A 261,942-nucleotide genomic window follows, 5' to 3' on the forward strand; every position below is an offset into this window, starting at 1 on the left:
TGTTACCAATTATTTTTCTTCAATTCTGTCTTTTAGTAAATATACTAAGCAACATCTTTTACAAGCCACTGCTTCTCTGTGTGTTTGACCCCAACATTTAAAATGACAATGGGCCTAATTCAGACCTGATCGCTAGGTTGTGTTTTCGTACAGCCTGCGCATGCGTATGCACCGCAATGCGTAGGCCCGTCAGTCTCCAGTGACGGGGATCAGCGGGCAGTGACGGTATGGTGCGAGAAAAGCGATCGCATGGGCGATCCCAAGGTGACTGACAGGAAGAGGCCATTTGTGGGTGGCAACTGACCGTTTTTAAGGAGTGTCCAGAGAAACGCAGAAGGGACCAGGCGTTTGGAGGGAGGGTTTCTGACGTCAGCTCCGGCCCCGATCTTCGCACTGGAAGAGTAAGTCCTGGTCTGTGCAGAGACTGCACAAACAGCTCTCCTGCACATGCGATCGCACCCCTGCACAGGGATTTCCCCCTCCCCCTGTAGGCGGTGACAACCTGATCGCAGGGATGCAAAAAACGCACCCTAGTGATCAGGTCTGAATTAGGCCCAATGATATTAAAAGCAAAACAAGCAGTAGTTTGCCACTTACTTATTTACCCCTTTGTGTTAATGTTATCCTGAGATGATAATAATAATAATAATACAAACAATAAGAATAACAGTTTATTTATATAGAGCTCTTTTTACAATAGGACTCAAGGCGCTTAACAGTATGAACATAATACAGTACAGAAACTATGAATATAATAAAGAGGTGTAGTTTTGTATGAAACACAGAGACCATGGAGAGAATACAAAGGGTGTGACAGATCATTTTGGGTCATAAACTGCAAGGATCCTGCATCTGACCCACGAAGGATCTAGGGGGGTCATTCCGACCCGATCGCTCGCTGCAGTGTGTCGCAGCGCAGCGATTGGGTCGGAACTGCGCATGCGCCGGCCCGATCGCCTCTGAGACAGAGGCGGTCGCTGGGTGGGAGGGGGCTGAACGGCGGAGTTAAGCCGTCGTTTAGGGGGAGCAGTCCGGCCAATGCAGGCGTGGCCGGACCATTGGGGGAGCGACGAGTAACTCCCAGCAAGCCGCAGGAGCTGCGCTGGCCGGGAGTTACTCCTCAAATACTAAGGCATCGCCGCTGTGCGATGCTTTTGTATTTGTGCGGGGGGGGCGGCACTGACATGCGGGGCGGACTAGCCCAGTGCTGGGCGTCCCCCCGCATGTCTGAGTTTACGATCGTAGCAGTGCTAAACTTAGCACAGTTACGATCAACTCGGAATGACCCCCTAGGTGAGGCTGCCATTTTAAGTGCACTACATATGAATTACATTGGTCAGAATAGGCAATGCCTGGAAATTGGAAATGATTACACATAATGTAAAAGACAGGGGCATTTTAAGAGAGAAGAGGGAATGGCTTTTTTCTATGTGTCCGCCCCTCTCGCCCCACCCCGCCCCTGCCGCTCTCGTACACATAACTCGCCATACTACGAGGGCGGGAGGGTGGCGGCGGGTCATCCTGCGGGCTCGCGGGCGGCTGCAATCGGCGGCGGGTCATCCTGCGGGCTCATGGGCGGCTGCAGTTGGCGACGGGTCATCCTGCAGGCTCAGCGGCGGCTGCAGTTGGCCAGTCATCCTATGGGCTTGGCGGCGGGTCTTCCTGTGGGCTTGGCTGCGGTCGTCGGCGGGTCACCCTAGTTACAATGTGCAAATATGAAATACATGGAAATGAGAAATCAAGGATAAAATGAACAGTGAACATGACACTGACAAAATTATGCTTTTTTTAAATGGAAACGGAGTTCATCATTAATTTTATTTAGCAACAAAGGTACTGCAGAGAAAGCACTGATTTCTCTTCCAGGCGCTGTAATTACATAGCTTCCAAACAATGCAGTGTCTGTGCAATTTAACAAACGGTGGAAAGGTTCTACTGACGTTACTTACTCTTGGCAATGGTTGACCTGTGAATTCCGTAAAGAAGCCCTGGACATACTTGCCTACTCTCCCAGAAGCTGCGGGAGGCTCCTGTTTTTTGGGGTAGCCCCCCGCACCCCCGGAAGAGTAAGCAAGTCTCCTGCATCCTGCTCACATTCTAGTGATGCGGGCAGGATGGATACTTTCCTGAGTTCGCGGGTCCGTGGAGTGGGGTAGGGGTTAACATTACACGAATCGCGTCATTTTAGACCCGCCCCCTTCCCGCGGACCCGCGAATCGCAGCGTTTTTACGACAGTGGGCGGGGCTTGATGATGTCACAGCCTAGCCCCGCTTCCTGAAGTCTGCTGCAGCATCCCCTCTCCGGGCTTCTCCCGGAGAGGAGACATTCAAAGTAGGTAAGTATGGCCCTGGATTACTAAATAGTGGCACTCATTGTGAATTCACAACATTGTGAAAAAGGTTAGTGTCACTGTCACCCAGTGGTGCAAGTATGTGAATACCAGGGGTTACAGTGAGCTGGAACGGGGCGGAACTGTGTTCCGTCAGTTCCACTTGGAGACGAAATGCAGTTCCGCCTGCTCCGGCTCACCTCATGCGATGTGTGCCGGTGCGCGCAGGGAGATGCCGGGCGCCCGCTGAGATTGTGTTACCAGCGACACCCGGCTCTCCCTGCACAGCGGAAGCCGGCGGCAGGAGCTCACTACTGAGCTCCGGCTTCCGGCTCTGTCAGTGCGCGCTATGAGAGAGACGTCATGACGTCTCTCTCATATTGCTGGGGAGCTGGACGCCAGGAGGATCACAGCGGTTGGACATGGGTGCGGGGCTTGGTAAGTAGCTTTTTTATTTTTTTTATTTTAAACATGTGTGACTACTACAGGGGGGCTAAACTACAGGGGGGCATTACTACTGGGGGCTAAACTGTCAAAGTCAGAAAAATATCATGCTACACGTTGCCATATATTCACCTCATGCGCGTGCCTGCTGCACGTGCACATTCTCTCCCGTGCGTGCGGATACTCGCAGCCGCGTGATGGCGCCTCGGCCATGCGCTCGAGCGCGTGGTATGTGCATTTACGGTAGAGTTTGTGTGCGTCTAGCGGGCGACTCAATCGTTAAATAATAACACCAAATAGTATGTTTTATAGATAATGTTCCCCTTAATAATGACTGTAAGTTGGTTTAATGTAAATGGTCGCTGGACAGAGGAATTCCTCTTTGTATGGTACGAAGGGTCAGACAGGGTTTGAACAGCTGTGTCTGGTACCTAACTAAAGAACATTTTATTAGAAACAATCCGGTGCTGGTTAGGTAAAGATTAATCGCTCCTGCGTATAGATATGGCCATTAGTATTTTCTGGACATTTACTATATTTGCGATTCATTACCCATGCGGCGGGAATCTTCAGATTCCCTCCCACCTGAGCAGTTTGATATAGTCACAGCCCACCTGTTCAAACTAACCTATGACTTTTTGTTATGATGCGAGGAGACATTCCTGTGTCCAATGAACAATGAGATTATAGGTCCCTTTGTAGTATACTGTACTCAGTGTATATAAGATCAGCCAGCCTGAGCAGCTCTCTCACTCTCCACAAACGGTTTTCATCTTGACTAACTCGGAGCTGGTACCAGAAGGCTGCGCAGCGATCATTCCCAGTGTGTGTAAGTAATTCTCTGCAAACCAACTTATTCTCTGTTTGTATTGGCCATTCCCTCTCTCTGTTATAGTATAGGATTGTGACGCTATTGTATATTTCTGTCTAGATGTTCTGTTAGAATTATATGTTAGCTTGTAGTGTATGACTTGTAACTGTTTCCCCTTTTCAATATAACTAAAAGCTTGTTAGTAAAGGTGTTGGAACCTTAGCACGGTATCGTGTGTTCATTACATTGCAGTGGGTAATAGGAGCGTCTCGATCGCTCAAACAGCTTTAGTATTAACAAGGTTAAGCAGCGTTATATCGCTACAGTGTTTCAGTACAAGGTTTACAGTATAAGAGTATCCTTTCTGTGTGTTACATTCAAGGTTTACTGATTGTCATCTTGTGAGCGTCTGCGCCGCTCGTGATCTCCTCGTGGTCTCGAGCGTCCGCTACGCTGGTAGCGTAGCATTACGGTAGTCGCCCGCCTATAGGTTGCTCGACACCACGCATTAAGCTGTGAGCGAGCGTGCCGCATGTGCATCTCGATCACGGCCGAGCGTATGCTACGCTAAGCGCGTACCCTTACGGTACCCCATACGCCAATTGCGTACTGAGTCTCTTACCCATATAGTGAAGACTATAAGGTAATCAAATCGACATTATCAATTGAGGGCTCGTCCGTCCTCCACATATCCGCACTAACGAAAACAAACGTTTTCTGTCAGCAAGGGCGGGAAGGCAGTATCCCTTCGTATTGGGATACAGTAGTGCTGGCTAGATAAGCGTCTGTTTCGCTACGCTGAAGGAGTGCTGGTGGAATCCGGAACCGGAGGTAAGAACAATACGCTAGTGTCTTTTAAAACTGTTTATTTCTGTTTCTTTTCATTTGTGTATTTTCACATATCACTTTCCTGGTTGCCATTTCACAATTGATAACGTGCTGAGAAAGATTTGTTGCTATTGGTAGTTAAAGAGTAAAAATAATACGTTAAGGAGTAATTTGTAATACACGTGCACGGCTTGCCTAAGATACAAGGAAGTTTGGTATGGTGTTCAGTAGATGATTACAGTTAAAGATCATCTACATTGATATAAACGTGTTAAATTGTATTTCTGTGGATATACCTGGCTGGCGTACACGTGTCTCTAACAAAGGGCGGGACTAGTGTACGCGACGCAAGGGCCGACGCACGGAGCGTATATTACGCAACGGAGCGTCTGGGTACGCCCACATAATACAAATCACACGATAGTATTGTTTTAATTAGGCGATAAGGAGGCAACGCGATAATAGCGCAAATCGATCTCAGTGTCCAAAATTTTAAACTAATAGATCCTTCTCTAGTTGTAACTCCTCGGGATTAGCCTGCGATACTGAATGAAAGGGATTTCTGCGCAGAAACGAAAGTAAAGAGTGCATGAGGTGAAAGAGTGTGTATACATATATATAAGTTTCTAATTTTTGGGGTTGAACCAAAGGAAATCATCGAGTTCTCGTGAAGGTACATACGTGTAAGTGACTGCATGGTGGCTTGGGAGGCATCCCTTGTTAAACATTTAAAAAAAGAGCATTAGAGTATAGCGGACCAGGAGGTCTACTGTAGAGGTCCAGACAGACCAGGAGGTCCAGGTACAGCAGACTAAGAAGTCCGCTATAGATAAAGAGTAAAAGAGCACAACACCAGAAAGGGTTGGTGCGGTACCCATATAGGCCATTAAGCTCAGGCTGAAGGAATTCGCAGCCACAATTTTCGATTCCACTGGTCGCTCCGCACATAAGATTAGTTGCTTATGTAGAGAACGATTGTACCGCACGTAATTGTGTGCATTAGTTAGTAACTTGACCCAGTACCATTTGCGTACGCTAGAGGGGTCATAAACGCTATTTGTACATTCTAACGTGATTTGTGTAATTTTTTTTATTTTAAGGGAAGTTCGCTGGTCACTTGGGAACTATCCAACAACCAATAGTTACTGGAAAGGGTTAAGTGCTCTTCGGATCACACCCACATGTTCCAGTAAATAGAGGTTCAGGTCGCAGGGGCCCTAGGTCGAGTACGCCAGCGCTAGAGCAGTGTGTGGGCGTATTGGTCGACGTGGGCGAGTGAGTGGAGTACTCGGTAAACTTCCGCCGCCGGCCTACCCCGGACATCTTGGTTTTTGTAAGGGTTCGCTGAAGACCCTGATTTGAAGGTCAGAGGTAGTGAAAGGAACACCTGCAAAGATGGGGGCCAGTTGTTCAGGTAGGGGGCGATCAACCTCGGTTCGGGTTGATTTAGTAAACCGACCAATCGGGTCGGCAAGGTATGTAATGTGTGAGAAATACGGTTCACACACAGAAGTTTTGTGCGATGAATGGGAAAGAATGACTGTGCACGATGGGGAAAAGTTCCCACGGGTAGGCAGTTTTAGTCCCGAGGTGTTACAGAATCTAAGGAGAAGGATATGTTTCATTAAATCTGCAAAGAGACGGATCAAACATTATGATTATTTACAGTTATGGCAACAGGAAGGTGAAATACAAAGAGGATTGGCTCAAGCGGGTGGATCTAACCCTATCAGAAAACTGATAGCCACCGCGCCACCACCACCATACATAACGGGAGAGAAGGTGGTTGCAGAGAATGGCACACTGGTGAATGATAAACATGCACTTAGTAACTGTATAAATGTTAAGCCTAATGTAACCAAGATTGTTGATGCTAATGTTAACCCGTGCAAGCTGTACCCTGTTTTAAACTTTCCCCAGGATTGTGACCAAGAGGATGAACCAACAACAATATCGGCACTCTCTCTAGCAGCCACCATAGCAGAAACAACAGTGGACACGGCCCAACCCGTAAGATTAGTATCAAAGGCCCCTAGTGGAGGGACAGGTGAGATCGTATCAACTGTTAAGTACGGCACCATACAATATACTGAAACCATTTCACCACATGCTGTAGAATCTACTCAGAATGATGTTATTGGACTTAATCCCGTTAGGGTAATTGCAGTGCCAAATGGGAAAACTGACACTTCAGGAGTCACTCCTCTCAGACACATTGCCATGCACTGCCCCTTTTCCCGAATGGAATTAAGATCAATGGTGTCTGAATTCCCTGATCCTAGGAAAGATCTAGTTGCAAGCCAGGAATACATTAGAGAGCTAGGAAATACTGTGGAGCCCAATAACAAAGACTGGCAGATATTGCTGAGGGCATGTTTACCCTCCAATGTCGACTCAGCGAAATTTTTTGCTGACTGTAAATTAAGTGAGGATGTACCCCTTACGGATGTGTACAACCAAGATAATGTAAAGAGAATAAATTTACAGTTAAAAGAGTATTTTCCAGCTGTTGTCAAATGGAACAAAATTTTCTCCATCAAACAGAAAGAGGGAGAAACAGCAGCTGATTATTTTCATCGGGCACTACAGGATATGGCTAAGTATACAGGCATAGAAGACATTAAGACAAATGTGAATCATAGAGAAGTAGCAGTATCTGTGTTAATGGATGGTTTCAAGGAAGTATTGAAGACGAGGGTACAGACCACCCAACCATGTTGGCGAGGTCTGTCGGTGGCTACTTTGAGAGAGGCCGCTATTGATCATGATCGGAATATCACCAAACACAGGGAGTCGCAGAGTGATAAGTTAATGGCCGTAAGTATACAGGCCCTGACCACAAGGCCACGTCAGTATAAATCTCAGACCCCTGTGGGTAAGTCAAATGTGGTAACTTGTTATTACTGTCATAGAGAGGGACACTATGCACGAGACTGTAGATCAAAGAATGCACAAAAATCATATCAACCCCCTAGACAACGACATGACACACGAAATTGGGATCAAGGATCGCAGAGACGGAGTTATGAGCCACACGCAGGGGAAACAAAAAGGTATCCCCCAAAAAGAGACTGGCAAGTCACTGATAGATCCCATTTACCCCCTTCACAGGTAATAGCTGCCAGCGCAATGCAGGGAGGCCACCACGCACCATAGGGGCGAGGCCACACCTGTAATCTGCAGCCAGTAAAATTAATTGCGAACCTTGGAAGTGAACCCGAGGTCACAATTGATGTAGCTGGTAAATCTCTAAATTTCCTTGTAGATACGGGGGTGGCCAAGTCAGTGATAAATTCGACCGTGGGCATGAGAACCACTGGTAAAACAATTCCAGCCATGGGAGTAACAGGAGTAGTACAGCACTACCCTTTAAGCAAACCTGCAGAGATTACGATAGGGCCTTTGCATACCAAGCATTCTTTCCTGCTGGCTGCATCGGCTCCGACTAATCTCCTAGGGAGAGATTTACTGTGCAAAATGGGATGCGTCATATACTGTACTCCTGAAGGTGTGTTCTTGGATATACCCGAAAACCACGCTCAGGAAGCGCAGGATATGCTAGACTCCCCAACAAGATTAATGTCACACACTGTTGTTGTAAATAGGTGTCCGTCCAAGGTAGAGGAAATGATTTCCCAGATACCGGAATCACTTTGGACCAAGGATGGACAAGACACTGGATTGATGGCAAACGTAGCCCCAGTAGTTGTGCAAGTAAAAGATGGTAGGATAGCTCAAAAAATCCCACAATATCCTCTGAAGCCAGAGGTGGAGTTAGGAGTTTTCCCTGTAATAGAGCGCTTGCTACAACAGGGCATTCTGGTAAAGACGTCCAGCACTGCAAATAGTCCCATCTTCCCTGTTAAAAAGAGTGGGGGGAGGGGTTACCGATTAGTGCAGGATCTAAGAGGGATCAACAAAATAGTTGAGAGTCAATTCCCCGTAGTGCCAAATCCAGCTGTTATCCTAATGCAAATCCCTCCCACTGCCAAATTTTTCACTGTGATTGACCTCTGCTCCGCTTTCTTCTCGGTACCTCTGCACCCTGACAGTCAATACTTATTTGCATTTACATACAGAGGAGTTCAATATACATGGACTCGCTTACCACAAGGTTTCATAGACAGTCCAAGTATTTTCTCACAAGCTCTGCATGATTGTTTACAGTCTTTCCAACCAGAGAGTGGATCAATATTGATACAGTACGTGGACGATTTACTACTGTGTTCAGATTCACTGGAAGCATCCCTGAGAGATACGAAACAGCTCCTGTTTCATCTTTCAGACACAGGACACAAGGTTTCCAAAGACAAGTTACAAGTATGCCAGACCCGTGTGAAGTATTTGGGACACTGTCTAACACAAGGACTGAGACACCTTACCGCTGATAGAATTCAAGCAATTCGTGAAATGGCCCTGCCACAAACCCAGCAACAGATTAGAACGTTTTTAGGAATGTGTGGGTATTGCCGTAACTGGATCCCAGGTTTTTCCATACTGGCCTTACCTTTGCAGGAGATGGTCTCATCAAGCAAACCTGATCGGATTTCGCACACAGACGAATCTGAGATGGCATTTGAGAGACTTAAACAGTGCCTAACGCAGGCACCAGCATTAGGTATGCCAGACTATGGGAAACCCTTTGAGCTGTACGGAACAGAGAGTGCTGGGTGCGCAGCAGGTGTCTTAACCCAGAAGCATGGTGATGCCAGCAGGCCGGTAGCCTACTATAGCGCTCAGCTAGATACGGTAGCGCGATCCCTCCCCACATGCTTGCGAAGTGTTGCAGCAATAGCATTGCCAGTCACAAAAAGCGAAGATGTAGTGCTAGGACACAACCTCACAATTCATACACCACATGCAGTGTCAGCCTTACTGAATTCTGCCCAAACCAGACACGTCTCATCAGCGCGGTTTACAAGATGGGAATTGGCATTGATGGCCCCCGTAAACATCACCATAAGGAGATGCAGCGCATTAAATCCTGCAACGTATCTCCCAGGTGTGCCTGGACAGGCACAAAGGGTGGAGGATGAGAGTGATGGCGAAGGAGGATTTAATACAGGGGATGACACGCATGATTGTATGGAATATTTGACCCAAAATTTCACGGCAAGGCCTGACATCAGTGACAACCCACTGGAAGATGTAGATTTTACCTTCTACACTGACGGTAGTGTCACAGACAGACGGACTCGGGAGACTTGTGTACTGGATACGCAGTCGTAGATGACCAAGGTACCATAGAAGCAGAACCGCTAGGCCCACCTCACTCAGCACAAGTTGCTGAACTGGTTGCCCTAACCAGAGCATGTGAATTGGCTAAGGGCAAGTCAGCCAATATTTACACAGATTCTAGGTACGCCTTCGGAGTAGTCCATGATTTCGGAGCCCTATGGCGCCTCAGAAACTTCATGACGGCAGCTGGCACACCAGTAGCGCATGCAGCCCACATCAAAAGACTTCTAACAGCGATACAGGAACCCGACAGAGTGGCTGTTATCAAGTGTAAAGCTCACACGTATAGCCAAGACCCGGTATCACTTGGTAACAGCCGAGCAGACGAAGCTGCTAAATCAGTAGCTGGTAACCCCATACAAACAGATAGTACACGACTGATGGTATTTAATACTGTAAACACACAGAAATTGTGTGAAATGCAAAACTTGTGTTCCCCGCAGGAAAAGGCAGTTTGGAGGTCAAAAGGATATGGCCAGGAGTCCACAGGACTCTGGACAGATGGACAGGGTAAACCAGTAGCACCCAGAGCATACCTTCCAAGTCTAGCGGAAACAGCACATGGGCTGACTCATCTAGACAAAGAAGGGATGTGTAAGCTAGTAAGAGCTTATTGGTGCGCCCCAGGATTTTCTTCCCATGCGGGTAAAAGAGCGATGACATGTCTCACCTGCTTGAGGAAGAATATCGGAAAGGCAATACCGACAGAGCCATCCCATATCCCTCCGACAGATGGTCCTTTCCAGGTAATACAGATTGATTTCATACAATTGCCACCTTGTAGAAATTTAAAGTATGTTTTGGTCTGTATTGATGTGTTCTCAAATTGGGTTGAAGCATTTCCTGCGGCCACAAATACCGCTGTATTTACTGCAAAGAAAATTGTGCAGGAATTTGTGTGTAGGTACGGTATCCCTAGAATAATTGAAAGTGATAGGGGTACCCATTTCACAGGTGAAGTCTTTCAAACAATGTGTAAGTTGATGGGAATTAATAGTAAGCTGCATACTCCGTACCGCCCCCAGGCGAGCGCGAAGGTGGAAAGAGTAAACAGCACTATTCAAAATAAATTGAGCAAGGTAATGACTGAAACAGGACTGTTATGGCCTGAAGCTTTGCCAATCGTACTATACAGCATCAGAACCACCCCCAGGTCCCCTCTTAATCTGTCTCCTTTTGAAATTCTGTTTGGTCGACAACCCCATGTTATGATTAACCCCCAGGATGATTTGAAATGTAACAATGAAGTAACCGTAAAGTACTTGGTTAAGATGAGTAAGCAATTGAGGAATCAGAATGATAATCTAAAGTTGGTGATTCCTGATTTGCCAGACAGTAATTGTCATGACATTGAACCAGGGGATTATGTAATGATACGGAATTTTCTACGCTCAGGTTGCCTTATTGACAGATGGGAAGGACCATATCAAGTCTTATTGACCAGCACAACTGCTTTGAAGGTTGCCGAGAGAGAGACTTGGGTCCATTCGTCTCATTGTAAAAAGGTCACTGACCCAGAGAGGTCCCGTGATAAAGAACAGACGGTAGAGGTTGTATCACTAGAGTGTCTGTTCAGGGAGGATTGAGACGACACCTGAGCGCTGAGAATAACAAGACCGGAAGCTTGTCGAGCCAGATTTCTTTTTCCCATTTGTTATTTTCTCTAGTTCCCACCTCCCTCCTATTTCCTTTCCCCCTTCTTATTTTTCTCCTTTTACTCCTCTAAGATGGACTTGCCCCAAGAGACTGTGATCCGGATTTTCCTGTTGACCATGATGTTGACCAGAGCAGTCTGTTTCGGTGAGAGTACCATGGAGGTCGAGAAAGGATCGGGAATGGGTTCTGATGACCAGGATGCAGGCGTAGATTTCCAAGAACAACATAATCTCCGAGTAAAGGCGAGTATCAGAAAACGATCTGGTAGCATTGACAATAGAAGGAATTGTGAAGGATTGTTAGCTGAAGAGAACTGCATCTGTAGGCATTGTGACAATATAGTTGAGGATGGGTGCATAAAGAAATGTCAGTCCAGTTTTAATGTCCACATGGACCGGCATCCATTGAGTGACTATCACTCCTTAGTGGGTAAAGTGTTAAATCAGACAGACTGTTGGGTATGCTCTCAAGTACCTCAAGGCCATAGCAAATCAGGACTAGTACCATTCCCTTTAACTGTAGGAGAGGTACTTGAGCTAAGTGGTGGGAGGCCGGTGGACAAGAGGTTTAATATCTCTAGTCCTCCTAGTTTGAAGCTCCACCAATATCATGTGGATAGGTCTTTAGTATGCTTTAACATTTCCAATCCCCGAAAGCCGGGAAATTGGGAAGTGTCATGGAGTAATCAAACCATGACCTTTTCATACAGACCCGACAGAATGCCCATAGAAACAGAACTTATACGCCAGATAGCCGACCATAGGAAATTTTTCCGGTATAGGTACACCTTAGGAAGTAGGGCCATGCGAGTTGGAGAGGTATCACCAGGATACTGTGCACAGATCGTACAAACTGATACGTGTACTAAACAGATGGGAGAATTAGGGTTAGGAGATTTCACATGGAAAATTTGTAACATGATAATGTCATACTCCGTCCCATATGTTCTCCCCGATGATGCATATTTCATATGCAGGAGGAAGGCGTATAAGTGGCTTGCCCCAAACTCAGAGGGATTGTGCTATATTGGAAAAGTACTGCCTGAGGTAATGACTGTATCCCACACTAAAATGAAAGATATTCACCGTGGTGCCCAAGCTCCTTATACTCACACTCATTACGAGCACATCGTCAAAACGGCACCTGATAGAGAGAACAGAGCATCCGGCCTCTGACCTGATCCATGAATCCACCGGGATTCAATTCCTAATCGCGTTAAATATCACTTTTACCGCCAGAGGAGTGATAAATTACAAATATATATCTGCGCTTGCAAATTTATTAGACAATATCACCGAAATGTATGACGACACATTCAGGTACACTGGGAAAGAGTTACAAGCCTACAAAACAGAACTGGTTCAGCATAGGATGATTCTCAATTACCTCACAGCTGTGACAGGCGGGTATTGTGTTACCCTAGCTACTCAATATGGAATAAAGTGCTGCACGTACATTACAAACAGCACGGAGGACCCAGCCGAGGTCATAGACCAAAAGATGGATGACATTTTACAATTAAAGTGGGAGTTTCGAAGGAAACACAATCTCACACTCGCTGCTGTGGGTAATGAGCTGACCAGTTGGGTGTCATGGTTGAACCCACAAAATTGGTTCTCTGGTTTAGGAGAATGGGCCCAAGGTATTATCATGGATGTAGGGAAATTTCTTTTGTGTATTCTGGGTGTCATCATATTGGTCGGTCTGATATTTAGATGCGTTCGTGTTTTAACGAAGTGTAAACGTAGTGCCCGAGTGATGAGTTTAAGAAGTGAAGACACTGTACTAACAACTACTAATTTGATTTATGACCCAACGATAGAGACAATGTTGTGATGAAAATGTGATTCCACGGTCTGTTTCTTTCACCCGTTTCTCCTTTGTTTTCCTCCAAGGTACAAAGACATCCGCCTGGATGAAGAATTTGACAACCTTTTACACAGACCACTGATGGACAATGCCATAGACCCCCAATATCCCTAGTGACTTTAAATTTTACGATAGCCCAACACTTTAAAGATTGTAAGTCTATGGACATTGAGAAAGCTTTTTGCTCAAGCAATTATAGCAAAAGCATCGGGAGACTACAGTCAACATGTACATCGAGACAAGACGCAAGACAAGACCTCAATCAACAAATGTATATTAAACTCACATAGTTTATGACTGCATTTACCATAATTGCTTCTTATCTTCATTTCTACAACCTTCAGGTAATGACACACATAGTCGATAGGGAATATAGGCACAGATATCAGCACTCGCATATTCCCCCCAATCATGTATCATCAACTAAAATGTGCTCCCCTATTTTGTTACAACAAAAAGCCGAAAAGAGCTCGGTAAAGTTTGACAGCCCATCCACAGACCCGTAATACGGGATAAGAAGGAATTCAAATGTATACTTCGCAATACCTCGAAGCTTAATTTAAAACACGTACGGCACGATGATACATGACCCCTCAAACATGGATTCATACACACATGCTTCTACTATCTCACTAGGTCATACCTTTTTCCCACCTTCCTCTCTTCTCCCTTACCCAATCATAGAAATGTATTTATACATGACATATATTTTTCTCTTTTTGGACTGTTTTAGGAAGTGGCAGTTATTGATGACTGCCAAAGGGTGGACTGTCAAAGTCAGAAAAATATCATGCTACACGTTGCCATATATTCACCTCATGCGCGTGCCTGCTGCACGTGCACATACTCTCCCGTGCGTGCGGATACTCGCAGCCGCGTGATGGCGCCTCGGCCATGCGCTCGAGCGCGTGGTATGTGCATTTACGGTAGAGTTTGTGTGCGTCTAGCGGGCGACTCAATCGTTAAATAATAACACCAAATAGTATGTTTTATAGATAATGTTCCCCTTAATAATGACTGTAAGTTGGTTTAATGTAAATGGTCGCTGGACAGAGGAATTCCTCTTTGTATGGTACGAAGGGTCAGACAGGGTTTGAACAGCTGTGTCTGGTACCTAACTAAAGAACATTTTATTAGAAACAATCCGGTGCTGGTTAGGTAAAGATTAATCGCTCCTGCGTATAGATATGGCCATTAGTATTTTCTGGACATTTACTATATTTGCGATTCATTACCCATGCGGCGGGAATCTTCAGATTCCCTCCCACCTGAGCAGTTTGATATAGTCACAGCCCACCTGTTCAAACTAACCTATGACCTTTTGTTATGATGCGAGGAGACATTCCTGTGTCCAATGAACAATGAGATTATAGGTCCCTTTGTAGTATACTGTACTCAGTGTATATAAGATCAGCCAGCCTGGGCAGCTCTCTCACTCTCCACAAACGGTTTTCATCTTGACTAACTCGGAGCTGGTACCAGAAGGCTGCGCAGCGATCATTCCCAGTGTGTGTAAGTAATTCTCTGCAAACCAACTTATTCTCTGTTTGTATTGGCCATTCCCTCTCTCTGTTATAGTATAGGATTGTGACGCTATTGTATATTTCTGTCTAGATGTTCTGTTAGAATTATATGTTAGCTTGTAGTGAATGACTTGTAACTGTTTCCCCTTTTCAATATAACTAAAAGCTTGTTAGTAAAGGTGTTGGAACTTTAGCACGGTATCGTGTGTTCATTACATTGCAGTGGGTAATAGGAGCGTCTCGATCGCTCAAACAGCTTTAGTATTAACAAGGTTAAGCAGCGTTATATCGCTACAGTGTTTCAGTACAAGGTTTACAGTATAAGAGTATCCTTTCTGTGTGTTACATTCAAGGTTTACTGATTGTCATCTTGTGAGCGTCTGCGCCGCTCGTGATCTCCTCGTGGTCTCGAGCGTCCGCTACGCTGGTAGCGTAGCATTACGGTAGTCGCCCGCCTATAGGTTGCTCGACACCACGCATTAAGCTGTGAGCGAGCGTGCCGCATGTGCGTCTCGATCACGGCCGAGCGTATGCTACGCTAAGCGCGTACCCTTACGGTACCCCATACGCCAATTGCGTACTGAGTCTCTTACCCATATAGTGAAGATTATAAGGTAATCAAATCGACATTATCAAAACCACAAAGGGGCAAACTACAAGGGGGCTTAAGTACTGGGGATATTACTAGTTGGGGCAAACTACTGGGGGCAAACTACATGGGGCTAAACTACAGGGGCTAACTACTGGGGGCTAACTACAAGGGGGCAAGCTACTGGGGCATTACTACTTGGGGCAAACTACTGGGGGCAAACTACATGGGGCTAAACTACAGGGGCGCATTGCTACTGGGGGCATAACTACAGGGGCGCATTACTACTGGGGGGATAACTACAGGGGCATTATCACTGGGGGGCATAACTACAGGGGCTAAACTACTGGGGGCATTACTACTTGCGGCAAACTACATGAGTTAAACGACTGGGGGCATTACTATAGGTGACATTACTACTGGGGGCAATACTACACAGGGGCATTACCATTAAGAGCATTACTAATGGGGGGGCTACTAATGAGGGCATTGTAAAGGGGGCACTTCATAAGGGGCATCACTCCTGGGGACATAAGGGGCACCACTACTGTGGGCTCTATATAAGGGGCACTACCACTGTGGGCACTACCAGTACAGTGGACATTGCGTAAGGAGCACTACTACTGTGGGCATTGTAAAAGAGGCGCTACTGCTGTGGGCATTGTGTATTACGGGGTGCTACTGTCGGCATTATATGTATTAGGGGTGCTACTACTGTGGGCATTATTACTATTGTGTGACCACGCCCCTTTCTTTTTGAGACCACGCCCCTTTTTGCATGGGTGGCGGGGGGAGTTCCACCACCTATCTAGGACCACTTTAAGCACTGGCGGGTACGCTTGGGTACAGCGTACCCTTAAGAATTTGGCAGTGGGTACGCCGTACAGCCCACTGCGCACTTTGCATCCAAGATCCGCCATTATCGCAACTAGTTTTCTGTAATACTCTGCCGAGTAAGGCTGGTGTTTCAGCACCTCCCACTTTGCCAGGGCTGCTGTGAGCTCCCATGAAGAAGAGTCTGGGGGCTGGGCACAATTCCCGCGGCCTTCCTTGCTGGCTGCAGCTGCTTCCCTCCTCAGCTCCTGTGACAGTGGGGGTCATTCTGAGTTGATCGTTAGCTGCTGTTGTTCGCTACGTAGCGATCAGTGAAAAAAACAGCTAATCTGCGCATGCGTATGCACCGCAATGCACACGAGCAACGTACGGGTACAAAGAGCATTGTGGTTGTGCACAGGTTCTAGCGAAGCTTTCAGTCGCACGGCCAAACGTAGGAAGATTGACATGAAGTTGGCGGTTCTGGGTGTCAACCGACCGGTTTCAGGGAATGCTTAGAAAAATGCAGGCGTGTCGGGAACAACGCAGGCGTGGCTGGGCGAACGCTGGGCGGGTGTGTGACATCAAAAGCCGTCCCTCTGTTGTTAGAATCAACGCACACGAAGAGTAACTACAGGGCTGGTCTTGTTTTGCACAAAATTATTTTGCAGGCGCTCTGCTGCACAAGCGTTTGCACGGCTGCTAAAAGTATCCAGCGTGCGATCAACTCGGAATGAGGGCCAGTGTGTGACGCAGCGGTAATTGTTCTTCACAAGCTGGGCTGGCTGGACATGTATGATCTGGCTTCACCGTGGGGTAATTAATTATAGACTTAAAACAGGGGTGGTGAACCTCCGGCCCGCGGGCCGTATAAGGCCCACAAAGCCGTTTGCTCCGGCCCACCCGCTTCTCTCAGTGAGACACGCCGCCGCTCAGTCCGGCGGCAGCTTGTCTCAACTGTCAGAACAGGGAGGAGAGCGCGGCTGTCGGGTGGGAGCGACAGTGTGTAGGACTTGAAACCAGCCGCCGGTTCGTGAGCCAATCAGAGCTCGCGGACCGGCAGCCAATCAGGAGCCACGGCTGCCGGTCCGCGAGCTCTGATTGGCTCTCGAACCGGCAGCGTGTAGGACTTGAAACCAGCAACATAGCCGCGCTCTCCTCCGTGTCCCGCGAAATGATCGGTAAGCAGCAAGGGGGGGACATCTGTATACCTGGCAATGTGGGGGGTATCTGCATACCTGGCACTGTGGGGGGCATCTGTATACCTGGCACTGTGGGGGCATCTGTATACCTGGCACTGTGGGGGGCATCTGTATACCTGGCACTGTGGGGACATCTGTATACCTGGCACTGTGGGGGGGCATCTGTATACCTGGCACTTTGGGGGGCAACTGTATACCTGGCACTGTGGGGACATCTGTATACCTGGCACTGTGAGGGGCATCTGTATACCTGGCACTGTGAGGGGCATTTGTATACCTGGCACTGTGGGGACATCTGTATACCTGGCACTGTGAGGGGCATTTGTATAACTGGCACTGTGGGGGCATCTGTATACCTGGCACTGTGGGGACATCTGTATACCTAGCACTGTGAGGGGCATTTGTATACCTGGCACTGTGGGGACATCTGTATACCTGGCACTGTGAGGGGCATTTGTATACCTGGCACTGTGGGGGCATCTGTATACCTGGCACTGTGGGGACATCTGTATACCTGGCACTGTGAGGGGCATTTGTATACCTGGCACTGTGGGGACATCTGTATACCTGGCACTGTGGGGGCAATTGTGGATCACTATTGGGGGCATATGTGTATCACATCCCATTTTAACTGGCCACACCCATTTTTTTGGCGCGCGCGTCTCCGGCGCGCACACACAGTACCTCTAAGGGGCAGACCTACTGGGGGGCAGGGTAATTTTTTAAGTTGAGAATTTTTGTATGGCCCCCGAAGGATTTTATAAATATCCAAATGGCCCTCGGTAGAAAAAAGGTTCCCCACCCCTGACTTAAAAGCTTAAAGAGAGAGAGAGAGAGTCACAGACTGATAATAATTCAATACTTTAATTTTTCTTTTTTACATATGGAATAATGTAATGTTTGGTCCTGGCTAAAGAATACAAAGCTGCATTTTCAGATGTGAATTTTATCATGGCAAGCTTTGCACAACTGACAGTTGAAACCATTTTATACATTATTGCATTGCTCTTCTCTAATTATTTGCTTATTGAAAATAATAATAAGATAATAATTTAAAGAGCAAAGCAATAATGCATAAAGTGTTTGGAATAATCTCGCAAATCAGCAAAGTTTACCATGAAAAAATTCCCATCTGAAAACTCTTTTCCCCAGAGTGCAAAAAACAGGGGCTGTGTCGTGTGGCCACACCACTAGTGACATATGACCACGCCCCTAGTGATATGTGTCCATGCCCATTTTTTGGCACTTGCGCCAAACAGAGTACCTATAAGAACAAAATAATACTTGCACCACTGCTGTCACACCAATAGTAGTATCAGCTAGTGCTGATACTATGCAAAATATATAAGCTTATACAGTAGGCTACATATTTTAAACTATACATACACAGATATACAAAGATAATTTGATAAAGTGCAGTCTTGAGGGAGATTCAGAGGTAGAAGCATAAAAACCATTGGGTCCTGCATTCATTCCAATCATTACCGCCGGAGGACGCAGATCCGAATTGGATAGAGATCCATGCAACTTTAATGGATGTATCTGGGCAGTAAATTATGGAGGTGGCGGGCGAGTTGGGCTTAGCAACAGTGACCCGCTGACATCAGCGGCCTTGGACCCGCAGAAATTCAGCACCTGCTATAAGCAGGTGCAATTTGCGATGGTGTGGGTGATGGTTTGCTGACAGTGCGTCTTTGTACACAAATCAGCGGAATTGCGCCACAGCAGGTGAATAGCAAGCTGCCACAAAAGTCATATCTGCTTATTATTATTATTATTATTATTATTATTATTATTATATATAATAATAATTATAATAATAATAATAATAATAATAATAATAATAATAATATATGTCACTCTACCAATGAAGTAACTGGACATTTTGGTGGCCTGTGCCAGTAAGAGAATTGGTGCCCCTTCCCCCCCATATTCGAGACAGGGATAGTGCGCGCTGCAGACATGCATTAGAAATAAAGGGTGTGACCTTGTGGGGAAGAGGCGTGGCCACAGAATAGTACCAACTTTACAGGTATGAAGGTAGGCGTAAACTGCGCCACACCAACTGCTGCTAAGTACCAACTCACGAGAGTACCAAATCTCAATATAGCTTATACAAGAAAAGGAGAGTGGTCCACAAGCGCTGTTAGTATAAAACTCCATAGACAATTTCTTTAGCTCCTTCTGTCTGAGATTTCCTGTATTCTCAATCAAATAAAGAAAACAGGAGACTCGATCAGACATAAAGGAGTGACATTCATCTCTTCAAGGTTCTGCTCTTAGACGCATCTAACTCACCTAAATGTAGTGAGATGCGTTCATCAAAAGTTATCTTTGATTTTCACCTTATAGTCACATCAGAAACCATGGTGTCCATATGAAATCACACTCACCAATTTATCTGGCCCTATTTTCATCAAAAGGTATCTTTCTGCTGCGGGGTACACTGGGCTCCACAAGGATTAACATCGGGGTGTAGAGTAGGATCTTGAGCCGAGGCACCAACAGGCTCAAAGCTTTGACTGTTCCCAAGATGCACAGCGCCGCCTCCTCTATAACCCCGCCTCCGTGCACAGGAGCTCAGTTTGTAAGTTGGTGCCATGCAGTAAGCAGGCACATAACAGGAGGGCTGCCTTTTGCAGCCTATTGATAGTTTTTTTTGAAGAAATTTAAAGAAGAATACTTCTACAACACTTCAGGGCTGCAGCATGTAAAGTCACATAGACTTTTCTGACTGAAGCTCCATCACCCCCAGTGGCACTGTATACTCCCGCGCCCTAGTTGCCGGGTCACTGCAGCGGAGGCTCCGGTTCTTTCCAGCGTGTCACACACACACCGCTGTCCTCCTGGATCGCGTGGCCGCAGGTACGGGGGAGGAAAGGGGTCTCTTTGGCCACACTTAACCGCGATCCAGCGCGGCCGTGGGAGGAGGGCCTCGCGCACGCTGGCGTGGACACTGTTATTGGGCAGCCGCTCCACTAGCCACCAGGGACATTAGGAACAGGTCTGGGGGTTTCTACTCTCATTTAACCCCGTTTTCAAAGCCTGCAGCGCCCAGTGGGGATGCTAGCAGGGGGAGCAGGCCTAACCTGCAGCCCTAACCTGCAGCCCCTCCCCCAGCCCCAGAGCGCCATTTCTGCAAATGTTCCCGCCCTGGAGCTGCATTTCTCTCCCTCACTCCCTGTCAGCAACCATCACAGACGGAGCTGAGCTGTTCCTGGGACTGCTGGGGCAAATCCTCCTCTGTAAAGCCACCTGATCGCCAGCGCTGTGCATTTTACAGGACACTTAAGTATTCTACCTGTCACTGGGACAGTGTTAGTTGAAAAAGAGTGCATACATTCAGGGTTGTGTGGTACAAACACCCTGTGATATACATCCAGTATCTACTGTGCTTTGTTATATCTATTGTTGACACATATAGACATACTGAGTATTACTTTGTATTGCTAGTCCAGTGCAGTTTTATGGTGCATAATTTCTGCATGGTACGCTTGTGACTATATATGTGTGTGTGCATGTAGCTGCTGCGTGGCTGCCTTATAGGGTATTTCACTCAGCGTGCTACTCCTATATTCCTATACCTGAGGGGGCTAAGTGTATCAGGTTTTTTCCGTATAATATAGGATTTGTTTCACAAGGTATATTTGCTGTGTATTATTACTTGTGATTTATAGTCACCCTATATATATCTCTTGAACTCCCGGTTTGTGCTGACACAGTCACACCTCACTGGGAGTCCTTGCTAGGTATATCGCTGCTTTGTACCAAGTTGCCCGATATTGTGCACATCAGTATGTCTGCTACACATGGCAACGGAGCTGGGGCTTCTCCCACATTGCGTGGTGGTGATGCCGCAGACGTGTTGGGAGGAAAATATGGCAGCTGAGAGTTCAGGTTCAGGGGGTTCCTTACCCAAGAGTGGGTCTGTAGCACCGGGGGCATCACAGGACCCACCTTGGGCTATCTTTTCCATGCTGTTAAATATGCTTGTAACTAAATTGGCGCCCCCTGTAGGACCACCTGTGCCATTGTAGCAGTTTATGGTCCCTGCTATTAATCCGCCATGGGCATATCAAATCTCTACTCAGTGACAGCATTTGAACCGGTCACTGACTAAATTTAAGTGTCACTCTCGCCCGCCTAAGACTAAGTCGTCTTCTAAACGGGCCATTACCTCCTCCCAATCCACTGTTATCCCGGACATGTCCTCTGAGGAGGATGGTGCGTATACTGATCCCACAGACACTGACTCAGATGTTTCTGATGGGGAAGGGAAGTCATTGGTGGATGTCCCTGATCTGATTGAGGCAATTAGGCTCATTCTTCAGGTGTCTGATGATCCTGAGCCTGAGGCTGTCTCTAAAAAGCTGGATAAGTTTAAACGTAAGAAGGTAGTTAAACAAGTTTTACCTCATTCTGAACACCTGATTGACATACGTCAGGAATCCTGGGAAAATCCGGGGACAAAATTCACACCTAATAAGAGATTGTTGGCTCGCTTTCCTCTCTCTGCGGAGATATGTAATAATTGGGAAACTCCTCCGCCTGTAGATTCTCATGTGGCGCGCATGGCAGTTTCCTCTGCTCTGCCAATAACTACCGTCACCTCTCTGAAGGAACCGACGGATAGACGTGTGGAGGGTTGTCAGAAAGCGATTTACACCCTAACGTGGGCTGTGCATAGGCCAACCATTGCAGCAACATGGGCTGCTGAAGCTTTTGAGGCGTGGGCTCAAGAGCTTGAGGCGGAGCTGCCTTCCAACGCATCTGAGCATGCTTGACAATGTCTATCTTATATTACCACGGCTTCTCTGTACCTTAAGGAGGCGGCCTCCGATGCCGGAGTGCTGGCGGCCAAGGCTGCTACTACGTCCGTCTTGGCCAGATGTATCCTTTGGTTGAGATCGTGGTCGGTGGATATGGATTCCAAGAAAACCCTGGAGGTGCTTCCTTTCAAGGGAGACATTCTCTTTGGAGAAGACCTCAATAAGATTGTGGCTGATCTGGCTACTGCTAAAACTGCTTGCCTACCTAGTACGGCTCCTTCCGCACAGAAGGCTAAAAGTACTTTCCCTCTGCCCTTTGGTCCTCCAGGTAAAGCAAATGGTCAAGCGTACCCAAAGCAAGCTCGTGCTTCCAGACCTGCCAAGCCCAGACCGAAACGAGCCTGGGCTGCCTGTCAGCCTGCTTCCAAAACTGACAAGCCTGCCGCATGACAGGGCGGGCCTGCCTCTGGGGGATACCAGGGTGGGGGGCCGACTTCTAGGTTTTGCTCAGGAATGGTTGAAGACCATTTCCGATGCCTGGGTAAGGGAAGTCGTCACTCAAGGTTACGCCGTGCCCTTCAAGAATTGTCCCCCCCATCGATTTTGCCTGACAGATGTTCCTCTGGACCTGACAAAGGCAAACACTCTGCATTCGGTGGTACATTCCCTCCTGACCACAGGAGTGGTAGTACAGGTGCCTCTGGCTCAGAGAGGCAAGGGGTACTATTCACCGCTGTTTCTAGTCCCGAAACCGAACGGGTCCTCGCGGCCCATTCTCAATCTGAAGTCCTTGAACAAGCATGTGCGGGTATCCAAGTTTTGTATGGAAATTCTGAGCTCTATTGTTCTGGCCTTGGAGCCTGGGGACTATATGGTCTCCCTGGACATACAGGATGCCTACCTGCATATTAATACTGCAGTGTCTCATCAGCAGTACCTGAGGTTTGCGGTGGGCAACCTTCATTACCAATTTCGGGCGTTACCCTTTGGTTTGACAACGGCTCCCCGAGTTTTCACCAAAGTTATGGCGGTCATGACGGCTACACTCCACCGTCAAGGGGTCAGGATCCTACCGTACTTGGATGATTTGTTGATCCTGGCAAATTCCCCAGAACTACTCCTGTGTCATCTAGATTTGATGGTCCAGTTCATGAAAGCCCATGGGTGGCTCATCAACTGGAAAAAATCCTCCCTGGTCCCTGCTCAGAGCATGGTGCACCTGGGAGCGTTGTTGGACACTCACAACCAACGGTTGTTCTTATCTCAGGAGAAAGTCCTGAAGCTTCAGGACAGGATTCGATGCTTCCTATCTCGTCCGCAAGTGTCGATACATTCGGCAATGCAAGTGCTAGGTCTCATGGTGTCGGCTTTCGAAATGGTGGAGTATGCTCAATTCCATTCTCGCCCTCTGCAGAAGTTTAATTCTGACCAAGTGGGACGGCCTGCCTCACCGGATCAGTTCTCACATGATCTCCTTGTCTCCGGAGGTCCGCCTGTCACTGAACTGGTGGCTTCAGGACCAGCGATTGAGCAGGAGCCGCCCCTTCTGGATATCCCAATGGGCCCTTCTGACAACGGATGCCAGTCTGAGGGGTTGGGGTGCGGTGTTGGAACAACATTCTCTTCAGGGTCGGTGGACCAAGGAGGAGTCTCTACTCCCAATAAATATTCTGGAACTGCGGGCAGTGTTCAATGCGTTGACAATGGCCCAGCATCTAATACAGAACAGACCTGTTCAAGTACAATCGGACAACGCCACCACGGTGGCGTACATCAATCAAGGCGGCACTCGAAGCCGCATGGCAATGAGGGAAGTATCAAGGATTCTTCAGTGGGCAGAACGCCATCTGCCGGCCATATCCGCAGTGTTCATTCTGGGGGTCCTAAACTGGAAAGCGGACTTTCTCAGTCGTCAGGACGTACACGCTGGAGAATGTAGCCTCCATCCAGAAGTGTTTCAACTTCTCGTAGACAGGTGGGGCCTTCCAGATGTGGACCTGATGGCGTCTCGACACAATCACAAAATTCCGGTCTTCGGAGCAGGGACAAGGGATCCTCTAGCAGCGTTCGTGGATGCTCTGTCAATTTCATGGAACTTTTGGCTGCCGTATGTGTTCCCTCCGGTGTCATTACTGCCCAGACTAATACGGAATTTCAAGCAAGAAGGAGGAAACCTACTTCTGATTGCTCCTGCGTGGCCCAGACGGCACTGGTTCTCCGATCTACAGAGCCTCTCACTAGATAATCCCCTTCTACTTCCACAATGACCAGACCTCCTCGTTCAGGGCCCTTGTGTTTACCAGGACTTGGCCCGACTGGCTTTGACAGCATGGCTCTTGAAGCTTCCATCCTAGGGGCCAAGGGTTTTTCTGAGGCGGTCGTTCAAACTATATTGAAGGTCCGTAAGCCGGCTTCTGGTCGGATTTACCATAGGGTCTGGAATGCTTACTTTACTTGGTGTGCGTCTCACAATCATGATGTTTTCAAGTTTAGCACGGCCAAGCTGTTGGCCTTCCTGCAACAGGGCCTGGACTTAGGTCTGCGTCTGGCCTCCCTCAAGGTTCACATTTCTGCCTTGTCTGCTTGGTTTCAGAGAAAGATTGCTACCCTTTCCGGATGTTCATACATTCACTCAGGGCTTGTTGCAGATTTAGCCTCCTTATGTTCCTCCTGTGGCCCCTTGGGATCTTTCGGTGGTACTGGAGGCCTTGCAAGAGTATCCATTTGAACCTCTTGCCTCTGCTGACCTTAAGTGGCTGTCACTTAAGGTGCTATTCTTGCTGGCTATTGCTTCAGCTAGAAGGGTCTCGGACTTGGGTGCCTTATCCTGTAAGTCCCCCTATCTGATTTTTCACCGTGACAGGGCGGTTCTTAGAACGCGACCGGGCTATTTACCTAAGGTGGTATCTTCCTTCCACCTTAACCAGGAGATTGTGGTTCCGGCCTTTAATTCTCCTGAGTTGTCTCCCAAAGAACGACCTTTGGATGTGGTACAGGCTCTCCGTATCTATGTGAAGAGAACATCCTCACTTAGGAAACCTGATTCTCTTTTTGTACTGTTTGGTTTTCACAAACGTGGCTGGCCTGCTTCTAAGCAGACCCTGGCTAGATGGATTAGAATGGTGATTGCACATGCTTATGTACAGGCTGGTCGTCCAGCTCCTGCTACCATTAAAGCCCATTCTACTCGGTCGGTAGGACCTTCTTGGGCGACCCACCGTGGTGCGACCCTTGAACAATTGTGCAAGGCGGTTACGTGGTCCTCATGGAACACGTTTATAAGGTTCTATGCCTTTGATACTTCCGCCTCCCAAGACGCTTCCTTTGTATGGCGGGTTCTTGTGCCCGCTACAGTGCATCCCCCTCCCATAAGGAACTGCTTTAGGACATCCCCGATGTTAATCCTTGTGGAGCCCAGTGTACTCCGCAGCAGAAAACGAGATTTATGGTAAGAATTTACCGTTGTTAAATCTCTTTCTGCGAGGTACACTGGGCTCCACAAGGCACCCACCCTGACACACTTAGCTTATTTGGGTTGGTGTGGCATAGCCGCTGACACCCTCTCCTGTGGTGAGTGTGTGGTGTCATTGGCTACGAGCGATTGTCGTCTCTAGTACCTGCTACTGCATTGGGCTGGTTAACGAAACTGAGCTCCTGTGCACGGAGGCGGGGTTATAGAGGAGGCGGCGCTGTGCATCTTGGGAACAGTCAAAGCTTTGAGCCTGTTGGTGCCTCGGATCAAGATCCTACTCTACACCCCGATGTTAATCCTTGTAAAGCCCAGTGTACCTCGCAGAGATTTAACAATGGTAAATTCTTACCATAAATCTCGTTTTAGCTGTGTTGCTCATCTGCAGGTGTATCCAATGGGGTACCGACTCCAGGCAAAAAGACAGGCAAATTTTCCTCCATACACCAATTTATTCACGGAGAAACAACACAGTAAAAACAAAGTTCACAATAAAACCAGTATCGACACCCTGAGGAAGGAAACATTTCCAAAATGCGTCGGTGATTGAGGTTTTCAACAGCAGGAATGTTCACTCCCACGCAGAGGCATTTCTAGAGAGGAGGGGACCCGTGTGCAGACTCCGTGTGTGGGCCCCCTCCTCTCCTGTAGCCGTCACCGCTGCTGTTAGCGCTCTCAGCACTGAGACTCTGGCACAGTGCCAGAGTCTACAGCGCATGCGCAGGACTCTGAAAAAATGGCCGCCGCACCATGCACCACCGCACTCTGCCAGAGTCTCTACTGCTCAGTGCACTAGCAGCGGTGGTTATGGCTACGGGAGAGGAGGGGGCCTACACACAGTCACCAATGGACGCCGGAAAGGTGAGTACAGAAATGGGTGCAGTGTGTGCGGTGTGGGCCCCCTCCAGACCCAGGGGCCCGTGTGCACTGCACACACTGCACCCATTATAAATACGCCAGTGCTACCACGGTCCATTTGGTTATAGATCTTTTTTTACTATTTTTTCCTGAACTTTTCTATCTCCAATTTTTTATTTTATTCTTTCCCGGGAACTAATTGGTGGGAGGATTATGTTTGAGGTCCTTATGTGGTAAAGTGAAACAACCCTGTGTTTTTATGGAACTGGTTTTATTATTGTGAACTTTGTTTTTACGGTGTTATTTCTTCATGAATAAATTGGTGTGTGGAGGAAAAATTTGCCTGTCTTTTTGCCTGGAGTCGGTACCCCATTGGATACACCTGCAGATGAGCAACACAGCTAAAGATACCGTTTGATGAAATAAGGGCAGGATATATTGGCGAGTGTGATTTCATATGGACACCATGGTTTCTGATGTGAATATAAGGTGAAAATCAAAGATACCTTTTCATGAACACATCTCACTGCATTTAGGTGAGTTAGATGCAGTTTGAATTACTTTGTGGAATGCGCACAAGCACCCCGGGAGCGCAGTGAGATGCTATCAGCATCTCACTGATGCGATCACCTCTGCTTGACTGACAGGCAGAGAAGGTCGCGGGGCGGGAGGGGGCGTGCCAACGACATTAGAACGCCATTGGCGGGGTGCGGTCTGGACAACGGAGGCATGTCCGAACCGTTGGGCAGGGCGGGTCGTGGCACCTAGCGGCGAGTAGCGGCCTACCAGCACCCAGGAGCTACGCTGGCAGGGAGCTACTTGTCAGGTACAAAAGCATCAACACCATGCGATGCTTTTGTACATGTGCGAGGAAGGGGGGGGGGGGGGGCAAAGCCAGACATGCAGGGCGGACTAGCCCTGTGCTGGGCGTCCCCCCACGTCTGTGAAACTGATCGTAGATGTGCTAAATTTAGCACATCTACGATCAGGTCTGAATTACCCCCTAAGAGCAGAACCTTGAAGAGATGAATGTCACTCCTTTATATCTGATCGAGTCTCCCGTTTTCTTTATTTGACTGAAAATACAAGAAATCTCGGACAGAAGGAGCTAAAGAAATTGTCTACGGAGTTTTACACTAACAGCGCTTGTGGACCATTCTCCTTTTTTTGTACAGAATAGTACCGATTACATTACACCGCACAGAAGAGTCCGTTATTCACATTACACCGCACAGTAGTGTCACAGCTGCTGCCAGTGTATTGAGGGCCTGCTTTGCTGGGAGTCGGGAGAAGCCGCTGCCTGTCTTACAGAGAGTACTTCTCTGCTGGAAGACGGGAGGGGGTGAAGCACATGAGCCTGCAGCTCTGTAATGGGGTGTAGTATGGTATGCCGGCGGTCGGGCTCCTGGCCAACAGCATACCGGCGCCGGGAGCCCGACCGCTGGCATACCGACAGTGTGGCGAGCGCAAATGAGCCCCTTGCGGGCTCACTGCGCTCACCACGCTGCGGGCTATGCGCGCCACGCTATTTTATTCTCCCTCCAGGGGGGTCGTGGACCCCCACGAGGGAGAATAAGTGTCGGTATGCCGGCTGTCAGGATTCCGGGGCCGGTATACTGTGCACCGGGATCCCGACAGCCGGCATACTGAAGACCACCCCTGTAATGCACTCCGTGTATGTGGTGCTACAGGTGGGCATTGCTGGTGGGTGGATATGATCACAGGGGGTGCCATTGTTTCTCCGCCCACAGTGCATATGAGCTGTATATGTGCTTAGCACACTTGGTACGACCCTGTGCTCTACTGCATCAACCTCTGAATCATCCTCTTTTGTGTATAGTGCTCCCTAGTATGATTTTACATGACTTATACAGTATGGGGCTATGGGCTCATGTTCAGAACATGGGACCCATGGGCTATCAGTCTCACTATCCACGTGGACATCTCATGGGAACAGTAACCCGTGGCGAGCGAAGCATACACTTTTTAATGTTCTGGACAAGTTCAATTATGTTCTGCTTATCTAGGGAGTCCCATGTTGTCAACTTGAACATACAGTACGTAGTGCGTAGGCACATCCGCTTTGATAGCAGTTCTAATGATCTACATGGGGGCCCAGGCCCAACTACTTCCCCTGCATCAATAACAAAGTCGACTCGTCACCTCCCCCGAGTCCTCCCCCTCGAGCGACGCCGTAAATGAAACATAAAAGACAATCTCCTAACACGAGATTCTCGCTACATAAAATGGCGCGGGCCCTTTAATGAATTCCGCGCTCCAACTTTCCCGGAGTTTGGTGGTTGCCCTGGTAGCTGCCCTTCCCCCACACCCAGCCAATCACCTCCTCCCGCCACTGCCGGCGCCAAAGCTCTGACCCCACCCTCTTCCTTGTCAAGGAAACTGATACGAAAGGCGGGGGCAGAGGCCCGAGATACGCCCAATGGGTTAGGCCATTTGACGAAGGTTTTGACGTCACGTGGCCGCAGCCACTGAGAATGCAACAGGAGGGAGAGCGGGGCGTGGAACTGCCGTTGGTGACGTCAGAGGGAGAGGATAGCAACAGTTGCCTTGAGACCCCCGGCGCCATAGTGACTGTAGCCGTGGAGACTGTTACTTGCCAACCGGAGACACACGATCAGCAGTGGCCGGAGGAACAGCCCGGGACCGCGGGGCCACAACCCTCACATCATCACGCAGCTAACCGCACAGGGAGACGGACCCAGGTGAACAGCTCGCCCGCACCGTCGGGCCTACACTGGGGATGGGACACCGGGGAGCATTGGCTGAAAGAAGTAGATAGGGCTAATAGTGGTGAAAGAATTAGTTTTACACCGACGATTTCAGATGAGATCTGTTTATGCTTCTGGGCAGGGGGGGGAAGTAACATGCACACCGTGCATAAATAAATAAATTTATATATATATATATATATATATATATATATATATATATATATATATATATATATATATATACACTTATTTACTGTATCTTCATCCCAAAATAGGTCCAAGTTCATCTATATACATGCATCCACTACCTAGTGGCATGTCATTTAGGTTTTATATTTTGATTTCCTGCAGTTGAACTGTGAACTTTTGAAAATATATATATATATATATATATATATATATATATATATATATATATATATATATATATATATATATATTTTTTTTTGTACATAAAGTTTAGTTGTTTCTATAGTAACAGGTAGGTATGCTGCTGCTGATGAGCAATCAGCATTTTTAGTCTCCTATGTTTTAGCAAATAGACTTGCAGTTTGCAAAAAAATGCAATTCTATAACTTAAATGTAATATCATAAAAACACACATGCACACAAACCTAGATTATGGTATCCATCTCTCCCCAGTATTTCCCAATATTTAAGCAGTATTTCAGTATTCATACTTTTAATATCTATATTCAGAGAAAAAAAGTATATTACATTCAGTCTAAGCACTGCTCTATGCCACTTGCAGATATATGTAGGTAATGTGCAGTATTCTAAGAACTGAGTGTTGTACATTATAGAATATTGCACAATTTGCATTGTTTAGTGAGGTTTCAGATTGGTCTAAAACACAGGTTCTCAAACTCTGTCCTCAGTACCCCACACATTGCTTGTTTTGCAGGTCTCACAGAATCACAAGTGAAACAATTGGCTCCACCTGTGGACCTTTTAAAATGTGTCAGTGAGTAATTAATACACCTGTGCACCTGCTGGGTTACCTGCAAAACATGCACTGTGTGGGGTCCTGAGGACCGAGTTTGAGAACCTATGGTCTAAAAGACAGATTTCCCCCAGTTATGTAAATGAGCAGATGCACTCTTTCCCCGCACACCTGTCCCAGTCACCTGGGAGCAAACACTGACAAAGCTCTTCAGCAGTGACTAATTTCCCTGGCAAAGTCTTGTTAAAAATATGGTTTTGGTGCCATTAAAGATCTGACTAGTTATACACTTTGTATTGTTGCCGTATTGATTTCAAACGTTTTCATGTCACTTTTGTTAAATACACTTTTTTTTTTTTTTTTTTTTAACACTCTGCAGTGGCCTATATATCTGCCAGGCAGGATTGTTTATTTCCATCACCCTTGGATACCATGCATCTTAGCTTATTTTGTGCCATATCTGAGGGCAGTGCATATAAACAACTCTGCCTATATGATATGATGTAAAATATGTGGTGAACATGCAGAAGGGAGCAAGTACAACAGAAACCTGTATTTGGTACACCAATAAACGTAAAGTCCTTTTTAAAGAAAATGGTTTTAATGTCTCTTGCTTTTAGCATTGGCTCTTGTGTAGTTCAGGAGCCATATGCTGCAAGTATATTCTAGTTAGCATTGTTGCTTTATGTCTAGTAGAAGCTTATTTTATTAATGGAAGATGAGGGTTGGCATATCAAGCAATCTGATTATTACTTGAGGGTCCGTCTATAAATAAAATGCTATAAAAGTCTATGGAAGTGGCCTTTTGAAATTTTACTTAATTCTGGATCTCATTTCTACGGTGACTAGTTCATGGTGTCATCTCCTCACTCATATGTCACTGAAGAATATGTTAGTGCAGTTTGTTGCACTAAAATCACTCTGATCATCTACAATAATTATTCCTATTTTACTGAAACTTATTAAGAGTGGTCATTTTATACTCTTTGGCACTGAATGATACAAAATGAACTCAGCTGGCATTGTTCCTAGACTGTTGCTATGGTAACTGCAGCCAGGACTTATTTTATTGCGTGAGATTTGTGGGCTTAGTCTAGTAGTCACATACTCCATTACCAACTCACCCTTTGTCCCAATTGAGGAATTCAGTTACAGCAGAAAATTGTTAGATGGCATGTAATTGGGTAAAGACACAAAAAAGCATATTTTACTGTAGATCTCATGTAAAAATTACAAAATTATCACTAATAGACTTATTTCTCTTCGGGGCTATGCATTGCTGCGATTATTAACAGTCCGTAATGCAACAGACTTTCATTTTAAACAAAGTTTCCCCTTCTACGTACTAAAGAAGGCTCACAGAGACAGCGGTAGCAATAAGCGTTCTGCGAGATAGATTCCGGCCTCTTTGGGGGAGTCTTTCACATTTGTGCAACGCTTCTCCCAGGAATCTGACACACTGCATGCTCACAGCGTCCATTTCCAGAGGTGGCGGGAGATGATTGTAAGGTCCTTTCCTACCAATATTACTCCATTGGCATAAAGTATTTCATGCCATCTGCGGATGGCATAAACCAACAGGTCCTGACCCCAAGAAGCTATGCTTTTCTTGAGTTTGCTAAATAGGGGTCAGACCCTATCCCCATTGATGATGATAATGGGGGCTACGGTCTGCAGCGCTAATTAGCCTTCTGCAGAAGATTTCTATGAAATCGTCTGCATTAGGCTGTTGGCACGTAGAATTAATAAAATTATGCAGAAACGGCTGTTTCTACATAATAATATTAAAAAAGAAAGCTTGATAAATAGGCCCCTTGACCTGTCATTTTATGCTGATATATGGAAAGCATTCACTATTCATAAGGCATCGGTATGATTTCCTGACTGACTGGAAATCGGCGGCCGGTATCCCAACCTCGAGCGCAGCATGTCCTTCGGTCGCCACAAGGTTCCATTCCCCCTAGTGTCAGCCAAGTGCTGGCGTTGGGATTCCCGACAGTAGGGAATATAACTGCATACCTTCATAAGAACAGGTTTGAGCAACGCTGGGTTAGTAAGGGGGTTGTTTAACAAAAAGCTAAAGGGCCTATGTATTAATAATTGCGACACTACTGCAATTATTAACAGTCATTATTATTAACGGTCAGTATATTGACTAGAAATATTACTTCTATGTACTAAGTGTAACTCGCATGGACAGTGGTAGGGATAACTGCTGTACTGCAAGTTACGTCCCTGGCACAATGGAGTAGGGTGTCGCATCTGTGAAAGACTTATCCAGGAAATCTGATATTGCGCATGCACGCAGTGTCAGATTCCAGAGCCTGCTGGTTTACATTAGCTAAGTATGGCGAATACGCAAGTTGAGTTTGATGCATAGGGGGTATTATAGTCCCCATTGATAATGGGGACTGCTGTCTGTTTGTGGTAGTTGGCCTTCTGCAGAAGATTTCTGTGAAGTCTCAGGCCAATAGTACATAAAATTTGAAGGCATACAAGAACCACTTGGCCCACCTAGTCTGCCTGTGTACATGTACTGTACACCTACACACTAGAGTTCATTTTTGTGGTGAGCCAAATAACCTACCTGTATATCTTTAGATTTTGAGCGCAAGCATCGGGAGAATATACAAACTCCACACAGTTGGCCGTGGTGGGAATCAAACCCATGACCTCAGTGCTGTGTGGCAGTACGTCTAACTGTTACATCCATATGGCCCCATACATACAATAGCTCTGATACAGAAAATTATGCAGAAACTAAGCTTGATAAAAAGGCCTCTAAGATACGTGTTGGATTTTTCTTTTTTCTCTATCGTCCTAATGGATGCTAGGGTTCCTGAAAGGACCATGGGGGGGATAGCGGCTCCGCAGGAGACAGGGCACAAAAGTAAAGCTTTCCGATCAGGTGGTGTGCACTGGCTCCTCCCCCTATGACCCTCCTCCAAGCCAGTTAGATTTTTGTGCCCGGCCGAGAAGGGTGCAATCTAGGTGGCTCTCCTAAAGAGCTGCTTAGAAAAGTTTAGCTTAGGTTTTTTATTTTACAGTGAGTCCTGCTGGCAACAGGATCACTGCAACGAGGGACTTAGGGGAGAAGAAGTGAACTCACCTGCGTGCAGGATGGATTGGCTTCTTGGCTACTGGACATCAGCTCCAGAGGGACGATCACAGGTACAGCCTGGATGGTCACCGGAGCCTTGCCGCCGGCCCCCTTGCAGATGCTGAAGTAAGAAGAGGTCCAGAATCGGCGGCAGAAGACTCCTCAGTCTTCTAAAGGTAGCGCACAGCACTGCAGCTGTGCGCCATTTTCCTCTCAGCACACTTCACACGGCAGTCACTGAGGGTGCAGGGCGCTGGGAGGGGGGCGCCCTGGGAGGCAAATGAATACCTATTTTGGCTAAAAAATACCTCACATATAGCCTCCGGAGGCTATATGGAGATATTTAACCCCTGCCAGAATCCGTTAAGAGCGGGAGACGAGGCCGCCGAAAAAGGGGCGGGGCCTATCTCCTCAGCACACAGCGCCATTTTCCCTCACAGAAAGGCTGGAGGGAAGGCTCCCAGGCTCTCCCCTGCACTGCACTACAGAAACAGGGTTAAAACAGAGAGGGGGGGCACTAAATTGGCGTTAGAAATATATAAAAAAGATGCTATAAGGGAAAACACTTATATAAGGTTGTCCCTATATAATTATAGCGTTTTTGGTGTGTGCTGGTAAACTCTCCCTCTGTCTCTCCAAAGGGCTAGTGGGTCCTGTCCTCTATCAGAGCATTCCCTGTGTGTGTGCTGTGTGTCGGTACGTGTGTGTCGACATGTATGAGGACGATGTTGGTGAGGAGGCGGAGCAATTGCCTGTAATGGTGATGTCACTCTCTAGGGAGTCGACACCGGAATGGATGGCTTATTTAGGGAATTACGTGATAATGTCAACACGCTGCAAGGTCGGTTGACGACATGAGACGGCCGACAAACAATTAGTACCGGTCCAGACGTCTCAAAAACACCGTCAGGGGTTTTAAAACGCCCGTTTACTTTAGTCGGTCGACACAGACACAGACAGGGACACTGAATCCAGTGTCGACGGTGAATAAACAAACGTATTCCTTATTAGGGCCACACGTTAAAGGCAATGAAGGAGGTGTTTCATATTTCTGATACTACAAGTACCACAAAAGAGGGTATTATGTGGGATGTGAAAAAACTACCGTAGTTTTTCCTGAATCAGATAAATTAAATAAAGTGTGTGATGATGCGTGGGTTCCCCCCGATAGAAAATTATGGGCGGTATACCCTTTCCCGCCAGAAGTTAGGGCGCGTTGGGAAACACCCCTTAGGGTGGATAAGGCGCTCACACGCTTATCAAAACAAGTGGCGGTACCGTCTATAGATAGGGCCGTCCTCAAGGACCAGCTGACAGGAGGCTGGAAAATATCATAAAAAGTATATACACACATACTGGTGTTATACTGCGACCAGCGATCGCCTCAGCCTGGATGTGCAGAGCTGGGGTGGCTTGGTCGGATTCCCTGACTAAAAATATTGATACCCTTGACAGGGACAGTATTTTATTGACTATAGAGCATTTAAAGGATGCATTTCTATATATGCGAGATGCACAGAGGGATATTTGCACTCTGGCATCAAGAGTAAATGCGATGTCCATATCTGCCAGAAGATGTTATGGACACGACAGTGGTCAGGTGATGCAGATTCCAAACGGCACAAAGGTGTATTGCCGTATAAAGGAAGAGGAGTTATTTGGGGTCGGTCCATCGGACCTGGTGGCCACGGCAACTGCTGGAAAATCCGCCGTTTTTACCCTAAGTCACATCTCTGCAGAAAAAGACACCGTCTTTTCAGCCTCAGTCCTTTCGTCCCTATAAGATCATATCTGCCCAGGGATAGAGGAAAGGGAAGAAGACTGCAGCAGGCAGCCCATTCCCAGGAACAGAAGCGTTCCACCGCTTCTGACAAGTTCTCAGCATGGCGCTGAGACCGTACAGGACCCCTGGATCCTACAAGTAGTATCCCAGGGGTACAGATTGGAATGTCGAGACGTTTCCCCTTCGCAGGCTCCTGAAGTCTGCTTTACCAAGGTCTCCCTCCGACAAGGAGGCAGTATGGGAAAAAATTCACAAGCTGTATTCCCAGCAGGTGATAATTAAATTACCCCTCCTACTATAAGAAAAGGGGTATTATTCCACACTATATTGTGGTACTGAAGCCAGAAGGCTAGGTGAGACTTATTCTAAAATTTTTTTTGAACACTTACAAAGGTTCAAATCAAGATGGAGTCACTCAGAGCAGTGATAACGAACCAGGAAGAAGGGGACTATATAGTGTCCCGGGACATCAGGGATGCTTACCTCTATGTCCCAAATTTGCCCTTCTCACTAAGGGTACCTCAGGTTCGTGGTGCAGAACTGTCACTATCAGTTTCAGACGCTGCCGTTTGGATTGTCCACGGCACCCCGGGTCTTTACCAAGGTAATGGCCGAAATGATGATTCTTCTTCGAAGAAAAGGCGTCTTAATTATCCCTTACTTGGACGATCTCCTGATAAGGGCATAGTCCAGGGAACAGTTGGAGGTCGGAGTAGCACTATCTCGGATACTGCTACAACAGCACGGGTGGATTCTAAATATTCCAAAATCGCAGCTGATCCCGACGACACGTCTGCTGTGCCTAGGGATGATTCTGGACACAGTCCAGAAAAAGGTGTTTCTCCCGGAAGAGAAAGCCAGGGAGTTATCCGAGCTAGTCAGGAACCTCCTAAAAACAGTGCATCATTGCACAAGGGTCCTGGTAAAAATGGTGGCTTCCTACGAAGCAATTCCATTCGGCAGATTTCACGCAAGAACTTTTCAGTGGGATCTGCTGGACAAATGGTCCGGATCGCATCTTCAGATGCATCAGCGGATAACCCTATATCCAAGGACAAGGGTGTCTCTCCTGTGGTGGTTATAGAGTGCTCATCTTCTAGAGGGCCGCAGATTCGGCATTCAGGATTGGATGCTGGTGACCACGGAGCCCAGCCCGAGAGGCTGGGGAGCAGTCACACAAGGAAAAAAAATTTCCAGGGAGTGTGATCAAGTCTGGAGACTTTTCTCCACATAAATATACTGGAGCTAAGGGTAAATTTATAATGCTCTAAGCTTAGCAAGACCTCTGCTTCAAGGTCAGCCGGTATTGATCCAGTGGGAAAAACATCACGGCAGTCGCCCACGTAAACAGACAGGGCGACACAAGAAGCAGGAGGGCAATGGCAAAAACTGCAAGGACTTTTCGCTGGGCGGAAAATCATGTGATAGCACTGTCAGCAGTGTTTCATCCCGGGAATGGAAACTGGGAAGCAGACTTCCTCAGCAGGCACGACCTCCACCCGGGAGAGTGGAAACTTCATCGGGAAGTTTTTTCCACATGATTGTAAACCGTTGGGAAATACCAAAGGTGGACATGATGGCGTCCCGTCTGAACAAAAAACGGGACAGGTATTGCGCCAGGTCAAGAGACCCTCAGGCAATAGCTGTGGACGTTCTGGTAACACCGTGGGTGTACCAGTCGGTGTATGTGTTCCCTCCTCTGCTTCTCATACCTAAGGTGCTGAGAATTATAAGACGTAGAGGAGTAAGAACTATACTCATGGCTCCGGATTGGCCAAGAAGGACTTGGTACCCGGAACTTCAAGAGATGCTTACAGAGGTCTTATGGCCTCTGCCGCTAAGAAGGGACTTGCTTCAGCAAGTACCATGTCTGTTCCAAGACTTACCGCAGCTGCGTTTGTCGGCATGGCGGTGGAAAGCCGGATCCTAAGGGAAAAAGGCATTCCGGAAGAGGTCATTCCTACCCTGGTCAAAGCCAGAAAGGAGGTGACCGCACAACATTATCACCACATGTGGCGAAAATATGTTGCGTGGTGTGAGGCCAGGAAGGCCCCACAAAGAAATTTCAACTCGGTCGTTTCCTGCATTTCCTGCAAACAGGAGTGTCTATGGGCCTCAAATTGGGGTCCATTAAGGTTCAAATTTCGGCCCTGTCGATTTTCTTCCAGAAAGAATTGGCTTCAGTTCCTGAAGTCCAGAAGTTTGTCAAGGGAGTATTGCATATACAACCCCCTTTTGTGCCTCCAGTGGCACTGTGGGATCTCAACGTAGTTCTGGGATTCCTCAAATCACATTGGTTTAAAACCAGTCAAATCTGTGGATTTGAAGCATCTCACATGAAAAGTGACCATGCTCTTGGCCCTGGCCTGGACCAGGCGAGTGTCAAATGGGCTTTTTTTGAGAAAAAACCACCAATATCTGTTTGTCCATTCGGACAGGGCAGAGCTGCGGACTCGTCCCCAGTTCTCTCCCTAAGGTGGTGTCAGTGTTTCACCTGAACCAGCTTATTGTGGTGCCTTGCACCTACTAGGGACTTGGAGGACTCCAAGTTGCTAGATGTTGTCAGGGCCCTGAAAATATGTTCCAGGACGGCTGGAGTCAGGAAAACTGACTTGCTGTTATCCTGTATGCACCCAACAAACTGGGTGCTCTTGCTTCTAAGCAGACTATTGCTAGTTGGATGTGTAATACAATTCAGCTTGCACATTCTGTGGCAGGCCTGCCACAGCCAAAATATGTAAATGCCCATTCCACAAGGAAGGTGGGCTCATCTTGGGCGGCTGCCCGAGGGGTCTCGGCTTTACAACTTTGCCGAGCAGCTACTTGGTCAGGGGCAAACACGTTTGCTAAATTCTACAAATTTGATACCCTGGCTAAGGAGGACCTGGAGTTCTCTCATTCGGTGCTGCAGAGTCATCCGCACTCTCCCGCCCGTTTGGGAGCTTTGGTATAATCCCCATGGTCCTTTCAGGAACCCCAGCATCCACTAGGACGATAGAGAAAATAAGAATTTACTTACCGATAATTCTATTTCTCGGAGTCCGTAGTGGATGCTGGGCGCCCATCCCAAGTGCGGATTATCTGCAATACTTGTACATAGTTACAAAAATCGGGTTATTATTGTTGTGAGCCATCTTTTCAGAGGCTCCGCTGTTATCATACTGTTAACTGGGTTTAGATCTCAAGTTGTACGGTGTGATTGGTGTGGCTGGTATGAGTCTTACCCGGGATTCAAAATTCCTCCCTTATTGTGTACGCTCGTCCGGGCACAGTACCTAACTGGCTTGGAGGAGGGTCATAGGGGGAGGAGCCAGTGCACACCACCTGATCGGAAAGCTTTACTTTTGTGCCCTGTCTCCTGCGGAGCCGCTATCCCCCCCATGGTCCTTTCAGGAACCCCAGCATCCACTACGGACTCCGAGAAATAGAATTATCGGTAAGTAAATTCTTATTATTTTTTTGTATTCGTAAAATGCAAAGCTGAAGCATTCAGTACTATTCAGTGGGGTCGATTAAATTCGGCAACAGATGAATAGCGCCGGGAATTAGCTGCCGACGCTATTCAATTCAGCTAAAGTTAAGGCGGCAAATGCCCGTTCTCGCCGACTTAACAGATAGTTTTGTCGGGAGAACGGGCATTCTCCGACTTAACTACCCGCGGCGATGCTGATTCCCGACAGAATCAGCCTTGCGCCGGCTGCGCGGCAGCACTTTTGTCTGTTTTCTTCTCTCACCCCCCGGGGGTGAGAGAAGAATTCCTGACAATTGCGGGTAACTAGTAGCTGAATTGAATAGCGTCGGGAGCGAATTCCCGGCGCTATTCATCTGTTGCCGAATTGAATCGACCCCAATGATTAGTTAACTTTCCTGAAAAAAAGCAGTCCGTAAGTGGTTAGTGTGCATCATTATCACTTTGGTCAGTGATGTACACAGGTTCCCACTTAGATTGTTTTTTATTTTCCCTCGGTTTTAAATGTTCCGTGGGATGAGAGTGGCATTATAGTGTACGTTAGTGGTGCATCTATTGTGCATAAAGAAACATGCTTTCCTCCTTGATTTCATCAGCTCTGCAGCCAGCATGTCACTTCCTGCGCACTGCATACTTGATATTTATGCGTATGGTTACATTTCAGCATGTAAAAAACTAATTTATGTGGGCCCTTAAATGGGTGAGTATTCATAGCACGTATGTAAATGGTGCTTGCAGGATTTTTTAGATTTTTTTTTTTAATGTTTAATTGAACTTGTGTATGCATCAAGGTGATATGGTGGCATAAAGAAAGCATGATTCCTTTTTATATCTGCACAGTGCAATACACTAACATTGCCATTAAATGCATGTACATACAGGCGTGCTGGAGCTTCTGAATGCCTTGCACAGCATATATCTATTTGCAGCTCTGTAATAAGACCGTTGTGTCACTTCAGCAGGCAGCCCAGGTCTATCACTGGTTGGCCTGGCAAGGCTTATTGTCAGAAACAGCTGTGGACATATTTAACCATATGTCCCATCATTACCTTTCAGAGGGACTAATGAATATAAAATTGATTTGGTTTGTTCAACCCTGGAAGTAGCAGACAGCGCAAAAATAAAATAACCCGCTGGTACATTTTGCTATAATGTAAGGTGTCTGGATATGTCAAGTGAACGTCAAAGGTGTTGTGGTGCTAAACAAACGAGTGGTGATGTTAGGGAAACTGTCTAGGTTTAGTTTGAATGATCTACAGATGTAACTGGCTTACGGTTCTGCTGTAGGCTGAGATGTATTGCTTTGCCTAGAACGTATATGTGATAACTGATTAAACAGAGAGGATTTCTGACCTGCAATTATAGTTTTCAGTGAATGTGATTTATCCAGCTGTTTAAATGAAAGTACTGCCACACAAACATAACATCTGAATGCTTGCGTTCCTCAATAAATTGTAGTTATAATTTTTAACCCATTGAGATGTCCTATTGCAACTCTTTATTAAGCAAAAGGATAACGTACAAAGCGCTGATATTTGTGTTTTCCCCAAAGTTACAAGCTATAAACCACCTCTGCGCCACCTGTATCCTAATGCCTCCAGGCGCTATTTAAAATACAGCGGCATCAGTATGTTTTCATATTTAACTCTGGTCTCCTTGGTTCCCACACTAAACACAAGGGGACTTCCCGTGAACCTTGCTGTGCAGAGACACCTACTGGTTAGAGAAACACACTTGGATTAAGCATCACTTCACCCCCCCCCTTCAAATACGTTTAACTTCTAAATCCGACTGTGGAATTTTTTGCCTGGCATAGAGGTGAGCATATTTTTAAATCTGACTCCCCACTGTCTGTTTAAAGGGACAGTCCTGCAATATTTTAAAACAAATCTTTAAATCTTACATTTTACACTGAGACTATCTTGCGTTCTGATAACTAGATCATACTTACTGTACTTAGGATACATGTTAGTTACTAATGTGCTCGGTTACATCTGTTGGTTTGGAATAATTGCTAGGTGTTGATGTATTAGACTGAAGTTGACAGTATTTGCAGAATGGGTCTGAGTCTACATTAGCATGCATAGAATGTAAGCTTGCGAGCAGGGCCTTCCTACCTCTGTTATTACCCAGTTTGTCATATCACTTTTGTTTCCAATTGTAAAGTGCAACGGAATATACTGTACTATATAAGAAACTGTTAATAAGTGGCTGTATTTGCAGGCAGTCGTGGAAGCCAGAATGTAATGCGAGGGACCTGTGCCTGCAAGCAGAAAGGCGCACTGCTTTTTGTTTTTACGTCTGCCACAACTGGCATTCATATTGGCACTTGCACAGCCCTATTCTAGGTCCATGAGATCCATCGGAAACTGGCTTCCCTTCCCCTTAGGTACACCTCAGAATCGCATGGAATGTTAGATACACACTCCCACAAGTCAGCCGCTTCTGTGTGATCATTGCTGCTGCTTTCCCTCCCTGAAATGCCCAAGAAGAGACCTATCTGACCTAGTTCTGTCCCACTCAAATTAGGAGGGATATATTAATTTGCACATGCGCTCAGTAGCGGATCTTGCCACGGGCAAGCAGGATTTTTGCCCGGGGCGCCGCCTTCCGGAGGGCGCTGGCGCCATGGCAAGATCCGCCACTGCTGCCCGCTGTGTCCGCCTCCGCTGCCCGCTGTGTCCCTGTGAAGGGAACTAGACGCGTAGCGTCTAGTTTCCCTTCGTGCAGAGTACCTTTGCTGAGCGGAGCGCGATGACGTCATCGCGCACAGCAAGGTCCTCTCCACGAAGGGAACTAGACGCTACGCGTCTAGTTTCCCTTTGTGGAGAGGACCTTTTGCTGTGCGGTGCGCGATGACGTCATCGCGCACCGCTCAGCATACAAGCGGCGCTACTAATGTACAGGGGGCGTAGCTGACCACGCCCCCTGTAATAAGCCACGCCCCGTTTCCTACCCGGGGCGCAGAGCGGGCTTGAACCGGCCCTGCATGCGCTGTATGCTAAAACTCACAATTTGCACCCGTGCACTGATATTCATCCAACTAGGGATTATCCCCAATGTGTTTATGAAATGTTTTTTTACTTGGATGTATGAATGAATATCTCCTCTTGTTGCATTCAAATGCAGTAATGTGCTTATTCTGAAGATACTGTATTGTGTGTCTCTGAGGTCGTCGCGCAACAATTGTTGCTACCAATTACTTATGCAGAGGCTGTCTTTTCTATTGTTACCATGCAGTAGTTGCTGGTGAGGGAAATAAATGTGCTAGTTTTCTAGAAAAGAATGAGAAAGCAAGAAAAGAGTACATAGATATGTAGATACTAGTGTTACCACCTCATCCCTTTAATTCTGGACACTTGTTAATTACACAGGTTCTGTGGCTGATTAAAACCAGGTGAAATGAAGTCTTGAAGTCGGCCACCCACAGAACCTGTGTAATTGTGTCCAGAATTAAAGGGATGAGGTGGTAACCAGGGACGTGCGGTGAGCTAAATGGCTCAGGAGGCACTGGCTAGCCCCAGAGCCAGATTTACATGCAATATATGAGCCAATGGGTACATCTGGGCATTATACACAGGTGCAGCATTATAAACTCCTGGAAATTTGGTGAGTTTTGATCAGAGATGTGTGGAAAGGATACACAGGTGAGGCACTGCCTCACCTGCCATAGACTTTTTACTCCAGAGTTTGGGCTATAAAAATTATTAGAATAATGCAAAGAAGATATTTCAAAAAATTATCAGTATTTTTCATATATTTTATTCAGTCAAAACTCTGGTGTAAAAGCAAGTATGACAGGAAAGGCTCTGCCTCACCCCACCGCACGTCACTGGTGGTAACCCTAGTGCAGTGGTTCTCAAACTCGGTCCTCAGGACCCCACACGGTGCATGTTTTGCAGGTAACCCAGCAGGTGCACAGGTGTATTAATTACTCACTGAAACATTTTAAAAGTTCCACAGGTGGAGCTAATTATTTCACTTGTGATTCTGTGAGGAGACCTGCAAAACATGCACTGTGTGGGGTCCTGAGGACCGAGTTTGAGAACCTGTGCCCTAGTGTATACTTTGTCTCATGGTGCAGCAGTGATCCAATTACGTTAAATAGCCACCAAGCACTTAAAACAGGATTTTCCTATTCAATTAAAGGAGATAAAATGAGCCGCAGTGATTTTCTATAAATCACTGCATCCTTTTTCATACAGCTCCTGAGCAAGTTGTTGTTGATTATTTTTAAGAAAAGTCATCAGTTCTTGCTCTGGTCACACCACTCCCCCCATCTCCCTATAATGAGTGATTAAGCAATTGGAAGTTTCCAGTTAACTTTATTAGTCCAGTAATTACTAAACTTTCTGCATCACGGTCATCCAGAAGCAGAATCCCCTGACATGCAGAAATGGGTTGCCTTGTCTCCCAACTTTGTGCGTGTGACCCCTCTGTTGCTGTGCAATCACTTGCCGCAGCCTGTGTGGCTTCAGGAGTGCAGCAGCCGCGCACAGCAGAGAGGAGCATCTGTGGTTCTGAGCTTTTGATGGCGGTTGCTCAAACTTTGTCTGGGAGGTTATCAGTGGTGATGGATCTGCAGTTTCAACCCTGAGACTAAACAGTCAGCCCAGTGGACCCCAGTTGGAGGTATGCTGTCACAGAAATTCAGACATGAGGGCAGCGTGGCTGTTTTTGTAGCCAAGACTGGTCATGTAGCTACTGTACTACTCCTGCAGCAGCGCACCATTTCTCGGGACTGGAAACAGTTTCCATGTGCCATCCAAGAACTTGTGCTTTGTGGTGCCCTTCTCCATCACGACAGTGCACCTGCCCACAAGTCCAGGCAAGTGATGGATTTTATAACCCATGAACACATGGCTCATGAGCTAGGTCATCTGCCGTATGGTCCAGACCTAGCCTCCTACGACTTCTGCATGCTCCTACAAATCAAGTGCAAGGTGCGTGGGCTTCATTTTGAGTCACCGGAAGCTGCAGTGGAGACCTTCAAGCACGTAGAAGACATCCAGCTGATTCACAAAGTGGTTTGAACGCATACATCTTTGCATAGACTCATCTGGTAAATGATTTAATAAAATGTTATGTTTACTTTGTAAATATACTTTTTGTGTAGCTATAAACTTGGTGCACACCCCTCGTATTGCAGTTATAACTCCACATTAAAGTGAGAGAACTGTGAAACTGTCAGAGTAATCTTTTTCATAGGTAGAGAGAATAAAGGCCCGTATTCACGGGCCGATGTGGGAGAGATGTGTGCTGAGCGAATCGCTCAGCACAGCGCGATGTTGCGGGGAGAGACGGGGGGCCGCTCATTTCACCCAGCGGGTGAGATGAGCGACCTGCTAGATTGGCCTGCATAGCAGGCCAATCTAGCACTAGCGATGCGCGGGGCTGCGCATCGCGATCACTGTAGGGGGTACACACGGAGCGATCATGCTTAAAATCTAAGCAATCTAGTCAGATTGCTTAGATTATCGCTCCGTGAGTACCCCCCTCTTAAGATGCAGACTATGGGGTACATGCAATTGCGGTCAAATTCCCGAAAATGTCGAAAAACGGGACCTTTTCGCCAAAAAAAAAAATTGACAATGCAATTCAGTACTTTTCGTCAAAAAAACGGACTTCCCAAATTCGACTTTTTGAAATTCGACATTTGTCAAATTCGACATTTCTGCAATGGTACAAATGCGGTAATTTGACAAAAGTATATTCAGGGCTGTTTCTAGCCAATTTGGCTCCCAGTGCAAGATTTAAAAATGTCACAATCCAGTTTTTGACCCTGCTCCAACAGATCACAACCGCCACAGGAGAAAAAAAAATTCTACCATATTAAGCCCCACACCGTAATGCCCCCTGCACCATATTATGCCACACACCGCAATGCCCTTGATACATTAAATCCCCACACTACGGCAGGCAGGAGTCCCCATTTCACACATTTAGTGAGAGAGAATACTTACAGAGGCGATTACCGCTCTCCGGCCCGCCTCACCAGTCGCTCCTCGCGCCGGCCTTTCCCTCTTCCTAACTTGGATCCCCCTCTGTACTCGGGGATGGGGGGGGGGGGGGAGTTTCGCAGAGTCACGGGGTTGCGTCGTGATGTAACGACGCAACCGCGTCATTCCGTGAAACTCCGCCCCCCAAGCGGGTTACTCTGTGAGTATGTATGTGTCGGCATGTATGAAATAAACTTTTACTTTCACGGTGTGTCTCCTGTTTTTATTTGGGTATTTTTTTCCCAGTAGAACTACAGGTACCAGCGGGCCCGTTTTTCCACCCACATGCTGGTACTTGTGGTTCTCCAAGTGTCGGAGGGGAAACCGACAGGGGATCCCCCATATTTTTTGCACCAGGCGCAGAGCCCGGTGCTGGTTTTAAAAATACGGGGGATCCCCTGTCGGTTTCCCCTCCGAAATTTTAGAACCAGGACCGGCTCGAAGAGCCCGAGGCTGGTTATGCTTAGGAGGGGGGACCCCACGCAATTTTTTTTCGGGGTTTTGACCCGTTTCTTTTAAACCTTTTTAAAAATCTAATCAAAATCCGTCAAATCGGCCGTTTTTCGACAGCTGGACTGTCGAATCCGTTTTTATTGAATATGTTGAATTCCGGCACCCACCTGCCGGAATTCGACGGCCGAATTAAAAAACGGGCGAAAAATTGCTGCGATTCGCCGGCAATTGCATATACCCCTATGTAAATTGGATGTGGTTGATGTACTTTTTTTTTTTTTTTTTTTCCCCTTTTTCTTTCTGTGCCTTTTATTGTATGGTTACACACTTGTTTGTGATGGTTAGTGTCTTTCATCTGTCCTGTTTTCCAACTAGGAGTAAAAAATGTTTTATTTCTACTTCATATGCCATGTATAAGTTGGAGAAACAAGCCAAATATAGCATAATGCTGTTTAAGATTGTTAATAATTAAAGGGTGGGTCCCAAATGCTTGTTTGTGACCCCACTATGCTCTGGACAACAATAGATTTGGCTCATAGAGCTGAGTCACTGATCTGTTCCTCATTACAGAGGAAACTGGGTTACACAAAGGCAAAATAAAACCTACTTTGAAACTACATAGGATAAGTAAAATTTCAGCAAACGCAGTAAATGACTACATTTATATTTATACCGAAAGAAACTGAACAAGCTAACATGGGTATTATTTGAAACGCTACATCTCCTTAGAAGCTAAAATATTGTTCATGATGTATGAGGAACCCCCTGGAAAATGGCGCAGTTGGGAGGGAAAGTAGCTTCAAATAGCTTTCTAATGTGCAATGGAGGGTATACTGTTCCTGAGGACTCTCACCTTCCCAGCTGCCTTGTCAACAGGTGGCAAGAACGTTGCTTTAAAATACCAATCCTGGCATGCAATATGATAGAATAATGCTGCAGTTGGCTATTGCAGGCTACCATATTTATTTGCACTTTTGTCTCACATTTGAAAATCTGATGTATGAGCAGAAATAGGGGCATACAGAAGAGTAGGAGTGTGGGTGATGCTCTGTCCACTAACACATCAGCAGCCACTTGCGCAATTGTGATATTTCACTCTTTACTGAGAAATAGGGGCGAAGTATTTTTTAGAAAACATTTTTTCTTTTTATAAGAACAGTCTCTCGTTTCAGTTCGCCAAAGGTAGTGGAGCCAGAATGTTTTTATATATTTTTTTTTTCCCCAGCATAAATGTGATTTGATTACTTTTTAGTTTTCTTTGGTAGGTGTTTCATTCTGTATTGTTCATATTCAACCAGCATGCTGATACAATTAGCTTTATGGCCAGATCAGATGGCAAGCCTGTTACTAGATTGCCAGCTTATTCTGTAGAGGTGCAAACTCCATACACCAGTAAACTTTTATTCATTACAAGGTTCTTGTAACTGAGATGTGACTACATGGTATTCCCCCAGGCCACAAGCATAATGACATCTACCCATACATTAAATATTTATTGTAACAGTACCTAACATTGTGCATTATTTAAAACTCTTCTGCCCTTCCCTTCGCAGTTATGTGATGGTGCTGGCTTTTCTGTTTTTGTTTCTGCAATTTAGAGTGCACCAAATTACATTTTAATTTCAGTTTTGGGTAATAGCCACCATCTCAGACATTTAAAACTGGATGCCTATAAAATGTAAATTCTGCTTGGCTGCCAGAGCACCGCAACATCCTGGTATGTCCTGTACCGGAACCAGAGCTGTGGCCAGCTTTCCTCACTGCCAGTGGACCATCAGGGAAACTTATTTATTAATCTTACATTTTAAACCTTTTCATTTATTAATGCACAGGTGCACATATCTGATATTCTGAATTAAAACATCTCTACCATATGGGAGAGTAGGGGGCCTGCCTCATTGTTCTTTGGCTACAAAGGTATAATACACAAGATGCAACTTGCTCAATCAATTAATAAGCAGCAACAGGTGCGTGAAAGGGAAAGCGACAATCTAGAAAAGAAAGACCTAGATCCCCCAGCACACTGCTATCAACCTGAACAAAATAAACTGCCTTCTATTTCTGAATAAAATACAGACGTCTAACAACTGCACATCTATGCTAGATAAACTGTCCCCTACTCAACATTGCTTTGTCTCTGGTTAGCCCTGGCTCTAATGGTGAAGCTATGGGCAGGTGACTGTTTTGTGATACAAAGCTATGAGATAATTGATGTTCATGGGACCCAAACTATGGCACCAACTTGAGGCATGTATCAAAAAATTCTATAGGGGTGTTGCTTGGCGCACACATTTGGCTGTTCTGGATATGATGTCCTAAACATGCCCTGTTAAGTTGTGCGCAAACAGACTTTTGTAAGAAGCGCTTAAGGAATCCTGTAATTATTTACTCTACATTATATTTGTGGTGATTTTCACTTGTCTGTGGTTTTTAAGGAGTTAAGATTAATCCTTACCTCTTACCAGCATGTTTCAACTTGCCTTGCTTAGGAAGGGTTTTTTTGTTCCCCCATTTTCCTTTCTCCACTCCTATGAGAACACATTCTTTGAATTCTTTAATGCTGCACAGTGCCTGATTATGGGTCTTAACGACAACCCCTAGCGAGGACGACACATTAGAATTACAATAAATGTAGATAGACCACTACGACCTGGCTTGAATGTGAGTTTTATATATTACGATTATATTATTACTTTAAAGTGTTCTTCAAATACTAAAACTTTTTTTTTTTTTTAATAAAGAAACATTTATTTGCTTGGATTATTTTGCCTACGTACAGAACAGATCTTCTATATTATAATTTTTTTTTTTTTTTAGCAACCGTTCATTTTCATGCTTTTTAGCATGCCTCTAAATGAAGCTCATGCACTCCTGTGCTTTTAACAGGTGTCTGTCGTGTTTCCATGACCGATTTTCAGATACCCCTTTCAAAATGCTTGAATTTAATGTGCCCAGTTCCAAATTACTGTCCTTGTAACTCATTTTTGTGCCACCATAAACACTGTTCAGCAATAAAGTGTGACATACAGAGCCTGTGCACATGACCAAGACTCCTAGGAGTGGAGTTCAGGGTAGTGTCAATTATTTCATTAGTTTTAGAAATGTATCTGCAAATTGTAGCCTTTGCAGCTTAAAGTACCCGAGGAGGTGTAATGTTATGGAGGTATTGAAATATATATATATATATATATATATATATATATATATATATATATATATATATATATATATATATATATATATATATATATATATATATATATATATATATATATATATATATATATATATATATAATATATAATATATATATATATATTATATATATATATATATATGTGACACCCCCTGACGAAGTACCTTCAGTACGAAACGCGTTGGGCGTGGCTAATCTTGACGTGGACGTTGTGACGTCATCCTCCGGAAACAGAGCCGGTGCAGAGACGAGCCGCGGACTTGAATATCGGAGTGGCTAAGTCTAATGCAATATTATTGCCGATGAATTTTAACCTCAATGTATGTGAGCATATGTTATAAGTAAAGTTGTTACTTTTTATACACTCATGAGTGCGCTCTCCACTTTCTTAACAATATATATATATATATATATGAGAAACGGGGTGCGTAGAAAGTTTACTTATTTTTTTCTATGCGTCATTGAAAAGAAAAATTTTCAAGTCGCCATAATTGTTAAGGTGCTTGTTTAGAATAAATGCAATCTTTATAAATGTGTGGGTTTCTTTTTTTCTTCTCCATATCCATTGGTGTTTATAAAATCTATATATTCTAGATTTCTATATCTCACAATCATTTCTATTTAGATATGGTTATATGTTAATGTTGCAGATTCTGTAGCCCATTATATAGTTAATTAAAATAAATAAGGAACACTGTAATGGTTCATCCTAGCAGTGAGCTGGGATATAAAAAACCATCTCTTGTTCACCCCTCCTTTCCCCCCATTTCACTCAGTCTGGTATAATAGATGACACATTGCCTGGTTAATGGTAGACAGCAGAGCAGCATACAGTAGAGGAGGGGGGAGTAGAGCGGTGTATTGTTTAGTTTGGGATGTAATCTCTCGGTTGCCCAGCGACCAACTCGTGGATACGGGAGTGGACTGCAGTTGCTCCTAGCAACCGTTGTTTGCAGAGTAACAATCCGTAGGAGAGCAAACAGAGCCAAGCATGGCAGCCTGTGCTTTACGCATGGAACATCTGCATCTGTTTTTCTGCTGATTAAACATAGTCTGACCTACGCTCTCACTGAAATCTCTGCGTTGCTCTCTATTTACACACACAATTATTTATACGTTCTACTTTATTTCCTAGTTCTCTTAAGAGCACAGGCAATCTGGATGTTGCTGAAACCTAAAATCCGTTTAGTATTGAAAGCGTTGCAGTAAAGCTTGTGGTTTTCATAGTAGTAACAATAAATATAAAACGGAATTTCTATCATTCTTTTAATTTTAATGACTGTTTCAAGACTGTTACTCTGTATTATGGTTCTCATGCATGTGTTTAGAACGTTGATATATAAAATGTCGACATTGGGGTTAGGAACATCTTATGTTCACTGAACAAAAGTAATGCTGCTTAACGTAAAATATAAATATGCTACAGAAAGTGCTAATACTTTGTTTTTCGTTATTCAGTGCTTGTTTACATTAGTTTCTCACTTGTGCCCATGCTGGTAAAATAATGAGGGACTCTACTGTACTTTTATCACTCACTAAAGAATTTCCTGAGGAAGTGTAGCAATTGCTGTGTTCTATTTTCCTCACTATACCTGTGTTATCAGCCCAACTGCTGCTTCAAATGGTTGCAAAACATGTATGTGATCAAATGTCCTAAAATGTGCTCTTCCCTTGTAAATAGTGTTGGCATATTCCCCTCTGTTGCTGCAATTTTTCCTTTATCATCGCAACTCCAGCAATGCCCCCAGTTATGTCATGCCTCAATGATTTCAGGCACACTACACCTCCCCTCCCCATTCACCCCACCCCCACCCCTTGGTGTTATATTGAGACTCACACATAACTGAGGTGGTTGTTTTTAGTAGTTTAACAAATGTATTAATGAAAAAAACACAATCTTGTGAATGGTAAGCACGGTCATTAGGTTAAGTAATGTTCTAGAAATCAGGTGAAGTACATTAATATTTTTATTCATCCCGTAATTTGAATTTTATGGTCTCTCATACTCTTAAAGGACAACTACACTTGTTTCCCATTTGGGACATTAGAAAATATGTTCTTGAAATGTTCCTTTATATAATAATAATACCTCTTAATCAAAGTCTGCCCTTTTCCCACACTTGCTGGTCTCAGCCTCCACTCACCCACACATCCACTCTGCATCATATGTACCTGATTAGATTGTAAGCTCCTGGGATCAGGGGGGGGTTTCCTCCTGTCTGTCTCTTAACTCAAGGTGAGCACCACCCTTGTATTTTTTTTTTTTTTTTTTGTGTTCATTATTATGATCTGTTTCTGAAGTGTGTGTTGTGTTTATTTATTTTTTTATTTAGAAGGGTTTTTTTTTTTTTTTAATTATTTATAATGTGGTTCCTCACTGTTCGGTGCTGCAAAATATTGTGACACATTGGGTTAATTTCAGTCTTCAGTTCAGAATGATATTGAAAGTTTGGTAATTTGTCTCCTCTTTCCCTGTGCTGCCTAACAGAGTTCCTCCCAGTAATATATCCTAACATTCTTTTGCGCATGCTCTCTGACATTCTCCTCCAAAGCTTTAAGGAAATGGATGAGAGACGGCAAAGCCCACTAACCTTCTCCTGGCTGTGGTTTACTACACAGACTGTTAAATACGACTACTAAATCAGAAGTATATAAATAGATTTCTTTTTTGTCTGGTCCACTCGTTCAAAATATAGTTCAATCATATGTTTAAGCTGCTGTTATGTGTAAAAAGTCCTTTCTTCTCTTGTGGTTGTGGTTTTTATAGAGGGTTTCAGTAATAATGTCTGCATCATAGGGGCCTGTGCATTGATAATACACTGCCGTGATAATTAACTGTCCGTGTCACAGCGGATATTTTCGTTTGTAATTGGAATATCTCCGCTATGTACTAAGTGTAACTCCCAGGGACAGCACTAGTGATAACCGGCCATAAGAGAATGAGAATTCCGGAGGAATCGGACACTGCGCATGTGAACAATGTCACGGTCAGGAGGCTGCTGGAGGAGATTGGAAGATCCTTCTCCTAGGAATATGCTTCCATAGGCGTAAAACGGTTTATGTAGTCTGAGTTTAGCACATCGTAGTGACCATTGATATTAATGGGGCCTGCAGTATGCAGCAGTAATTGGCTTTCTGTTGGAGATTCATGTGATATCTCCAGCATTGGGCAGTTAGTACATAGCAACAATTCGTAAAGATGCAGAAACTATGGTTTCTACATAATTGCTTGATAAATGGGCCCCTTACCGAATACTTGTTGGATGTCAACATGTTCAGAATTTCTATGGCTGATTGGTCAAAATCGTGATTGACACGGACATGTCAGCATTTCAAAACGTTGGCATAGTGAGTGTCGGCAGTCACATTGCAGAATAATGCAGTGAGGCCTAGGCTTAGTTCAAAATATTAGTATCAACATTCTCAATGTGAACGTATGTATTGAAAATGCCAACACCTTGAATGTCACCATGTTATAGTGAACCCTTCTGCAGGTGGTTATGGTACAAATGTCTGCTTGAAAGGTGCTTAATGCTGCTATTTCATGGGAAGAGCCAACATCACTTGTGACTAGTGTTCACTCTAGGCTGTTTTAGCAGGGCGCCGCGCCCTGCCCGTTTTTTAACAGGCAAAACCCGCCCTGCCCCTTTTGCGGCGCCCTGCTAGAACAGCCGCCCGCTCCCTGCCCTCCCGGCGTGTATAGATGCCGTGCGCATGCGCGCGGCATCCATTCACGCATTGTGAGAGGGCTGGGGGAAGCCCAGCACCAACGGAGGTGCTGGGCACGCCCCCAACAGTGAAGTCGCCGGCCACAGACGCTCTATAGTAGCGTCTGTGGGCCGCACCGCCCCCTAAAATGACGGAGGCGTGGCCACGCCCCCTAATTTGCGTGGTCGCGCCCCCATTTCGGCGCCCTGACCCTTTTCACTCCTAGAGTGAACACTATGGGGTATATGTAATTAGCGGCGAATCGCGGCAATTTTTCGTCCGTTTTTCAATTCGACACAATTCGACAGTCTAATTTCGGCAAGTGGGTGCCGAAATTGACCATATGCAAAAAAAAACGGATTCGACAGTCCCGCTGACGAAAAACGGCCGATTTGACGGATTTTGTTCAGTTTTTTTTAAAAACGGGAAATAACACGGGAAAAAATGGCGTGGGGTCCCCCCTCCAAAGCATAACCAGCCTCTGGCTCTTCGAGCTGGTCCTGGTTCTAAAAATCCGGTGGAAAAATGGACAGGGGATCCCCCGTATTTTTAAAACCCGCACCGGGCTCTGGTGCTGGTGCAAAAAATACGGGGGACAAAAAGAGTAGGGGTCCCCCGTATTATTTACACCAGCATCGGGCTCCACTAGCTGTACAGATAATGCCACAGCCGGGGGTCACTTTTATACAGTGCCCTGCGGCCGTGGCATTAAATATCCAACTAGTCACCCCTGGCCGGGGTACCCTGGGGGAGTGGGGACCCCTTCAATCAAGGGATCCCCCCCCAGCCACCCAAGGGCCAGGGGTGAAGCCCGAGGCTGTCCCCCCCCCATCCAAGGGCTGCGGATGGGAGGCTGATAGCCTTGAGAAAATGTAAAGAATATTGTTTTTTCCAGTAGTACTAAAAGTCCCAGCAAGCCTCCCCCGCAAGCTGGTACTTGGAGAACCACAAGTACCAGCATGCGGGAGAAAAACGGGCCCGCTGGTACCTGTAGTACTACTTGAAAAAAAATACCCAAATAAAAACAGGAGACACGCACCTTGAGTAAAATTTTATTGCACACCTGCCGACACACATACTTACCTATGTTGACCCGCCGACTGCCACGTCTCCTGATCCGACGATCCGGGGTACCTGTGAATAAAATTATACTCCCCTCAATCCAGTGTCCAGATATAAATCCTCGTACTTGGCAAAACAAATAAACGAACACCCGAACCAGCGGACTGAAAGGGGTCCCATGTTTTCACATGGGACCCCTTTCCCCGAATGCCGGGACCCCACGTGACTGCTGTCACCGAGGTCCCTTCAGCCAATCAGGAAGCGCTGCTTCGTTGCACTCACCTGATTGGCTGTATGCGCGTGTGACCTCAGACAGCGCATCGCAAAGCCTCTCCATTACTTTCAATGGTGGGAACTTTGCCTGTTTGGGGAGAAAAAGCAGCCAGTGACTTTTCCCCCATCTGATGAATTAAATGATTTGTGTGAAGAAGCGTGAAGTTCCCCATATAAGAAACTAGTGATTTCTAAGAGGTTACTATTTTGCTAACCATGGGGACGTCGTATCCACAGCAACAGCTGGGAAGTCGACTTTTTTACCTCCGGTTCCCTCACAGCCTAAGAAAGCACCGTATTATCAAATGCAGTCCTTTCGGCCTCAGAAAGGCAAGCGGGTCAGAGGCGCATCCTTTCTGGCCAGAGGCAGGGGTCGAGGAAAGAAGCTGCACCAGGCAGCCAGTTCCCAGGAACAAAAATCCTCCCCTGCTTCCACTAAGTCCACCGCATGACGTTGGGGCTCCACTGGCGGAGCCAGGTGCGGTGGGGGCGCGTCTCCGAAACTTCAGCAACCAGTGGGTTCGCTCACAAGTGGATCTCTGGGCTGTACAAATTGTATCTCAGGGATACAAGCTGGAGTTCGAGGCGACTCCCCCTCTCCGTTACCTCAAATCAGCCTTGCCAGCTCCTCCCAGGGAAAGGGAGATAGTACTGGCGGCAATTCACAAGCTGTACCTCCAGCAGGTGATAATCAAGGTCCCCCTCCTTCAACAGGGAAGGGGTTACTATTCCACAATGTTTGTGGTACAGAAACCGGACGGTTCGGTGAGACCCATTCTAAATTTAAAATCCTTGAACACTTATATAAAGAAGTTCAAGTTCAAAATGGAATCGCTCAGGGTGGTTATTGCAAGCCTGGAAGAGGGGGATTTTATGGTGTCGCTGAACATCAAGGATGCTTACTTGCATGTCCCCATTTCTCTATCGTCCTAAGTGGATGCTGGGGTTCCTGAAAGGACCCTGGGGTTCCTGAAAGGACCATGGGGAATAGCGGCTCCGCAGGAGACAGGGCACAAAAAAGTAAAGCTTTACTAGGTCAGGTGGTGTGCACTGGCTCCTCCCCCTATGACCCTCCTCCAGACTCCAGTTAGATTTTGTGCCCGAACGAGAAGGGTGCAATCTAGGTGGCTCTCCTAAAGAGCTGCTTAGAGAAAGTTTAGTTTAGGTTTTTTTCTTTACAGTGAGTCCTGCTGGCAACAGGATCACTGCAACGTGGGACTTAGGGGGAAAGTAGTAAACTCACCTGCATGCAGAGTGGATTTGCTGCTTGGCTACTGGACACCATTAGCTCCAGAGGGATCGAACACAGGCCCAGCCGTGGAGTCCGGTCCCGGAGCCGCGCCGCCGACCCCCTTGCAGATGCTGAAGCGTGAAGAGGTCCGGAAACCGGCGGCTGAAGACTCCTCAGTCTTCATAAGGTAGCGCACAGCACTGCAGCTGTGCGCCATTTTCCTCTCAGCACACTTCACTGGGCAGTCACTGAGGGTGCAGAGCGCTGGGGGGGGGCGCTCTGAGAGGCAAATATAAACCTTATACAAGGCTAAAAATACCTCACATATAGCCCATAGGGGCTATATGGAGATATTTAACCCCTGCCTGACTGGAAAAATAGCGGGAGAAGAACCCGCCGAAAAAGGGGCGGGGCCTATCTCCTCAGCACACGGCGCCATTTTCTGTCACAGCTCCGCTGGTCAGAACGGCTCCCAGGTCTCTCCCCTGCACTGCACTACAGAAACAGGGTAAAACAGAGAGGGGGGGCACATTAATGGCTATATATATATATATTAAAGCAGCTATAAGGGAGCACTTAATATAAGGATATCCCTTGTATATATAGCGCTTTGTGGTGTGTGCTGGCAGACTCTCCCTCTGTCTCCCCAAAAGGGCTAGTGGGTCCTGTCTTCATTAGAGCATTCCCTGTGAGTTTGCGGTGTGTGTCGGTACGTGGTGTCGACATGTATGAGGACGATATTGGTGTGGAGGCGGAGCAATTGCCAAATATGCAGATGTCACCCCCCAGGGGGTCGACACCAGAATGGATGCCTTTATTTGTGGAATTACGTGATGGTTTATCTTCCCTTAAACAGTCAGTTGAGGACATGAGGCGGCCGGACAATCAATTAATGCCTGTCCAGGCGCCTCAAACACCGTCAGGGGCTGTAAAACGCCCTTTGCCTCAGTCGGTCGACACAGACCCAGACACGGGCACTGATTCCAGTGACGACGGTAGAAATTCAAACGTATTTTCCAGTAGGGCCACACGTTATATGATTTTGGCAATGAAGGAGACGTTACATTTAGCTGATACTACAGATACCGTAAAACAGGGTATTATGTATGGTGTGAAAAAACTACAAACAGTTTTTCCTGAATCAGAAGAATTAAATGACGTGTGTGATGAAGCGTGGGTTGCTCCTGATAAAAAGTTGATAATTTCAAAAAAGTTATTGGCATTATACCCTTTCCCGCCAGAGGTTAGGGCGCGCTGGGAAACACCCCCTAAGGTGGACAAGGCGCTCACACGCTTATCCAAACAAGTGGCGTTACCCTCTCCTGAGACGGCCGCACTTAAGGATCCATCAGATAGAAAGATGGAAGTTATTCAAAAGAATATATACACACATGCAGGTGTTATACTACGACCAGCTATAGCAACTGCCTGGATGTGCAGTGCTGGAGTAGTTTGGTCAGAATCCCTGATTGAAAATATTGATACCCTAGATAGGGACAATGTTTTACTGTCGTTAGAACAAATAAAGGATGCATTTATCTATATGCGTGATGCACAGAGGGATATTTGCACACTGGCATCTCGGGTGAGTGCTATGTCCATTTCAGCCAGAAGAGCCTTATGGACACGACAGTGGACAGGCGATGCGGATTCAAAACGTCACATGGAGGTTTTGCCGTATAAAGGGGAGGAGTTATTTGGAGTTGGTCTATCAGACTTGGTGGCCACGGCTACTGCCGGGAAATCCACTTTTTTACCTCAAGTCACTCCCCAACAGAGAAAGGCACCGACCTTTCAACCGCAGCCTTTTCGCTCCTACAAAAATAAGAGAGCAAAGGGCTTGTCGTACCTGCCACGAGGCAGAGGAAGAGGGAAGAGACACCAACAGGCAGCTCCTTCCCAGGAACAGAAGCCCTCCCCGGCTCCTGCAAAAACCTCAGCATGACGCTGGGGCCTCTCAAGCGGACTCGGGGACAGTGGGGGGCCGTCTCAAAAATTACAGCGCGCAGTGGGCTCACTCGCAGGTAGACCCCTGGATCCTGCAGATAATATCTCAGGGGTACAGGTTGGAATTAGAGACGGATCCTCCTCATCGTTTCCTGAAGTCTGCCTTACCAACCGTCTCTTCCAAAAGGGAGAGGGTGTTGGAAGCCATTCACAAGCTGTACGCTCAGCAGGTGATAGTCAAAGTACCCCTATTACAACAAGGAAAGGGGTATTATTCCACTCTATTTGTGGTACCGAAGCCGGATGGCTCGGTAAGGCCTATTCTAAATCTGAAGTCCTTGAACCTCTACATAAAAAAGTTCAAGTTCAAGATGGAGTCACTCAGAGCAGTGATAGCGAACCTGGAAGAAGGGGACTTTATGGTATCCTTGGACATCAAGGATGCGTATCTACACGTTCCGATTTACCCCGCACACCAGGGGTACCTCAGGTTCATTGTTCAAAACTGTCACTATCAGTTTCAGACGCTGCCGTTCGGATTGTCCACGGCGCCTCGGGTCTTTACCAAGGTAATGGCCGAGATGATGATTCTTCTTCGAAGAAAAGGCGTATTAGTTATCCCATACTTGGACGATCTCCTAATAAGGGCAAGGTCCAGAGAACAGCTGGAGACAGCTTTAGCACTATCTCAAGAGGTGCTAAGACAACACGGGTGGATTCTGAATATTCCAAAATCCCATTTAATCCCGACAACTCGTCTGCTGTTCCTAGGAATGATTCTGGACACGGTTCAGAAAAAGGTTTTCCTTCCAGAGGAAAAAGCCAAGGAGTTATCCGATCTGGTCAGGAACCTCCTAAAACCAGGAAAAGTGTCAGTACATCAATGCACAAGAGTCCTGGGAAAAATGGTGGCTTCTTACGAAGCAATTCCATTCGGCAGATTCCATGCAAGAATATTCCAAAGGGATCTGTTGGACAAATGGTCAGGGTCGCATCTGCAGATGCACCTGCGAATAACCCTGTCACCAAAGACAAGGGTGTCACTTCTGTGGTGGTTGCAGAAGGCTCACCTATTAGAAGGCCGCAGATTCGGCATTCAGGATTGGATCCTGGTGACCACGGACGCCAGCCTGAGAGGCTGGGGAGCAGTCACACAAGGAAGAAACTTCCAGGGAGTATGGACGAGTCTGGAAAAGTCTCTTCACATAAACATTCTGGAACTAAGAGCAATCTACAATGCTCTAAGCCAGGCGGAACTTCTCCTGCAAGGAAAGCCGGTGTTGATTCAGTCGGACAACATCACGGCGGTCGCCCATGTAAACAGGCAGGGCGGCACAAGAAGCAGGAGTGCAATGGCAGAAGCTGCCAAGATTCTTCGCTGGGCGGAGAATCACGTGATAGCACTGTCAGCAGTGTTCATCCCGGGCGTGGACAACTGGGAAGCAGACTTCCTCAGCAGACACGACCTTCATCCGGGAGAGTGGGGTCTACATCCAGAAGTCTTCAACATGTTAATAGACCGTTGGGAAAGACCAATTGTAGACATGATGGCGTCTCGCCTCAACAAGAAACTGGACAAATATTGCGCCAGGTCAAGAGATCCACAGGCAATAGCTGTGGACGCACTGGTAACTCCTTGGGTGTACCAGTCAGTGTATGTGTTTCCTCCTCTGCCGCTCATACCAAAGGTATTGAAGATCATACGGCAAAGAAGAGTAAGAACAATACTAGTGGTTCCGGATTGGCCGAGAAGGACTTGGTATCCGGAACTTCAAGAGATGCTCACGGACGAACCGTGGCCTCTACCTCTGAGAAGGGACCTGCTACAGCAGGGTCCCTGTCTTTTTCAAGACTTACCGCGGCTGCGTTTGACGGCATGGCGGTTGAACGCCAGATCCTAAAAGGGAAAGGCATTCCAGAAGAAGTCATTCCTACCTTGATTAAGGCACGGAAGGAAGTCACCGTGAAACATTATCACCGCATTTGGCGAAAATATGTAGCGTGGTGCGAGGATCGGAGGGTTCCGACGGAGGAATTCCAACTGGGTCGTTTCCTACATTTCCTGCAATCAGGATTATCTATGGGTCTCAAATTGGGATCCATTAAGGTTCAAATTTCGGCCCTGTCAATATTCTTCCAAAAAGAATTGGCCTCTGTCCCTGAGGTCCAGACTTTTGTCAAGGGAGTACTGCATATACAGCCTCCTGTGGTGCCTCCGGTGGCACCGTGGGATCTAAATGTAGTTTTAGATTTCCTCAAATCCCATTGGTTTGAACCATTGAAAAAGGTGGATTTGAAATATCTCACATTGAAAGTGACTATGTTACTAGCCCTGGCCTCTGCCAGGAGAGTATCTGAATTGGCGGCTTTATCTTATAAAAGTCCTTATCTAATCTTCCATTCGGATAGGGCAGAACTGCGGACTCGTCCGCATTTTCTCCCTAAAGTGGTATCAGCATTTCATCTGAACCAACCTATTGTGGTGCCTGCGGCCACTAGCGACTTGGAGGACTCCAAGTTGTTGGACGTTGTCAGAGCCTTAAAAATATACATTGCAAGGACGGCTGGAGTCAGAAAATCTGACTCGCTGTTTATATTGTATGCACCCAACAAGTTGGGCGCACCTGCTTCTAAGCAGTCGATTGCTCGTTGGATTTGTAACACAATTCAACTTGCACATTCTGTGGCAGGCCTGCCACAGCCTAAAACTGTAAAAGCCCACTCCACAAGGAAGGTGGGCTCATCTTGGGCGGCTGCCCGAGGGGTCTCGGCATTACAACTCTGCCGAGCAGCTACGTGGTCGGGGGAGAACACGTTTGTAAAATTTTACAAATTTGATACCCTGGCAAAGGAGGACCTGGAGTTCTCTCATTCGGTGCTGCAGAGTCATCCGCACTCTCCCGCCCGTTTGGGAGCTTTGGTATAATCCCCATGGTCCTTTCAGGAACCCCAGCATCCACTTAGGACGATAGAGAAAATAAGAATTTACTTACCGATAATTCTATTTCTCGGAGTCCGTAGTGGATGCTGGGCGCCCATCCCAAGTGCGGATTATCTGCAATACTTGTACATAGTTATTGTTAACTAATTCGGGTTATTGTTAAGGAGCCATCTTTAAGAGGCCCTTTCTGTTGTCATACTGTTAACTGGGTTTAGATCACAAGTTGTACGGTGTGATTGGTGTGGCTGGTATGAGTCTTACCCGGGATTCAAAATGCCTCCCTTATTGTGTATGCTCGTCCGGGCACAGTACCTAACTGGAGTCTGGAGGAGGGTCATAGGGGGAGGAGCCAGTGCACACCACCTGACCTAGTAAAGCTTTACTTTTTTGTGCCCTGTCTCCTGCGGAGCCGCTATTCCCCATGGTCCTTTCAGGAACCCCAGGGTCCTTTCAGGAACCCCAGCATCCACTACGGACTCCGAGAAATAGAATTATCGGTAAGTAAATTCTTATTTTACCCACCTCACCAGGAGTACCTCAGGTTTGTGGTACAGAACTGTCATTACCAATTCCAGATGTTGCCGTTTGGTCTCTCCACGGCTCCGAGAATATTTACCAAGGTAATGGCCGAAATGATGATACTCCTTCGAAGAAAGGGAGTTATAATTATCCAGTACTTGGACGATCTCCTCATAAAGGCGAGGTCCAAAGAGCAGTTGTTGGTCAGCGTAGCACTCTCTCAGGAAGTGTTGCAACAGCACGGCTGGATTCTGAATATCCCAAAGTCGCAGCTGATTCCTACGACGCGTCTGCTTTTCCTGGTAATTATTCTGGACACAGAACAGAAGAAGGTGTTTCTCCCGGAGGAGAAGGCCCAGGAATTGTCATTTCTGGTCAGGGACCTCCTGAAACCAAAACAGGTGTCGGTGCATCACTGCACGCGAGTCCTGGGAAAGATGGTGGCTTTTTACGAAGCAATTCCCTTCGGCAGGTTCCATGCAAGGATCTTTCAGTGGGATCTGTTGGACAAATGGTCCGGATCGCATCTTCAGATGCATCGGTTGATCACCCTGTCCCCAAGGGCCAGGGTGTCTCTGCTGTGGTGGCTGCAGAGTGCTCATCTTCTCGAGGGACGCAGGTTCGGCATACAGGACTGGGTCCTGGTGACCACGGATGCATGCCTCCAAGGATGGGGGGGGCAGTCACTCAGGGAAGAAACTTCCAAAGACGGTGGTCAAGTCTGGAGACTTCTCTACACATAAATATACTGGAACTAAGGGCCATCTACAACGCCCTGATTCAAGCAGAGCCCCTGCTTCAAAACCAATCAGTACTGATTCAGTCAGACAACATCACAGCGGTCACCCATGTAAACCGCCAGGGCGGCACAAGAAGCAGGATGGCAATGGCAGAAGCCACAAGGATTCTTCGATGGGCGGAGAATCACGTGCTAGCACTGTCAGCAGTGTTCATTCCGGGAGTGGACAACTGGGAAGCAGACTTCCTCAGCAGGCACGACCTCCACCCGGGAGAGTGGGGACTTCATCAAGAAGTCTTCACACAGATTGTAAATCGTTGGGAACTGCCACAGGTGGACATAATGGCGTCCCGCCTCAACAAAAAGCTAAAAAAATATTGCGCCAGGTCACGGGACCCTCAGGCGATAGCTGTGGACGCACTAGTGACACCGTGGGTGTACCAGTCGGTTTATGTGTTCCCTCCTCTTCCTCTCATATCCAAGGTACTGAGGATAGTAAGAAAGAGAGGAGTAAGAACTATACTCATCGTTCCGGATTGGCCAAGAAGAACTTGGTACCCAGATCTACAAGAAATGATCTGAGGACCCATGGCCTCTGCCTCTCAGACAGGACCTGTTACAGCAGGGGCCCTGTCTGTTCCAAGACTTACCGCGGCTGCGTTTGACGGCATGGCGGTTGAACGCCGGATCCAAACGGAAAAGGGCATTCCGGATGAAGTGATTCCTACGCTGATCAAAGCTAGGAAGGATGTGACAGCAAAGCATTATCACCGCATATGGCGGAAATATGTTGCTTGGTGTGAGGCCAGGAAGGCCCCAACAGAGGATTTCCAGCTGGGTCGATTTCTGCACTTCCTACAGTCAGGGGTGACTATGGGCCTAAAATTGGGGTCCATGAAGGTCCAGATTTCGTCCCTTTCTATTTTCTTTCAAAAAGAACTGGCTTCACTGCCTGAAGTTCAGACGTTTGTTAAGGGAGTGCTGCATATTCAGCCCCCTTTTGTGCCTCCAGTGGCACCTTTGGGATCTTAACGTTGTGTTGGATTTCCTGAAATCACACTGGTTTGAGCCACTTAAGACCGTGGAGCTAAAGTATCTCACATGGAAGGTGGTCATGCTGTTGGCCTTAGCTTCAGCTAGGCGTGTGTCAGAATTGGCGGCTTTGTCATGTAAAAGCCCATATCTGATCTTTCATATGGACAGGGCAGAGTTGAGGACTCGTCCCCAATTTCTCCCTAAGGTGGTATCAGCGTTTCATTTGAACCAGCCTATTGTGGTGCCTGCGGCTACTCGGGACTTGGAGGACTACAGGTTACTTGATGTAGTCAGGGCTTTGAAAATCTATGTAGCCAGGACGGCTGGAGTCAGGAAAACTGACTCGCTGTTTATCCTGCATGCACCCAACAAACTGGGTGCTCCGGCTTCAAAGCAAACTATTGCGCGCTGGATCTGTAACACGATTCAGCAAGCTCATTCTGCGGCAGGGTTACCGCATCCTAAATCAGTAAAAGCCCATTCCACAAAGAAAGGTGGGCTCTTCTTGGGAGGCTGCCCGAGGGGATCCGGTCAAGATGCCGCCGGACGGAATCCTGGCGGTCGAAATACAGACGCCGGAATCCCGACCGCCACAATCCCGACATATTCTCCCTCCGTGGGTGTCCACGACACCCATAGAGAGATAATATAATAGTGTGCCGAGCGTAGCGAGGCACCGTGCCCGCAGCGTGGCGAGCGAAGCGAGCCCGCAAGGGGCTGCGTTCCGCTCGCCACCCCTGTCGGCATTGTGTGGTCGGGATTCCGGCGTCGGTATTTCGACCGCCGGGATTCCGACCAGCGGCATTTAGTACTGATCCCTGCCCGAGGGGTGTCTGCTTTACAGCTTTGCCGAGCTGCTACTTGGTCGGGTTCAAACACATTTGCTAAGTTCTACAAGTTTGATACCCTGGCTGAGGAGGACCTTGCCTTTGCTCATTCGGTGCTGCAGAGTCATCCGCACTCTCCCGCTCGTTTGGGAGCTTTGGTATAATCCCCATGGTCCTTACGGAGTTCCCAGCATCCACTAGGACGTCAGAGAAAATAAGAATTTACTCACCGGTAATTCTATTTCTCGTAGTCCGTAGTGGATGCTGGGCGCCCGTCCCAAGTGCGGACTCTCTGCAATACATGTATATAGTTATTGCTTAACTAAAGGGTTTTTGTTATGAGCCATCTGTTACTGAGGCTCATTTGTTGCTTCATACTGTTAACTGGGTATAGTTATCAAAAGTTGTACGGTGTGATTGGTGTGGCTGGTATGAGTCTTACCCTGGATTCCAAATCCTTGTATTGTCAGCTCTTCCGGGCACAGTTTCCTTAACTGAGGTCTGGAGGAGGGGCATAGAGGGAGGAGCCAGTGCACACCAGATAGTACCTAATCTTTCTTTTGGAGTGCCCAGTCTCCTGCGGAGCCCGTCTATTCCCCATGGCCCTTACGGAGTTCCCAGCATCCACTACGGACTACGAGAAATAGAATTACCGGTGAGTAAATTCTTATTCTTGTCATTTTCTCAAGGCTATCAGCCCCCCATCCGCAGCCCTTGGATGGGGGGGGACAGCCTCGGGCTTCACCCTTGGGTGGCTGGTTGGGGGACCCCTTGATTGAAGGGGTCCCCACTCCCCCAGGGTACCTCGGCCAGGGGTGACTAGTTGGATATTTAATGCCACGGCCGCAGGGCGCTGTATAAAAGTGACCCCCGGCTGTGGCATTATATGTCCAGCTAGTGGAGCCCGATGCTGGTGTAAAAAATACGGGGGACCCCTACTCTTTTTGTCCCCCGTATTTTTTGCACCAGGCGCAGAGCCCGGTGCTGGTTTTAAAAATACGGGGGATCCCCTGTCCATTTTTCCCCTGGATTTTTAGAACCAGGACCGGCTCGAAGAGCCCGAGGCTGCTTATGCTTTGGAGGGGGGACCCCACGCCATTTTTTTTCGGGATTTTACCATTCCATTTAAAAAAAATAAAAAATATTTTTAAAAATATCTAAATAATACTTGTGCCTCCCAAAAAGACAAACCCAAGTACCTAATCCCTTCTAATATAAATAGATATGCTATTACCAATAAAAAAAAACACCAAAAAAAAAAAACATGTTTTAAATTTTTTTTATTAGATTCACCCACCAAAGTGTGGCGGATTGAAAATGACGAATTTACTGTCTAAAAGCACTGTTGTCGAATTTCCTAACTTCAATTGAATATACTTTTGTCGAATTGCTGCATTTGTACCATTGCAGAAAAGTCGAATTTGACAAATGTCGAATTTCAAAAAGTCCAATTTTGAAAGTCCGTTTCTTTGACGGAAAGTACTGAGTTGCATTGTCGATTTTTATTTTATTTTTTTGGCGAAAAAGTCCAGTTTTTCGCCAATTTCGGGAATTCGACCGCAATTGCATATACCCCTATAAATTGAATCCTATATCCCCCCCCCCCCCCCCCAGACCTTAAAATGAGTGTGCCATTGTTCGTGCTGTTTAAACTGGTTTGTTTTTGCTTTTTTAATGTTTATAAGCAATGCTATTCAATTTAATAGTTATGCTATCCATTCAATAAAGTCTGAACCTGTGTTAGAGCTTTAACGGTACACCATATCTGCTTTCCAAGTTGATGCATCTAATACAATCTGATTTAATAGGTTTTATTTGCAATAATTTTTAATTTTCACATTTCATCTTTGCTTTTAGATAGCAGCATGCAAAGTTCAGATAGCGGCTCAGATTCTGCGACCTCCGTTGCATTACGGACATCAGCATCGGCACAAGCTCCAGTAGTTCAGCCTGTACCAGCTTCCCAACAGGTAATGCCGTTATGATATCACAAGTTTAATGTTATTTTAATGCCTAGTTAGTCTACCAGGTCAGTTTTGTATTTGCTAGAAGTATATCTGCACTTGTACTTCCCTTGGTGGATACTATGTGAAAATCAATATAATGAATAGATAATATAATGTATATTAAAAATAAAACATTAGTGTAGTACCTTATTTACATTATAAAGACAGAATTGGAATAAATTACCTAGTGTTTAAGTTCCATTAGAACACCTGATTAGTGTCTGTGTAAATTTTGGTGTTTAGAAAATAAACAAGTATGTAAATATATGCTTGCTGGGGTATTCTGATGAATCACTTGGTTGTACATGGCAGTGCAGATGTGTCCTCATACACTATTGCTGCAGACACGACAAACGGCTGTTCACTGTATGCTGCCATCTGTGCTGCTCACTCACCAGGGATCGCGCACACATGGCATATTGAGGCTAGGTGTATGAGGACACATCTCTATCACTATGTTGTATGTTGAACCAATTTTCATGGAACTCCAGCTTAAGACAGCTTTTATATTACTGGTAATGATATCCGCTATAATGACAAATATGAGCTAAGTGCGCATACAAATAGGGTTAACCATTGACACACGGGTCAAGATTGATCAGCATTTAGAATTTTTAATTGAGGAAAATAAAATCTAATGAGTAGGTCTTCAGGATTATCTACATCTCTCTTAATCACCTTTTCCTTCCAGAGGAGTTTGTCTCAGTCGTCTAGCTCTGCTCCCAAAGGAGCACATGGTCAGAGTGTCTCTGTGCCCAGAGCTCACCAGATACAGCAGCAGGTAAAAGGGCCCAGAAGGGCCAAGCACGAAGTCTGGCTGCTACTAATAGCCCTACTGCCTACCTGTTTGTCTTCAAGTCCCTAAGATACCATTGGCACACTGCCCTCATTCTTCACATTCTAGAAATAAAGTTGCCTTTTTTTTTTTTTTTTTTTTTTTTTCTTCCTCCTTTGGCTTGCTGATCTCTAACTGTGAAGAATTAAAGCTATTGATGGTGGTGTAGGATTAGGCTGTTATTGCCTGCTTGATGTGGAATGCATGATACAGTCTGCATCAAAAATAAGTGTAAAGTAAAGATCAACACTCTAATCAATTAAGTGTCTTAAATACCTGTTTTAAATTAATAAAAATCCAAAGCAAATACTTCAATGAGGGCCTTCTGGTGTCTTCAAAGCAAGGTTTCTCTACAGCTGTGTTATACAGTTTGTGCACATTTTATTTAATTTGAATGACTACATAATAACCTGAAATACATATAACCAATCTGCTTGCGTGTCTTTAACCAGTTGCAGGCCAAATCAGGACTAAGTCTTGCTTCCTGTTTCTCCATTGCTGTGGTTTAACAGATTAATGTAGTACCGTAGCTCTGGGATCCTTAAACAGAAAAGTCTTAAAACAACTTACTTGAATATGAAGAACTTCCAGATATGATATGAAGTCCCAGTTCTCCAGTGTCTACGAAATGAAGAGTAAGGGGGGAATTCAGTTAGCCACGATAACCAGTTTTTGCGTGAAAAACTGGCTTTTATCGTGACTCTCGATAAATGGAACTTTGCCCATGATATTTTGCCATAGGTTTTAACGGAGGGTTTCTTTTCACCACCTCCTGAGTAGATGGAAAGTTGGGGAAGAAATCCATATTTTAAGGTAAAATCGTTGGGAGATGGTTTAGAACCACCGAATCACCCCCCAACCCCACCTAATGACTAATTGGGTACTTTAAAAGTTTTAAATTTTTATTTAGCCAATAATGATGCCATTGGGGTACAATGTATGGTGACCGGTATATGTGGGTGCTTTGAGTGGGATGTGTCTTTAGTCTTGCATTTGGGAGTTACTGTGTTGTTGGTGTGTGTGTTTTTTTTTTTTTTTTTCTTGTTTTTTTTTTAAAGTTGCTTTAAAATGTTCCAGATTGATACTATTATCAATTTTTATACCTGAATAATACAGGAGCATTAAACCCATGGAACAAGAGGTAGCAATAACTCCTAAACTATATATTAAAGTTCTCAGATTTTAATAGAAATTTTAATGCTAGATTTTGCTTACATTCTGTTATGTAGCATTTTTCTCAGCCATGTCAGGAAACGACCCTTCAAATCTGTAAACCAGTGGATGCCACTGTATGAAGTCAGTGGCGTCACAGGGGGAGTGCTGCCTGCTCCCGGGTCGGGTGTCACCCGCCGAGGAGTGACGCCAAAATGCCAGCTCCTGCTCAGTGACAGGAGCAGAGTGCTGCACTGTTACATTATGTGCAGCACTCGGCTCCTGTCACTGTGTAGGAGCCAGCACTGCAGGGACATCACTCCCGGAGAGTCAGCCCTCACCTCCCAAACCCCCCAAGTGACAAACAAAATGGGAGTCGGTACACGCAGCCTAGCCCCCTTTCAGTCCCTTCAATTGTTGAAAAACGGGTGCCGTCTGTGAAGCCCCACCCATTCTCGTGAAGCCCCACCCCCTTTTCCAGCGTGTCCTTGGGACAATATAACCCTATAATCACAAATCTAATTCAGTCCTAAATAGCTAATGGAATTCTATTATATACTAATGTTATTTTATAATACTTTTTTGTGTTGGCTAGGATTTTAAAATTGTTTAGTACCAATTGAGGGTCATTCCATGAAATTGGCTTAAAAATGTCCCATTCCTCTTTCTCATAAATTTTCATGAAAAAAAATACAGGCTCTTAGGCAAATGTCCTGCTGGGTGTCTATCTGAGCAATTCAATTGTTGCTCCATCAGACGCCCATTTAGTATTTAACGTGCCTGAAAGCGCCGAGTGTAGCCGTGCAAAGCGGCTGTACCCATCTCAAGTCCTGGTTTGAGTGGCCAAACTACAGGCTTCTCACACACATTTTCTTGCACCTCCAGAGCTGTGAGAAAAAAAACATCTACCGCTGCTAATGGGTGTCTGATAAGAGGAACTATTGAATTGCTCTGATAGACACCCATTCGTGTAGACAGCCTGCAGGGGTCGCCCAGAACATTTGTACAGCTCCCATAATTTGGAGGGGAGATGAATTATCAAGTAGAAACTTCCTTTACAAAATGGTGGTGGACTTGGCTTGTCCCGTACATAACTAAATTTTGTGATATTGTGTTCAGTAGTGGAGACTTATTTATTTATTTTCTAGCTAAAAAATAAATCTAGTTAGGAACTTTTGATGTTTCAGCCATCTTTAAAAAAAATAAATAAATAAAAAATAACTTCCTTGTAATGAGTTTTAGCAAATATTGATATTAAAACTTGCACAAATGTCCTGTATGTGACAGTGGAATGGCCCTAGACTATTCTTCCCAAGAACACTGCTTAAAACCGGGTGGTCTTCAGTATGCCGACTGACGGGATCCCGGGAGAATAAAATAGCGTGGCGCGCCACTGTGCCCGTAACGGGCGAGCGCAGTGAGCCCGCAAGGGGCTCATTTGCGCTCGCCACGCTGTCGGTATGCTGGCGGTCGGGCTCCCGGCGCCAGGTATGCTGGTCGCCGGGAGCCCGACCGCCGGCATATCGTAGTGAACCCCTTAAAACCATGTCTGTGGACTTAATAAGCCAAACCTTTGACTCAGACTCTTCTTTTAATAAAATAGTTGAAGGTTTGGTTTTCTGACTCCACAACCGGTTATAATCAAAACACCTAAAAGTCCAAAACATGAGAAACCAGCTTTGAAATTACTATTTCTCTAACGTCCTAAGTGGATGCTGGGGACTCCGTCAGGACCATGGGGAATAGCGGCTCCGCAGGAGACAGGGCACAAAAATAAAGCTTTAGGATTAGGTGGTGTACTGGCTCCTCCCCCTATGACCCTCCTCCAAGCCTCAGTTAGGTTTTTGTGCCCGTCCGAGCAGGGTGCAATCTAGGTGGCTCTCCTAAAGAGCTGCTTAGAAAAAGTTTTTTATTTTCAGTGAGTCCTGCTGGCAACAGGCTCACTGCATCGAGGGACTTAGGGGAGAGAATTTCAACTCACTTGCGTGCAGGATGGATTGGATTCTTAGGCTACTGGACACCATTAGCTCCAGAGGGAGTCGGAACACAGGTCTCACCCTGGGGTTCGTCCCGGAGCCGCGCCGCCGACCCCCCTTACAGATGCTGAAGATTGAAGGTCCGGAAACAGGCGGCAGAAGGCTCTTCAGTCTTCATGAAGGTAGCGCACAGCACTGCAGCTGTGCGCCATTGTTGTCACACACTTCACACCAAGCGGTCACGGAGGGTGCAGGGCGCTGCTGGGGGCGCCCTGGGCAGCAATATTTAATACCTTTATGGCAAAAGAATACATCACATATAGCCATTGAGGCTATATGTATGTATTTAACCCATGCCAGATATCTAAAACTCCGGGAGAAAAGCCCGCCGAAATAGGGGGCGGGGCTTATTCTCCTCAGCACACAGCGCCATTTTCCTGCTCAGCTCCGCTGTGAGGAAGGCTCCCAGGACTCTCCACTGCACTACAGAAACAGGGTAAAACAGAGAGGGGGGGCATTTTTTTTGCGATATTTTGATATATTTAAGCTGCTATAAGGAACAACACTTATATAAGGTTGTTCCCATATATATTATAGCGCTTGGGTGTGTGCTGGCAAACTCTCCCTCTGTCTCCCCAAAGGGCTAGTGGGGTCCTGTCTTCGATAAGAGCATTCCCTGTGTGTCTGCTGTGTGTCGGTACGTGTGTGTCGACATGTATGAGGACGATGTTGGTGTGGAGGCAGAGCAATTGCCGATAATGGTGATGTCACCCCCCAGGGAGTCGACACCGGAATGGATGGCTTTGTTTATGGAATTACGTGATAATGTCAGCACATTACAAAAATCAGTTGACGACATGAGACGGCCGGCAAACCAGTTAGTACCTGCCCAGGCGTCTCAGACACCATCAGGGGCTGTAAAGCGCCCTTTACCTCAGTCGGTCGACAGACCCAGACACAGACACTGAATCTAGTGTCGACGGTGATGAAACAAACGTATTTTCAAGTAGGGCCACACGTTATATGATCACGGCAATGAAGGAGGTTTTGCATATCTCTGATACTGCAAGTACCACAAAAAGGGGTATTATGTGGGGGGTGAAAAAACTACCTGTAGTTTTTCCTGAATCAGAGGAATTAAATGATGTATGTGATGAAGCGTGGGTTAACCCAGATAGAAAAGTGCTAATTTCAAAAAAGTTATTAGCATTATACCCCTTCCCGCCAGAGGTTAGGGCGCGCTCGGAAACACCCCCTAGGGTGGATAAGGCGCTCACACGCTTATCAAAACAAGTGGCGTTACCGTCTCCTGATACGGCCGCCCTCGGGGATCCAGCTGACAGGAGACTGGAAACTACCCTAAAAAAGTATATACACACATACTGGTGTTATACTGCGACCAGCCATCGCCTCAGCCTGGATGTGCAGTGCTGGGGTCGTCTGGTTGGATTCCCTGACTGAAAATATTGATACCCTGGATAGGGACAGTATTTTATTGACTATAGAGCAATTAAAGGATGCTTTCCTTTATATGCGAGATGCTCAGAGAGATATTTGCACTCTGGCATCGAGAGTAAATGCGATGTCCATATCTGCCAGAAGGAGTTTATGGACGCGACAGTGGTCAGGTGATGCGGATTCCAAACGACATATGGAAGTATTGCCGTATAAAGGGGAGGAATTATTTGGCGTCGGTCTATCGGATCTGGTGGCCACGGCAACTGCCGGAAAATCCACCTTTTTACCTCAGACCCCCTCCCAACAGAAAAAGACACCGTCTTTTCAGCCGCAGTCCTTTCGGTCCTATAAGAACAAGCGGACAAAAGGACAGTCATATCTGCCTCAGGGCAGAGGAAGGGGTAAGAGAGGGCAGCAAGCAGCCCCTGCCCAGGAACAGAAGCCCTCTCAGGGTTCTGCAAAGCCCTCAGCATGACGCTGGGGCCTTACAAGCGGACTCAGGAGCGGTGGGGGGTCGACTCAAGAATTTCAGCGCACAGTGGGCTTGCTCACAGGTGGACCCCTGGATCCTGCAGGTAGTATCTCAGGGTTACAGGTTGGAATTCGAGAAGTCTCCCCCTCGCAGGTTCCTAAAGTCTGCTTTGCCAACGTCTCCCTCAGACAGGGCGACGGTATTGGAAGCCATTCACAAGCTGTTTTCTCAGCAGGTGATAGTCAAGGTACCCCTCCTACAACAGGGAAAGGGGTATTACTCCACGCTATTTGTGGTACCGAAGCCGGACGGCTCGGTAAGACCTATTCTAAATCTGAAATCTTTGAACCTGTACATACAAAAATTCAAGTTCAAGATGGAGTCACTCAGAGCAGTGATAGCGAATCTGGAAGAAGGGGACTTTATGGTGTCCCTGGACATAAAGGATGCTTACCTGCATGTCCCAATTTGCCCTTCACATCAAGGGTACCTCAGGTTCGTGGTGCAAAACTGTCATTATCAGTTTCAGACGCTGCCGTTTGGATTGTCCACGGCACCTCGGGTCTTTACCAAGGTAATGGCCGAAATGATGATTCTTCTGCGAAGAAGAGGCGTATTAATTATCCCTTACTTGGACGATCTCCTGATAAGGGCAAGGTCCAGAGAACAGCTGGAGGACGGAGTAGCACTAACCCGACTAGTGCTGCAACAACACGGGTGGATTCTGAATTTTCCAAAATCTCAGTTGACCCCGACGACACGTCTGCTGTTCCTGGGAATGATTCTGGACACGGTTCAGAAAAAGGTGTTTCTTCTGGAGGAGAAAGCCAGGGAGTTATCCGAACTTGTCAGGAACCTCCTAAAACCAGGGAAAGTGTCTGTGCATCAATGCACAAGAGTCCTGGGAAAGATGGTGGCTTCTTACGAAGCGATTCCATTCTGCAGATTCCACGCACAAACTTTTCAGTGGGATCTGCTGGACAAATGGTCCGGATCACATCTGCAGATGCATCAGCGGATAACCTTATCGCCACGGACAAGGGTGTCTCTTCTGTGGTGGTTGCAGAGTGCTCATCTGTTAGAGGGCCGCAGATTCGGCATACAGGACTGGGTCCTGGTGACCACGGATGCCAGTCTGAGAGGCTGGGGAGCGGTCACACAGGGAAGAAACTTCCAGGGAGTATGGTCAAGCCTGGAGATGTCTCTTCACATAAATATACTGGAGCTAAGAGCGATTTACAATGCTCTAAGTCTGGCAAAACCCCTGCTTCAGGGTCAGCCGGTGTTGATCCAGTCGGACAACATCACGGCAGTCGCCCACGTAAACAGACAGGGCGGCTCAAGAAGCAGGACAGCAATGGCAGAAGCTGCAAGGATTCTTCGCTGGGCGGAAGATCATGTGATAGCACTGTCAGCAGTATTCATTCCGGGAGTGGACAACTGGGAAGCAGACTTCCTCAGCAGACACGATCTACACCCGGGAGAGTGGGGACTTCATCCAGAAGTCTTCCACATGATTGTGAACCGTTGGGAAAAACCAATGGTGGATATGATGGCGTCCCGCCTCAACAAAAAACTGGACAGGTATTGCGCCAGGTCAAGAGACCCTCAGGCAATAGCTGTGGACGCTCTGGTAACACCGTGGGTGTTCCAGTCAGTGTATGTGTTCCCTCCTCTGCCTCTCATACCAAAAGTACTGAGAATTATACGGCAAAAGGGAGTAAGAACGATACTAGTGGCTCCGGATTGGCCAAGAAGAACTTGGTACCCGGAACTTCAAGAGATGCTCACGGAGGATCCGTGGCCTCTACCTCTAAGACGGGACCTGCTTCAGCAGGGACCGTGTCTATTCCAAGACTTACCGCGGCTGCGTTTGACGGCATGGCGGTTGAACGCCGAATTCTAAGGGAAAAAGGCATTCCGGAAGAGGTCATTCCTACACTGGTAAAAGCCAGGAAGGAGGTGACTGCACAACATTATCACCGCATTTGGAGGAAATATGTTGCGTGGTGTGAGGCCAGGAAGGCCCCCACGGAGGAATTTCAACTGGGTCGATTCCTACATTTCCTGCAAACAGGATTGTCTATGGGCCTCAAATTGGGGTCCATTAAGGTTCAAATTTCGGCCCTGTCGATTTTCTTCCAGAAAGAATTGGCTTCAGTTCCTGAAGTCCAGACTTTTGTAAAAGGAGTACTACATATACAGCCCCCGGTTGTGCCCCCAGTGGCACCGTGGGATCTTAATGTAGTTTTGGATTTTCTCAAATCCCATTGGTTTGAGCCGCTCAAATCGGTGGAGTTGAAGTATCTTACATGGAAAGTAACCATGCTACTGGCCCTGGCTTCAGCCAGGAGAGTATCAGAATTGGCGGCTTTATCATATAAGAGCCCATATCTGATTTTCCATACGGACAGGGCAGAACTGCGGACGCGTCCTCATTTTCTGCCTAAGGTGGTGTCAGCGTTTAACCTGAACCAGCCTATTGTGGTGCCTGCGGCTACTAACGATTTGGAGGATTCCAAGTTGTTGGACGTGGTCCGGGCATTGAAAATATATATTTCAAGAACGGCGGGAGTCAGAAAGTCTGACTCACTGTTTAGATTGTATGCACCCAACAAGATGGGTGCTCCTGCTTCTAAGCAGACGATTGCTCGTTGGATTTGTAGCACAATTCAACTTGCACATTCTGTGGCAGGCTTGCCACAACCTAAATCTGTCAAGGCCCATTCCACAAGGAAAGTGGGCTCATCCTGGGCGGCTGCCCGGGGGGTCTCGGCATTACAACTCTGCCGAGCTGCTACTTAGTCAGGGGCAAGCACGTTTGCAAAATTCTACAAATTTGATACCCTGGCTGAGGAGGACCTTGAGTTCTCTCATTCGGTGCTGCAGAGTCATCCGCACTCTCCCGCCCGTTTGGGAGCTTTGGTATTATCCCCATGGTCCTGACGGAGTCCCCAGCATCCACTTAGGACGTTAGAGAAAATAAGAATTTACTTACCGATAATTCTATTTCTCGTAGTCCGTAGTGGATGCTGGGCGCCCATCCCAAGTGCGGATTGTCTGCAATACTTGTACATAGTTATTGTTACAAACAAATTCGGGTTGTTATTGTTGTGAGCCGTCTGTTCAGAGGCTCCTACGTTTGTCATACTGTTAACTGGGTTCAGATCACAGGTTGTACGGTGTGATTGGTGTGGCTGGTATGAGTCTTACCCGGGATTCAAGATCCTTCCTTATTGTGTACGCTCGTCCGGGCACAGTATCCTAACTGAGGCTTGGAGGAGGGTCATAGGGGGAGGAGCCAGTACACACCACCTAATCCTAAAGCTTTATTTTTGTGCCCTGTCTCCTGCGGAGCCGCTATTCCCCATGGTCCTGACGGAGTCCCCAGCATCCACTACGGACTACGAGAAATAGAATTATCGGTAAGTAAATTCTTATTTTCAGCTGGCTAGATTTACATGATTCCTGCATAGCCAGGTATGCCCCTAAAGGGGGGTACACACGGAGAGATCCGTGCTTAAAATCTAAGCAATCTTGCTAGATTGCTTAAGGGGGGTACTCACGGGAGAGATGTGTGCTGAGCGATCTTAACACAGACCGCTCAGCACACATCTCTCACCCCGCTCAGCACAGCGCGATGTGCTGAGCGAGGGGGAAAGCCGACGGGGGGCCGCTCACTTCACACAACGGTGAAGTGAGCGACCCGCTAGATTGAGCCTGCATGCAGCTCAATCTAGCATCGGCGATAGCGATGCGCGGGGCCGCGCATCGCTATCGCTGGAGGGCATACACACGGCAGATCCGTGCTTAAAATCTAAGCAATCTAGCAAGATTGCTTAGATTTTAAGCACGGATCTCTCCGTGTGTACCCCCCTTTAGATTTTAAGCACGGATCTGCCGTGTGTATGCCCTCCAGCGATAGCGATGCGCGGCCCCGCGCATCGCTATCGCCGATGCTAGATTGAGCTGCATGCAGGCTCAATCTAGCGGGTCGCTCACTTCACCGTTGTGTGAAGTGAGCGCCCCCCCGTCTGCTTTCCCCCTCGCTCAGCACATCGCGCTGTGCTGAGCTGGGAGAGAGATGTGTGCTGAGCGGTCTGTGTTAAGATCGTTCAGCACACATCTCTCCCGTGAGTACCCCCCTTTACACATCAGCTATCTAGTACAACTGATGACATTGGGGCCAAGTTGACTGTTTTGAAGGCCTATAATATCTTCGTGTTTCCTACTGAAGTATAGAGCATGTGGTTTTATTGAGGGTGTTGGCCACTAACAAGCTGCTGTATGCTCTGTGTGCACCAAGGGGATACTTGCTGCTTCTAACATTACAGCTGCTGTCCCACTGCATGACTTACAGACCTATTGCATGTTCGTTAGACATAAGTGTATCTGTGTGAATTGCCACAAGTGCTGCTACTACAGTCGGGCTTATCATTGGAGTACTACTGGGGGTCAGTTATTTATTTTTTTTTCTCCCCCCCCCCCCCCCCCCTTCTCAACCACAATAAACTATATAGACTGATCAAATAAAACTGAGAGGGAATAGGTCTTGCTAAACTCTGTCCAGTTCTATAGTTCTACTTTAACATAATCTGTATTTAGCAGCAGTAATAGTTGCTTGTCCTGCCGACAGAGAACACACAAATAGATGCTTCCTGAACCAATGGGCAAGTGAGAAGCTAGGTACGCGATATACTTCCACAGGTGGTTAAATCAAATGTCTTTACAGGTACAGGCTGTTCAGCATGTCTATCCAGCCCAAGTGCAGTATGTGGAAGGGGATACGGTGTATACCAACGGAGCCATGTGAGTTTTAATGTGGATTTGAAATAATGTTAGAGATGGCTGGATTATTTATATATGTTCAGCCCTAATGACTACTGTAAGTAAGTGACGCATTATCTTAAACTACAACTTTGAATTGCCTGCATATTCAATGTGGTCAACAATGCACAGGCACGCCACTGCTTATCTTCAGACTTTACATGCAGCGTAGCTACTCCGGTAATTTGGTCCAAGCAGGTTACCATGGCATTTGCCAGTCTCCCTTAAGGCTTGTTTTCTTGCGGGCAAATTTCTCCTATAATGTAAGCAACTGAGAGATGTGATGCAAACATCTACACTAATGACTCCTTTTTTTGTGCAGTGTGTTGGCTGTTGCAAGGATTATCTACATCATATATAGGTGGCACACGAACCAGAATGACATTATTATACTGTGCAGCCCTTCACATTTCATCTGCTCCTGGATTGCTTAAACTGATGGAGCAGGCTGTATTTTGTAGTCACAAGTATAACAGATTGCAAGTATCTGTTTGCTGTTCTATCTATATTAAAAGGTTACATGCCTTAGGAAAATGTTTGTGTGGCTAAACGTGATAAAATACAGTTCACAGTATAAATAGCTTATGAAAATGTAAATCTGAATGTCTCTATCATTCCATGGGCCTTACTCAAAGTTGGGAGTGCACCTATACAATAGTCTGTCCATTCTCTACTGTATATCGGGTGAACTGCCATCGACTGTGTGTATGCAGTGTCGATGCAAGAGCGTTAGCTGATAAATTAATTATAACGTTCCTCCCGATCCCCATAGAGGACCCCATCAGCCGGGATTATATAGGAGTGTACCCATCTTAAGCTGTTAAATATTGTATCTTGGTAAAACACAGTTGCACTGTAGGGGAGGCAGATCTAATTTGCCCCATTCGTTATAAAGCAAAAAATAACTGCACATTGGTAAGTTGCTGATTTTATTTTAAAAAAACTAACACAATGGGGTATATTCAATTGAAGTCTGATCCATTCAGACATTCATTTGTCGGAATGAATCCGACCTGGGCCATCTCAATTCGACTTTTAAAAAAGTCGAATTGAGATGCGGGAGGGGAGACGGGGGAGAGCAGCGCTACAGCAGTGGTACTATATAGCCGCTGCTGTAGCGCTGCTCTCCCCCGTCTGCCCGCGGCACCTCCCCCCGTCCCTCCTCTCTGAAGTCCCTGCATCACAGCCGCCACTCATGGCAGCGTCCACCCGGCTCCAGCAAGCGAGGTCTCGCTTGCTGGAGCTGGGCGGATGCTGCTGTGAGCGGCGGCTGTGACATCCTCCAGTGCTGCTCACCCCGTCTCGGCTCTCCCAGTCTCTGGCGCTGCTCTCCCCATCTCACTTCGACTTTTTTTAAACTCAAAGTGAGATGGTCGAAAAGGGGGCCAAAACGTTTTTCGACACAAGCATGTGGATCGGCAGCTATTCCGCCGATCGACTTGTCGAAAAGCACGTGGAAGTCCTCGACTTGTCGAAAAATTTGGGGTTATATTGAATAGGTCGGAACCCCTTCCAACCTAAAAAAGTCGAAAACTGCCGTCTTTTCGACAGACTGCAGCTTTCGACTTCAATTGAATATACCCCAATATATGGATAACACCTATGAGGCGAAAATCTCACCTGTATACAGATGTGAGGTCCATGAAAAGAACATCCCAACATCCAGACTGCAGTTAATAGTTCAGCGTAACTATAACTTCCTTAATTAGTTTTGAATTAGAATGCTTCCATGATGCAGGCCTTACAGAACACTTTGTACAGATCTTTAAGCACCTGATTTGTGCAGGCAGCCGAATGTCCAGAAGACAAAATGAAAGCAGGAGCTCTGCCTTGTGCAATTATCATAGCATTTAATTAAGGCAAAAAATGATGGAAGCTCACTGTGTTGCCAGTGAGTGCTAGTACAATGGCTTAAAGTACATTGAGGGGCAGGCAGCAAAGCAGGCTGCTGAAGGTTATATAGGAGTCAGACAATGGTTTCCTTGTGCAGAACTCTGTAGGTGCTGTAGCTCATGAGGGACAATCCAATGCAACATGTTTCAGAACACTGGATCTTTTCTCAGGCGTGGTATTGATGTTCTGAGGTAATTTTAAAAATATTGATCCAGCACATAGCAAAACATGTCAAATCAATAGAAGTACATTTAAAAATAGACAACAATGGATGTAAAGCTATCTCCTACTTCAGTTGGCATTGAGTTGTTCATGCTGATACATCTTTACATCATTGTAAGCCTCCATTATATTTGTAAAGCTCACAACTGTACTAGGCTGCTTGTAGTTTGTGGCAGTCCAGTTATGGCTTACACTTTTAGTTACATCATTTTATCAGTGCTCACAGCTGTGTTTTTTTAATTTTATTTTTGCATTTTTTTTTTTCTCCACAGCCGAGCCGCTTATTCCTACAATGCTGAAGCCCAGATATATGCTCCCAGTAGCGGTGCCTCATATTTTGACTCTCAGGGCGGAGGTGCACAGGTGACCACTGTAGTCTCCACTCCCACTGCCATTCCCTCCCACAGTATGGTGGGCATCACCATGGATGTGAGTGGGAGCCAAATAATCTCTAGTTCTGGAGCGTACCTGATCCATGGTGGGCTGGACAACTCCCGCCATACTTTATCTCACACTTCCCGTTCCTCTCCTGCCACGGTGCGTACCTTGTGCCTGTCTCCATTGTGTTGATAAAGTGTCTTTAGAAACAAAATGTTCTGCATGTATATTAAAGAATGTTGGTACCAAAATATTGCTTTATAGGGGTATATTCAATTCCTGACGGATCCTTTCCGACAGGTCAGTACTCAATGCCGCGGTCAAACCAGACAGGTGTGGCCCGTTCCTGACAATGCCAATCCAGCTGCTTTTTTTTAAAAGTCTGATTGACCTTGTCGGGAACGGCGCTAAAACCTGTCCGGTTTTGCCGCACTTAAGACAGAACACGTAGATTCCGACAATCAATGTGTTTTTTTTCCGACAAGTCGGGGATAAAACAGCCGACATTTGTTTTTTTTTTAAATAAAGTAATTTTTATTCAATAATATGGAGATTAAGTTACAGACATTGCATATCAACGGCATATCACCTATATCGAATTAATCACATCCTCGTTTAAGAGATAAGTTTACAGCAGTGGAGTATCAGGCTGTGTCCATGAGGAAATGAGCAAAAAAAAAAAAAAAAAGGGGGGGGAAGACATACAGTTTATCGGCACGTTTGAGCCTGCACCATCCGCAACCAATATATAAATCACCATGAAATTTTTTTTTTTTGAATTTTTCGCCCTTAAACTAACCCAAACAAGGGTACATAAAAAAAAAAAAAAGAAGTAAGAAACATAGAAAGAAACATAGTAAGGAGTAATCATCTAAACCAGGACCTTATCAGTCGTGTATGTAATTAGGCGAGCCCGCAGAGCTTAGCTGCCAACCAGCTAAACATACATCATTATACAGTAAATCAGTGGCACAATAGCTCTTCGGTATCCACTATGATTGAGGGACCAGGTGGGAGTGGGGAGATTCCAGCCAACGAGACCAGACTCTTTCAAATTTGGCTGATGCGTTTTGTTTCATATAAATATATCTTTCCTTGAATATAGTATCATTAACTAAGGTCTTGAGCGCAGAAACTAAAGGGCCACTGGGGGCCATCCAGAGCCTCGCAATGCAAACCTTAGCCAAGGCACATACATTGCGAGCATATAGATCCACCGGGCCAGTCTCAGAAGTAGAGCATCCTATCCCCAATATACAGAATTGTGGGGTAAGCAGTCCGCCAGTCACTCCCGTACTCTCCAGTATTGACCTAACCCCCGACCAGAACACCCGCAGTCTTGGGCAATCCCACACCAGATGCCAAAATGTTCCCATATCCGCCTCGCACTTAGGGCAGAGGCCAGATCTGCCAGTCCCAAAAGAGGCCAGTCTAGCTGGGGTCATATATGTTCTATGTAGAATGAAGAATTGGATTTGTTGATATCTGAGGGACTTGGTGACTGTAGCAGGGTATTCCAGAGCAAGGGCCCAGTCCTCCTCACCCATGAGACCTATATCCTCCTCCCATTTTCCACGGAGACGTGTCAAAGGGTCCGTATGGAGTTTGGTGAGAAGATATCCATACGCAAGGGAAACCATCTTAGTTCGACCCAATGTAGTTACAAAAGTCTTGATGGGAAATGGGAGGATTCGTGGGGGGGACTCTGCAAACTGGGACTGGAGGGCATGTCGAAGTTGAAGGTATCTGAAAAAATAGGAGTTGGGTAAATTAAACTCATCTTTTAGTTGCTGAAAGGATTTGAATACATTATTTAGGTAGAGTTGGGAAATAGAAACCACAGATCTAGGGGCCCACACCTCCCGTCCCTCAAGCGCATGCAATTCAGGAAGCCAGTCCCAAAGGGGGGTGTCTGGGTCCAGGTCGTCGTACCCTAAGAGGTCTCTCAGGGCCCGCCATATCTTTAAGGCCTGAAAAATAATAGGGGGAAGAAACCGGGCCACGCTCCCACTCAGCAGCACCTGCATAGGAGAGAGGTGAGGAAAATAGCAGCGAATAAACTCACACTGCAAAGAATCATCACCAGAATCCTGCACCCATACACTAATATGAGTCAGCTGAGCAGCGTAGTAATACATCTGGAAATTAGGCAAAGCTAGGCCGCCATCAGAGCGCTGCCTTGTGAGGGTATTTAATTGTATCCTAGGTCGTTTGTTAGCCCAAACAAGTGAGGACAGAACACTATTCAATTTTCTATAGAATGTTGGATAGATATATACAGGGGACTGGAGAATAATGTATAAAAGTTTGGGCAGTATGATCATTTTAATGAGATTAACCCTGCCAGACACCGTCAGTGGAAGCCTACACCAGGTTTTAGATTTGCACATGATCTGCTGCATGGTCGGGTCCAGGTTCAGAGGGATGAAATCAGAAGGGTCATTAGTTATTTGGATTCCGAGGTATTTAAATTGTATTGTCCAACATAATGGTAGGGAAATTTCTCTATCGTCCTAGTGGATGCTGGGGTTCCTGAAAGGACCATGGGGGATAGCGGCTCCGCAGGAGACAGGGCACAAAAGTAAAGCTTTCCGATCAGGTGGTGTGCACTGGCTCCTCCCCCTATGACCCTCCTCCAAGCCAGTTAGATTTTTGTGCCCGGCCGAGAAGGGTGCAATCTAGGTGGCTCTCCTAAAGAGCTGCTTAGAGAAAGTTTAGCTTAGGTTTTTTATTTTACAGTGAGTCCTGCTGGCAACAGGATCACTGCAACGAGGGACTTAGGGGAGAAGAAGTGAACTCACCTGCGTGCAGGATGGATTGGCTTCTTGGCTACTGGACATCAGCTCCAGAGGGACGATCACGGGTACAGCCTGGATGGTCACCGGAGCCTCGCCGCCGGCCCCCTTGCAGATGCTGAAACATGAAGAGGTCCAGAATCGGCGGCAGAAGACTCCTCAGTCTTCTAAAGGTAGCGCACAGCACTGCAGCTGTGCGCCATTTTCCTCTCAGCACACTTCACACGGCAGTCACTGAGGGTGCAGGGCGCTGGGAGGGGAGCGCCCTGGGAGGCAAATGAAAACCTATTTGGCTAAAAAATACCTCACATATAGCCTCCGGGGCTATATGGAGATATTTAACCCCTGCCAGAATACACTAAAGAGCGGGAGACGAGCCCGCCGGAAAAGGGGCGGGGCCTATCTCCTCAGCACACAGCGCCATTTTCCTTACACAGCTCCGCTGGTCAGGACGGCTCCCAGGTCTCTCCCCTGCACTGCACTACAGAAACAGGGTAAAACAAGAGAGGGGGGGCAAAATAGTGGCAAAAATTATATTATAAAAGCAGCTATACAGGGAGCACTTATTATAAGGCTATCCCTGTCATATATAGCGCTTTTGGTGTGTGCTGGCAAACTCTCCCTCTGTCTCCCCAAAGGGCTAGTGGGGTCCTGTCTTCGTTAAGAGCATTCCCTGTGTGTCTGCTGTGTGTCGGTACGTGTGTGTCGACATGTATGAGGACGATATTGGTGTGGAGGCGGAGCAATTGCCAAATATGGGGATGTCACCTCCTAGGGGGTCGACACCAGAATGGATGCCTTTATTTATGGAATTACGGGATAGTGTCAACACGCTAAAGCAGTCGTTTGTCGACATGAGACGGCCGGACAATCAGTTAGTGCCTGTCCAGGCGCCTCAAACACCGTCAGGGGCTGTAAAACGCCCTTTGCCTCAGTCGGTCGACACAGACCCAGACACAGGCACTGATTCCAGTGGCGACGGTGACGAATCAACCGTATTTTCCAGTAGGGCCACACGTTATATGATTTTGGCAATGAAGGAGGCGTTACATTTAGCTGATACTACTGGTACCACTAAACAGGGTATTATGTGGGGTGTGAAAAAACTACCTATAGTTTTTCCTGAATCAGAAGAACTAAATGATGTATGTGATGAAGCGTGGGTTGCCCCCGATAAAAAGATGCTAATTTCAAAGAAGTTATTAGCTTTATACCCTTTCCCGTCAGAGGTTAGGGTGCGCTGGGAAACACCTCCTAGGGTGGATAAGGCGCTCACACGCTTATCTAAACAAGTGGCGTTACCCTCTCCTGAGACGGCCGCACTTAAAGATCCAACAGATAGGAGGATGGAAAATATCCAAAAAAGTATATACACACATACAGGTGTTATACTACGACCAGCTATAGCGTCAGCCTGGATGTGCAGTGCTGGAGTAGTTTGGTCAGAGTCCCTGATTGAAAATATTGATACCCTGGATAGGGACAATGTTTTACTGTCTTTAGAGCAAATAAAGGATGCATTTCTTTATATGCGTGATGCACAGAGGGATATCTGCACACTGGCATCACGGGTAAGTGCTATGTCCATTTCGGCCAGAAGAAGTTTATGGACGCGACAGTGGTCAGGCGATGCGGACTCAAAACGGCATATGGAAGTTTTGCCGTATAAAGGGGAGGAGTTATTTGGAGTCGGTCTATCAGATTTGGTGGCCACAGCTACAGCCGGGAAATCCACCTTTTTACCTCAAGCTACTCCCCAACAGAAAAAGACACCGACTTTTCAACCGCAGTCCTTTCGTTCCTTTAAAAACAAGAGAGCAAAGGGATATTCATATCTGCCACGAGGCAGAGGAAGGGGGAAGAGACACCAACAGGCAGCTCCTTCCCAGGAACAGAAGCCCTCCCCCGCTTCTACAAAAGCCTCAGCATGACGCTGGGGCTTCTCAAGCGGACTCGGGGGCGGTGGGCGGTCGTCTCAAGCATTTCAGCGCGCAGTGGGCTCACTCGCAGGTAGATCCCTGGATCCTGCAGATAATATCTCAGGGGTACAGGTTGGAACTAGAGACAGATCCGCCTCGCCGTTTCCTGAAGTCTGCTTTACCAACGTCCCCCTCCGAAAGGGAGACGGTTTTGGAAGCCATTCACAAGCTGTACTCTCAGCAGGTGATAGTCAAGGTACCTCTTCTACAACAGGGAAAGGGGTATTATTCCACTCTATTTGTGGTACCGAAGCCGGACGGCTCGGTAAGACCTATTCTAAATCTGAAGTCCTTGAACCTGTACATAAAGAAGTTCAAGTTCAAAATGGAGTCACTCAGAGCAGTGATAGCGAACCTGGAAGAAGGGGACTTTATGGTGTCCTTGGACATCAAGGATGCGTACCTCCACGTTCCAATTTACCCCTCACACCAGGGGTACCTCAGGTTCGTTGTACAAAACTGTCACTATCAGTTTCAGACGCTGCCGTTCGGATTGTCCACGGCACCTCGGGTCTTTACAAAGGTAATGGCCGAGATGATGATTCTTCTTCTAAGAAAAGGCGTATTACTTATCCCATACTTGGACGATCTCCTAATAAGGGCAAGGTCCAGAGAACAGCTAGAGAGGGGATTAGCACTGTCTCAAGAAGTGCTAAAACAGCACGGCTGGATTCTGAATATTCCAAAATCCCAGTTAATGCCGACAACTCGTCTGCTGTTCCTAGGGATGATTCTGGACACGGTTCAGAAAAAGGTTTTTCTCCCGGAGGAAAAAGCCAAGGAGTTGTCCGAGCTTGTCAGGAACCTCCTAAAACCAGGAAAGGTGTCTGTACATCAATGCACAAGAGTCCTGGGAAAAATGGTGGCTTCTTACGAAGCAATTCCATTCGGCAGATTCCATGCACGAATTTTCCAGAGGGATCTGTTAGACAAATGGTCAGGGTCGCATCTTCAGATGCACCAGCGGATAACCCTGTCTCCAAGGACAAGGGTATCTCTTCTGTGGTGGTTGCAGAGTGCTCATCTATTGGAGGGCCGCAGATTCGGCATACAGGATTGGATCCTGGTGACCACGGACGCCAGCCTGAGAGGCTGGGGAGCAGTCACACAAGGAAGAAACTTCCAGGGAGTGTGGACGAGCCTGGAAACGTCTCTTCACATAAACATTCTGGAACTAAGAGCAATCTACAATGCTCTAAGCCAGGCAGAACCTCTGCTTCAAGGAAAACCGGTGTTGATCCAGTCGGACAACATCACGGCAGTCGCCCATGTGAACAGACAGGGCGGCACAAGAAGCAGGAGTGCAATGGCAGAAGCTGCAAGGATTCTTCGCTGGGCAGAGAATCATGTGATAGCACTGTCAGCAGTGTTCATCCCGGGAGTGGACAACTGGGAAGCAGACTTCCTCAGCAGACACGACCTTCACCCGGGAGAGTGGGGACTTCATCCGGAAGTCTTCCACATGCTGGTAACCCGTTGGGAAAGACCAATGGTGGACATGATGGCGTCTCGCCTCAACAAAAAACTGGACAGGTATTGCGCCAGGTCAAGAGATCCGCAGGCAATAGCTGTGGACGCGCTGGTAACGCCTTGGGTGTACCAGTCGGTGTATGTGTTTCCTCCTCTGCCTCTCATACCAAAAGTATTGAGAATTATACGGCAAAGAGGCGTAAGAACGATACTAGTGGTTCCGGATTGGCCAAGAAGGACTTGGTACCCGGAACTTCAAGAGATGATCACGGAAGATCCGTGGCCTCTACCTCTAAGGAGGGACTTGCTTCAGCAGGGTCCCTGTCTGTTTCAAGACTTACCGCGGCTGCGTTTGACGGCATGGCGGTTGAACGCCGGATCCTAAAGGAAAAAGGCATGCCGGAAGAAGTCATTCCTACTTTGATTAAAGCAAGGAAGGAAGTAACCGTGCAACACTATCACCGCATTTGGCGAAGATATGTTGCGTGGTGCGAGGATCGGAGTGCTCCGACGGAGGAATTTCAACTGGGTCGATTCCTACATTTCCTGCAATCAGGATTGTCTATGGGTCTCAAATTGGGATCTATTAAGGTTCAAATTTCGGCCCTGTCGATTTTCTTTCAAAAAGAATTGGCTTCAGTTCCTGAAGTCCAGACTTTTGTTAAGGGAGTGCTGCATATACAGCCTCCTGTGGTGCCTCCAGTGGCACCGTGGGATCTCAATGTGGTTTTGGAATTTCTAAAATCTCATTGGTTTGAACCACTAAAAAAGGTGGATTTAAAATATCTCACATGGAAAGTGACCATGTTACTAGCCCTGGCTTCGGCCAGGAGAGTGTCAGAACTGGCAGCTTTATCTTACAAAAGCCCATATCTGATTTTCCATTCGGACAGGGCAGAACTGCGGACTCGTCCGCATTTTCTCCCTAAGGTGGTGTCAGCATTTCATCTGAACCAGCCTATTGTAGTGCCTGCGGCTACAAGTGACTTGGAGGACTCCAAGTTACTGGACGTTGTCAGAGCATTAAAAATATATATTGCAAGGACAGCTGGAGTCAGAAAATCTGACTCGTTGTTTATATTGTATGCACCCAACAAGATGGGTGCTCCTGCGTCTAAGCAGACGATTGCTCGTTGGATCTGTAGCACAATCCAACTTGCACATTCTGTGGCAGGCCTGCCACAGCCTAAATCTGTAAAGGCCCACTCCACAAGGAAGGTGGGCTCATCTTGGGCGGCTGGCCGAGGGGTCTCGGCATTACAACTTTGCCGAGCAGCTACGTGGTCAGGGGAGAACACGTTTGTAAAATTTTACAAATTTGATACTCTGGCTAAGGAGGACCTGGAGTTCTCTCATTCGGTGCTGCAGAGTCATCCGCACTCTCCCGCCCGTTTGGGAGCTTTGGTATAATCCCCATGGTCCTTTCAGGAACCCCAGCATCCACTAGGACGATAGAGAAAATAAGAATTTACTTACCGATAATTCTATTTCTCGGAGTCCGTAGTGGATGCTGGGCGCCCATCCCAAGTGCGGATTATCTGCAATAATTGTACATAGTTATTGTTAACTAATTCGGGTTATTGTTAGGAAGCCATCTTTCAGAGGCTCCTCTGTTATCATACTGTTAACTGGTTTTGATCACAAGTTGTACGGTGTGATTGGTGTGGCTGGTATGAGTCTTACCCGGGATTCAAAATTCCTCCCTTATTGTGTACGCTCGTCCGGGCACAGTACCTAACTGGCTTGGAGGAGGGTCATAGGGGGAGGAGCCAGTGCACACCACCTGATCGGAAAGCTTTACTTTTGTGCCCTGTCTCCTGCGGAGCCGCTATCCCCCATGGTCCTTTCAGGAACCCCAGCATCCACTACGGACTCCGAGAAATAGAATTATCGGTAAGTAAATTCTTATTTTTTGGAACAGTAGGAGGGGGGCCTATGACTGGCATAATATATGATTTAGACCAGTTGATCTGAAGACCCGAGTGAGCACCAAAGTCCTCAATCACACGCAGCAGAACGGGCATTGACCTGGCGTAGTCTTGCAAAAATAATAACATGTCGTCGGCATAAAGTGCTATCCTATCCTCGCGTGAGCCCGTGCAAATTCCCACAATATCTGGGTGCGATCGTACCAAACAGGCCAAGGGCTCGATGGCCAAAGCAAACAGTGCGGGGGATAGGGGACAGCCCTGTCTAGTACCCCGGGACAATTGAAAGGAGGGGGATACATAGCCATTCACCAAGATTCTGGCACTCGGATGTTGGTACAGTAATTTAGTCCATCTGATAAAGTTGGGCCCAAAGCCCATACAAGACATCACCTCCCATAAATAAGCCCATTCAATACTGTCAAAGGCCTTGGCCGCGTCCAGCGAGACCACAGCCGAGTCAGAAGGGAAATCATGTGGGACGTAGGTTAATAGACGTGGACTTCCCTGGCATGAAGCCAGTCTGGTCCGGGTGAACGAGGGAGGTGATCACTGTGTTAAGTCGTACTGCCAATATCTTTGCCAGGATCTTAGCGTCGGTGGGAATAAGGGATATGGGCCTATAGGAGTCTGGGGACTTAGGGTCCTTACCCGGCTTTGCGATCACTATTATAATTGCCTCTGACATAGAAGGGGGAAGTTCATTATTGGCAAATATATCTAAGTATAAGGCATGGAGCCTGGGCCCGAAAAAATCAATATGAGTTTTGTATACCTCTGAGGGAATTTCGTCACACCCCGGGGCCTTGCCATTGGGGGACACACCAATAGCCGCAGTCACCTCCGCGAGCGTCAAGGGCGCTTCCAGTACCTCACGGGCCTCAGAGGGGAGCGCGGGTAGCGGAATACCCCCCAAATAGTAGGAGAGATCCATAGTGGAGGATGTCGACTGTGAGCTATAAACCTTGGTGTAATAGGATCGGAATAACTGCGCAATGTCCGGCGTGGTGTCAACAAAGGACCCATCCCCATCGGACATTTGAGTAATCACAGTCCCAGGACGATCCTGATGTATCAGCCGGGCCAGGAGGCCACCCGTCCTATCAGCCTGCATATAAATATTAGTGGCCCTAAAGAGGAGGGACCGTGAGTTTTTATCGGACAGGTGGGCAAGCCAAGCCGACTGGGCCACCAGCCAACGTGCTTTCGTCGTGGGGGTACCATCTAGCAAGTATTGGGACTCTAAATCTCTGGCGTCACTCTCCAGGGTCTTTTCCCTTTCTCTAGAGGACGCTTTATGAGCTGCTATGCGTCCTATATAAGAGCCCCTCAGAAAAGCCTTGAATGAGTCCCATACCATAGTTCCCGGGGCAGACCCTGTGTTGTCGCTAAAGTAACCCTCCCACTGAGTCTCCAGATCACTGCAGTCACCCAGCTGAGTCAGCCAAGAAGGGTGCAACTTCCAATAAGAGTGTCCCCTCTGACCCTTCACAGCAAGAGTCATCAGCAAAGGGGAATGGTCAGAGATCCCTCGGGCCTCATAGCGGACGTCAGTGATCGCAGGGACAAGGGCGGGGGACACCAGTACCAGGTCTATTCTAGAAAAGGAGCCATATGTGCTGGAGAAACAGGAGAACTGACGGACCACAGGGTGGCGAAGCCTCCACACATCTACCCACTGTAAATTATTCAAGAAATCAGCAAATTTGGTAGAACCACTACCCACCATCACATCATTCGGAGACCGCCATCGGTCCAAAGAGACATCTAATATATTGTTAAAGTCGCCCAGACATATCACCGGAGTGGTAGGGGAGGAAGCTATAAAAGATGCAGCTTGCTGCAATACAGCGTATGAAAAAGGAGGGGGGACATACACTGCTAAAATGTAATAGGGCTGGGAACTCAGTTTGCATTCCAGAAATACAAATCTGCCATACGTGTCAGTTTTGACCGATATTAACTCAAATTGCACTGTTTTTTTAATCAGAACAGACACACCCCTGGAGAAGGAGGAATGAGAGGCATGGTAAGCCCATCCCACCCAGGCCCGTCTTAGAGATAACAACCGATTTCCCTGCAAGTGGGTCTCGCTAAGGCATGCAATATCCGGGTCATATTTCCTAATCATATTTAGAACCAAAGAACGATTGATTTTGTTATTTAGACCCCGGACATTCCATGCCAGAAATTTCAAGTTACTCATGACCCCAGGTATACTCGATGTGCCACACGGATAGACATCTCACAATATATATCCAAAAATCAGCACCACTAGCCATAGCAACATATATCTCATAAGAGCTCTGCGTTGAAAGCCATAACATCCGGTATGTCAAACATCCTAGTTTCAGAAAAAACATAGATATGAAAAATAATAAACTAAAGAAAGAAAACCAAAAACAACAAGAAGAGCCGCAGCTAGCAGCTTCCCAACCATCCTTCCCCTCCCCGTACACCACCCCGAACTCTGGCATACTTATATCCCAAAACGCCAACCCCAACTACCAAATGCTAAGAAGGCCCAGATTCTCAACTTAACCTAAACCCTCTTAACCAGTAGCACTTGAACGTGAAAAGTCTTGAGCCACCAATGCAAAGGGGGAAGCTCCCCGAATTGTGGTCGTCTCCTCCGGTGGTCAAGCCCCCCAGCATCTTCAGCGCAGGGAATCAGTCCGGAGCTAGCGGACGAGCACCCGGCGCATATCCGTCCAGCCACTGGGCCGCCTCTCTAGGAGAATTAAAGAACTTGGTCTCCCCATCCGCCACCACTCGGAGCCGAGAGGGAAACAGCATGGAATATGAGAGGTTGAGGTCCCGCAGACGTCGTTTAATAGGCATAAACTGGGCCCTGTCCTTCTGGACATCTGCGGCAAAGTCCGGGAAGGCCGACACTCTGACTCCGTTGCGGACCAATGGGCCCTTCGTACGGCCAAGGCGGAGGACCGAGTCACGATCCTTATAGTGCAGGAATTTGGCGATGAAGGTGCGAGGAGGGGCACCAGGAGGTAGCGGCCGAGATGGTATCCTATGTGCGCGCTCCACCGTGAATTGGGCCGTAAAGGACTCCGCACCATATATCTCTTTGAGCCAGGATTCGAGGAAGTCCTCCGGCTGCGAGCCCTCCTCTCTCTCAGGCAGACCCACAAATCGGACATTGTTTCTGCGCAGTCGACCCTCCATGTCTAGAAGCTTGGTTTGGAGAGATGAGACCTGCTGGGTCACTGTGGACACGGATTGCTTGAGGGGGCAACACATCCTCCAAGTTGGAGACACGCGTCTCCGCCTCACCCACTCTCTCACGGATACGCTGAACATCTTGTCGGAGTAAGGAGAGGTCGCACTGCACCTTTTCCATCTTATCGGAGAGACGCTGCTCACTGCCGGCTATAGCCTCCAACACCTGCTGAATAGACTGCGCCTCCGCTGCCGTTGGGGAGTTGGCGGTAGACGCAGGAGGGGAGCTTGAGTGTGCTGGAGAGGCACCCCGAGGTGGAACCGATGACCCCCTGGGGTTGGATTGCCTAGCAAATCTCTCTAGTTTGGCCGCGGCCGCACTCTGGCCGCCCTTAACCATATTGACAAATGTCGGTCACACACTCCTCCGGGTAGAGTTGTAGTATAAAGTATAATTAGAAGACAGCAGGCTATATGCTTTTAAAGCCGGGAAGCAACCGTGGCGGATCTTTGGGTCAAAATTTCAATGGACAAGAGCACAGGCTTTGTGTAAAGATAAAAAAAAAAAAAAAAAAAAAAAAAAATAGTATATGATATTGATGTTGTTGAGGGGAGAATGTCCTGCAGCAAATTCCAGGTAGAAGCAGGGTATTGGTGTGTAATACACTGTGAACTATTAGTGTAACACAATAGTGCAATGAGTTCCAGTGTGCATGCAGTCCTTGCAGGGTAGACAGGGAGAGCTGTGTGCTGAGGCTGTATATGGAACTGCACCTAAAATGGCCCCCGGGCTTTTAGGCACTTCACCCCTTCACTGGAGTACCTGTGCCTTATTGTCCAGCCAGCAGTCTCAGGTCCCCTTCAGCCAGGTACAGGAGGGCCATCAGTGTCCCCTGCAGTGTGCCCAGCAACAGACAGCGCCGTCCGCCCGTTCGTCCGTCCGTCCGTCAATGAGGGCCCGGGAGCCGCGCGGCCGGGAGCGCCAAACTCGAGGCCGGGGATCCGGAGGAGTCACAGGCCGCAATGCCGGAAGTCGTCCGCCGCGGCCAGCCAGCACCCTGAGATCCCGGACAAAGGTGCCCGCCGCTGCTCGGAGGTGAGGGGGGACCAGCACCGGGGGGTAGACACTCCGGAGGGACACAGGATGGGTGCAGGAGTTATGAGATCGGGGAGCTCCCGGGATCCGCTGCCTACTCCTTCACCGCCGTGGCCACGCCCCACCGACATTTGTTTAGGTCGAAACCCCTTCCGACCTAAACCTGTCGGAAACTGACGTCTTTCCAAAAAGACGGTGATTTCCGACAAGAATTGAATACCCCTCTAATTCTGTACTCAAGCTGGTACTTGATTCATACTTACTGTACTGTGTATGAACTTCTAAAAGCTTAAATACTCCTATACATTGACCATATGGATATGAACCATATGCTAAGTCCATACACTTACCAAATTAACCTCTCACTGGTATCTTTCAGAGATGCGTTCCATGGTAAACTAGCCATGACAGTCACAAAGCATTCTGTTTATCATCACAATAATATAAATTTTAAAAACTTGCTCACGTCAGAGTGGGCTTCGCTCTTTATTTTCTGCTCTTCTTTGTTCAGAAAAACAAGTCATTACCTAAAAAGACCATGCCTCTTGGACAGCAGTGCTGTCTGTTTCTTCTTCTTTTTTTTTTTTTTTTTTTAAACCTGTTGCAGATTTATCTGGGCACGTCGTAGTGTTTAATTTTCATCCTGTTTTCTCTAACGTCCTAGTGGATGCTGGGGACTCCGTAAGGACCATGGGGAATAGACGGGCTCCGCAGGAGACGGGGCACTTTAAGAAAGAATTAGGAATACTGGTGTGCACTGGCTCCTCCCTCTATGTTCCTCCTCCAGACCTCAGTTAGAATCTGTGCCCGGATGAGCTGGGTGCACTTTAGTGAGCTCTCCTGAGCTTGCTAATAAAGTATTTAGTTAGGATTTTTTCTTTTCAGAGAGATCTGCTGGCAACAGACTCTCTGCTACGTGGGACTGAGGGGAGAGAAGCAGACCTACTAACTGCGGATAAGTCATGCTTCTTAGGGTACTGGACACCATTAGCTCCAGAGGGATCGAACACCGGAACGCACCCTTGGTCGTCCGATCGCGGAGCCGCGCCGCCGTCCCCCTCGCAGAGCCAGAAGCCGGCGTGAGAAGCAAGAAGACTTCGAAAGCGGCGGCAGAAGACTCCAGTCTTCATATGAGGTAGCGCACAGCACTGCAGCTGTGCGCCATTGCTCCCACATTACACCCGCACACTCCGGTCACTGTAGGGTGCAGGGCGCAGGGGGGGGCGCCCTGGGCAGCAATTAAGTACCTCTTGGCATAAAAGAGCATATATACAGCTGGGCACTGTATATATGCATGAGCCCCCGCCATTATTTTACACAGAATCGCGGGACAGAAGCCCACCGCTGAGGGGGCGGGGCTTCTTCCTCAGCACTCACCAGCGCCATTTTCTCTCCACAGCTCCGCTGAGAGGAAGCTCCCCAGGCTCTCCCCTGCAGAATCACGGTAGAAAGAGGGTAAAAAGAGAGGGGGGGGGGCACATAAATTTAGCGCAAAATCAGTGTATACAGCAGCTACTGGGTAAACACTAAGTTACTGTGTAATTCCTGGGTCATATAGCGCTGGGGTGTGTTCTGGCATACTCTCTCTCTGTCTCTCCAAAGGGCCTTGTGGGGGTTCTGTCCTCAAATAGAGCATCCCCTGTGTGTGTGGTGTGTCGGTACGCTTGTGTCGACATGTTTGACGAAGGCTATGTGGAAGCAGAGCAGGTGCAGATGAATGTGGTGTCTCCGCCAACACCTGGTTGGATGGATATGTGGAAGGTGTTAAATGATAATGTAAACTCCTTGCATAAAAGGTTGGATAAAGCTGAAGCCTTGGGACAGTCAGGGTCTCAACCCATGCCTGATCCTACAGCGCAAAGGCCGTCAGGGTCTCAGAAGCGGCCACTATCCCAAATTGTTGACACAGATATCGACACGGATTCTGACTCCAGTGTCGATGGCGATGATGCAAAGTTGCAGCCTAAAATGGCTAAAGCCATCCGCTACATGATTATAGCAATGAAGGATGTATTGCACATCTCAGAGGTAAACCCTGTCCCTGACGAGAGGGTTTATATGTTTGGGGAAAAAAGGCAAGAGGTGACTTTTCCCCCTTTAAATGAGTTATGTGAAAAAACTTGGGATTCTCTTGATAGGAGAATGCAGATTTCCAAACGGTTACTTATGGCGTATCCTTTCCCGCCAACGGACAGGTTACGGTGGGAATCATCCCCTAGGGTAGACAAAGCTTTGACACGCTTATCTAAGAAGGTAGCCCTGCCGTCACAGGATACGGCCACCCTAAAAGATCCTGCGGATAGAAAGCAGGAAGGTATCCTGAAGTCCGTTTATACACATTCAGGTACCCTACTAAGGCCGGCAATTGCGTCGGCCTGGATGTGTAGTGCTGTAGCAGCATGGACAGATACTGTCTGAGGAACTTGATACCTTGGACAAGGATACTATATTACTGACCCTGGGGCATATAAAAGACGCTGTCCTATATATGAGGGATGCCCAGAGAGACATTTGCCTACTGGGCTCTAGAATAAATGCAATGTTGATTTCTGCCAGAAGGGTCCTGTGGACTCGGCAATGGACAGGTGATGCCGACTCAAAAAAAGCACATGGAGGTGTTACCTTATAAGGGTGAGGAATTGTTTGGGGACGGTCTCTCAGACCTAGTTTCCACAGCTACGGCTGGGGAAGTCAAATTTTTTGCCATATATTCCCTCACAACCTAAGAAAGCACCGTATTACCAAATGCAGTCCTTTCGATCACAAAGAGGCAAGAAAGTCCGAGGTGCGTCTTTTCTTGCCAGAGGCAGGGGTAGAGGAAAGAAGCTGCACAATACAGCTAGTTCCCAGGAACAGAAGTCCTCCCCGGCTTCCACTAAATCCACCGCATGACGCTGGGGCTCCACAGGTGGAGCCAGGAGCGGTGGGGGCGCGTCTCCGAAGTTTCAGCCACCAGTGGGTTCGCTCACGGGTGGATCCCTGGGCTATACAGATTGTGTCTCGGGGATACAAGCTGGAATATGAAGTGATGCCCCCTCACCGTTACCTCAAATCGGCCCTGCCAGCTTCCCCCATAGAAAGGGAAGTAGTGTTAGCGGCAATTCACAAATTATATCTCCAGCAGGTGGTGGTAAAGGTTCCCCTCCCTCAACAGGGAAGGGGTTACCATTCCACAATGTTTGTGGTACCGAAACCGGACGGTTCGGTCAGACCCATATTGAATTTAAAATCCCTGAACATTTACCTGAAAAGGTTCAAGTTCAAGATGGAATCGCTCAGGGCGGTCATTGCAAGCCTGGAAGAGGGGGATTTTATGGTGTCTCTGGACATAAATGATGCTTACCTGCATGTCCCCATTTATCCACCTCATCAGGAGTACCTCAGATTTGTGGTACAGGACTGTCATTACCAGTTCAAGACGTTGCCGTTTGGTCTGTCCACGGCACCGAGAATATTTACCAAGGTGATGGCAGAAATGATGGTGCTTCTGCGAAAGCTAGGTGTTACACTTATCCCATACTTGGACGATCTCCTCATAAAGGCGAGGTCCAGAGAGCAGTTGCTGATCAATGTAGCGCACTCTCAGGAAGTGTTGCAACAGCACGGCTGGATTCTGAATATTCCAAAGTCGCAGCTGATTCCTACGACGCGTCTGCCCTTCCTGGGCATGATTCTGGTCACAGACCAGAAGAAGGTGTTTCTCCCGGCGGAGAAGGCCCAGGAGCTCGTGACTCTGGGCAGAGGCCTCTTAAAACCAAAACAGGTGTCGGTGCATCAATGCATGTGAGTCCTGGGAAAGATGGTGGCGTCATACGAAGCCATTCCCTTCGGCAGGTTCCATACGAGGACTTTTCAGTGGGATCTGTTGGACAAGTGGTCCGGATCGCATCTTCAGATGCATCGGCTGATCACCCTATCCCCCAGGGCCAGGGTGTCTCTTCTGTGGTGGCTGCAGAGTGCTCACCTTCTCGAGGGCCGCAGGTTCGGCATACAGGATTGGGTCCTGGTGACCACGGATGCAAGCCTCCGAGGGTGGGGGGCAGTCACTCAGGGAAGAAATTTCCAGGGGCTGTGGTCAAGTCAGGAGACTTGTCTGCACATCAATATCCTGGAACTAAGGGCCATATACAACGCCCTGAGTCAAGCGGAACCTCTGCTTCGCAACCAACCGGTGCTGATTCAGTCAGACAACATCACCGCAGTGGCTCATGTAAACCGCCAGGGCGGCACAAGAAGCAGGGTGGCGATGGCAGAAGCCACCAGAATTCTTCGGTGGGCGGAGAATCACGTACTAGCACTGTCAGCAGTGTTCATTCCGGGAGTGGACAACTGGGAAGCAGACTTCCTCAGCAGGCACGACCTCCACCCGGGAGAGTGGGGACTTCATCAAGAAGTCTTCACACAGATTACAAATCGATGGTAACTGCCACAGGTGGACATGATGGCATCCCGACTCAACAAAAAGCTACAAAGGTATTGCACCAGGTCAAGAGACCCTCAGGCGATAGCTGTGGACGCACTAGTGACACCGTGGGTGTTCCAGTCGGTTTATGTGTTTCCTCCTCTTTCTCTCATTCCCAAGGTGCTGAGAATCGTAAGAATAAGAGGAGTGAGAACAATACTCATTGTTCCGGATTGGCCAAGAAGGACTTGGTATCCGGAACTGCAAGAAATGCTCATAGAGTACCCATGGCCTCTGCCTCTCAGACAGGATCTGTTGCAAAAGGGGCCCTGTCTGTTCCAAGACTTACCACGGCTGCGTTTGACGGCATGGTGGTTGAACGCCGGATCCTAGCGGAGAAAGGCATTCCGGATGAGGTTATTCCTACGCTGATAAAGGCTAGGAAGGACGTGACAGCAAAACATTATCACCGTATATGGAGAAAATATATGTTGCTTGGTGTGAGGCCAGGAAGGCCCCTACAGAGGAATTCCAGCTGGGCCGTTTCCTTCACTTCCTGCAGTCGGGAGTGACTGGGCTTAAAATTAGGGTCCATTAAGGTCCAGATTTCGGCCCTATCCATTTTCTTTCAAAAGGAACTGGCTTCTCTTCCTGAAGTTCAGACGTTTGTAAAGGGAGTGCTGCATATTCAGCCCCCTTTTGTGCCACCAGTGGCACCTTGGGATCTTAACGTGGTGTTGAGTTTCCTGAAATCTCACTGGTTTGAGCCACTTAAGACCGTGGAGTTAAAATATCTCACGTGGAAGGTGGTCATGCTATTGGCCTTGGCTTCGGCTAGGCGTGTGTCAGAATTGGCGGCTTTGTCATGTAAAAGCCCCTATCTGGTTTTCCATATGGACAGGGCAGAATTGCGGACTCGTACGCAATTTCTACCGAAGGTGGTGTCATCTTTTCATGTGAACCAACCTATTGTGGTGCCTGCCGGCTACTCGTGACTTGGAGGATTCCAAGTTACTAGATGTAGTCAGGGCTTTGAAGATTTATGTAGCCAGAACGGCTGGAGTCGGGAAAACTGACTCGCTGTTTATCCTGTATGTATCCAACAAGCTGGGTGCTCCTGAGCAAACTATTGCTCGCTGGATCTGTAACACTATTCAGCAGGCTCATTCTGCAGCAGGATTGCCGCCTCCAAAATCAGTAAAAGCCCATTCCACAAGGAAGGTGGGCTCTTCTTGGGCGACTGCCCGAGGTGTCTCGGCATTACAGCTTTGCCGAGCAGCTACTTGGTCGGGTTCAAACACTTTTGCAAAATTCTACAAGTTTGATACCCTGGCTGAGGAGGACCTTGTGTTTGCTCATTCGGTGCTGCAGAGTCATCTGCACTCTCCTGCCCGTTTGGGAGCTTTGGTATAATCCCCATGGTCCTTACAGAGTCCCCAGCATCCACTAGGACGTTAGCGAAAATAAGATTTTACTTACCGGTAAATCTATTTCTCGTAGTCCGTAGTGGATGCTGGGCGCCCGTCCCAAGTGCGAACTTCTGCATTACTTGTATATAGTTATTGCTTACATAAGGGTTATGTTGTGGTTGCATCAGGTTGGTCTGATGCTCTGTTGTTCATACTGTTAACTGGGTAAGTTTATCACGAGTTATACGGTGTGATTGGTGTGGCTGGTATGAGTCTTGCCCTGGATTCCAAAATCCTTTCCTTGTATTGTCCGCTCTTCCGGGTACAGTTTCCTTAACTGAGGTCTGGAAGAGGGACATAGAGGGAGGAGCCAGTGCACACCAGTATTCCTAATTCTTTCTTAAAGTGCCCTGTCTCCTGCGAAGCCCGTCTATTCCCCATGGTCCTTACGGAGTCCCCAGCATCCACTACGGACTACGAGAAATAGATTTACCGGTAAGTAAAATCTTATTTATATCAAAGAAAATGGCCTGTCCTATTTGTGGGGTGGGGGGGGGGCTACTGTGTGGGTTGCCTTTTTTTAATTTTTGAAACTGAGGATTTATAGCATAGCAACAATCATGAGCAAGAGATGCAGGAGAAATTTGATTGGGTATGAAATTGGAGTAAGGTGGGAAAATCCTCATTAGTGTTCAGGTCTAAGAGGACGTTTTCTTGAGAGGGCATACAGGCTGTTTGCTAATGGATGTTTGTACAGTGCTACAAATTTAAAGAAATAACTGGATTAAATTAGACATCTGAACAAGTTAGAGAATTCCCTTTTATGGAACACTAGGAGTATGGCCAAGCATTGCTGCTTATATATTTTTGCGGTTCTAGTGACAGGACTTTGCTAACAAATACCTATTGGGTGGCTTACGTGTCCTAACAATGTCTGTGTATATCATACATTTCCCTACATCTTTCAGAGTAATAATCATTAAGGTCTTCTAATTCTCTACATTGCATGTTGCAGATACAACAAGGCTTTTTCAACACGTTCACTTTCCAGAAGCCAGATAATCGTGGCTTTAAGTCTGACATTTCCTCTGTTTTTTGCATGCTTTTCTCTGTAGCTTGAAATGGCGATTGAAAATCTCCAAAAAAATGAAGGCATCACCTCTCACAAAAGCAGCTTGCTCAACAGCCATGTAAGTTCACCTCTAACTTCAGTCTGCTCGCTAAAGAAGTCCTCTGCTTGTCTTAGAAGCTTACCAGCTGCATGTTTAACACTTTAGCACAGTATTTTCCAGCAATAAGCGATAATACTGAATACCCATGGTTTTACATTTGTAGACCGTGTTACTCTTTTGATTCTATATTATATTTTGCTGTAGTTAAGTGACTTTCAGAAATAATCATTAATAGCCTACATTGGAATAATATATGTAAAATATTCTCTTTCTACAAGAATGTTTTCTAGACTACATAAACACCAAATATACAGTACAGTGCTTGTATTCTTTATTGCAATTGCTGATATTACTAGGAGCCATTTTGATTGCTTTGAGTTAACATAACCTCGCCCATTGGACTTTAATGGAACAGTGCCCCAGGTGGTGAGATTGTCACATGAACTGGCAAAATGGAGCATACTGTGATCATGCATTGTATTTTGCAAAACCTGTTTCTTGTATGCAAGGAACCTTTTCTTCAGCAACATTTGCAATAAAAACATGTTACTGGTTTACATAATTGTGTCTCTGAAAAATAAAATGTAATTTTTTGCACATACAGGAAATGGCACATAAACAAGGTGTAATTTATGTCTGCTCCTTTTTGTTTTCTGTAAATGGTAGTATAATACAGGAGCAATAATATTTAGAAACTTCTGTATATTTATAGTACATATTTATGTCGACTACTTCAGTGGATGTCTGGATTATAAAAGGTCATAGATGTACTATTGAACATGCCTGACAGACAAGTATAATAAAATTACTGTATCTGAAAATAAAAATGACTTTCCTTCTTTTTTTTTTTTTACGTAGCAATTCAGAAATTCCATACAACATACTCCATTGTCAGTGCAGTTTCATCTTTGCTTTCTTAAACCTGGCTTTAACACCCTCCCACCACCACGCTCGCACGTATAGAAAAAAAAACTTCCAACCTACCAATATGGAATGGAAATGTGCACACGACCACTTTTCAAGTCACAGTACTAAACTGCTGAAGGATCTATTTTTAAAGGATTTTATTTTTAAAAGCACTTCCAATGTTAGCTAGTAATCATGTAATACTAATTTTCTATTCCCCCCCCCCCCCCCCCAAAAAAAAAAAAAAAAGAAAAAGAATGTACTCGTGACACCCGCATGTCACCACTCAAATATATAGAATGAAATATAGCAGTTAAGTTAAAATTCCCTAGCTGCTGTTCCAGTACTTACAACAGTGGTACCTCTCATATACCACTTTTACACTGCCATCAATATACCGGGTTATTGCATGTGGACGTGCAGTAATCCGGGATATTGTGCAATGTGAAAGCACCCGGGTAAAATAACCCGGGTCGAGGGAACCAACGTTTCAACCCAGGTATCGATTAGGATTGAACACTGATTTACCCCGACTCGCGGTGCAGTGTGAATGGTTTAGCCAGGGTCAATGTGACCCCCACCTGTTTACACCATAGAAAAAACCGGCGCTTGGAGAAGATCTTTCAAACTGCCAGCTCACGTAGCTTCGGTGGTGATGTCGCCAACTTTGCAGTAAGCCAGGTCGGGCCGCAGAGTGGACCCATGTACAAAATCTTGGGTGCGACCAGGCGTATCAGTGTGAAAAGGGTAATATACTGGTCAGTAGAAGATTAAATAAAAAGGCTATGAATATAAAATAGTATGTATACTAGAGGTTCTCAAGGCACCCCAAAAGTCCAGTTTAAGGATATCTATGGCTCAGCAGAGATGGTTAAATCAGATTGACTGAGGTACTAATTAAGTCACCTGTGGCCAAGCATGGATATACGTAAAACCTGGACTGTTGGGGTGTCTTGATTACTGCATTTGAGAACCTCTGATGTACACTATATTTTGCAGATTTGTAAGAAAGTAGTTTATTGAATGTTGCTTTCTTAACTGAGGTAAACAGCAGGAGAATAGAGGGATTTCTTGTTCAGTGTTCCATCATCTAACCTCTCTATTCTTTCCCCAGCTCCAGTGGCTGTTGGATAACTATGAGACTGCAGATGGCGTTAGCCTACCAAGAAGCTCCCTTTACAACCATTATTTACGTCATTGCCAGGAGCACAAACTGGATCCAGTTAATGCGGCTTCATTTGGCAAATTAATCCGCTCAGTGTTCATGGGGCTGCGGACACGACGCCTTGGCACCAGGTTAGCATACGTTCCTTTCTTATGTGGCACTTTTAGTGTGAGTATTTAGTTTCTTACAGTGGCTCAGTGACGTGGTAACTCAGAATTAAAGTATTATGCAGCGGAGTCACACTAGACTTGTCTTGGTGTTAGATTTTTATATTTTTATTATGTGTGTACAGTATGTTCAAGAGTACACTTGGAAAACTTACTATGTGAAGTAAAAATAATCTCCATGCAAGTTTCAGGTATCATGCAGACCCTTTGCCACTTCCCCAAATGGGAAACAGGTTACGCAAACTGTCCTCAAGGCACCCTAACAGGCAAGTTTTTAGCTGAGCACAGGTCATTAAATCAAACTGACTGATGTACTGAGCAGATCAATTCACCTGTGCTTAAGCATGGATAGCCTTAAAATCTGAACTGTTAGGGTGCTTTGAGGACCAAGTTTGTGAATCCTGCCCAAGGTGTCACTCCCCCTCCTCCCCCATAGTGTGGTTGTGCTTGTGAGATACACAAGACAACCAATATACCTTTTCAAAATGCTGCAAGCCATTGTAATAAAACAGATAGAAAACCAGAGACCATCCTTAAGTCTATGAATGTAGTTACAGGGACCTCTTTTTAGCATCCTCATAACTTAAAACTAAAATGGAAGAGGGTCAGAACAATTATAACCTCCATTTAAATAGATTTTGTTTAAGATGGTAGACTCGTTGGAGATACGGTTTTGGTTGGCTTGGCGCTCTACATTCCAAGTCAAAGCCTTTTCGATAATATATTGTTCAGTCCAAAATGGATGATCAGCCCTGAACACTAATGGTTGCTATGTTTTAGTTTACTGGAGAAGAAATGGTGTTTGGCATTAAATCCTCATCTCTTTGCAGGATGTCAAAAAGGGCGGCAGTTAGGCTGCGGTACATGTTTGTAGTGTAATGTTCCTGCCTTCGATTCAGTGATGGCTTTATGCTTGATCTTGTTAAGTCCACCACCTTGGCTTCAGACCTGCTCCTTACATCTCTTAATGATGCCCAATCTGTACTACTGGTCAAAAGTTGTCGAACACCCCTGTTTTTTCTATTTTTATTTTGAAGTGCACAGTAATCTACACCTTTTTAAGAGGCACTTGGGAACTAGAGTAATCTGACAGGAAGAGGTCTGGCAGACCCAAAGCCACTAAAGTCAGAGTCAACAGCTAGTTTAACAGGCAGCTTGCGAGACAACAGCTTCAAGCGCAGGCTAACATTGAAATAAGCATGTTTGAGCTTCAGTTGTGACCAGTCAAGTGGCATTAAAAGTAATTGTGAAGATGGGGTGGGGGGGGGGAAATCTGAAACACTGCCAGTGTACTAGTGAAACCTGGAAGGTCTTATGGTACGATAAATTTATTATCCTTTATATGGCGCCACAAGGGTTCTGCTGCGCCCAATTACAGAGTACATAAACAAATAATCAAACAGGAAAACAGCAAGTTAGTTGATGACAGTATAGGACAAGTACAGGGTAAATAAAATAGTTACATCAGCAGATGACACTGGAATAAGTATCAGGTGGCAGAGGACTGCTGGATTTGGTGCAGTTGATGATTATTAAAGTAAGAAAAAAAATAAGCACATGAGGGAAGAGGCCCTGCTCGTGAGAGCTTACATTCTAAATGGGAGGGGTAGACAGACAGGGGTGACCCAGATGGGGTGCTTAGAGAGCGTGGAACAGAGGGTTAGGATGAGATTTGGTTGGGTTTGGTGAAGAAGTTGGTCTTGAGAGCCCGTTTGAAGTTTTGTGGAGAGTCTGAAGGGGGGGGAGAGGTAGGGAATTCCAGAGAAGTGGTGCAGCACGTGAAAAATCTTGGAGGTAGGAGTGGGAGGAAGTAATCCAGAGGCAGGAGAGTCTGCGTGCATTAGCAGAGCGAATAGGACGGGTGGGCGTTTAAAGGGAGATAAGGTCAGAGATGTAGATGGGAGAGGAGTGGGTGAGGGCTTTGTAAATGGATTCTGAAAGGGAAGAGGAGCCAGTGAAGGTCTAGTAAGAGAGGAGAGGTAGATGTAGTGTGTTTGGTGAGGAAAATGAGCCGGGCAGCAGCATTGAGGATAGATTGGAGTGGAGAGGTATTTGTCAGGAATGCCAGTTAGGAGGAGATTACAGTAGTCCAGTATGGAGATGATCAGTGAGTGGATAAGAGTCTTAGTAGCATCCTGGGTCAGAAAGGGTCTGATCCTGGAAATATTTTTTAGATGAAAACTGCAGATTTGTGAGAGGTGCTAAATGTGTGGTTTGAAGGAGAGGGAGGAGTCGAGGATTACTCCAAGACAGCGCATTTGGGGGCTAGAGGAGATGGTAGTGCCATCCGTTTCAAAGCTTTGGTTCATGACACAGGGATTTTGTAAGATATTGAGAAGGCCAAAGATGGTTCCTCAGTGTGTGTGACACCAACATGGAGGACGCAGCATGATTGTCTGGGGCTCTTTTTGGATCCATAGTAGGAAACCTTCAGATGGTTACTTACACCCTGATCCAGAAGGGCTACGATAGTCTTGAAGGACCATGCAATACTCTCTGGCCAATGACTAGTTGGTTAAGTGTTTATCCTACAGCAAGATAATGACCAAAAACATTTCAGAACTACCTTTTAAGAAAAAACATAACTAGGCTTCTGGTTATGGAATGGCCAGCACAGTCCGCTGGCCTCTGACCCATTGAGCGGGTTTAGGATGAAGTGGACAGAATGGTAAAAGCAAAGCAACCTACAATGCAACACATGTGAAAACTTGCTAGACCCTTTCTCTCTTAAGCATCTTCTCCCACTTCTGCTTGAAATCTTAATCTCCTCTATTTGAGAAGTCTCCTTATGTTCAGTTTTACAGCAATTTAAAAGCATTTTTGTCCTGGGTCTCTGGTGCCACCTAGTGGCCAGCAACAATAGTACAACATCCTTCAATTTCCTTTAGACTTTCTACGCACACCTATACCCCTTTTCCACCTCTAAGCACGGGTCGCAACCGGGAGCCAGACGCGTGTGCTACCCGGCAGTAGCCCGTGCTCGGCCCCCTTTCCCACTGCGCTCACCAACCCGGCATATTGCCGGGTTGGTGGCGGCGCTAGGAGATCACATGATCTCCCAGCACCACCCCCTTCCATAGACTGTGAACGGGAGCCGTATCGCATCGACACGGCTTACGTTTACACTGCACAGCTTACTGGGTTGAACTTGTGTTCAACCCAGTAAGCTACCCGGGTAGAATTCCCGGATCACTTGATCCGGGTTGACCCTTTTCCACTAGCAAAAAACACGGGTAAATGTGCACCCCCGTGAACCAATTTCCTCTAGAGTTAATGGTTTGTATCCCCGCAGACAGGGCACTAAGCTCCTGGGGCACTGTTTCACACAGCCCCGGGGGGTGTGCACACGCCGGCAGCATGCCGCCACCCCTAACATGCTGTATTTTACAGCCAGTATAATATGTAAGGGGTCACTCACCATTGAGGGGGCGGGGTTTCCTGGAGAGCGGGACCAGAGGCTGAAAGGTGCCATTTCCTGCTGCTGCTGACTGCCAGGCTACATGCTGGAGCTGTTATTCCACAGAACACACTGAATCACCAATTGTACTGGTATCAGGGGGTTTTATAGAGAGGGGGAGCATTTATATTTATAGCACTATTCTGACTGCAGTATTGTGTGCTGGTCCCAATCCCCTCTGTCACTCCATTCGGATTCGGGCTGTCTGGGGTTTTTGTGCTGTTTCACTATCTGTGTTGTCACTGCACTGTGTATTCACCTAACTCTTTGTGTTTTCTGCAATAAGAATGTCTGGGGAAAAAGACTGTCCCTCATGTAACACTAAGTTTACACCTTCCCCAAGGGGTTCTCTCCCTTCACAGGGTAGTAGTAGTAGTATGCAGGAACCTGAGTGGTTGGATTCATTCAAAACCATGATTATTTACATTAATACAGAGTTGGCTACCGCCAGACAGGAAAGGAAGACCCTTAAACAATCGGTAGATGATTTCTTGCTTAAAGCTGTTGACCACAGACAGGCTCCTCAGCCCCCTCTGGTGGTCTCTCATAAACACACACTCCCCACAGGTGCTCCAGTCTGACTCTGATACTGACATGCCAGAGCTGGATGAGGGAGAGTTAGACGTGAACGATGACAATTCTCTGACCCTGGGGGTTCAGGCCCTGATTTATGCTATTAGAGAAGTCCTCAACATACTGGATAAAGAGTCAGAACCAGAACAGGAATTGTTTTTTTAACGTAAAACCAAAATCCTCTGCCACCTTCCCCATACCAAAAGAATTAGACTCCCTTTCTAAAGCGTGGGTCAATCCTGACAAATTCCAAACTCCTAAACGGCTACTAAATTCCTATCCTTTTCCTCCTGAGGATAGGAAAGTATGGGAAAATCCACCGTCTGTGGATACTTCAGTGTCCAGGCTGTCAAGTAAAATTGTACTGCCTGCACCTAGGGCTATCTCTCTCAAGGACCCAGCTGACCGCAAAATTGAGACTACTCTCCAATCTATACTGCAGTGTGCGTAGCTCAAAGGCCCCTCTATAGCTTGAGGCTGGATTTCCAGGGCCACGGTAAAATGGTCTGATAATATAATAAGGGGGTTTGACTCCCTGCCTCAGGAAGAGATCATGACTCTACTGCATCATATCCAGGATGCTGCAAATTTTATGAGTGAGGCTATTAAAGCATTATGTTTCAAATGACTGTGCCACAGCTATGGCGGTCTCGGCTCGCAGGGCTCTGTGGCTGCGAAACTGGTCAGCGGATGCTGATTCTAAGAAAGGTGTGGAGAATCTTCCTTTTAAAGGGGATGCCTTGTTTGAGGAAGAACTGAACAAGTGGATATCTCTGGCAACGTCCAGTAAGTCTACATATCTGCCGTCGGCTGCACCTCCTGCTAGATGTCCCTACCCTGGACCCTCTCTGCAGTCCTTTCGTGTGGCCAGATTCAGAGGCACCTCAAATGCTGCTAGAGGAACTCGTGGTAAGTCCCGTAAACCAGCGGCTGCTGGATCTCTGGATCAGGCCTCCGGAACCTCATCCACTAAGCCCCCGGTATGACGGTTGGCCCCAGCAGCATGGCGAATTTCGGGTAGGTGCTCGCCCATGTGTGGGCACAGTCCTGCCGGGATCCTTGGGTGAGGGACATCCTACCCCAGCGGCACCAAGCAATGTTCATGTAAATAACATGATGTACCATAATTATAAAATATTTTGCGTACAAACAGTCTAAATGAAACAGTGTAGCTATATAATAGTCGCCACTTTGATAAATTACAGGCATTTGGTGCCTTAAAACTAGTTTGTGTGAAAGAAGGAAGAACCATGGAAGTGGAAGTGTTGCACACAACCTAATCAATATGAAGCTTCAACAGGTTAAACAAATGCACTACTAAAAGGTGTCTGTTAGTGATTAAAAAAATATACATATATCTATATATAACTTGAACCTCTATTTGTTTCATGCATGCTCATTATATTATAAATATGTGACATGCCTGTCAGCGCTTGTTGCTCTTCTCACATGAGCCATGCGGCGTTACTTCACCACTGCAGCCCAGGGGAAACGCTGATAAGAGCTGACAATGTCTGCGTCACGGCAGCTTTGGCACAGTCTGGGATGAACATAGTTTTGCGAGATTCGATGTAATCACGCGAGACAGTCACTGTAGTTCACGGAGTTCCTCGGCTGCCAAGGAGCACTGCTGGTGCTCCCAGGGTCCCCTTATACCTGGAGAAGGAAAAAGCCTCCTGGAGGGTTGCCACCAAATCCTGGAGAAATCAGGGAGAGGTGGCAACCCTACCCGTAGCAAGGGTTACCTTGCAAGACGCCATTCAGAAACTACTACAAACAGGGTTTGTTGTCCCAGTTCCTCCTCCATTGCACAACAGGTGTTTTTACTACAGCCTTTTTGTTGTACCGAAACCGGATGGTTCGGTACGGCTCATCTTGAACCTAAAATCCTTGAACCCGTATCTACGCGTGTTCAAATTCAAGATGGACTCCCTAAGGGCGGTGGGCTCAGGTCTGGAGGAGGGGGAGTTCCAAGTGTCCCTGGATGTCAAGGATGCTTACCTACATATCCCCATCTGGCCGCCTCATCAGGCTTACCTCCGGTTCGCTATACTGGACCACCACTTCCAGTTTCAGGCGTCTCTCCACAGCTCCAAGGGTATACACAAGTCATGGTGGAGATGCTGCAATTGTACAGGATGGGAGTCAACATAGTCCCCTATTTGGACGATCTCCTGATAAAGGCGGTGTCCAGGGAACATCTGCTGCACAGCATCGACTTGATTACTCGCCTGCTTACAGGCCATGGGTGGATCCTAAATCTCCAAAAGTCTCACCTGGAACCGTTACAAAGAATTCAGTTCCTGGGAATGATACTGGACACTTTCTCAGAAGATATTCCTTCCAATGGACAAGGCCTTGACTATCCAGGCTATGGTCCACTCGGTGCCCAGACCCCACAAGATCTCAGTTCTTCTTTGCATTAGCTTACTGGGCAAGATGGTTGCCTCCTATGAGGCAATCCAGTACGGCAGATTTTTCACGTCTGTTTCAGCTGGATCTGCTGGACAATTGGTCAGGGTCTCACCTGCACATGCACCAGAGTATAGCTCTGTCGCCAAAAGCACGGACCTCCCTGTTATGGTGGCTACAAGTCTCTCGCCTTGTGGAGGGTCGGAGTTTCAGTACCCAGTCTTGGACTCTACTGACAATGAATGCCAGCCTCCGGGGTTGGGGTGCTGTAACCCAGGGGACCCAGTTCCAGGGAAAGTGGTCAAGTCGGGAATCTGCATTCCCAATAAATGTCCTGGAACTCCAGGTAATTTTGCAATGCTCTTCTGCAAGCCTCCTATCTCCTTCGGAATCGAGCCAACCAGGTGCAGTCGGATAACGCCACGACGGTGGCATACATAAACAGACAGGGAGGAACAAGAAGTAGGGCCGCAATGCCAGAGGTGTCAAGGATACGCCTCTGGACGGAGGCAAACACGAGGGCCATCGCGGCCATATTAATTCCAGGCGTGGGCAATTGGGAAGCGGACTTCCTTAGGCAGGCACGACCTCCATCCGGGGGAATGGCTCCTTCAACCTCGGGTATTTCAATAGCTGGTTCACCGATGGGGATGTCCGCAGATAGACCTGATGGCATCTTGTCTCAACAAGAAGCGCTGTCATTACTGTTATAGAACGAGGGATCCGCAGTCTGCAGCAGTGGACACTCTGACGGCGCCGTGGACTTACCAGCTTGTATACAAGTTTCCTCCAATCCCCCTCATTCCCAGAGTTCTAAAAAGACTCAAAAGGGAAAGCGTTCGGGCAATTCTCATTGTCCCGGATTGGCCTTGAAGGGCCTGGTATGCAGAGCATGTCTCTGCCGCTTCTCAAGGACTTTCTTCAACAAGGACCGTTCGCCTATCAAGACTTTCTGCGGCTATGTTTGGGAGATTTTAGCCAGATAAGGTCTCCCATCCAAGGTTATTTCCACTGGATGGTGGGCGGTGGGTCGACGTGGAAAAAGGGGTTCACCATCACTTTTCGAGGAAACCGATACCAAAAAAGTCAAAACACGCATGTCGACCTTCTTCTATGTTGACCTAGCACATGTCGAACTAGTGACCATGTTGACCAAACGTGGTCGACCTAATGAACCACACCCATTTCCACTATGGTTCTGGCTCGTAAGGTGGTCACATCAAAACATTACCACTGTATCTTATAGAAATATGTTTCATGATGTGAGGATAGAAAATATTCTCCCATGGAGTTTTGACTAGGCAGTTTTCTGTTCTGTTCTTCCTGCAAGCAGGCATGGGTAAGGGCCGAAGGTTGGACTCCATCAAAGTTTAGATTTCTCGTCTCGCTATCTTCTTCCAGAAACAACTAGCGGTGCTGCCGGAAGTACAGACATTCCTGAAAGGTGTTCTTCACATTCAGTCACCTTTTGTCCTTCCCACGGCTCCATGGGATCTCAGTGTGGTTGAAAAGATATAGGCAGGGTCTGAAACTGTATTTATGGCATTTCAATCTTTATAGCGTTTAATATGCACTCTATTCCTTTTTGTTCCCATATCTATCTGGCTTGCATCACTATTACCCCATGTTAGTGTTCATTCATTAGCCTATATATTCTGAACTATAATCTTAAGGGCCCTATACACTAGAACGATTTTGCTCAATTTGGTCACTTGGGACTATATATTGGGTGAAATTGTGCATTTTTGCTGTGTATCCAATCTGATCTGATCCGATGCACGGCTCCGTGTCGGGTCGACTCCTCCAGGTTGTTGGTGCTGCACTCGTTATTTGTCGTGATCAAGTGGAATTGTATGGAATCGAACGGTGGTTTTTGTGCTTGCGATATATAGCTTGTGATCTATAGTAGGAAGTTTGAAGCACCCTAATCCAGCCCATCAGATGTATCTGATGGTACCTGTGAATGCATGCTATACATCCCATGTGATATGTAGGTGCTTGACATATCCTATGTGATGTATTTCTTTTTCATCCACTAGGGGTCACTGGAGTACTCTTGGGATATGGACGGCTTCCGTAGGAAACAGCACTGAATATTTAAATTTAGCACACTCCACCCCTCCATATCCCCGAGTACCTCAGTGTTTTTTCTGTGCTCGAAGTAGTAACAGCTCTGTGGCTGAGTCCACAATTACTTTGAATATTTTTTTTTTAGGATATTTTTTTTTCTTCTATTTTATACACAAGGCAGGGTCAGGGATAGTGCAAGGCTGCTGATAGCAGCAGTGGCGTGTCGGTTCTCACTTAGAAGCCCCGTCGGAGCCTTACCACAGCAGCAGGAGTGAAGGTATGTGGAACGGGGCGGTCAGCTTCCGCTGCCGCCCCGCTGTGTGGGGACATTGTTTATATGCTGACGCCGGGATCCCTCTACAGCCCGCCACCGCTACTCCGGCCGTTGCCAGCCCCACAGCTGATCCGGCCGTCGCCAGCCCTCACCGCTGATCCGGCCGTCGCCGGCCCTCACCGCTGATCCGGCGCTGCTCAGAGCGCTTCAATACGCGCTCCCCGCTGTCTGTCCCTGCGTCCCAATACCCGGCTCCCGCTGGCGGCCCCACACGCTGCTCACTGCCACCCACACTGCACGGAGTACAGGGGGGGGGGGGGCATTACGGTGATATACAATAAGCGGCACGAGGGGGGATACCCTGCAGCAACAGCAGTATGCTAGGCTGCAGGGTTAATTACACAGGATAAATGTCACTTTAAGGTGGTAACCTGTATTGTGATTATAACTTTAAGCATGGCGGCCATTTTTAACCATGCTTCCTGTGTCTTCCTCTGATTCCAGAACGTTCCAGTACTACATCCTACTCCACCGGAGGCGCAGGGGTGTTAGAGGGAATTTGGGATCACATTTCATAGTACTGGCCACGTGTACTGCACTTGGCCAGATATATATATAGAGACACCTTCGTACTATTTTTACTGAGTCGTGCAAGTGTCTGTTTTTTGTGTATTGTATTGTCTGTTGCCATAATGAGTAAGGCACCAGCAAAAACTAAAAAGCATAATTGCAAAGTCTGTAGCAGTGTGTTACCGGATGGATCTACCACATGTACAGTATGTTTTGTGGATTCGGTTCAGAATACAATTTCGGCTTCGGTTTTAAAGCCAATTTCCTCCCCGAACCCTCCTTGGGAAATGCTAGCCAATGTACTGGCTGGGTTGCAATCAGAATTGACCGCCGCTCGACAGGAGCGGGAAACGGCAAGAGCTGAGTCTAGGGTGAGACCGCCAGAACTACCGGAGGTCTCTCAGCCTTGCGAAAGGTCCAAATCCATTTTGGGTAGACGGGATAAATTTCATATGTTTTATGATTTACCTGTTTCTGCTATGTTGCATTCTGACGATTCCATGCCAGACCTCACGGCACAAGATGAGGGTGAGGAGGGCGAAGTGGAGTCAGATAGTGAGGATTTTAACAGTTCCGGCATTGATAATCTCATCAGAGCGGTGCGTCAGTCTCTGAAGTTTACAGAAACTGAGGAGCCTCTCACAAATGATCAGGTCGTATTTACTAAACGACAAAGAACTCCAATAAGTTTTCCTGTGTCGGAGTCTCTTAATCAGATGTTAGAAACACGACAGACTCCAGATAAACGGTTTTCTATACCTCGCAGATTTAAGTCTAGTTACCCGTTTCCAGACTCTGACCTGTACATGGGAGAATCCACCAATAGTTGATTCGTCAGTGTCGAAGCTTACAAAGAAATTAACCATACCAGTGCCAGCAGCTACTACGCTTAAAGACCCTTCAGACCGCAAAATAGAAACTATGCTAAAGTCCATGTATGTAGCAGCAGGAGTGCTGCTGAGACCTGGCTTGGTTGGTATCTGGGTCACTAAGGCGCTCATAGTATGGATAACAGAACTTAAGTCTGCCTTACATGACGAACACCTTATCCTTCTTGCTGATCAAATGTGTGAGGCTGCAGAGTATCTCTGTACAGCTTCTACTGATGTCTGTCAGCTCACTTCTCGTATTTCATCGTCGCTAGTTACGGCACGACGAGCACTCTGGCTGCGTGCTTGGCAAGCGGAGGCAGAGGTCAAACGAGGTATAGAGGCGTTACCTTACGATGGCAAGAAGTTGTTTGGTCCTGAATTGGACACATGGATTGCTGAGGCTACGGGAGGAAAGTTGGTTTTCTTACCATTGCCTCCACCGGTACCAAGAAGGAGGTACTCTGGACCTTCGTTCAAATCCTTTAGACCTCAGTCCTTTCGAGGACGTGGCAGAGGAACAGCCACGCCTGGTAGACGTGGACGTGGTTTCCAACAAACCAACACAAGTCGTTAGGACGCTAAGGTTACAGACAAGCCAGTGGCATGACGGGCTACAAGCCCATCTCGGTTCTCCGATTGTGGGAGCACGCCTTCAGACGTTCCAGTTGGCGTGGTTCCAGACATCCGTGGATGGGTGGATCTGCAATTTAGTGTTAAAAGGTTACAAAATAGAGTTAGACTGTCTTCCGCCACTGCGGTTTTTCAAGACAGGATTGCCTCTGTCGGACGACAAGAGGGCGGTTCTGCAAATTGCCATTCAGTCCCTACTGGATTCAGCAGTTTTGATTCCGGTCCCTGTACATCAACAGGGTCAGGGTTATTATTCCAGTCTGTTTGTGGTACCGAAGCCGGATGGCTCAGTCAGACCAATATTGAACTTAAAGGGTCTCAATCGGTATGTAACTTACTACAGATTCAAGATGGAATCTCTGCGTTCCGTGATTGCGGGTTTAGAGCCAAAGGAATTCATGATTGCGCTAGATCTCAAGGATGCGTACTTACACATTCCGATTTGGCAGCCTCATCAGAGATTCTTGCGGTTTGCGATGCGCCAAAACCATTACCAGTTTCAGGCTCTACCGTTTGGCCTATTGTCCGCGCCTCGGGTGTTCACCAAAGTGATGTCTGTGATGATAGCTCATCTCAGATCCCTGGGAGTGACAATAGTTCCGTATTTAGACGATATGCTCATCAAAGCCCCGTCTCAACACATACTTCTCCAACATGCGCTGCTAACGTACAATGTACTGGTTCACCACGGTTGGATTGTCAACTTCAAGAAATCACATCTAATTCAGTCTCAACGCCTGCAATTCCTAGGTATGATTTTCGATACGGTCAATCAAAGAATTTACCTACCACAACAGAAAGTACAGATTCTACGACATCTGGTACAATTAGTGCTCAAGCCACGCACAGTGTCGGTACATTTGTGCATTCGCCTCTTAGGCACAATGGTGGCAGCTTTTGAAGCGCTTCAGTTCGGAAGATTTCACTCGCGTCCATTTCAACTGGATGTGCTCGCATAGTGGTCGGGCTCGCATCTGCAGATTCACCACAGGGTGAGGTTGTCGGCAAGGGTGTCTCTGCTCTGGTGGCTCAAGGAACACAATCTAACCGCAGGGAGACTGTTCGGCGGCTGGAATTGGAGAATTCTAACGACGGACGCCAGTCTCAGAGGTTGGGGAGCTGTAGTTCAAAATTGTCAGCTCCAGGGTCTCTGGGCGGATCACGAAAGATTGCTGTCTATAAATGTCCTGGAACTCCGCGCAATTTACAATGCGCTACGACAAGCAGTGCACATGCTTCGGTCTCACACTGTCCAGGTGCAGTCAGACAATGCGACGGCGGTCACATACATCAACAAACAAGGAGGAACGAGAAGCCGCATGGCAATGCGGGAAGTAGCTCCAATCCTCAATTGGGCGGAATACCACCAGGTGATATTGTCGGCAGTGTTCATTCCGGGAGTGGACAACTGGGAAGCGGATTATCTCAGTCGTCGGGATTTTCATCCAGGAGAATGGGCATTAAATCCAGAAGTGTTTCACATGTTGGTTCAGCGGTGGGGTTATCCTCGGGTGGACCTGATGGCGTCTCGACACAATCCCCAAACGCTCCAGTATGTGTCCAGAACGAGAGATCCAAAGGCAGTGGCGGTGGATGCTCTCACCGTCGCGTGGCCGTACAGTCTTGTGTATCTGTTTCCACCGTTTCCGTTACTCCCTCTGGTGCTAAAACGGATCAAAAGAGTCTGTCACAGTCATACTAGTGGCGCCTCATTGGCCTCGAAGAGCTTGGTTCTCGGATCTCCGCGAACTACTCGCAGACGAACCTTGGCTTCTCCCTCTACGTCCGGACTTGTTACAACAGGGTCCGTTCCTTTACCCCGATTTAGCGCGGCTGCGTTTGACGGGGTGGCTGTTGAGACCGCCCTCTTAAGAAGAGAGGGCATTCCAGAATCGGTTATACCAACCATGTTACGAGCTAGGAAGCCAGTTACGGCAGCTCATTATTACAGAATTTGGCGTGCCTATATAGGTTGGTGTGAAACTCGGAAGTTTCCGACATCATCTTTCAAGTTATCCCGTCTTCTGTTATTTCTACAAACGGGGTTAGATGGAGGACTGCGTTTATCTACACTAAAGGTGCAGGTATCTGCGTTGTCAATTTATTTTCAAAGACGATTGGCTCTGTTGCCGTCGGTACACACTTTTCTGCAGGGTGTCCTCAGAGTACAGCCTCCATTCATTCCACCTACAGCGCCATGGGACTTGAATCTGGTTTTAGATTTCTTACAGTCTTCATATTTTGAACTCTTACAGCAAGTGGATATAAAGTTTTTCACTTGGAAAACAATTTTTCTTCTAGCCTTAGCTTCGGCAAGGCGTGTTTCAGATTTGGGTGCCTTGTCATGCAAGCCACCGTATTTGGTGTTTCATGATGACAGATCGGAACTTCGGACGAATCCCGCTTTCTTACCAAAGGTAGTGTCTTCTTTTCACATCAATCAACCAATAGTAGTTCCTGTGTTGACAGCACATTCTGGAACTCTGAATGTGGTACGAGCATTACACGTTTATGTATCCCGAACGTCTTCAGTTCTACGACGCAGCTTTGCCGTGCGGCTACATGGTCTTCAGTGCACACGTTTGTGCGCTTTTACAAGTTTGATACGTTTGCGGCATCAGCATCTAGCTTTGGCCGCCTAGTGTTACAGGTGCCAAACAGCTCTCCCGCCCACGGGGGAAGCTTTGGTACGTTTCAAGAGTACTCCAGTGACCCCTAGTGGATGAAAAAGAAAATAGGATTTTGGTACTTACCAGGTAAATCCTTTTCTTTGAATCGATAGGGGGCACTGGACGACCACCCAGAGCAGTTTTACCTGGTTTGTGGTAAGTTCTGAGGATCTTATGGTAACACACTCTCACCGACTGGTTCAAATTATCAAGTGCTGGTTATGGTGTCAACTGTTGTCAGTAACGTTATGTGTCAACTTCGTTGTTGTCCGTTATGTTATATGTAATACTCCATTGTCAACCTCTCTATAGTTCCTGTTCGGCTCAGTAAAAAAAACACTGAGGTACTCGGGGATATGGAGGGGTGGAGTGTGCTAAATTTAAATATTCAGTGCTGTTTCCTACGGAAGCCGTCCATATCCCAAGAGTACTCCAGTGCCCCCTATGGATTCAAAGAAAAGGATTTACCTGGTAAGTACCAAAAAGTCACATTGTACCAAATCGGTTGGAATCGTATGTAAACACTCCCGGGAAGCTCCCGGGAGAGTTCAAGGGAAATTGCCCTGACTTCAGCCTCTAGACATATCGTTCTAGTGTATAGGGCCCTTTACTCTGGTAAATACAGGTTTGCTGTGACCTGGCACATAGTGCTGTCATGTTATGTTATGTTATTGTAGGAGGGTGCCATTCTGTGTATGAGGTTACAAATTATCATGGATAATCCTGTTAAACCCATCTATTATCCTTATATGATCACACAGGAAATAAATTTGAAGGACAGGTAATCTCTCTGAAGATCCTCCTCCACATGGGACAATCAGGACTTAAACCAATTTCCCTGTCATTGTTCCTTCTGTTAACTGTCCTTTGTTAAACCCTGGGCGCTCTCAGACAACTCTGAGCCTAACCCAGCATGTGGTCAGCAGCAGAAGGCCAGCTGTGGGAGGGAGGAGGGAGATACCTAAAATGGGATCCCACCAATCAGGAACCTGTGTATCCTCCCCAGGTGAGCGCGGCATGATGGGCATTTGGAAGGTTTTAAAAGAGGTTGCGCAGGTCAGCTCTTCATGTTAGTTGCAGGACTTTGGCTAAGGGGTGATTCTCTGCCAGGGTATCTTGTGGAACGCATCACCAGCACTGTGTGGCTCATACGTATTTACTACTGCGTGGACTTGTACAAATATTCTCCTGTGGACTGCTTTGTGGACTCAGTGTGGATAGTTCTGCTGTGTGGACCTGTTTATCTGTAACTTCTGTGTGTAATTGCTGTGGACCTAAATCCTCTACTGGGACTGACTATCTGGACTGCTACCTGTGTATTGTTTCTGGGCTATATTTACCTCTGTTTCCTGTGAATTATCTTTCTGTGTGCTGTAAGAGTGATTAGAAGAACCCTGTATCCTCACAGTGGTTTTGACCTTTCTCCAGCCGGACTGGTTTGAACCCTTGCAAAGGGTGGACTTGAAATATCTTGGAAGACCGTCTTTTTGCTGGCTTTGGCCTCTGCAGACGTGTGTCAGAATTTGGGGCCTTCTCCTGTAAGAGCACCTATTTGATATTTCACATGGATAGGGCAGAACTCAGGACTCACCGGCAGTTTTTGCCGAAAATAGTGTCGGCCTTTCACGTAAATCAGGCAATAGTGGTTCCAGTGTTGGCTGACACATCAGTTGCTCCAAAGTCCCTGGACGTTGTGAGGGCTTTGAAAAGTTACGTCAAGAGGATGGCTCGTCACAGGAAATCTGACTTGCTTTTTCTCCTTTATGACGATACCAAAATTGGCCGTCCTGCTTCTAAGCAGTCAATTGCTCGTTGGCTCAAGTTGACCGTTCAACAAGCCTATTATTCGGCAGCATTGCCGCTGTGGAGTTCTATCAAGGCCCACTCCACAAAGTCGGTAGGTTCTTCCTGGGCGGCTGCCCGGGGCGGCTCGGTCTTGGTTATGCCGTGCAGCTACTTGGTCTGGTTCGAACATGTTCGTAAAGTTCTATAGGTTCGACACCTTGGCCAGAGATGACCTTCGGTTTGGTCAGGCAGTTTTGCAGTGGTCTCGGCACTCTCCCACTCGTTTTGGGAGCTTTGGGACTTCCCCATGGTACTAATGTCATCCCACTATCCACTAGGACATTAGAGAAAATAGGAATGTTAATACCTACCGGTAATTCCTTTTCTCATAGTCAGTAGTGGATACTGGGCGCCTGCCTTGTGTTCCTGCTTGCCTGGTTGTAAGTGTTCTTGGTTGGGTCTGCTGTTGCTGTCCCTGTTCCATGTTTGGGTAGCGTTGCTATCCTTGTTATAGTTAGCATGGCTATCCTCTGTTCTGGTTAGCGCTGCTATCATTTATTACTGTTGTGTGTTGGTTTGTTACCTCACTGCTTTCCTTGTATTTCCTTCTCTCATGGTATGGCTGTCTCCTCGGGCACAGTTATCCTAGACTGAGTCTGGTGGAGGGGCATAGAGGGGAGGAGCCAGCGCACACTAATGATTTCTTAAAGTCCCAGGCTCCAATGGCCGACAATCTATACCTCATGGTACTAATGTCATCCCAGTATCCACTACGGACTACGAGAAAAGGAATTACTGGTAGGTATTAAATTCCTATTTTCACCAATGCCTTTTCACACAAAAAAAAAAGTGAAAAGGCATTGGCGAAAATGCCTTAAACATGCGAAAACGGCCCGCAATTGAATACTCGGGGTGGTAAATGCGATAACACCGAAATTGCCGGAGCTAATTGAATACCCCTCATAGTGCCCTAAGATTGCATTGTCCTGTTGGTAGTCATTCCAAGGATGTGTTTCTGTAGGTTCCTCTACTTCTAGCACACAGCTTCAGAAAATACAAGATTTAGATGGCATGGAATCTAGTTGTTACAGTTTATAAATCTTCAGTTTCTCTTGTCATATGCTCCAACATGCGTACTGCTGAAACACTTATTGGAGGTGCAGCGCAAGCATGGCCTCATACACAGATGGGCAGGTTAAGACCTTGGTAGCTGACTTATGCTCTGTTGTATGAGATCACCGTCCCAGATTGGCGGGAAAACACACTTCCCATTGTCATCCTGTCTGGGTTACTGTAGCCTGAACACCAATTAAAGGTCCAATGCGCCAGAGAGACCAAGGGCCTTTTAACATGCTTTGGGCATCACTTGAATGTTGCCTATTGTTTCTGATTTTACTAGCCTTATGTGTCTGGCATACAGTATATAGCCATTTCCTCTTTTCTCATAAGTTTCACCCTGGGTTGTATTAACTTTACCATCCGGTTCCCTGCTGTGCCCATGTTTTTCCACTGAACCTTGTTGTATCCCCATGTGATGTATGTAGCCCATGGCATGTGTATACTCTTATGGTTTCTTAAATTAAATTACTTTTTTTGTGACTGACTGTAAAGGACCATACCATTTATACCCCCACTGTGTTCCTTATTTCTGGGCCATGCATCTCCCATAGTCTCCTAGAGTGGTTTCTACTTTACATCTACTTCTTTCCCTTTACCTTTCGGTCTTCCCACACTACTACTCCCCTCATCCCCTGTCCATTTACTTTCTAGCCTGTCATGCACATGGTTTACTGCATCACACCAAATACTCTACTACCCTACTGTACGGCCCATATGCTTTCCAGTCAGTCTTTACTTGGTTACTGTATGACCTCTCCTCCCCTTAATTGTTAGAGGACTGAACATTTTTGAATAGAGATCTACGATCGTTCACTGACTGACTGCTTTCGAGGGACCGTATAAAAGTATTGTCTGATTTTTCAGCGCCTTCTTTCTCTCACTCTTGGCTAAGTATTTGAATTACTGTATGTAAGGTTTCTCTGCCCATTTGTTAGCGATTTCCCCCTCAAATATCCATTTATTTAGTCCAATGATCTTTTTTTATTGAATTAGTATGTTTACTTTGACAAAAATGCTTGCTTTATTGGAGACTTGTATTTCCTGGTGTAAGGGATTTTCCATCCTCTTCCATCCAGTTAGCCCAAATGCTTCTGTACTTGCAGGAAGATATAGAAAACTGAGGTTCAGACCACTGAAAGTGCAGATTTATACACAACTGGAAATGCAGGCTTGGTGTATTCTTTTATACTACATGACTTTTGAACATCATCCTTCTCGCGTACAGTATACTTATCATTTAGCAACTTATTCCCCTTTTACACCAGCCAGCATATAGCATTGGCTATTGCACATGAACGTGCATAACCTGTGTTGCTGGCTGGTGTGGAAGGGCAGAGTTAGAATAATCCGGGTCAAGTAGCTTGCAGGGTTGAACACTGGTCCAACGCGTTAAGCTGTGCTGTGTAAACGGAAGCCGCGTCGATGCGACCCGGCTCCCGTTCAGTGTATGGAAGGGCAGCGCTGGGAGATCATGTGATCTCCCAGTGCCGCCCCCGCCGGGTCACTGGCAGCGTCACCAACCCGGCAATATGCCAGGATGGTGACTGCAGTAGGAAAGGGGGCTGACGCCGGTCAAAGCCAGGTATCACCCGTGTCAGGCTCCCGGCTGCGACGCACGTTTTAGGTGGAAAAGGCTCATTAGCGATAGCTAGATTATATAGAAATCTAATGATGACCATAAGGAAAGTACTGGTGCTTCTTAAAAGAAGTCAAATGGCTGATTTTTGTACTTGTTGTGAATGGTGGGAAAATGATGGCTAGGAAATGTTCTTCATCTCATTTGAAGTCTTTCTAGCATTGTGGGACACAGAAAAATGTCTAAAGTGATTTTGTGTGTGGTGTGTTAATAACATTTTGTCAAAAGTTGGAATAAACCCTTTTAGATCTCATTTGCTAGCTGAAGAAAACCCCTCCCATCAGTACAATACCTCCACATAACTGCCCCACATCTCTAGCCCATTATCAAGTTGTTGTTGTTTTTTTTTTTTTTCCTCTAACGTCCTAGAGGATGCTGGGACTCCGTAAGGACCATGGGGATAGACGGGCTCCGCAGGAGACATGGGCACTTTAAGAAAGACTTTGACTCTCGGTGTGCACTGGCTCCTCCCTCTATGCCCCTCCTCCAGACCTCAGAGGAGATGGGTGCACTGCAGGGAGCTCTCCTGAGTTTCCTGCTAAGAAAGTATTTTAATTAGGTTTTTTATTTTCAGGGAGCACTGCTGGCAACAGACTCCCTGCATCGTGGGACTGAGGAGAGAGAAACAGCCCTACTTCTCTTAGTTTGAAGGTCCTGTTTCTTAGGCTACTGGACACCATTGGCTACAGAGGGAGTCTGAACACAGGTCTTACCCTGGAGTTCGTCCCAGAGCCGCGCCGCCGTCCTCCTCGCAGAGCCAGAAGATAGAAGCCGGGTGAGTATGAGAAGTAAGAAGGCTTCAAAGGCGGCAGAAGACTTCGTGATCTTCACTGAGGTAACGCACAGCACTGCAGCTGTGCGCCATTGCTCCCATACACATCACACACTCCGGTCACTGTAAGGGTGCAGGGCACAGGTGGGGCGCCCTGGGCAGCAATATAAACCTCCTATTATGGCATAAACACATATACATGTGCAGCTGGGCACTGTACATGTATATAAAGAGCCCCCGCCATGTTTTTGAATAATTTGAGCGGGACAGAAGCCCGCCGCCGAGGGGGCGGGGCTTCTCCCTCAGCACTCGCCAGCGCCATTTCTCTATCGTCCTAAGTGGATGCTGGGGTTCCTGAAAGGACCATGGGGAATAGCGGCTCCGCAGGAGACAGGGCACAAAAAAGTAAAGCTTTACTAGGTCAGGTGGTGTGCACTGGCTCCTCCCCCTATGACCCTCCTCCAGACTCCAGTTAGATTTTGTGCCCGAACGAGAAGGGTGCAATCTAGGTGGCTCTCCTAAAGAGCTGCTTAGAGAAAGTTTAGTTTAGGTTTTTTTCTTTACAGTGAGTCCTGCTGGCAACAGGATCACTGCAACGTGGGACTTAGGGGGAAAGTAGTAAACTCACCTGCATGCAGAGTGGATTTGCTGCTTGGCTACTGGACACCATTAGCTCCAGAGGGATCGAACACAGGCCCAGCCGTGGAGTCCGGTCCCGGAGCCGCGCCGCCGACCCCCTTGCAGATGCTGAAGCGTGAAGAGGTCCGGAAACCGGCGGCTGAAGACTCCTCAGTCTTCATAAGGTAGCGCACAGCACTGCAGCTGTGCGCCATTTTCCTCTCAGCACACTTCACTGGGCAGTCACTGAGGGTGCAGAGCGCTGGGGGGGGGCGCTCTGAGAGGCAAATATAAACCTTATACAAGGCTAAAAATACCTCACATATAGCCCATAGGGGCTATATGGAGATATTTAACCCCTGCCTGACTGGAAAAATAGCGGGAGAAGAACCCGCCGAAAAAGGGGCGGGGCCTATCTCCTCAGCACACGGCGCCATTTTCTGTCACAGCTCCGCTGGTCAGAACGGCTCCCAGGTCTCTCCCCTGCACTGCACTACAGAAACAGGGTAAAACAGAGAGGGGGGGCACATTAATGGCTATATATATATATATTAAAGCAGCTATAAGGGAGCACTTAATATAAGGATATCCCTTGTATATATAGCGCTTTGTGGTGTGTGCTGGCAGACTCTCCCTCTGTCTCCCCAAAAGGGCTAGTGGGTCCTGTCTTCATTAGAGCATTCCCTGTGAGTTTGCGGTGTGTGTCGGTACGTGGTGTCGACATGTATGAGGACGATATTGGTGTGGAGGCGGAGCAATTGCCAAATATGCAGATGTCACCCCCCAGGGGGTCGACACCAGAATGGATGCCTTTATTTGTGGAATTACGTGATGGTTTATCTTCCCTTAAACAGTCAGTTGAGGACATGAGGCGGCCGGACAATCAATTAATGCCTGTCCAGGCGCCTCAAACACCGTCAGGGGCTGTAAAACGCCCTTTGCCTCAGTCGGTCGACACAGACCCAGACACGGGCACTGATTCCAGTGACGACGGTAGAAATTCAAACGTATTTTCCAGTAGGGCCACACGTTATATGATTTTGGCAATGAAGGAGACGTTACATTTAGCTGATACTACAGATACCGTAAAACAGGGTATTATGTATGGTGTGAAAAAACTACAAACAGTTTTTCCTGAATCAGAAGAATTAAATGACGTGTGTGATGAAGCGTGGGTTGCTCCTGATAAAAAGTTGATAATTTCAAAAAAGTTATTGGCATTATACCCTTTCCCGCCAGAGGTTAGGGCGCGCTGGGAAACACCCCCTAAGGTGGACAAGGCGCTCACACGCTTATCCAAACAAGTGGCGTTACCCTCTCCTGAGACGGCCGCACTTAAGGATCCATCAGATAGAAAGATGGAAGTTATTCAAAAGAATATATACACACATGCAGGTGTTATACTACGACCAGCTATAGCAACTGCCTGGATGTGCAGTGCTGGAGTAGTTTGGTCAGAATCCCTGATTGAAAATATTGATACCCTAGATAGGGACAATGTTTTACTGTCGTTAGAACAAATAAAGGATGCATTTATCTATATGCGTGATGCACAGAGGGATATTTGCACACTGGCATCTCGGGTGAGTGCTATGTCCATTTCAGCCAGAAGAGCCTTATGGACACGACAGTGGACAGGCGATGCGGATTCAAAACGTCACATGGAGGTTTTGCCGTATAAAGGGGAGGAGTTATTTGGAGTTGGTCTATCAGACTTGGTGGCCACGGCTACTGCCGGGAAATCCACTTTTTTACCTCAAGTCACTCCCCAACAGAGAAAGGCACCGACCTTTCAACCGCAGCCTTTTCGCTCCTACAAAAATAAGAGAGCAAAGGGCTTGTCGTACCTGCCACGAGGCAGAGGAAGAGGGAAGAGACACCAACAGGCAGCTCCTTCCCAGGAACAGAAGCCCTCCCCGGCTCCTGCAAAAACCTCAGCATGACGCTGGGGCCTCTCAAGCGGACTCGGGGACAGTGGGGGGCCGTCTCAAAAATTACAGCGCGCAGTGGGCTCACTCGCAGGTAGACCCCTGGATCCTGCAGATAATATCTCAGGGGTACAGGTTGGAATTAGAGACGGATCCTCCTCATCGTTTCCTGAAGTCTGCCTTACCAACCGTCTCTTCCGAAAGGGAGAGGGTGTTGGAAGCCATTCACAAGCTGTACGCTCAGCAGGTGATAGTCAAAGTACCCCTATTACAACAAGGAAAGGGGTATTATTCCACTCTATTTGTGGTACCGAAGCCGGATGGCTCGGTAAGGCCTATTCTAAATCTGAAGTCCTTGAACCTCTACATAAAAAAGTTCAAGTTCAAGATGGAGTCACTCAGAGCAGTGATAGCGAACCTGGAAGAAGGGGACTTTATGGTATCCTTGGACATCAAGGATGCGTATCTACACGTTCCGATTTACCCCGCACACCAGGGGTACCTCAGGTTCATTGTTCAAAACTGTCACTATCAGTTTCAGACGCTGCCGTTCGGATTGTCCACGGCGCCTCGGGTCTTTACCAAGGTAATGGCCGAGATGATGATTCTTCTTCGAAGAAAAGGCGTATTAGTTATCCCATACTTGGACGATCTCCTAATAAGGGCAAGGTCCAGAGAACAGCTGGAGACAGCTTTAGCACTATCTCAAGAGGTGCTAAGACAACACGGGTGGATTCTGAATATTCCAAAATCCCATTTAATCCCGACAACTCGTCTGCTGTTCCTAGGAATGATTCTGGACACGGTTCAGAAAAAGGTTTTCCTTCCAGAGGAAAAAGCCAAGGAGTTATCCGATCTGGTCAGGAACCTCCTAAAACCAGGAAAAGTGTCAGTACATCAATGCACAAGAGTCCTGGGAAAAATGGTGGCTTCTTACGAAGCAATTCCATTCGGCAGATTCCATGCAAGAATATTCCAAAGGGATCTGTTGGACAAATGGTCAGGGTCGCATCTGCAGATGCACCTGCGAATAACCCTGTCACCAAAGACAAGGGTGTCACTTCTGTGGTGGTTGCAGAAGGCTCACCTATTAGAAGGCCGCAGATTCGGCATTCAGGATTGGATCCTGGTGACCACGGACGCCAGCCTGAGAGGCTGGGGAGCAGTCACACAAGGAAGAAACTTCCAGGGAGTATGGACGAGTCTGGAAAAGTCTCTTCACATAACCATTCTGGAACTAAGAGCAATCTACAATGCTCTAAGCCAGGCGGAACTTCTCCTGCAAGGAAAGCCGGTGTTGATTCAGTCGGACAACATCACGGCGGTCGCCCATGTAAACAGGCAGGGCGGCACAAGAAGCAGGAGTGCAATGGCAGAAGCTGCCAAGATTCTTCGCTGGGCGGAGAATCACGTGATAGCACTGTCAGCAGTGTTCATCCCGGGCGTGGACAACTGGGAAGCAGACTTCCTCAGCAGACACGATCTTCATCCGGGAGAGTGGGGTCTACATCCAGAAGTCTTCAACATGTTAATAGACCGTTGGGAAAGACCAATTGTAGACATGATGGCGTCTCGCCTCAACAAGAAACTGGACAAATATTGCGCCAGGTCAAGAGATCCACAGGCAATAGCTGTGGACGCACTGGTAACTCCTTGGGTGTACCAGTCAGTGTATGTGTTTCCTCCTCTGCCGCTCATACCAAAGGTATTGAAGATCATACGGCAAAGAAGAGTAAGAACAATACTAGTGGTTCCGGATTGGCCGAGAAGGACTTGGTATCCGGAACTTCAAGAGATGCTCACGGACGAACCGTGGCCTCTACCTCTGAGAAGGGACCTGCTACAGCAGGGTCCCTGTCTTTTTCAAGACTTACCGCGGCTGCGTTTGACGGCATGGCGGTTGAACGCCAGATCCTAAAAGGGAAAGGCATTCCAGAAGAAGTCATTCCTACCTTGATTAAGGCACGGAAGGAAGTCACCGTGAAACATTATCACCGCATTTGGCGAAAATATGTAGCGTGGTGCGAGGATCGGAGGGTTCCGACGGAGGAATTCCAACTGGGTCGTTTCCTACATTTCCTGCAATCAGGATTATCTATGGGTCTCAAATTGGGATCCATTAAGGTTCAAATTTCGGCCCTGTCAATATTCTTCCAAAAAGAATTGGCCTCTGTCCCTGAGGTCCAGACTTTTGTCAAGGGAGTACTGCATATACAGCCTCCTGTGGTGCCTCCGGTGGCACCGTGGGATCTAAATGTAGTTTTAGATTTCCTCAAATCCCATTGGTTTGAACCATTGAAAAAGGTGGATTTGAAATATCTCACATTGAAAGTGACTATGTTACTAGCCCTGGCCTCTGCCAGGAGAGTATCTGAATTGGCGGCTTTATCTTATAAAAGTCCTTATCTAATCTTCCATTCGGATAGGGCAGAACTGCGGACTCGTCCGCATTTTCTCCCTAAAGTGGTATCAGCATTTCATCTGAACCAACCTATTGTGGTGCCTGCGGCCACTAGCGACTTGGAGGACTCCAAGTTGTTGGACGTTGTCAGAGCCTTAAAAATATACATTGCAAGGACGGCTGGAGTCAGAAAATCTGACTCGCTGTTTATATTGTATGCACCCAACAAGTTGGGCGCACCTGCTTCTAAGCAGTCGATTGCTCGTTGGATTTGTAACACAATTCAACTTGCACATTCTGTGGCAGGCCTGCCACAGCCTAAAACTGTAAAAGCCCACTCCACAAGGAAGGTGGGCTCATCTTGGGCGGCTGCCCGAGGGGTCTCGGCATTACAACTCTGCCGAGCAGCTACGTGGTCGGGGGAGAACACGTTTGTAAAATTTTACAAATTTGATACCCTGGCAAAGGAGGACCTGGAGTTCTCTCATTCGGTGCTGCAGAGTCATCCGCACTCTCCCGCCCGTTTGGGAGCTTTGGTATAATCCCCATGGTCCTTTCAGGAACCCCAGCATCCACTTAGGACGATAGAGAAAATAAGAATTTACTTACCGATAATTCTATTTCTCGGAGTCCGTAGTGGATGCTGGGCGCCCATCCCAAGTGCGGATTATCTGCAATACTTGTACATAGTTATTGTTAACTAATTCGGGTTATTGTTAAGGAGCCATCTTTAAGAGGCCCTTTCTGTTGTCATACTGTTAACTGGGTTTAGATCACAAGTTGTACGGTGTGATTGGTGTGGCTGGTATGAGTCTTACCCGGGATTCAAAATGCCTCCCTTATTGTGTATGCTCGTCCGGGCACAGTACCTAACTGGAGTCTGGAGGAGGGTCATAGGGGGAGGAGCCAGTGCACACCACCTGACCTAGTAAAGCTTTACTTTTTTGTGCCCTGTCTCCTGCGGAGCCGCTATTCCCCATGGTCCTTTCAGGAACCCCAGCATCCACTACGGACTCCGAGAAATAGAATTATCGGTAAGTAAATTCTTATTTTTTCTCCACAGCACAGTGCTGAGGAAGCTCCCCGGACTCTCCCCTGCTTACTGAGGTGACAGTGGGTTTTTCAAGGGGGGGCACATAATTGGCGAAAAACGTGTTATTTTAGCGCTACTGTGGAAACATTCTGTGTTTTGCCTGGGTTATATAGCGCTGGGGTGTGTGCTGGCATACTCTGTCTCTCCAAAGGGCCTGGTGGGGAACTGTCTTCAGATAAGAGCTTCCCTGTGTGTGTGGGGTGTGTCGGTACATGTGTGTCGACATGTATGAAGTGGAAGGCTCACCTAAGGAGGAGGGGGAGTGTATGAATGTCAGATCTCCGTCGGCAGCGCCGACACAGAACTGGATGGAGATGTGGAATGTCTTGAGTGCTAGTGTAAATTTATTACACGAGATTAGACAAGGCTGAGGCTAGGGAACAGTCAGGTAGTCAGACCATGCCTGTCCCTGTGTAACCGGGACCTTCCGGGTCTCAGAAGCGCACATTGTCCCAAATAATGGACACAGATACCGACACGGATTCAGACTCCAGTGTCGACTATGAGGAGGCAAAATTACAGCCAAAAGTGGCTAAGGGCATTCGATATATGATTATTGCAATAAAAGATGTTTTGCATATCACAGAGGAACTCCCTGTCCCTGACAAGAGGGTACACATGTATAAAGCGAAAAAGCCTGAGTTCACTTTTCCATCCTCGTATGAGCTGAGCGAGCTGTGCGAAAAGGCTTGGGAATCTCCAGACAAGAGGCTGCAGATTCCCAAAAGGATTCTTATGGCGTATCCTTTCCCGCAAACGGATAGTATACGATGGGAGTCTTCTCCTAAGGTGGACGAGGCTTTAAGACGTTTATCAAAGAAGATAGCGCTGCCATCCTAAGATACGGCTACCCTCAAGGATGCTGCTGATCGCAGACGGGAGGTTACCATGAAGCCCATTTACACACATTCAGGTACAATTCTTAGAACGGCAATAGCGTCGGCCTGGCTTTGTAGTGCTGTCGCAGCATGGACAGACTCCTTATCTACGGTAATTGAGACCCTAGATAAAGGGTACCATTTTAATGACCCTAGGGCATATAAAAGATGCTGCATTATATATGAGGGATGCTCAAAGAGACATTTGTTTGCTAAGTTCCAGAATAAACGCTATGTCTGTTTCTGCTAGGCGAGTCTTATGGACCCAACAGTGGACGGGTGATGCCGACTCAAAGAGGCATATGGAGTCTTTGCCTTACAAAGGTGAGAAGTTATTTGGAGACGGCCTCTCGGACCTCGTCTCCACAGCTACGGCAAGTAAATCAAATTTTTTGCCGTCTGTTCCGTCACAGCCTAAGAAAGCGCCTCATTATCAAATGCAGTCCTTTTGTTCGAATAAAAGCAAAAAGAGTACGAGGATCGTCCTTTCTTGCCAGAGGTAAGGACAGAGGAAAAAAGCTGCACACAGCTAGTTCCCAGGAACAGAAGTCCTCCCCTGCCTCTTAAAATCCCTGAACCTATACTTGAAAAGGTTCAAATTCAAGATGGAATCGCTCAGGGCGGTCATCGTCAGCCTGGAATGGGGGGGATTTTATGGTTTCCCTGGACATAAATGATGCATACCTTCATGTTCCAATATTCCCTCCTCATCAGGCGTTCCTGAGATTTGCTGTACAAGATTATCATTACCAATTTCAGACGTTGCCGTTTGGGCTTTCAACGGCCCCGAGGATTTTCACCAAGGTAATGGCGGAAATGATGGTACTCCTGCGAGGGGTCACAATTATCCCATACTTGGACGATCTCCTCATAAAAGCGAGATCTCGGGAGAAGTTACTGGACAGCGTGTCTCTGTCTTTGAAGGTGTTACAGCAGCACGGCTGGATTCTCAATATCCCGAAGTCACAGTTGGTTCCTACGACACGTCTGACCTTCTTGGGCTTGATTCTGGACACAGACCAGAAGAAGGGTTTTCTTCCAATGGAAAAAGCTCAGGAACTCATGACTCTGGTCAGGAACCTATTGAAGCCAAAACAGGTGTCAGTGCATCACTGCACTCGAGTCCTGGGGAAAATGGTGGCATAGTACGAAGCCATTCCCTTCGGCAGGGTCCATGCGAGGACCTTCCAATGGGACCTACTGGACAAGTGGTCCGGGTCACATCTACAAATGCATCAGAGGATCACCCTGTCCCCCAGAGCAAGGGTGTCTCTCCTGTGGTGGCTGCAGAGTGCTCACCTCCTAAAGGGTCACAGGTTCGGCATTCAGGACTGGATCCTGGTGACCACAGACGCAAGTCTCCGAGGTTGGGGAGCAGTCGCACAGGGAAGAAATTTCCAAGGTCTTTGGTCGGGTCTAGAGACTTGTCTCCACATCAAAATCCTGGAGTTGAGGGCCACATACAACGCCCTACGTCAAGCGGAGGCATTACTTCGCGACAAACCAGTTCTGATTCAGTCGGACAATGTCGCAGTAGCTCATGTAAACCGCCAAGGCGGCACAAGGAGCAGGGTGGCAATGGCGGAAGCCACCAGGATTCTTAGCTGGGCGGAAAATCATGTAAGCGCACTGTCAGTAGTGTTCATTCCGGGAGTGGACAACTGGGAAGCAGACTTCCTCAGCAGACACGACCTGCATCCGGGAGAGTGGGGACTTCATCAGGAAGTCTTCGCGCAGGTCGGTGGGAACTGCCCCAGATAGACATGATGGCGTCCCGTCTCAACACAAAGTTAAAAAGGTATTGCGCCAGGTCAAGAGATCCTCAGGCGATAGCGGTGGACGCTCTGGTGACACCGTGGGTGTTTCGGTCGGTCTATGTCTTTCTTCCTCTTCCTCTTATACCCAAGGTGTTGAGAATAATAAGACAAAGAAGAGTGAGAACAATCCTCATTGTTCCAGATTGGCCGCGAAGGACTTTGTATCCGGATCTACAGGAATTGCTCACAGAAGATCCGTGGCCTCTTCCTCTAAGGCAGGACCTGCTGCAGCAGGGACCCTGTCTGTTCCAAGACTTACCGCGGCTGCGTTTGACGGCATGGCGGTTGTACGGCGGATCCTAGCGGACAAAGGTATTCCGGATGAGGTCATTCCTACGCTAATAAAGGCTAGGAAGGACGTGACATCAAAACATTATCACCAATTATGGAGAAAATGTTTCTTGGTGTGAGGCCAGGAATGCTCCTACGGAGGAATTCCATCTGGGTCGTCTCCTTCACTTCCTGCAAACTGGAGTGAATTTGGGCCTAAAATTAGGCTCCATAAAAGTTCAGATTTCGGCCTTATCCATTTTCTTTCAAAATGAATTGGCCTCTCTACCTGAAGTACAGACTTCTGTAAAGGAAGTACTACATATTCAGCCTCCTTTTGTGCCTCCGGTGGCACCTTGGGACCTTAACGTGGTGTTAAGTTTCCTTAAGTCACATTGGTTTGAACCACTCAAAACGGTGGAGTTAAAATATCTCACTTGGAAGGTGGTCATGTTGTTAGCCTTGGCTTTGGCTAGGCGAGTTTCGGAATTGGCGGCTTTATCACATAAAAGCCCCTATCTGGTTTTCCATATGGATAGAGCGGAGTTGCGGACCCGTCCTCAATTCCTACGTAAGGTGGTCTCATCCTTTCATATGAACCAACCTATTGTCGTGCCTGTGGCTACTCGTGACTTGGAGGATTCAGAGTCCCTTGATGTGGTCAGGGCTTTGAACATTTACGTGGCCAGAACGGCTAGGATCAGAAAAACAGAAGCACTGTTTGTCCTGTATGCAGCCAACAAGGTTGGCGGCCCTGCTTCAAAGCAGACTATTGCTCGCTGGATCTGTAACACGATCCAGCAAGCGCATTCTACGGCAGGATTGCCGTTACCAAAATCGGTTAAGGCCCATTCCACTAGGAAGGTGGGCTCGTCTTGGGCGGCTGCCCGAGGGGTCTCGGCACTACAGCTGTGCCGAGCTGCTACTTGGTTGGGGTCAAACACCTTTGCAAAGTTTTATAAGTTTGATACCCTGGCTGAGGAGGACCTCATGTTTGCTCAATCGGTGCTGCAGAGTCATCCGCACTCTCCCGCACGTTTGGGAGCTTTGGTGTAATCCCCATGGTCCTCACGGAGTCCCAGCATCCTCTAGGACAGCGGTTCCCAAACTGTGTGCCGTGGCTCCCTGGGGTGCCTCGGGACACTTGCAGGGGTGCCCTGGGTTGGTGGTCCATGACCAATTCAAATTATTCATGGTCAATATAATAGGCAAAACCAGTGCTGGTGGCTGCCAGTCATAAAATATGTGGCCAAACAGAAGCAAATCTTGTCCATCACCACACAACTGACCCTAAGGATGACATATAAACTCAATCTACTTAATGTAATATTTCTTTCTAAATTTCTCAATAAGAAATATTTGGCCATGGGGTGCCGTGAAAAAAATTCTGATATTCTAGGGCGCCGTGATTCAAAAAAGTTTGGAAACCACTGCTCTAGGACGTTAGAGAAAATAAGATTTTAAACCTACAGGTAAATCTTTTTCTCTAGTCCGTAGTGGATGCTGGGCGCCCGTCCCAAGTGCGGACTACTTCTGCAAGACTTGTATATAATTGCTTAAATAAGGGTTATGGTCTAGTTTCATCGGTTTTGGACCGAAACTATGTTGTTTTTCATACTGTTAACTGGTTAGTATAACACAAGTTATACGGTGTGATTGGTGTGGCTGGTATGAATCTTGCCCTTGGATTAACTAAAATCCTTTCCTCGTACTGTTCATCTCCTCTGGGCACAGTTTCTCTAACCGAGGTCTGGAGGAGGGGCATAGAGGGAGGAGCCAGTGCACACCCAGAGTCAAAGTCTTTCTTAAAGTGCCCATGTCTCCTGCGGAGCCCGTCTATCCCCATGGTCCTTACGGAGTCCCAGCATCCTCTACGGACTACGAGAAAAAGATTTACCGGTAGGTTTCAAATATTTATTTATTTTTATAGAAATTCATCTGAATACTGATGTAGGTTTCTCTTACGTCCTAGAGGATGCTGGGGACTATGTAAGGACAATGGGGAATAGACTGGCTCCGAGGAGACATGGGCACTAAAGAACTTTAGATATGGGGGTGCACTGGCTCCTACCTCTATGCCCCTCCTCCAGACCTCGGTTTGATACTGTGCCCGGAGGAGACTGGGTGCATAACAGGGAGCTCTCCTGAGTTTCCTGAAAGAAAGAGAGAAATTTTGTTAGGTTTTTTATTTTCAGGGAGCCTGCTGGCAACAGGCTCCCTGCATCGAGGGACTGAGGAGAGGGAAGCAGACCTACTTAACTGCTTGGCTCTGCTTCTTAGGCTACTGGACACCATTAGCTCCATAGGGATTCGGAACGCAGGTCTCTCCTAGCTGTTCGTCACGGAGCCGCGCCGCTGTCGTCCTCACAGCCGGAAGATAGAAGCCGGGTGAGTATGAGAAGACTTCAGAGGCGGCAGAAGACTTCGGATCTTCACTGAGGTAACGCTGCGCGCCATTGCTCCCACACAACACACACGGCAGGCTCTGTAAGGGTGCAGGGCGCAGGGGGGGCACCTTGGCCAGCAATTAAACCTCTGGTCTGGCAAAATCAGGACATATATGGGCTCTGCACTGTATATTTGAGATCCCCCGCCAGTTTTTGAAAGAAATCAAGCGGGACCGAAGCCTGCCGCTGAGGGGGCGGAGCTTGATCCTCAGCACTCACCAGCGCCATTTTTCTCCACAGCACACGCTGAGAAGCTGGCTCCCCGGACTCTCCCCTGCTGAACACGGTGACAGAGGGTTTGAAAGAAGAAGGGGGGGGGGGGGGGGGCCACATAATTTGGCGCAGTGTGTATGTATGTATATATATATATATGTGTGTGTGTGTGTATATATATATATGTATGTATGTATGTATGTAGATAGTTAGATATATATTTATAGATATATATATTTATAGATATATATAGATATATATATTTATAGATATATATAGATATATATATTTATAGATATATATAGATATATATATTTATAGATTTATTTATTTCCTGGGTCATTGGCGCTGGGTGTGTGCTGGCATACTCTTTCTGTCTCTCCAAAGGGCCTTGTGGGGGAACGGTCTCAAGATAAGAGAATTCCCTGAGTGTGCGGTGTGTCGGCATGTCTGAAGTGGAAGGCTCTTCTAGGGAGGAGGTGGAGCAAATGAGTGTGGTGTCTCCGTTGGCAACGCCGACACCTGACTGGTTGGATATGTGGAATGTTTTAAATGCAAATGTGGATTTATTGCACAAAAGGTTGGACAAAGCTGAGTCCAGGGAGGGTACAGGGAGTCAAACCCTGCCTTTCACTATGTTGCAGGGACCTTCTGGGTCTCAAAAGCGCCCACTATCCCAAATAGTAGACCCTGATACCGACACGGATTCTGACTCATGTGTCTACTACGATGCTGCAAAGTTGCAGCCAAAATTGGCTAAAAGTATTCATTATATGATTATTGCTATAAAAGAGGTGTTGCATATCACGGATGAACCCTCTGTCCCTGACATGAGAGTGCGCATGTATAAGGAAAAGAAACCTGAGGTAACCTTTCCCACATCTCGTGAACTGAACGAATTATTTGAAAAGGCTTGGGAATCTCCAGACAAAAAACTGCAGATTCCCAAAAGGATTCTTACGGCGTATCCTTTCCCGACTAAGGACAGGATACGGTGGGAATCCTCCCCGAGGGTGGATAAAGCGTTAACATGCTTATCCAAAAAGGAAGCGCTGCCATCTCAAGATATGGCAACCCTCAAGGATCCTGCTGATCGCAGGCAGGAGACTACCTTGAAGTCTATTTACACTCATACTGGTACCTTACTCAGACCGGCGATCGCGTCGGCTTGGGTTTGCGGTAGCAGCGTGGACAGATACCTTATCTGCTGATATAGATAAGCTGGATAAGGAAAACATTTTATTGACCCTGGGTCATATTAAAGATGCTGTCCTGTATATGAGAGATGCTCAGAGACATTGGCCTACTGGGTTCCAGAGCCAACGCTATGGCGATTTCGGCTAGACAAACCCTATGGACCTGACAATGGACGGGCGATGCCGACTCGAAGAGGCATATGGAGGTTTTACCTTACAAGGGTGAGGAATTGTTTGGGGAAGGTCTCACGGGCCTTGTTGCTACGGCAGGTAAATCAACTTTTTTGCCTTATGTTTCCTCACAGCCTAAGAAAGCACCACATTATCAGATGCAGTCCTTTCGGTCGCATAAACCCAAGAGAGTGCGAGGATCTTCCTTTCTTGCCAGAGGTAAGGGTAAGGGGAAAAAGCTGCCAACCACAGCTAGTTCCCAGGAGCAGAAGTCCTCCCCGGCCTCTACAAAATCCACCGCATGACGCTGGGGCTCCGCTGAGGGAGTCCGCCCCAGTGGGGGCACGTCTTCGACTTTTCAGCCACGTCTGGGTTCACTCACAGGTGGATCCCTGGGCAATAGAATTTGTTTCCCAGGGTTACAAGCTGGAATTCGAAGAGGTGCCTCCTCGCCGGTTTTTCAAATCGGCCCTACTGGCTTCTCCCCCAGAGAGGGAGATAGTGTTAAAAGCGATTCAAAAATTGTATCTTCAACAAGTGGTGGTCAAAGTCCCCTGCTGCAGCAGGGGATGGGGTATTACTCAACCCTGTTTGTAGTTCCGAAACCGGACGGTTCGGTCAGGCCCATTTTGAATTTAAAATCCTTAAACCTATACTTGAAAAGGTTCAGGTTCAAGATGGAGTCGCTCAGAGCGGTAATCGCTAGCCTGGAAGGGGGGGGGGGGATTATATGGTGTCCCTGGACATAAAGGATGCATACCTTCATGTCCCCATATATCCGCCTCATCAGGCGTTCCTGAGGTTTGCTGTACAGGATTGTCATTACCAATTTTAGACGTTGCCGTTTGGGCTTTCCACGGCCCCAAGGATTTTCACCAGGGTAATGGCGGAAATGATGGTGCTCATGCGCAAGCAGGGTGTCACAATTATCCCGTACTTGGACGATCTCCTGATAAAGGCGAGATCGAGAGGCCAGTTACTGAACAGCGTATCACTCTCCCTGGGGGTGTTGCAACAGAGCACGGCTGGATTCTCAATTTCCCGAAGTCACAGTTGGTTCCAACCACTCTGTTGCCTTTCTTGGGCATGATTCTGGATACGGACCAGAAAAGGGTTTATCTTCCGACGAAAAAGGCCCAAGAACTCATGTCTTTGGTCAAGGACCTATTGAAGCCAAAAAGGGTGTCGGTGCATCACTGCACTCGAGTTCTGGGAAAGATGGTGGCGACTTACGAGGCCATTCCATTCGGCAGGTTCCATGTGAGAACTTTTCAATGGGACCTTCTGGACAAGTGGTCCGGGTCTCATCTACAGATTCATCAGATGATCACCCTGTCCCCCAGGGCCAGGGTATCTCTCCTGTGGTGGCTGCAGAGTGCTCACCTTCTGGAGGGTTGCAGGTTCGGCATTCAGGACTGGGTTCTGGTAACCACGGACGCGAGCCTCCGAGGTTGGGGAGCAGTCACAAAGGGAAGAAACTACCAGGGTCTCTGGTCAAGCCAGGAGACTTGTCTTCACATCAACATACTGGAGTTGAGGGCCATATACAACGCCCTTCGACAAGCGGAAAATTTGCTCCGCGACCTACCAGTTCTGATCCAGTCAGACAACATCACCGCAGTGGCGCATGTAAACCGCCAAGGTGGGACAAAGAGCAGAGTGGCAATGGCAGAAGCCACCAGGATTCTTCGCTGGACGGAAAATCATGTAAGCGCCATGACAGCAGTCTTCATTCCGGGAGTGGACAACTGGGAAGCAGATTACCTCAGCAGACACGATCTACATCCAGGAGAGTTGGGACTTCATCAGGAAGTATTTGCAGAGATTGCAAGTCGGTGGGGACTGCCTCAGATAGACTTGATGGCGTTATGCCTCAACAAGAAACTACCGAAGTATTGCGCCAGGTCGAGGGACCCGCAGGCAGTGGCAGTAGACGCCCTGGTGACACCATGGATGTTTCAGTCGGTCTATGTGTTTTCCGCTCATCTCAAAGATATTGAGAATCATAAGACGAAAAGGAGTACGGGCAATTCTCATTGTTCCAGATTGGCCGCGAAGGGCCTGGTATCCGGATCTGCAGGAGATGCTCACAGAAGATCCGTGGCCTCTTCCTCTCAGAGAGGACCTGTTACAACAGGGGCCCTGTCTGTTCCAGGACTTACCGCGGTTGAACGCCGGATACTAGCGGAAAAGGGCATTGCGGATGAGGTCATTCCTACTCTAATAAAAGCTAGGAAAGACGTGACAGCGAAACATTATCACCGTATATGGCGAAAGTATATTTCTCTGACGTCCTAAGTGGATGCTGGGGACTCCGTCAGGACCATGGGGATTAGCGGCTCCGCAGGAGACAGGGCACAAAAGTAAAAGCTTTAGGATCAGGTGGTGTGCACTGGCTCCTCCCCCTATGACCCTGCTCCAAGCCTCAGTTAGATTTTTGTGCCCGGCCGAGAAGGGTGCAATCTAGGTGGCTCTCCTAAAGAGCTGCTTAGAGTAAAAGTTTGTTAGGTTTTTTATTTTCAGTGAGTCCTGCTGGCAACAGGCTCACTGCTACGAGGGACTTAGGGGAGAGAAGTGAACTCACCTGCGTGCAGGATGGATTGGCTTCTTAGGCTACTGGACACCATTAGCTCCAGAGGGAGTCGGAACACAGGTCTCACCCTGGGGTTCGTCCCGGAGCCGCGCCGCCGACCCCCCTTGCAGATGCCGAAAAGTGAAGGTCCAGAAACGGCGGCAGAAGACTTTTCAGTCTTCATAAGGTAGCGCACAGCACTGCAGCTGTGCGCCATTGTTGTCAGCACACTTCATAGCAGCGGTCACTGAGGGTGCAGGGCGCTGGGGGGGGGCGCCCTGGGCAGCAATGATAGTACCTTATTCTGGCTAAAAATACATCACATATAGCCCCTGGGGGCTATATGGATGTATTTAACCCCTGCCAGGTCTCAGAAAAACGGGAGAAGAAGCCCGCCGAAAAGGGGGCGGGGCCTATTCTCCTCAGCACACAGCGCCATTTTCCCTCACAGAAATGCTGGTGGGAAGGCTCCCAGGCTCTCCCCTGCACTGCACTACAGAAACAGGGTTAAAACAGAGAGGGGGGGCACTTATTTGGCGATATGTATATATATATTAAAATGCTATAAGGGAAAAACACTTATATAAAGGTTGTCCCTGGATAATTATAGCGTTTTTGGTGTGTGCTGGCAAACTCTCCCTCTGTCTCCCCAAAGGGCTAGTGGGGTCCTGTCCTCTATCAGAGCATTCCCTGTGTGTGTGCTGTGTGTCGGTACGTGTGTGTCGACATGTATGAGGACGATGTTGGTGAGGAGGCGGAGCAATTGCCTGAAATGGTGATGTCACTCTCTAGGGAGTCGACACCGGAATGGATGGCTTATTTACGGAATTACGTGATAATGTCAACACGCTGCAAGGTCGGTTGACGACATGAGACGGCCGGCAAACAAATTAGTACCTGTCCAGGCGTCTCAAACACCGTCAGGGGCTGTAAAACGCTCATTTACCTCAGTCGGTCGACACAGACACGGACACTGACTCCAGTGTCGACGGTGAAGAAACAAACGTATTTTCCTTTAGGGCCACACGTTACATGTTAAGGGCAATGAAGGAGGTGTTACATATTTCTGATACTACAAGTACCACAAGAAGGGTATTATGTGGGGTGTGAAAAAACTACCTGTAGTTTTTCCTGAATCAGATAAATTAAATGAAGTGTGTGATGATGCGTGGGTTTCTCCCAATAGAAAATTATTGGTGGTATACCCTTTCCCGCCAGAATTTAGGGCGCGTTGGGAAACACCCTTTAGGGTGGATAAGGCGCTCACACGCTTATCAAAACAAGTGGCGGTACCGTCTCCAGATAGGGCCGCCCTCAAGGAGCCAGCTGAGAGGCTGGAAAATATCCTAAAAAGGTATATACACACATACTGGTGTTATACTGCGACCAGCGATCGCCTCAGCCTGGATGTGCAGCGCTGGGGTGGCTTGGTCGGATTCCCTGACTGAAAATATTGATACCCTTGACAGGGACAGTATTTTATTGACTATAGAGCATTTAAAGGATGCATTTCTATATATGCGAGATGCACAGAGGGATATTTGCACTCTGGCATCAAGAGTAAGTGCGATGTCCATATCTGCCAGAAGATGTTTATGGACACGACAGTGGTCAGGTGATGCAGATTCCAAACGGCACATGGAAGTATTGCCGTATAAAGGGGAGGAGTTATTTGGGGTCGGTCCATCGGACCTGGTGGCCTCGGCAACAGCTGGAAAATCCACCTTTTTTACCCCAAATCACATCTCAGCAGAAAAAGACACCGTCTTTTCAGCCTCAGTCCTTTCGTCCCCATAAGGGCAAGCGGGCAAAAGGCCAGTCATATCTGCCCAGGGATAGAGGAAAGGGAAGAAGACTGCAGCAGGCAGCCCATTCCCAGGAACAGAAGCCCTCCACAGCTTCTGCCAAGTCCTCAGCATGACGCTGGGGCCGTACAAGCGGACTCAAGTGCGGTGGGGGGTCGTCTCAAGAGTTTCAGCGCGTAGTGGGCTCACTCGCAAGTGGACCCCTGGATCCTACAAGTAGTATCCCAGGGGTACAGACTGGAAATTCGAGACGTCTCCCCCTCGCAGGCTCCTGATGTCTGCTTTACCAACGTCTTCCTCCGACAGGGAGGCAGTATTGGAAACAATTCACAAGCTGTATTCCCAGCAGGTGATCATCAAAGTACCCCTCCTACAACAAGGAAAGGGGTATTATTCCACACTATATTGTGGTACTGAAGCCAGACGGCTCGGTGAGACCTATTCTAAATGGGAAATCTTTGAACACTTACATACAAAGGTTCAAATCAAGATGGAGTCACTCAGAGCAGTGATAGCGAACCAGGAAGAAGGGGACTATATGGTGTCCCTGGACATCAAGGATGCTTACCTCCATGTCCCAAATTGCCCTTCTCACCAAGGGTACCTCAGGTTCGTGGTACGGAACTGTCACTATCAGTTTCAGACACTGCCGTTTGGATTGTCCACGGCACCCCGGGTATTTACCAAAGTAATGGCCGAAATGATGATTCTTCTTCAAAGAAAAGGCGTCTTAATTATCCCTTACTTGGACGATCTCCTGATAAGGGCAAGGTCCAGAGAACAGTTGGAAGTCGGAGTAGCACTATCTCAAGTAGTTCTACGACAGCACGGGTGGATTCTAAATATCCAAAATCGCAGCCGTTTCCGACGACACGTCTGCTGTTCCTAGGGATGGTTCTGGACACAGTCCAGAAAAAGGTGTTTCTCCCGGAGGAGAAAGCCAGGGAGTTATCCGAGCTAGTCAGGAACCTCCTAAAACCAGGAAAAGTGTCAGTGCATCATTGCACAAGAGTCCTGGGAAAAATGGTGGCTTATTACGAAGCGATTCCATTCGGCAGATTCCACGCAAGAACTTTTCAGTGGGATCTGCTGGACAAATGGTCCGGATCGCATTTTCAGATGCATCAGCGGATAACCCTATCTCCAAGGACAAGGGTGTCTCTCCTGTGGTGGTTACAGAGTGCTCATCTTCTAGAGGGCCGCAGATTCGGCATTCAGGATTGGATGCTGGTGACCACGGAGGCCAGCCTGAGAGGCTGGGGAGCAGTCACACAGGGAAAAAATTTCCAGGGAGTGTGATCAAGTCTGGAGATTTTTCTCCACATAAATATACTGGAGCTAAGGGCAATTTACAATGCTCTAAGCTTAGCAAGACCTCTGCTTCAAGGTCAGCCGGTATTGATCCAGTGGGACAACATCACGGCAGTCGCCCACGTAAACAGACAGGGCGGCACAAGAAGCAGGAGGGCAATGGCAGAAACTGCAAGGATTTTTCGCTGGGCGGAAAATCATGTGATAGCACTGTCAGCAGTGTTCATTCCGGGAGTGGACAACTGGGAAGCAGACTTCCTCAGCAGGCACAACCTCCACCCGGGAGAGTGAGGACTTCATCGGGAAGTCTTCCACATGATTGTGAACCGTTGGAAAAGACCAAAGGTGGACATGATGGCGTCCCGCCTGAACAAAAAACTGGACAAGTATTGCGCCAGGTCAAAAGACCCTCAGGCAATAGCTGTGGACGTTCTGGTAACACCGTGGGTGTACCAGTCGGTGTATGTCTTCCCTCCTCTGCTTCTCATACCCAAGGTATTGAGAATTATAAGACGTAGAGGAGTAAGAACTATACTCGTGGCTCCGGATTGGCCAAGAAGGACTTGGTACCCGGAACTTCAAGAGATGCTCACAGAGGACTCATGGCCTCTGCCGCTAAGAAGGGACTTGCTTCAGCAAGTACCATGTCTGTTCCAAGACTTACCGCGGCTGCGTTTGACGGCATGGCGGTTGAACGCCGGATCCTAAGGGAAAAAGGCATTCCGGAAGAGGTCATTCCTACCCTGGTCAAAGCCAGGAAGGAGGTGACCGCACAACATTATCACCACATGTGGCGAAAATATGTTGCGTGGTGTGAGGCCAGGAAGGCCCCATGAAGAAATTTCAACTCGGTCGTTTCCTGCATTTTCTGCAAACAGGAGTGTCTATGGGCCTCAAATTGGGGTCCATTAAGGTTCAAATTTCGGCCCTGTCGATTTTCTTCCAGAAAGAATTGGCTTCAGTTCCTGAAGTCCAGAAGTTTGTCAAGGGAGTACTGCATATACAACCCCCTTTTGTGCCTCCAGTGGCACTGTGGGATCTCAACGTAGTTCTGGGATTCCTAAAATCACATTGGTTTAAACCGCTCAAATCTGTGGATTTGAAATATCTCACAGGGAAAGTGACCATGCTGTTGGCCCTGGCCTCGGCCAGGCGAGTGTCAAAATTGGAGGCGTTTGTCTCAAAAAAGCCCATATCTGATTGTCCATTCGGACAGGGCAGACCTGCGGACTCATCCCCAGTTTCTCCCAAAGGTGGTGTCAGTGTTTCACCCGAACCAGCTTATTGTGGTACCTGCGGCTACTAGGGACTTGGAGGACTCCAAGTTGCTAGATGTTGTCAGGGCCCTGAAAATATAGTTTCCAGGACAGCTGGAGTCGGGAAAACTGACTTGCTGTTATCCTGTATGCACCCAACAAACTGGGTGCTCTTGCTTCTAAGCAGACGATTGCTAGTTGGATGTGTAGTACAATTCAGCTTGCACATTCTGTGGCAGGCCTGCCACAGCCAAAATATGTAAATGCCCATTCCACAAGGAAGGTGGGCTCATCTTGGGCGGCTGCCCGAGGGGTCTCGGCTTTACAACTTTGCCGAGCTGCTACTTGGTCAGGGGCACACCCGGACTGAGGAGGACCTGGAGTTCTCTCATTCGGTGCTGCAGAGTCATCCGCACTCTCCCGCCCGTTTGGGAGCTTTGGTATAATCCCCATGGTCCTGACGGAGTCCCCAGCATCCACTTAGGACGTCAGAGAAAATAAGAATTTACTTACCGATAATTCTATTTCTCGTAGTCCGTAGTGGATGCTGGGCGCCCATCCCAAGTGCGGATTGTCTGCAATACTTGTACATAGTTATTGTTACAAAAATCGGGTTATTATTGTTGTGAGCCATCTTTTCAGAGGCTCCGCTGTTATCATGCTGTTAACTGGGTTCAGATCACAGGTTGTACAGTGTGATTGGTGTGGCTGGTATGCGTCTTACCCGGGATTCAAAATCCTTCCTTATTGTGTACGCTCGTCCGGGCACAGTATTCTAACTGAGGCTTGGAGCAGGGTCATAGGGGGAGGAGCCAATGCACACCACCTGATCCTAAAGCTTTTACTTTTGTGCCCTGTCTCCTGCGGAGCCGCTAATCCCCATGGTCCTGACGGAGTCCCCAGCATCCACTACGGACTACGAGAAATAGAATTATCGGTAAGTAAATTCTTATTATCGTGGTGTGAGTCCAGGAATGCTCCTCCGGAGGAATTCCATTTGGGCCGTTTCCTCCACTTCCTACAGACGGGAGTGAATTTGGGCCTAAAATTAGGTTCCATTAAGGTTCAGATTTCGGCCCTATCCATTTTCTTTCAGAAGGAATTGGCTTCTCTCCCAGAAGTCCAGACTTTTGTGAAGGGAGTGCTGCATATCCAGCCTCCTTTTGTGCCCCCAGTGGCACCCTGGGACCTTAAGGTGGTGTTGCGGTTCCTTAAGTCTCACTGGTTTGAACCACTTAAAACGTTGGAATTAAAATATCTCACTTGGAAAGTGGTCATGTTGTTGGCCTTGGCATCGGCAAGGCGAGTGTCGGAGTTGGCGGCTTTATCTCATAAGAGCCCTTATCTGATATTCCATGTGGATAGAGCAGAATTGCAGACTCGTCCTCAATTTTTGCCCAAGGTGGTTTCTTCTTTTCATATGAACCAACCTATTGTGGTGCCTGTGGCTACGCGGGACGTGGAGGATTCAGAGTCCCTGGATGTGGTCAGGGCACTGAAAATTTATGTGGCCAGAATGGCTCTGGTTAGGAGAACAGAGGCACTGTTTGTACTGTATGCAGCCGACAAGGTTGGCGCTCCTGCGTCGAAGCAGACTATTGCTCGCTGGATCTGTAACACGATTCAGCAGGCTCATTCTACGGCTGGATTGCCGTTACCGAATTCTGTAAAGGCCCATTCCACTAGGAAGGTGGGCTCTTCTTGGGCGGCTGCCCGAGGTGTCTCGGCATTACAGCTGTGCCGAGCTGCTACTTGGTCGGGTTCAAACACCTTTGCAGAGTTCTACAAGTTTGATACCCTGGCTGATGAGGACCTCATGTTTGCTCAATCGGTGCTGTATAGTCATCCGCACTCTCCCGCCCGTTTTGTAGCTTTGGTATAATCCCCATGGTCCTTACGGAGTCCCCAGCATCCTCTAGGACGTAAGAGAAAATAAGATTTTAAACCTACCGGTAAATCTTTTTCTCCTAGTCCGTAGAGGATGCTGGGCGCCCGTCCCAGTGCGGACTACATCTGCAAGACTTGTATATAGTTTTTTCTTACTTAAGGATTATGTTACAGTTTTGATCAGTCTCTGGCTGATGCTGTTTTGTTTCATGCTGTTAACTGGTTCGTATATTCCATGTTGTACGGTGTGGATGGTGTGGGCTGGTATGAATCTTGCCCTTGGATTAACAAAAATCCTTTCCTCGTACTGTCGGTCTCCTCTGGGCACAGTTTCTCTAACTGAGGTCTGGAGGAGGGGCATAGAGTGAGGAGCCAGTGCACACCCATATCTAAAGTTCTTTTTAGTGCCCATGTCTCTTGCGGAGCCAGTCTATTCCCCATGGTCCTTACGGAGTCCCCAGCATCCTCTACGGACTAGGAGAAAAATTTACCGGTAGGTTTAAAATCTTATTTTTATGCTATTCAGACCCCTCCAAGTGCATTATTTTTCATTGGGATGGGTGCAGCAGAGGTTCTGCACTCTAACGACATATTACCTTACAATAAAGATCTTTGCTACATTTTCTCTTGCTCAGGGGGGTGTGCATAAGCAAAAGGTGAATTTGCTTTGAAAAAGAGAGTGCGAGTTTGGAATTGCAAAAGCAATTTGAGGTATAAGTTTGCCATGAGAGCGGCTTACAGGACCCAACTCACACCTAATTAAATAGACCCCATATTGTGCAAACTAACTATAGCTATTTTTTTTTTTTTTTTCTTCCCTGTGTGATAGGGGTAACTCGAAATACCACTACTATGGCATCCGATTGAAGCCTGATTCCCCTTTAAACCGACTTCAAGAGGATACTCAGTATATGGCAATGAGACAGCAACCCATCCACCAGAAACAAAGGTTAGTGAGCTGTTCATACAATTGTAAAGAAGTGGGGATTTTCAACCCAGCATATTGAATGCGCTCTCTGGATGGTATTTTATTATTATTATTATTATTATTATTATTATTATTATTATTATTTAATAATAATAATAATATAATTTTTTCCTTTACTGTATTATGTGGCATGTCTAGGTATAGACCTCCACAGAAGATGGATGGCATGGTAGACAACTCTATGAACAGCAGCCAGCACACCTCTCCAGAGCAATCTGTTGCTGCCCAGAGTCAGCATCACCAGCAGTTCATAGGTAACGTGGGCAAATCTAATGCGTCCTAGGCAGGGGCGTAGCGAGGGTGGAATGAGTGGATCTTGAGCTCCAGGCACCGCTGGGGACAGAAGGCGCTGGCTGAGAGCTGGGATCTCTGAGTAGGAGGAGATGACTGGAAGAGAGGGAAGTGGTCGCCTGCATGTTCCATGTCACTGATTGCAGTGTGGTGTGTTGGATGGGAAGATGGGATGATAGGAGGCTTGTCAGAAAAACAGTCCTAGCTGTCGGGTACTGTATCTGCATTCAGTGATATGGAACATGCCGGCAGTGTAGTGGACACCCCTTCCCTCAGTCCTTTCCTTCTACCCATGAAGGCCCAACCTGCCAATCACATAGAAGCTCCGCCCCTCCAGGCTAGAACGAGGAGCTGCTCTGCTGCTGCCCTCTTGGTGAGAATTAATGTGTGTATGTCTGTGTGCATATGTCTGTGTACATATGTGTGCGTTTGTGTATATATGTGTATGTCTGTGTGTATGTCTTTGTATACAGTATGTTTGGGTTTATGTATGTCTGTATGTCTGTATATCTGTGTATGTATATGTGCATAGAGCTGTGTATGTGTGTGTTTGTCTGTGTGTTTAGAAGAATAAATTGGTGTGTTCCAGAAATTGGGTGTCTCTAAAATTATTATTTTTTTTCTTTCCATTTTAACTTAGATATGTCTCACGTGTTCCCAGACTTTCCCATGCCAAATGTGAGCGCGGTCATCTTACCAGATGGCATTACCATGACTGATATAAAGAATTTGCACCTTATGTACAGGCGTCACTGTGAGGTGAGTGTTACACTCCTGTAAACACAGGCTTGGGGACATCAGTATGGGATCGAGCCGGTTACAGAGAGAGCATTTCTCTATCGTCCTAAGTGGATGCTGGGGTTCCTGAAAGGACCATGGGGAATAGCGGCTCCGCAGGAGACAGGGCACAAAAAAGTAAAGCTTTACTAGGTCAGGTGGTGTGCACTGGCTCCTCCCCCTATGACCCTCCTCCAGACTCCAGTTAGATTTTGTGCCCGAACGAGAAGGGTGCAATCTAGGTGGCTCTCCTAAAGAGCTGCTTAGAGAAAGTTTAGTTTAGGTTTTTTTCTTTACAGTGAGTCCTGCTGGCAACAGGATCACTGCAACGTGGGACTTAGGGGGAAAGTAGTAAACTCACCTGCATGCAGAGTGGATTTGCTGCTTGGCTACTGGACACCATTAGCTCCAGAGGGATCGAACACAGGCCCAGCCGTGGAGTCCGGTCCCGGAGCCGCGCCGCCGACCCCCTTGCAGATGCTGAAGCGTGAAGAGGTCCGGAAACCGGCGGCTGAAGACTCCTCAGTCTTCATAAGGTAGCGCACAGCACTGCAGCTGTGCGCCATTTTCCTCTCAGCACACTTCACTGGGCGGTCACTGAGGGTGCAGAGCGCTGGGGGGGGGGCGCTCTGAGAGGCAAATATAAACCTTATACAAGGCTAAAAATACCTCACATATAGCCCATAGGGGCTATATGGAGATATTTAACCCCTGCCTGACTGGAAAAATAGCGGGAGAAGAACCCGCCGAAAAAGGGGCGGGGCCTATCTCCTCAGCACACGGCGCCATTTTCTGTCACAGCTCCGCTGGTCAGAACGGCTCCCAGGTCTCTCCCCTGCACTGCACTACAGAAACAGGGTAAAACAGAGAGGGGGGGCACATTAATGGCTATATATATATATATTAAAGCAGCTATAAGGGAGCACTTAATATAAGGATATCCCTTGTATATATAGCGCTTTGTGGTGTGTGCTGGCAGACTCTCCCTCTGTCTCCCCAAAAGGGCTAGTGGGTCCTGTCTTCATTAGAGCATTCCCTGTGAGTTTGCGGTGTGTGTCGGTACGTGGTGTCGACATGTATGAGGACGATATTGGTGTGGAGGCGGAGCAATTGCCAAATATGCAGATGTCACCCCCCAGGGGGTCGACACCAGAATGGATGCCTTTATTTGTGGAATTACGTGATGGTTTATCTTCCCTTAAACAGTCAGTTGAGGACATGAGGCGGCCGGACAATCAATTAATGCCTGTCCAGGCGCCTCAAACACCGTCAGGGGCTGTAAAACGCCCTTTGCCTCAGTCGGTCGACACAGACCCAGACACGGGCACTGATTCCAGTGACGACGGTAGAAATTCAAACGTATTTTCCAGTAGGGCCACACGTTATATGATTTTGGCAATGAAGGAGACGTTACATTTAGCTGATACTACAGATACCGTAAAACAGGGTATTATGTATGGTGTGAAAAAACTACAAACAGTTTTTCCTGAATCAGAAGAATTAAATGACGTGTGTGATGAAGCGTGGGTTGCTCCTGATAAAAAGTTGATAATTTCAAAAAAGTTATTGGCATTATACCCTTTCCCGCCAGAGGTTAGGGCGCGCTGGGAAACACCCCCTAAGGTGGACAAGGCGCTCACACGCTTATCCAAACAAGTGGCGTTACCCTCTCCTGAGACGGCCGCACTTAAGGATCCATCAGATAGAAAGATGGAAGTTATTCAAAAGAATATATACACACATGCAGGTGTTATACTACGACCAGCTATAGCAACTGCCTGGATGTGCAGTGCTGGAGTAGTTTGGTCAGAATCCCTGATTGAAAATATTGATACCCTAGATAGGGACAATGTTTTACTGTCGTTAGAACAAATAAAGGATGCATTTATCTATATGCGTGATGCACAGAGGGATATTTGCACACTGGCATCTCGGGTGAGTGCTATGTCCATTTCAGCCAGAAGAGCCTTATGGACACGACAGTGGACAGGCGATGCGGATTCAAAACGTCACATGGAGGTTTTGCCGTATAAAGGGGAGGAGTTATTTGGAGTTGGTCTATCAGACTTGGTGGCCACGGCTACTGCCGGGAAATCCACTTTTTTACCTCAAGTCACTCCCCAACAGAGAAAGGCACCGACCTTTCAACCGCAGCCTTTTCGCTCCTACAAAAATAAGAGAGCAAAGGGCTTGTCGTACCTGCCACGAGGCAGAGGAAGAGGGAAGAGACACCAACAGGCAGCTCCTTCCCAGGAACAGAAGCCCTCCCCGGCTCCTGCAAAAACCTCAGCATGACGCTGGGGCCTCTCAAGCGGACTCGGGGACAGTGGGGGGCCGTCTCAAAAATTACAGCGCGCAGTGGGCTCACTCGCAGGTAGACCCCTGGATCCTGCAGATAATATCTCAGGGGTACAGGTTGGAATTAGAGACGGATCCTCCTCATCGTTTCCTGAAGTCTGCCTTACCAACCGTCTCTTCCGAAAGGGAGAGGGTGTTGGAAGCCATTCACAAGCTGTACGCTCAGCAGGTGATAGTCAAAGTACCCCTATTACAACAAGGAAAGGGGTATTATTCCACTCTATTTGTGGTACCGAAGCCGGATGGCTCGGTAAGGCCTATTCTAAATCTGAAGTCCTTGAACCTCTACATAAAAAAGTTCAAGTTCAAGATGGAGTCACTCAGAGCAGTGATAGCGAACCTGGAAGAAGGGGACTTTATGGTATCCTTGGACATCAAGGATGCGTATCTACACGTTCCGATTTACCCCGCACACCAGGGGTACCTCAGGTTCATTGTTCAAAACTGTCACTATCAGTTTCAGACGCTGCCGTTCGGATTGTCCACGGCGCCTCGGGTCTTTACCAAGGTAATGGCCGAGATGATGATTCTTCTTCGAAGAAAAGGCGTATTAGTTATCCCATACTTGGACGATCTCCTAATAAGGGCAAGGTCCAGAGAACAGCTGGAGACAGCTTTAGCACTATCTCAAGAGGTGCTAAGACAACACGGGTGGATTCTGAATATTCCAAAATCCCATTTAATCCCGACAACTCGTCTGCTGTTCCTAGGAATGATTCTGGACACGGTTCAGAAAAAGGTTTTCCTTCCAGAGGAAAAAGCCAAGGAGTTATCCGATCTGGTCAGGAACCTCCTAAAACCAGGAAAAGTGTCAGTACATCAATGCACAAGAGTCCTGGGAAAAATGGTGGCTTCTTACGAAGCAATTCCATTCGGCAGATTCCATGCAAGAATATTCCAAAGGGATCTGTTGGACAAATGGTCAGGGTCGCATCTGCAGATGCACCTGCGAATAACCCTGTCACCAAAGACAAGGGTGTCACTTCTGTGGTGGTTGCAGAAGGCTCACCTATTAGAAGGCCGCAGATTCGGCATTCAGGATTGGATCCTGGTGACCACGGACGCCAGCCTGAGAGGCTGGGGAGCAGTCACACAAGGAAGAAACTTCCAGGGAGTATGGACGAGTCTGGAAAAGTCTCTTCACATAAACATTCTGGAACTAAGAGCAATCTACAATGCTCTAAGCCAGGCGGAACTTCTCCTGCAAGGAAAGCCGGTGTTGATTCAGTCGGACAACATCACGGCGGTCGCCCATGTAAACAGGCAGGGCGGCACAAGAAGCAGGAGTGCAATGGCAGAAGCTGCCAAGATTCTTCGCTGGGCGGAGAATCACGTGATAGCACTGTCAGCAGTGTTCATCCCGGGCGTGGACAACTGGGAAGCAGACTTCCTCAGCAGACACGATCTTCATCCGGGAGAGTGGGGTCTACATCCAGAAGTCTTCAACATGTTAATAGACCGTTGGGAAAGACCAATTGTAGACATGATGGCGTCTCGCCTCAACAAGAAACTGGACAAATATTGCGCCAGGTCAAGAGATCCACAGGCAATAGCTGTGGACGCACTGGTAACTCCTTGGGTGTACCAGTCAGTGTATGTGTTTCCTCCTCTGCCGCTCATACCAAAGGTATTGAAGATCATACGGCAAAGAAGAGTAAGAACAATACTAGTGGTTCCGGATTGGCCGAGAAGGACTTGGTATCCGGAACTTCAAGAGATGCTCACGGACGAACCGTGGCCTCTACCTCTGAGAAGGGACCTGCTACAGCAGGGTCCCTGTCTTTTTCAAGACTTACCGCGGCTGCGTTTGACGGCATGGCGGTTGAACGCCAGATCCTAAAAGGGAAAGGCATTCCAGAAGAAGTCATTCCTACCTTGATTAAGGCACGGAAGGAAGTCACCGTGAAACATTATCACCGCATTTGGCGAAAATATGTAGCGTGGTGCGAGGATCGGAGGGTTCCGACGGAGGAATTCCAACTGGGTCGTTTCCTACATTTCCTGCAATCAGGATTATCTATGGGTCTCAAATTGGGATCCATTAAGGTTCAAATTTCGGCCCTGTCAATATTCTTCCAAAAAGAATTGGCCTCTGTCCCTGAGGTCCAGACTTTTGTCAAGGGAGTACTGCATATACAGCCTCCTGTGGTGCCTCCGGTGGCACCGTGGGATCTAAATGTAGTTTTAGATTTCCTCAAATCCCATTGGTTTGAACCATTGAAAAAGGTGGATTTGAAATATCTCACATTGAAAGTGACTATGTTACTAGCCCTGGCCTCTGCCAGGAGAGTATCTGAATTGGCGGCTTTATCTTATAAAAGTCCTTATCTAATCTTCCATTCGGATAGGGCAGAACTGCGGACTCGTCCGCATTTTCTCCCTAAAGTGGTATCAGCATTTCATCTGAACCAACCTATTGTGGTGCCTGCGGCCACTAGCGACTTGGAGGACTCCAAGTTGTTGGACGTTGTCAGAGCCTTAAAAATATACATTGCAAGGACGGCTGGAGTCAGAAAATCTGACTCGCTGTTTATATTGTATGCACCCAACAAGTTGGGCGCACCTGCTTCTAAGCAGTCGATTGCTCGTTGGATTTGTAACACAATTCAACTTGCACATTCTGTGGCAGGCCTGCCACAGCCTAAAACTGTAAAAGCCCACTCCACAAGGAAGGTGGGCTCATCTTGGGCGGCTGCCCGAGGGGTCTCGGCATTACAACTCTGCCGAGCAGCTACGTGGTCGGGGGAGAACACGTTTGTAAAATTTTACAAATTTGATACCCTGGCAAAGGAGGACCTGGAGTTCTCTCATTCGGTGCTGCAGAGTCATCCGCACTCTCCCGCCCGTTTGGGAGCTTTGGTATAATCCCCATGGTCCTTTCAGGAACCCCAGCATCCACTTAGGACGATAGAGAAAATAAGAATTTACTTACCGATAATTCTATTTCTCGGAGTCCGTAGTGGATGCTGGGCGCCCATCCCAAGTGCGGATTATCTGCAATACTTGTACATAGTTATTGTTAACTAATTCGGGTTATTGTTAAGGAGCCATCTTTAAGAGGCCCTTTCTGTTGTCATACTGTTAACTGGGTTTAGATCACAAGTTGTACGGTGTGATTGGTGTGGCTGGTATGAGTCTTACCCGGGATTCAAAATGCCTCCCTTATTGTGTATGCTCGTCCGGGCACAGTACCTAACTGGAGTCTGGAGGAGGGTCATAGGGGGAGGAGCCAGTGCACACCACCTGACCTAGTAAAGCTTTACTTTTTTGTGCCCTGTCTCCTGCGGAGCCGCTATTCCCCATGGTCCTTTCAGGAACCCCAGCATCCACTACGGACTCCGAGAAATAGAATTATCGGTAAGTAAATTCTTATTTTTTGTCCTTTCTATGAAACTATATATTATAGAAGCTCTTCGCTCATCATATACAATATGAATACTCCAAGCTGTATTCTTTATATTTTATAAAGAGTGAATGTTCGTTTCAATTGTTGCTGACAAACTGCGCCAAAGTCTTCCCAATATGGTCAATCCTACTCTCACTCCGAATTATTCATATTGCAGTTATTGTATTAATGTTAAACATAGGATGTTTGATGCTCACCTGCACCCAGGCTTTGAAAGGTAAAACCTTTGCCAAGCATATCTGTTATTATACTGCTGGGATAGCACAAATTGGATTAAACTACCTATCAAAATGTATTTCATATTACAATATATGATGCTGGGATTCTCCTAATAAGTACTAGGAAAAGAGCGCTCGTGTAGTAATGGCAACGTGATGTTACAAAGAGTCGTCATAATAAGGTACTCCTTTCCTGACCATTCAGACTTTTTTCCCTCTCTTTTTCTATGCAGGCAACAGTAGATGTGGTAATGAATCTGCAATTCCAGTACATCGAGAAGTTGTGGCAAGCATTTTGGAATTCTAAACCCTCTTCTCCTGATGGCTCTACCACACTGAGCAGGTGACTGATAACTTCATCTTCTAGTACATATTTGTGCCTATGAACAGAATAGCATGTATGGAACTTGACCTAAATATCAAAGCTGTATTTTCCCTCCTTTGATGACAGCTGTTGTGTAGACTGCTTTTTAGATGTGCTCCTAGATATAATTATCTTGTTTTCTATTACTAAAACTGTATGTTACACACTATAGATATTGCCTAGTTTATGGCGTTTGCAGCTGTAAACAGATGATGCAGAGGCCATAGCCGTCCCTCCATCCCCCTAAAGCAGGGGTGGGGAACCTGCAGCCCTCCAGCTGTTGTGGAACGACACATCCCAGCATGCCCTGCAACATTTTTAGCATGGCCAAATAGCAAAACTGTAGCAGGGCATGCTGGTATGTGTAGTTCAACAGCTGGAGGGCCAAAGGTTCCCCATCCCTGCCCTAAAGAATAGGGCAATATCATTCTGAGTATTCCTTTGTGGCTGCCTGGAACAGGTCTAAATCATGCTCCAGTAATGGCAATGTAATCAGTGACTGATGCTGTCTCTTGTGACACAGTGAGGAGGAGCAAGAGGCGTTCATCCCGAAGGACAAGCTGATGGTTCTTTGTAAATACGAGCCCATAATGAGGTGGATGAGGGGCTGTGACCACATCCTATATCAAGCTTTGGTGGAAATTCTCATCCCAGATGTCTTGCGACCTGTTCCCAGTGAGTACCTTAATTCCACTTTTTGAAAGTCTGACTGAAGTAGTTTGTTTCTGGGTTCAATTTGGAGATTTTTCAAAGCTCTGAGCGCACATTACTATGGATGGCAGTGTTTGCCATCCACAGTTTGGGGGGAAGGGAAGGGCATTGTACCCAATGCAGGGCTTCACAAGCAAGTGACCATGGGGGTAATTCAGATCTGATCACTGGGATGCTAATTTTGCTGTCCTGCGATCAGATAGTCACCGCCTACAGGGGGAGTGTACATTCGCCGTGCAAGTGTGCGATCGCATGTGTACGGCGGGCTGCGAAAATCCACTTTGCAGTCTATGTGCAACCCAGGACTTACTCCTCCAGTGCGATGAGAACAGGCTGATCGGGGCCAGAGCTGACGTCAGACACTCTCCCTGAAAACGCTTGGGCACGCCTGCGTTTTTCTGGACACTCTGTAAATGCTTAGTTACCACCCACAAACGGCCTCTTCCTGTCAATCACCTTGCTTACGCCCTGTGCGATCAGACTTTTCGCACCATCCCATCACTGACTGGCGATGCCTGTTGTTGGTCGAAGCGCGTGCGCATTGCGGTGCATTCGTAGTTTGGACCTGATTGCCAGCAATCAGATCTGAATCCCCCCCCATGTGCAGTTTCCTGCAATCATGTTGCTGCTTGCAGGAGAGATCATTGAACATCCCAGAGACTCTGCAATCATTTTACACTATTTACTTATCTAATTTCCAAAGATTTATACAGCTCCCATGAGCCACCAGGAATAGAATTTCCATGGCAGTACTTTAGTTCTCATATTTAATAGTTCATTGCTGAGTTGCACAGGAGTGTATGGTTGATGGAAGGTGGCACATATATAAGCAAGTACATATAAGAAGTCTGCATAGAAAAACGGCTATATTTTGACAACCAACGTGATAGCTTATCAAACACAAGAACAAATGATCCTTATCAACACAAGGTGGTGCTATTGTACTACTACAACAACTTAGGAAATTCTAACTAATGAGCAGTTGGCTTTAGTCAATGTAGTGAAAATGATTGGTTGCTGTGCGGTGCTGCTCATTTGTCCTTTGTAAGCAAGTTAATCCCCTGTGTGGTTTATCGCTTTATTTGCTAGGTAAGTTAGAACATGCATTGTTCTTTGTGTCTCACAATTCTGGTCTGTACATTTATGTTGCAGCACTACGGGAAGCAATTCAGTTTCTCTCCTCACCCAAATAATTTAAGATCTTTTTAAGCCTTGTTGTGGGATGCAGCATTTATATATCTGTGATTGTTAGAAGTAGACTCCCTGCTTCGGTCAGCTTGTAAATGTGCATTTTTATAGGAAGCCTATAAGACTGATTTACTGTAGAATTATTCCAGACAGTTCCTCCATATAGTTTAAATGATGTGATCTTTTAACAGAAGATATTGTGTTGCAGGGTTTGTGTCTTGCTTCCATTTTATACCCCTTTTAGACTAAAATGCCAGGTTGTATGTTGGTCCAACTGGGCTGAGACCCCTTTCAGACTGGCAGCAGTACCCGGCTTATTGCAGGGGTGGTGACGTCACCGCACACAGATGCAGCCCTGGCGCTTGGAGATTAGATCACCAGCTCCCTATGCTGTTAACGGGTGCCGTGTTGCCTGGGGCCAACCTTGCAAACTAGCTGGGTTGGATTCTTGGGTCACTGGACCGAGGTTAGACCTTTTCCACTGAGCCGCTCCCGGGTTATCATGGCGATAACCCTGGTATTAGCGGCATTGGAAAAGGGGTATAACTTAAAAGATTGTAATGATTGCTAAGAGTAGGTTCAACATAGATGAACATTGTTCAAAATGTTTTTGCTTAAATTGCTCTGCTATTGTCTAGTTCTCGATCACTCTCTTTATCAGGTACTCTTACACAGGCTATACGTAATTTTGCAAAGAGTCTAGAGGGATGGCTAACAAATGCGATGAGTGACTTTCCCCAGCAAATTGTTCAGGCAAAGGTAATGCAAATCCTGTTATCTGCTGACAATAGTACCTGTATGCACATCCCAAATTGCTGTAGGTGCACTGTGGGCAGAGGCGCACTATACCGAAGTATAAACATTACTTCCATTATCTTATTACCTCTTTAGAACCACTTGTTTCATAATGTGTAACTCCTGTTTACTGCTTTAAACGTTTGATTAAAATTCATTGATAGCCTGATGATGCCCTTGGGCTTGTAATATAACAGCGGCAATTTTTGTTTGTTTCCCCCATCCTCTTTGTCAGAATGCCCCTATAATTGTGTTGCTGTTGGAAGGAGCAGAATGTACCCCATAACATTGTAGGACCCTACCCAATCTCCATCACTGTGTAAGCTATATTAGCAAGGAGTGCCTTAACTCTGCCTAACTGGTTAAACATGCAGCTGGTTTGGTTTGTCTTTAACTTTAGTTCTGTTGCAGGTTGGTGTTGTCAGTGCCTTTGCCCAGACATTACGGCGGTACACGTCCCTAAATCATTTGGCACAAGCAGCCCGGGCTGTCCTGCAAAATACATCACAGATTAATCAGATGCTTAGCGACCTTAATCGTGTGGACTTTGCCAATGTTCAGGTAAATAGGCAAAACCTTAAAGCCAGAAATGGTGGTAAATCTCCATTTTGGTTTCTGCTGTAAAAAGTAATTTTTGCTTTTCTCATGGTTGGTCCTATTTGCTTTGGTTCATAGGAGCAAGCATCCTGGGTATGCCAGTGCGAGGAAGGCATGGTCCAAAAACTGGAGCAAGACTTCAAGTTAACGCTTCAGCAGCAGAGTTCATTAGACCAGTGGGCAAATTGGTTGGATAATGTGGTCACCCAAGTGCTAAAGCCACATGAAGGGAGCCCCAGCTTCCCCAAGGCTGCCAGGCAGTTCCTGCTTAAGTGGTCCTTCTACAGGTGAGAGGAGATTATTTGTTGGGTTTATTGTATTACTTTTAAAGAGAATACTTCATTTTGTTCTTTAAATAACTCAAACGTTCATCTATCTTAGAATACATTTTGATTAGAGTTGGTATTAAGTAATTTTTAGCAAACGCGGAGATGCTAGCTATTAATGTAGTTTAAGCATTAAAAGGAAAAAAAAGCAGGCTAGATAGCCATATAGATGCTGGGATGGGGGCATTGTAAAGATGGTCGTTTCTGAGTGTCCACAGGAGTAGAGTACTTTCTACAGGACTGCTTTTGCCTACATTACTTTTTAAAAATTATATTTCGTATGTTTTTATTCTTCAACATACACAGGACCAATGCTGCATTCAGGGCAGCAGGATATCAGGAGCAGCCTAATGAGGTGCCTCTTGTGACTGCCTTGGAGAGGTCTTGCTCCTTTCAGTGCAGTACCTCTGGTATTAGGGAGGCAGATTAAAGACTGCGTCCATCTCCTCACGTGTTGGGGGCTGCCCAGCATGTGTGGCACAGCCTCACGATGCGTTCGCAATTTGAAATTGCGGACGCATCAATTTTGTGGTTGACCCCTGCCTCCCCCCACCACTGTCGGTCACACTGCCGCAAGAAGGTTTGCGCACGCATACCAGTTGGCTGCTGTGTACAGCAGCCATTCACTAGGCAAAGTCGTGGCTCCTTGAGGGGAAGACCTTAACCCCGGACAGCAAAGGTCCTTACTCTTGGCAGTTTTTCATCACAGGGGGAGCTATTCTGAAAGACACGCTGCTTTTTTTTTCTCTTTTGTGTACTCTGTTATAGTGAAGTATAACTGTGACGTGAGGTGTGTTGTGTTTTTTTTGTTTTTGTTTTTTTTCCTAGTGAGGTAAAAAAAATAAAAATCTACTTTCGGCTGTGGCCTTGTCAATCATTGCAACGTACTCTTTAGTATTTGATTGTCCCCATATTTCTCTATCGTCCTAGTGGATGCTGGGGTTCCTGAAAGGACCATGGGGAATAGCGGCTCCGCAGGAGACAGGGCACAAAAAAGTAAAGCTTTAGGATCAGGTGGTGTGCACTGGCTCCTCCCCCTATGACCCTCCTCCAAGCCAGTTAGATTTTTGTGCCCGGCCGAGAAGGGTGCAATCTAGGTGGCTCTCCTAAAGAGCTGCTTAGGAAAGTTTAGCTTAGGTTTTTTATTTTACAGTGAGTCCTGCTGGCAACAGGATCACTGCAACGAGGGACTTAGGGGAGAAGAAGTGAACTCACCTGCGTGCAGGATGGATTGGCTTCTTGGCTACTGGACATCCGCTCCAGAGGGACGATCACAGGTACAGCCTGGATGGTCACCGGAGCCTTGCCGCCGGCCCCCTTGCAAGGTCCAGAATCGGCGGCAGAAGACTCCTCAGTCTTCTAAAGGTAGCGCACAGCACTGCAGCTGTGCGCCATTTTCCTCTCAGCACACTTCACACGGCAGTCACTGAGGGTGCAGGGCGCTGGGAGGGGGGCGCCCTGGGAGGCAAATGAATACCTATTTTGGCTAAAAATACCTCACATATAGCCTCCGGAGGCTATATGGAGATATTTAACCCCTGCCAGAATCCGTTAAGAGCGGGAGACGAGGCCGCCGAAAAAGGGGCGGGGCCTATCTCCTCAGCACACAGCGCCATTTTCCCTCACAGAAAGGCTGGAGGGAAGGCTCCCAGGCTCTCCCCTGCACTGCACTACAGAAACAGGGTTAAAACAGAGGGGGGGCACTAATTTGGCGATATGCTTATATATATATATTAAGATGCTATAAGGGAAAACACTTATATAAGGTTGTCCCTATATAATTATAGCGTTTTTGGTGTGTGCTGGCAAACTCTCCCTCTGTCTCTCCAAAGGGCTAGTGGGTCCTGTCCTCTATCAGAGCATTCCCTGTGTGTGTGCTGTGTGTCGGTACGTGTGTGTCGACAGGTAGGAGGACGATGTTGGTGAGGAGGCGGAGCAATTGCCTGTAATGGTGATGTCACTCTCTAGGGAGTCGACACCGGAATGGATGGCTTATTTAGGAAATTACGTGATAATGTCAACACGCTGCAAGGTCGGTTGACGACAAGAGACGGCCGACAAACAATTAGTACGGTCCAGACGTCTCAAAAACACCGTCAAGGGTTTTTAAAACGCCCGTTTACTTTAGTCGGTCGACACAGACACAGACAGGGACACTGAATCCAGTGTCGACGGTGAATAAACAAACGTATTCCTTATTAGGGCCACACGTTAAAGGCAATGAAGGAGGTGTTACGTATTTCTGATACTACAAGTACCACAAAAGAGGGTATTATGTGGGATGTGAAAAAACTACCATAGTTTTTCCTGAATCAGATAAATTAAATAAAGTGTGTGATGATGCGTGGGTTCCCCCCGATAGAAAATTATGGGCGGTATACCCTTTCCCGCCAGAAGTTAGGGCGCGTTGGGAAACACCCCTTAAGGTGGATAAGGCGCTCACACGCTTATCAAAACAAGTGGCGGTACCGTCTATAGATAGGGCCGTCCTCAAGGACCAGCTGACAAGGCTGGAAAATATAATAAAAAGTATATACACACATACTGGTGTTATACTGCGGCCAGCGATCGCCTCAGCCTGGATGTGCAGAGCTAGGGTGGCTTGGTCGGATTCCCTGACTAAAAATATTGATACCCTTGACAGGGACAGTATTTTATTGACTATAGAGCATTTCTATATATGCGAGATGCACAGAGGGATATTTGCACTCTGGCATCATGAATAAACGCGATGTCCATAACTGCCAGAAGATGTTATGGACACGACAGTGGTCAGGTGAGGCAGATTCCAAACGGCACAGTATGGCCGTATAAAGGAAGAGGACTTGTTTGGGGTCGGTCCTTCGGACCTGGTGGTCACGGCAACTGCTGGAAAATCCACCGTTTTTTACCCTAAGTCACATATCTGCAGAAAAAGACACCGTCTTTTCAGCCTCAGTCCTCTCGTCCCTATAAGATCATATCTGCCCAGGGATAGAGGAAAGGGAAGAAGACTGCAGCAGGCAGCCTATTCCCAGGAACAGAAGCGTTTCACCGCGTCTGACAAGTTCTCAGCATGGCGCTGAGACCGTACAGGACCCCTGGATCCTACAAGTAGTATCCCGGGGGTACAGATGGGAATGTCGAGACGTTTCTCCTTCGCAGGCTCCTGAAGTCTGCTTTACCAAGTCTCCCTCCGACAAGGAGGTAGTATGGGAAAAAATTCACAAGCTGTATTCCCAGCAGGTGACAATTAAATTACCCCTCCTACTACAGAAAAGGGGTATTATTCCACACTATATTGTGGTACTGAAGCCAGAAGGCTAGGTGAGACTTATTCTAAAAATTTTTTTTTGAACACTTACAAAGGTTCAAATTAAGATGAAGTCACTCAGAGCAGTGATAACGAACCAGGAAGAAGGGGACTATATAGTGTCCCGGGACATCAGGGATGCTTACCTCTATGTCCCAAATTTGCCCTTCTCACTAAGGGTACCTCAGGTTCGTGGTGCAGAACTGTCACTATCAGTTTCAGACGCTGCCGTTTGGATTGTCCACGGCACCCCGGGGTCTTTACCAAGGTAATGGCCGAATTGATGATTCTTCTTCGAAGAAAAGGCGTCTAAATTATCCCTTACTTGGACGATCTCCTGATAGGGGCATAGTCCAGGGAACAGTTGGAGGTCGGAGTAGCACTATCTCGGATACTGCTACAATCAGCACGGGTGGATTCTAAATATTCCAAAATCGCGGCTGATCCCGACGACACGTCTGCTGTGCCTAGGGATGATTCTGGACACAGTCCAAAAAAAAGGTGTTTCTCCCGGAAGAGAAAGCCAGGGAGTTATCCGAGCAAGTCAGGAACCTCCTAAAAACAGTGCATCATTGCACAAGGGTCCTGGTAAAAATGGTGGCTTCCTACGAAGCAATTCCATTCGGCAGATTTCACGTAAGAACTTTTCAGTGGGATCTGCTGGACAAATGGTCCGGATCGCATCTTCAGATGCATCAGCGGATAACCCAATATCCAAGGACAAGGGTGTCTCTCCTGTGGTGGTTATAGAGTGCTCATCTTCTAGAGGGCCGCAGATTCGGCATTCAGGATTGGATGCTGGTAACCACGGAGCCCAGCCTGAGAGGCTGGGGAGCAGTCACACAAGGGAAAAATTTCCAGGGTGTGTGATCAAGTATGGAGACTTTTCTCCACATAAATATACTGGAGCTAAGGGTAAATTTATAATGCTCTAAGCTTAGCAAGACCTCTGCTTCAAGGTCAGCCGGTATTGATCCAGTGGGAAAAACATCACGGCAGTCGCCCACGTAAACAGACAGGGCGACACAAGAAGCAGGAGGGCAATGGCAGAAACTGCAAGGACTTTTCGCTGGGCGGAAAATCATGTGATAACACTGTCAGCAGTTTTTCATCCCGGGAATGGAAACTGGGAAGCAGACTTCCTCAGCACGACCTCCACCCGGGAGAGTGGAAACTTCATTGAGAAGTTTTTTCCACATGATTGTAAACCGTTGGAAAATACCAAAGGTGGACATGATGGCGTCCCGTCTGAACAAAAAACGGGACAGGTATTGCGCCAGGTCAAGAGACCCTCAGGCGATAGATGTGGACGTTCTGGTGGCACCGTGGGTGTACCAGTCGGTGTATGTGTTCCCTCCTCTGCTTCTCATACCTAAGGTGCTGAGAATTATAAGACGTAGAGGAGTAAGAACTATACTCATGGCTCCGGATTGGCCAAGGAGGACTTGGTACCCGGAACTTCAAGAGATGCTTACAGAGGTCTTATGGCCTCTGCCGCTAAGAAGGGACTTGCTTCAGCAAGTACCATGTCTGTTCCAAGACTTACCGCAGCTGCGTTTGTCGGCATGGAGATGGAAAGCCGGATCCTAAGGGAAAAAAGGCATTCCGGAAGAGGTCATTCCTACCCTGGTCAAAGCCAGAAAGGAGGTGACCGCACAACATTATCACCACGTGTGGCGAAAATATGTTGCGTGGTGTGAGGCCAGGAAGGCCCCACAAAGAAATTTCAACTCGGTCGTTTCCTGCATTTCCTGCAAACAGGAGTGTCTATGGGCCTCAAATTGGGGTCCATTAAGGTTCAAATTCGGCCCTGTAAATTTTCTTCCAGAAAGAATTGGCTTCAGTTCCTGAAGTCCAGAAGTTTGTCAAGGGAGTATTGCATATACAAAACCCTTTTTTGTGCCTCCAGTGGCACTGTGGGATCTCAACGTAGTTCTGGGATTCCTCAAATCACATTGGTTTAAAACCAGTCAAATATGTGGATTTGAAGCATCTCACATAAAAAGTGACCATGCTCTTGGCCCTGGCCTGGATTAGGCGAGTGTCAAATTGGTGGTTTTTTTCTCAAAAAAGCCCATATCTGTTTGTCCATTCGGACAGGGCAGAGCTGCGGACTCGTCCCCAGTTCTCTCCCTAAGGTGGTGTCAGTGTTTCACCTGAACCAGCTTATTGTGGTGCCTTGCACCTACTAGGGACTTGGAGGACTCCAAGTTGCTAGAAGTTGTCAGGGCCCTGAAAATATGTTCCAGGACAGCTGGAGTTAGAAAATCTGACTCGCTGTTTATACTGTATGCACCCAACAAGTTGGGTGCGCCTGCTTCTAAGCAGTCGATTGCTCGTTGGATTTGTAACACATTTCAACTTGCACATTCTGAGGCAGGCCTGCCACAGTCTAAATCGGTTAAGGCCCATTCCACAAGGAAGGTGGGCTCATCTTGGGCGGCTGCCCGAGAGGTCTCGGCATTACAACTCTGCCGAGCAGCTACGTGGTCAGGGGAGAACACGTTTGTAAATTTCTACAAATTTGATATCCTGGTAAAAGAGGACCTGGAGTTCTCTCATTCGGTGCTGCAGAGTCATCCGCACTCTCCCGCCCGTTTGGGAGCTTTGGTATAATCCCCATGGTCCTTTCAGGAACCCCAGCATCCACTAGGACGATAGAGAAAATAAGAATTTACTTACCGATAATTCTATTTCTCGGAGTCCGTAGTGGATGCTGGGCGCCCATCCCAAGTGCGGATTATCTGCAATACTTGTACATAGTTACAAAAATCGGGTTATTATTGTTGTGAGCCATCTTTTCAGAGGCTCCGCTGTTATCATACTGTTAACTGGGTTTAGATCACAAGTTGTACGGTGTGATTGGTGTGGCTGGTATGAGTCTTACCCGGGATTCAAAATTCCTCCCTTATTGTGTACGCTCGTCCGGGCACAGTACCTAACTGGCTTGGAGGAGGGTCATAGGGGGAGGAGCCAGTGCACACCACCTGATCCTAAAGCTTTACTTTTTTGTGCCCTGTCTCCTGCGGAGCCGCTATTCCCCATGGTCCTTTCAGGAACCCCAGCATCCACTACGGACTCCGAGAAATAGAATTATCGGTAAGTAAATTCTTATTTTTTCTCTAGACTTCCTCTACAGCATAGAGCAGGCATGTCCAAACTGCGGCCCTCCAGCTGTTATGAAACTACATATCCCAGCATGCCCTGACAGTTTTGCTGCCAGAGAATGCTAAAGCTGTGTCAGGGCATGCTGGGATGTGTAATTTCTCAACAGCTGGAGGGCCGCAGTTTGGACATGCCTGGCATAGAGGGTTTCAGAGAGAGCATGCTTTGACTTGCAGGTTTCCATGTCTCGTTTGTCATGAAGATATGGATGTTTTTAGTACAAATAAATCTTTTTGGCATCGTGGTTTCTAAATTTAAGTTAACCAAGACATTGTGATCCCAACTTTATGTAGGATCATGCTTCAAAGAATGAGGGATCTTTTATCTAGATGGTCATTGATAGAGCTCTTGACACCTATGTAAATAGCTCTTTTGCTCTTTCAAAACGGATTTATATTTTGGTTCGTAATGATGCCACACGTTACCAGATTGGTGATCGTGGCACAGTTCTTCGGCTGAGAAGCTGTGGGAGGCAGCCACCTGTCTTTTGTGCATAAATTTACAAGTATAATGTGTTTGCACCCAGCTGTGGACAGAAGGTGCTTCTCTGAGTATACACCATTGTGAGGGTAGCTTTGGGAACTCGAGTGTCCGAGTCCACAGTTGATGTTGGGGAGTAGTGTTGCAGCGTTTTTTTGTTTGTTGTTTTTTTACTTCTCTCCCACTTTTCTGCTTTATTCACTCCTGTGAGTTTTCCTTATGATAGGGGTTCCATATAGAAGGGGCAGGAGTTGCACATAATCCTAGAAGCAGCATTGTCCAATGGATTTAACAAAAAGATTTAACGCATATAAAATTCACATTATTTGTATTGGCTGCTGTAGTACTTCATCACACATGCTAAATGGAAATTAAGCCCACAGGTCCCATAATGACAGATTTTCTGTCCAACAACCTACTTCAGTTTTTGAATGCTGAAGTATAATGTACCTGTTTAAGATATTTGAACTTTCTCTTCCGCAGTTCTATGGTTATTCGAGACCTTACCCTACGCAGTGCTGCTAGTTTTGGCTCCTTTCACCTAATTCGATTGCTATATGATGAGTATATGTTCTACTTGGTAGAACACAGAGTGGCTCTAGCAACTGGAGAAACGCCTATTGCAGTGATGGGAGAGGTAAGCTTACAGACCAACAAATGTGTGCCATCCACAGCTTTTCCTATAGTCTGTACAGATTTGCAAGAGTCTCTAAGGGTGGGTACACACTTGCACAATTTGCAGTATCACACTATTTACTCTCTCCCACGGGTCGCATGCGCCATTTTCCGGTTGGTCCTGCTGCACGGCCAACCGGAAAATATCACATGTGACCCAGTGCATTGTATCGAAGGAAGGTATAAGATTTGTTCTGTCGTTAATTACATCTGGCTAGTGTGTAGCAGTATTCTGCCATTGTGCACAGAGAAGGGCAATCAACCTGATTGCCATTCGTCCTAATGTGTACCCACCAAAAAAAGACATTGTCGCAATCCAAGTACATCTTCCCAGATGTAAACGGATATGTTTTCCAGATACATTTGCGCAATTAAAATTATCTGATCAGTATAGGGTTTTTACGGAGGTGTGGGGTTTTTTTGTTTTTGTTTTTTGGGGGTTTTTTTTCTCTGGATCTCCACTTTTATTAAAACTCTACCAGCTTTTTCTGCAGAGGGGGAAATGTAATAGCCCCGAATTGGGCACAAACTTGACATTGAATGTTGGTGAGCTAGAACTTGTCAAAAACTTGCTACCTATTACATTCTGACAGACCCTTCTTGATTGTTGCTATGGTGTCTAGACATCTTTCCACCAAAGAGCAGGTGTTTGTAGAGGAGCAATCACTTTGCAGGCTTAGGGCTGGCAGTACACCTAGTTTTGTAAAGCAGAGCTAAATTGAGATTTTAATTTTGCGGATTTAAAATATTGATGTAATAGAGGGTCTATTTTTTACGGGTGTTTTTCTCCTGCAGGGTCCACAGGTTATCCACAGGATAACATTGGGATATGAGGTAGCGACAGCAGATTGGCACCAAACGATCAAAGCTTTTGACCTCCCAAAATACAATGAGCCCGTCCCTATATCCCCGCCTCCTTGCTCAGGCAAACCATATTTTATTTTATTTTTTGTCTTGTGCGGTAGGAGCTGGACCATTGTCAATGGGCTGCTGGTTTTTAGCAGCCATAAGCTTTTTTTATTTTATTTTTATAATATAACTAGGTTTTTTGTTTTTTTTGTTTTAGCAATCTTTCTAAAAAGCATCTTATACGTACCTTAGAGTCGCTTCAACAACTCCCCACCGGGTCGCGACAACACTTACCGCGTGTACAGTGCTGTTTCGGCGGGCGTTTATGTACTATGTACTAGCAAGTCCAGCAGACGTTACCAGAGCACGGGTAGAATGTAAGTCATCGTTTCCACTTAGTAGGGGAAATGCGAGACACCATCACACTGTTTCGAGCTGGAGACTACCGAACAGTGGCTGCCACCTTGGGTGCACCAGCGCCTAGGCCTCAGGGATCATAGGCTCCAGGGAGTAGTATGATGCCACGATCCCTAGGGTTGATGTCAGCAGTTGGGAGTAAGTCGCTCCCTTAGTTGCCCCTCCCCCCGGTTCATGACCAGTTTCTTACCATAAACTGAGTTCCCGCTTCCGTCTGAGACGCTGTGTATCTAAAAGGACCCAGTCGCAGCATAGGCGGCTTTATGACTGGTCAGTGTGTCGGTGTACACTTTGGGCGTCTGTGTTCACTGTAGGTTCATGGAGCGGTTGTGTACACTAATAGCGTCTGGATCCACTCAGCGTTTACTAACGTATTGATCCTGGAAGCGGGGTGAAGTCTCCCTGTATCCCACTCTCCTGAGCCGGGTGATACAGCATGAAGTCTCTATCTACCTTTGAGTACGAATAGTTGGATAAGTGCCTGATGCATATGAGACTTTAAACTATTGCTGCTGTTTTTTTCGCTGTGCGACTGAATACGGTTAAACTCCTATATAAGGTAATGCATTAATGTTTCTCCTACATACTTGAAATGTATCTGTAGTTGATTATGTGCTCATATTGCTTATTCATACTAATGTATAACCTGTGACTGATTGCTAGTGTGAATGCTGACTTTACTATAATTCTGTCAGTTTCTGTATTCCGATCCTCAATGCTGGGGCAAGATAGTGAGGGATCGGATTGTATGTCACTTTAACAAACTTTTTAAAGTGATTGCACTCACAAATTGTGTAGTTAACACTGTACAGGTGTGTGATTTATTTATGTCTAAGAGAAGCAAGGGTGAGGAGGATACACTCTCCACAGCAGCACCTACACTCATTTCATGTTTGTCTTGCAAAGCTTGGTTAACCTCTCAGTATGTGGTTCAGAATGGATTATGTGCAAATTGTTTTAACTTTCACAAAAGCCTCTTGATTGATCCAGGTCAGGCACAGGTTCAAGTTGAACCACCATGGGCTACTTTTGCACAGACATCCCTTATAGCTGAGCAGATAATGCCAGCTCCTATACCAGGAATAGGTTACCCTATTAACCCTTACATGCAACATTCCATTTGGGGTTTATCACATCCAGTACAGGAAACGGCAGCCTCTCGACAAAAACAGGCTGAAAGGCCGGTGCTAAGTAAATCACATAGACCTGAAACAACATCTTCACAGTCTACACGTTTCAGATGAAGACTCATCGGAGGATGAGGATTCATCGCACTCCGGGCTGCATACAGAGATGAAGATGAAGGCCTCAGCTCAGTAGACATACCTGAGCTAATTAGTGCTATGAAAGCCATTCTATCCTTAGAGGAGGCAGCAGAGCCTTTGGTAAAATCTAAGGCACCTGTGTTTAAACGTCCCAAAACAGTTAGGACGGAGTTTCCTGGGTTTGAACAGCTGAGGGAAATTATGCAAGAGGCTTGGGTTACACCCAGTAAGAATTTTAGAATTCCAAAGAAGATGCTTCATACCCCCCAGCGTGAGGCCGAGTCCCTCCGTACCAACTTCAATTTTAAATGGCAACCCACGAAGATCAAATACTTAGGGATATACCTAACCCCTCGATACGACTGCCTCTTCCGAGAAAACTTTCCACCCCTCCTTACCAAAACACTAGCTGACTTGACCTCTTGGAACAGTCTTTTCATCTCATGGCTGGGCAGGATCATAGCGGTTAAAATGACCATTCTCCCCAAATGGCTCTACCTTTTCCAGACCCTTCCCGTGGCAGTCCCGACCACCTTCCTCCGCACTATCCAACGATCCCTCACACGCTTTATTTGGAACCACAGACCTCCCCGCATAGCCGCCAATACTCTGAAAAGACCAACCTCCGCGGGTGGTAGAGGCCTTCCCGACGTCAAACTATACTACCTTGCTTCCCACCTATCCCACATTGTCACCTCATACGCTCCTCCAGGATCGGTGTCCTGGCTGGACATCGAAGCAGCCTTCATGGGCATGCCAGACCTGTCCCCCCTATGGGGCCTCTCCCCCACCTCTCGATCCCCAGCCTCTAAGCATCTCCCTACCATCAAATTCAATCTCAAAACATGGGACGCTCTCTCTTTGAATTGGGGTCTCACTACCATACCCTCACCCTTGACCCCCATCTGGCAAAACCCCAAGTTTCCCTCCGGACTCTCTGTTACGAGATCCCGAATGTGGACAACACTGGGCCTTAAATTTCCAACGGACTTTGCCGATCGAGGCCAATGGTTGTCCCTGCCCGACCTCCAGCGGAAAACTCCCTCACAACCACTTAACCCCTTCCAATACCTACAAATACGCCACTTTCTGGCCTCCTTCCCCTCTACCGCCTTACTCCGCGCCCTTACTCCCTTTGAATCCCTATGCGTCAACTCCCATTCCTCCAAAGGTATAATCTCCCAACTCTACTCTCTCCTACTAGACTCCTCCCTCCCTTCTTCCCGGCCCCATGAACTCGCGTGGGAACAAGACCTCGGACCTCCTCCAGAAACAGAGGACTGGGAGGACATGAGGCTGGGGATCGCTAAAAGCTCCATTGCCACTGCCTTTAAGGAAACGGCCTACAAAATCTACTACCGCTGGTACTACACCCCCGACCGACTTAACAAAATGTTCCCGTCCTCCTCCCCGTCCTGTTGGAGAAACTGCGGAGCTAGAGGCACTATGCTCCACATATGGTGGACCTGCCCAGTAATTGTGCCCTTCTGGGACTTGGTCTACTCCCTCCTTAACTCACTTCTAGACCCTCCTGTCCGGAAAGACCCCTGGACCTCCCTGCTATGTTATCCCCCCCCACTCCTCAATAAATTCTCCCAAAAGCTAACCTCACATATTTTAGCAGCAGCAAAATCATTGATTGCCCTCAACTGGAAGAACCCCACCCCACCTTCCCTACTCTCCCTTAAAGCTAAAATTTGGCACATCGCCTCAATGGAAAAGATCACATACTATCTCCACGACCGGGGCCACGTCTTCGAGCAGGTTTGGGCTCCTTGGCTCGCCGCCGAACGTAGAAACTAGTCTCCCCTCCTTTAGAACATCCCCCTCCCCCCCAGGGACCCATGGGCCCCTACCGCTCTCTCCCTTCGACAATTCTCTCTAACCCACCCCCCCGCTCTAACTTCCCTTCCTCCTTGCTGCTCTCTTCGTCCACACCCCCTTTCTGAATCTCCTCCCCCCTCTTAATCTGACTTTACTTGTTCTCATGGTATACATCATGTATAGACACAAATGTGGTCCTCCCCCCTCCCCCCCCAAACCCCATGTTGGAACTTGATTGTCTCTCCCTCACTGATTAATCTTGTTATATGCTTGAAAAATGTGGTCTACCCCGGACACTGGCTATGTTGGCCGCCTGTCCCATGTATTTTCAGTATGCTCTCTGTACCTACCTGACCACGCATAAATAAAGTATTTAAAAAAAAAAAAAAAAAGAATTCCAAAGAAATGGAATTCCCATTATCCTATTTCGGCTGGGGACTGTTTAAAAAGGGAGATGGCTCCCAAAGTAGATACGCATGTCATTCGATTGGTGCGAAAATCTACATTACCTCTGCCTTCAACATCATTAAATGATGTCACGGATAGGAAAATAGATTGTTTTCTAAAAACTATTTCCTTTTTGTCTGGGGCAATCAAAAGACCAGCCATGGTTGCAGCCTGGATGGCAACCTGGATTTTCAGCTTTTCGGCCCTTTCGGATTCAAGGAAAAGCAAAAGGAAAGGGTTAAGGCAAACAGTCTCAATCTGGCAAGACTAAAAAGCATTGGGCCACCAGAGTGCTGGCTTCCACATCAGAAGATAATGGTGCGAGCCACCACCTGGGGGACCCCAGGGTGGGAGGCCGACTTAATTTTGCACAGATCTGGCAGCAGTCCACCACAGATGCCTGGATGCAAGAAGCAGTATCTCACGGTTATGCGTTTGTTTTCAAGAAACAACCTCCTCAAAGGTGTTGTGTTTTTTTTTTTTTTTTCTCTGACGTCCTAGTGGATGCTGGGAACTCCGTAAGGACCATGGGGAATAGCGGCTCCGCAGGAGACTGGGCACAAAAGTAAAGCTTTAGGACTACCTGGTGTGCACTGGCTCCTCCCCCTATGACCCTCCTCCAAGCCTCAGTTAGATTTTTGTGCCCGGCCGAGAAGGGTGCACACTAGGGGCTCTCCTGAGCTTCTTAGTGAAAGTTTAGTTTTAGGTTTTTTATTTTCAGTGAGACCTGCTGGCAACAGGCTCACTGCATCGAGGGACTAAGGGGAGCGAACTCACCTGCGTGCTGAGTGGATTGGGCTTCTTAGGCTACTGGACACCATTAGCTCCAGAGGGACCGAACACAGGCCCAGCCTCGGAGTCCGGTCCCAGAGCCGCGCCGCCGGCCCCCTTACAGAGCCAGAAGCGAGAAGAGGTCTGGAAAACCGGCGGCAGAAGACATCCTGTCTTCACCAAGGTAGCGCACAGCACTGCAGCTGTGCGCCATTGCTCCTCAGCACACTTCACACTTCGGTCACTGAGGGTGCAGGGCGCTAGGGGGGGGCGCCCTGAGCAGCAATAAAAACACCTTGGCTGGCGAAAATACATCACACATAGCCCCCAGGGCTATATGGATGAATTTTAACCCCTGCCAGATTCCACAGAAAAACGGGAGAAAAGGCAGCCGAGAAGGGGGCGGAGCCTATCTCCTCAGCACACTGGCGCCATTTTCTCTCACAGCTCCGTTGGAGGGAAGCTCCCTGGCTCTCCCCTGCAGTTACTACACTACAGAAAGGGGTTAAAAAAGAGAGGGGGACACTAATTAGGCGCAGTATAACAATACAGCAGCTATAAGGGGAAAAACACTTATATAAGGTTATCCCTGTATATATATATATATATATATATATATATATATATATATATATATATATAGCGCTCTGGTGTGTGCTGGCATACTCTCCCTCTGTCTCCCCAAAGGGCTAGTGGGGTCCTGTCCTCTATCAGAGCATTCCCTGTGTGTGTGCTGTGTGTCGGTACGTTGTGTCAAGTCATGTATGAGGAGAAAAATGAGGTGGAGGCGGAGCAATTGCCTGTAACAGAGATGTCACCCCCTAGGGAGTCGACATCTGAGTGGATGAGCTTATGGAAGGAATTATGTGAGTCAGCTCTTTACAAAAGATTGATGACATGAGACAGCCGGCGACTCAGCCTGTGCCTGTCCAGGTGTCTCAAAAGCCATCAGGGGCTCTAAAACGCCCGTTACCGCAGATGGCAGATACAGACGCCGACACGGATACTGACTCCAGTGTCGACGATTAAGAGACGAATGTGACTTCCAGTAGGGCCACACGTTACATGATTGAGGCTATGGAAAATGTTTTTACACATTTCTGATAATACCAGTACCACTAAAAAGGGTATTATGTTGGGTGAGAAAAAACTGCCTGTAGTTTTTCCTGCATCTGAGGAATTAAATGAAGTGTGTGATGATGCGTGGGTTTCCCCCGATAAAAACTGTTAATTCCTAAAAAGTTATTAGCATCATACCCCTTCCCGCCAGAGGATAGGGCACGTTGGGAAACACCCCCTAGGGTAAATAAAGCGCTCACACGCTTGTCTAAACAGGTGGCACTACCGTCCCCGGATACGGCCGCCCTTAAGGAACCTGCTGACAGAAAGCAGTAAAATATCCTAAAATGTATATACACTCACACGGGTGTGATACTGCGACCAGCAATCGCCTCAGCCTGGATGTGCAGTGCTGGGGTGGCTTGGTCGGATTCCCTGACTGACAATATTGATACCCTAGATAGGGCCAGTATATTACTGACTATAGAGCATTTAAAAGATGCATTTCTATATATGCATGATGCACAGAGGGATATTTGCCGACTGGCATCAAGAGTAAGTGCGCTGTCCATTTCTGCCAGAAGAGGGTTATGGACAAGACAGTGGTCAGGTGATGCTGATTCCAAAAGGCATATGGAAGTATCGCCTTATAAAAGGGAGGAGTTATTTGGGGTAGGTCTAACAGACCTGGTGGCCACGGCTGGAAAATCCACAATTTTACCCCAGGTAGCCTCTCAACATAAGAAGACGCCGTATTATCAGGCGCAGTCCTTTGGGCCCCATAAGGGCAAGCGGGCAAAAGGCTCCTCATTTCTGCCCCGTGGCAGAGGGAGAGGAAAAAGGCTGCAGCAAACAGCCAGTTCCCAGGAACAGAAGCCCTCTCCCGGTTTCTGCCAAGTCCTCAGCATGACGCTGGGGCTTTACAAGCGGACTCAGGCACGGTGGGGGCCCGTCTCAAAAATTTCAGCGTGCAGTGGGCTCACTCACAGGGGATCCCTGGATCCTTCAGGTGGTATCTCAGGGGTACAAATTGGAATTCGAGACGTCTCCCCTTCGCCGTTTTCCTAAAGTCTGCTTTACCGACGTCTCCCTCCGACAGGGAGGCGGTATGGGAAGCCATTCACAAGCTGTATTCCCAGCAGGTGATAATCAAGGTACCCCTTCTACAACAGGGAAAGGGGTATTATTCCACGCTGTTTGTGGTACCGAAGCCGGACGGCTCGGTGAGACCTAATTTAAATCTGAAATCCTTAAACACTTACAAAGGTTCAAATTCAAGATGGAGTCACTCAGAGCGGTGATGGCAAACCTGGAAGAAGGGGATTATATGGTGTCTCTGGACATCAAGGATGCTTATCTCCATGTCCCAATTTACCCTTCTCACCAAGGGTACCTCAGGTTTGTGGTACAGAACTGTCACTATCAGTTTCAGACGCTGCCGTTTGGTTTGTCCACGGCCCCCCTGGGTCTTTACCAAAGTAATGGCCGAAATGATGATACTCCTTCGAAGGAAGGGAGTTTTAATTATCCCTTACTTGGACGATCTCCGGATAAGGGCAAGATCCAGGGAACGGTTGGTAGTCGGGGTAGCACTATCTCAAGTAGTGTTGCGGCAGCACGGTTGGATTCTTAATATTCCAAAATCGCAGCTGATCCCGACGACACGTCTTCTATTCCTAAGGATGATCCTGGACACAGTCCAGAAAAAGGTGTTTCTCCAGGAGGAGAAAGCCAGGGAGTTATCCGAACTAGTCAGAAACCTCCTAAAACCAGGCCAAGTGTCAGTGCAGCAGTGCACAAGGGTCCTGGGAAAAATGGTGGCTTCCTACGAAGCAATTCCATTCGGCAGATTCCACGCAAGAACTTTCCAGTGGGACCTGCTGGAAAAGTGGTCCGGATCGCATCTTCAGATGCATCAGCGAATAACCCTGTCACCAAAGACAAGGGTGTCTCTCCTGTGGTGGTTGCAGAGTGCTCATCTTCTAGAGGGCGCAGATTCGGCATTCAGGACTGGGTCCTGGTGACCACGGATGCCAGCCTGCGAGGCTGGGGAGCAGTCACACAGGGAAGAAATTTCCAGGGCTTGTGGTCAAGCCTGGAGACATCACTTCACATAAATATCTTGGAGCTAAGGGCCATTTACAATGCCCTAAGCCAAGCAAGACCTCTGCTTCAAGGTCAGCCGGTGCTGATCCAGTCGGACAACATCACGGCAGTCGCCCACGTAGAGAAGCTGCAAGGATTTTTCGCTGGGCGGAAAATCATGTGATAGCATTGTCAGCAGTGTTCATTCCGGGAGTGGACAACTGGGAAACAGACTTCCTCAGCAGAAGTCTTCCACATGATTGTAAACCGTTGGGAAAAACCAAAGGTGGACATGATGGCGTCCCGCCTAAACAAAAAATTGGACAGGTATTACGCCAGGTCAAGGGACCCTCAGGCAATAGCTGTGGACGCTCTGGTAACACCGTGGGTGTACCAGTCAGTGTATGGGTTCCCTCCTCTTCCTCTCTTACCAAAAGTATTGAGAATTATAAGACTGAGGGGAGTAAGAACTATACTCGTGGCTCCGGATTGGCCAAGAAGGACTTGGTACCCGGAACTTCAAGAGATGCTCACGGAGGACCCGTGGCCTCTACCTCTAAGAAGGGACCTGCTCCATCAAGGACCCTATCTATTCCAAGACTTACCGCGGCTGCGTTTGACGGCAGGGCGGTTGAACGCCGGATCCTGAAGGAAAAAGGCATTCCGGATGAAGTCATCCCTACCCTGATCAAAGCCAGGAAGGATGTAACCGCAAAGCATTATCACCGCATTAGGCGAAAATATGTTGCGTGGTGCGAGGCCAGTAAGGCCCCGATGGAGGAATTTCAACTAGGTCGATTCCTGCATTTCCTGCAAACAGGAGTGTCTATGGGCCTAAAATTGGGGTCCATTAAGGTTAAAATTTCGGCCCTGTCAATTTTCTTCCAGAAAGAACTAGCTTCAGTTCCTGAAGTTCAGACGTTTGTAAAAGGGGTACTGCATATACAGTCTCCTTTTGTGCCTCCAGTGGCACCTTGGGATCTCAATGTAGTTTTGGGGTTCCTAAAGTCACAATGGTTTAAACCACTTGAATCTGTGGAGTTAAAATATCTCACATGGAAAGTGGTCATGCTGTTGGCCCTGGCCTAGGCCAGGCGCGTGTCAGAATGGGCGGCTTTATCCTGTAAAAGCCCTTATCTGATCTTCCATTCAGACAGGGCGGAATTAAGGACTCGTCCTCATTTTCTCCCTAAGGTGGTTTCAGCGTTTCATCTGGACCAACCTATTGTGGTACCTGCGGCTACTAGTGACTTGGAGGACTCCAAGTTGTTGGACATAGTCAGGGCCCTGAAAATATGTTTCCAGGACGGCTGGAGTCAGAAAATCTGACTCGCTGTTTATCCTGTATGCACCCAACAAGCTGGGTGCTCCTGCTTCTAAGCAGACTATTGCTCGTTGGATTTGTAATACAATTCAGCTTGCACATTCTGTGGCAGGCCTGCCACAGCCAAAATCTGTAAAAGCCCATTCCACAAGGAAGGTGGGCTCATCTTGGGCGGTTGCCCGAGGGGTCTCGGCTTTACAACTTTGCCGAGCAGCTATTTGGTCAGGGGCAAACACGTTTGCTAAATTCTACAAATTTGATACCCTGGCTGAGGAGGACCTGGAGTTCTCTCATTCGGTGCTGCAGAGTCATCCGCACTCTCCCGTCCGTTTGGGAGCTTTGGTATAATCCCCATGGTCCTTACGGAGTTCCCAGCATCCACTAGGACGTCAGAGAAAATAAGAATTTACTTACCGATAATTCTATTTCTCGTAGTCCGTAGTGGATGCTGGGCGCCCATCCCAAGTGCGGATTGTCTGCAATACTTGTACATAGTTATTGTTAACTAAATCGGGTTATTGTTGTTGTGAGCCATCTATCCAGAGGCTCCTCTGTTATCATGCTGTTAACTGGGTTCAGATCACAGGTTGTACGGTGTGATTGGTGTGGCTGGTATGAGTCTTACCCGGGATTCATAAATCCTTCCTTATTGTGTACGCTCGTCCGGGCACAGTATCCTAACTGAGGCTTGGAGGAGGGTCAAAGGGGGAGGAGCCAGTGCACACCAGGTAGTCCTAAAGCTTTACTTTTGTGCCCAGTCTCCTGCGGAGCCGCTATTCCCCATGGTCCTTACGGAGTTCCCAGCATCCACTACGGACTACGAGAAATAGAATTATCGGTAAGTAAATTCTTATTTTTTGTACCAGCCCCTTTTCAGTGGAAACGAAGACCAGGGCTTTGCAAGAGGCAGTTCAGAAGTTCCTTCAGTCAGGAGTGGTAAGTCCAGTTCCTCCTGCGCAAGGACAAGGTTTTATTCCAACCTGTTTCTAGTCCAGAAGCCAAATGGGTCGTTCTAGCCCATACTCCCATCTCAAAGTGCTGAACCAGTACATTTGGTTGCCACGGTTTCATATGGAGACTTTACATTCTATTCCATTCCATTCCATTATTTTGGCCATTGAGCCGGAGAATTTGATGGTATCCCTGGATATCCAGGATGCGTACCTACATGGTCCTATAGCACTCTCCCATCAGCGCTATTCTCAGGTTTGCTATCCTCCAGCAACATTTTCAGTTTCAGGCCCTACCATTTGGACTGGCCACAGTTCCCAGAGTATTCCCCAAAATTATGGTGGTAATAGCATCTTATCTCCATCATCATGGGATAAGGATTTTTCCATACCTTGACAATTTATTAATCCTGGCACAATCCCAGGAATTGCTTCAGTGTCATCTGCAACAGACAATAGATTGTTTGCAGAGACACGGTTGGCTTATAAATTGGGCAAAGTCGACCTGGTTCCGTCACAACGGATGACTCACTTGGGGGCTATGTTGGTTTCGGGTCTTCAGAGTAATTTTACCTCTGAACAAAATATCCAAAATTCAGTCAAGGATTCAGGAGCTGCTACACAGTCAAAGGGTATCCATTCACACAGCAATGCTTGTGGGGTTGATGGTGTAGACATTCGACATTGTGGCATATGCTCAGTTCCACTCGAGTCCTCTGCAATGTCTGATCCTTTCCAAATGGAATGGTTTTCATCAGACAATAAAAACGCAGAATGCAAGAAGAAATAAAAAAGAAATACCCAAAGGTATTACTAAACCCAGGCGCTAGATGGGTGGTTCCCCACAGCAGCTATACAAAAAGTGGTTGGTCAGACCCCCAAACAATATGTAAACAAGGAAATACAGCGCTTAATTGGTCACATAAGCAAAAACAGGTAGCATGTAAAATCTTTGTTTTATTAAAACATGGAGTAAAAATGTATTTAAAAAGTGTATATATATATGATGGTTGAATCAAGTGCACATAGCTGGCAACTGCCACATAAATTCAAGTATAGATCAAGATAGGTGTTTTTCCTAGTGTCAAAAGTCCTTGCAGAAGGTGGGTATTATATGGAACCTGTTCCTATGATAGTCCCCTTGAATATAAGGACCCTATATCCTATCCGTGAGTTATAGTTACCACCAGCGTCCCTTGAGGTAATTGGGCAAATCTGCGTCCGCAAATGGCTGTTCCTCAGAGGGTGGTAGATGTAAATCCTCCACGGTGTAGTATAGATTCTTTTAAGGGTCCAGTTGTTGAAAAATCAATTGAGGGGGCTTGGTCCAGGTCCAATCCTTCCAAGGTCTAGGCAAACACACTGTCAGGCAAGTCCCACCAACGCGTTTCGTTGCTTGCATGCAACTTTTTCAAGGTGCTAAAAGGCCTGCCAGAAAAGGTTTATATACTCTGCCAACATGGCTGCTCATTAGCAAGTATGATTAATTGTGACCACCTGTTTGCATTATGTGACCAGAATAATGACAGACATAGGAGTTAGAACCATTAATAATGTAAATATGTATATAGTTTGCTATAATCAAACACATTTTTATTCAGATATAAGAAATAAAAAACTTAAATCTCAGTGGGATCCGATCACATGACCACTGACATGAACATGAAAGGGAAAATCAAAAAGAAAAAGTGGATAAATAATCCGTATGTACAGAGTTACTCACATGGTTAGTATATTAATAATCCATTACATGTATTTTGGAAGATCGCACTCTAGTGAAAAATGAAACCCCACTGCTGAATCTAATAATGTTGATTGGGCTATGTCTAGTAGGAAGTCCAAGTATACTGGGGGAGCGGCATGGACGGGGCATTATTCCGGCCACGTCATCCCTCCGCGTCACTGTGTACTGCCCATTGTCATGGTTACGCTCGCGCATCATCCCGGGCGCGACACGATGACGCGGATCCTAGGGTCAGGGGCCGCGTCATCTCCCCGCACCTCAATGATCGTTGGCGTAAGTGGGATGTTGCTCCCACCGCGTCATCAGTTTCTGTCCAGCGTGTTCTAGCGTTGTCATGGTAACACAACGACGTCACCATAAACAACCATATATCCAAATTAAGAAGTATATCAATATAGCCGTCTCCAGTGTTACTCCCACCGCGTCATAAGTTTCTATACAGCGTATTCTAACGTTGTCATAGTAACACAACGACGTCATCATAAACAACCATATTTCCAAAGTGAGGAATATATCAATATAACCACCTCCGATGCTGGAGATAGTCAAGGCATAATATATAAATATATATAACATCTAACACCAGGGTTTCGGTGTTATATTAGTTCACTAATTCTAGAGGGTTACCAAATATATCAAATCTAGGTTGCCATGGTGACGTCTAGTACCTGATGTCTCCCAAAAAGACCGTTTAGAAGCCCCAGAAAAAGGGGGGGGGGGGGGCAGTTTGAGACATCCTATATATTCAGATAGGTTTTGCTTTTCTCTATCGTCCTAGTGGATGCTGGGGTTCCTGAAAGGACCATGGGGAATAGCGGCTCCGCAGGAGACAGGGCACAAAAAGTAAAGCTTTAGGATCAGGTGGTGTGCACTGGCTCCTCCCCCTATGACCCTCCTCCAAGCCTCAGTTAGGTTTTTGTGCCCGGCCGAGAAGGGTGCAATCTAGGTGGCTCTCCTAAAGAGCTGCTTAGAAAAGTTTAGCTTAGGTTTTTTATTTTACAGTGAGTCCTGCTGGCAACAGGATCACTGCATCGAGGGACTTAGGGGAGAAGAAGTGAACTCACCTGCGTGCAGGATGGATTGGCTTCTTTGGCTACTGGACATTAGCTCCAGAGGGACGATCACAGGTACAGCCTGGATGGTCACCGGAGCCTCGCCGCCGGTCCCCTTGCAGATGCTGAAAAGAGAAGAAGGTCCAGAATCGGCGGCAGAAGACTCCTCAGTCTTCTTAAGGTAGCGCACAGCACTGCAGCTGTGCGCCATTGCTCTCAGCACACTTCACACGGCAGTCACTGAGGGTGCAGGGCGCTGGGGGGGGGCGCCCTGGGCAGCAATGAAAATCCTTTTTTTGGCAAAAAATACCTCACATATAGCCTCCGGGGCTATATGGAGATATTTAACCCCTGCCAGAATCCATTTTTAAGCGGGAGACGAGCCCGCCGAAAAGGGGGCGGGGCCTATCTCCTCCGCACACAGCGCCATTTCCTCACACAGTTCCGCTGGTCAGGAAGGCTCCCAGGCTCTCCCCTGCACTGCACTACAGAAACAGGGTTAAATCAAGAGAGGGGGGGCAAAATTTGGCGAAATTGTGATTTTATAAAAGCAGCTATAAGGGAGCACTTATTATAAGGCTATCCCTGTAAAATATAGCGCTTTGGTGTGTGCTGGCAAACTCTCCCTCTGTCTCCCCAAGGGGCTAGTGGGGTCCTGTCCTCTATCAGAGCATTCCCTGTGTGTGTGTGCTATATGTCGGTACGTGTGTGTCGACATGTATGAGGACGATGTTGGTGAGGAGGCGGAGCAAATTGCCTGTAATGGTGATGTCACTCTCTAGGGAGTCGACACCGGAATGGATGGCTTATTTATGGAATTACGTGATAATGTCAACACGCTGCAAGGTCGGTTGGCGACATGAGACGGCTGGCAAACAAATTAGTACCTGTCCAGGCGTCTCAAACACCGTCAGGGGCGTTAAAACGTCCTTTTACCTCAGTCGGTCGACGGACACAGACACGGACACTGATTTCAGTGTCGACGGTGAAGAAACAAACGTATTTCCCTTTAGGGCCACACGTTACATGTTAAGGGCAATGAAGGAGGTATTACATATTTCTGATACTACAAGTACCACAAAAGAGGGTATTATGTGGGATGTGAAAAAACTACCTGTAGTTTTTCCTGAATCAGATAAATTAAAGGAAGTGTGTGATGATGCGTGGGTTCCCCCCGATAGAAAATTATTGGCGGTATACCCTTTCCCGCCAGAAGTTAGGGCGCGTTGGGAAACACCCCTTAGGGTGGATAAGGCGCTCACACGCTTATCAAAACAAGTGGCGGTACCGTCTATAGATAGGGCCGTCCTCAAGGAGCCAGCTGACAGGAGGCTGGAAAATATCATAAAAAGTATATACACACATACTGGTGTTATACTGCGACCAGCGATCGCCTCAGCCTGGATGTGCAGAGCTGGGGTGGCTTGGTCGGATTCCCTGACTAAAAATATTGATACCCTTGACAGGGACAGTATGTTATTGACTATAGAGCATTTAAAGGATGCATTTCTATATATACGAGATGCACAGAGGGATATTTGCACTCTGGCATCAAGAGTAAGTGCGATGTCCATATCTGCCACAAGATGTTTATGGACACGACAGTGGTCAGGTGATGCAGATTCCAAACGGCACAAAGGTGTATTGCCGTATAAAGGAAGAGGAGTTATTTGGGGTCGGTCCATCGGACCTGGTGGCCACGGCAACTGCTGGAAAATCCTCCGTTTTTACCCTAAGTCACATCTCTGCAGAAAAAGACACCGTCTTTTCAGCCTCAGTCCTTTCGTCCCTATAAGAGTCATATCTGCCCAGGGATAGAGGAAAGGGAAGAAGACTGCAGCAGGCAGCCCATTCCCAGGAACAGAAGCCTTCCACCGCTTCTGCCAAGCTCTCAGCATGACGCTGGGACCGTACAGGACCCCTGGATCCTACAAGTAGTATCCCAGGGGTACAGATTGGAATGTCGAGACGTTTCCCCCTCGCAGGCTCCTGAAGTCTGCTTTACCAAGGTCTCCCTCCGACAAGGAGGCAGTATGGGAAACAATTCACAAGCTGTATTCCCAGCAGGTGATAATCAAATTACCCCTCCTACAACAAGGAAAGGGGTATTATTCCACACTATATTGTGGTACTGAAGCCAGAAGGCTAGGTGAGACCTATTCTAAATCTAAAAAAATTTGAACACTTACAAAGGTTCAAATCAAGATGGAGTCACTCAGAGCAGTGATAACGAACCAGGAAGAAGGGGACTATATAGTGTCCCGGGACATCAGGGATGCTTACCTCCATGTCCCAAATTTGCCCTTCTCACTAAGGGTACTTCAGGTTCGTGGTACAGAACTGTCACTATCAGTTTCAGACGCTGCCGTTTGGATTGTCCACGGCACCCCGGGTCTTTACCAAGGTAATGGCCGAAATGATGATTCTTCTTCAAAGAAAAGGCGTCTTAATTATCCCTTACTTGGACGATCTCCTGATAAGGGCAAAGTCCAGGGAACAGTTGGAGGTCGGAGTAGCACTATCTCGGATACTGCTACAACAGCACGGGTGGATTCTAAATATTCCAAAATCGCAGCTGTTCCCGACGACACGTCTGCTGTGCCTAGGGATGATTCTGGACACAGTCCAGAAAAAGGTGTTTCTCCCGGAAGAGAAAGCCAGGGAGTTATCCGAGCTAGTCAGGAACCTCCTAAAACCAGGAAAAGAGGCTTCCTACGAAGCAATTCCATTCGGCAGATTTCACGCAAGAACTTTTCAGTGGGATCTGCTGGACAAATGGTCCGGATCGCATCTTCAGATGCATCAGCGGATAACCCAATATCCAAGGACAAGGGTGTCTCTCCTGTGGTGGTTATAGAGTGCTCATCTTCTAGAGGGCAGCAGATTCGGCATTCAGGATTGGATGCTGGTAACCACGGAGCCCAGCCTGAGAGGCTGGGGAGCAGTCACACAAGGAAAAAATTTCCAGGGAGTGTGATCAAGTCTGGAGATTTTTCTCCACATAAATATACTGGAGCTAAGGGTAATTTTATAATGCTCTAAGCTTAGCAAGACCTCTGCTTCAAGGTCAGCCGGTATTGATCCAGTGGGAAAAACATCACGGCAGTCGCCCACGTAAACAGACAGGGCGGCACAAGAAGCAGGAGGGCAATGGCAAAAACTGCAAGGACTTTTCGCTGGGCGGAAAATCATGTGATAGCACTGTCAGCAGTGTTTCATTCCGGGAATGGAAACTGGGAAGCAGACTTCCTCAGCAGGCACGACCTCCACCCGGGAGAGTGGAAACTTCATCGGGAAGTTTTTCCACATGATTGTGAACCGTTGGGAAATACCAAAGGTGGACATGATGGCGTCCCGTCTGAACAAAAAACGGGACAGGTATTGCGCCAGGTCAAGAGACCCTCAGGAAATAGCTGTGGACGTTCTGGTAACACCGTGGGTGTACCAGTCGGTGTATGTGTTCCCTCTTCTGCTTCTCATACCTAAGGTACTGAGAATTATAAGACGTAGAGGAGTAAGAACTATACTCATGGCTCCGGATTGGCCAAGAAGGACTTGGTACCCGGAACTTCAAGAGATGCTCACAGAGGACTTATGGCCTCTGCCGCTAAGAAGGGACTTGCTTCAGCAAGTACCATGTCTGTTCCAAGACTTACCGCAGCTGCGTTTGACGGCATGGCGGTGGAACGCCGGATCCTAAGGGAAAAAGGCATTCCGGAAGAGGTCTTTCCTACCCTGGTCAAAGCCAGGAAGGAGGTGACCGCACAACATTATCACCACATGGGGCAAAAATATGTTGCGTGGTGTGAGGCCAGGAAGGCCCCACGAAGAAATTTCAACTCGGTCGATTCCTGCATTTCCTGCAAACAGGAGTGTCTATGGGCCTCAAATTGGGGTCCATTAAGGTTCAAATTTCGGCCCTGTCGATTTTCTTCCAGAAAGAATTGGCTTCAGTTCCTGAAGTCCAGAAGTTTGTCAAGGGAGTATTGCATATACAACCCCCTTTTGTGCCTCCAGTGGCACTGTGGGATCTCAACGTAGTTCTGGGATTCCTCAAATCACATTGGTTTAAAACCAGTCAAATCTGTGGATTTGAAGCATCTCACATGAAAAGTGACCATGCTCTTGGCCCTGGCCTGGGCCAGGCGAGTGTCAAATTGGTGTTTTTTTTCTCAAAAAAGCCCATATCTGTTTGTCCATTCGGACAGGGCAGAGCTGCGGACTCGTCCCCAGTTCTCTCCCTAAGGTGGTGTCCGTGTTTCACCTGAACCAGCTTATTGTGGTGCCTTGCGCCTACTAAGGACTTGGAGGACTCCAAGTTGCTAGATGTTGTCAGGGCCCTGAAAATATAGGTCCCAGGACGGCTGGAGTCAGGAAAACTGACTTGCTGTTATCCTGTATGCACCCAACAAACTGGGTGCTCTTGCTTCTAAGCAGACTATTGCTAGTTGGATGTGTAATACAATTCAGCTTGCACATTCTGTGGCAGGCCTGCCACAGCCAAAATATGTAAATGCCCATTCCACAAGGAAGGTGGGCTCATCTTGGGCGGCTGCCCGAGGGGTCTCGGCTTCACAACTTTGCCGAGCGGCTACTTAGTCAGGGGCAAACACGTTTGTAAAATTCTACAAATTTGATACCCTGGCTAAGGAGGACCTGGAGTTCTCTCATTCGGTGCTGCAGAGTCATCCGCACTCTCCCGCCCGTTTGGGAGCTTTGGTATAATCCCCATGGTCCTTTCAGGAACCCCAGCATCCACTAGGACGATAGAGAAAATAAGAATTTACTTACCGATAATTCTATTTCTCGGAGTCCGTAGTGGATGCTGGGCGCCCATCCCAAGTGCGGATTATCTGCAATACTTGTACATAGTTACAAAAATCGGGTTATTATTGTTGTGAGCCATCTTTTCAGAGGCTCCGCTGTTATCATACTGTTAACTGGGTTCAGATCACAGGTTGTACAGTGTGATTGGTGTGGCTGGTAGGAGTCTTACCCGGGATTCAAAATCCTTCCTTATTGTGTACGCTCGTCCGGGCACAGTATCCTAACTGAGGCTTGGAGGAGGGTCATAGGGGGAGGAGCCAGTGCACACCACCTGATCCTAAAGCTTTACTTTTTGTGCCCTGTCTCCTGCGGAGCCGCTATTCCCCATGGTCCTTTCAGGAACCCCAGCATCCACTACGGACTCCGAGAAATAGAATTATCGGTAAGTAAATTCTTATTTTTTCTTCTCTATTTTATATTCTATATACTATATATTGTATGATAGGTGGCCATTTGTTTATCGAATTAATCTACATGTAACCACCAATAATCTGAGATATAAATATATAGTGAATCTTAATTTATGGTGAATACCACATATACTGTAATAGGCTCATGTAATAGTCCAAAGGTAGAATTTCATAAGAGAGATACATACATTCAGTTAATTAACTAATCATCCATTTTCATGAGGACCATACATGTATCTCGTAAAGCTAATTACATGCTCGTCCTCATATATGTCATCCTCATCATTATCAGTAGAAATATGTAATAGCCAGATAAATCTCATACAGTTAGAGTAATTCAGGTTATCTATAGTAACCCTGGTTAGCAAAACACGAATATCCTTCTCAATATATGTGGTCCATGGGGAAAAGGAAAGGGGAAAGAAGGAAGCAAAAGAGTAAGAAAAAGGAAGAAAAGAGGGGGAGGGGCATGAGGACAAGCAGCCACAAAGAGTGGTTAAAAACTCATAATACAGGATTAAGTTCGACCATCTCATTCAATCCAGATGGATGGATAGTATCCAGTTTGTACATCCAATAAAGTTCCTGTTTGCACAGATTTTTATAGCGATCCCCCCCCCTCTCTAAGTTGCTATAACATGTTCAATTGCTATCAGGCCCAGAGAGCTAGGGTCCCCATTATGCTTGTCTCTGAAGTGTCTAGAGACACTATGCATGGGAAATTTATTTATAATGTTTCAACGATGCTCCATGAAACGAACTTTAATACTCCTAGTAGTGCGTCCCACATATCTTTGATTGCAACCACATGTAAGTAAATAAATAATATAGCTTGTATCACAGTTCATAAAACTTGCTAAAGTATAATTTTCTTCTCTATCAATTGGGATGGTTAATGTTCTTCTAGAAATATGTTTACAGGTGGTGCATCTTGTGGCTCCACAGCGAAAAAAAACCTTTTGGTCTGGAGGGTAACCAGATATCCTGTACGGCACCCCCCTGTACAGTTGTAGGTATTTCTTTTAAAAAGCTGGGGGCAAGAAAATTTTTAATTGAACGATTTTTCTTGAAAATAAACCTGGGTTTAGAAGGTATATTTCCCTTAAGTATTGGATCTTGATTTAGTATGCCAAAGTTTTTGCAAATGATTTTCTTAATTTGCATACTATCCTTATTATATGTCGATATAAAGGCTATATTTTCCTGTTGACCATTGGCTAAGTCCGTACAACGGACTTAGCCAATGGTCAACAGGAAAATATAGCCTTTATATCGACATATAATAAGGATAGTATGCAAATTAAGAAAATCATTTGCAAAAACTTTGGCATACTAAATCAAGATCCAATACTTAAGGGAAATATACCTTCTAAACCCAGGTTTATTTTCAAGAAAAATCGTTCAATTAAAAATTTTCTTGCCCCCAGCTTTTTAAAAGAAATACCTACAACTGTACAGGGGGGTGCCGTACAGGATATCTGGTTACCCTCCAGACCAAAAGGTTTTTTTCGCTGTGGAGCCACAAGATGCACCACCTGTAAACATATTTCTAGAAGAACATTAACCATCCCAATTGATAGAGAAGAAAATTATACTTTAGCAAGTTTTATGAACTGTGATACAAGCTATATTATTTATTTACTTACATGTGGTTGCAATCAAAGATATGTGGGACGCACTACTAGGAGTATTAAAGTTCGTTTCATGGAGCATCGTTGAAACATTATAAATAAATTTCCCATGCATAGTGTCTCTAGACACTTCAGAGACCAGCATAATGGGGACCCTAGCTCTCTGGGCCTGATAGCAATTGAACATGTTATAGCAACTAAGAGAGGGGGGGGATCGCTATAAAAATCTGTGCAAACAGGAACTTTATTGGATGTACAAACTGGATACTATCCATCCATCTGGATTGAATGAGATGGTCGAACTTAATCCTGTATTATGAGTTTTTAACCACTCTTTGTGGCTGCTTGTCCTCATGCCCCTCCCCCTCTTTTCTTCCTTTTTCTTACTCTTTTGCTTCCTTCTTTCCCCTTTCCTTTTCCCCATGGACCACATATATTGAGAAGGATATTCGTGTTTTGCTAACCAGGGTTACTATAGATAACCTGGATTACTCTAACTGTATGAGATTTATCTGGCTATTACATATTTCTACTGATAATGATGAGGATGACATATATGAGGACGAGCATGTAATTAGCTTTACGAGATACATGTATGGTCCTCATGAAAATGGATGATTAGTTAATTAACTGTATGTATCTCTCTTATGAAATTCTACCTTTGGACTATTACATGAGCCTATTACAGTATATGTGGTATTCACCATAAATTAAGATTCACTATATATTTATATCTCAGATTATTGGTGGTTACATGTAGATTAATTCGATAAACTCATGGCCGCCTATCATACAGTATATAGTATATAGAATATAAAATAGAGAAGAAAAAAGCGAAACATATCTGAATATATAGGATGTCTCAAACTGCCCCCCCCCCCCCTTTTTCTGGGGCTTCTAAACGGTCTTTTTGGGAGACATCAGGTACTAGACGTCACCATGGCAACCTAGATTTGATATATTTGGTAACCCTCTAGAATTAGTGAACTAATATAACACCGAAACCCTGGTGTTAGATGTTATATATATTTATATATTATGCCTTGACTATCTCCAGCATCGGAGGTGGTTATATTGATATATTCCTCACTTTGGAAATATGGTTGTTTATGGTGACGTCGTTGTGTTACTATGACAACGTTAGAATACGCTGTATAGAAACTTATGACGCGGTGGGAGTAACACTGGAGACGGCTATATTGATATACTTCTTAATTTGGATATATGGTTGTTTATGGTGACGTCGTTGTGTTACCATGACAACGCTAGAACACGCTGGACAGAAACTGATGACGCGGTGGGAGCAACATCCCACTTACGCCAACGATCATTAAGGTGCGGGGAGATGACGCGGCCCCTGACCCTAGGATCCGCGTCATCGTGTCGCGCCCGGGATGATGCGCGAGCGTAACCATGACAATGGGCAGTACACAGTGACGCGGAGGGATGACGTGGCCGGAATAATGCCCCGTCCATGCCGCTCCCCCAGTATACTTGGACTTCCTACTAGACATAGCCCAATCAACATTATTAGATTCAGCAGTGGGGTTTCATTTTTCACTAGAGTGCGATCTTCCAAAATACATGTAATGGATTACTAATATACTAACCATGTGAGTAACTCTGTACATACGGATTATTTATCCACTTTTTCTTTTTGATTTTCCCTTTCATGTTCATGTCAGTGGTCATGTGATCGGATCCCACTGAGATTTAAGTTTTTTATTTCTTATATCTGAATAAAAATGTGTTTGATTATAGCAAACTATATACATATTTACATTATTAATGGTTCTAACTCCTATGTCTGTCATTATTCTGGTCACATAATGCAAACAGGTGGTCACAATTAATCATACTTGCTAATGAGCAGCCATGTTGGCAGAGTATATAAACCTTTTCTGGCAGGCCTTTTAGCACCTTGAAAAAGTTGCATGCAAGCAACGAAACGCGTTGGTGGGACTTGCCTGACAGTGTGTTTGCCTAGACCTTGGAAGGATTGGACCTGGACCAAGCCCCCTCAATTGATTTTTCAACAACTGGACCCTTAAAAGAATCTATACTACACCGTGGAGGATTTACATCTACCACCCTCTGAGGAACAGCAATTTGCGGACGCAGATTTGCCCAATTACCTCAAGGGACGCTGGTGGTAACTATAACTCACGGATAGGATATAGGGTCCTTATATTCAAGGGGACTATCATAGGAACAGGTTCCATATAATACCCACCTTCTGCAAGGACTTTTGACACTAGGAAAAACACCTATCTTGATCTATACTTGAATTTATGTGGCAGTTGCCAGCTATGTGCACTTGATTCAACCATCATATATATATATACTTTTTAAATACATTTTTACTCCATGTTTTAATAAAACAAAGATTTTACATGCTACCTGTTTTTGCTTATGTGACCAATTAAGCGCTGTATTTCCTTGTTTAAATAAAAACGCAGACTCTGGTTCTTCCTCTGGAAGTAAGGAAGTTGTTAGCCTGGTGGCTACAGACATCCCGTCTGGACAAAGGGAGACCCTTTTGAATACCAGATTGGGAAATTCTGACAACGGATGCCAGCCTTCAGTGAGTGGACCAAGGAAGCAAGTTGTCTGCCAATAAATATTAGAACTTCGGGATGAAGAGAGAGAGAGATATATGTATCTATCTCTATGTATATGTGTGTGTATATATGTATATGTGTGTGTATGTATGTATGTATGTATATATATATATATATATATATATATATATATATATATATATATATATATATATATATATATATTGAAAGGAAGTGAGTCACACTTTAAAGTGGGCAGAACTTCATAATCCAACCTTGTCTGCAGTGTTCATTCTAGGAGTACTAAACTGAGAAGCGGATTTTCTCAGTTGACACGCCAATCATGCAAACGAATGGCCTTTACTACCCCCCCCCCCCCCCCCCCCCGATGTCTTCCAAGTTCTGGTAGACAAGTGGGTGTTACCAGAGACTGATCTCATGGCATCCTGTCAGAACAACAAAGTTCCCACATATGGGTCAAGAACAAAGGATCCCAAAGCGATCTTTGTGGATGCCCTGTCAGTGAGATGGGACTTTCATCTGGCCTATGTGTTTCTACAGTTGCCCTGTTACCCAGGGTAATGCGAAAGGCAAAACAAGGAAGGGGCGCCGTGATACTAATAGCTTTGCCCAGAAGACATTGGTACACAGATCTGCATAGGCTGTCGATGGATGTTCCATTCCTAGGTCTTTCAGAGTTTCCAGAGTCCTAGCATTCCATCAGGCAGGAATGGACAAAGGTCTAAGGGTGGCTTCCTTGAGAGTGCTAGTGTCAGCATTGACTGTATGGTTCCAAATGAAAATTGCTAACCTACAGGATGTGCACACTTATGTTTTTTTTTCCCCCAGGGAATGCTGCACATTCAACCTCCTTTTGTTCCTCCTACAGTGCCTTGCGATTTAAGTTTTAGTCCTAAAGGCCCTTCAAGTTGCCCCATTTGAACCACTAAAATGAGTGCATCTTAAATGATTGACAGCAGAAGTTCTCTTTCTACTGGCTATTGCTTCAGCTAGAAGAGTTTCAGGTTTAGGGGCATTGTTATGTCGCCCTCCTTTTCTGATAATTTATTTTTATCCAGATAGAGTGGTTCTCAGAACCAAATCTGGGTATCTTCCTAAGGTGCTGTCTAAATACCACCTTAACGAAGAAATTGTAGTCCCGGCCTTCCGAGGGCCGTACCTTTCTGCGGGAGATGCATCGTTGGACGTATTCCGTGATTTAAGTATCTACGGGGATCGTACCAGTGCCATCAGAAAAACAGCCACTCTTCATTCTTTACGGATTTCACAAGAGAGGATGGCCTGCTGATAAGCAGACACTGGCGAGGTGGCTTCAAATGACTGTTTCAGAAACATATTTTTAAGCTGATCTCCCTGTTCTGGCTAATGTCTCTGCTCACTCTACATTCATTAGACAATATGCCTTTGATACCTTTGCCTTTCAGGACGCTGAATTCGGGCAAAGGATTCTCCTGTCCAATCAGGAGCGTCCCCACCACTAAACTGCTTTGGGACATCCCAGTGTTATCCTGTGGGTAACCTGTGGACCCTGCAGGAGAAATAATCGTTATGGTAGACTGTTGATAACTATATCCACAGGGACCCCACCCTGACACACCTGTTTTAAGGATCCTTTAACTCGCTAACCTCGTCCTTTTACTGAAGGGTGTGCATGTGTGGTGTTCTCGCCCGATTAGGGCTCTCTATGATGCTCCTGCCTTGAGCTTTGGAAAAAAACTGATTTGCTTGAGCCTGGAGGCGGGGATATAGGGACTGGCTCATTGCATTCTGGGAGGCTGAAAGCTTTGATCGTTTGGTGCCAATCCGCTGTCGCTACCTCCTATCCCAGTGTTACCCTGGGAATCCTGTGGACTTAGCAGAAATAAAGTTATCAACTGTAAGTCTACCGTAACGATTGTTTTTGCTGTGTGGAGATTTCCTTTCTAAACGGGACCTAAATTTTGGGTAAGCTCTGCTCTAGCGGAGATGGGAATTAGTCTTTTTTGAGCTTTTGGGTAAACATTTTGATCCTTTCATTTGCAGTTACTTTTTACATTTATTTTCATTGACCTAATACACAATTCACTTAATTGCCATATGTAATGAATACTAACTTATTGGTGCTTCATTTTCTACATTCATTTTGCTGATACATGAAGCTAATTTGAGCATTAGACTAGGATAGAAGGCGGAGTTTAGTGAAAGGAGCTGCTCTGAAGTAGTAATGGGTTTGTTTTTTGATGTGATAAGTATACAGATGCACAGTGTGCCTCTTCTACCTTACCCAGACTGTAGGTGTACACATTAAAATTTAGTGGGCAAGCCATCCAATAGTCTGTTAAGGCAGGAAAAGCAATGTTATAAAAGAAACATTGCTTATTGGAAAGATGTACAATTGTTAATAAGATGTGCCGTTAATTGGATAATTACTGTATCTCACTTTGGAAGGTGGTAAATGCACTAGCCAATCTGCTCCAATATGTAAATTAACAGTTAGGAGCTGATTGGCTGGTGCGTTTATCACCTTGCATTTATCACTTCCTTATGCCTTCTCCAAGTCAATATATCTGCCCCTTTGTTCTAAGCTCTTTAAACCTTTTTATGTTAATGTGGGCACTGCCCAATTTCATTTACCGTATATACTCGAGTATAAGCCGACTTTTTCAGCACATTTTTCTATGCTGAAAAAGCCCCCCTCGGCTTATACTCGAGTCAATGGCTGCAGCAGACGCCGTGGGCTGTGTGGGCGTCCGCTGCAGCCGGCTCCAGGACAGACACTAGAGGTCATTATTGACCTCTAGTGTCTGTGCGCGTTGCTATGGGAGAGACGTCATGACGTCTCTCCCATAGAGATGATCGGGTGCCGGGGAGCGGGCGGCCGGACGGAGCGGCGGCCGGACGGACGGAGCGGAGCAGCGCAGCAGCAGAAGAAGCGGTCGGGAAGCAGGAGCGGGGCAGTGGTAAGTATTATTTTTGTGTGTGTTTGTGCGTTTGTAAGCGGCGACGGGGGCACTGCAACAGGGGGCAAAGAAAGAAGGGGGCACTGCAACAGGGGGCAAAGAAAGAAGGGGGCACTGCAACAGGGGGCAAAGAAAGAAGGGGGCACTGCAACAGGGGGCAAAGAAAGAAGGGGGCACTGCAACAGGGGGCAAAGAAAGAAGGGGGCACTGCAACAGGGGCAAAGAAAGAAGGGGGCACTGCAACAGGGGGCAAAGAAAGAAGGAGGCACAACTACTGGGGGCAATGAAAGAGGGCACAACTACTGGGGGCAATGAAAGGGGGCACAACTACTGGGGGCAAAGAAAGAGAGGGCATAACTACTGGGGGCAATGAAAGAGGGGGCACAACTACTGGGGGCAAAGAAGGGGCATAACTACTGGGGGCAAAGCAACGGCGGCATGTTTTTATCTGGCACTGTGGGGGGATATCTGTTACTGGGGGTATATGTGGCACTGGGGGCACAACCCTAGCAACAAGCATTACCCCCTGGCAACAAGCATAACACCTACCGCATGAAACCCCTGGCAACGAGCATGACACCCTGAGCATGAAAACCCCTGGCACCGTACATTTCCCACCCTAGGCTTATACTCGAGTCAGTAATTCTTCCCAGTTTTTTGTGGTAAAATTAGGTATCTCGGCTTATATTCGGGTCGACTTATACTCGAGTATATACGGTAATATAATTTCAGTTACTAGAACTATTTAATGCACCCAAATATTTTGTGTGTTCATATATTTTTTTTTTTTTTTCTTTTTAGTTCAGTGACTTGTCTTCAATGTCTCCTGTACTAATGGATAAAGGTGAGTTCTGCACTTTAAAAATGTGAACTTAGGTAGTGTTCAATCTTGTATAGCAATAAAAAAAAAAAAACCTAGGGGAAAACCTTTTTCTAATTTTGTAATGCATTTTATTGCTGAACTCTAAAGCAGAGCCTGTATATACAGTTCATTGAAATGCTGATTACCTTCTCTGGCGGCTCAGTCACAGCTCCCTCTAGGCTATTAAAGAGAACAATATTTGTGTTAAGTAGGAGGCAGAACTGTTTTCTGCTAACCATATTAGTACCTTGTCATTTCTGACTTGTTTTCACATTGTAAGTTTTTTTTTTTGTTTTTTTTTCTATTAGTATTGTTTCACTTGACCTCAAGATTTAATGAGAAAATACCTTTACCTTTAAGTCCGAGAAACATTTGTCAGATTACATGACATTGTGAACAAATAGATTTGAAGACATTCTCCTCTAATATTTTTATCACAAGTCCAATGTGGAACAACAAGTCCCAGCATTCCAAGTTTCAGAGCCATGGTCTATTGTGAAACTGTATATTGGCTTCCTTGCACCAAGAACTTGTTCTCTCAGGTTGGCGTCGCCCCTTAGTATCCTCTGTCCAGCACACAGGTGATATCTATAGCTCAAAAAGAAGAAATAGGGTGCACTCCATAGTGCATGAATCTTTAAAACATTTTTATTTTCACAAAAATAAAACCAGTTTACAGGTAACGTACCCTTAACGGCGGTAAACCACCATACGTATGAACAGCTAGAATTTCTCCAATGGGCAATTGTAGCTCCAAAGAACTTCAGGCCACGCCCCTATGCATTTTGTCACTTGGACTTCGTCAGTCCAAGTGGTGAAAAGCATAGGGGTGTGGCCTGATGTGAACAAAATTGTTCTTTGGAGCTACATGCTGTATTGCCCGTTGGATACATTTTTGCTGTTCATACTTACGGTGGTTTACTGCCTTTAAGGGTACGTTACCTGTAAACTGGTCTTAATTTTGTGAGCATAAAGTTTTATAGATTCAGTCACTACGGAGTGCACCATATTTCTTCTTTTTGAGAGAGAGCGATTATAACAACATTTTTGTGACACTAACGGCATGGTCTTGCAAAATTTACAGCATTTTTGTCGACTGTTGATTTAGAATCATTAAATGCGTGGTTATGTGTGTTCCCCTCTGTCACAGATGACATCAGTGAGCTGGGAAGCGACACAGATGGGGATCTTCGTGTCTCTGGCGAGCCTCAAGTCAAGAGAGAGCGTCTGGATATCAACAGCTCCATGCAGGAAATGTAGAGAAGACAAGTCCTGCGCCTTATTGCTCCCTGAGATGGGATCTCCTCACTTTTGAGTCTGTCTGCCTTCATCCAAGAACTCAATGAAACCAGTGCCTGCGCGCCACGTCCTAGAAGTTTTAAGTTTTTAGCGTTTTTCTATTTAGTGAAGAGTTCCACTATTTCACCAACATTCAATGTTCCACTTTTGATTAAAGAAAACCGGCACGGGGCAAATGTGAAATCAATGCAAACCTGACAATCGCACTGCAGCCATATGTGCCACCTTCTGACGCATCCTTTTATATTAAGCTCATCTTTTTAAAATCAAATATTTGGGCTAAGAATATTAAGAAATACCAGACATTTTAAATATTAATATAGAGACTTATCTTAAAGATTGTGGCAGGAGCCTTCACGTTTCACAATATAACTTCTGATAGGTACACACTGTGGCTGTTACCTCAAAATAAATATATATATATATATATATATATAATTTTTATGTCCCTTGAAACTGTCTGCTTTGCATTAGACAACAGAAGGAAGTGTGAGTACCTACACGGAATGCCCACAGGTGGATAGCATATAGGGCAAATCCTGTTACGCTGTAGTTAGAGTTTGCAGAGAGTTACCCATTTCTCTTAATACCTTTCATAAACCTAAATTGATGATGGACTTTTATTTTACCTCCCTGTTTTTTTGTTAACTTTTGCTAATATGATCATGTACTTTATGGCTTGGTGCCAGTTTAGTAGTTTAGGAATGAATACATATGTATTATAGGCTCATTTTACAGTGCGTGTCATGTACACTTTTGACTGTTCTGTCTTACGTTTAGATACCAAAGCATCCTATAGGCAAAGCACGGGGGGATTTGCCTTTATCTCTGAGATACAGTAGTGCTCTGAATTTGAGGTAGGCCCTTTTTGCCTTGGCTCTGGTGCCTTCAGAATCCAGTCATGGATTTCTGTATTATTTTTGGTTTACTCTTAATTTTCCAACAGAAAGACTGTTGGCAAAACCCCCTTGACCAAGTATCTGTAACGCGATAAATTTTGTCTTGGCCTGTTGTAACACCTCTAGTCTGGCTCCAGCATCAACTTCCCTTTGGCATTAAAGAACCAAGAGTTTTTAGCAATTCAGTGCCTTAGTATATTTAAACCTGCCTCGCCACAATTCCCCTATCCTTCTATGTTTATGCTTTCATATGTATATATGTATGTTTTTTACTGTTTTGGTTCCACAGCACTGCTGGCTCATTAGAATCTAAACCAACTTGCTATACCCATTTTATGAAATGTAAATGTGTCCAATGACCTATTTGAATAACGCAAGTATCACATGATATAAGTCAAAGTGGAGGTCACCATTTCTCTGCTAAAGTTGCACAATGTTCAGTAGTTTGGATAGTTAGATTGTAACTGAGTGGGTTATTAATAAGCTGTCAATAGTATATGGCAGGAATTGGTAGAAGTGTATGATCACTTACTGTATCTGAAATGTACACTTATTTGCACAAAATACTTAACTGAAATTCATATGCTTTGAAAGTTCAAAATGGCTTCTTATCCTTTATAAATGGAAGAGCAAACTGGGACGTCTGTGATTCATGGCATGGTTCCTAAAACAGCACTATTGGATTTTTGTGCTCTGAATGTGTGAACATGTGGCCTTGTACCCCCTTCCCTTGGGACTGTGTAGTTGCCTTTATGGTTAACCCTTTCAAGCCTGGGAATTTCAGAAGCAATTGAAAGACCATAACTGTTTAAAAAAAAACCAACTACAACAAAAATAATCTTATTTACAATAAATGTGTATTGTCTTGTAATGTGATCTTAAATACTATATGCTGGTGGTAATAGTTTCCATGTGATATATATAAATCTGTGTCTTTAGTGTATGTTTTGTGAAGTGCCATATGACTGGCTGAGTGTATCATAGTGTTTTTTTTTGTTTAAGAGGTCCTGATCTTTGTGAAAAGCTGTAGCATTTTTAGTTTAATTTTATTATCACAATTCGATATTGGTCATGGGTTCCCTGAATTGAATTTGAAGTTGTTGTTTTTTTCTTTCTCCTTTTTTTTTTTTTTTAAACAATTTTAAAATAAAACACAAAGGGTTTGATTTTATTAATTGTACAATAACTTGTTATAAACAGGTTATTTTATTTTTATAGAAATAAGTAAACGTGATCCCTGCAAGTTACTGCACATTTTTGCAATTGGCATAATGTTATTAAATGTGTCCACAACTGTATTATATACAATTATGGTACAATATTTATAAACCCAGACCTATATTTATTTGTCAAGACATTCAAAAGTACAAATTCTTTGACCTGATAACTCAACCACTGTCTATTCCATTGGAATTATTTGGTGGTTTCTAGAAGTTCTGTCAAAATATTTCCACCAGTTTATGAGCATTTGAAATTATGAATAAAAATGGACGTAAACTTCAGTTATTTCCCAGGCTGCAATGGGGGGGGGGGGGGTTACTTTTTAATGTATAAATGTATAGCTGTATGTGTTATGAGAATTTATAACACCTTTTTATCCCATCTTAAATTTTGCATATTGAAGTTGTATTATTTTCATATCTAAATGAAATACTCTTTATATTGATATCATTAAGCAGGATTGTACACATACAATGCATGTGCAATCTTTATAATGCCCATTTGGAAACAATGCTAACTGTTCTGGTCTTTGTTAAAAGTAGAAATATTGTGATTATATTTTCTTTGTAAAGTGAATATTGGATTATATCGGGATTAATGTGTTCCTGTGTCTTGTCTTTTATTTCTAATTTGTGTTAAGCGGACAATGACTTTGAGAAATTCAAAAATATTCATATTCCTCCCGGAGTGGAATCTAATCACATATTCTTATAAAGTTATTATGAGTGTTTTTCGTGCGATAGTGCCACACAATACAAGCTTATGTAGTTTAAAGATGAGATGCAGATGAAGAACTATTTATAAAACCTATGACAACATACTGATATATATATTATAGAACTAAGGTTTTCGTACAATGTACCATTTTCTAATTAGGTTCTTAATTAGCCTAAATTATATAAACTCGTCCACATAGTGATCTGTATTCCATACTTTGTAAGGAACGCACTTACTGCTGAAGTCTCCCGGCTGGCTGCTGGAGACTTCTGCTTCTCAAAGATAAATGCCAATGGCTTGAGCAGTCCTGAGGTTCCAAGTAGACTAGGAGTCCAGATTTACAGTGTTTTCTTGCATCTCTGCTTTACATTCCTGACCATGACCACAAGCTTCCCCTCCCCCCAGATAAATAATTTTCCACTTAAAGATTTTGCAGTCACAAGTCTGTATTCTGATAATGTGTTTAGTCTTTAAATGTTATTGTAAACTAAAAATATGAGATAAAGGTGGGATTGTGGTGGTGCATTTTGTTACTGGATACTCCAGGAGGGATGTAGTTCATACTTGCCTACCTGACCCTCTCCATGAGGGAGAAAATGCTCTGTTCCTGGACGTTCCTGGTAATGTATGATTGCCATCACCTGTGGTGAAACGCCTTTCTTATCAATTAACTAGCTCACCACAGGTGATGGCAATCGTACATTACCAGGAACGTCCAGGAACAGAGCATTTTCTCCCTCATGGAGGGGGGTCAGGTAGGCAAGTATGATGTAGTTATGATCCCGGCGGTTAGCATACAGCCACAGAGATCCTTCCCACCAGAATCCCGGCAGTGTTCCCGGACTATTCCCACTCGTGGGTGTCCCGACACCTATAGAGTGGGAATAGAACCTGCAGCTAGCCACTGAGCACGCAAGGGGCTTTGTTGTGCTCGCCACCCTGTCGGCATGCTGGCAGCTGGGATCCCAGCCGGTCACCGCCAGTCACCCAACCCCACCAGGAAGCTTATTTCTTTTTCATCCACTAGGGGTCACTGGAGTACTCTTGGGATATGGATGGCTTCCGTAGGAAACAGGGCACTGAATATTTAAATTTAGAACACTCCACCCCTCCATATCCCCGAGTACCTCAGTGTTTTTTCTGTGCTCTAAGTAGCAACAGGTCTGTGGCTGGGTCCACAATTCTTTTGAATATTTTTTTTTTTTTTTTTAGATAATATTTTTTTTTTCCATACACATCCCTTTCCCCCTTCCAAAAGGCAGGGTCAGGGATAGTGCAAGCTGCTACTAGCAGCTGTGGCATGTCTGTCCTAACTGAATGAGCACCCTCACAGCCAATACAGATTCTGCAGACAGGCTGGCCGGAGCTTGCAGAGAAGCCCCGTCGGAGCCTCAACAGCAGCAGGAGTCACGGTATGTTGAACGGGGCGGTCAGCTCCCGCTGCTGCCCCGCTGTGTGGGGACATTGTTTGTACGCTGACATCCCTCTACAGACGCCCGCCGCCGCTGCTCCGGCCCCCACCGCTGCTCCGGCTGCTTCAAGACGCGCTCCCCGCTGTCGGTCCCTGCGTGTCCCGCTACCTGTCTCCCGCTGGCGGCCCCACATGCTGCTCACTGCCCGCCCGCAGGGAGGGGGGGGGGGGGCAGCATTACAGCACTGTGATTATACTGCGCTCAGTGACAACTGCTAACAGAGGGTGCAAGCATGAGAGGGATAACCTGCAGCAACAGCGGTATGCTAGGCTGCAGGGTTAATTACACAGGATTTCATATAGATGTCACTTTAAAGGCTGGTAACCTGCACTGTGATTATATGTGTAAGCATGGCAGCCATTTTAACCATGCTTCTTGTGTCTTCCCTGTTGTGATTCCAGAACGTTCCAGTACTACATCTCTACTCCACCGGAGGTGCAGGGGTGTTAGTGGGAATTTGGGATCACATTTCCTAGTACTGGCCACGTGTACTGCACTTGGCCTGATAGATAGATAGATATATATATATATAAAGATATATAGAGATATATACACACAAATATGATATAGCGCTGATTAGTATCAAGCAGAGTATTTAGTGTATATGAATGATGTGTATATAGAGATACACTTGACGTGTGTCCATATAGTTGAATCACTGCAACTTCTTATAGATGCTACAAATGTGCACTAGATCCTCGTTTTATTAGTAGGACCGCAGCTCCCCTTCCAGCAATCCGAACTCCTCCGGAGAAGAAATATCTGTCAATAGAACATATATAGGGGGCGCTCCATAGTGCGTAAAAATTTTATTTTTAAAAATATACACAAAGTGTTAAAACCAGCTGTTTTATATTCGTACCAGAAGGCAACCAGTGTGGGCTGGTTACCACGTGATTCAAATCAAATGATCGATAGGTATAGCAGGAACAAGTGTCAAGCGATCATACCGGATACCTCCACCCGCCGGCGGCTGGTCTCCCCAGGGTCTCGGGCAGGAATCACACACGTCCCCGACTCCTCGCTCAGCAATACCAACGATCCTATACGTCACCAGACTCCGGGGCGGAGTCTGGTGACGTATAGGATCGTTGGTATTGCTGAGCGAGGAGTCGGGGACGTGTGTGATTCCTGCCCGAGACCCTGGGGAGACCAGCCGCCGGCGGGTGGAGGTATCCGGTATGATCGCTTGACACTTGTTCCTGCTATACCTATCGATCATTTGATTTGAATCACGTGGTAACCAGCCCACACTGGTTGCCTTCTGGTACGAATATAAAACAGCTGGTTTTAACACTTTGTGTATATTTTTAAAATAAAATTTTTACGCACTGGAGAGAGGAGAGAGGAGAGAGGAGAGAGGAGAGAGGAGAGAGGAGAGAGGAGAGAGGAGAGAGGAGAGAGGAGAGAGGAGAGAGGAGAGAGGAGAGAGGAGAGAGGAGAGAGGAGAGAGGAGAGAGGAGAGAGGAGAGAGGAGAGAGGAGAGAGGAGAGAGGAGAGAGGAGAGAGGAGAGAGGAGAGAGGAGAGAGGAGAGAGGAGAGAGGAGAGAGGAGAGAGGAGAGAGGAGAGAGGAGAGAGGAGAGAGGAGAGAGGAGAGAGGAGAGAGGAGAGAGGAGAGAGGAGAGAGGAGAGAGGAGAGAGGAGAGAGGAGAGAGGAGAGAGGAGAGAGGAGAGAGGAGAGAGGAGGAGAGAGGAGAGAGGAGAGAGGAGAGAGGAGAGAGGAGAGAGGAGAGAGGAGAGAGGAGAGAGGAGAGAGGAGAGAGGAGAGAGGAGAGAGGAGAGAGGAGAGAGGAGAGAGAGAGAGGAGAGAGGAGAGAGGAGAGAGGAGAGAGGAGAGAGGAGAGAGGAGAGAGGAGAGAGGAGAGAGGAGAGAGGAGAGAGGAGAGAGGAGAGAGGAGAGAGGAGAGAGGAGAGAGGAGAGAGGAGAGAGGAGAGAGGAGAGAGGAGAGAGGAGAGAGGAGAGAGGAGAGAGGAGAGAGGAGAGAGGAGAGAGGAGAGAGGAGAGAGGAGACTCCGTCAGGACCATGGGGATTAGCGGCTCCGCAGGAGACAGGGTACAAAAATAAAAGCTTTAGGACTAGGTGGTGTGCACTGGCTCCTCCCCCTATGACCCTCCTCCAAGCCTCAGTTAGGTTTTTGTGCCCGGCCGAGAAGGGTGCAATCTAGGTAGCTCTCCTGAGCTGCTTGGAATAAAAGTATAGACTTAGGTTTTTTTATTTTCAGTGAGTCCTGCTGGCAACAGGCTCACTGCATCGAGGGACTAAGGGGAGAAGAAGCGAACTCACCTGCGTGCAGAGTGGATTGGGCTTCTTGGCTACTGGACATTAGCTCCAGAGGGACGATCGGAGGCCCAGCCATGGATGGGTCCCGGAGCCGCGCCGCCGGCCCCCTTACAGATGCTGAAGACAGAAAAGGTCCAGAAATCGGCGGCAGAAGACGTCCATGTCTTCATAAAGGTAGCGCACTGCAGCTGTGCGCCATTGCTCTCAGCACACTTCACACCGCGGTCACTGAGGGTGCAGGGCGCTGGGGGGGGGGGGGCGCCCTGAGACGCAATGAAAACACTATATATGACTAAAAATACATCACATATAGCTCCTGGGCTATATGGATGTATTTAACTCCTGTCATTTTACCTCAGAAAAAGCGGGAGAGAGGCCGCCGAGAAGGGGGCGGAGCCTATCTCCTCAGCACACAAGCGCCATTTTTCCACACAGCTCCGCTGGTAGGAAGGCTCCCAGACTCTCCCCTGCACTCCTGCACTACAGAAACAGGGTAAAAAAGAGAGGGGGGGCACTTATTTGGCTAGATATAGATATATTGCAGCTATAAGGGATAGACACTTATTTATAAGGTTGTCCCTATACATATATAGCGCTTTGGTGTGTGCTGGCAAACTCTCCCTCTGTCTCCCAAAGGGCTAGTGGGGTCCTGTCCTCTATCAGAGCATTCCCTGTGTGTGTGCTGTGTGTCGGTACGCGTGTGTCGACATGTATGAGGAGGAAAATGGTGTGGAGGTGGAGCAATTGCCTGTATTAGTGATGTCACCCCCTAGGGAGCCGACACCTGACTGGATGGTCTTATTTAAGGAATTACGTGATAGTGTCAGCACTTTACAGAAAACTGACGACATGAGACAGCCGGCAAATCAGTTAGTGCCTGTCCAGGCGTCTCAGACACCGTCGGGGGCTCTAAAGCGCCCATTACCTCAGTCGGTCGACACAGACACGGACACTGACTCCAGTGTCGACGGTGAAGAAACAAACGTATTTTCCAGTAGGGCCACACGTTACATGATCACGGCAATGAAGGAGGCTTTGCATATTTCTGATACTACAAGTACCACAAAAAAGGGTATTATGTGGGGTGTGAAAAAACTACCCGCAGTTTTTCTTGAATCAGAAGAATTAAATGAAGTGTGTGATGATGCGTGGGTTTCCCCCGATAAAAAACTGCTAATATCTAAGAAATTATTGGCATTATACCCTTTCCCGCCAGAAGTTAGGGCGCGTTGGGAAACACCCCCTAGGGTGGATAAGGCACTCACACGCTTATCAAAACAAGTGGCGTTACCGTCTCCTGATACGGCCGCCCTCAAGGAACCAGCTGATAGGAAGCTGGAAAATGTCCTAAAAAGTATATACACTCATACTGGTGTTATACTAAGACCAGCGATTGCCTCAGCCTGGATGTGCAGCGCTGGGGTGGCTTGGTCGGATTCCCTGACTGAAAATATTGATACCCTTGACAGGGACAGTATTTTATTGACTATAGAGCGTTTAAAAGATGCATTTCTATATATGCGTGATGCACAGAGGGATATTTGCACCCTGGCATCAAGAGTAAGTGCGATGTCCATTTCTGCCAGAAGATGTTTATGGACACGACAGTGGTCAGGTGATGCGGATTCCAAACGGCACATGGAAGTATTGCCGTATAAAGGGGAGGAGTTATTTGGGGTCGGTCTTTCGGACCTGGTGGCCACAGCAACAGCTCGAAAATCCACCTTTTTACCCCAACTCACCTCTCAGCAGAAAAAGACACCGTCTTTTCAGCCTCAGTCCTTTCGTCCCCATAAGGGCAAGCGGGCAAAAGGCCAGTCATATCTGCCCCGGGGTAGAGGAAAGGGAAAAAGACTGCAGCAGACAGCCTCTTCCCAGGAACAGAAGCCCTCCACCGCTTCTGCCAAGTCCTCAGCATGATGCTGGGGCCTTACAAGCGGACTCAGGTGCGGTGGGGGGTCGTCTCAAGAAATTCGAGACGTCTCCCCTCGCAGGTTCCTGAAGTCTGCTTTACCAACGTCTCCCTCCGACAGGGAGGCAGTATTGGAAGCAATTCACAAGCTGTATTCCCAGCAGGTGATAATCAAAGTACCCCTCCTACAACAGGGAAAGGGGTATTATTCCACACTATTTGTGGTACCGAAGCCAGACGGCTCGGTGAGACCTATTCTAAATCTGAAATCTTTGAACACTTACATACAAAGGTTCAAATTCAAGATGGAGTCACTCAGAGCAGTGATAGCGAACCTGGAAGAAGGGGACTATATGGTGTCCCTGGACATCAAGGATGCTTACCTTCATGTCCCAATTTGCCCTTCTCACCAAGGGTACCTCAGGTTCGTAGTACATGACTGTCATTATCAGTTTCAGACGCTGCCGTTTGGATTGTCCACGGCACCCCGGGTCTTTACCAAGGTAATGACCGAAATGATGATTCTTCTTCGAAGAAAAGGCGTCTTAATTATCCCTTACTTGGACGATCCCCTGATAAGGGCAAAGTCCAGGGAACAGTTGGAGGTCGGAGTAGCACTATCTCGGGTACTGCTACAACAGCACGGCTGGATTCTAAATATTCCAAAATCGCAGCTGATCCCAACGACACGTCTGCTGTTCCTAGGGATGATTCTGGACACAGTCCAGAAAAAGGTGTTTCTCCCGGAGGAGAAAGCCAGGGAGTTATCCGAGCTAGTCAGGAACCTCCTAAAACCAGGAAAAGTGTCAGTGCATCATTGCACAAGGGTCCTCGGAAAAATGGTGGCTTCTTACGAAGCGATTCCATTCGGCAGATTTCACGCAAGAACTTTTCAGTGGGATCTGCTGGACAAATGGTCCGGATTGCATCTTCAGATGCATCAGCGGATAACCCTGTCTCCGAGGACAAGTGTGTCTCTTCTGGTGGTGGCTGCAGAGTGCTCATCTACTAGAGGGCCGCAGATTCGGCATTCAGGATTGGATCCTGGTGACCACGGATGCCAGCCTGAGAGGCTGGGGAGCAGTCACACAGGGAAGAAATTTCCAGGGAACGTGGTCAAGTCTAGAGACTTCTCTCCACATAAATATACTGGAGCTAAGGGCAATTTACAATGCTCTATGCCTAGCAAGACCTCTGCTTCAAGGTCAGCCGGTGCTGATCCAGTCGGACAACATCACGGCAGTCGCCCACGTAAACAGACAGGGCGGCACAAGAAGCAGGAGGGCAATGGCAGAAGCTGCAAAGATTCTCCGCTGGGCGGAGAATCATGTGATACCACTGTCAGCAGTGTTCATTCCGGGAGTGGACAACTGGGAAGCAGACTTCCTCAGCAGGCACGATCTTCACCGGGAGAGTGGGGACTTCACCCAGAAGTCTTCCACATGATTGTGAACCGTTGGGAAAGACCAAAGGTGGACATGATGGCGTCCCGCCTCAACAAAAAACTGGACAGGTATTGCGCCAGGTCAAGGGACCCTCAGGCAATAGCTGTGGATGTTCTGGTAACACCGTGGGTGTACCAGTCAGTGTATGTGTTCCCTCCTCTTCCTCTCATACCCAAGGTACTGAGAATTATAAGACGGAGAGGAGTAAGAACTATACTCGTGGCTCCGGATTGGCCAAGAAGGACTTGGTACCCGGAACTTCAAGAGATGCTCACAGAGGACCCATGGCCTCTGCCGCTAAGAAGGGACTTGCTTCAGCAAGGACCCTGTCTGTTCCAAGACTTACCGCGGCTGCGTTTGACGGCATGGCGGTTGAATGCCGGATCCTAAGGGAAAAAGGCATTCCGGAAGAGGTCATACCTACCCTGGTCAATGCCAGGAAGGAGGTGACCGCACAACATTATCACCGCATTTGGCGAAAATATGTGGCGTGGTGTGAGGCCAGGAAGGCCCCCACGGAGGAATTTCAACTGGGTCGATTCCTGCATTTCCTGCAAACAGGAGTGTCTATGGGCCTCAAATTGGGGTCCATTAAGGTTCAAATTTCGGCCCTGTCGATTTTCTTCCAGAAAGAATTGGCTTCAGTTCCTGAAGTCCAGACATTCGTCAAGGGAGTACTGCATATACAACCCCCTTTTGTGCCTCCAGTGGCACCGTGGGATCTCAACGTAGTTCTGGGATTCCTCAAATCACATTGGTTTGAACCGCTCAAATCTGTGGATTTGAAATATCTCACATGGAAAGTGACCATGCTGTTGGCCCTGGCCTCGGCCAGGCGAGTGTCAGAATTGGCGGCTTTGTCTCACAAAAGCCCATATCTGATTTTCCATTCGGACAGGGCAGAACTGCGGACTCGTCCTCAGTTTCTCCCTAAGGTGGTTTCAGCGTTTCACCTGAACCAACCTATTGTGGTGCCTGCGGCTACTAGGGACTTGGAGGACTCCAAGTTGCTAGACGTTGTCAGGGCCCTTGATAGAAATATGTTTCCAGGACGGCTGGAGTCAGGAAAACTGACTCGCTGTTTATCCTGTATGCACCCAACAAGCTGGGTGCTCCTGCTTCTAAGCAGACGATTGCGCGTTGGATTTGTAGTACAATTCAGCTTGCACATTCTGTGGCAGGCCTGCCACAGCCAAAATCTGTAAAGGCCCATTCCACAAGGAAGGTGGGCTCATCTTGGGCGGCTGCCCGAGGGGTCTTGGCTCTATAGTCAATAAATACTGTCCCTGTCAAGGGTATCAATATTTTTAGTCAGGGAATCCGACCAAGCCACCCCAGCTCTGCACATCCAGGCTGAGGCGATCGCTGGTCGCAGTATAACACCAGTATGTGTGTATATACTTCTTAGGATATTTTCCAGCCTCCTATCAGTTGGCTCCTTGAGGACGGCCCTATCTGGAGACGGTACCGCCACTTGTTTTGATAAGCGTGGAAAGGGTATACCGCCAATAATTTTCTATCGGGGGAAACCCACGCATCATCACACACTTCATTTAATTTATCTGATTCAGGAAAACTACAGGTAGTTTTTTCACACCCCACATAACACCCTTTTTTGTGGTACTTGTAGTATCAGAAATATGTAACACCTCTTTCATTGCCCTTAACAAGTAACGTGTGGCCCTAAAGGAAAATACGTTTGTTTCTTCACCGTCGACACTGAAATCAGTGTCCGTGTCTGTGTCGACCGACTGATTTAAATGGGCGTTTTAAAGCCCCTGACGGTGTTTGAGACGCCTGGACAGGTACTATTTTGTTTGCCGGCCGTCTCTGTTGACATTATCACGTAATTCCTTGAATAAGCCATCCATTCCGGTGTCGACTCCCTAGAGAGTGACATCACCATTACAGGCAATTGCTCCGCCTCCTCACCAACATCGTCCTCATACATGTCGACACACACGTACCGACACACAGCACACACACAGGGAATGCTCTGATAGAGGACAGGACCCCACTAGCCCTTTGGGGAGACAGAGGGAGAGTTTGCCAGCACACACCAAAAACGCTATAATTATACAGGGACAACCTTTATATAAGTGTTTTTCCCTTATAGCATTTTAATATATATATTCATATCGCCAAATAAGTGCCCCCCCTCTCTGTTTTAACCCTGTTTCTGTAGTGCAGTGCAGGGGAGAGCCTGGGAGCCTTCCCACCAGCATTTCTGTGAGGGAAAATGGCGCTGTGTGCTGAGGAGAATAGGCCCCGCCCCCTTTTCGGCGGGCTTCTTCTCCCGTTTTTCTGAGACCTGGCAGGGGTTAAATACATCCATATAGCCCCCAGGGGCTATATGTGATGTATTTTTAGCCAGAATAAGGTACTATCATTGCTGCCCAGGGCGCCCCCCCCAGCGCCCTGCACCCTCAGTGACAGCTGCTATGAAGTGTGCTGACAACAATGGCGCACAGCTGCAGTGCTGTGCGCTACCTTATGAAGACTGAAAAGTCTTCTGCCACCGGTTTCTGGACCTCTTCACTTTTCGGCATCTGCAAGGGGGTCGGCGGCGCGGCTCCGGGACGAACTCCAGGGTGAGACCTGTGTTCCGACTCCCTCTGGAGCTAATGGTGTCCAGTAGCCTAAGAAGCCAATCCATCCTGCACGCAGGTGAGTTCACTTCTCTCCCCTAAGTCCCTCGATGCAGTGAGCCTGTTGCCTGCAGGACTCACTGAAAATAAAAAAACCTAACAAAACTTTTACTCTAAGCAGCTCTTTAGGAGAGCCACCTAGATTGCACCCTTCTCGGCCGGGCACAAAAATCTAACTGAGGCTTGGAGGAGGGTCATAGGGGGAGGAGCCAGTGCACACCACCTGATCCTAAAGCTTTTACTTTTGTGCCCTGTCTCCTGCGGAGCCGCTAATCCCCATGGTCCTGACGGAGTCCCCAGCATCCACTACGGACTACGAGAAATAGAATTATCGGTAAGTAAATTCTTATTTTAACCACCCATAAATTATAATAAATAACTATTGAGACCACTGCTCTCATTTAACCCTCTAGGATTAATTGTATCCAATAAAAAAATCCATTTAGCTTCTCGCTGTAATAGCAATTTAGATCTGTTGCCTCCTCTGGATAGTGGAGGAATATGATCTATAACCATATGTCTGAGAGAAGTAGGAGAATGACCGGCCATAGCGAAATGCCGAGCCACCGGCTGTTCGCTCCTGCCTGACAACACTGCCTCCCGGATTACATATCTATGTTGCCCCATCCTCACCTTAAATTCACATTCTGTTTTGCCGATATAATACTTCCCGCAGGGGCAAATCAAGGCATATACTACAAATTTTGAAGAACACGACAGGAAGTGTTTAATTTTAAATGTTTTGTTTAAGGATGGATGTTTAATCGTGTTTCCCGTCAGCATATAGCCGCATGTCACACATCCAACACATTTGTAGCAACCCAACTTTCGATTACCAAAAAATGAAGAAGCCTTACATTTACCAAAATCCGTGATGTCAGTGTGTACTACAAAATCACGGATATTCCTGCCTCTGGAGTGACTGCACATAATGCGTCTATCTTTAAGGCCCTGCAGCTCATTATCCAAAGAAATGATAGGCCAATATGTCTGTACAGCTGTTTTAATTTTTTGACTGGCCACGTTATATCTGGTAGGCCAAATGATGCAATTAGTGTTAGATTTGGCTACTTTCGGTGTCAATGTATTTAATCTAGATTTTGCCAAGACCCTATGTTTTGTCTTGATTAATTCTTCCCTATTGTAACCCCTAGATACAGCACTTGACAATATGATTGAAAAATTTGTATCAGCTGCTGCATCACTGCTGCAAATGCGCCTAACACGTAAGAACTGCGAGTAAGGTAATCCCCTGCGGGTTGGCAGAGGATGATGGCTATAGGACAATAACATAGAATTGCGATCAGTGGACTTAACAAACATGGATGTCTTAAGCCCACCATTATCCTTCTCTATTCTGACGTATAAAAAATCTATGGCACCAGAGTCAATTTTACAAACCAACTTCACTGGACTGTTACTAAGGTTGTGAGAATCAATCACTGCATTAAGGCTTTCCTGACTGCCTGACCAAAATAACATGTCATCTATGTATCTAGAATAATACAATACATTGGCAGCCACCGCAGGATTAGCAAAAAAGATATCATATTCAACTGCCAGCATATAAGCATTTGCGTACGATGGGGCCACGGAGGACCCCATCGCACAGCCGGCTAGCTGTAGATAATGTTTCCCATCATAGTAAAAATAATTATTGCATAATACCATCTCCAATAATTCACAAAAGAAATTCACATCAGGCCCCTTGTACCATGGATTACCCGTAATCAACCGTCTAGTTGCCGCTAACCCCTCACTGTGTGGAATACAGGTATACAGGGAGCTAACATCAATAATTGAGAGTAACATATCATGGGGAATAACCTTTAATTCATTAAGCTGTAGTAATAAAGCTGTAGTATCTTTAAGGACATACTGTGCATTCTGAATGCAAGGCTGGAGGTACGTGTCAAGATAAATTGAGATGGGCTGAAAAATTGAACCCCTGGCCGAAATTATCGGTCTACCGGGAGGATGAATAGGGTTTTTATGAACCTTTGGAATCGTGTATAAGATAGGCTTAATCGGATACTCAGTAATCAACAATCGTGCCACATCAGCAGAAATAAAACCATTTTCAACCGATTGCATTAAATATGAATCAAGCTCTTTCTTATATTTAGAAGTAGGATCACCAGACAACAAACGGTATGTGCTATTATCTGACAGTTGACGGACTATCTCTTTTTTATAGTCCTCAAGCCCCTGAACTAGAGGAAGTAATTTTTAATCTCTCAGCCACTCCGTTATCAACACATGAGGAGGCAGTCCTCAAAAAGGGCCTAAATTTTGTGCCCACTACTACCTTTGACCCGTTTGTTTGGAAGACTGAAATGTTCAAACTCAATCGTCAACTAAAATTACAAGAACACTTTAGCTCCAAGAAAATTATCAGCAACAGTGATCCTATTCCAGCAGAACTTAGGAAATTAAAACAAAAATCTAATTTTGATCTTATATCGAATAGTGCTTCAATCAAATCATTTATATGCTTGGTGGATGGAGCGGTTGATACACCTCAATCAAGAAGCCCGGATGGACACTCCAATTTATCCAAAGCTGAATTCCAGGCATTAAAAGCATTGGAGTCCAGACAGGACATAGTAATCCGAGCCGCTGATAAAGGCGGCTCGATTGTAGTTCAGGGGCTTGAGGACTATAAAAAAGAGATAGTCCGTCAACTGTCAGATAATAGCACATACCGTTTGTTTTCTGGTGATCCTACTTCTAAATATAAGAAAGAGCTTGATTCATATTTAATGCAATCGGTTGAAAATGGTTTTATTTCTGCTGATGTGGCACGATTGTGGATTACTGAGTATCCGATTAAGCCTATCTTATACACGATTCCAAAGGTTCATAAATACCCTATTCATCCTCCCGGTAGACCGATAATTTCGGCCAGGGGTTCAATTTTTCAGCCCATCTCAATTTATCTTGACACGTACCTCCAGCCTTGCATTCAGAATGCACAGTATGTCCTTAAAGATACTACAGCTTTATTACTACAGCTTAATGAATTAAAGGTTATTCCCCATGATATGTTACTCTCAAGTATTGATGTTGGCTCCCTGTATACCTGTATTCCACACAGTGAGGGGTTAGCGGCAACTAGACGGTTTATTACGGGTAATCCATGGTACAAGGGGCCTGATGTGAATTTCTTTTGTGAATTATTGGAGATGGTATTATGCAATAATTATTTTTACTATGATGGGAAACATTATCTACAGCTAGCCGGCTGTGCGATGGGGTCCTCCGTGGCCCCATCGTACGCAAATGCTTATATGCTGGCAGTTGAATATGATATCTTTTTTGCTAATCCTGCGGTGGCTGCCAATGTATTGTATTATTCTAGATACATAGATGACATGTTATTTTGGTCAGGCAGTCAGGAAAGCCTTAATGCAGTGATTGATTCTCACAACCTTAGTAACAGTCCAGTGAAGTTGGTTTGTAAAATTGACTCTGGTGCCATAGATTTTTTATACGTCAGAATAGAGAAGGATAATGGTGGGCTTAAGACATCCATGTTTGTTAAGTCCACTGATCGCAATTCTATGTTATTGTCCTATAGCCATCATCCTCTGCCAACCCGCAGGGGATTACCTTACTCGCAGTTCTTACGTGTTAGGCGCATTTGCAGCAGTGATGCAGCAGCTGATACAAATTTTTCAATCATATTGTCAAGTGCTGTATCTAGGGGTTACAATAGGGAAGAATTAATCAAGACAAAACATAGGGTCTTGGCAAAATCTAGATTAAATACATTGACACCGAAAGTAGCCAAATCTAACACTAATTGCATCATTTGGCCTACCAGATATAACGTGGCCAGTCAAAAAGTTAAAAAAGCTGTACAGACTTATTGGCCTATCATTTCTTCGGATAATGAGCTGCAGGGCCTTAAAGATAGACGCATTATGTGCAGTCACTCCAGAGGCAGGAATATCCGTGATTTTGTAGTACACACTGACATCACGGATTTTGGTAAATGTAAGGCTTCTTCATTTTTTGGTAATTGAAAGTTGGGTTGCTACAAATGTGTTGGATGTGTGACATGCGGCTATATGCTGACGGGAAACACGATTAAACATCCATCCTTAAACAAAACATTTAAAATTAAACACTTCCTGTCGTGTTCTTCAAAATTTGTAGTATATGCCTTGATTTGCCCCTGCAAGAAGTATTATATCGGCAACACAGAATGCGAATTTAAGGTGAGGATGGGGCAACATAGATATGCAATCCGGGAGGCAGTGTTGTCAGGCAGGAGCGAACAGCCGGTGGCTCGGCATTTCGCTATGGCTGGTCATTCACCTACTTCTCTCAGACATATGGCTATAGATCATATTCCTCCACTATCCAGAGGAGGCAACAGATCTAAATTGCTATTACAGCGAGAAGCTAAATGGATTTCTCATAGTCCGTAGTGGATGCTGGGGACTCCGTAAGGACCATGGGGAATAGCGGCTCCGCAGGAGACTGGGCACATCTAAAGAAAGCTTTAGGACTATCTGGTGTGCACTGGCTCCTCCCCCTATGACCCTCCTCCAAGCCTCAGTTAGATCTCTGTGCCCGAACGAGAAGGGTGCACACTAGGGGCTCTCCTGAGCTTCTTAGTGAAAGTTTTAGATTAGGTTTTTTATTTTCAGTGAGACCTGCTGGCAACAGGCTCACTGCATCGAGGGACTAAGGGGAGAAGAAGCGAACTCACCTGCGTGCAGAGTGGATTGGGCTTCTTAGGCTACTGGACATTAGCTCCAGAGGGACGATCACAGGCCCAGCTTGGATGGGTCCCAGAGCCGCGCCGCCGGCCCCCTTACAGAGCCAGAAGGCAGAAGAGGTCCGGAAAATCGGCGGCAGAAGACGTCCTGTCTTCAACAAGGTAGCGCACAGCACTGCAGCTGTGCGCCATTGCTCTCAGCACACTTCACACTTCGGTCACTGAGGGTGCAGGGCGCTGGGGGGGGGCGCCCTGAGACGGAATAAAAACACCTTGGATGGCAAAAAAAATGCATCACATATAGCTCCTGGGCTATATGGATGTATTTAACCCCTGCCAGAATCCATAAAAAAGCAGGAGAAAAGTCCGCGAAAAAGGGGCGGAGCCTATCTCCTCAGCACACTGGCGCCATTTTCCCTCACAGCTCCGTTGGAGGGAAGCTCCCTGTCTCTCCCCTGCAGTCACTACACTACAGAAAGGGTTAAAAAAAGAGAGGGGGGCACTAATTAGGCGCAGTATTAACTATACAGCAGCTATAAGGGGAAAAACACTTGTATTAAGGTTATCCCTGTATATATATATAGCGCTCTGGTGTGTGCTGGCAAACTCTCCCTCTGTCTCCCCAAACGGCTAGTGGGGTCCTGTCCTCTATCAGAGCATTCCCTGTGTGTGTGCTGTATGTCGGTACTTTTGTGTCGACATGTATGAGGAGAAAAATGATGTGGAGACGGAGCAGATTGCCTGTAATAGTGATGTCACCCCCTAGGGGGTCGACACCTGAGTGGATGAACTGTTGGAAGGAATTACGTGACAGTGTCAGCTCTGTATAAAAGACAGTGGTTAACATGAGACAGCCGGCTACTCAGCTTGTGCCTGTCCAGACGTCTCATAGGCCGTCAGGGGCTCTAAAGCGCCCGTTACCTCAGATGGCAGATATAGACGCCGACACGGATACTGACTCCAGTGTCGACGGTGAAGAGACGAATGTGACTTCCAGTAGGGCCACACGTTACATGATTGAGGCAATGAAAAATGTTTTACACATTTCTGATAATACGAGTACCACCAAAAAAGGGGTATTATGTTCGGTGAGGAAAAACTACCTGTAGTTTTCCTGAATCTGAGAAATTAAATGAGGTGTGTGATGATGCGTGGGTTTCCCCCGATAACAACGGATAATTTCTAAAATGTTATTGGCATTATATCCTTTCCCGCCAGAGGTTAGGGTGCGTTGGGAAACACCCCCTAGGGGGGATAAAGCGCTCACACGCTTGTAAGGGCTCTACCTTCACCTGAGATGGCCGCCCTTAAGGATCCTGCTGATAGAAAGCAGGAGGGTATCCTAAAAGGTATTTACACACATACTGGTGTTATACTGCGACCAGCAATCGCCTCAGCCTGGATGTGCAGTGCTGGGTTGGCATGGTCGGATTCCCTGACTGAAAATATTGATACCCTAGATAGGGACAGTATATTTTTGCCTATAGAGCATTTAAAAGATGCATTTTTATATATGCGTGATGCACAGCGGAATATTTGCCGACTGGCATCAAGTCTAAGCGCGTTGTCCATTTCTACCAGTAGAGGGTTATGGACACGTCAGTGGTCAGGTGATGCGTATGCCAAACGGCATTTGGAAGTATTGCTTTATTAAGGGAGGAGTTATTTGGGGTCGGTCTTTCAGACCTGGTGGCCACGGCAACAGCTGGGAATTCCACGTTTGTACCCCAGGTCGCCTCTCAACATGAGAAGACGCCGTATTATCAGGCGCAGTCTTTTCGTGGACAAGCGGGCAAAAGGTTCCTCATTTCTGCCCCGTGACAGAGGGAGAGGAAAAAGGCTGCAGAAATTAGCCAGTTCCCAGGAACAGAAACCCTCTCCCGCCTCTGCCAAGCCCTCAGTATACGCTGGGGCTTTACAAGCAGAATCAGGCACGGTGGGGGGCCCGTCTCAATGAATTTCAGCGCGCAGTGGGCTCACTCGCAAGTAGACCCCTGGATCCTTCAGGTGATATCTCAGGGGTACAAATTAGAATTCGAGACGTCTCCCCCTCGCCGTTTCCTAAAGTCGGCTTTACCGATGTCTCCTTCTGACAGGGAGACAGTTTTGGAAGCCATTCACAAGCTGTATTCCCAGCAGGTGATAATCAAGATACCCCTCCTGCAACAGGGAACGGGGTATTATTCCACACTGTTGTGGTACCGAAGCCGGACGGCTCGGTGAGACCGATTCTAAATCTAAAATCTTTGAACACTTACGTACAGAGGTTCAAATTCAAGATTGAGTCACTCAGAGCAGTGATTGCGAACCTGGAAGAAGGGGACTACATGATGTCTCGGGACATCAAGGATGCTTACCTTCATGTCAAAATTTACCCTTCTCACCAAGGGTACCTCAGGTTTATGGTACAGAACTGTCACTATCGGTTCAGACGCTGCCGTATGGATGGTCCACGGCACCCCGGGTCTTTACCAAGGTTATGGCCGAAATGATGATATTCCTTCGAAGGAAGTGAATTTTAGTTATCCCTTCCTTGGACAATTCCCTGATAAGGGTAAGATCCAGGGAACAGTTGGAGGTCGGTGTAGCACTATCTCAGGTAGTGTTGCGGCAGCACGATTGGATTCTCAATATTCCAAAATCGCACCTGGTTCCGACGACGTGTCTTCTGTTCCTAGGGATGATCCTGGACACAGTCCAGAAAAAGGTGTTTCTCCCGGAGGAGAAAGCCAGGGAGTTATCCGAGCTAGTCAGGAACCTCCTAAAACCGAGCCAAGTCTCAGTGCATCAATGCACAAGGGTTCTGGGTAAAATGGTGGCTTCCTACGAAGCAATCCCATTCGGCAGATTCCACGCAAGAACTTTCCAGTGGGACCTGCTGGACAAATGGTCCGGATCGCATCTTCAGATGCATCAGCGGATAACCCTGTCACCAAGGACAAGGGTGTCCCTCCTGTGGTGGTTGCAGAGTGCTCATCTTCTAGAGGGCCGCAGATTAGGCATTCAGGACTGGGTCCTGGTGACCACGGATGCCAGCCTGCGAGGCTGGGGAGCAGTCACACAGGGAAGGAATATCCAGGGCTTATGGTCAAGCCTGGAGACATCACTTCACATAAATATCCTGAAGCTAAGGGACATTTACAATGCTCTAAGCTTAGCAAGACCTCTGCTTCAAGGTCAGCCGGTGTTGATCCAGTCGGACAACATCACGGCAGTCGCCCACGTAAACAGACAGGGTGGCACAAGAAGCAGGAGGGCAATGGCAGAAGCTGCAAGGATTCTTCGCTGGGCGGAAAATCATGTGATAGCACTGTCAGCAGTATTCATTCCGGGAGTGGACAACTGGGAAGCAGACTTCCTCAGCACGACCTCCACCCGGGAGAGTGGGGACTTCACCCAGAAGTCTTCCACATGATTAAAAACTCGACAGGTATTGCGCCAGGTCCAGGGACCCTCAGGCAATAAGCTGTAGACGCTCTGGTAACACTGTGGGTGTACCAGTCAGGGTATGTGTTCCCTCCTCTGCCTCTCATACCCAAGGTACTGAGATTGATAAGATGGAGAGGAGTAAGCACTATATTCGTGGTTCCGGATTGGCCAAGAAGGACTTGGTAACCGGAACTTCAAGAGATGCTCACGGAGGATCCGTGGCCTCTACCTCTAAGAAGGGACCTGCTCCAGCAAGGACCCTGTCTGTTCCAAGACTTACCGCGGCTGCGTTTGACGGCATGGCGGTTGAACGCCGGATCCTGAAGGAAAAAAGGCATTCCGGATGAAGTCATCCCTATCCTGATCAAAGCCAGGAAGGATGTAACCGCAAAAACATTATCACCGCAATTGGCGAAAATATGTTGCGTGGTGCGAGGCCAGTAACGCCCGACGGAGGAAATTCAACTGGGTCGATTCCTACATTTCCTGCAAACAGGAGTGTCTATGGGCCTGAAATTGGGGTCCATTAATGTTCAAATTTCAGCCCTGTCAATTTTCTTCCAAAAAGAACTAGCTTCAGTCCCTGAAGTTCAGACGTTTGTAAAAGGGGTACTGCATATACAGCCTCCTTTTGTGCCTCCAGTGGCACTTTGGGATCTCAATGTAGTTTTGGGTTCCAAAAGTCACATTGGTTTGAACCACTTAAATCTGTGGAGTTAAAATATCTCACATGGAAAGTGGTCATGCTGTTGGCCCTGGCCTGGGCCAGGCGCGTGTCAGAATTGGCGGCTTTATCCTGAAAAAGCCCTTATCTGATTTTCCATTCGGACAGGGCGGAATTGAGGACTCGTCCTCAGTTTCTCCCCAAGGTGGTTTCAGCGTCTCACCTGAACCAACCTATTGGTGGTGCCTGCGGCTACTAGGGACTTGGAGGCCTCCAAGTTGCTAGACGTTGTCAGTGCCCTGAAAATATATGTTTCCAGGACGGCTGGAGTCAGGAAATCTGACTCGCTGTTTATCCTGTGTGCACCCAACAAGCTGGGTGCTCCTGCTTCTAAGCAGACTATTGCTCGTTGGATTTGTAGTACAATTCAGCTTGCACATTCTGTGGCAGGCCTGCCACAGCCAAAAATCTGTAAATGCCCACTCCACAAGGAAGGTGGGCTCATCTTGGGCGGCTGCCCGAGGGGTCTCGGCTTTACAACTTTGCCGAGCAGCTACTTGGTCAGGAGCAAATACGTTTGTAAAATTCTACAAAATTGATATCCTGGCTGAGGAGGACCTGGAGTTCTCTCATTTGGTGCTGCAGAGTCATCCGCACTCTCCCGCCCGTTTGGGAGCTTTGGTATAATCCCCATGGTCCTTACGGAGTCCCCAGCATCCACTTAGGACGTTAGAGAAAATAAGAATTTACTTACCGATAATTCTATTTCTCATAGTCCGTAGTGGATGCTGGGCGCCCATCCCAAGTGCGGATTGTCTGCAATACTTGTACATAGTTATTGTTACAAAAATCGGGTTATTATTGTTGTGAGCCATCTTTCAGAGGCTCCTCTGTTATCATGCTGTTAACTGGGTTCAGATCACAGGTTATACGGTGTGATTGGTGTGGCTGGTATGAGTCTTACCCGGGATTCAAAATCCTTCCTTATTGTGTACGCTCGTCCGGGCACAGTATCCTAACTGAGGCTTGGAGGAGGGTCATAGGGGGAGGAGCCAGTGCACACCAGATAGTCCTAAAGCTTTCTTTAGATGTGCCCAGTCTCCTGCGGAGCCGCTATTCCCCATGGTCCTTACGGAGTCCCCAGCATCCACTACGGACTATGAGAAATAGAATTATCGGTAAGTAAATTCTTATTTTTTTTATTGGATACAATTAATCCTAGAGGGTTAAATGAGAGCGGTGGTCTCAATAGTTATTTATGATAATTTATGGGTGGTTAAATTAGGTATATTGCATGGACTATGTGTATCGTTAGCGATTGTATGCCGTGCTTAGTCCCATATACTCCCATATATTTCTATTTATCTTGTTCTATATTGCATTTAATGTTTCTAAAGTTTCCAATGTAGTGATCAGCATGGATAGTCACTGAACCGTGGTGTTCTGTATTAACAATACCGCTTTCTGATGTTTTTAAATATTTTTGTATATGGTTGTTGTTATGGTGACGGATTTGCACGGGTGACGTCATCAAGAGGCGCACGGTGGGCCACGGGGGACGCCGCCGCGAACTGAGAACGTGGTGAATGGTGAGCACTAAAATAGGGTGTAAGTTTGTGTATGTTTTCATGCCCTGACGAAAAAGAGAAATCTTTGAAACGTTGGCAAACAGAGGCTGAGAGTCCTGTCGTTTTTCTGACCTGAGTGCCGCCGTACACGCCAGTCTAAATATATAAATATATATATATATATATATATATATATATATATATATATATATATATAAATAAAGACACCTTCGTACTATTTTACTGAGTCGTGCAAGTGTCTGTTTTTTGTGTATTATATTGTCTGTCGCCATAATGAGTAAGGCACCAGCAAAAACTAAAAAGCATAATTGCAAAGTCTGTAGCAGTGTGTTACCGGATGGATCTACCACATGTACAGTATGTTTTGTGAATTCGTTTCCGAATAAAATTTCTGCTCCGGTTTTAAAGCCAATTTCCTCCCCGGACCCTCCATGGGAAATGCTAGCCAATGTACTGGCTGGGTTGCAATCAGAATTGACCGCCGCTCGACAAGAGCGGGAAACGGCAAGATCTGAGTCTAGGGTGAGACCGCCAGAACTACCGGAGGGGTCTCAGCCTTGCGAAAGGTCCAAATCCATTTTGGGTAGACGGGATAAATTTCATATGTCTTATGATTTACCAGTTTCTGCTGTGTTGCATTCTGACGATTCCATGCCAGACCTCACGGCACAAGATGAGGGTGAGGAGGGCGAAGTGGAGTCAGATAGTGAGGATTTTAACAGCTCAGGTATTGATAATCTCATCAGAGCGGTGTGTCAGTCTCTCAAGTTTACAGAAACTGAGGAGCCTCTCACAAATGATCAGGTCGTATTTACTAAACGACAGAGAACTCCAATGTGTTTTCCTGTTTCAGAGTCTCTTAATAAGATGTTAGTAGAAACACGACAGACTCCAGATAAACGGTTTTCTATACCTCGTAGATTTAAGTCTAGTTACCTGTTTCCAGACTCAGTGAAGAATCCACCAATAGTTGATTCGTCAGTGTCGAAGCTTACAAGGAAATTAACCATACCAGTGCCAGCGGCTACTACGCTTAAAGACCCTTCAGATCGCAAAATAGAAACTATGCTAAAGTCCATGTATTTAGCAGCAGGAGTGCTGCTGAGACCTGGCTTGGTTGGTATCTGGGTCACTAAGGCGCTCATAGTATGGATAACAGAACTCAAGTCTGCCCTACATGACGAACACCTTATCCTTCTTGCTGATCAAATGTGTGAGGCTGCGGAGTATCTCTGTACAGCTTCTACTGATGTCTGTCAGCTCACTTCTCGTATTTCATCGTCGCTAGTTACGGCACGACTAGCACTCTGGCTGCGTTCTTGGCAAGCGGAGGCAGAGATCAAACGAGGTATAGAGGCGTTACCTTATGATGGCAAGAAGTTCTTTGTTCCTGAATTGGACACATGGATTTCTGAGGCTATGGGAGGAAAGTCGGTTTTCTTACCATTGCCTCCACCGTACCAAGAAGGAGGTACTCTGGACCTTCGTTCAAATCCTTTAGACCTCAGTCCTTTCGAGGACGTGGCAGAGGAACAGCCACGCCTGGTAGACGTGGTCGTGGACGTGGTTTCCAACAAACCAACACAAGTTGTCAGGACGCTAAGGTTACCAACAAGCCAGTGGCATGACGGGCTACCAGCCCATCTCGGTTCTCCGATTGTGGGAGCACGCCTTCAGACGTTCCATTTGGCGTGGTTCCGGACATCCGCGGATAGGTGGATCCGCAGTTTAGTGTTAAAAGGTTACAAAATAGAGTTAGACTCTTCCGCCACTGCGGTTTTTCAAGACAGGACTGCCTCTGTCGGACGACAAGAGGGCGGTTCTGCAAATTGCCATTCAGTCCCTACTGGATTCAGCAGTTTTGATTCCGGTCCCTGTACACCAACAGGGTCAGGGTTATTATTCCAGTCTGTTTGTGGTACCGAAGCCGGATGGCTCAGTCAGGCCAATATTGAACTTAAAGGGTCTCAATCGGTACGTAACTTACTACAGATTCAAGATGGAATCTCTGCGATCAGTGATTGCAGGTTTAGAGCCAAATGAATTCATGATTGCGCTAGATCTCAAGGATGCGTACTTACACATTCCGATTTGGCAGCCTCATCAGAGGTTCTTGCGGTTTGCAATACGCCAAAACCATTACCAGTTTCAGGCTCTACCGTTTGGCCTATCGTAAGCGCCTCGGGTATTCACCAAAGTGATGTCTGTGATGATAGCTCATCTCAGATCCCTGGGAGTGACAATAGTTCTGTATTTAGACGATCTGCTCATCAAAGCCCCGTCTCAACAGATGCTTCTCCAACATGCGCTGCTAACGTACAATGTACTAGTTCACCACGGTTGGATTGTCAACTTCAAAAAATCACATCTCATTCCGTCTCAACGCCTTCAATTTCTAGGTATGATTCTCGATACGGTAAATCAAAGAATTTACCTACCAAAACAGAAAGTACAGATTATTCGCCATCTAGTACAACTAGTGCTCAAGCCACGCACTGTCTCGGTACATTTGTGCATTCGCCTCTTAGAAACAATGGTGGCAGCTTTCGAAGCGCTTCAGTTCGGAAGATTTCACTCACGTCCTTTTTCAACTGGATGTGCTCGCACAGTGGTCGGGCTCGCATCTGCAGATTCACCACAGGGTGAGGTTGTCGCCAAGGGCAAGGGTGTCTCTACTCTGGTGGCTCAAGGAACACAATTTAACCGCAGGGAAACTATTCGGCGGCTGGAATTGGATAATTCTAACGATGGACGCGAGTCTCAGAGGTTGGGGAGCTGTAGTTCAAAATTGTCAACTCCAGGGTCTCCGGGCGGATCACGAAAGATTGCGGTCTATAAATGTCCTGGAACTCCGCGCAATTTACAATGCACTACGACAAGCAGTACACATGCTTCGCTCTCAGACTGTCCAAGTGCAGTCAAACAACGCAACGGCAGTCGCATACATCAACAAACAAGGAGGAACAAGAAGCCGCATGGCAATGCGGGAAGTAGCTCGAATCCTCAATTGGGCAGAATATCACCAGGTGATATTGTCGGCAGTATTCATTCTGGGAGTGGACAACTGGGAGGCGGATTATCTCAGCCGTCGGGATTTTCATCCAGGAGAATGGGCATTAAATCCAGAGGTGTTTCACAGGTGGGGTTACCCTCAGGTGGACCTGATGGCGTCTCGCCACAATCACCAAACACTCCAGTATGTGTCCAGAACGAGAGATCCAAAGGCAGTGGCGGTGGATGCTCTCACAATCGCGTGGCCATACAGCCTAGTGTATCTGTTTCCACCGTTTCCGCTGCTCCCTCTAGTGCTAAAACGGATCAAAAGAGTCCGTCACAATCATACTAGTGGCGCCTCATTGGCCTCAAAGAGCTTGGTTCTCGGATCTCCACGGACTACTCGCAGACGATCCTTGTCCGCTCCCTCTACGTCCGGACTTGTTACAACAGGGTCTGTTCCTTTACCCCGATTTAGCGCGGCTGCGTTTGACGGGGTGGCTGTTGAGACCGCGCTCTTGAGAAGAGAGGGCATTCCGGAATCTGTTATACCAACCATGTTACGTGCTAGGAAGCCAGTTACGGCAGCTCAATATTACAGAATTTGGCGTGCCTATATAGGTTGGTGTGAAGCTCTGAAGTTTCCGACATCATCTTTCAAGTTATCCCGTCTTTTGTTATTTCTCCAGACGGGGTTAGATGGAGGACTGCGTTTATCTACACTGAAGGTGCAGGTATCTGCGTTGTCAATTTATTTTCAAAGAAGATTGGCTCTATTGCCGTCGGTACACACTTTTCTGCAAGGTGTCCTCAGAGTACAGCCTCCATTCATTCCACCTACAGCGCCATGGGACTTGAATCTGGTTTTAGATTTCTTACAGTCTTCATATTTTGAACCCTTACAGCAAGTGGATATAAAGTTTCTCACTTGGAAAAAAATTTTCTTCTAGCCTTAGCTTCAGCAAGGCGTGTTTCAGATTTAGGTGCCTTGTCATGCAAGCCACCGTATTTGGTGTTTCATGATGACAGAGCGGAACTTCGGACGAATCCCGCTTTCTTACCAAAGGTAGTGTCATCTTTTCACATCAATCAACCAATAGTAGTTCCTGTGTTAACAGCACATTCTGGAACTCTGGATGTGGTACGCGATTTATGCGTTTATGTATCCCGGACATCTACAGTTCGTAAGACGGATACGTTGTTTGTTCTCTATGATGCTGCCAAGATGGGTTGGTCAGCGTCTAAGCAGACCTTATCCAGATGGATAAAACTGACCATACGTCAGGCTTACCTTAATGCTAGGTTACAGCCGCCTACATCAGTAACAGCTCATTCCACACGTTCTGTGGGAACTTCATGGGCAGCTGGTCGTGGAGCTTCTACGACGCAGCTTTGCCGTGCGGCTACATGGTATTCAGTGCACACGTTTGTGCGCTTTTACAAGTTTGATACATTTGCGGCATCAGCATCTAGCTTTGGCCGTCTAGTGTTACAGGTGCCAAACAGCTCTCCCACCCACGGGGGAAGCTTTGGTACGTCCCAAGAGTACTCCAGTGACCCCTAGTGGATGAAAAAGAAAATAGGATTTTGGTACTAACCAGGTAAATCCTTTTCTTTGAATCCATAGGGGGCACTGGATGCCCACCCAGAGCAGTTTTACCTGGTTTGTGGTAAGTTCAGGGGCTCTTATGGTAACACACTCTCACCGACTGGTTCAAATTATCAAGTGCTGGTTATGGTGTCAACTGTTTAGTTGTCAGTAACGTTATGTGTCAACTTCGTTGTTGTCCGTTATGTTATGTTATGTTATGTTATGTTATATGTAATACTTCATTGTCAACCTCGCTATAGCTCCTGTTCGGCTCAGTAAAAAACACTGAGGTACTCGGGGATATGGAGGGGTGGAGTGTTCTAAATTTAAATATTCAGTGTCCTGTTTCCTACGGAAGCCGTCCATATCCCAAAAATACTCCAGTGCCCCCTATGGATTTAAAGAAAAGGATTTACCTGGTAAGTACCAAAATCCTATTTTTTTTAAATGACTGCTGAATAAGTTGCTTCCGTTTTATAACCTGGCATATGCAAATAAAAAAAGCTTGTGTTCACCGAACAGCTTGAATTCATCACAGATGGGTTTATGAAAGTGTGGTACAAATGTGTTCTGGTATGTCTCTTCTACCTCTGCATATTATGGATTTTAGGCTGTCATACTGTAGTTGCTAAATTCATGTTATCACACATTTCTCTAACGTCCTAAGTGGATGCTGGGGACTCCGTAAGGACCATGGGGATTAGTGGCTCCGCAGGAGACTGGGCACAACTAAAGAAAGCTTTAGGACTACCTGGTGTGCACTGGCTCCTCCCACTAAGACCCTCCTCCAGACCTCGGTTAGATTCTTGTGCCCGGCTGAGCTGGATGCACACTAGGGGCTCTCCTGAGCCCCTAGAAAGAAAGTATATTTAGGTTTTTTATTTTCAGTGAGATCTGCTGGCAACAGACTCACTGCAGCGAGGGACTAAGGGGAGAAGAAGCGTACCTACCTAACAGGTGGTAGTTTGGGCTTCTTAGGCTACTGGACACCATTAGCTCCAGAGGGATCGACCGCAGGATCTGACCTTGGTGTTCGTTCCCGGAGCCGCGCCGCCGTCCCCCTTACAGAGCCAGAAGCACGAAGAGGTCTGGAAAATCGGCGGCAGAAGACTTCGGTCTTCACCAAGGTAGCGCACAGCACTGCAGCTATGCGCCATTGCTCCTCATGTACACCTCACACTTCGGTCACTGATGGGTGCAGGGCGCTGGGGAGGGGGCGCCCTGAGGGCAATAAATAACACCTTGGCTGGCAAATATACATCATATATAGTCCTAGAGGCTATATAGATGTAAAATTACCCCTGCCAGTATTACAGAAAAAGCGGGAGAAAGTCTGCCGAAAAGGGGGCGGGGCTTCTCCCTCAGCACACTGGCGCCATTTTCTCTTCACAGTGCAGCTGGAAGACAGCTCCCCAGGCTCTCCCCTGTAGTTTTCAGACTCAAAGGGTTAAAAAGAGAGGGGGGGCACTAAATTTAGGCGCAATATATGTATACAAGCAGCTATTTGGTGAAAAATCACTCAGTTATAGTGTAAATCCCTGCATTATATAGCGCTCTGGTGTGTGCTGGTATACTCTCTCTCGGTCTCCCCAAAGGACTTTGTGGGGTCCTGTCCTCAGTCAGAGCATTCCCTGTGTGTGTGCGGTGTGTCGGTACGGCTGTGTCGACATGTTGGATGAGGAAGGTTACGTGGAGGCGGAGCAGAGGCCGATAAATGGGATGTCGCCCCCTGTGGGGCCGACACCAGAGTGGATGGATAGGTGGAAGGTATTAACCGACAGTGTCAACTCCTTACATAAAAGGCTGGATGACGTAACAGCTGTGGGACAGCCGGCTTCTCAGCCCGCGCCTGCCCAGGCGTCTCAAAGGCCATCAGGGGCTCAAACAACGCCCGTTACCTCAGATGTCGACACGGAGTCTGACTCCAGTGTCGACGAGGTTGAGACTTATACACAATCCACTAGGAACATCTGTTACATGATCTCGGCAATAAAAAATGTGTTACGCATTTTCTGACATGAACCCAAGTACCACATAAAAGGGGTTTTATTTTTGGGGAGCAAAAGCAGCCAGTGTTTTGTTCCCCCATCAGATGAATGAATGAAGTGTGTAAAGAAGCGTGGTTTCCCCCGATAAGAAACTGGTAATTTCTAAAAAGTTACTGATGGCGTACCCTTTCCCGCCAGAGGATAGGTCACGTTGGGAGATATCCCTTAGGGTGGATAAGGCGCTCACACGTTTGTCAAAAGGTGGCACTGCCGTCTTAGGATACGGCCACCTTGAAGGAAACTGCTGCTAAAAAGCAGGAGGCGATCCTGAAGTCTGTATTTACACACTCAGGTTATATACTGAAACCTGCAATTGCCTCAGCATAAATAGTGCTGCTGCAGCGTGGTCTGACACCCTGTCAGATAATATTAATACGCTAAGACAGGGATAATATTTTGCTAACATTGAGCATATTTAAGACGTAGTCTTATATATAAAGGATGCACAGAGGGATATTTGCCGGCTGGCATCCAGAATTAATGCAATGTCCATTCTGCCAGGAGGGTAGTAGAAACCCGGCAGTGGACAGGTGATGCTGCATTTAAAAGGCACATGGAGATTTTGCCTTATAAGGGTGAGGAATTGTTTGGGGATGGTCTCTGGGACCTCGTATCCACAGCAACAGCTGGGAAGAAAATTTTTTACCTCAGGTTTCCTCACAAAAGCCTAAAGAAAGCACCGTATTTTCAGGTACAGTCCTTTCGGCTTCAGAAAAGCAAGCGGGTCAAAGGCGCTTCCTTTCTGCACAGAGACAAGGGAAAAAGGAAAAAGCTGCACCAGTCAGCCAGTTCCAGGATCAAATATCTTCCCTCGCTTCCTCTGAGTCCACCGCATGACGCTGGGGCTCCACAGGTGGAGACAGGTGCGGTGGGGGCGCGTCTCGGGAACTGCAGGGATCAGTGGGCTTGCCCACAGGTGGATCCCTAGGTTCTGCAAGTAGTATCACAGGAATACAGGCTGGAGTTCGAGACGACTCCCCCTCGCCGTTGCCTCACATCAGCCTTGCCTGCTGCCCTCGGAGAAAGGGAGTACTGGCGGCAATTCACAAGCTGTACTTCCAGCAGGTGAAATCAAGGTACCCCTCCTTCAACAAGGATGGGGTTACTATTACAAAATGTTGTGGTACCGAAACCAGACGGTTCGGTGAGACCCATTCTAAAATTGAAATCCTTGAACACTTATATACGAAGGTTCAAGTTCAAAATGGTATCGCTCAGGGCGATTATTGCAAGCCTGGAAAATTTCAGGGTATCACTGGACATCAAGGATACTTACCTGCATGTCCCTATTTACCCTCGTCACCAGGTGTACCTCAAAATTGTGGTACAGGATTGTCATTACCAATTCCAGACGTTGCCATTGGTCTGTCCCCGGCACCGAGGGTATTTACCAAGGTAATGGCCGAAGTACTTATCCCGTACTTGGACGATCTCCTTATAAAGGCGAGGTCCAGGGAGCAGTTGTTAGTCGGAGTAGCACTATCTCGGGAAGTGCTACAACAGCACGGCTGGATTCTGAATATTCCAAAGTCGCAGCTGGTTCCTACGACGCGTCTACTGTTCCTGGGTATGGTTCTGGACGCAGAACAGGATAAAAAGGGTTTCTCCCGGAGGAGAAGTCCAAGGAGTTGGCGTCTCTAGACGGAGACCTCCTAATACAAATACAGGTATCGGTGCATCTATGCACGCGAGCCTTGGGAAAGATGGTAGCTTCTTACGAAGAATTTCCATTCGCCAAGTCCCATGCAAAGATCTTCCAGTGGGATCTGTTTGACAAGTGGTCCGGGTCGCATCCTCAGATGCATCGGCGGATAACCCTGTCTCCAAGGGCCAGGGTGTCGCTGTGGTGGTGACTGCAGAGTGCTCATCTAATAGGGGGCCGCAGATTCGGCATACAGGACTGGGTCCTGGTGACCATGGATGCCAGCCTTCAAGGCTGGCGGGCAGTCACACAGGGAAGAAACTTCCAAGGCCTATGGAAAAGTCAGGAGACTTCCCTACACATAAATGTTCTGGAACTTTGGGCCATTTACAATGCCCTAAGTCAGGCTAGTCCCCTGCTTCAACACCGGCCGGTGCTGATCCAGTCAGACAACATCATGGCGGTCGCTCATGTAAACCGACAGGGCGGCACAAGAAGCAGGATGGCGATGGCAGAAGCCACAAGGATTCTCCGATGGGCGGAAAATCATGTGTTAGCACTGTCAGCAGTGTTCATTCCCGGAGTGGACAACTGAGAAGCAGACTTTCTCAGCAGACACGACCTCCACCCGAGAGAGTGGGGACTTCATCCAGAAGTCTTCCAAATGATTGTACACCGTGGGGAAAGGCCACAGGTGGACAGGATGGCGTCCCGCCTCAACAAAAAGCTACAAAGATATTGCGCCAGGTCAAGGGACCCTCAGGCGATAGCTGTGGACGCTCTGGTAACACCGTGGGTGTACCAGTCGGTGTATGTGTTCCCTTCTCTGCCTCTCATACCCAGGGTAATGAGAATAATAAGAAGGAGAGGAGTAAGAACTATACTCATTGTTCCGGGTGGCCAAGAAGAGCTTGGTAACCAGAACTCCAAGAAATGATCTCAGAGGACCCATGGCCTCTGCTGCTCAGACAGGACCTGCTGCAGCAGGGGGCCTGTCTGTTCCAAGACGTACTGCGGCTGCGTTTGACGGCATGGCGGTTGAACGCCGGATCCTGAAGGAAAAGGGCATTCCGGAGGAAGTTATCCCTACGCTATTTAAAGCTAGGAAAGACGTGAACGCAAACCATTATCACCGCATATGGCGGAAATATGTTGCGTGCTGTGAGGCCAGTAAGGCCCCAAAGGAGGAATTTCAGCTAGGTCGCTTTCTGCACTTCCTACAAGTCAGAGGTGACTATGGGCCTAAAATTGGGTTCCATTAAGGTCCAGATTTCAGCTCTAGCAATTTTCTTCCAAAATAGAACTGGCTTCACTGCCTGAAGTTCAGACTTTTGTTAAGGGAGTGCTGCATAGTCAGCCCCCGTTTGTGCCTCCAGTGGCACCGTGGGATCTCAACGTAGTGTTGGATTTCCTGAAGTCGCATTGAGTTGAGCCACTTAAATCCGTGGAGCTACAATACCTCACGTGGAAAGTGGTCATGCTGTGGGCCTTGGCGTCGGCTAGGCGTGTATCAGAATTGGCGGCTTTGTCAAAAGCCCTTATCTGTATTTTATATGGATAAGGCGGAATTGAGGACTCGTTCCCAATTCCTTCCTAAGGTGGTAGCAGTTTTTCATGTGAACCAACCTATTGTGGTGCCTGCGGCTACTTGGGACTTGGAGGATTCCAAGTTTCTGGACGTAGTCAGGGCCCTGAAAAGTATATGTTCCCAGGACGGCTGGAGTCGGGAAAACTGACTCGCTATTTATCCTGTATGCACCCAACAAGCTGGGTGCTCCTGCTTCTAAGCAGACTATTGCGCGCTGGATCTGTAGCACGATTCAACTTGCACATTCTGCGGCTGGACTGCCGCACCCTAAATCTGGGAAAGCCCATTCCACGAGGAAAGTGGGCTCTTCTTGGGCGGCTGCCCGAGGGGTCTCGGCTTTACAAATTTGCCGAGCTGTTACTTGGTCGGGTTAAAACACTCTTGCAAGAGTCTACAAGTTTGATACCCTGGCTGAGGAGGACCTAGAGTTTGCTCATTCGGTGCTGCAGAGTCACCCGCACTCTCCCGCCCGTTTGGGAGCTTTGGTATAATCCCCATGGTCCTTACGGAGTCCCCAGCATCCACTTAGGACGTTAGAGAAAATAAGATTTTACTCACAGGTAAATCTATTTCTCGTAGTCCGTAGTGGATGCTGGGCGCCCATCCCAAGTGCGGATTGTCTGCAATACTTGTATATAGTTATTGCCTAACTAAAGGGTTGTTGTTGAGCCATCTGTTGAGAGGCTCAGTTGTTATCATACTGTTAACTGGGTATAGTATCACGAGTTATACGGTGTGATTGGTGTGGCTGGTATGAGTCTTGCCCGGGATTCAAAATCCTTCCTTATTGTGTCAGCTCTTCTGGGCACAGTATCCTAACTGAGGTCTGGAGGAGGGTCTTAGTGGGAGGAGCCAGTGCACACCAGATAGTCCTAAAGCTTTCTTTAGTTGTGCCCAGTCTCCTGCGGAGCCGCTAATCCCCATGGTCCTTACGGAGTCCCCAGCATCCACTATGGACTACGAGAAATAGATTTACCGGTGAGTAAAATCTTATTTTTTGTTTTCCTGGAAAATGTGAGCTGTTTGCAGTCCTGAGAACGGAATTCCCTCAATAGTACCAAGACCGTGGTTTCTAAACTCTGTCCTCAAGGCACCCTAACAGTCTGTTTTTAAGGATATCCATGCTAGAGCACAAATGGTTACCTAAAATTGACTGAGGTATTAAGTCACCTGTGCTGTAGCAAGGATCTCCTTAGAATCTAAGCAACTAGGGTGCTTTGAGGGATTCGTTTCAGAGCTTCTGGATTAAGAAATCTGAATTTAGAGAACCTAGTTTACATTTGTATGGCACATCAATTGCAATCACTGAAATGAAAGGGGGTAAGAGGTGATGATAGTTGACAAAAAAATTTTTATTTCTCTAACGTCCTAGTGGATGCTGGGGACTCCGTAAGGACCATGGGGAATAGACGGGCTCCGCAGGAGACAGGGCACTTTAAGAAAGAATTTGGATACTGGTGTGCTCTGGCTCCTCCCTCTATGTCCCTCCTCCAGACCTTAGTTTGAATCTGTGCCCGGACGAGCTGGGTGCTACTTAGTGAGCTCTCCTGAGCTTGCTAAAAAAAGTATTTTGTTAGTTTTTTTTTATTTTTTAGAGAGATCTGCTGGCAACAGACTCTCTGCTACGTGGGACTGAGGGGAGAGAAGCAGCCCTACTCACTGAAGATAGGTCCTGCTTCTTAGACTACTGGACACCATTAGCTCCAGAGGGATCGTACCCTTGGTCGTCCGATCCCTGAGCCGCGCCGCCGTCCCCCTCGCAGAGCCGGAAGACAGAAGCCGGCGACAGAAGCAAGAAGACTTCGAAATCGGCGGCAGAAGACTCCATTCTTCATATGAGGTAGCGCACAGCACTGCAGCTGTGCGCCATTGCTCCCACACTAAACCCACATACTCCGGTCACTGTAGGGCGCAGGGGGGGGCGCCCTGGGCAGGAATTAGAGACCTCTTGGCAAAAGTGGGCAAATATACAGTTGGGCACTATATATATATATATATATATATATATATATATATATATATATATATATACACATACACACACACACACACACACACGGACCCCCCCCATATTTTTACACAATCGCGGGACAGAAGCCTGCCGCTGAGGGGGCGGGGCTTTTTCCACAGCACTCACCAGCGCCATTTTCTCTCCACAGCTCCGCTGAGAGGAAGCTCCCCAGGCTCTCCCCTGCAGAATCACGGTAGAAGACGGTAAAAAGAGAGGGGGGGGGGCACATAAATTTGGCGCAAAAACAGTATATACAGCAGCTACTGGGTAAACACTAAGTTACTGTGTGACTCCCGGGACATATAGCGCTGGGGTGTGTGCTAGCATACTCTCTCTGTCTCTCCAAAAGGCCTTGTGGGGGAACTGTCTTCAAATAGAGCATCCCCTGTGTGTGTGGTGTGTTGATACGCTTGTGTCGGCATGTTTGACGAGGAAGGCTATGTGGAAAAAGAGCGGGAACAAATGAATGTGGGGGCGCCGACACCCGATTGGATGGATATGTGGAAGGTTTTAAATGATAATGTTACTTCCTTGCATAAAAGGTTGGATGAAGCTGAAGCCTTGGGACAGCCGGGGTCTCAGCCCATGCCTGATCCTATGTCGCAGAGGCCGTCAGGGTCTCAGAAGTGCCCACTATCCCAAATTGTTGACACGGATTCTGACTCCAGTGTCGATGGCGATGATGCAAAGTTACAGCCTAAAATGGCTAAAGCCAACTGGTACATGATTATAGCAATGAAAGATGTGTTGCACATCACAGAGGAAACCCCAGTCCCTGACAAGAGGGTTTATATGTATGGGGAAAAAAGGCAAGAGATGACCTTTCCCCCTTCACATGAGTTATGTGAAAAGGCATGGGAATCTCCAGATAGAAAACTGCAGATTTCCAAACGGATGCTTATGGCGTATCCTTTCCCGCCAACAGACAGGTTACGCTGGGAATCCTCCCCGGGGGTAAACAAAGCTTTAACACGCTTATCCAAGAGGGTAGCCCTACCGTCACAGAATACTGCCACCCTAAAAGATGCTGCGGATAGAAAGCAGGAGGGTATCCTGAAGTCCATTTATACACATTCAGGTACCCTACTAAGGCCGGCGATTGCGTCGGCCTGGATGTGTAGTGCTGTAGCAGCATGGACAGATACCTTATCTGAGGAACTTGATACCTTGGACAAGGATACTATAGTACTGACCCTGGGGCATATAAAAGACGCTGTCCTATATATGAGAGATGCTCAAAGAGACATTAGCCTACTGGGCTCTAGAATAAATGCAATGTTGATTTCTGCCAGAAGGGTCCTGTGGACTCGGCAATGGACAGGCGATGCCGACTCAAAAAGGCACATGGAGGTTTTACCTTACAAGGGTGAGGAATTGTTTGGGGACGGTCTCTCGGTCCTGGTCTCCACAGCTACGGCTGGAAAGTAAAATTTTTTGCCATATGTTCCCTCACAACCTAAGAAAGCACCGTATTACCAAATGCAGTCCTTTCGATCACAAAGAGGCAAGAAAGTCCGAGGTGCGTCCTTTCTTGCCAGAGGCAGGGGTAGAGGAAAGAAGCTGCACAATACAGCTAGTTCCCAGGAACAGAAGTCCTCCCCGGCTTCCACTAAATCCACCGCATGACGCTGGGGCTCCACAGGCGGAACTAGGCCCGGTGGGGGCGCGTCTCCGAAATTTCAGCCACAAGTGGGTTCACTCCCAGGTGGATCCCTGGGCTATAGAGATTGTGTCTCAGGGATACAAGCTGGAATTCGACGTGATGCCCCCTCACCGTTACCTCAAATCGGCCCTGCCAGCTTCCCCCTTAGAGAGGGAAATAGTGTTAGCTGCAATTCACAAATTGTATCTTCAGCAGGTGGTGTTAAAGGTTCCCCTCCTTCAACAGGGAAGGGGTTACTATTCGACCATGTTTGTGGTACCGAAACCGGACGGTTCGGTCAGACCCATATTGAATTTAAAATCCCTGAACATATACCTGAAAAGGTTCAAGTTCTAGATGGAATCGCTCAGAGCGGTCATCGCAAGCCTGGAAGGGGGGGATTTTATGGTGTCTCTGGACATAAAGGATGCTTACCTTCATGTCCCCATTTATCCACCTCATCAGGCGTACCTCAGATTTGTGGTACAGGATTGTTATTACCAATTCCAGACGTTGCCGTTTGGTCTCTCCACGGCACCGAGAATATTTACCAAGGTAATGGCGGAAATGATGGTGCTCCTGCGAAAGCAAGGGGTCACAATTATCCCATACTTGGACGATCTCCTCATAAAGGCGAGGTCCAGAGAGCAGTTGCTGATCAGCGTAGCACGCTCTCGGGAAGTGTTACAACAGCACGGCTGGATTCTAAATATTCCAAAGTCGCAGTTGATTCCTACGACTCGTCTGCCATTCCTGGGCATGATTCTGGATACAGACCAGAAGAGGGTTTATCTCCCGATGGAGAAGGCTCAGGAGCTCATGACACTGGTCAGAGACCTATTAAAACCAAAACACGTGTCGGTGCATCACTGCACGCGAGTCCTGGGAAAGATGGTGGCATCATACGAGGCCATTCCCTTCGGCAGGTTCCATGCGAGGACCTTTAAATGGGATCTGTTGGACAAGTGGTCCGGATCACATCTACAGATGCATCGGCTGATCACCCTATCCCCCAGGGCCAGGGTGTCTCTCCTGTGGTGGCTGCAGAGTGCTCACCTTCTCGAGGGCCGCAGATTCGGCATTCAGGACTGGGTCCTGGTGACCACGGACGCAAGCCTCCGAGGGTGGGGGGCAGTCACTCAGGGAAGAAACTTCCAAGGGCTGTGGTCAAGTCAGGAGGCTTGTCTGCACATCAATATCCTGAAACCAAGGGCCATATACAACGCCCTGAGTCAAGCGGAGACCCTGCTTCGCGACCGACCGGTGCTGATTCAGTCAGACAACATCACCGCAGTAGCTCATGTAAACCGCCAAGGCGGCATAAGAAGCAGGGTGGCGATGGCGGAAGCCACCAGGATTCTTCGTTGGGCGGAGAATCACGTGCGAGCACTGTCAGCAGTGTTTATTCCGGGAGTGGACAACTGGGAAGCAGACTTCCTCAGCAGGCACGACCTCCACCCGGGAGAGTGGGGACTTCATCAAGAAGTCTTCACACAGATTACAAATCGATGGGAACTGCCACAGGTGGACATGATGGCATCCCGCCTCAACAAAAAGCTACAAAAGTATTGCGCCAGGTCAAGAGACCCTCAGGCTATAGCTGTGGACGCTCTAGTAACACCGTGGGTGTTTCAGTCGGTCTGTGTGTTTCCTCCTCTTCCTCTCATACCCAAGGTGCTGAGAATCGTAAGAAAAAGAAGAGTGAGAACAATACTCATTGTTCCGGATTGGCCAAGAAGGACTTGGTACCCGGAACTGCAAGAAATGCTCACAGAGGACCCATGGCCTCTGCCTCTCAGACAGGATCTGTTGCGAGAGGGGCCCTGTCTGTTCCAAGACTTACCGTGGCTGTGTTTGACGGCATGGCGGTTGAACGCCGGATCCTAGCGGAAAAAGGCATTCCGGATGAAGTTATTCCTACGCTGATAAAGGCTAGGAAGGACGTGACCGCAAAACATTATCACCGTATATGGCGAAAATATGTTGCTTGGTGTAAGGCCAGGAAGGCCCCTACAGAGGAATTCCAGCTGGGCCGGTTCCTTCACTTCCTACAGTCGGGAGTGACTATGGGCTTAAAATTGGGGTCCATAAAGGTCCAGATTTCGGCCCTATCCATTTTCTTTCAAAAGGAACTGGCTTCTCTTCCTGAGGTTCAGACGTTTGTAAAGGGAGTGCTGCATATTTAGCCCCCTTTTGTGCCACCAGTGGCACCTTGGGATCTTAACGTGGTCTTGAGTTTCCTGAAATCTCACTGGTTTGAGCCACTTAAGACCGTGGAGTTAAAGTATCTCACGTGGAAAGTGGTCATGCTATTGGCCTTAGCTTCGGTTAAGCGTGTGTCAGAATTGGCGACTTTGTCATGTAAAAGCCCCTATCTGGTTTTCCATATGGACAGGGCAGAATTACGGACTCGTCCGCAATTTCTGCCAAAGGTGGTGTCATCTTTTCATTTGAACCAACCTATTGTGGTGCCTGCGGCTACTCGTGACTTGGAGGATTCCAAGTTACTAGATGTAGTCAGGGCTTTGAAGATTTATGTAGCCAGGACGGCTGGAGTCAGGAAAACTGACTCGCTGTTTATCCTGTATGTATCCAACAAGCTGGGTGCTCCTGCTTCAAAGCAAACTATTGCTCGCTGGATCTGTAACACGATTCAGCAGGCTCATTCTGCGGCTGGATTGCCGCATCCAAAATCTGTAAAAGCCCATTCCACAGGGAAGGTGGGCTCTTCTTGGGCGGCTGCCCGAGGGGTCTCGGCATTACAGCTTTGCCGAGCAGCTACTTGGTCAGGTTCAAACACGTTTGCAAAATTCTACAAGTTTGATACCCTGGCTGAGGAGGACCTTGTGTTTGCTCATTCGGTGCTGCAGAGTCATCCGCACTCTACTGCCCGTTTGGGAGCTTTGGTATAATCCCCATTGTCCTTACGGAGTCCCCAGCATCCACTAGGACGTTAGAGAAAATAAGATTTTACTCACCGGTAAATCTATTTCTCGTAGTCCGTAGTGGATGCTGGGCGCCCGTCCCAAGTGCGGACTTCTTCTGCAATACTTGTATATAGTTATTGCTTACACTAAGGGTTATGTTATGTTGCATCAGGTTGTTTGATGCCCTGTTGTTGTTCATACTGTTAACTGGGTAAGTTATCACAAGTTATACGGTGTGATTGGTGTGGCTGGTATGAGTCTTACCATGGATTCCAAAATCCTTTCCTTGTACTGTCAGCTCTTCTGGGCACAGTTTCCTTGACTGAGGTCTGGAGGAGGGACATAGAGGGAGGAGCCAGTGCACACCAGTAGTCCTAATTCTTTCTTAGAGTGCCCTGTCTCCTGCGGAGCCCGTCTATTCCCCATGGTCCTTACGGAGTCCCCAGCATCCACTACGGACTAGGAGAAATAGATTTACCGGTGAGTAAAATCGTATTATTATTTTTTATAAACAATCAGAAAACAGATATAAGAACTCTTGTTAGCATTAGAAGGTTGTCATTATCATGTTAATTCACTTAGGAAGTAGTCGGTGTGGTTGTTAAAATGCGTAGCTCTGTATCCTGTGATCGGGATGAGCATTTGACAGGTATGTTACTTACTGTATGTCTGTATGTTCTTAAAGTCTGTCTTCACACTTAGGAGACATATTTTTAAGTTTAATAATGGCTGACTGGAACATAGGATGACCTAAGAACTGGAAAGCAGATTAACATCTGCCTGCCACAATACTAACCAAATGTTCCAACCTGCTGGAAGTGACAATTTCAATGGTGATTTAGTTTAGCTGTTCACTAACAATGGACAACTTGCCACTCACGAAGGGAATGTGACCCAGTACAGCAGGCATTCCCAACCATGATCCTCAAGGCACACCAACAGTGCAGGTTTTAGTGATTTCCAGGCTTCAGCACAAGTGACTTAATTAGTAGCTCAGTTATTTTGATTTACCCATCTGTGCTGCAGCCTGGATATCACTAAAACCTACACTGTTGGTGTTCCCTGAGGACCGTGGTTGGGAATGCCTGCAGGGGATCAGTACTAAATGCCGGTGGTCGGAATCCCGGCGGTCGAAATACCGACACCGGAATCCTGACCACACAATCCCGACAGGGGTGGCGAGCGGAACGCAGCCCCTTGCGGGCTCGCTTCGCTCGCCACGCTCGGCACACTATTATATTCTCCCTCTATGGGTGTCGTGGACACCCACGGAGGGAGAATATGTCGGGATTGCGGCGGTCGGGATTCCGGCGTCGCTATTTCGACCGCCGGGATTCCGTCCGGCGGCATCTTGACCGGATCCCGCCTGCAGTACAGGGTGTTTAAAGCACAGGTGTATTCAGACTCACACATTGATACCTACACCAGATTAAAGGCACATCATATTTGAGAGTGCTTATGACTTAAAATTGTGTCCATAATAGTGGAGCATGTAGCAAATAATGACACAGCTGAGGTGGATTTGCAGGTGTGGTGCTAGTTGCAAATCTCTAAGAAGCATTGTTTCTAAGGGGCCCTACTCACTGGCCGACCCGCCGCCGAGCTGCCCGACGGCGGATACGGCCGACGAGCGACCCGGCGGCGGGGGGGCAGTGACGGGGGGAGTGAAGTTTCTTCACTCCCCCCGTCACGCGGCTGCATTGAAGTGCAGGCAAATATGGACGAGATCGTCCATATTGGCCTGCATGCACAGCCGACGGGAGACCAGCGATGAACGAGCGCAGGGCCGCGCATCGTTCATCGCTGGAGTCTCCACACTGAAAGATATGAACGAGTTCTCGTTCATTTATGAACGAGATCGTTCATATCTTTCAAAAAATCGGCCAGTGTGTAGGGCCTATAAGATACGAAACATCTCAACTATCCCACATACCGAACACATGAGATATACAGTCATATGGTAGCTTAAATAGCAGAGTGTAATATGGACACCCCATATTCTAGGTCATCATATCACAGGGGAGGTTATGCACAATTATGTGAATTTTAGTTTAAAGTTATAGGGGAGGAGCCCAGACATATTTAACAAGCCCTTTCAAAGGGCTTGTGTGACATCATCCAAGGTGTAATGCTCTACTGATCAAAGGCATGAGACCCTTTTGTTTGGGGTTCAGCTTGAGGGATCCGTGACGAATTTAAATTGAACCTGCTCTCCTACTGTTCCTCCCGGGCAGATTTTCTGTGTGTTAATCTAAGTTTTTGTCCTTTTTATTTTAATTAATTTACATGTATATACTTTCGGTAATTTTAACATTCTTTTCTAAATCAGCATTGGACCTTTTTTTTTTGTAAGTAAATAGTTCTAGTCTTTGTATTTGCTCCCAGAATGCAATCATTTAAAGTGAGTGTTAGTTTATAGCATGGCTTAGCAGTCTATTATTAATTACTAAAGTAGGTGTCATTTCTACAGACTGTGTGGATGTCTGGGTTGCTGAGCCTAAGCGCAGATGTTATTAAAAGTTGTTTTGAGGACATGTGACCACTTTTTCATAGATGCTGGCAGTAAAGTGTGTTGAATTTCTGTGCTCTGACTATAGTCCAAAGCGCAGAGTCATCCAACAGGGAAAGTAGTAAGCTCCCTGACACAGGCCCATAGTTTAAACAATTAGTAAAGTCTTTGTTAGGGTTGGGAATTGCAATTATATGAGAATGCAGTGCCGGAACTTGACCTTTTTAGCGCTGTGTACAAGAAACCGAATTGTCGCCCACCCGTAGTGAAAACAGGGCCAGTGTGTGCCGCAGGCGCGTGGCTTCATGGGGAAGGAGCGGGTCACAAAATAAAAAAAAATCATATTACTCTGTACAGTAGTCTCTATTATTCAAATTACACCGCACAGTGGTGCCACTTACACACATTACGCCAGGCACAGCCCCTGTCACACATTACGCCAGGCAGAGCCCAATATTACATATTACACCATGTAGTCCCCTTTCACACAGTACAGCAGGTAGAGCCTCCTTTTACACAGTATGTCAGGAGGAGTCACGAGAAAGAAAGGTGACAGAGAATGTGTGGTGGGAAGGAGACATAGAGGGGTGGAAGGGGCAGAGAGATAAAGATGAGCAGCAGGAGGCAACAGCAGCTAGTCTCCAGTACCCGAGTCTAGCCTGAGCAGATGGGGGAGAGCCATAGGTGCCTATGTAATGGTGACGGGCAGTGCACTCACCTGGAAGTGGTGGAGGAACCTCTTCCTGCGGGCAGCCATGGCGGTGTCTGCGGTGGGGGATGTCCCTGTTCAAACTCGTCCTCCCGGCATCTCCTCCAGCTTTTCCGAGAGGAGGCACATCCCTGGACCAGCCCGTATGCTGGAAGGACACTGGGCTGCTGCACGAATGGAGGAGGTGGGAGGTGGAGTGGGACAGAGCCAGCCCTGACTATTTTGATGCCCTAGGGGCCTAGGCAATATTCTGTCTGGTGCCCCCCTAGAGATAGTGGGTGAATGGGAAGGGTGACAAGGAGATAGCGGGTGTCAGGGAGATAGTGGGTAACTGAGGAGGCAGGGGTGACAGGGAGATAGTGGGTGACATGGTGAGGGTGACCGGATGATAGTGGGTGACAGGCACTTCTCTCCAGTCCTGTGTTCTCTCACTGCTCTATCTCCCTATGTGGAAGAGGGTGAGATTGGGGTGGTGGTGCTGCTGCTGGTGGGGGCTGGAGCAGTGAGGAAAACAGAGAGGAGCCTGTGCGGGGAAGGGGTCGGCCGGGGGGGGGGGGGGGGGGGGGAGTGCGGATGGGGTGGCGGGTGCTGGATCCGTGAGGAAACAGGACAGTGGGGGGGGGGCGGGGCTGGAGCAGTGAGGGAATAACAGCGGAGAAAGTAGCCTGTGTGGGGGAGGGGGACACACATGGGGGTGGCTGGAGCAGTAAGGGGACAAAAGAGGAGCCTTTGCTGTGTAGGGGAGTGCTGCAGATGGGGTGAGGGAGGTGCTGGAGCAGAGAGGGAACAAGAGAGGATAAGGTGCCTACACGGGCAGGGGGCACTGTGACCGGCCACGTTCTGGTATGTTCCGGCTGCGATGAGGTACCATGCAGCCTGGACTCTGCATACACAAGCAGGGGGCGCTGTGACCGGCCACGTTACGGCTAGGACAGATCACCATGCAGCCGGTCCCGGCCTACGAGACACATGATGCTGGCTGCTCTGATTCCGCTCCCCTTCCCCGAGCCTGCGCATCAGCCATGTCCCATCACCTCCGCCAGCCCGCAGCTGCTCACCTGCCTGCCTCACCGCACTCCAGCTCCACCACCCATCCAGTGCCGCTCAGCCACAGCGCCTCCTGTCTGAATGGTGAGTGTTATGATGGTCCTGACTGACCACATGCCAAACTGCAGCAGGTATGGAGGGGGGCTCTGGGTGAAGCACACGGGGCAGACTGACACTGCTGCCCAGCGTTGCCAGCTAGGTTCTGGCAGAGAGGGAGCCAGGTGCAGCGCTGGCGGCGGCCAATCGGGTTTGCGGATGGTGCGCCCACAGCACAAGTGCGCTGTGTGCTAAGCACCATCCGCTCACACCTAGTTACGGCCCTGTGAGAATGAGTAGTGTCATTTTTTTGAATTTACCTACCTGTGGGATGTGATTAAATACCTGTGTCAGCACCTAGGCCTACTTCCTGTAGTAACAGAAGAAATCTGACACAGGGTCCTTTTGAAGGCTTTTATGATGCAAGAGTGACCCCTAACTCCTCCTCCTATTTAGTTTGTGGACTTGGGTATAAACCAATTTAGACAACTCACATTTGGGCAGATGTATTAACCTGGAGAAGCCATAAGGAAGTGATAAACCAGTGATAGGTGTAAGGTGATAAAGGAACCAGCCAATCAGATCCTAACTGTTAATTTACATATTGAAGCTGATTGGCTGGTGTGTTTATCACCTTGCACATATCACTGGTTTATCACTTCCTTATGCCTTCTCCAGGTTAATACATCTGCCCCATTGTTCCAAATAAAACAAAATGCTGGATAGCAGAGATACCAGAAGTCTGATGAGGGTCATTCTTGTGCATAGGGAGCATAATACCCCCAAAAGTTAACAGATATAGTGTCATTATAGTAGGTCAGGTTTCTGTTTGCATGCCATCTTTAGCATTAAAGCTCCAAAGGGCTCTTGGCCTAGCTTATATGGTTTCAACATTGGTGCCTTTTTCATAGATCTCTTGTTTAAACCACAAGAATCACATTGTAATCACTTCTAAGGGGTATATGCAATTGCGGTCGAATTGCCGCAAATGTCGAAAAACGGGGCATTTTCGACAAAAAAACTGCAATACAGTACTTTGCCGTTTCAGATTCGACTTTTTGCAATTTGACATTTCTCCAATTCGACGTGTCTGCAATGGTAAAAATGCGGCTTTTCGACAAAAGTATATTCAATTGAAGAATGTCGATTCGACAACAGTGCTTTTCGACAGTCATTTTGTCAGTTTCATTCCGCCTCATTTTGCTGTCGTGATCTAATAAAATTATTTAAAAACATGTTGTTTTTTGTGTGTGTTTTTTTTTTTTATTGCTAATAACATATCTATTTCTCTGACGTCCTAGTGGATGCTGGGAACTCCTTAAGGACCATGGGGAATAGCGGGCTCCGAAGGAGGCTGGGCACTCTAGAAAGATCTTAGACTACCTGGTGTGCACTGGCTCCTCCCACTATGACCCTCCTCCAAGCCTCAGTTAGATTTCGTGCCCGGCCGAGGTTGGATGCACACTAGGGGCTCTCCTGAGCTCTTAGAAAGTAATAGTCTTAGATTTTTTTATTTTCAGTGAGACCTGCTGGCAACAGGCTCACTGCAGCGAGGGACTAAGGGGAGAAGAAGCGAACTCGCCTGCTTGCAGCCGGATTGGGCTTCTTAGGCTACTGGACACCATTAGCTCCAGAGGGATCGACCGCAGGCCCAGTCCTTGGTGTTCGGTCCCGGAGCCGCGCCGCCGTCCCCCTTACAGAGCCAGAAGCAAGAAGATGGTCCGGAAAATCGGCGGCATGAAGACTCAGTCTTCACCAAGGTAGCGCACAGCACTGCAGCTGTGCGCCATTGCTCCTCTCACACACTTCACACTCCGGTCACTGAGGGTGCAGGGCGCTGGGGGGGGGGCGCCCTGAGGCAGCAATAAAAACACCTTGGCTGGCAAAAATACCTCAATATATAGCCCCAGGGGCTATATATGAGGTAAATACCCCTGCCAGATTCCATAAAAAAGCGGGAGAATAGGCCACGGAAAAGGGGCGGAGCTATCTCCCTCAAGCACACTGGCGCCATTTTCCCTCACAGCTCCGATGGAGGGAAGCTCCCTAGCTCTCCCCTGCAGTTTACAACACAGAAAAGGGTTAAAAAAGAGAGGGGGGGCATTTAATTTAGGCGCAGTATACATATATATATAAAAAAAAAAGCAGCTATAGGGGACATAACTCAGTTAGTCCCTGCATTATATAGTGCTCTGGTGTGTGCTGGCATACTCTCACTCTGTCCCCCCAAAGGGCTTTTGTGGGTCCTGTCCTCGTTTAGAGCATTCCCTGTGTGTCTGCGGTGTGTCGGTACGGCTGTGTCGACATGTTGAATGAGGAGGCTTATATGGTGACGGAACAGAGGCCGATATATGTGATGTCGCCCCCTGTGGGGCCGACACCAGAGTGGATGGATAGGTGGAAGGTAGTAACCGACAGTGTCAACTCCTTATATAAAAGGGTGGATGACGTAACAGCTGTGGGACAGCCGGCTTCTCAGCCCGCGCCTGCCCAGGCGTCTCAAAGGCCATCAGGGTCTCAAAAACGCCCGCTCTCTCAGATGGCAGACAGATGTCGACACGGAGTTTGACTCCAGTGTCGACAAGGTTGAGACATATACACAATCCACTAGGAACATCCGTGACTTGATCCCGGCAATAAAAAATGTGTTATACATTTCTGACATTAACCCAAGCACCTCTAAAAATGGGTTTTAGGTTTGGGGAGAAAAAACAGGCAGTGTTTTGTTCCCCCATCAGATGAATAAATGAAGTGTGTGAAAAGCGTGGGTTCCCCCGTTAAGAAACTGGTAATTTATAAAAAGTTACTGATGGCGTACCCTTTCCCGCCAGGAGGATAAGTTACGCTGGGAGATATCCCCTAGGGTGGAAAAGGCCCTCACACGGTTGTCAAAAAAGGTGGCACTGCCGTTTTAGGAACGGCCACTTTGAAGGTACCTGTTGATAAAAAGCAGGAGGCTATCCTGAAGTCTGTATTTACACACTCAGGTACTAGACTGAAACCTGCAGATCGTACTGCTGCAGCATGGTCGGTGACCCTGTCAAGCATACTAGTTTGCTAATATGAGAACATATTAAAGACGTCGTCTTATATATGAGGGATGCACAGAGGGATATTTTGCCGGCTGGCATCCAAAATGAATGTAATGTCCATTCTGTCAGGAGGGTATTAGAGACCTGTCACTGGACAGGTGATGCGGACTTAAAAAGCGCATAGAGATTCTGCCTTATAAGGGTGAGGAATTATTTGGGGATGGTCTCTGGGACCTCGTATCCACAGCAACTGCTGGGAAGAAATATTTTTACCTCAGGTTTTCCTCACAGACAAAGGTACAGTCCTTTCGGCTTCAGAAAAGCAAGCGGGTCAAATGGCGCTTCCTTTCTGTACAGAGACAAGGGAAGAGGGAAAAAGCTGCACCAGTCAGCCTGTTCCCAGAATCAAAATTCTTCCCCCGCTTCCTGTGAGTCCACAGCATGACGCGGGTGCTCCACAGGTGTAGCCAGGTACGGTGGGCGGCCGTCTCAAAAATTTCAGCAATTAGTGGGCTCGCTCACAGGTGGATCCCTGTTTCTTTCAAGTAGTATTTCAGGGGTACAAGCTGGAATTCGAGATGTCTCCCCCCAGCCGTTTCCTAAAATATGCCTTGCTGACAACTCCCTCAGGCAGGGAGGCTGTGCTAGAGGCAATTAATAAGCGGTATTCCCAGCAGGTAATACTCAAGGTGCCCCTACTTCAACAAGGACGGGGTTACTATTCCACACGGTTTGGGGTACCGAAACCGCATGGTTCGGTGTGACCCATTTTATATATTAAAATCCTTGAACACATACATAAAAAAATTCAAGTTCAAGATGGAATCGCTCAGGGCGGTTATTGCAAGCCTGGACGAGGGGGATTACATGGTATCCCGGGACATCAAGGATGCTTACCTGCATGTCCCCATTTACCATCCTCGCCAGGAGTACCTCAGATTTGTGGTACAGGATTACCATTACCAAATCCAGACACTGCCGTTTGGACTGTACATGGCACCGAGGGTGTTTTATCAAGGTAATGGCCGAAATGATGATACTCCTTCGAAAAAAGGGAGTTTTAATTATCCCGTACTTGGACAATCTCTTTATAAGGGCGAGGTCCAAGGAGCAGTTGGTAGTCGGGGTAGCACTATTTTGGAAAGTGCTACAACAGCACGGTTGGATTCTAAACAGTCCAAAGTCACAGCTGGTTCCTATGACACGTCTACTGTTCCTGGGGATGGTTCTGGACATAAACCAGAAATAGTGTTTCTCCCGGAGGAGAAAGCCAAGGAGTTGTCATCTCTAGTCAGAGACCTCCTGAAGCCAAAACAGGTAGCGGTGCATCATTGCACGCGAGTCCTGGGAAAAATGGTAGCTTCCTACGAAGCAATCCCATTAGGCAGGTTCCATACAAGAACTTTTCAGAGGGACCTGTTGGACAAGTGGTCCGGATTGCATCTTCCGATGCATAGGCTGATAACCCTGTCTCCGAGGACCAGGGTATCTCTACTGTGGTGGCTGCAGAGTGCCCATCTTCAAGAGGGCCGCAGGTTCGGCATACAGGACTAGGTCCTAGTGACCATGGATACCAGCCTTTGAGGCTGGGGGGCAGTCACACAGGGAAGAAACTTCCAGGGACTTTGGTCAAGTCAGGTGATTTCCCTACACATAAATATACTGGACCTGAGGGCCATTTACAATGCCCTGAGGCCTGTAAGGCCTCTGCTTCAAAACCAGCCGGTACTGATCCAATCAGACAACATCACGGCAGTCGCCCATGTAAACCAACAGGGCGGCACAAGAAGCAGGATGGCGATGGCAGAAGCCACAAGGATTATCCGATAGGCGGAAAATCATGTGTTAGCACTGTCAGCAGTGTTCATTCCCGGAGTGGACAACTGGGAAGCAGATCTTCTCAACAGACACGACCTCCACCCGGGAGAGTGGGGACTTCCTCCAGAAGTCTTCCAAAGGATTGTACACCAGTGGGAAAGGCCACAGGTGGACATGATGGCTTCCCGCCTCAACAAAAAGCTATAAAAGATATTGCGCCAGGTCAAGGGACCCTCAGGCGATAGCTGTGGACGCTCTGGTAACACCGTGGGTGTACCAGTCGGTTTATGTGTTCTCCCCTCTGCCTCTCATACCAAAGGTACTGAGAATAATAAGAAGGCGAGGAGTAAGAACAATACTCGTGGTTCCGGACTGGCCAAGAAGAGCTTGGTACCCAGAACTTCAAGAATTTATATCAGAGGACCCATGGCCTCTGCCACTCAGACAGGACCTGTGGCAGCAGGGGCCCTGTCTGTTCCAAAACTTACCGCGGCTGCGTTTGACGGCATGGCGGTTGAACGCCGGATCCTGAAGGAAAAGGGCATTCCAGAGGAAGTCATTCCTACGCTTACTAAAGCCAGGAAAGAGATTACAGCAAATCATTATCACCGCATATGGCGGAAATATGTTGCATGGTGTGAGGCCGAAAGGGCCCCAACAGAGGAATTTCAACTAGGTCGTTTTCTGCATTTCCTGCAAGCAGGAGTGACTATGGGCCTTAAATTAGGTTCCATTAAGGTACAGATCTCGGCTCTGTCGATCTTCTTTCAATAAGAACTAGCTTCAGTACCTGAAGTTCAGACATTTATAAAAGGAGTGCTGCATATTCAGCCCCCGTTTGTGCCTCCTGTGGCACCTTGGGACCACTAAAGACCGTGGATCTGTAATATCTCACTTGGAAAGTGGTCATGTTATTGGCCTTGGTTTCGGCCAGGCGAGTATCAGAATTGGCGGCTTTATCATGTAAAAGCCCTTATCTGATTTTCCATATGGATAGGGCAGAATTGAGGACTCGTCCCCAGTTTCTCCCTAAGGTGGTGTCAGCGTTTCACCTGAACCAGCATATTGTGGTTCCTGCGGCTATTAGGGACTTGGAGGACTCCAAGTTGTTAGACGTGGTCAGGGCCCTGAAAATATATGTTTCCAGAACGGCTGGAGTCAGAAAATCTGACTCGCTGTTTATCCTATATGCACCCAACAAGCTGGGTGCTCCTGCTTCTACGCAGACTATTGCTCGTTGGATTTGTAGTACAATTCAGCTTGCACATTCTGTGGCAGGCCTGCCACAGCCAAAATCTGTCAATGCCCATTCCACAAGGAAGGTGGGCTCATCTTGGGCGGCTGCCCGAGGGGTCTCGGCTTTACAACTTTGCCGAGCTGCTACTTGGTCAGGGGCAAACACGTTTGCAAAATTCTATAAATTTGATACCCTGGCTGAGGAGGACCTGGAGTTCTCTCATTCGGTGTTGCAGAGTCACCCGCACTCTCCCGCCCGTTTGGGAGCTTTGGTATAATCCCCATGGTCCTTACGGAGTTCCCAGCATCCACTAGGACGTCAGAGAAAATAAGAATTTACTCACCGGTAATTCTATTTCTCGTAGTCCGTAGTGGATGCTGGGCGCCCATCCCAAGTGCGGTTTATCTGCAATACGTGTACATAGTTATTGTTAACTAAATCGGGTTATTGTTGAGCCATCTGTTGAGAGGCTCAGTTGTTTCATACTGTTAACTGGGTTTCATATCACGAGTTATACGGTGTGATTGGTGTGGCTGGTATGAGTCTTACCCGGGATTCAAAATCCTTCCTTATTGTGTACGCTCGTCCGGGCACGGTGTCCTAACTGAGGCTTGGAGGAGGGTCATAGTGGGAGGAGCCAGTGCACACCAGGTAGTCTAAGATCTTTCTAGAGTGCCCAGCCTCCTTCGGAGCCCGCTATTCCCCATGGTCCTTACGGAGTTCCCAGCATCCACTACGGACTACGAGAAATAGAATTACCGGTGAGTAAATTCTTATTTTATATTAGAAGGGATTATCTACTTGGTTTGTCTGTTTAGGAGCCACAAGTATTATTTAATATATTTTTTTTTAAAGAATATATATAATTTTTTTTACGGACTAAAATAATATGGAGAGATCAGTGCATTTTTTTCCAGTGGGAATGGGTTAAAATTCCTGAAAAAAATTGCGTGGGGTCCCCCTCCTAAGCATAACCAGCCTCAGGCTCATTGAGCCGGTCCTGGTTGTAAAAATACGGGGGGGGGGGGGGGGATTACAGGGGATCCCCCGTATTTGAACAACCAGCACCGGGCTCTGGGTCCGGTCCTGGTGCCAAAAATACGGGGGATAAAACACGTAGGGGTCCCCCGTATTTTTAACACCAGCACCGGGCTCCACTAGCTAGAGAGATAATGCCACAGCCGGGGGACACTTTTATACCGGTCCCTGTGGCCGTGCCATTAAATCCCCAACTAGTCACCCCTGGCCGGGGTACCCTGGAGGAGTGGGGACCCCTTAAATCAAGGGGGTCCCCCCCTCCAGCCACCCAAGGGCCAGGGGTGCAGCCCGAGGCTGCCCCCCCCCCCCTTCCCCCATCCAAGGGCGGCGGATGGGAGGCTGATAGCCAAGTCTCAAAAAAATATTGTTTTTTGTAGCAGAACTACAAGTTCCAGTGGGTATGTTGATATGCTGGGGAGCATATCATGTAGTGTTCCCGCTAGGCGTCTGTGGCTAGGCAATGAGTCTCAGTGCTTTTCCTGGCGCAAAGTGTCTAGCGTGCTCTGCCTGGCGCAAAGTGTCTAACGTGCTCTGCCTGGCGCAAAGTGTTTAACGTGCTCTGCCTGGCGCAAAGTGTCTAACGTGCTCTGCCTGGCGCAAAGTGTCTAGGAGGTTCTACATGGTGCAGTGTGTATTAACTGCACTACTGTGTGGTGTAATGCGAGTTGCCACTATTATGTGGCCACGCACCTTTCCCACGAAGCAACGCCCCTAAATTTTAGCTGCGCGCCTTCGGCACGCACTATCCATGCTTTACCATGTAGGTAGGTGAGCACCAAGCATTACAGTATGTACATCATTCTGCCCTCCTAACTTAAAAATGTGCCTTCCCTGTGATCAGCACCCTGCCGTAAAAAGTGAACACTATCATGTGTAGCTGGCACTGCTGGGGGGTATATTGTTTGTAGCTGGCACTGCTGGGGGGGCATGTCATGTCTATCTGGCACTGCTGGGGGGTATATTGTGTGTAGCTGGCTCTGCTGGGGGGCATGTCATGTCTATCTGGCACTGCTGCGGGGCATGTCATGTGTAGCTGGCACTGCTGGGGTTATATTATGTCTATCTGGCACTGCACATTATGTGTATCTGGCACTACACTGGAGACATTGTGTGTAAGGAACACTACTGTGGCTGTTCTCGCTCAGGGTACTAGTAGGCCTGGAGCTAGCCCTGCTGAGGGGAGAGAAGCAAACCTACTTCTGTGAGTTTCAAGGCTCTGCTTCTTTGGCTACAGGACACCATTAGCTCCTGAGGGTCTGAACGCTAGGTACGCCTAGATGCTCGGTCTCAGAGCCCGCCGTCACCCCCCTAGTGTGATAGGTGGCTAAGCGTACCTGCAGTCTCACGCCTGTCCAGTTGCGGCCTCTCTGGTCGTTCGGTTCTTGCTTGTCGCGACGTCGGGCGGAATCTGCGTGGGAAGGCTGCGTAGGACCTGGGCAGAAGGGACGGGGATACCCCAGTATAGTCAATACCCCCCTTTGAAAGGTGAAAGGACCACTACGGTGGGATACAGTAACAAAGATTTATTATAGACAGGGTTAGTCACTGGTCCATGTGACTAAATTCACCTCTTAGTAAAGTTCAGTGCAATTCAATAAGCCACAATACTTTTAGTCACATACTAAAAATATAACATAACATTAATACAAGAGCATTTCAGAATTTCAACACTCAGACGTCTTATACAGCTGTTTCATGAGTATGCATGCGTTATACTGACGGGTCACTAGATGGCGCTAGATTGGACATGTTCAGTTTATGCTGCTGACAAAATGTTCCAGCTATATCACTGTCCTACAGGGGGTGCTGTAGAATGAGTTCGCATTGTGCACAGTATTTGTAATCCAACGGGTGGTGCTGTGGAGCAGCTACTTGCCATGTATAGCACCAGTTTCCAATAGAGGGCGCTGTGGCGTAAGTCATATCCCAGTATAGCAATGCTTCAAATAGAGGGCGCTGTGGAGTAAGTCATTTCACAGTCTAGCAATGCTTCAAATAGAGGGCGCTGTGAAGTAAGTCATTTCACAGTCTAGCAATGCTTCAAATAGAGGGCGCTGTGGAGTAAGTCATTTCACATACAGTGGGTCACAGAGCAAATGACCCAATTCTGGCACACACATTGTGCTGCAGCTCAAACAGTCTAGGGATAAGTGTCACTTCGTGTTTTCCTTGCAATTGCAGTGGTAAGGGGAAGCAGAGGGTCTCTCTCTGGTACAATGGAAGGCAGCTCCAAATAAATCCCACATGTCCCTCTCCTTGTACATAGGGTCCTGCTGTGATCTGTCCCAAGGGGCTGTGATGTTGCAAGCTGTCAGGGTGACCACTGTTGGTCTGGGTGCCCATATGTGGGGGCTGTCTGGGGTGAAGTAGAGTACCTGCATTATCTGCTGCTGTTGCCAGCTCCTGCCGGTCACTTCTCACTGCTGCTTTTCAGGATGACAGCCATCTCTCGATGCCCAGACTCTCCCAGCGCAGCGCGCCTCCAGACCTCCGCGTACAGCTCTTCACACCCACACATGACACACTGCCTCCTGTTCCACTGCCATGCTGCTCTCTCTCTGCTCACTGCAGTGCAGTTCTCCTTCCTGCTTCGTTCTCTCCCCACACAACACGGCCAATCAGAGCGCTCCCAGCTTCCCGCTCTGCAGGGATCCTGATGGAAAGCCCAGGGTCCTAGTGCTATACATATTCCTCTCCTGGTTGCCATAGTTGCTTAGCAACCAGTGTAAAAAGGATTTTAATCCTCACAGTGCATCTGCAACTGGTTTAACTAGCAGAAGGGATACCCCCCAAACGCGGGTATCACACTTGCAGAGCCAGAACCGCAGAAGACAGGCGAGTAGAAGAAGATCAGAAGACTTCAGTGACGGCTTTGAGGTACCGCACAGCGGGTGAGGCACTAAATCCGAACCCCCGCCAGTATAAATATTTTAAAAAATAGCAGGGCTGAAGCGCGCCATTAAGGGAGCGGGGCTTAGCCCTCACAGCTCTCATCAGTGCCATTTTCTCTTCACAGAGCTGCAGAGACGCTGGTCCTTCCTCTACACTGCTGTATCAAGTAACAGGGTGCAAAGCAGGGGGGGGGGGGGCGGCACAGTTATTTTGGTGCTATATATGTATTTATAAAAGCGTAACAGGTCTGAGGCTTTGTATAAGAGTTTTCTCTTACGTCCTAGAGGATGCTGGGGACTCCGTAAGGACCATGGGGTATAGACGGGCTCCGCAGGAGACATGGGCACCTAAAAGAACTTTTTAGTATGGTGTGCACTGGCTCCTCCCTCTATGCCCCTCCTCCAGACCTCAGCTAGATCTTGTGCCCAGAGGAGATAGGGTGCATTACAGGAGCTCTTCTGAGTTTTCTGTAAAAAGAATTTTGTTAGGTTTTTTATTTTCAGGGAGCTCTGCTGGCAACAGACTCCCTGCATCGTGGGACTGAGGGGAGAGAAGCAGACCCACTTCTTAAGAGTTAAGAGCTCTGCTTCTTAGGCTACTGGACACCATTAGCTCCAGAGGGAGTCGGAACACAGGTCTCACCCTGGGGTTCGTCCCAGAGCCGCGCCGCCATACTCCTCACAGATTCCGGAAAAAAGAAGCCGGGTGAGTATGTCAGACATAAGAAGACATCAGGCGGCAGAAGACTTCAGATCTTCATGAGGTAAGCGCGCAGCGGGAAGCTGCGCGTCATTGCTCCCACACTTACACACACACATGGCACTGATGGGTGCAGGGCGCAGGGGGGGCACCCTGGGCAGCAATAAACCTCGTTTTAGGCAAAAAAAAAGTATGTAGTTAGGCTGCGGAGGCAGTAAACTACGGATCCCCGCCATTTTTTTCAAATTCACGGGCGGGACCGAAGCTCGCCGCGCGCGAGGGGGCGGAGATTGATCCCTCAGCACTAACCAGCGCTATTTTCTCCACAGAGGCTGCAGAGAACGCTGGCTCCCCGGACTCTCCCTGCTGAGCATCAGAGGGCTGAAAAAAAGAGAGGGGGGCACATAATTAAGGCGCAGTGAGTGGGGAAATCTATATACATTTATATATATATATATATAAAAGCGCTATCTGGGTTGTTGTTATTTTTTCCTGGATCAGTTGACGCTGGTGTGTGCTGGCATACTCTCTCTCTGTCTCTCCAAAGGGCCTTCTTTAGGGAATTGTCCCCTTATAGTTATATCCCAGTGTGTGTGGGGTCGGCATGTCTGAAACGGAAGGCTTATCCAAAGAGGAGGTGGAACAGATGAGTGGTGTGTCTCAGTCGGCGGTGCCGACTCAGGATTGGATGGATATGTGGCATATGTTAAATGCTAGTGTAGCTTCACTGCATAAAAGACTGGACAAAGCAGAGTCCAGTGCGTCGGCAGGTAATCAATCTACGGATTATACCGACTCACAGGACCCGTCGGGGTCTCAGAAACGTCCCTTCTCGCAAATAAGGGACAGAGATACCGACACGGACTCTGATTCCAGTGTCGACTATGATGAAGCAAGATTGCACCCCAGGGTGACAAAAAGTATTCAGTGCATGATTATTGCAATAAAAGATGTGTTACATATCACTGATGAGCCCTCGGTGCCCGACACGAGGATACACATGTTTAAGGGAAAGAAACAAGTTATAAACTTTCCTCCTTCCCATGAAATTAATGAGTTATGTGAAAAAGCATGGGAAACTCCAGATAAGAAACTGCAGATTCCCAAAAGGGTTCTTATGGCGTACCCTTTCCCTACACAGGACAGGGTACGTTGGGAATCCTCTCCCACAGTGGACAAAGCCTTAACACGCCTTTCCAAGAAGGTGGCGCTACCGTCCCCTGACACAGCGGCCCTCAAGGATCCTGCGGACCGCAGGCAAGAGACTACACTAAAGTCTATCTACACTCATACTGGTACTTTGCTTAGACCGGCAATTGCGTCGGCATGGGTATGTAGTGCAGTAGCAGCTTGGACGGATACACTGTCAGCTGACCTTGATACCCTAGATAGGGATACAATTTTGTTAACATTAACTCATATTAAGGACGCAGTCTTATATATGAGGGACGCTCAAAGAGACATTGGTTTACTGGGTTCAAGAGCCAATGCTATGGCTATTTCGGCAAGAAGAGCCTTATGGATCCGCCAATGGACGGGGGATGCAGACTCAAAAAGGCATATGGAGGTTTTACCTTACAAAGGTGATGTATTGTTTGGGGACGGCCTCGCGGATCTGATCTCTACAGCTACCGCGGGTAAGTCGACCTTTTTACCTTTTGTTCCCCAACAGCAAAAGAAACCCCCACAATATCAGATGCAGTCCTTTCGGTCGCATAGATCCAAAAGAGGTCGGGGCTCCTCTTTCCTCGCCAGAGGTAAGGGTAGAGGCAAGAGGACACCTGCTGCGGCTGGTTCCCAAGAGCAGAAGTCCTCCCCGGCTTCCGCTAAATCTACCGCATGACGCTGGGGCTCCCCTGCGGGAGTCCGCACAGGTGGGGGCACGCTTTAGACTATTCAGCCAAGTCTGGGTTCAGTCAGACGTGGACCCTTGGGTGATAGAAATAGTCTCCCAGGGCTACAAGCTGGAATTCGAAGAGGTGCCCCCGCGCCGATTTTTCAAGTCGGCCTTACCAGCTTCTACCCCAGAGCGGGAAGTAGTGCTAGCTGCTATTCAAATGCTGTGTCAACAGCGAGTGATTATCAGGGTTCCCCTGAGCCAACAGGGAAAAGGGTATTATTCAACCCTATTTGTGGTTCCGAAGCCGGATGGTTCGGTAAGGCCCATTTTAAACCTAAAATCCCTGAACCTGTACCTGAACAGATTCAAATTCAAGATGGAATCGCTCCCAGCGGTGATAGACTGCCTGGAAGGGGGGGATTTTATGGTGTCACTGGACATAAAGGATGCTTACCTTCATGTCCCCATATATCCCTCTCATCAGGAGTACCTGAGATTCGCGGTACAGGATTGTCATTATCAGTTTCAGACGTTGCCGTTAGAGATGAGCGCCTGAAATTTTTCGGGTTTTGTGTTTTGGTTTTGGGTTCGGTTCCGCGGCCGTGTTTTGGGTTCGAACGCGTTTTGGCAAAACCTCACCGAATTATTTTTGTCGGATTCGGGTGTGTTTTGGATTCGGGTGTTTTTTTCCAAAAACACTAAAAAACAGCTTAAATCATAGAATTTGGGGGTCATTTTGATCCCAAAGTATTATTAACCTCAAAAACCATAATTTACACTCATTTTCAGTCTATTCTGAATACCTCACACCTCACAATATTATTTTTAGTCCTAAAATTTGCACCGAGGTCGCTGTGTGAGTAAGATAAGCGACCCTAGTGGCCGACACAAACACCGGGCCCATCTAGGAGTGGCACTGCAGTGTCACGCAGGATGTCCCTTCCAAAAAACCCTCCCCAAACAGCACATGACGCAAAGAAAAAAAGAGGCGCAATGAGGTAGCTGTGTGAGTAAGATTAGCGACCCTAGTGGCCGACACAAACACCGGGCCCATCTAGGAGTGGCACTGCAGTGTCACGCAGGATGGCCCTTCCAAAAAACCCTCCCCAAACAGCACATGACGCAAAGAAAAAAAGAGGCGCAATGAGGTAGCTGTGTGAGTAAGATTAGCGACCCTAGTGGCCGACACAAACACCGGGCCCATCTAGGAGTGGCACTGCAGTGTCACGCAGGATGGCCCTTCCAAAAAACCCTCCCCAAACAGCACATGACGCAAAGAAAAAAAGAGGCGCAATGAGGTAGCTGACTGTGTGAGTAAGATTAGCGACCCTAGTGGCCGACACAAACACCGGGCCCATCTAGGAGTGGCACTGCAGTGTCACGCAGGATGTCCCTTCCAAAAAACCCTCCCCAAACAGCACATGACGCAAAGAAAAAGAAAAGAAAAAAGAGGTGCAAGATGGAATTATCCTTGGGCCCTCCCACCCACCCTTATGTTGTATAAACAAAACAGGACATGCACACTTTAACCAACCCATCATTTCAGTGACAGGGTCTGCCACACGACTGTGACTGATATGACGGGTTGGTTTGGACCCCCCCCAAAAAAGAAGCAATTAATCTCTCCTTGCACAAACTGGCTCTACAGAGGCAAGATGTCCACCTCATCTTCACCCTCCGATATATCACCGTGTACATCCCCCTCCTCACAGATTATCAATTCGTCCCCACTGGAATCCACCATCTCAGCTCCCTGTGTACTTTGTGGAGGCAATTGCTGCTGGTCAATGTCTCCGCGGAGGAATTGATTATAATTCATTTTAATGAACATCATCTTCTCCACATTTTCTGGATGTAACCTCGTACGCCGATTGCTGACAAGGTGAGCGGCGGCACTAAACACTCTTTCGGAGTACACACTTGTGGGAGGGCAACTTAGGTAGAATAAAGCCAGTTTGTGCAAGGGCCTCCAAATTGCCTCTTTTTCCTGCCAGTATAAGTACGGACTGTGTGACGTGCCTACTTGGATGCGGTCACTCATATAATCCTCCACCATTCTATCAATGTTGAGAGAATCATATGCAGTGACAGTAGACGACATGTCCGTAATCGTTGGCAGGTCCTTCAGTCCGGACCAGATGTCAGCATCAGCAGTCGCTCCAGACTGCCCTGCATCACCGCCAGCGGGTGGGCTCGGAATTCTGAGCCTTTTCCTCGCACCCCCAGTTGCGGGAGAATGTGAAGGAGGAGATGTTGACAGGTCGCGTTCCGCTTGACTTGACAATTTTGTCACCAGCAGGTCTTTCAACCCCAGCAGACCTGTGTCTGCCGGAAAGAGAGATCCAAGGTAGGCTTTAAATCTAGGATCGAGCACGGTGGCCAAAATGTAGTGCTCTGATTTCAACAGATTGACCACCCGTGAATCCTTGTTAAGCGAATTAAGGGCTGCATCCACAAGTCCCACATGCCTAGCGGAATCGCTCCGTGTTAGCTCCTTCTTCAATGCCTCCAGCTTCTTCTGCAAAAGCCTGATGAGGGGAATGACCTGACTCAGGCTGGCAGTGTCTGAACTGACTTCACGTGTGGCAAGTTCAAAGGGCATCAGAACCTTGCACAACGTTGAAATCATTCTCCACTGCACTTGAGACAGGTGCATTCCATCTCCTATATCGTGCTCAATTGTATAGGCTTGAATGGCCTTTTGCTGCTCCTCCAACCTCTGAAGCATATAGAGGGTTGAATTCCACCTCGTTACCACTTCTTGCTTCAGATGATGGCAGGGCAGGTTCAGTAGTTTTTGGTGGTGCTCCAGTCTTCTGTACGTGGTGCCTGTACGCCGAAAGTGTCCCGCAATTTTTCTGGCCACCGACAGCATCTCTTGCACGCCCCTGTCGTTTTTTAAAAAATTCTGCACCACCAAATTCAAGGTATGTGCAAAACATGGGACGTGCTGGAATTTGCCCATATTTAATGCACACACAATATTGCTGGCGTTGTCCGATGCCACAAATCCACAGGAGAGTCCAATTGGGGTAAGCCATTCCGCGATGATCTTCCTCAGTTGCCGTAAGAGGTTTTCAGCTGTGTGCGTATTCTGGAAAGCGGTGATACAAAGCGTAGCCTGCCTAGGAAAGAGTTGGCGTTTGCGAGATGCTGCTACTGGTGCCGCCGCTGCTGTTCTTGCGGCGGGAGTCCATACATCTACCCAGTGGGCTGTCACAGTCATATAGTCCTGACCCTGCCCTGCTCCACTTGTCCACATGTCCGTGGTTAAGTGGACATTGGGTACAACTGCATTTTTTAGGAGACTGGTGAGTCTTTTTCTGACGTCCGTGTACATTCTCGGTATCGCCTGCCTAGAGAAGTGGAACCTAGATGGTATTTGGTAACGGGGGCACACTGCCTCAATAAATTGTCTAGTTCCCTGTGAACTAACGGCGGATACCGGACGCACGTCTAACACCAACATAGTTGTCAAGGACTCAGTTATCCGCTTTGCAGTAGGATGACTGCTGTGATATTTCATCTTCCTCGCAAAGGACTGTTGAACAGTCAATTGCTTACTGGAAGTAGTACAAGTGGGCTTACGACTTCCCCTCTGGGATGACCATCGACTCCCAGCGGCAACAACAGCAGCGCCAGCAGCAGTAGGCGTTACACGCAAGGATGCATCGGAGGAATCCCAGGCAGGAGAGGACTCGTCAGACTTGCCAGTGACATGGCCTGCAGGACTATTGGCATTCCTGGGGAAGGAGGAAATTGACACTGAGGGAGTTGGTGGGGTGGTTTGCGTGAGCTTGGTTACAAGAGGAAGGGATTTACTGGTCAGTGGACTGCTTCCGCTGTCACCCAAAGTTTTTGAACTTGTCACTGACTTATTATGAATGCGCTGCAGGTGACGTATAAGGGAGGATGTTCCGAGGTGGTTAACGTCCTTACCCCTACTTATTACAGCTTGACAAAGGGAACACACGGCTTGACACCTGTTGTCCGCATTTCTGGTGAAATACCTCCACACCGAAGAGCTGATTTTTTTGGTATTTTCACCTGGCATGTCAACGGCCATATTCCTCCCACGGACAACAGGTGTCTCCCCGGGTGCCTGACTTAAACAAACCACCTCACCATCAGAATCCTCCTGGTCAATTTCCTCCCCAGCGCCAGCAACACCCATATCCTCCTCATCCTGGTGTACTTCAACACTGACATCTTCAATCTGACTATCAGGAACTGGACTGCGGGTGCTCCTTCCAGCACTTGCAGGGGGCATGCAAATAGTGGAAGGCGCATGCTCTTCACGTCCAGTGTTGGGAAGGTCAGGCATCGCAAACGACACAATTGGACTCTCCTTGTGGATTTGGGATTTCAAAGAACGCACAGTTCTTTGCGGTGCTTTTGCCAGCTTGAGTCTTTTCAGTTTTCTAGCGAGAGGCTGAGTGCTTCCATCCTCATGTGAAGCTGAACCACTAGCCATGAACATAGGCCAGGGCCTCAGCCGTTCCTTGCCACTCCGTGAGGTAAATGGCATATTGGCAAGTTTACGCTTCTCCTCCGACAATTTTATTTTAGGTTTTGGAGTCCTTTTTTTTCTGATATTTGGTGTTTTGGATTTGACATGCTCTGTACTATGACATTGGGCATCGGCCTTGGCAGACGACGTTGCTGGCATTTCATCGTCTCGGCCATGACTAGTGGCAGCAGCTTCAGCACGAGGTGGAAGTGGATCTTGATCTTTCCCTAATTTTGGAACCTCAACTTTTTTGTTCTCCATATTTTATAGGCAGAACTAAAAGGCACCTCAGGTAAACAATGGAGATGGATGGATTGGATACTAGTATACAATTATGGACGGACTGCCACGGTTAGGTGGTATAAAAAAACCACGGTTAGGTGGTATATATTATAATAATAATACAATTATGGATGGACGGACTGCCTGCCGACTGCCGACACAGAGGTAGCCACAGCCGTGAACTACCGCACTGTACACTGGTTGATAAAGAGATAGTAGTATACTCGTAACAACTAGTATGACACTATGACGACGGTATAAAGAATGAAAAAAAAACCACGGTTAGGTGGTATATATTATAATAATAATACAATTATGGATGGACGGACTGCCTGCCGACTGCCGACACAGAGGTAGCCACAGCCGTGAACTACCGCACTGTACACTGGTTGATAAAGAGATAGTAGTATACTCGTAACAACTAGTATGACACTATGACGACGGTATAAAGAATGCAAAAAAAACCACAGTTAGGTGGTATATATTATAATAATAATACAATTATGGATGGACGGACTGCCTGCCGACTGCCGACACAGAGGTAGCCACAGCCGTGAACTACCGCACTGTACACTGGTTGATAAAGAGATAGTAGTATACTCGTAACAACTAGTATGACACTATGACGGTATAAAGAATGAAAAAAAAACCACGGTTAGGTGGTATATATTATAATAATAATACAATTATGGATGGACGGACTGCCTGCCGACTGCCGACACAGAGGTAGCCACAGCCGTGAACTACCGCACTGTACACTGGTTGATAAAGAGATAGTAGTATACTCGTAACAATTAGGATGACACTATGACGGTATAAAGAATGAAAAAAAAACCACGGTTAGGTGGTAGGTATATAATAATAAATAATACAATTCTGGTCGGACGGACTGCCTGCCGTGTGCCGACACAGAGGTAGCCACAGCCGTGAACTACCGCACTGTACACTGGTTGATAAAGAGATAGTAGTATACTCGTAACAATTAGGATGACACTATGACGGTATAAAGAATGAAAAAAAAACCACGGTTAGGTGGTAGGTATATAATAATAAATAATACAATTCTGGTCGGACGGACTGCCTGCCGTGTGCCGACACAGAGGTAGCCACAGCCGTGAACTACCGCACTGTACACTGGTTGATAAAGAGATAGTAGTATACTCGTAACAATTAGGATGACACTATGACGGTATAAAGAATGAAAAAAAAACCACGGTTAGGTGGTAGGTATATAATAATAAATAATACAATTCTGGTCGGACGGACTGCCTGCCGTGTGCCGACACAGAGGTAGCCACAGCCGTGAACTACCGCACTGTACACTGGTTGATAAAGAGATAGTAGTATACTCGTAACAATTAGGATGACACTATGACGGTATAAAGAATGAAAAAAAAACCACGGTTAGGTGGTAGGTATATAATAATAAATAATACAATTCTGGTCGGACGGACTGCCTGCCGTGTGCCGACACAGAGGTAGCCACAGCCGTGAACTACCGCACTGTACTGTGTCTGCTGCTAATATAGACTGGTTGATATTTAAAGAGATATTAGTAGTATACAACAATACTATACTGGTGGTCAGGCACTGGTCACCACTCCTGCAGCAAAAGTGTGCACTGTTAATTAATATAATTGTACTCCTGGCTCCTGCTAACAACCTGCAGTGCTCCCCAGTCTCCCCCACAATTAATTATAAGCTTTTAATTTATACATTGATGACTGTGCAGCACACTGGGCTGAGCTGAGTGCACACAGACTGAGTCACACTGTGTGACTGACTGTGCTGTGTATCGTTTTTTTTTCAGGCAGAGAACGGATATAGCAGAGAGAAGTGAACGGATATATTATATTAAATAAAAGTTAACTAGCAACTGCACTGGTCACTGACTGTGGTAAACTAACTCTGTCTGCGACTCTGCACAATCTCTCTCTATCTAATCTATCTATCTCTATTCTAATGGAGAGGACGCCAGACACGTCCTCTCCCTATCAATCTCAATGCACGAGTGAAAATGGCGGCGACGCGCGGCTCCTTATATAGAATCCGAGTCTCGCGATAGAATCCGAGCCTCGCGAGAATCCGACAGCGTCATGATGACGTTCGGGCGCGCTCGGGTTAACCGAGCAAGGCGGGAAGATCCGAGTCGCTCGGACCCGTGGAAAAAAAAGTGAAGTTCGTGCGGGTTCGGATTCAAAGAAACCGAACCCGCTCATCTCTAGTTGCCGTTTGGGCTGTCCACGGCCCCGAGGATTTTCACCAAGATAATGGCGGAAATGATGGTGATCCTGCACAAGCGAGGAGTCACAATTATCCCATACTTGGACGATCTCCTGATAAAAGCGAGATCAAGAGAGCAATTACTGGAGAACGTGTCACTCTCTCAGAGAGTGCTTCAACAACATGGGTGGATTCTCAATCTACCAAAGTCACAGTTGGTTCCGACAACTCGACTACCGTTCTTAGGCATGATACTGGACACGGAACAAAAGAAAGTTTTCCTCCCGTTGGAAAAAGTCCAGGACCTCCAGAACATGGTCCGAGAACTACTAAAGCCGAAAAGAGTGTCAGCTCATCAATGCACTCGGGTTCTGGGGAAAATGGTGGCAACTTACGAGGCCATTCCCTTCGGCAGGTTCCATGCAAGGACGTTTCAATGGGATCTTCTGGACAAATGGTCCGGGTCCCATCTACAATTACATCAAAAAATAACTGTCCCCCAGGGCCAGGGTGTCTCTTCTATGGTGGCTACAAAGTGCTCACCTTCTAGAGGGTCGCAGGTTCGGCATTCAGGACTGGATCCTGGTAACCACGGACGCGAGCCTCCGAGGATGGGGAGCAGTCACCCAAGGAAGAAATTTTCAGGGACTATGGTCAGACCAGGAGTCCTGTCTACACATCAACGTGGTTGGAGCTAAGGGCCATATACAACGGCCTTCGACGAGCGGAGAATCTTCTTCGCAACCTACCGGTTCTGATTCAATCAGACAATGTCACAGCAGTAGCTCATGTGAACCGCCAAGGCGGGACAAGAAGCAGAGTCGCGATGGCGGAAGCCACCAGGATTCTTCGCTGGGCGGAAAATCACGTAAGCACTCTGTCAGCTGTCTTCATTCCGGGAGTGGACAACTGGGAGGCAGACTTCCTCAGCAGACACGATCTCCATCCAGGAGAGTGGGGACTTCATCAAGAAGTCTTTGCAGAGATAACGGGTCTCTGGGGAGTTCCTCAAATAGACATGATGGCGTCACGCCTCAACAAGAAGCTTTGGAGGTATTGTGCCAGGTCCCGGGACCCTCAGGCAATAGCAGTAGACGCTCTGGTAACGCCATGGGTGTTCCAATCGGTCTATGTGTTTCCTCCGATTCCTCTCATTACAAAAGTGTTGAGGATCATAAGACGAAAAAGAGTACAGACAATACTCATTGTTCCAGACTGGCCTCGAAGGGCCTGGTACTCGGATCTTCAGGAGATGCTCACAGAAGATCCTTGGCCTCTTCCTCTAAGAGAGGACCTGTTACAGCAGGGGCCCTGTCTGTTCCAAGACTTACCGCGGTTACATTTGACGGCATGGCGGTTGAACGCCGGATCCTAGCGGAGAAGGGTATTCCGGAGGAGGTCATACCTACTCTAATAAAGGCTAGGGAGGAGGTGACATCAAAACATTATCACCGTATCTGGCGGAAATATGTCTCTTGGTGTGAAACCAAGAATGCTCCTACGGAAGATTTCCATCCGGGTCGTTTTCTCCACTTCCTACAGACAGGAGTGGATATGGGCCTAAAGTTAGGCTCTGTTAAAGTACAGATTTCGGCTTTGTCAATATTCTTTCAGAAGGAATTGGCTTTTCTTCCAGAAGTCCAGACTTTTGTAAAAGGAGTACTGCACATCCAGCCTCCTTTTGTGCCCCCAGTGGCACCATGGGACCTGCAGTTACTAAAATCACACTGGTTTGAACTTCTTAAAACGGTGGAGTTAAAATTTCTCACCTGGAAGGTGGTCATGTTGTTAGCCTTGGCATCTGCGAGGCGTGTGTCAGAATTGGCGGCCTTGTCTTACAAGAGCCCTTACTTGATTTTTCATGTGGATAGAGCGGAATTGAGGACTCGTCCTCAATTTTTACCCAAGGTGGTGTCTTCATTTCATATGAACCAACCTATAGTGGTGCCTGTGGCTACGAGTGACTTGGAGGATTCCATGTCCCTGGATGTAGTCAGGGCCTTAAAAATATATGTAGCCAGGACGGCTAGAATTAGGAAAACAGATGCATTGTTTGTCCTGTATGCTGCCAACAAGATTGGCGCGCCTGCTTCGAAGCAGACTATTGCTCGCTGGATCTGTAACACGATTCAGCAGGCTTATGTTACGGCTGGATTGCCATTACCGAATTCAGTAAAGGCCCATTCCACTAGGAAGGTGGGCTCTTCTTGGGCGGCTGCCCGGGGCGTCTCGGCATTACAGCTTTGCCGAGCAGCAACTTGGTCGGGGTCAAACACTTTTGCTAAATTCTACAAGTTTGATACCCTGGCTGATGAGGACCTAGCATTTGCTCAGTCGGTACTGCAGAGTCATCTGCACTCTCCCGCCCGATTGGGAGCTTTGGTATAAACCCCATGGTCCTTACGGAGTCCCCAGCATCCTCTAGGACGTAAGAGAAAATAAGATTTTAAACTTACCGGTAAATCTTTTTCTCCTAGTCCGTAGAGGATGCTGTCCCAGTGCGGAAAATTTGCAAGACTTGTATATAGTTATTGCTTACATAAGGGTTATGTTACAGTTAGAATCGGTCTTGGACCGATACTGTTGTTTGTTCACACTGTTAACTGGTTAGGTGTATTCCAGATTATATGGTATGATTGGTGTGGGCTGGTATGAATCTTGCCCTTAGATTAACAAAATCCTTTCCTCGTATTGTCCATCTCCTCTGGGCACAGTTCTCTAACTGAGGTCTGGAGGAGGGGCATAGAGGGAGGAGCCAGTGTACACCATACTAGAAAGTTCTTTTAGGTGCCCATGTCTCCTGCGGAGCCCGTCTATACCCCATGGTCCTTACGGAGTCCCCAGCATCCTCTACGGACTAGGAGAAAAAGATTTACCGGTAGGTTTAAAATCTTATTTTCAGAACCGGGATAAGCGCTGGGTTGTGAGCTGGCAAACTCCCTCTGTGTTTCCCTGACAGGCTTTACTGTGGGTCTGTCACGACTGTCCAAAAAGGTGGCGCTTCTGTCCCCTGACACGGCAGCCCTAAAGTTACCTGCGGATCTTAAGCAGGAAAATCCATTGAAATCCATTTATGTCACTACAGGTACGCTGCTCAGACCTGCCGTTGCTTCGGCGTGGGTGAGTAGCGCTACTGAAAAGTGGGCAGATAACTTGTCATCTGAGTTTGATACCCTGGATAGGGATAGCATTCTTTTGACACTGGGTTATATCAAGGACGCTGCAGCCTACCTAAAGGAAGCTGCGAGAGACATTGGCCTTTTGGGATCAAGGGCCAATGCCATGGCAGTCTCAGCTAGAAGAGCATTGTGGATTCATCAATGGAATGCTGATGCTAAGTCTAAGAAGGCTATGGAGTTTCTGTCGTATAAAGGTAGTGTCTTGTTTGGTGACGGCCTCGCTGACCTGCTATCTACGGCTACCGCGGGTAAGTCATCATTTTTACCTTATGTTCCTGCACAACAAAAGAAAGCGCACCACTATCAGATGCAGTCCTTTCGGCCCAATAAATACAAAAAAGGACGAGGGGCTTCCTTCCTTGCTTCTAGAGGAAGAGGAAAGGGAAAAAGGTCACCGGCTGTGGCCAGTGCCAGATTAAGGTCTTAATGGGCCTGGAGCTGAAATTTTTGAAGGGCCTGTTGTGTGTTTCCTCAGGGCTGTGATGGGGGCTACGGATATGGGTGCGTGACCAGTGCTGTATTTAAATATATGTATATATGCGTGTGTGTTTGCGTGTTTAAAAATAAAATAAAAAAATCTATCTATATATCTTTATCTCTCTCTATATCTATCCATCCATCTATCTATCTATCTAGAGCAGGGCTGGCCAAACCGATCCTCGAGATCTACCAACAGTTCATGTTTTCCAGGCCTCCTGGAGACCTGTAAAATTTTCAGTTGGGAATGAATGCAGCACATCTTAATTAGTAATGACTACACCTGTGCACCAGCTAGGTAATCTGGAAAATGTGTACTGTTGGTAGATCTCGAGGACTGGATTGGCCAGCCCTGATCTAGAGAGAGGAGAGAGTCACTGGGGGGAATTTATTTTTTGGGTGCCCATAAGTAATGGGCGCCCAATGGAACTATTCAATTGTATTGCCATGACTGCATGATTGCTGCTCACAGTCTCTTGAGGTGGTGAGCAGAAATCTGTGAAAAATTGGCTGTTGGAGCGCCCAAACTGCTGTTTTGGCAGCATGACCAATAGTTTAGACTGGTTTAGCCACTTTACGCAGTTTTACCAAGTGCTTCTAAGTGATAAGCAATAGGTGCCCATGGACTTCACTTTAATTTGCATTACAATTTAATAGCTCTGTCGAGCTGCCATTAATTATGGGCATGCAAGAAACAATTGGATTCAACTCACTAAGGGGGTCATTCAGACCTGATGGCACGCTAGGATTTTTTGCTGCGCTGCGTTCAGGTCAGAACTGCGCATGCGTATGCACCACAATGAGCAGGTGCGTCATACGGTTACAAAGCGGATTGTTGCTGAGTGATGGATTGTATAAAGAATCCATTCGCACAGCCGATCACAAGGATATTGACAGGAAGAAGGCGTTTGTGGGTGGCAACTGACCATTTTCTGGGAGTGGTAGGAAAAACGCAGGCGTGTCCCAATCGTTTGCAGGGCGGGTGTCTGATGTCAATTTCGGGACCAGACAGGCTGAAGTGATCGCAGCGGCTGAGTAAGTCCTGGGCTACTCAGAAACTGCAAAGAACTTTTTTGTGCAGCTCGGCTGCACATGCGATCACACACTTGCAAAGCGAAAATACACTCCCCCATAGACGGCGACTATCTGATCGCAGCGCTGCAAAAAGTAGCTAGCGAGCGATCAACTCGGAATGATCCCCTATGTCAAAGGACACAGTGGGGGAGATTCAAATGTTTGAAAAGTCAGTTGGGTGTTTGTTTTTTCCTATCTAATAGACAGACACCCAACCGACTTTTCAAAACATTTGAATCTCCCCCAGTATGTCTAATCAAAATAGATATGTAAGTGTGTTTGTATGTATGTATGTATGTATGTATGTATGTATGTATGTATGTATGTATGTATGTGTATATATATATATATATATATATATATATATATATATATATATATATATTATATACACACATATATACTATGCTGTGAGGGCATCTGTGAAGCTTAACCTTGGAGTGCCATACCGAAAAAACTGGGAGTGCCATACCGAAAAAAAAACGCCTCACCTCAGGAGGATCAGTCAGCCTGCCAGGCCCGGGCCACCTTCATGGAGAATCCTGCTGTCAATGCTGCCAGTGCTTCCTGGTGCAGTGGTGGCATGGCGGCACACTCAGAGCCGGCCCTAACCAGTTTGATGCCCAAGGCAAGATTCTAGCTGGTGGCCCCTAGCATCGCCCGCTAGTTCCGCCTCTGACCAGCACCCTTCTCCCAGCATCGCACCCATCACCCAACAGTACAGATCACAGCAGCAGCCAGCAACACCCATCACCCCTCATAAAGGGGAAGAGAGGGATAGAGAGACAACGGGGTGAGAGAGAGAGAGGAGAGAGAAAGGGAGTAGAGAGAAAGGGAGTTGAGAGAAAGAGAGAGAAAGGGACACAGACAGCAGGGTAGAGAAATCAGGGTGAGAGAGGAGAGAGAGGTGAGAGGGGGAGAAGGAGAGAGGGGGAGTGGGAGAGGGTTGAGAGAGGGGGGAGCAGGGTGTAAGAGAGGGGAGGGAGAAGAGAACAAAAGAAAGAGAGAGATAGGTAGAAAGAATGTTAGAGAGAAAGAAAAATAGGGAGAGAGAGAAAAAGAGAGCGAGGTGAGACAGAGGGAGGGGTGAAAGGAGAGAGAGAGAGAGAAAGAAATAAAGAGAGTGGAGAGAGAGAGGAAGGATGAGATATAAGGGAAAGAAAGAAAGACAGAAAGAAAGAAAGAAAGAAAGAAAGACAGACAGACAGACAGACAGAAAGAAAGAAAGAAAGAGAAAGAAAGAAGGTTGAGATAGGTGGGTGAGAGGTTTGAAAGAGGGAGAGGGGGGCGGGGGAGAGGAGGCAGGGGAGAGAGAATGAGAGGGAGAGAAAAGAGAGAGAGAGAGAGAAAGAGGGGTATAGAGAGAGAGAGAGGTGAGACAAAGGAGGGGGTGAGACAACGGAAGGGGGAGAGACAACGGAAGGGGGAGAGGAAAGAGGTGACAGAGTGTGGGTGAGAGAGAGAAAGAGAGAGGAAAGAGAAAGGGGAGAGAAAGAGAGGTGAGACAGACAGCAGGGTAGAGAAAGCAGCGCAAGAGAGAGTCGAGAGGAGGAGAAAGAAAAAAAGACAGAGAAAGAAAGAAAGAGAGACAGACGGTTGTTAGAGTGGGGGAGCAGGGTGTAAGAGAGAGTGAAAGAGAGCAAAAGAAAGCGAGGGAGAGAGGGTTAGAGAGAGAAAGTATGAGGGAGAAAAAGGTGAGACAGAGAGGTAGTGTAAGAGAGAGGGTTGAGAGAGAGTGGGATGAGGTGGAGAGCAGGGGAGAGAGAGAATGAGAGAGAGACAGGGAGGATGCGAGACAAAGTTGAGTGAGACAGGGGTGTGTGAACGAGGGAGAAGGTCGGAGAAGAGGGAGCAGGGTATAGAGAGAGAGGGGGGACAGAGAAAGAGAGAAAGAAAGAGCAAGACAGATAAATGAGAGAAAGAAAAGAGAACGAGAGAGAGAGAGAGAAGGGGGTGACAAAGAGGGGGGGGGGTGCAGAATGAAAGAAAAAGAAAGAGGGAAACAGTGGGGGTGAGAGAGACCAGGGTTGAGAGAGGGGAAAGTAAGAAAAAGTGAGAGGTGAGACGGATGGAGGGTTGAGAGAGAGGGGGTACAGATGGCCCTGTGTACTTAGCTCTGTCCCCCTGCCCCCAGTACAAGTGACACTGTGCGTCCCTCCCTTCAGTGAAACGGCACTGTGTACCTCGGGCAGTAGTGGGTCCCCCTTCTCATCAGTGACAGTAAAAGCGGGTCCCCTTTCTTCTCCGGCAGCAGTGGGTCCCTTCTTCTGTTATTTGTTGGATCATGACGTCGGGCAACAGCGTCAGAGAGGGGTAAAAATGGTGAGTGTGGCTGGATTGGCTGGACCACCTCCTCCTGCTAGTACTGCTGCATGCCCCTTCATGGCACCACACTGCCACAGGTCCCTGCTTAAAAAAAAAAAAAAAAGTGGCAGAAACAACATGGGGTGGCTCCGACAGTGCCTCCAGTCACCCCACACAGCCTGTTACCCCAGTCACCCCCCTCCCCACACACACAGCCCACAGCCTGTTCACCCCAGCCACCACCCCCCTCCCCGCACATACACAGCCTGTTCCCCCTAGTCACATACACACACACAGCCACCCCCCAGCCAAGTCATCCCCCCTCCCCTCAAACTCACACGGCTTGTTACCCCCAGTCACCCCCCCACACACACAGCCTGTTACCCCCAGTCACCCCCCCACACACACAGCCTGTTACCCCCAGTCACCCCCCCACACACGCAGCCTGTTACGCCCAGTCACCCCCCCACACACACACACAGTCACCCCCCCAGCACACACACACACAGCCTGTTACCCATACTTGCCTACCTGACCCTCTCCATGAGGGAGAAAATGCTCTGTTCCTGGACTTTCCTGGTAATGTATGATTGCCATCACCTGTGGTGAAACACCTTTCTTATCAATTAACTAGCACACCACAGGTGATGGCAATCATACATTACCAGGAAAGTCCAGGAACAGAGCATTTTCTCCCTCATGGAGAGGATCAGGTAGGCAAGTATGCTGTTACCCCCAGTCACCCCACCACACACAGCCTGTTACCCCCAGTCACCCCCCACACAAACGCACAGCCTGTTACCCCCAGTCACCCCCCACACAAACGCACAGCCTGTTACCCGCAGTCATCCCCACACACACACACAGCCTGTTACCCCCCACACACACACACACAGCCTGTTACCCCCAGTCACCCCCCCCCACACACACACACACACAACCAGTTACCCCCCAGTCACCCCCTCACACACATACCCTGTTACCCCCAGTCACCCCCCCACACACACACACAGCCTGTTACCCCCAGTCACCACACATACACTCAGCCTGTCTCCTCCCCCCACACACAAACACACATGTATTCTGTACCTGTCACCTCCAAGTCCCCACAGAGGAAGCAGTAAGGGGCAGGCCACACACAGACTACCGCCAGGAGCCAATCAAATTTGGGGGCGTGGCCTATCGGACCCCTGTGGCCACGCCCATTTTTATAAAGAAAACCCTACCATGCAGCGTTACAGCACCTGGCTGGAGGCGGAGCTACCCGGGACTCCGGAAGAGAGGAGGAAACACTGACTGGTGTCACGTCATTGCCTGTGCAGCGCAGGGAGGGTTAGTGACCCCTTCAACTCCGCTGCCCTGTGTATGAAGTTTGTGCCTGCGGTGGCCTTTGTGCGTGGGTGCCACAGGAGGAGGGTAGGTTACAGCCCACGGTCGGAGGGTGGCAATTGCAGGCTGCTGTAGCAGGAAAAATGTTTCCTGTCTACAGCCGCAGCACAGTAGATGCAGTGGGCCTATTTTGATGGGGGGGGGCCTGGAGCTGCAGCTCCATCCGCCCCATTGTTAATCCGGCCCTTGCTGTGGCAGGTTCCCAAGATCAGAAGTCATCTCCGGCTTCTGCCAAATCCACTGCATGACGCTGGGACTCCTCTGCGGGAGTCCGCACCGGTGGGGGCACGTCTCCAACTCTTCAGTCAGTTCTGGGTTCGTTTGGCCCTAGACCCATGGGTGTTAGAAATAGTGTCCCAAGGGTACAAACTGGAGTTTCAAGACGTTCCCCCTCTGCGATTTTTCAAATCAGCCTTACCAGCTTCTCTTCCGGACAGGGAGGTAGTATGCGATTGCGATACAAAAGCTGTGTCAAAATCAAGTCATTATCAAGGTGCCCCCGTCACAACAGGGAGAAGGTTTTTATTCGAGCCTCTTCGTGGTCCCGAAGCCGGACGGCTCGGTCAGACCAATTCTGAACATAAAATCCCTCAGTTTCTATCAGTGAAATTTCAAATTCAAGATGGAATCTCTCCGAGCAGTGATCTCCAGTCTGTAGGAAGGGGATTTTATGGTGTCGGTCGACATAAAGGATGCATACTTACACGTCCCCATATATCCTCCGCATCAGGCTTACCTGAGGTTTGCGATTCAGGATTGTCATTACCAATTTCAGACGTTGCCGTTTGGTCTAGCCATGGCTCCGAGGGTTTTCACCAAAGTTATGGCGGAAATGATGGTTCTCCTGCGCAAGCGGGGAGTCACAATTATCCCGTACTTGGATGATCTCCTGATAAAGGCGAGATCCCGGGACCGATTACTGCAGAGCATTACGATTTCCATGACCGTTCTGCAACAACATGGTTGGCTCCTGAACTTGCCAAAGTCACAGTTGAGTCCGACAAAACGACTGTCGTTTTTGGGAATGATTCTGGACACAGAATTACAGAGAGTGAATTTCCAGAGCATTTTCTTCTGGAAGAAAAAAAGAGTCTGGTCAAACAAATTCTGAAGCCAGCGAGAGTGTCAATCCATCAATGCACTCGATTACTGGGGAAGATGGTGATGGCCTACGAGGCCATTCAGTCTGGCAGGTTCCATGCCAGAGGGTTTCAGTGGGATCTGTTGGATAAGTGGTCCGGGTCCCATCTGCACATGCACCGACACATAATCCTGTCTTCCAAGACCAGAATCTCACTCCTGTGGTGGCTGCACAGTTCTCACCTCCTAGAGGGATGCAGGTTCGGGATCCAGGACTGTATCCTGGTGATCACGGATGCGAGTCTCCGAGGCTGGGGTGCAGTCACACACGGGAAAAATTTCCAGGGAAAATGGTCAAGCCAGGAAGCTTGTCTACACAAACATTCTGGAATTAAGGGCCATTTACAATGGCCTTCTACAAGCGGAACATCTTCTTCGCGATCTGCCCGTCTTGATTCAGTCGGACAACATAACAGCAGTGGCGTACATGAACCGCTAGGGTGGAACTACGAGCAGAGCGGCAATGGCAGAGGCCACAAAAGTTTTCCGCTGGGCGGAAAGACATGTAAGCGCTCTGTCATCGGTCTTCATTCCAGGTGTGGACAACTGGGAAGCAGACTTCCTCAGCAGACACGATCTCCATCCAGGAGAGTGGGGTCTTCATCAAGAGGTCTTTGCAGAAGTGACAAGTCGTTGGGGAATTCCTCAAATAGACATGATGGTGTCTCTCATCAACAAGAAACTTTCGAGATATTGTTTCAGGTCGAGGGACCCTCAAGCAATAGCGGTGGATGCCCTAGTAACACCGTGGGTGTTTCAGTCGGTATATGTGTTCCCTCTGATTCCACTCATTCCAAAAGTGATAAAGATCATAAGAAGAACAAGGGTTCATGCAATCCTCATTGTTCCAGACTGGCCAAGGAGGGCCTGGTATCCAGATCTTCAGGAATTGTTCATAGGAGATCCCTGGCCTCTTCCTCTACGAGAGGATCTGTTACAGCAGGGGCCGTGCGTGTACCAAGACTTATCGCGGCTGCGTTTGACGGCTTGGAGGTTGTACGCGGGATCCTAGCCCGAAAGGGTATTCCCAGTGAAGTCATTCCCACACTTCTTCAGGCTAGAAAAGAAGTAACGGCGAAACATTATCACCGTATTTGGAATATGTGTCTTGGTGTGAATCCAAGAAGACTCCTATGGAAGACTTT

At 47.3% G+C, this 261,942-nt stretch overlaps 1 protein-coding gene across 3 annotated transcripts; it reads left to right on the forward strand.

The window, feature by feature from the left end:
* Positions 1-28,819: 28,819 nt before the first annotated feature.
* RFX2 (regulatory factor X2) lies at positions 28,820-190,633 on the forward strand. Of its 3 annotated transcripts, XM_063916461.1 has the most exons (18): positions 28,820-29,122; positions 64,214-64,326; positions 65,054-65,143; positions 74,988-75,064; positions 77,470-77,734; positions 96,947-97,021; positions 99,024-99,205; positions 140,773-140,892; positions 141,070-141,185; positions 141,863-141,981; positions 148,215-148,324; positions 148,869-149,020; positions 150,906-151,003; positions 151,451-151,600; positions 151,715-151,923; positions 159,383-159,536; positions 186,552-186,594; positions 187,763-190,633. In XM_063916461.1, exons 2-18 carry the CDS (start codon positions 64,222-64,224, stop codon positions 187,870-187,872), a joined length of 2,175 nt encoding a protein of 724 aa, XP_063772531.1. In that variant the 5' UTR covers positions 28,820-29,122; positions 64,214-64,221; the 3' UTR covers positions 187,873-190,633. The 3 variants fall into 3 exon arrangements, with proteins under 3 accessions (XP_063772531.1, XP_063772552.1, XP_063772541.1); XM_063916471.1 differs by lacking the exon at positions 65,054-65,143 and having other exon boundaries at positions 28,822-29,122; XM_063916482.1 differs by lacking the exons at positions 151,451-151,600; positions 151,715-151,923; positions 159,383-159,536; positions 186,552-186,594; positions 187,763-190,633 and adding an exon at positions 151,275-151,365.
* Positions 190,634-261,942: the final 71,309 nt, after the last annotated feature.

The sequence above is a fragment of the Pseudophryne corroboree genome, chromosome 1 (genome assembly GCF_028390025.1).
Source record: "Pseudophryne corroboree isolate aPseCor3 chromosome 1, aPseCor3.hap2, whole genome shotgun sequence".
In the NCBI taxonomy this organism is placed as follows: Eukaryota; Metazoa; Chordata; class Amphibia; order Anura; family Myobatrachidae; genus Pseudophryne; species Pseudophryne corroboree.

Bases quoted from the DNA above. Each gene is read 5' to 3' on its own strand.
- RFX2 (XM_063916461.1), top strand. From the start codon at position 64,222: ATGCAAAGTTCAGATAGCGGCTCAGATTCTGCGACCTCCGTTGCATTA. The intron at 75,065-77,469 runs GTGAGTTTTAAT...TTTTCTCCACAG, and splicing joins GTGTATACCAACGGAGCCAT to CCGAGCCGCTTATTCCTACA. The intron at 149,021-150,905 runs GTGAGTACCTTA...TCTCTTTATCAG, and splicing joins TGTCTTGCGACCTGTTCCCA to GTACTCTTACACAGGCTATA.